This window comes from Hyla sarda, chromosome 6 (assembly GCF_029499605.1).
Source record: "Hyla sarda isolate aHylSar1 chromosome 6, aHylSar1.hap1, whole genome shotgun sequence".
Lineage (NCBI taxonomy): Eukaryota > Metazoa > Chordata > Amphibia > Anura > Hylidae > Hyla > Hyla sarda.
In genome coordinates, this window is record NC_079194.1 from 68,322,080 (window position 1) to 68,610,437 (window position 288,358).

The 288,358-nt window shown below is 46.3% G+C and overlaps 2 protein-coding genes across 4 annotated transcripts; one reads left to right on the forward strand and one right to left on the reverse strand.

Moving 5' to 3' along the window:
- The first annotated feature begins 7,931 nt into the window (after positions 1-7,931).
- LOC130275735 (actin nucleation-promoting factor WASL-like) lies at positions 7,932-147,035 on the forward strand. 2 transcript variants are annotated; one of them, XM_056524054.1, is made up of 8 exons: positions 7,932-8,020; positions 9,851-9,991; positions 141,080-141,212; positions 142,227-142,269; positions 142,933-143,083; positions 143,190-144,046; positions 144,699-144,798; positions 146,903-147,035. In XM_056524054.1, the coding sequence occupies exons 2-8, from the start codon at positions 9,895-9,897 to the stop codon at positions 146,938-146,940; spliced, it is 1,419 nt and encodes a 472-aa protein (XP_056380029.1). In that variant the 5' UTR covers positions 7,932-8,020; positions 9,851-9,894; the 3' UTR covers positions 146,941-147,035. The 2 variants fall into 2 exon arrangements, with proteins under 2 accessions (XP_056380029.1, XP_056380028.1); XM_056524053.1 differs by lacking the exons at positions 7,932-8,020; positions 9,851-9,991 and adding exons at positions 30,361-30,390; positions 37,380-37,481.
- Positions 64,509-90,234, reverse strand: LOC130275736 (protein shisa-5-like). 2 transcript variants are annotated; one of them, XM_056524055.1, is made up of 5 exons: positions 90,066-90,234; positions 84,323-84,485; positions 74,193-74,314; positions 71,653-71,838; positions 64,509-64,689 (listed from the first exon to the last, which is right to left on the reverse strand). In XM_056524055.1, exons 1-4 carry the CDS (start codon positions 90,124-90,126, stop codon positions 71,657-71,659), a joined length of 528 nt encoding a protein of 175 aa, XP_056380030.1. In that variant the 5' UTR covers positions 90,127-90,234; the 3' UTR covers positions 64,509-64,689; positions 71,653-71,656. The 2 variants fall into 2 exon arrangements, with proteins under 2 accessions (XP_056380030.1, XP_056380031.1); XM_056524056.1 differs by having other exon boundaries at positions 71,695-71,838; positions 90,066-90,232.
- Positions 147,036-288,358: the final 141,323 nt, after the last annotated feature.

The following is a 288,358-nucleotide window of genomic DNA, read 5'->3' on the forward strand; positions in this document are numbered from 1 at the left end:
CACATTTCGCAGTGTCTCCCAAAGTCTCGCACAGTACCTCAGAATGAACAGGGCTCTCTCCTAGCCGATCCGGTGTGCAGGTAGTGTCCTCTGGAGCATAATGACAGAGCATCCGACCCAAATCATTCCCCAGCAGAACATTAACAGGGATGTCCTCAGAGACCCCCACCTCCCGCAAACCTTTGCCTGTACCCCAATCCAGGTACACACGGGCCATGGGCACAGCAGGCCGCACACCTCCAATTCCTTTTAAGGCCATGGTTCTTCCAGGGATAATGTCCTCTGTATCCACCACTTCAGGCCGCACCAAGGTAAAGGAGGCTCCAGAATCTCGCAAACCCACTGTCACCCGGTCACCCACAGTTACACTCTGCAGGTAATCCGCTCTTTTCTCCACCACTCCGGACACCAGAAGAACGGCTGTGTGTCCTCCAGCTACTGGTGGAGAATTCTTTTTGTTGGGGCAAGTGGCACTCAGGTGCCCAATATTGTTGCATCTGTAACATCGGCGGGTGTCCCCCTGACCCAATGTGGCTCCTGTTGCTTTTGGGAATGATGGCAAGAATTTCCCGGCTGACCTGGTGGTGCTCTGTGGGTGTGTGGCTCCCCTCCAGGTACTTGCTCCAGCTTGTGCAGATCCATGCTTTGCTGCTGGCGCCCGGTTGTTGGCAAAGTCATCTCCTAGTTCTGCTGCTTCCATGGCTGTCTTGGGTTTGCGGTCCAAAATCCACTCTCTGGCTTCAAAGCTCCGTGTTTGGAGAAACTGATCCAGGACCATCAAGTCCTCCAGGGCCTCATAGGTAGTGACTTGTAGGCCCCCAGTCCATTGCCTGAATGCAGTCCTTAGCTGACCTGCATGTTCAGTGCAGCTTTCTGTGGCGCTTTGTTGCAAAGTCCTAAATCTTTTCCGATAAGCCTCTGGAGTCAGATTAAAACTTTTTAGCAGGACAGATTTTATTGCCTCATAGTCCTGGTCACTCTCAGATGGAAGCGAAGCAAACACATCCAGAGATTTCCCTTGCAGCCATGGGGTTAGATATCGTCCCCACTGTTCCTTAGGGAGATGGAACTGCCGGCAAACCTTTTCAAATCCCCTCAGGAACACATCCAGATCACCTCCAGTTCATGCCTTCACTGGGCCTCTCTTTCTGTGGCTTGTGCCTGGGCCTCTCTCTCTGCGGCTCGTGCCTCTCTCTCTGCAGTTTGGTACTGGAGAAGCAGTTGGAGTTTCATATTGGCATCCACATTCCCAAGGTGTTGTAAGGCAGTCCGCATATAAGAATCCAAGGCCTCATGTGGAGTACTGTCCTGATGGGGAGTAATGTTGTATTCCCCAGGAGATAATAGTCCTTGGATGGCAGTTCCAGCTGTAGGACTTTGTCTAATGTCACTCAGCTCTTCTGCACGGGCATCATACTCCACAAGATCAGCAATAAATTGTTCCTTGTTCTTTCCTGCAGTAGGGATGTCCTTTTCTTGGCACATTAGCTCCAGTGCAGGCTTGGACTGCTTGCGATATGCCTCCATATTTCCGAGATGAGACAGAGGAGGTAAAACAGGAGATGGGGAGGACAGAACTGTCTTGCACTCTTTTTGTATGTCTTTTAAACCAGCACTGAGCTCTGTCTTTGGAATTTACACACAAGAATATGTGTGCAGTTTCTTTTTAGTGCTAAGATTTCCTTACAGGTAAAATCCAGCAAGCACTAAAAATCTCTAAATATATCCCGACGCTGCCACCAGTTGTCATGATCACACCCTATCGGTCCAGCCAAGACCCTAGAGAGAGTGTGATAGTGCAAGGGTTAAAGCCGCCAGACCTCTGGGTATCCACTACTAGTCCCAGCAAGTCACCAAATTAACCCTTAGATAAACGTGTTTCCACCAGAGCTGCCTTCAGAAAGGTGAGCTCATATATTTAGAGATCAAAGACCAGAGCTGATTAATGAAACATTTAATCTGATAAAAAGTATCACAGTGCTGACTATATAAAAATACAGAAACAAATGACATACAGTTACAAAAATATGAAAGAGTTTGGCAAGACAAGTTCAGAAAACAAAAGATGAAGTTCTTACAGCATGATGATATAGCAGTCCTGTTCTTAGGGTGGTCTTGTCAGCTTGTTGCACAGCATTGAACACCCTGAGTCTAGCATTGTTAAATATTATATATCTGCCTTTTTGGAGGGAGACTCCATTCCCCCCTCCCCTCTGATCCCACCAGGGGGGCACCTCTGTTGCTTCAAAGGGCCTCTGACTTCAAAGGAGATGCAAACCAACAGCCAGACCCCCAATAAAATGCACAAAAGGATTCACCGTCTGAATGACCTCTCACCCATGTCTTGGATAATACATCACACACAGTTATAATTTATAATACACATATAGGATTTTAATAATCAGGCCTTGGGCCTGACAGGGCGGCCATAGACAATGCATTCATTTGTACCATTCTGTAATAGGATTGTTCTCTGCCATACTGCCAGTCATTAAGTAGCTGTATAATAGGTATTTACTTTTTATAGGATGTATTTCATGTGCAGCAACAAGTGTACAATGTTAGCTAAAAGTCAATAATAAAATATTGAACAGACTGCAAACAATGGCTTTTGGCTTATAAAATACTGATGCAAAATACTGATGCAAAATACTGACAAAACATTAAATGTGTGAATAAGAACTAAAAGCTTTTTGTTTAAAAGGATACTTCGGTGGAAAGGAAATGTGCCAGATAGTTATACAGATGTGTGAATTACTTCTATTTAAAAATCTTACGCCTTCCGGTACTTATTAGCTGTAGTATGCTCCAGAGTAAATTGTCTAGTTCTTTCCAGTCTGACCAGTGTTGTCTGCTGACACCTCTGTCCATGTCAGGAACTGCCCAGAGTAGGAGCCTATAGCGACAGTTCTTGACATGGACAGAGGTGTCAGCAGAGAGATCTGTGGTATGACTGGAAAGAACTACACAACTTCCTCTGGAGAATGCAGCAGCTAAGTACTGGAAGGATTAAGATTTTTAAATAGAGAAATTGACAAAACTGTATAACTTTCTGGCACCAGTTAATTTGAATATTTATTTTTTTCTCAATCAAGTACACCTTTAATGTCTTCTTAGTAATATATATATATATATATATATATATATATATATATATATACACAGTATCTTCTAAGCTGCAGTTTTTCTTAAAGTAGTTGTCCAGGGAGCAAAAACTGTCCTACCTGCTCTGCTCCCAGCACTTATCTCTGCCCCTGCACATCACAGAAGTATTCCTTAGGGTCGGGTCATATGTGCCATATTTTGCTGCATATTTCCTACAGCTAATTTTAGCTACCCTTTGACTTCAATGGATAGGCAAATAAGCAGCAAAATGTGGCACGTCTGAGCCTACCCTTACAAGAAGAGAGGGAACGGAAGCCGGTTAGGATCAGCCTGTGCTTGTGAAACCATGCCTGCAGGCGATGATCATGACCACCACTCGCCCCCTCTTTTCTTAGTTTATATCAAAGAAGTGCAGAGGGCGGAAGTGGGGCATCCCTGGACAACCCCATTAATTATTATAAAGGGGCACAATTGCTTAATTGACCTCAAACTAGAAAGACCAGTAAACCCTATTTAATAGTATCATACATGCATTTCATTGTAAACATAATGAGCAATCAAAATACTGAGATACAATAAACCAATCCATCTTGTTGTATTCTTCAAATGATTGTATGAGAATAAAAAATCATTGTTGATTTCTAATCTCATACATGTTTATATTCTTATAGAAATACATAAACTAATGTTATTATTATACAGTACTTACAGCCCGATTAGAAGTCAGGAGGGCCAAAAAGCAACATTTCCAGCAAGAAGCGCAGATACCAGCGATAAGCAATAAACCAAATGTGATGCTTACTCCGATGATGACATAAAGGCTGTTGAAGAAACAGAAATACTGTAGATATATTTTAAACAACTCATAACTTAAAATACTTGTCCATTATTTTTACTTTCCAGTTAAATGCTTTCCATTTGCAACTTTTTTATTTGCATGTTGTTTTTTTTTTTTGTCTGCAATTCATATAATGGGTTTATTATTTTGTGGCTTTTTATAGCCTAGTGAATATGCTTTTAAATGGTCGCTGTTATTTTAACAGTTATTCCACAGTCTATGATTATTTCCTTTTATTAAACTTTATAGTGCTTGTATATGACTATTAATACACAACATTTAATAGTGATGTATAATCACTGACTAAATGTATCATTTTACTGAGTGATGCTTCCATATATGCACACGACTATTACACCTATTGTTGTAGTTCTTTGTTATCTCTTGTAGGGCCATGAAATTGTTATGGCCTGAACTTTTATTTTATGTTTGTAATTTCTTTAAAAACCTTAATAAAAATGATTTAAACCTAAGCTTGAACACAGCCCTCATTTCTGTGTAGGCGGTATGGTGACTCGGTGGTTAGCACTGTTGTCTTGTAAAGCTGAGGGTATCAGTTCAAATCTCACCAAGGGTAACTCCTGCATAGAATTGTAAGTTTGTAGGTCTGTCCCACCTCCCGTTGCGACACAATGTGAGGGTGCTGATCGTCTGCAGGGGTGTGGAAATTAAAAATAAATACTTGCCCAAGAGACTTAAACTTGAGCACAATCTACTTGTCCCCCATGACAATCCACTTGTCCGGGCCAATTTTCGTTTTTGCACTCGTTTTTTTTCTCCTCACACAATAATGAGCATAACTCTTTCATTTTTCCATCTACAGACCCATATGAGGGCTTGCTTTTTGTGGGACAGATTGTACTTTAGAATGACACCTTTATTTTTCCATAACATATGCTCCGAAACAAACAAAAAAAATATATATTGGTGAGGTGAAATTGAAATAATAAAGAAAAAAGAGAATTTAGCGAATTTGGTGGTTTTCTTTTTTTACGCCACTTACCTTATGTTATTTTCATATTTTGATACTTTAGGTTGGCCTGATTACAGCAATACAAATTTTGTATAGTTTCTGTAACATTTTACTATTTTATCAGAACTTTTTAGAATTTATTTTTTAATTGTTACTTCCTGACCCATTTTTTTTCGTATACCAGGCTGTATGAGGGCAAATTTTTTGTGCAATAATCTGTTTGTATCAGTACCATTTTGGTATTGATCTGACTTTTTAATCGATTTTTACTTTTTTTCTGGGATGTTGTAAAAAATTGCAATTCTGAGGTTTGGTATTTTTTTTTTACATTTACGTCATTTACCTACGGGAAATATAATGTTATTTTTTAATAGTTCGGACGATTACGCACGCAGCGATATCAAATATGTTTATTTTTTTAATGTTTTCATGTTTTTATATAGGAAAGAGTGGGGGGTGGATTTGAACTTTTAATATGGAAGGGGTTAATGTGTGTCTTTTAAACTGCGCTCCATTGATAAAACCTGGTCCAGCCAGGTTCTATCAATGACAGAGCCACGGACACCAGGGAACAAGAGGTAAGCCCCCCTGCGATCGCACTGCTGGGGGGGGGGGATCCACCCCACTAGCCCACCAGGGAGCATTTACATGTCCCTTTAGACGCCGCTGTCAGTTTTGACAGCAGTGATCTAAAGAGTTAATGGCTGGCTGCAACGATCACCGCATGCTGCCTTTTAGCGGCTGCCCCCAGCTACTGAAATCTGCTGGGTATGAAGCGGGCTTGAGTCAGGAGCATGCTCCATACACCCTGAGTGCCACAGTACTTGCCTGAACTAGGGCTAAAGGCCTGAAAAATTCTCCTGCCCGGCACCCGGAACTGCATGTTATGCAGTTATGCGGGCAAACTTATTTCCCCTGCTTCCCTGATGCTGCAACTGTCAGATACTGGTAGCCGCTCCTGCGCACCACATCCGTGACATGCCATTGGAGTTGTTTGGTTTCCCTTATCTTTTACATCTGTTCTAGACTGTTATACCAACTTTTTCCGGCCCCCACTCATCTCTGCAGAGTTTGCATCCCCCCTTAGTGTTCAATACATAAATAGTAGTTCCTTACTGCCCCTGCCCCCCCTCCACCCTCATTGTTGGGAACTCCCTTTGTATCCTACACAGTACTGGGGCCCCCATAAAGTATTGGTGCCTTCTTAATTCCCCCACAGCAATTGTACATCCACACTCAAAGTGTCCCACCAATATTGGTGCCAACATGCGCATTAGTAAGGAGGCTACGCCCCTAAAGCATTGGGCCAGGACCCTGGAGCAACTGAGAATGTAACACCTCCCGCTGTCTACACTACCAAGTGTTTTTCTGTGTAAGGATTCTAACGAAAATATACAAGCATCAACAAGATGAATAAAAAGAAAATGAAAGGTCCTTCTGAGTCATTAGTGATAACCTTGTTGGCTTCTTTTGGTATCATTTGCTACTTAAAAGCATTTGCTATAAGTCCAATGGTTATACCCATATTGTGTAGTATAAAAGTGCTGCCAAGGCAGTAAACTAAAGCTCCTATTTATGGGTAACTTCTATTGAGAAATACGGGTAATCTGTACATTGTGTATCCCAAGAAGTTGGATCACCGCTTGAAACGCGTTACTTCTGTCCACCTTTACCTCTATGTGTGTTACAAGTTGGGAATAAACCCTGAGATTTTATGCATCTGCCGAGCTGGATCGGGTTTGTTCTTTTTGTATGTGTGCAGTAGTGCTGTCCTGCATTGATCCGTGCGATTGCCGCTCCGTGGTGAGTCAGATGGACTACACTACCTTAATGCTCAGTCTAATATTGGGGTCCAATCCCTTATCACTTTTGAAAACTTGTTTTTCATAGATTTTGACCAATATCTCATAAATACACACACATTGGGGTAATTTCAATAGAATCCACTCATCTATCTGTTTTTGAATGTATGTTTTTGGAGCATGGGAGTAATCTCATTTAAACAATGAAAGAAAACACTGTGCTGATACTGTACTTGGTTTGATTTAAAGTGCTACAATCATAAAAAAAAAACATTTTTGACCGGTCAGGGACCCAGAGCTGAAGCCTCCAATAATTGCTAGAAATAGCAGGGAAAAGCTTCACTCCCCATCTCAATGCTCATTGCTCCATTATAGTCTGTGGAGCCCATGACTTGCTCAATGACTACATGATGGATTGAGCTCTGAATTGGGAAGTGAACACACCCTGTTTCTAGCAACTGCGGGGGTCTCAGCACTGAGAACCTGACCAATTAAATTTTGGCATGTCAAAAGTTTTTTTTTATGATAGTAAATCCAGGACCCCAGAGCTGCAAAGCAAAAGTGCTAACCACCGAACCACCACTGTACAATATGTTTTTCTACTTACTTGTTCAGGAGACACATGAACTGATTTTGGTCCAATTGTCCAAGAATGGTGCAATATCTGTTTGTGCAAGTTCCACCACAGGATAATACTGCACAGGACTGATGGTTGACTAGCTTCATATTAGCATCCACATAAGGTGCGCAGTCCTCAGATAGCACTGCAAACAGTGAAAAAAAATCTCATTATTTTTGTACATGTTCTCTTACACATACATAGAAAGTATTTAGTTCACGCTTTTACATAGATGCTGTTAGGAAGGTAATAAGAGCTGACACAGGAATAAGCCACCACAAATTGTATATGTTATCCTAACAGTGGGGCGTAGCTATAGAGATCGCAACGGTCGCCATGGCGACTGGGCCCCTACGCCAGGGGGGCCCGCAGGGCCCCCCTTGCCATATTTACAAAAAAGTAAACCTCCCTGGCAGTTCTGCTCCCCGGGAGACCCCCTTCTCTGGTGGCGCTGAAGGGGGGCCTCATTTAGTCCGGTCCCCCGGCCCCAAGTAATGTCGGCTGGGGGAAGGGACACTGCCGCTTTAAGAGCAGCAGACGTCGGAAGCACGTACCTGACGTCACGGTCCCTGCCCCAGCTGCGCAGGAGGACGAGGACGTCCCACCGCCGCCTAGAGATGCTGCATCCTCCCTGCAAAGTGAGGAGCTGGACGAAGCTGGAAAAGAATGACGGAGGGTCAGAGGTGAGAGTGGCAGGGGAGGGTTTGCTGGCTAGAAGAGCGTGGAGCAGTGTTTCCCAACCAGGGTGCCTCCAGCTGTGGCCAAACTATAACTCCCAGCGTGCCTGGACAGCCAAAGGCAGATGGGGGGGGGGGGGGGTTAGAAAAGGAACATGGTGGAGGACAGATGGGGGGGGGGGGAATAAGCCCCCCTCTGACCTCCTTTCATAGTAATTGCGCATATGAAGTAAATACTTCATAGTAATTGCGCATAGTGACATCCTCTGATCTTAGAAGCCAGTGTTTTCCAACCATGGTGCCTCCAGCTGTTGTAAAACTACAACTCTCAGCATGCCTGGACAGCCAAAGGCTGTCTGGGCATGCTGGCAGTTGTAGTTTTGCAACAGCTGGAGGTGCCATGGTTGGAAAACACTGGCTTACAATAAATATCTTAAAGGAGTACTCTGGGATGCAAACATTTTCATTCAGACTGCCGGCAGTAAAATAATAAATATACATACCTGCTGTCTCTCCCTTGGTGCCTACTGGGGAGCGGCCTCCGCCGCGATCCTTTTCCTGGTTGCCGGTGGTTGGTGAGGCATACTGACAATCACCGGCCGCAGCGAAGTCCTGCCTCGGCCAGCGATAGGCTGAGTGGCAGTGTGACTCTCCAACCACCGGCAACCAGAAAAAGGATCGCGGCGGAGGCCGCTCCCCTAGTCCGTATATATATTTATTATGTTACTGCCGGCAGTCTAAATGAAATTTTTTGCATCCTGGAGTACTCCTTTAAGTTAGAGAAAAAAATTATATATGGTGGAAACCTCTTATCATAAATCATCCTGTACAGATTAACATTAGGGTAGGGTTACATGTCTCAGGATCCGCTGATGACTTGACTTTATAGAGTGCCTCCTGCTGTTTTCCCCCCCGTGGGCACAAGCAGTGTACTCTGAGACATTGTGTAATGGCAGATTGCTGCTGCAAGCAGGACACGGGGGAAAACAGCTGGAGGCACACTATAGGGTCAGGTCATTAACGGATCAGCAGAGTAACATACACTATTGATCTGTTACATGTGACCCTACCCTAAGGGTGCGTTCACTTGTGCATATTTTTGCTGCATATTTGCTCCAGTAGATTTTGCTGATGTGTGTGCATGTATGATGTACTGTATGTAAGATGTATGAATAATGTGTGTGTGAAAGATGTGTGTAAACAAGATGTATGTATGACATGTGGAGATGTATTCTGTGGGGGGGGGGATCTGGAGGCGGCGGGTGTATGTATGATATGTGTGTATGAGGTGTATGTATGTGTGTGTATGTACTGTATGATGTGTGTGTATGTACTGTATGTGGCAGTATTATATTTAGGGGTACAGTCGGTGGCAGTATTATATTCAGGGGGTACAGTGTGTGGCAGCATTATATTCAGGGGGTGCAGTAGGTGGCAGTATTATATTCAGGGGATACAGTGTGTGGAAGTATTATATTCAGGGGGTACAGTAGGTGGCAGTATTATATTTAGGGGTACAGTTGGTGGCAATATTATATTCAGGGGGTACAGTAGGAGGCAGTATTATATTCAGGGGATACAGTGTGTGGAAGTATTATATTCAGGGGGTACAGTGTGTGTCAGTATTATATTCAGGGGTACAGTAGGTGGCAGTATTATATTCACGAGGGACAGTAGGTGGCAGTATTATATTCACGGGGTACAGTAGGTGGCAGTATTATATTCAGGAGGTACAGTGGATGATAGTTTTATATTCAGGGGGTACAGTGTGGGGCAGTATTATATTCAGGGGGTACAGTGTTTGGCATGGTTATAATGATTATTGTCTTCATGCAGAGGATGAGGATCTACTGACAAAGTGAGGAGCCAATGATGTCTGGATGTCAGACTCTGCAGAGAAGATGGAGCTGGAAGAAGTCCTGACGTCTGGACCAGATGAAGAAGAAATGAAAAGACAACAGAGAAGACGTCACTCAGGTCACTGATATCATTGTGTATTCTCCTGACTGTCACATCAGAGCGGTAGTCACTGATATCATTGTGTATTCTCCTGACTGTCCCATCAGCTGGTCACTGCAGTGATGATAGGTGACAATGTACCCTAATCTGTGGCTCTCCATCTGTAGCAAAACTACAACTCCCATAATTCCTGAGGTTCTCCAGACATGATGGGAGTTATAGCTTTATATCAACTGGAGAGCAACTGGAACCAAGGTGATAGGTGGGGGTCCCAGCAGTTGGACCCCCTCCAGAAAAATGGGCTGCTTATTCTTAAATGCCTGGGCCTATGTTTTGTCTGTCCGGCCCTGCCTGTTAGTCACTTATATTGTTGTGTATTCTCCTGACTGTGTCCCATCAGTGCTGTAGTCACTGATATCTTTGTGCGGCTGAGTAAGGGGTCGTCCGGGATTGGGGAAGCGGGTCGTCAAGGGGGGGGGGGCCCAGGGCAATTTTTCGCACCGGGGCCCTGGGGTTTCTAGCTACGCCCCTGCCTATGGACAATGTATACCACCATTTTAGTTACAATGGTGTACATCGAAGCAAAGGTATACTGTGGTGAAAACTTCTGACCTATACGTCAAATGGTTGGCACAGACATGACGGGAACAGAGCGGAACGAGGAACAGGGGAGGGGGCACAGAACAGAGATGACAGGAAGGGTGGACAGAGCACTGGAAAGTTAAGGAGGGAGGACAGGGCACAGGGAAGTCGGGGAGGGAGGACAGGGCACAGGGAAGTCGAGGAGGGAGGACAGGGCACAGGGAAGTCAAGGAGGGAGGACAGGGCACAGGGAAGTCGAGGAGGTAGGACAGGGCATAGGGAAGTCGAGGAGGGAGGAAAGAGCACAGGGAAGTTGAGGAGGGAGGACAGGGCACAGGGAAGTTATGGAGGGAGGACATGGCACAGGGAAGTTATGGAGGGAGGACAGGGCACAGGGAAGTTATGGAGGGAGGACAGGGCACAGGGGAGTTGAGGAGGGAGGACAGACCACAGGGGAGTTGAGGAGGGAGGACAGACCACAGGGAAGTTGAGGAGGGAGGACAGGGCACAGGGAAGTTGAGGAGGGAGGACAGAGCACATGGAAGTTAAGGAGGGAGGACAGAGCACAGGGAAGTTGAGCAGGGCAGGTGAAGTTAGGTTGGCAATCTGCTGATGCAGTGTGGGTGGCAACAGTTATGCAACCTCAGCATCCATTATAATAGGACCTGTGAAAGTGAGAACTTGTCCCAGTGAAGTAACATGACAGTGGTGCTGGTGCTAGTGGGCTACCTGTCATGTTACTTCACTGGGACCAGAAGTATGACATCCTTATGATACTGGCTGCGGTCTAATTTTCCTAGGAGAGGGAACCAGCAGTGAGGCATGCCCAGCACCACCATGAGTCCCTTATATGTGTTTTTTTTTTTTTCCTTTGCTTCCCCTATTTTATGATTTCCTCTTTGGTGACTTTTTTCCCCTATGTGTTAATTGTTTTTTTTCTTTGGCATTTGCTGCAATGCGGTTTTTGGTTACTTTGTATCTGTTTTTAGTTATCAACTTTTCTTGTTCCTCTCTGTGTATTTTGTATGGCGCTGTTCTCCCTGTGTCGGCATCCGCATGTTTCCGTAGGGCGCTGCCATCTTGCGGAAGTGGCATCACAGGACTGAGTTATGTCTTCAGCTCGGCATTTTCCCCCGTTCTCCACGTTCTATTCATTTTGGCCCTATTGAAGTCATTTAAACATGGACATTGTCAGTAGGGATGAGCGAATCGAATCTGACAAATCCGAATTTGTTACGAATTTCAGGAAAAATTTGATTCGCAACGAATGCGAATATCGCTGCAATTCTATCATGCGAATTGTTTCATTAAACTCCATTTAGTGTGGCCCAGGCTCCAGGGCATCTAAAATGGCGGATCCATATGTGAGAACATGGGGCAAGGAATCCTAGGAAGGTGGGAACAAGGGTCGGCGGGATGACCCTGAATCACATGCAGGATGCAGCCTATCAGCAGCCAGTCACCCCTGTGATGCCACAGCCCTATATAATCGGCAGCCATATTGCGGCCAGCCACTTCAGCCTTTCACTGCAAAGAGATAGATAGGAAAAGACAGTGCTGTGTGTTGCACAGAAAAGCTTTTTTCAGGCAGCGATTCACATCCTAGTCAAGTCAGCGTTCTGTTGCACAGAGTGAGGGACAGAGAGCAGTGTGTTGCACAGTGTCTTTCACAGAATAGCAGAGATTCAGCTCGAGCACAAATCCTGCCTAGAAGCACTGATAGGGAAGTGAGTGAGATTGAGAGAGAAAGTGCAATTTTGGGTGTAGTACTCAGCGACTGTGTGCTGCAGCACTGGTGTGTATTGCGGATGTTGTGCACAAATATTTTTTTTAAGCGTACGGTAGCGCATTTTTCTCCCCTCATTAGTGCATACCACATACGTAGATATAAGTGGTGTACTATTTTGTCCCTGTTAAACTCTCAAGGGCCTAGATACTGTGAAAGGCCAGGCAAAAGTACACACCAGCTGGTGTTGTACACAAATACTTTTGTAAGGGTACTTTAGCATATTGTACTCCTCTCATATACGCACTAAGTATGTCAGGCAGAGAAGTGCCAGGACGTACACAGAGGATTGGCAGAGGCCTAAATTTATCAGACAGTGGTCGCAGCAGACTAGGGGCGAGTGGCAGCAGGAGTCGCAGCGAGAAGCCTGAACTCCCATACAAGCTAGGGGTCGTGTCTCGACCAGCAACCCATCTGCGGTCATCGATTGGTTAACACGGTCATCCACTTCATCACAAGTGACATCTGACACCCCCAGTCAACAGTCAGTGGGTTCCTCAGACACAACCCTCAGATGGCATGGCCCCAGAGCAGTCCCTGTCCTCCCATTACCTCTGTCCTCTGGTGTTCCCTCCCCTACAGAAGTATCTTATGCAGCTCCACTATTTAGTGAGGACAATCTAGAGGACAGTAAGCAGCTACTGCCCAGTCAAGAAGTGGAGGAGACATCCTCCGCTTCCTATGCTAGGTGGGCAAGTAGTGATGAGGAGAGTGGCGTGGGAGGTGGTGTTGCGAGCATTCAGGCTCCTGAAGCAGACACTGTTGAGGAACCTGAGGAGGACATCAGTGACTTGCATGGTGGCAGAAGTGGAAAGTCTAGAGCCAAATGTTCCTGGGGTAGACCACCTGCTTCGTGGCAACCTACCTTCCCGGGAGGTAGTGGAATAGGGCTTCCTGGAGTCGGTGGCAGTAGCAGTCAATCAGTGTGGACTGTTGGTGGCAATATCAGATATTGATGGCAGTTTTTCATCAAGCATCCGGAGGAGGTTAACCTGGCCACATGCAAGATGTGTAGGCAGAAGGTGAAGCGTGGCCAGGGTCCCAATGTTGGCACCACAGCCCTGTGTCAACATAAAGAGGTCTGGGAGAACCGTGGCTCCAATGTGGTGGTCCAGCCTGCTGCATCACCCAGTGGTATGCCACTCTATGTTTCAGCCAGCCAAGAGTCCACCACCTCAGCCGAAGGGAGCTGTCTGTCATACCCTCCTTCTGTCGCTCCAGATGCTCCTGCTCCTCCTACTTCGAGTCAGTCATTCCACCACCAATCCATCGGCAAAGCCATGTCCAAGAGACAACAGTATGTGCCCATTCATCCAATGGCACAGAAGCTGAATGTGCTCCTGTCCAAGTTGCTGGTGCTGCAGTCCCTCCCTTTTCAAGTGGTGGACTCTGACACCTTTCAGAGAACTGATGGCTTGTGCCGAGCCGAGGTGGAGAGTGCCAAGCCGTCATTTATTTGCAAAGAAGGCAGTACCAGCCCTACACAATTTTGTGGAACAGAAGGTTGGCCAGTCCTTGAGCCTGTTGGTGTGTACAAAAGTGCACGGCAGCTCCGACGTGTGAAGCTGTAACTACGGTCGGGGACAATACATGTTCTTTACAGCCCACTGGGTGAATGTGGTTCCTACACAGCCACAATAACAGCAACTTGGACAGGTCACGCCTGCTTCTGCCTCCACACTCTCAGGCTGTTGGTTCTTTTGACAGTGTGCGACTTCGCCTCCTCATCCTCCACTGTGTTCTCAGCCTCCAGTGCATGGACAAGTCTCAGTGCCCCTCCAGCATACCATGTGTGCAGGGCACGGCGGTGTCACACTGTTCTTCACATGGTTTGCCTTGGCCAAAAAAGAGTCACACAGGGGAGGAACTGCTAAAAGTTATTCATCAAGAAATCGAATCATGGCTTACTCCACAAAAACTGGAAATGGGAACCATGGTGACCGACAACGGGAAGAACATCTTGTCTGCGCTGCAAGAAGGAAGCCTGAGACATGCACCCTGCATGGCACACATGTTCAATCTGGTTGTCAAGGAGTTCCTGAAGTGTTCCTCTCATCTGCAAGACATCCTAACAATGGGAAGGAAACTTTTCATGCTCTTTAGGCACTCGTACACCGCAAAGTACACCCTCCTTGAGCTGCAGAGACAGAACGGCATCCCCCAACATAGTCTGATTTGCGATGTTTCCACATGTTGGAATTCCACCCTCCATATGTTGGACCGACTATACGAACAGAGAAAAGCCATCACCGATTTCTTGATGATCCAAGCGGATAGGGGGACTCCCCTGTGTAACTTCAATGTCAACCAGTGGCAGCTCATACGTGACACCTGCCGTTTTCTCAGGCCCTTTGAGGAAGCCACACCATTAGTCAGTCGCCAGGATTACGGGATGAACGACGTCATTCCACTGCTTCATTTCCTACAACACATGTTGAAAATAATGGCTGGTCAGGGCACTGGAGACGTGGCACCTACATCTCACAGCCACAAGAGCCCTGTGGGGGCTGAACTGGAGGAGAAGGAGGAAGGAGAGGGGCACAGTGGAGCACAGTTTAGGTTTCACGAGATGGGCGGCTTTTCTAGTCATCTGACAGGAGAGGAGGAGCAGGATCAGCTAGAGGTTTATGAGGAAGGCAAGACACAGGACCCAGACACACCATGGCAGTATGCAGTGGAGATGGAGGCAGGGAGTCCCTCCGAGTCACTTGCACAAATGGCACGATGCATGCTCACTTGCTTGCGTAGTGACTGCAAAATTGTCACCATTCGGCAGTGGGATGACTTCTGGCTCTCCACCTTACTGGACCCTCGCTACCAACACAAAATGGGGGCCTTTTTCACACCCACTGAGAGGTAGAACTCTGGGTGAGTAACACTTGCCAAGAAGGGAATTAATAGGGAGAGAGTAGGGCCTTACAGGGGAAGTTTTCACCCCCACCTGGTACAACGGACAATACATTGTTCCCTTCCACCTTTTCGAGGAAATTGTTAATCGTCTTAAAAAGGGCGACCCCACACAGGAATCAATCCTTATTTCCACCTAAAAACTCTGGGAAATGGCAGTGTTTGTAGGTGGAAATAGGGAGAGGATCCTGTGTGGGGGCGCCCTTTTTAGGGCGAGTAACACTTGCCAAGAAGGGAATTAATAGTGCAAAAGTAGGGCCTTACAGGGGAAGTTTTTACCCCCACCGGTTACAATGAACCATACGTTGTTCCCGTCCACCTTTTAGAGGTCTTTGCATCACATCAATACTTGGTGGTGTAGGTGGAACATGGTGTTTTTTGCACACCTTTCCTTTGGTTTGATTTAAAAAAAAAATTTGGGGCCATAGATTTTATCCTAAGCATATTATTAAAAGTTAAGTTTTACGTAATACATATCCTCAATACTTACTTGTGCACACTAACACTTTTATAAAAGAGACCGTTTTCTTCTGCCTACCTGCTTCAGCTACTATTCTGATCCTGCCACCTGCCTGATGCCACACATCTGATGCCAAGTTCTCCTTTTTTTCACCCACCTTTGTAACCTGGTACCAGTATTGCCACCCACCACACCACTCTGTCACCGGGTCACTTTCAGGACTCCTGATGCTGCTGCCACCTCCAGGCTGTCTCATTCAGCCACTATATGGTCTCCTCATGCTGCCGCACACCAGGCTGTGTCATTCAGCCACTATGTGCTGCCGCCAACTCCAGGCTGTGTCATTAAGCCACTATGTGGTCTCCTCATGCTGCCGCCACCTCCACGCTGTGTCATTCAGCCACTATATGGTCTCTTCATGCTTCTGCCACCTCCAGGCTGTGTCATTCAGCCACTATATGGTCTCCTCATACTGATAGGGAATATGCGGGTGAAAGGAGACAGAGAATACGGCCCACTGATAGTGTAATAAGTTTTAGATGGTAGGTGTGTAAAAAAGCAGAATTACCGCTCACCTTGTAATGTTGTGCAAATGGCAGGCACAACTCTGAGTAGCACTTCAGATAGGTTGCGGCACGGTTCAGGAGCCGCCGATCGTCGCTACTGCTGGCAGCGCTCAGGAACCTAGCTGGAGGCAGGTTGCGGGACACCGCCAGGGTGTCCCGCAACTTGCCTCCAGCTCCTCCTACTGATGCCACCTCTAGGCTCTGTCATTGTGACGCTCTGCGACAGTGATTCTAATAGCGATGCCTCTGATATGCATGTCATACTGAATAACAGTGCTATTTCACTAATCCAGCACACACACTATGCATGTTACAGCAAGGGGGGGGGGGGGGGTTACACCCCTCTTGAGGCTCTCTGTAGGGCAGAAATAGCCGTTTTTAATATCTATTTGCCGCAAATAAATTCCGACCGAACCAAATTTAATCGGACAATTCGGCGAATTGGCCCAATCAAATTTTTCTAAACTTTTTCATTATTGTGGCCTATTTTCTACTATCTTAGACATTAATAAGTGGGCAAAAAATCTTATACAAAGACATTTTTTGTTATGTAATATTGAAAATTCTAAGAATGACAAGGATGTAATTGAACCAGAACATGTTATTTGGACAGATTTTGTTGATCAATACAATTTACTTTCTTTGCATACGTTGTGTGTGGAGTCTAGTAATGACTGTGACAATGGCAGTTTTTTTCACATACATAATCCACAATTTTACCCTCTAAATGTCTACAACTAAAGCTCATCTTCTAGACAAGACTGTACAAAGTTTTTGCACACATCAGGAGAGATCATTATCATCAAAACTCTAGAGATCAGAGCAATCAGGTTATTCCTACTACACTTCGCTCTCTTTATCCAAGGCAAATCGGTAAGTATTCGGCCAGACAACATGACGACTGTCCTTTATATCAACAAGTAGGGAGGCACGAGATCATAAATTCTGCTCAGAGTTTGATCTCAGATTGGAGAGTGGGGTCTTCACTCAGATAAACACCAAGTTGGAGAGATTCTGCTCCCTTTACAGGAAGAACAATCTGCTGGCAACAGATGCTCTGTCAATAACATTGAGGTTTGGGCTGGTTTACATGTTCCCTCTGATTTCCTTGATTCAGAGGATTTTGATGAAAATTAATCCAAAACCAAGCTTCAGTAATAGCCATGATTTAATTTTGGCCAAAGAGAGCTTTGTTTACGCAACTCATTCAGATGAGTTAGGGATCATCCCAAAGGCTTTTCCCAGAGCCAGTACTAGTGTCAGGGGACACTCAGAGTTGCTTGAATCTTCGGATTTTCAACCTGACAGCCTGGAGGTTGACCTGTAGATCCGCCTCTCTTTGCAATTTGCAATTTTCTACAAAACTTTCCGGATAATGGGTTATCCAATACACTTTAAAGCTCACTCGACTAGGGCTGTTTCTACATTTTTTGCTGGACCTGCTGCAACTTTTGTTATGGGACTGGACTCTAGAATATCTAGTACATGTAGATATTCTTCCTTTGGGTGGACTATTTTATTGTCTGCCAGGCATAAGAGCCCGTCCATTAGGTCTTTTTCTTGCTAAAATCCCATCTGTGCTGCCGGTAGGATGTAAGGGAATCGCTGATTTCTAACAATGATTTGTTTTCCCTTAGTCCTAGCAGCAGCACACATATATCCCTCCCTGTTTTCTTTTCTTCCTGTAAATTATATACAGTGGACTGAGGGTGATCTCTCTCTTTATAGGGAGAGGGTATGTTTAACTCCTTTGTTATTTGCTTTCGTCATATTCTATCGGTTCAATTATTTTACGGGGGGTGGAATATCCCATCTGTGCTGCTAGGACTAATTATGGCTAGAAATGAACGATTACTGTTATTCACAAATGTTTTCATAGTTGAATCTGGGGTAACTGCTCCACTTTGCAAATTCATTTTTACATAAAATTACATATTTGTTAGGGTGCATTCCCATCACATTTTGGGGATATGGTTTTGTTGCTAGAACAAAACCGCAACAGACCACAGTTTTCAGTCTGACTACAAAACCGGATACGGTCGAAAAATGATATGACTGTAGCTGACTCCGTCCAGCTCAATCAAATAAATGGGGTGCAGCACAGGTTTTTAAATTCTCCCACAGGATCCGGCTGCCGAAAAAGGTGATCTGAATGTGCCCTAACTCTTTTAAGCAAATAGTAATAGCTGCAGCACAAAACAGAAAACTGTCAAACTTTCATGTTTGTGTCTGATGCTACAGCTCAGTTTTGTTTTTGGAAGAAAGACGCTACGGTTTTAAAATCCTGGATAACCTCTTTAACTTTCTTAGCAATTTGTGCGACAGTAGCTCTTTTGTGGAATAGGACAAAGTCACTCGGTTTCTTATACTTGTCCCTTTTTCCTGTTTCCATCTCACCAACAAAGAGCTGACTTGTTCACTTGCTGCCTAATATCTCCCACCCCTTGTCACATAACATTGTTATGAGATAATCCATGTTATAAACCACTCCTGCCAGTGATTTTAGGGTGTGTGTCCAGGTTCAAATTTTGTAATGCAGTTTTTGAAGCTGATGCCAAGAATGGATTCCAAAAAAGGAGAAGTCTCGGGGGAATTCATATAGCTAGTATGTCTGGATTCAGGCTTAGGAAATGCAAATTTTGGTGGCTTTTGGATGATTTACGGTATCCTTATCACTTTTAGGCAAGTAGGTAGTGCTTAGCATAAAGGAGCGTGGCATACATCCCACAGGGGATTAACCCCTTAATGACACAGGCGGTAATGTACGTCCTGGTGAGGTGGTACTTAACGCACCAGGACGTACATTTACGTCCTATACATAACCGCAAGCAACGGAGCGATGCCCGGATCATGCACGGCAGGTCCCGGCTGCTGATAGCATCCAGGGACCCGCCGGTAATGGCTGACATCTGTGATCGCGTGGATGTCTGCCATTAACCCCTCAGATGCCGTGATCAATACAGATCACGACATCTGCAGCATTGCGGACACTAAAATGGATGATCGGATCGCCTGCAGCGCTGCTGCGGTGATCCGATCATCCAGAATGGCAGACGGAGGTCCCCTCACCTGCCTCCGCTACCTTCCACGGGTCTTCTGCTCTGGTCTGCAATCGAGCAGACCAGAGCAGAAGATAGCCGATAGCCTATAGCCGATAACCCTATGCATAGCACTGAACAGTTTTAGCAATCGAATGATTGCAATAAATAGCTCCAATGGGGACTATTAAAGTGTAAAAATGAATGTAAAAAAAGAAAAAAAGTAAAAAAAATTAGAAAAACCCTCTCCCCCAATAAAAATGTATATAATAAACATATTTGGCATCGCCGCGTGCGTAAATATCCGAAATATTAAAATATAATGTTAATGATACCGTACGGTGAACGGTGTGAACGTAAACATTTTTGTAAAAAAGTACAAAATTGCTGCTTTTTTTTTATAACATTTTATTCCCAAAAACATAAAAAAAATGTATTAAAAGTTTTATAAAAGCAAATATAGTACAGTGACCCCCCCCACCTACGATGGCCCCGACATATGATCAAATCGACATACGATGGCCTCTCAGGGCCATCGCATTAAGTGCTATCCGGCAGCGCAAAATGCTTAAGCACGAATCCCTCAGCATACGATGGATTAGACAAACGATGGCTCGTTTGGAACGAATTACCATCGTATGTTGAGGGACCACTGTATCAATAAAAAGTACAGATCACGGCGCAAAACATTAGCCTCATACGGAAAAATGAAAAAGTTATAGGTCTTCAAAATAGGGGGATTTTAAACTAAATTTGGTTGAAAAGTTTTCGATTTTTTTTAAGCGCAATAGTAATAGAAAAGTATGTTATCATGGGTATCATTTTAATTGTATTGACCCAAAGAATAAAGAACACACGTCATTTTTACCATAAATTGTACGGCGTGAAAACGAAACCTCCCAAAATTAGCTAAATTGCGGTTTTCTTTTTAATTTCCCCACACAAATAGTATTTTTTGGTTGCGCTATACATTTTATGGTACATTGAGTGATGTCATTACAAAGGACAACTGGTTGCGCAAAAATCAAGCTCACATACTAGTCTGTGGATGAAAATATAAAAGAGTTATGATTTTTTGAAGGCAAGGAGGAAAAAACGAAAATGTAAAAATTAGATAGTCCTTAAGGCCCAAATGGGCTGAGTCCTTAAGGGGTTAATGGATTGAAGGTATGTTTCCTGTAACATGTTAGGCTGGGTTCACACCACGTTTTTCAAATACGGTAACCGTATACGGTTTTCCACAAAAAAGCGTATATGACCGTATCCGAAACCGTATGCATAGAGAATGCATTGTAAACCGTATTCCAAATATTGTGTACGGTTGCATCCGTTTTGCCTCGGATACGGTTTTGCCGATTTTTCAACCGTAGGAAAAAACGCTGTCGACCACGTTTTTGCCTCCGGTTGGAAAACCGTATGCGGTTGACACATGCGCAGATTGGAATTTCAATAGAACAATAGTAACTTTATTAAATTGCTGGAAAACTAATTCCAACAAAATAGCAAAACCGTTGGCAAAAACTGATGCAAACGGATAGAACGTACAGGGAAAAACCGTATACGTTTTAATTTGGAGTCATACGGTTGTATACGGTTTTTGCCATACGGTTTTTGCCATACGTTTTTTTGCTGAAAATCGTATACGGTAACCGTATTTGAAAAACGTGGTGTGAACCCAGCCTTATATCTTTCAATTGTCTGAAAACTTTTCATACATGCTGGTGGGCCAAAGGACTATATTGCCCCATTTGTCCGAGTCTTTAAGGCCCAAATGGGCTGAGTCCTTAAGGGGTTAAAGGAAAAGAAAAACTGAGCAATTATTTTCCAAAAACAGTGCCACCCCTGTTGTGTGTGGTATTACAACTTGTCTCCATTCACTTCATTGCAACTAAGCTGCAATACCACACACAACCTGAGGGCTAGGGTGGCACTGTTTTTAAAAGAAATTAGCTCTGTTTTTTTTTTTAATTCCTGGACAAACCCATAAATAAGTTATGCTAGTGAACAAGCATAAATCATAGCTGAAATCTATGGTACAGCGTTTTCTAAACAATGTGTCTCCAGCTGTTGCAAAACTACAACTCCCAGCAAGCCCGGACAGCCTTTGGCTGTCCGGGCATGCTGGGATTTGTAGTTTTGCAACAGCTGGAGAAACACTGTTTGGAAAACACTGCTATGGTAGCTCGGAGCTAGCATAGATTTCAAAGCACATCCATTTTTTAAAGGTACGTTTACACGTACGCAGATTTGATGCGCGGGATTTGATGCACAGGATTTTCTGCTGCAGATTTCAATGTAAACTAGATGACTGAGCGCAGCTTCAAATCGGCAATTACAAATCCTGCGCATCAAATGTGTGCAGGAATCCTGTATGTGTGAACGTACCCTAAAGGGGTCTTCTGGTGAAAAACTATTTTTTCATATCAACTGGCTCCAGAAAGTTAAACAGACTTGTAAATTACTTTATATATAATATATATATATATATATATATATATATATATATATATATATATATAAAAATCTTAATCCTACCAGTCCTTATCAGCTGCTGAAGTTGAGTTGTTCTTTTCTGTCTGAAAACCATGCTCTCTGCTGACACCTCTGTCTATCTCAGGAACTGTCCAGTGTAGGAGCAAATCCCCATAGCAAACCTCTCCTGCTCTGGACAGTTCCTGACATGGACAGAGGTGTCAGCAGAGAGCATTGTGGTCAGACAGAAAAGAACAACTTAACTTCAGCATCTGATAAGTACTGGAAGGGTTAAGATTTTTTAATAGAACTAATTTACAAATCTGTTTAACATTCAGGAGCCAGTTGATCTAAAAAAAAATTTTTTCACCTGAGTACCCCTTTAAGCTACAGCCAATGCTAATATATAATGTGCAATCTGGGCACTTTAGGGGCATATCCTGCCATAACAAATGTAGAGAAAAAAAATCTCAAAAAAACAAGAGTTCCTTGCACTTACGTTGATGTAGTTATACTTAATATGTAAGTATGTGTAAGTTAAACTACATGTGAACGAACACGTTTTCCCATTTAATGCAATTTAGCTGTAAAAAAAAAAAGAAGCCATTTTGGACCCTTTAGGGTGCTTTCATACGCTATTACTAGCAGCGGGTTTCATGCTGCGGGAATCCTGCTGCAAGTTACGCTACCTTTGATTTAAATGGGTCCACAGACAGTCCGCAATAGTGTCAGATTTGCGGACTGTCCGCGGACTCATTCAAATGAATGGTAGCGTAACTCACAGCGGGTTTCCCGCAGTGGGAAACCCGCTGCTAGTTACTAGTGTGTGAACGCACCCTAAGGGTATGTTCACACGCACAGATTTTTTAGTGGGTTTTCCATATTTGAAAGTGGGTGGGCTCTTCTCGGCTGTCCGCCGCCGATTTTCCGCGGCGGAATGTACACTGCGGAAAATCCGCCGCAAGCCCCATTGAAGTCAGTAGGGACTGTGGCGGATTTTCCGCAGCGTAAATTCCGCCGCGGAAAATCTGCTGCGGACAGCTGAGAATAGCCTGCCCACTTTCAAATACACAGCGGAAAACCTGCTAAAAAATTCCGCACGTGTGAACGTACCCTTAGGCTAAGTTTCCACTTGTTTTTTTTCTGGCAGTTTTTGTAATACTGCCGCTGCAGTTTTTGAGCCAAAGCCAGAAGTGTATTCAAAAGGAATAGGACATATATAGGAAGGACTTACACTTCTCCTCCTTTATGGATCCACTTCTGACTTTGGCTCAAAAACTGACAGAAAAAAAAACAAGTGGAAACTTAGCCTTACAACTCAAAATGAGTAAAAAAAAAAAAAAGTGTATGAACAAAACGGTAGGGTGCTGGGTGCTCTTACACATTCTTGTTCTTACACATTTCGGTTTTGATCAGGTTTTGTACAGATTGTGAGATACAGTTTTGAAGCTAAAACTTGGGGTGGATTCACGAAAGGGAAATAGTATCTGCCTTTTATACTTTCTCTGCCCTTTTGTTTCACAGCGGAAGAGATTTATCAAAACCTGTGAAAAGGAGAAGTTGCTCAGTTGCCCATAGTAACCAATCAGATCGCTTCTTTCATTTTGCAGAGGCCTTGTTAAAAATTGTAAGAAGCGATCTGATTGGTTGCTATGGTTTACATATAGGGGGAGATTTATCAAAACCAGTGTAGAGGAAGAGTGGTGCAGTTGCCCATAACAACCAATCAGATTGCTTCTTTCATTTTTAACAAGGCCTCTGCAAAATGAAAGAAGCAATCTGATTGGTTGCTATGGGCAACCGTACCGCCGCTCCTTTACACTGGTTTTGATGAATCTCCCCCATAGTATTTCGCCCTTATTCGGTCCTCATTTTGGTTAGTAATTTTAGCCAAAAACAGAAGCCAAAGACACATGGGCTATGTTCAGACGGTGGAATGTCCACAAGGAAAATCTCTGTGCGGACATTCCACTGACAGCGGAGCACCGGTAGAAGATACCGGGCTAGGACCGCTCGGAAATACAATGTCATATAGACAGCAATGCATTTCCTTGTGGAGTCCGCAAAAACCCTGAACATGTTCAGTATTTTTGGGGATGCTGGAATAAACAAAGCAGCAGAATTCCATTGAAAGCAATGGGACTTTGCTGCTGCGGAATATCCATGTGGAAGATTCATGCTGAATTCTGTGCAGACATTCTGCCGTGTGAGCGTACATTATCATGGGCGGATTAGTTGCAGAATTTCTACAGAGTATTTGCTGACGATATTCCTCAGCCAATTTTGCTATTATTGACTTTAATAGGTCAGAAGAAAAATCTGAAGATCCATTGAAGTCAATGATAGCAAAATCCACTGCGGAAATTCCGCAGGTAATCCGCCCATGTTAACATAGCCTTAGGGTACGTTCATGCTTGTGTATTTTCTGCCGCAGATCTGCTGCAGATTTGCTTTAGAAGATTTTGTTTCCCAGTCAATGGGCAGCAAAATCTGCAGCAGCAAATCGCCGCGCATGCGCAGTGTACTCTCACATATCGCAGCTGATCCCCCTGCTCTATGAGCTAGGCTGAGAGCTGCCGCCATGTGTGAGTATACTGTGCATGCACGCGGCGACTCGCACATTGCTTCAGTGTGTCTGCTCGTAGCAGTGTATTGCCACTCTGAGCAGCCACATGTACAGCCACCATACAGCGGTCCTTCAGCTGGGGGATCTGCAGCGTAAAATATGCCCATTGAAGTCAATGGAAAGCTAAATCAGCTGTAGAAAATATGCAGCAAATTACAGCAGTATGACCCTACCCTAAAAGGGGTTGTCCATGATTAGAAAAACGCTGCTTCTTTCTTGCAAAAACAGCACCACTCCTGTCTACAGGTTGCGTCTGGTATTGCAACTCAACTCCATTTAAGTGAATGGGACTGAGCCGCAGCACCACATACGACCTGGTGACAAGATTGGTGCTGTTTTTTTTGCAAAACAAGTAGCAGCATATTTCTTATCCTGGACGGCCCATGTGCATCTCACAATCTGAACAAAACCTGATCAAAATCTAAACACATACAGTAAGACCACCCTTAGGCTATGGATGTTTTTTAATTTCATTTTGAGGCATATCTTTATTTTATTTTTTTTAAGTGTCTATACTGTACAAAAATAGTAAATAAGAATAATAATTCTGGCATCACATGATGAGCATCAAAATAACAAACAAGGGTGTAGTTGCTGTTCTCCCATTACCCCCAAATTGTTTAATCAAAGTTAAACAACACAGGATATGTACAAAAGAGTGCCAATAAAAATACAACTAATAATTATATTTAATAATAATAATAAGAATAATTGTTTGGCCATTAGAGTGCAAAATAGGCAGATCACAAGAGGTTAAAATGTATTCTGCAAACCAAAAGGGGAAGCATCAAACAAAGAGGAAAGGCAAAGGTAACAAATCTAGTAAAGTAGTTGTCATCCTTTACATAAATACTTTTTCTTTTACTTGTGTGAAAACTGATGGAAATTCCATAAAACCCATGATAAACCATGATAAATAATGACAATTAGTTTTCATAATAAATAAATACCGTATTTACAATACATAAATTATTTCATATTTTATGACGTTTATTTATATAGCTGAAAATAAAACAAAACTGTATCACTATTTGTGATTATTAAATGTAACGCCCATTGTTTTCTACATTTACGTTACTTTTCTTTTATAGCTTCAATGTATCTTACACTTTTACAAGATACTGTAACCAGATAATCTTACGAACAGCGCAAAACATCTTACTGAAAAGTGTACAGACTATAAATAGCCCAAAAGATCAATAGAACAAAACAGCTGTAAAAAGAAACCCTATTGTACCTACCTTCTGAAATGCTTATAAAGCACAATACAGCAAACAGGGAGATAACCAGTGCTTGAGCCATGGCAATACAGGAGTGAGATCTGTACCGGCTCAGTCATGAACCCACAATGTTTCACAGCTGCATGCCCACACCTCTTTCTTTGTAGCAAGAAGTTAAGTTTTGTTTTCCCAGAATTGATCAGATTCATGGGAAATGAATTTAAAGGGGTAGGCCAGTATAAAAAACACTGACCTTCTTTAAAAATATGCAGTAAGAAGTAAAAATCCGCAATATACAGTGATCCCTCTACATACGATGGTAATCCGTTCCAAATGGACCATCGTTTGTTGAAACCATCGTATGTTGAGGGATCCGTGCAATGTATAGGACAGTGGTCTACAACCTGCAGATCTCCAGATGTTGCAAAACTACAACACCCAGCATGCCCGGACAGCCGTTGGCTGTCCGGGCATGCTGGGAGTTGTAGTTTTGCAACATCTGGAGGTCCGCAGGTTGAAGACCACTGGTATTGGAGGTTATACTCACGTGTCCCCGCCGCTCCGGACTGTCACCGCTCGTCACCGCTGCCCTGAATGTCGCCCTCCATCGCTGTTGCTGCGTCCCCGGGGTGTCCCCGACGCTCCGGCATGGCCTCTGCTTCCCCGGCATCCTCGCTCTCCGTCGTCGCCATCACGTCGCTACGCACGCCGCTCCTATTGGATGACGGGACGGTGTGCGCAGCGACGTGATGACGACGTTGGAGAGCGCCGGCGATGCAGGGAATCCTGAAGAGGACGCGCCGGAGCCCCGAGGACAGGTAAGTGATCGTCAGCGGACCACATGGGGCACCGTAAACGGCTGTCTGGTGGCAGCTGAAGCGGTCTGCGCTGCCGGATAGCCGTTTATGTGATGGCCGCGACATACAAAATGACAAGGTCAGAGGGTATGCAGGACCTTAATTGGAATCCCCTGCACCCCCCTTAATAAAATAAACCCCTGCCCACCACCTTAATAAAGTAAAACCCAGAACACCCCCTTAATAAAATTAAACTCTGCACCCCCTTAATAAAATAAAACCCATGCACACTCCATTAATAAAACCCATGCACACCCCATTAATAAAACCCATGCACACTCCTTAATAAAACCCATTAACCCCCTTTAATAAAACGCCTTAACCCCCTTAATAAAACCCCTTAACCCCCTTAATAAAACAAAACCCTGCACCCCTTAAAAAAAATCACTTTCCATCTGCACCAAATAGAAACAAATCCAAATCCCCATCAATAAAATGAACAAATCCTGCACCTCCCCTTAATTACACCCTCCCTCCCCCTCCTTAATTACACCCCCTCCCTCCCCCCTCAATTACACCCCCCCTCCCTTCCCCCCCTCTAATTACACCTCCCCCCCCCCTTAATTACACCCCCTCCCTTCACATAGAATTATTTACTTACATTTTGATGATGCCTCCGTCCGACTGCTGGTGATGGATCCTTCCACTCCTGTAAAAGATCCGTGAAGGCGGAGTCAGCGTTGTGACATCACGTTGCGCGCCGCCGCAACACTCCTCCCCCTGCTGCTTTGACTCCACAGATGCATGTGCTGGGCAGAAAAGTGTCACGGTGCAGCAGTGGATGGGGGTAGGGGCGGACTGACAACACTTGGGGCCCCCGGACCAAAAAAAAGGCAAGGGCCCCTGCTAGGCTCTGCAGCTTGTCAATCTTCTGCCACACTCCTATTCCACCCAAATCCCACACACATTAAACTAAAATGTATATATGTAAGAAACACTTTAACGTAGGTAATACCAATAATACTGGTATACAAGGAGTAAATATATACCACAACACAATATCTGGATAATACCGCCATACTTTACTTAATAAAATTACTATACACAGACCAGTATACTATAAAGGATCTGTATACAATATAAGTGATTATATACAGGACCATATGGCTGTAGATATCAGCTGTACACAGGATCTGTACCATATAAGTGATTACAGTTACATTTTGGGACTCACAATTACGTCTTTTCTGATCAGCGGCGTCCTCTTTCCTTTTCTTCTCAGTCCGGATAAGACCACCATGTGGATCTCTTAACATCTGCAGGACAAACATGTCAGACTCTGCATTTTTCCAGTGCCCTCCCCTCTTCTACAAAATCTTTCCATCTATAGGCCCACAAACTGTAATAATGCCCTCCTTAGTGTCCTGCACAGTAAAAGGGCAGGTAGGTAGGTAGCCAGTTAACATAGGTGACTAGGTAGGTAGATCAGGAAGCCAGATATGTATATAGGTGACAAGCCAGGTAGGTAGAGGGCTAGCTAGGTAGTTAGGCAGCCATGTATGAAGGACAGGTATGTACATAGGTAGCTGGGTATGTAGGTAGTTAGATAGCCTGGTATGTAGGTAAGTAGCTAGGCATCCAGGTATAAAGCTAGGTAGTCCCCCCTTCCCCATAGGTATAGGCAGCAGAGTTAACCCCCCCCCCCTTCCCTGCAGGAGTAGGCAACAGAGTTAACCCCCCCTTCCCTGTAGGTATAGGCAGCAGAGTTAACCCCCATCCCCAAATGTATAGGCAGCAGAGTTAGCCCCCCACCCTTCCCCATAGGTATAGGCAGCAGACTTACCCCCCCCCCCCCTTTCCCCATAGGTATAGGCAGAGTTAAATCTCCTTTTCCCCATAGGTGTAGGCAGTTACCCCCCCCCCCCTTTCCCCATAGGTATAGGCAGAGTTACCCCTCCCCCTCTTCCCCATTGGTATAGGCATAGTTACCCCCCTCTCTTCCCCATAGGTATAGACAGAGTAACCCCCCCTTTCCCCATAGGTATAGACAGTTACCCCCCTTTCCCCATAGGTATATGCAGTTACCCCCTCTTCCTCCCCTTTCCCCATAAGTATAGGCAGAGTTACCCACCCCCCTCTTCCCCATAGGTATAGGCAGAGTTACCCCCCTTCCCCATAGGTATAGCAGAGTTACCCCCCGCTCTTCCCCATAGGTGTAGGCAAAGTTACCCCCCCTCTTCCCCATAGGTATAAGAAGAGTTAACCCCCCTTTCCCCATAGGTATACGCAGTTACCCTCCCCTTTCCCCATAGGTATAGGCAGAGTTACCTCCCTCCCCCTTTTCCCATAATTATAGGCAGAGTAACCCACCCCTCACCCTCTTCCCCATAAGTATAGGCAGAGTTAACCCCCCCTTTCCTCCCCTTTTCCCACAGGTATAGGCAGAGTTACAACCCTCCCCTTTCCCCATAAGTATAGGCAGAGTTACCCCCCTCTTCCCCAAAGGTATAGGCAGAGTTACCCCCCCTCTTCCCCAAAGGTATAGGCAGAGTTACCACCCCCTTTCTCCATAGGTATAGGCAGAGTTACTCCCCCCCTTCCCCATAGTTATTGGCAGAGTTCCCCCCCCTTCCCCTCCCCCTTTCCCCATAACTATAGGCAGAGTTGCCCACCCCCCTCTTCCCCATAGGTCTAGACAGAGATGCCCACCCCCCTCTTCCCCATAGGTATAGGCAGAGTTACCCCCCCCCCTCTTCCCCATAGGTATAGGCAGACTTAGAAAATTAAAAAAATTATGCTTACCTGATGTCCCACGCAGTGATCTCCTCAACAGAAGGGGCCCACGTCTTCTTCCCTCCACAGTACAGGCGCCGATGAGTGACTTCATCGGTGCCTGTGCTACGTGGGGTGGCGGAGGTCACGTCTCCTCTGTGTAAGCTGCAGATGCAGCTCAGACAGAGGGGACGCCTCCTCCTGTATGTGCGTGTATCGCACATACCAGAGAAGGCAGCGCTGTCCGCTGGGGATATGGCACGAGTGTCCTGGATCCTCAGTAGCGGCGGTGGGCCCTTAACCCAGCCGGGCCCCTTCATGGCACCCCCTCTTGTGAGTGGCACGCCACTGGATCCACTATCAATTTAAAACACCTCCAGTGAAACAGGAAGAGGTGCACGGCTAGAGAGGGTGCCTCTCACAACTACCTAATACGCGGGTGCACGCTGCTGTGACAAATACAAAGTATACAAAAAAGAAGGTTGCAGCAGCACTCTTGGTCAAAAAATGGAGGCTCTTAGTGCACTGAAATGAGTGTTAGGGTCCCATCAGAAATTTGTCTACCTTCGCGTGCTGGATGGGAGACACATTTTGATCAAAAAGTGCGCTAAGAGCCTCCAACCAGTGCTGCTACAACCTTCTTTTTTGTATACATGAAGGGTGGTGAGCTGAGCTGCATCTTTTCTAGTTTTGACTTGTAGTTTACCTTCAGTTTCCTTGTAGTCACGACAGCACCACCAGAGAGATGGACTCCTCTCCTAGGGACAAGAAACCTGAAGCTTAAAAGGAAGTGCATCTCTCCCAGGCCCCAGTGAATTACCGAGACCTAGAAAAATACTTCCAACTGGTTAGCACATATAATACAATATTTTAATGCCATAAAAATAACCAACACCATAAGAAGAAAAGAACAAATATAAATATATTTTCCTCTTTTTTTAAATTTTTTATATATCATCAATGTGCATAACCCCGTGTCGGGAAAAAGAATGGGAATGGGTTGAGGTGCTGTCGTGACTACAAGGAAACAGAATTACCAGTGAGTAATTACCGGCTTTCCACACCATCACGACAGCATCACCAGAGAGAATACCAGAGAAACCTAGGGTGGGACCAGAGCCAGCAGAACCTTACGACCGAAGGATAGGGAAGAAGAGGCACCCAAGCATCAGCCTGTAATGGCAGTAGAAGGTGTGAGGGGAAGACCGCGTGGCTGCCCTACATATTTGTTAAATAGAGGCTCCCCTAAACTCTGCCCAGGATGATGCCATGGCTCTAGTTAAATGTGCCCTCAATCCAGCAGGAGGGGTTAACCTTCTGAAATGTAGGCTGAAGTGATTGCTTGTCTAATTCACCTAGAGATAGATTCACTATTGACTTTTTCTCCTTTATTTGGACCAGAAATTTGAACAAACAGTCTGTCGGTCTTCCTAAAAGGCTTAGTCATTTGAAGGTATTCAATGACACGCCTACGCACGTCCAACATATGACATTTTTATTTTGTCTCATTGGACGGATGGTTGCAAAAGGAAGGTAAAACTATATCTTGAGAAGTATGAAATGAGGACACTACCTTAGGCATGAAAGAAGGGTCCGGTCTCATCAAAACTCTATCATCCAATATTTGAGTATAAGGTGGAGTCGCGGATAAAGCTGCAATCTCCCCCACTCTTCTAGCCGAAGTTATAGCCACTAAAAGTGCTGATTTTTGAGTCAATATTTTAAGAGGGATTGAAGATAAAGGTTCAAATGGATGTAAGCATAGAGAATTAAGAACAACTGTGAGATCCCATGGAAGAACCCGAACTTGTTTTGTTAGCTGTAATCTTTTAACCGACTTAATGAACCTTACGGCCCATGGGTGGTCTGCGATTTTCTGGCTGAACAAAGCTCCTAGAGCCAAGATGTGAAGTTTTAATGTAGCCGCTCTCAGACCTTTTTCAAACCCTTTTTGCAGGAATTCAAGAATGGATGCAATATTAGGTTTCTCGAGATCTATTGATGACAGATTACATACTTCAATATATTTCTTCCATATTCTAAAATAGATTTTATTGGTGACTTGCTTCCTACTTGCTTGAAGGGTGGAGATTACTGCTTCTGAAAGGCCCTTGGCTTTAAGTATCATCCTCTCAAAAGCCAGGCCGTGAGGTGTAAATTTTGGATCTCTGGGTGAACTATTGGGCCCTGTGCTAGTAATCCTGCATATCCGGAAGCACCCAAGGATTCGTGATTGACATAGTCCTTAGACATGAAAACCATGCTCTCCGAGGCCAAAAGGGGGCTATAAGAATTACTGTGGCCCTGTCCTCCTTGATCTTTTTGATCACTCGGGGAATAAGAATTAAGGGTGGAAAGGCATATGCTGAGGAATAGCTAGAGATATCTAAATCCCAGGAACCCTGAACATCACTAGAACCCATATGGGCACCCCATGGCCGTAGACTAGCATCTGTAGTAATTAGTACAGGAGAAGGATATTTCCAATCCGGACCTATAGTGAGATTTTTAACATCCAACCACCATTTAAAGGACTGGAGCACCAAGGGGGAGAGACAGATTTTCCTATCTAAATTCACCTGAGATCCATGATTTCAAGAGTTCTAGCTGAAGGGGTCTATAATGAATCTGATCCCAGGGAACTGCAGGGAAGGAAGCGGTAAACAACCCGATTAATGACATGTCCTTCCTAATAGATATGTAGGGAGAGGCAGACACTTCCTGAACTAGGGATATCAATTTATCAATCTTTTGAGATGGTAGAAAATATTTTTGCTGGACAGAATCAAGCATAATACCCAGAAAAATCTTTTTTTTGGGTAGGGGCAGGACAGGACTTCTCCCAATTTATCAACCACCCCAATTTTTTAAGGATGTTTACCGTATGCTCTAAAAACGACAGTACCCTTTCCTTTGTCTCTGCTACCAGGAGAAAGTCATCCAGGTAGGGTACAAATATTCTGTCCCCGTCTCTAATGTGTTGCGCCATTTCTGCTACAATGTTGGTGAACACCCTTGGGGCGACGGATATGCCAAATGGAAGAGCACAGAATTGAAGGTGGTGAAGCTGAGAGTCTATGTGAACGGCCAGTCTTAAATATTTTTGATGATCTTTGTGAATTGGTACATGAAGGTAGGCGTCTGTTAAGTCTAAGGATGCCATGAAACAGTTGCTTGGTAGGAGATTTATGGTTGACTTTAGTGTCTCCATCTTGAACTTCTTGTATTTGAGGTATTTGTTAAGGGGTTTTAGGTTTATTATGACCCTGAAAGTATTTTTTTTAATGAGAAAAAGGGATGAATAAAACCCCTGACCCTGTTCCTCAAAGGGAACTGGCACTAAGACTTGTTTTTGAAGTAGAGATAGAACCTCTGATTGAAGTTGACATTGTCCTGTAGGACCTGATGTACTTTTTGTTATTACAAAACGAGAAGGCGGCAGACTGGAGAATTCTAGAGTGAGACCATTTTTATGGTCTCTAACACCCAGGAGCTTCCGGCTATCTCCTTCCATTGGGGAAAGAATTCCTGCAACCTGCCGCCCACTCGTAGCGACCTGTCATTGAGAACTGTTTTTTTTTTGTTAGAGGTGGAGGGTTTGTTGAACTTGAGGCCTGAACTCTTTATAGTAAACTTCCACCTGGCCGACTGACCCCATCTGTACTGCTGGCCCCCCCTCTCCCTAGAACGAAAGGGCCGATTCTGTCTAGGGGCTTGGGAAAAGGGGAACCCCTTCTTCCTGTGTCCAGCTTTTTCTAAGATGTCCATAAGTACTGAGCCAAAAAGTAATTCACTCTCACATGGGATGGCAAACAATTTGTTTTTAGAACTAATTTCACCCTGCCAATTTTTTAGAAACAGGGCCCTTCTGGCGGAGTTTGCTAGAGCTGCAGATCTGGCGGAAAGTCTTAGGGCATCAGATGAAGAGTCTGCCAGAAAGGTGGCTGCCTTCCTAATGGTTGGTAAGGATGCCAACAATTGATCCTTGCTAGTGTCATATTGAATATCTGCAGATAGCTGGTCAATCCATAAGATCATATAACGGGCTACAGATGTACCCGCTATGTTGGGTTTTAAGGCTGATCCTACCGTTTCCCAGGTTCTTTTTAAGAATCCCTCTGCTTTTTTGTCCATGGGATTTTATAGTACCCCGAGATCCTCAAAGGGTAAGCCACCTTTCCTAGAAATTTTTGAAATGGCTACATCAATCTTTGGAGCTCTATTCCATATTTTTGTAATTGAATCATCAAAGGAGTACTTCCTCTTTAAGGCCCTTGGAATAAATGATTTCTTATCTGGGTTTTCCCATTCCTTTTTAATTAATTGGGACACTGTTTTGTGCATGGGAAGCACTCTATGCTTCCTTACTTCCAGGCCCTCTAACATTATGTCCTGTATCGATATGGCCTCTTTCTGCTCTTCTAGACCCATAGCTGATCTTACTGCCTTAACCAGCTGGTCTGTATCTTCCATAAGGAAGGCAGGTTTGCCCGATAAATCCTTATCTGAGGAAAGGGACTCCTCTCCTGAAGAAAATATATATATATATATATATTCACACATTAATATCTGCAAGAATATATAGAAACAGGCATTTTTTTTACATACATATATATAAACAAACATATATGTATACCGGATTCTGAATGAACCATGACTAACCCTTCTTCTTCATAGCTGTAGGCTGGGGAGTGGAGACGGTAGATGGTAGTATCCCTTTAAGAGACTCCTCTATCTGTTTATTAACCATATCTTGCATTTGCTGCAACAGGCTCGGGGTATCTGCCATCATTACTTTATTTATGAATTCGGGTAGAAAAACAGACATGGTGCACATCTACAATCTTGTATAATGATCTGATTGCTTCTCAGCATAATATCAAAAACTAACAGGTTGTTAGTATACATTTTTGATCAAAAAGTACAAGCCCACTCGCCACGTCAAGGCCACCTATTTAGAGTGGGTCCCTAACGTCCCTAGCATAAAATGGCGCAGCACCGAGCGGCGACCACCACCGCCACAACACCAATGCCCACAGGGGGGAACGACCCACCGGCAGAGCGGCCCCAATGCCACTCAAACCAGTCTATGGGCCGCACCCCCCCGCAGACACGGCGCCACGGCAGCGACGGACACCGCACAGCACCACACCAGTGTGAACAAGGTGTAATGGCTCACTTACCATGCTCTCCCAGTCATACTGGGAGGCTGCTAGGAAAGAAATGACCCATGTGTAGCTAACTACTACTTATATAGGGTTGGGCTGAGGGGGTGGGGAAGAGTGCAGACAACATGTTCAAACAAAAAAAATTACTTTATTTATACAGGAAATACAGTTAGGTTTGTTATAATCTGCAGCTAAACTTGCTCTGCAGATAGCACACTCTATATTCTTAGTCTTTTTAGATGCATTCTTACGCGAATCCTACAAAAAAATTTATTTAACTAAGCGTCAGAACGCCCTTCCCTTCCTGGAGACCGGCGTCTGACATCACTTCCAGTCTCCGGCCTTATTCCTCTACCAGCCATCACATTCTGTAAGCCGACGCTCATGTGACCTTTGTAGCTCCACCCCCAACATGGCCGCAGCCACCAGAGCACGCTGCAAGACTCCTAAGCGGCCCCAGAACCCACTGCAACCCCCGCAGATAATGTAAAGCACCAGCAAAGGTAATTCTGCAATTCTGCACCTAAACCCGAACTACAGGCCGGTGCAGCGCAGGAGATACAGTTGGCAGAGGGAGTGGGGTAGGGGGGGGGGGGGGGTCGGATGATACAAACGACCAGGCTGGGGGTACACTGGAAAGGCTCTCAACCAAGAGCCATAAGAGGAACCCTTCATCCCAAATTCGCGGGACATTGCTTCCAAGGCCCCCTCCACCAGCATCCATCTAGAAGGTGAATCAGCTCCAAGTTTCCCAAGGGACAGGAAACCACTGGGGCCCGGGAGAGATGCACTTCCTTTTAAGCTTCAGGTTTCCGGTCCCTGGGGGAAGAGTCCATCTCTCTGGTGGTGCTGTCGTGTTGGGGTGGAAAAAGTAGAATAAATATAAACGTAATAAGTGACAGACTGGTATTGAGGGAAAGAAGACCCTGCCCTCGAAGGCTTACAGTCTTCAAGGAAAGCAGGAAGGTTAGATTAGGTGAGAAAAGAAGCTGCTCATTCAACCCCTTAATGACGAAGGACGTAAATGTACGTCCTGGTGATGCGCTACTTAACGCACCAGGACGTACATATACGTCCTAAGCATAACCGCGGGCATCGGAGCGATGCCCGGATCATGCGAGGCAGGTCCCGGCTGTTGATTGCAGCCAGGGACCCGCCCGTAATGGCGGACATCCGCGATCCCGCGGATGTCCGCCATTAACCCCTCAGATGCCGTGATCAATACCGATCACGGCATCTGCAGCATCGCGGTCACTTAATTGGATGATCGGATCGCCCGCAGCACTGCCGCGGTGACCCGATCATCCAGCACGGCAGCCGGAGGTCCCCTCACCTGCCTCTGCTGTCTTCCGGGAGTCTTCTGCTTTGATCTGCCTTCCCACAGACCAGAGCAGAAGATCACCGATAACCCTGATCAGTGCTATGTCCTATACATAGCACTGAACAGGATTAACAATCGAATGATTGCTTTAAATAGTCCCCTATGGGGACTATTAAAGTGTAAAAATAAAAGTTAAAAAAGTTAAAAAAAATAAAAGTAAAACAAATGTGAAAACCCCCCTCCCCCAATAAAAACGTAAATTGCCCCATTTTCCCTATTTCACCCCCAAAAAGTGTTAAAAAAATATTTTAGATACATATTTGGTATTGCCGCGTGCGTAAATATCTGAAATATTAAAATTAAATGTTAATGATACCGTACGGTGAACAGCGTGAACGTAAAAAAAAAGGCCAAAATAGCTGCTTTTTTATAACATTTTATTCCCCAAAAAATTTATAAAAAATGTATTAAAAGTTTTATATAAGCAAATATGGCATCAATAAAAAGTACAGATCACGGCGCAAAAAATGAGCCCTCATACCGCCGCTTATACGGAAAATGAAAAATTTGCAGGTCTTCAAAATAGGGGGATCTTAAATGTACTAATTTGGTTAAAAAGTTTGTGATTTTTTTTAAGCACAACAGTAATAGAAAAGTATGTTATCACGGGTATCATTTTAATCGTATTGACCCAAAGAATAAAGCACTTTTACCATAAATTGTACGGCGTGAAAACGAAACCTTCCAAAATTAGCAAAATTGCGGTTTTCTTTTTCATTTCCCCACACAAATAGTATTTTTTTGGTTGTGCCATACATTTTATGGTAAAGTGAGTGATGGCATTACAACGGACAACTGGTTGCGCAAAAAACAAGCCCTCATATTAGTCTGTGGATGAAAATATAAAATAGTTATGATTTTTTGAAGGCGAGGAGGAAAAAATGAAAACTTAAAAATAACATTTTCTGCGTCCTTAAGGCCAAAATGGGCTGCGTCCTTAAGGGGTTAATAGAATTAGTGGCAGCAGAGTTATTGTAAGTTGTACACACGGGCATAACTGCAGCAATGCTGGCAGCACTCATACATCTACTTCCCAAAGACAACCTTTGGACATGACGCTGAGCATGTGCACTCAGCTTCTTTGGTCCACCATGATGAGACCTGTTCTAAGTGGAACCTGCCCTTTGAAACCACTATATGGTCTTGCCCACCATTCTGCAGCTCAGTTCCAGGGTCATGGTAATCTTCTTATAGCCTAAGTCATCTTTATTTAGAGCAATAATAATTTTTCAGATCCTCAGAGAATGCCAGTGACCAGTATTAGAGAATGTGAGAGCAATGACACCAAATTTATGATACCTGCTCCACATTCACACCTGAGACCTTGTAACAGCATTTATTAGCAGAGAAATTCCACTCGGAAATTCAGTTTGGAAATTCTGGTGCAACAGTCTGTTTTCAATGGGATTCTGCTACACCTTGAACACTGCAGAATTTCGACTGTTAAATTCCGGTTTGCAGGCTTCATCTAAAGAATGAATATATTTATTTTGTTGAGTGGTGTTCTGTGTAGACTCCCTTGCTATCAATGGGGACGGTGCATTTTTTTTAGGATAGCCTACATTGACATGGTCAAACAATTGTAGTGATTCTATAGAGTCTGTGACCAAACTGATCTCTTTAAAATGCAGAGGACGCTGATTGGTTGATGCAGTCACCTGACGTCCACTACTCCAGTAACAACGGAGCCGACCGCAGGCAGAATGGGGATCAACACAGAAACGTAGGCAGAGGTAAGTAACAGTTTGATTTTCTTAAAGGGGTACTCCACAGGCCTGCATTTGGAAGTAAATGTTCCGAATGCTGTTTTCGCGCAGCTGTTTTCACGCCAAGCCCCTCATGACATCGCTGCCACACCCCCTCAATGCAAGTGTATGGGAGGGGGCGTGACATCCGTCATGCCCCCTCCCATAGACTTGCATTGAGGGGGCGTGGCCGTGATATTACAAGGGGGCGTGACCGACCCCCGCAGCGCAAAAACAGCATTAGGAACACTTATTTCCGAACGGTGGCCAGTAGAGTACCCCTTTATAGATGAAAACCCCTGTTTAAAGGGCTGACAAGAACTGTGGGCACCACCATGAAATAACAGGTTGGAAGGTTGTGAGAAGGTTGGGGATTTGCAGGGAAGCATGGAGCCTAATATGTCTTTGCGGCAAATTCTAAGGCTATGTTCACACATCGGAATTTCCATGCAGAATTCTGAGGGGAGATTCCACAGTATACAGTAGGATAATGCTGCACTGTGCACACAGATGTTTCTGGCACGGAAATTCCAATTCCATTGTCTTCCTGCAGACTCAGCATGGAATGCATTGGCGTCTATGAGACACTGCATTCCTGTGTGGTCCTAGGGGGATGTCTGCACGGAGATTTTTTGTGCAGACATTCCAATGTGTTAAAGGGGTACTCCGGCGCTAAGACATCTTATCCCCTATCCAAAGGATAGGGGATAAGATGCCTGATCGCAGGGGTCCCGCCGCTGGGGAACCCCGTGATCTTGCACGCAGCACCCTGTTAGAATCAGTCCCCGGAGCATGTTCTCTCTGGGTCTGATTACTGGTGATCACGGGGACAGATCATTGTGATGTCACGGCTCCGCCCCCGTGTGACATCACGCTCTGCCCCCTCAATGCAAGCCTTTTATGAGAGGGCGTGACAGCTGCCACGCCCCCTCCCATAGGCTTACATTGAGGGGACATTGGCGCGACCCCCACGATCAGACATCTTATCCCCCTTTGGATAGGGGATAAGATGTCTAGGAGTACCCCTTTAAGAGTTAGCTTAAAAATAGAAAAAAATTATGTGAAATAACAGTGTTTGTACATTGCACAAATGAAAGTGTCCTTGAGTATGAAAGTGTCCTTGAGAGGTTGGTGACACATACATTCCAGGAAAGATAATAAATACATTTTGAGAATAAAACAGGCCAAAGCTGTTGATTCCACCATTTCATACAGATAGGTTTTAGAGCAAAAATTGCACTCTGCAGCACCCATACACTCCATACCCCAACATTGAAAGGTTGTTTACTGATCGCATTGTGTAATTTCCCTTGACTTTTCAGGGAAACGCACCAGGCGTTTGTTTAGAGCGTTGGGTGCAGCGCCGGTGGCCCGTGATGTCACGGCCACGCCCACTCGTGATGTCATGACCACGCCCCTCAATGCATGTCTATGGGAGGGGGCGTGATGGACGCCCCGTGTGACTTCACGAGCTGGGCATGGCCATGACGGCATGAATTTGTTCCGTGCACCGGATGTCTGGGGTGCCACAGCCGAGATCGCGGGGGTCCCCAGTGGCGCGACCCTCACGATCAGACATCTTATCCCCCTTTGGATAGGGTATAAGATGTCTAGGAGTACCCCTTTACGAGTTAGCTTAAAAATAGAAAAAAATTATGTGAAATAACAGTGTTTGTACATTGCACAAATGAAAGTGTCCTTGAGTATGAAAGTACTGCACACACACACCCCCATTCCTGATCATGTTGAGAAAAATCATAGTCCTCACAAGCAGAAGTAATTGTCAATGGCAGAGCCCTTCTGCTCATCATGCTTATGCTCAAAGTTCTGCTTTTGCCCACCTTGTTAGCACCCCCTTTCAGCCTCCTTGTGATGTCCTGCTGGGGGATGGTGATTTAAAGGAATACTCTGGTACAGACTACTCCTGCTCCGTCCTGCCCGGGCTGCAAAAAAAAAAATAATGAAAATAAACCATCACTCACCTTTCTGGGTTCCCGCGGAGCGCCACTACAGCTGATCGGTCCTCCGGTCCATCTCCTTCATACTTCCGTGTGAACGAAGCGTCCCATGGTGCTCAGCTTCGTTCACATGGAAGAATGAAGGAGATGGACCGGAGGACCGATCAGCTGTAGTGGCGCTCTGCGGGAACCCAGGGAGGTGAGAGATGGTTTATTTTCATTTTTTTTGCAGCCCGGGCAGGTCGGAGCAGGAATACTCTGCACTAGAGTACTCCTTTAAAGTTTTTGGGGACTTCGAGGAATGTGAGATCCTAGCAAGTTCTATGCAGCCAGGGCCAGGCTGGGACCAAAAATAGGCCTGGGCATTTTAGATTAAGCAGCCAATTTTGGTAATGGGTGTGGCTATGTGAAGACACAACGGGGAGGGGTCAAATGTCAATTACAGTCGGGTATAAAAGAGTACATAACACGAAAAAAAAATTACATACAGTCATGACCGTAAATGTTGGCACCCCTGAATTTTTCAAGAAAGTATTTCTCACAGAAAAGGATTGCAGTAACACATGTTTTGCTATACACATGTTTATTCCATTTCTGTGTATTGTAACTAAACAAAAAAAGGAGGAAAAAAAGCTAATTGGACATAATATCACACCAAACTCCAAAAATGGGCTGGACAAAATGATTGGCACCCTTTCAAAATTGTGGAAAAATAAGATTGTTTCAAGCATGTGAGGCTCCTTTAAACTGACTTGGGACAAGTAACTGGTATGGGCAATATAAAAATCACACCTGAAAGCAGATAAAAAGGAGAGAAGTTCACTTAGTCTATGCATTGTGTGTCTGTGTGTGCCACACTAAGCATGGACAACAGAAAGAGGAGAAGAGAACTGTCAAGAGGGCTTGAGAACCAAAAATGTGGAAAAATATCAACAATCTCAAGGTTAAAAGTCCATCTCCAGAGATCTAGATTTGCCTTTGTCCACAGTGCGCAACATTATCAAGAAGTTTGCAACCCATGGCCCTGTAGATAATCTCCCTGGGCATGGATGGAAGAGAAAAATTGATGAAAGGTGTCAACGCAGAATTGTCCGGATGTGGCTAAGCAGCCCCAAACAAGTTCCAAAGATATTCAAGTGGTCCTGCAGGCTCAGGGAGCATCAGTGTCAGCGCGACCTATCCATCGACATTTAAATGAAATGAAACGCTATGGCAGGAGACCCAGGAGGACCCCACTGCTGACACAGAGACATAAAAAAGCAAGACTACATTTTGCCAAAATGAATTTGAGTAAGCCAAAATCCTTCTGGGAAAATGTCTTGTGGACAGATGAGACCAAGATAGAGCTTTTTGGTAAAGCACATCATTCTACTGTTTACCGAAAATGGAATGAGGCCTACAAAGAAAAGAACACAGTACCTACAGTGAAATATGGTGGAGGTTCAATGATGTTTTGGGGTTGTTTTGCTGCCTCTGGCACTGGGTGTCTTAAATGTGTGCAAGGCATCATGAAATCTGAGGATTACCAATGGATTTTGGGTCGCACTGTACAGCTCAGTGTCAGAAAGCTGGGTTTGCATCCAAGATCTTGGGTCTTCCAGCAGGACGAGGACCCCAAACATATGTCAAAAAGCCCCCAGAAATGGATGGCAACAAAGCCCTGGAGAGTTCTGAAGTTGCCAGCAATGAATCCAGATCTAAATCCCATTGAACACCTGTGGAGAGATCTTAAAATTGCTGTTGGGTAAAAGCGCTCTTCCAATAAGAGAAATATGGCACTGATCTGCCACATAGATATTGCAGGTAATCCCATATATTTTTATATATATATATTGCACTGATGAATAATGAGATTAAAACATAACATTTATTAATTTGCTGATAAATAAGCTCCAAATAGTGAAAAAGTAATATATAAAAAAAAGACACACATTAATATGTGCCGCCATCCTAATGTCCACACTAAAACATCAATACGTAGCAGCAGTATCATATTCCAGGAAAAACTGTGGCAGGTATTGCTGAGCACCCAGTATTATCATTCTGTGCCCTTGTCTATCTTAGTCTCTTAACTCAGAGCATATATGTAGTCCACATGAAGATATTGCAGCAACTTATATAAAGCGATATTTGCAGTGGGTGTTTATGCTAAAAATATTCAAAGATTTACTCAAGCTCATACAGCCATAGTATTCCACATATCAACTGCGATAGACATCAGCAAATTGTTATATTGTACTGTAGAGGAACGCTATACTTCTCCTGCTATCGTCACAGTGTCAATCATGTAGCAGCATAAAGTCTATAATTATTATTGCACATAGTCCTTGTGGTTAAATATAACAGATGTCCGATTACCACATAATCCGTAAGCACCACATTTACTCTTGCATATATATCACGATTTTCGTAAGAGCATCATTCATAAGTAAACGATAGGTGCATTAAGGTGCTGCAGGTGGATATAGAGAAAGAAATTTGTATTCCTGGGCTTGCTTCAGTTGTGGTCCGATATGCCGGTATGGCTAATCAGTTCCTTTAGTGTTGCGATTCTTGCCATTCAACGCGTTTCCCTCTTTTCAGTTCATCAGGAATCATGGTATATTCCCACAGATTCTTAGTTCGCTGCTGTGGAGCATGTTGTGGACATAACACTGATGGCGGCCATGTAACTAACTGTTGTGAGAGCTAACATTTTATTGCAATGACCCACCCCCTATCTTTTACCTGCACTTAGTAGCTGCCCATCAGACGTGTGTCCAGTAACACACCTGATGCAATCCATATTAGCGGCCGTGAATGGACAGGTCACAGGTTGTTGTGACGTGTGTATCCACGCCTCGTTTTCAATATGGTTGTCTGGCAATAAAACATGTTTGCGTGTCAAGACCTCGGCTACGCAATGGTAAGTACGTATAGTGTTATGATATTTATACTAACGATAGGTGTCTGCTTTTTATAGATATGGCTACAATAGTACAGATATTGGTTAAAGAGTAGATGTAATAAGGACTACAGACATTACTTATAGGTATATTATAACCGCCATAATGTAAATAGTATTAAAATAAACGAGATGATAGTCCATCATCTCGTTGAGTGCACCCCACAGAAGCTCACATTTATCTCTCACATGTACCGTGACTGCACACTGGAAGTTTATCACAGCTTAAAGCTAGGTAGTGCCGACACCTGTACCTGAACTCTTGAAATTAGTATTAAAATAAACCTAAAGACAGACGGTAATGTAAACGCATCAGCATTTTACGCATATTTTGAGAATATTTTAAACCCATAATAGCTACCTAATAATAACTTCCAAAATGTACATTAAGTCCCAACAGTTTGAGTGATTGCATTTTATATGTCCATTCTGCTTCTCTTTTAAGAAGTAATTTATCCCATTTTCCTCCCCTACTGGTTGGCTTAACCACCTCAATGACTTGTGCTGTCATGATATCTTTTAAAATGTAAGGCCACTGGTGTATTCCGTTCATTGGAGATGTCCCCTACATGTTCCTGTGGGCGCTTATTTTAGGGGTCTGGAAGTGTGGCACACATAATTTTTAGGACACGGACATATCAATATATATATATATATATATATATATATATATATATATATATATATATATCGATATAGGGACCTCATGGAGTCTCCCTAAAGAAGCGTAAAGCGAAACGGCGTAGGGGTGGTCACAGTCCCGGGCATGTAAGTACAGCACATTGTTCACTCCCAATGGTATATGGGATTTGTATTTGGCTGGCTCTATGCTGATGGTGGTTGGACGAGGCTCTATAACTATTTGTTTTTGAGCTCACCTATCCTCCATCCCTATCCCATTTATCCCTCAGAGTTGACAATTTGATGTCTTGATTCTCATTGCTGTATATCATCATATGGTGTGCTTTTGTTCTAGTGGGGATGTCCTGTTTATACAATAGGCTTGATTCAGCCATATACTTGTTTGGACATTGAACCTTTTTAGTTCCATTTAGCACCTTATATACATAATTACCATTTCTCTTTGCCCTGTGCTATGACTTGTTTCTTCTAACTGCTGCTGGTCCATTTTATATGTATATATTTTTTTTGCTTGTGTTTTTAAACATGTGTAAAAAAAAGATTGACTTTTTAATTTATATAGTTGTGTTCCGTGCTTTGATAGGTTTACATATATCTATATATATAACCCCCAGTGTGTTACAGTTGGCGAAATGTCGCATACTGTACATGATACCAGCAGTCTCGCTTCTAAACACTTTACTGGGGACTATATACCTACATATAGAGCATTTTCCACAGGGGTACGTTCCTACTGTATTGCTTCTCAACCATGTTTCAGAAGTACTAGAGGGTGCCATATAGCTGTGGGTAAGATAATCGTTAAGATTTTTGCCTCTTCTGTAAGTAATGGGCGGATTTTTGAGTTCAGATATTGTGGTGTCAGATTTTAAAATTTCCCATGACGCGGAAATAATTTCACGAACATTATTGGCCTTTTCATCAAATGTGCCGATTATTCTAAGGACTTCTTGTTTCTGTCCTTCATGTTTAGGGGCTAGAAGTGTATTTTTATTGCTCATGAGTGCCCTCCTATAAGCCTTTTTAAGTATTCTGTTAGGGTTTCCTGGATTTTTTTAATCGCCTCTTAAGCTCTGAAGCTTTTATTTTAAATTCTTCAACTGTAGAGCAATTACGGCGTACCCGCAGGTATTGGCCAGTGGGGATACCTTTATTCAGTGGGGGTGGATGACAACTCCCCACTGAATAAGGGTTTTTGTAGCTGTCTTCCTTTCTATAGATGGTAGTCATAATTTTCTGATTACTCGCTATGCAGATTTTTAGATCCAGGAAAATTAGCTCACTTTGGCTAATGGTATGGGTGAATCTCAAACCCATGTCATTTTGATTATGCATGGAGACATTAAATGACTCTTCTGATGACGTCTAAATAAGAAAGATGTCATCTATGTACCGGATTCACATATTAATGGATCCAGTCCATAGAGACATCTCATCTGAGAAGACCTGCTGGTCTTCCCAGAAACCTAGATATAAATTAGCGTAGCTGGGGGCGCAGGGGCTCCCCATTGCCAGGCCCTGCTGTTGAAAATAGGTCACCCGATCAAAGCAGAAGTAGTTTCTAGTTGAGAAAAATTTAAGCAATTCCAACACAAAATCATTATGTTGTGTAAATTGGACACCTCATGTTTTTAGGAAACATTAGACAGCTTTACACCCTTCCAGAAAGGCACCCTCCTCGACGTGGAGGTCTTCCAATCTCTTAAGTACGTTCGTAATATCCCTCACATAGGAGGGGAGCCCATACACAAAAGGCCGTAGTACAAGATCAACATACTGACTAGGGTTTTGTGTCAGGCTATCAATTCCCGACACTATAGGTCGTCCTTTTAGGGGGAGGTGCCTTTGTGTATTTTGAAAGTGCTATAAAAGCATGCCATCTTAGGGGAATTGGGCCTCGTATTGATATTCAGATTCGCTTATCAATTGGTTATGATTAGCTCTGATCAGAATTTTAAAAAGCTCCTCACTGTATGTATTTGTGGGATCTCCTCGCAGCTGGTTATAGCATTCATGATGTCATAAAATATCTAGGCAACTGCCCTTATACTCCTCCCTGGTCATAATAATGATGTTGCCACCTTTTTCCGATGGTTTATTGACAAGGGAGGAGTCCTGTTCCAGGGACTGAAGTGCTCTGCGTTCACTATAGGTGAGATTATGTGTACCAACTGTCTAGGTTTCCAAGTTTCTCAGTGTTTGAGTGACCATGTCCACAAACACATCAATGCGGGCATAGTCACCCATAGTCATTCCCCTTAGATGGCATGCTTTTATAGCACTCCCAAAATACACAAAGGCACCTCCCCCTAAAAGGGCAACCTATAGTGTTGGGAATTGATAGCCTGACACAAAACCCAAGTCAGTGTGTTGATCTTGTACTACAGCCTTCTGTGTATGGGCTCCCCTCCTATGTGACGGATACTACGGACTTACTTAAGAGATTGGAAGACCTCCACATCAAGGAGGGTGCCTTTCTGGCGTCCCTCGACATGGAGGCGCTATATTCGTCCATCCCTCACATGGAGGGTTGTAAAGCTGTCAAATGTTTCCTACAAACATGAGGTGTCCAATTTACACAACATAATGATTTTGTGTTGGAATTGCTTTAATTAATCTCACCTAGATACTACTTCTGCTTTGATGGAGTGACCTATTTGCAACAGCGGCACCCCCAGCTACCCTAATTTTGTCTCCAAGCTAGTTTGGTCTCCAAGCTTAATCAAAATTACATGGGTCTGAGATTCACCCACACCATCAGCCAAAGTGAGCTAATTTTCCTGGATCTAAAGATCTGGATAGCGAGTAATAAGAAAATTATGACTACCATCTATAGAAAGGAGACCACTACAAATACCCTTCTTCAGTGGGGGAGTTGTCATCCACCCCCACTGAAGAAGGGTATCCCCACTGGCCAATACCTGCGGGTACGCCATAATTGCTCTACAGTTGAAGAATTTAAAATAAAAGCTTCAGAGCTTAAGAGGCAATTAAAAAATCGAGGATACCCTACCAGAATACTTAAAAAGGCTTATAGGAGGGCACTCATAAGCAATAGAAATACACTTCTAGCCCCCAAACAGGAAGAACACAAACAAGAAGTCCTTAGAATAATCGGCACATTTGATGAAAAGGCCAATAACGTTCGTGAAATTATTTCCACGTCATAGTAAATTTTTTAATCTGACACCACAATATCTGAACTCATCCCTGAAACTCCGCCCATTACTTACAGAAGGGGCAAAAATCTTAAAGATCATCTTACCCACAGCTATTTGGCACCCTCTATTACTTCAGAAGCATGGTTGAGAAGAAATACAGTAGGAATGTACTCCTGTGGAAAATGCTCTATTTGTAGGTATTTAGGCCAAGATTTATCAATTTGTGTGAGAGAAAAAGTAGAGAGATTTTTCCACAGCGACCAATCACAGCTCAGCTAACGAGCTCTGGTAAAGTGAAAGCTGAGCTGTGATTGGTTGCTCTGGGAAAATCACTCCACCTTTTTCTCACACAGTTTGATAAATCTGGGCCATAGTCCCCAGTAAAGTGTTTAGAAGTGATACTACTGGTATCACGTACAGTATGCAACATTTGGCCAACTGTAACACACTGGGGGTTATATATATATATATATATATATATATATATATATGTCCGTGTCCTAAAAATTATGTGGGCAAAACTTTCAGACCCCTAAAAAGGCGCCTTCAGGAACCTGTAGGGGACATCTCCAATGAACGGAATACACCATTGGCCTTACTTTTTAAAATATATCATGACAGCATCTGTAGAGACCCTAAAGCACAAGTCATTGAGGTGGTTAAGCCACCCAGTAGGGGAGGAAAATGGGATAAATTACTTCTTAAAAGGGAAGCAGAATGGACATATAAAATGCAGTCAGTCAAACCGTGGGACTTAATGATTTTATCTTGTATTCATGTTTTATATAACCGTGATATAACGCATATGTACATTTTGGAAGTTATTATTAGGTAGCTATTAAGGGTTTAAAATATCCTCAAAATATGCGTAAAATACTGATGCATTTACATTACCGTCTGTCTTTAGGTTTATATTAATACTATTTACATTATGGTGGTTATAATATACCTGTAAGTAATGTCTGTAGTCATTATTACATCTACTCTTTAACCAATATCTGTACTATTGTAGCCATATCTATAAAAAGCAGACACCTATCGTTAGTGTAAATATCATAACACTATACGTACTTACCATTGCGTAGCCGAGGTCTTGACACGCAAACATGTTCTATTACCAGACAACCATATTGAAAACGAGGCGTGGATTCACACGTCACAACAACCCGTGACCTGTCCATTCACGGCCGCTAATATGGATTGCATCTCACGTGTAGTCCAGGTGTGTTACCGGACACACGTCTGATGTAATGAGCGGCTATTAAGTGCAGGTAAAAATAGTGGGGTGGATCATTGCATATAAATGTTAGCTCTCACAACAGTTAGTTACATGGCCACCATCAGTGTCATGTCCACAACATGCTCCACAGCAGTGAACTAAGAATCTGTGTGAATATACCATGATTCCTGATGAACCGAAAAGAGGAAAATGCGTCGAATCGCAACACTAAAGGATCTGATCAGCATACCGGCATATCGGACCACAACTGAAGCAAGCCCAGGAATACAAGTTTCTTTCTCTATATCCACCTGCAGCACCTTAATGCACATTGCACCTATAAATAAATAAAGGAGTAAGGAAATAAAAAATCAGACAGGCATCGTATAACCGAAAAAAATAGTGAATTGAATACAATACAGGCCACTTCACAGAACCCCTGATATGTGTTTTGCTGATCGCTTTATCTAAGGCAGATGTCCAAGGGAAATGTGACTGAAAGAAATCAATGAATGAAGATGAGGAAGGTAAGCAATACCAATCAGAGAAAATATTACCTGAGAGTGACCTGGATATAACTGCACTGTAATCACTTATACGGTCTGTAGTGGTAATGATAGCGGTCAAGGTGTGAATGTATTATATAGGCATTATGTGGGGGCATCACTGAATATAACTGCACTATAATCACTTATATGGTACTCAGTATAGGAGATGCTCTTAAACTTAGGTGACAAGCCGACAATCACAACTCCCAGCATGCTGGAGGCACCCTGGTTTAAAAACACTGTTCTAAGTGATGTTTCATTTCTCAGCAGGAAACATCTATGTTTTGAGCAAAAAGTGTTTTTGAAGAATGCGGTTTGTCACAGGAAGCTATACATATTGTGACAATTGGGGGTTATTTAGCATCAAAGATAGGAGCTTCCTGAACTCTACAGAGGTATTTGCAGTGCAGTGAGCAAAATAAATAGAATAGAATGTGATAGCCTGGGGGAGTAGGGTATATGGGGGTGTAGCTGTGCGGTGACTAAAGGGTGCTTGTTAACCCTTATTATTATTCGTGACGCCAGGGTGAGGGCTCCTCAGTAATGCTTGTCCTACCGCCACCCTTCCCAAGAGCGATAGGGAGGTAGATAATAATGGAATGTCCACAACCGGAGAGTTTTCTGAAACAGGCATAACTTTTACTGAAGATTTTCTGCAAGCTTCATAAACGGAACAGTCTCTATGCATACAACTGCTTTCTTTGGAGATTGACAAAGGTTGGGACTTTAGCAATTTAGAGTCTTTAAGGTATTATGCGGTGTTCCACTGGATTTAGGGGATTTAATTGCGGTCCAGTAGTCATGCTAGCTTTAGCGGGGTAGTTTAGTACTCAGTTTTAGTTCAGCTGAGGACGGTAGGTTTTCAGGCCTAGCGTGTTTTCGCAAGTTGCGCAGATCCGTCCTGCTAGTCCGGCATCCACGAGAGCAGCAACCCAAGAGAGCGATAATTGGCTACAGCTCCCTTATATGGGCAGGGGCTGGACTAGTGCTAATTGGTCCAATACTGATGTCAAACAATTACCATTACAAAGGATTGTGGGCAACAAGTGACCCAAGGACCCCCAAAGGTCCTCCAACATACCATAGAGGCATACCATAGAGGAGATTAACATGGTCACATGATCGAAGGTCCTGCGATGCTAAACAAGATAAACACTATACATTATATTAAATATACACTATTATTAAATATATACATGTATCAACACTAGAGAATTAGAATTGAGGAGAGGCGACTAGGGGCTGTCCCACCTGAGGGACCCTACCTGAGCATAGTTACTCTGACTTTGGGGACCTCTACACTAGGTACGGGAGGTAATACGGTACCGGGACACCACAAGAAAATTTATGGTAATTCAAAAGAAATTGCTTTAGAATGAAAATAACAGCAGTCTAGCCCATACGTAGGGCACTACTACACTTCTTTTCTCCCATCTATGTATAAATATACACAGTCAGCTAGACTGGCCTTTGTAAACAGGACTAGTGATAACAATGAGATTTTATTTTCCACTCTCCTGTCAGGCAGGAATAGCCTAAGGACCTATCCCTGGCAAAAATATTTTTTGGAACCAATTATAAGTCATTGGAATCTGCCAGAAATTCAGACTTTATTATAAACAAATGTAAACAGAACCTAAGAACTAAATTGAACAAAAAAACTGCATTTAACAGTCAGAATCGAAAACTTTTCATATCTTGTTGTTACACTTACGGTTGGAAGACAGGAACACTGGAGGAAGTGGATCCGCTGGACCTATGTGGCAGATAACGCGGGCTGTACCAGGGAGCGGAGTCTAAGGTGCCGCTCGTTTTCACCAGAGCCCGCCGCAAAGCTGGATGGTCTTGCTGCGGCGAGCGGCACCCAGGTCGCTACCCCTGGCGGCTGAGGAGATTCGAGGCACAAGAGGGATACAGCAACTCATAGACAGAATAGCAGAAGGTGGCACAGGTGCGTAGTCAGGAACGTAGCAGAAGGTCAGTAGGCAGACGGCATAGGAGCAAGGTCAGGTCACAGAACAAGGGGTCAGAAACACAGCAAGGCAAGTAATAATAACGCTTTCTCAATGGTACAAGGCAGCAAAGATCTGGCAGAGATGTGTGAGAGGAGCAGGAATTTATAATTGAGGCACAGGTATAAAACTAATTATGGGCGTACTCGCCCTTTAAATCTTATAGCTCCATCACACGCACGCCCTAGGAGACGGGGACACTTGCGCTGGAGCTGAGAGGCAGGAGAGGAGACAGCAGCGGACCGAGGTGACTGACGGGCTGGGATTCGCATGCAGGCTCATCCTGCAATGCGAATCCCAGCCCCGACGGTTGAAGGAGAGAGCAGGGCAATGCGTGCACGGCCTGCATGAGTGGCCGGAGCGTGGATCGTAACAGTACCCCCCCTTTGGTCTCCCCCTCCTTTTGTGGTGCAGAAATTTCCTGAGAAGGTCACGGTCCAGGATATTCTCCTTCGGTTCCCAAGATCTTTCCTCTGGACCATAACCTTCCCAATCAACCAGGAAGAATTGTTTACCTCTCATGGTCTTAGTAGCAAGAATCTCTTTGATCTTGTAGACATCATAAGAGCCGGTGACTGGCGTGGGGACAAAATTCTTCCTAGAAAACCAGTTGATGACTAGAGACTTGAGGAGGGAAACATGGAAAGAATTAGGAATGCATAAAGTAGCAGGTAAACAGAGTTTGTAGGAGACTGGATTAATCTTTTTCAACACCTGAAAGGTGCCTAGAAAGCGAGGATCAAGCTTGTGGCAGGGAATCCTAAATTGAATGTATTTGGAGGAAAGCCAATCCTTGTCACCAGGAGAGAAGGACAGAGGAGGTCTTCTACTCTTATCAGCTTGCACCTTCATGCGTGAGTAAACTTGAGATAAAGACTGTCGAGTTTGTTGCCAGATGGAAGAAAAGTCACGGACAAGCTCATCAACAGCAGGCACATCGGAAGAAACTGGAAGTGGAAGAGAAGGACAGAGATGGGGTCCGTAAACAACAAAAAAGGGAGACGACCTCGTGGACTCAGAATCCTTATGATTATATGAGAATTCTGCCAAGGAAGAAGGTCGACCCAATCGTCTTGGTGAGCAGAGACAAAATGACGAAGATAAGTCACCAGAATTTGATTAACCCTCTTTACTTGACCGTTGGACCGAGGGTGGTAGGCTGAAGAGAAGTCCAGATTAATGTCCAAATGAGTACAAAGAGCTTTCCAGAACTTAGAAACAAACTGAACTCTGTGGTCCGAAACGATATGCTGAGGAAGACCATGTAGACGGAAGATATATGGCAAAAAGTACTTCGCCAGCTGTGGAGCAGATGTGAGACCTGGTAGAGGGATGAAATGAGCCATCTTAGAAAGCCGATCAACCACGACCCAAATGATCGAAATATTACAGGATGGTGGCAGATCGGTGATAAAATCCATAGCGATGTGGGACCAGGGATTCTCTGGAATGGGTAAAGGCTGTAAGAGTCCAGCAGGTTTCTGTCGAGCAGTCTTGTCTCTGGCACAAGTGTCCCAGGAACGAACAAAATCCCAAACATCACGTTCTAGCTACGGCCACAAGTAGTGCCGAGAGATTAGAAGTAAAGTCTTACGTACTCCAGGATGACCTGCCAACAAAGGAGAATGACCCCATTTCAGAACCTTGCGTCTCAATCTGGCAGGCACAAAGCATTTTCCAGGAGGAAGTTGCTGAATATTGGCAGGAGCGGCAGAAATCAAGCGATCTTTAGGAATAATATGCCTTGGTGTGGAGTCCAAACCTACGACGTCTGAGGACCTGGAGAGAGCATCAGGTCTGATGTTCTTGCTGGCTGGACGGAAGGGAATGAAGAAATTGAATCTACAAAAGAACAAAGACCACCTTGCCTAGCGGGAATTCAATCGCTGAGCAGACTGAAGGTACAGAAGATTCTTATGGTCTGAGTAGATGCTGACCGGATGAGAAGACCCTTCCAATAAATGTCACCATTCCTCCAAGGCAGGCTTGATAGCGAGGAGTTCTCGATCTCCAATGGAGTAGTTCTTCTCAGCAGGTGAGAAAGTCTCGTAAAAGAAACTACAAGTTACAGTCCTTGGCATTTTTCTGAGTAAGAACAGCACCGGCTCAAACAGATGAGGTATCAACCTCCAAGGAAAAAGGCTTCTCCGGATCAGGTCTAGAAAGCACGGTAGCAGAGGTAAACGCAGTCTTTAAATGGGAGAAGGCCTGTTCGGCCTCAAGAGACCAAGTCTTGGGATTAAAGCCTTTTTAGTGAGAGCCACGATTGGAGCAACCAAGGAAGAGAAATGAGGGTTGAATTGAGGATAATAGTTAGCGAATCCCAGAAAGCGCTGAATAGCCCGTAGACCAGAAGGACAAGGCCAATCCGCAGACAATTTATCTGGATCCATCTGCAGGCCTTGATGAGAGACAATGTAGCCGAGAAATGGAAGACTAGACTAAAATAGGCCTTTCTCCAGTTTGACGTAGAGACGATTCTTCTGAAGGCGCAGAAGAACCTGACAAACGTGTACGATGCTCCTCCAAGTTAATAGAGAAGACCAAGAGGCACAGGGGATTGCAGCGGTGGAACACGGGAGCTAGGCGGGGATACCGCTGTGTCCGGGCAGGTTCTCTCTCCAAGCAAAGTTCTTTCTGCCTCTCAGCAAAACGCACATCAATACGTGTAGCTAAGTGGATAAGTTCAGTCAAGGAAGACGGAGGATCTCGTGCAGCGAGAGCATATTTTATCCGGCTAGACAACCCTTTTTTGAACCTCTACACGACTAGAAATCTAGCTGACCTGGACAAGAACAACAGACCCAGGGGTGAATGACTATTTATGACCTGTGCGCCCACTAATAAGTCTTTCCCCCCGATTGGGGAAATGTCCTGTGTTGACGCTTTCTGTATTTGGTGCAACAGGACTTAAAATCATTTGATATTTCCTCTGCACCTACCAAAAACAATCTTTCTAGACAAGAACAATATGCGATGAAATTGCTCAGGGAAAATAAGAATTCAATCATAAAATCTTCTGATAAGGGGGGGGACGGGGGACGGGGGACATTGTGGTTCTTAATTTCACGAACTATATTCAGATGTGCCATAAGCTACTTGATGATAGAACAACCTATGAAATTCTCCCCAGGGACCCTACTCCTGAGTATTTACAGGAGTTGAGGGAAATCATTTCCCAAGCCAAAACAGATAGACTACTGAGCGATAAGGAATGCCAGTTTCTTTTCCCAACAAAACCAACTATCACCACGTTTTATGCCCTTCCGAAATTACACAAGGGGGTAACCCCCCTTAAGGGGCGCCCCATTGTATATGGAATTGGTAGTTTGGGACAAAATATTAGCATTTACCTTGACAAAGTACTGAGAGAATTTGTCCTTGCCCTCCTGTCTTATACAAGGGGATCTGTTGCGTAAGATTGAAGGAGTGTCACTTGATAAGAACACATTACTAACTAGCATAGATGTGAAGGCTCTTTACTCATCGATCCCACATGATGTTGGTTTAAGAGCAGTGATGTTCTTTTTGTCATCTAGAGGTAACCACTTTTCAGCACACAATAACTTGAAAATAAGATTACTTGATTTCGTCCTCACACGCAAATATTTTCTGGCAGGGGTCTGAGGAATTTAAAGAATTTATACACTCATTAAACAAAAATTCAATTGGGTTATATTTTACCTTTGAAATTAGTCACACCAAACTTGCATTTTTGGACTTATATATAGAAAAAGACATAAGTGGCTTGCTACGAATAATGGTACATCGCAAAAAAACAGCTACCAACAGCCTCCTGAGGTGGGAGAGCAGGCACCCGGTGGGGATCCCGAGGGGCCAGTACCTCTGCCTCAGGAGGAACTGTTCTCAAAAAGAGAATTTAATTGTACAAGCACAAGACCTTAGATCTAGGTTTAGAGATCGTGGTTATCCTGATTATATTTTGAGAGATGCTTTGCAACACGCCCAGCGAACCCCAAGGGATGCTTTATTCACCCCTCGAAAAAAGACAGAATCCTTGAATTCCATCCGAGTTATAGGTACAGTGGTCCCTCAACATACGATGGTAATTCGTTCCAAACGACCCATCGTTTGTTGAATCCATCGTATGTTGAGGGATTCGTGCAATGTAAAGTATAGGAAGTTATACTCACCTGTTCCCGCCGCTCCGGACCGCATCCTCACTGCTCCCGTTGCTGACCCAAGGGCTCCCGATGCTGTCCCGCTGCTCCGGGTCCACTTCGGGATCCTCCGGCTTCTTCCGCATTTTCTGCAGGGTCCGGGCCTCGCTTTCTGGTGACGTTATTACGCTGCTGCGCCGGCACGGCGTGCGTAGCGACGTAATAACGATGCCGGAAAGAAAGGCCCGGACCCTGGAGAAGATACCGAAGACACCGGAGGATCACAAAGTGGACCCGGAGCAGCGGGGATAGGTAAGCGAACCTGTCCGGGATGCTTAAACTGCTATCCGACAGCAGCTTAAGCATTTTGCGCTGTCGGATAGCAGTTACTGCGATGGCCCAGACATATAAAAGCATCGTATGTCGATGCTGACATCGACATGCGATGGCATCTGAGAGGCCATCGTATGTCGATTTGATCATATGTCGGGGTCATCGCATGTCGGGGGGTTACTGTACTTTTGATCAGGCTGCAAATCCAGTTAGATCAATCCTAAAGAAATACTGTGGAATCTTGCAAATGGATCAGGACCTATCAGATGTTGTGCAAAGAAAACCAGAAATTAAATTTAGGAGAGGAAAAAGCCTTCGGGACATTCTCACACAGAGCCACTTAATCCCAGACATACGCTCTAGAGAAACGTGGCTGGGCATGATACCATGACCTAATGGATGCTATAAATGTGGGAAATGCAAAGCTTGTCGTTACGTCCTTAAAATGCAAACCTTCAGGGACACTCAATCTGATTTGAGCTACAAAATTAGAAACTTCATCAATTATGATTCATGTGGAGTAATATATGTGGCAAACCTGCCCATGCCAAATGAGATACGTGGGCAAGACGAGAAACAAGAGAGATACCTCCCTGGCCGCCCACATGAATAATGCTCATAATGGGTGCTTAGATGGACTCTATTTTGTAGCATTAGAGTGGATCAAGCCCTCCTCTTGGGGTGGTGATATTGACCGCACTCTGTTGCAAAAAAAATTTTGGTGGATCTATTCACTAAATTTCCCTGTCCCTGGGGTTCTTAATGAACAGCAAAATTACTCATGCTTTCTTTAAGATTAAGATATGGCTCCTCCCATAGCAATGACCGAATAGGTAGAGAGTGGACCCTTAGTAGGAGTCCTCCAGTTAAAGTCATTGCAATAGATGGTCTTCTCTAGGAGATAACAGGAGGTTCTTGAACGGTACTGCCCTTTTTAGGGCGGCCACCCCGCCTAGGCTCTAGGGTTCAACAATAGGGATTAATAGGGAATACTGCAGGTTCACTAGGCCCATGCTATTATCCCTCCCATTCCCTGTTAGAATAGCCCCCCTCTTTTTGGGAGGAGCCATATTCCAGCCCAGCACTAACTTAAAGTATTGTTAATGGATGTGCATTTAATAACAATTCAATATGTATTGTTGTTCGTGGCACGCCATTCTGTATACAGTTTTTCAAATATCAAATTACCTAGATAGTTTGGAACACTCAATCATTATTCTATTTCAACACGGAAACAGAAACCAGAGCACCAGTAGCCTGCTAATAGGCTCCCTATCACTGTAGGTAGCACTCGGTTCCACTATACACTGGACTTCGGAACTGTGAGTAGCCATATTCTGGCAACATCTTTCTTTTTCAGGTACTTGGAGTTGTTTGCAGATCTATTACAGGGGAATTCTCCTGTTTATTTTTTCTAGATATCCTGTGGGGATCGGAGGTATGGCAGAATGCCATCAGCTGATGAAATGCCTTTTTGAAAATCACCTGTTAGCATTACAGCAATGCCCTTTCTCCATCTTTTTTTCAGGTGCCCCAAGGAAACCTAATGGTCCAGTATCTGGTAGATTGTTTGCTTCAGTAAATTAACACATTTGTGATCTAAGCATTTATTTACAAGCATATAATGCACATAATATTAATGAGCAACATCTAAGAGTCTCCATTTATTAGTTCTTTGAATCTCGTTGTACTGTCGGTCTAATACATATGATCGCATAAGTAACTGTACCTCTATAATTGCTCCCCTGAGGAAGCTGCAGAACCCAGCGGAAACGCCTTGGGTTATATATATATATATATATATATATATATTGGTACATTGCGCAATTTAATTCATTTTTTATGGGTCACGTAATTGGTGTATTTTATTGAAACCAGTAAAAGTTACGTTTTAAGAGCACTTCCTATGGATTTTTCCCCTCATATTATTTAGCCTCATCCATGCCAGTTCTGGGGCAAGAGTGCGGAATTGAACTGGGTACTCACCGACGGAGGAATTCCCTTGGCAGAGATTCAGTAGACCCGTCTCAGCAGAAGACATTGCAGTTCCTCAAAGACTACAGAATTCAGCAAGAAAAGCTGTCAAGTTAGAGGATACCAGGTCACCGCTGTCCCAAAGAGGTGTAGCCGAGACCAGGGCTTTTCCGGTCAAGAGACTGATGAAGGCCACCTTAGCTCGTTCCGTCGGGAACTGGTCAGACGTAAGCTCCAAATGCATGGAGCACTGCGTAACGAAGCCTCTACAAAACTTGGAATCACCATCATACTTAGAGGGTAAAGGTAACTGTAGCTTGGACCCAGAAGACGTTGCAGAAACAGGTGGAGGAAGTGGAGCAGGTTGCGGTTAACCCACAGACAATTGAGTAAGTTGCTGCACCTGTTGGGCCAACTGCTGTGACTGACGAGCCACAACAGAAGGAAGATCCGTGACTTCTGGCAGAGGTACCTCAGCGGGATCCATGGCCGGATCTTACTGTTACATTTACGGTTGGAAGACAGGAACACTGGAGGTAGTGGATCCGCTGGGCCTATGTGGCAGATGATGCGGGCCGTACCAGGGAGCGGAGTCTAAGGCGCCGCTAGTTTTTACCAGAGCCCTATGCAAAGCGTGATGGTCTTTCTGCTGCAGGCGGCACCAAGGTCGCTACCCCTGGCATGACTTGACCACACAGGCGGCTGAGGAGATTCGAGGCACAGGAGGGATACAGCAACTCGTAATCAGGATAGCAGAAGGTGAGGGCTGGCGGCACAGATGGGTAGTCAGGAACATAACAGAAGGTCAGTAGGCTGGCGCCACAGGCGCAAGGTCAGGTCACAGAACAAGGGGCCAGAAACACAGCAAGGCAAGTCACAATAACGCTTTCTCAATGGCTCAAGGCAACAAAGATCTGGCAGAGATGTTTGGGAGGAGCAGGAATTTATAAGTGAGGCACAGGTCTAAAACTAATTATGGGCATACTGGCCCTTTAAATCTTATAGCTCCGGCGCACACACCCTAGGAGATGGGGACACGAACGCCGGAGCTGAGAGGCAGGAGAGGAGACAGCAGAGGACAGAGGTGAGCGATGGGCTGGGATTCGCATGCGGGCGCGTCTGGCAATGCGAATCCCAGCCCCGCCGGCTGTAGGAGAGAGCGGGGCAGCCGGAGCATGGATCGTAACACTTGTAAATCTAGGCAAATCTTTAATCTTTCTAATATACGTCCATGCTTAAAAAAAATCATTATAAATATAGAATTTGTTTCCTACAATTTTTATCATCCCTACTGTATCAAATTTTTTTTTTTTATGGTAACCTATGAAATGTATTAACAAAAGCTAACTGCGTCCCTTTTTTAGTTCTCTCAAGTTAAAAAAAAGAATAAAAACCGCCTGCAAAAACACTGATGTTAAAACCCACATGGCTTTTTTCTGGCGTTTTTTTTCACTCCCATAATCTTCTATGGCAGAGAAAAATGACAAGATTTTTAAGAAATAACGCCAAAGTCTCTACATGAGGTTGTTTTTGAAAATCACCCACTGAGCCCAAAATAGTTGAAAAACACCAAAAGGATAAAAAAAAGCCAAACTGAAGAACACCAAGTGGATATGGCCTTTTGCAGGTCCCTATTAACTTGCAGCTAACATCTGGCCGTGGCTTTTTTTCATGGAAAAAACACTGTGCCGAAGAATGTTTTTTTTTTATTTTATTGCATTTATTTTTTTTGCACAAAAAATCTAAATGGAATTCTAGCCTTAAAGAAAAAAATTTTTTTTTTTCAAATTTCATCATGTGCCTAAATATGTGCTAAAAATGACTACAATCTGCACCCCATTGTTCTAATATGCTGCAATAATTGGAAATGGAAACTGGAAATGCAGTTTAGTTTAGTTCCTGTTGAATAAGGCTGCTCAGCCAAGTCAAATACATGAAGGTTCAGTGCAATGTTTGTGTAAATAAAAACTTGCCAAAAATGTATTTCAAAAGAGAGAAACAAGTGGAAACACAAGTTAACAAGTGACATGTTTCCGGTGCCCTTTAGGAGTGGTGTTACAGCACCTGAAATGTATCACGTGTTTCTACTTGTATTGTATCATGCACTTTGTTAGAGAATACTGACTTGATTTGCTAAAAAAACAAAACAAAAAAAAAACTGTGGTGATCCTGCATTACGTCACACAGTGGCAGATCTGGAGTCTAGCCTCGGGAGGGGCACTATCAGGCTAGGTTCGCACTGCGGAATCTCCGGGCAGAAAATTTCCGCTCGGTGCTAGGACCGCGCGGACACTGCGGTCTCTAATAGACTGCAATGTGTTCCGTATTTCCGCCTGAAAAATGAGCAACGCCATTCTTCAGGCGGAAATTTTAAAGCAGATTTTCTGTTCACAAATTCTGCTTCACAAATTCCGAAGTGCGAATTTGTTAATGGAAACCCATTCACTATATTATACATTTTAGTAAGCGGAATTTCTGCCTGCAATTTCAAAGCGGAATTGCAGGCGGAAATTCCGTAGTGTGAACCTAGCCTCAGAGTATTTTGTCGAAACTAAGGCAGTGCTCATGGAATCCAGAGGATACGGAGAATGAGCAGTGGCGATGCCAGGGTTGGTGTCACCTAGTGCGGTAGAAAATTGTGTCACCCCATACCCCGCCCCCAGTAGCTTTTTAGCCTGTTGTAACAGACACCAGTGGTGTAGCGCGCTGTGTAAAATTATTTCCAGTATAATAATCAAATATACCCCAATCGCAACAGAATGGGACAGTGATTTTTACCATGTAAAACTACAGCTCCCAGTATGACCTAAGCAGTGGTTTAAGATTATGCTGGGAATTGTAGTTTCACCCATCATAACTTCATAACTGCAGAACTTACAAGTGACTACAGCTCTGATGGGACAGTCAGGTAGCATACACAATGATATCAATGACTAAAGGAGACATCTTCTCTATAGTCTTCCCTTATCTAATTCAGATGGTACATACCGCCAGGACTGGTTCCAGCTAAATCTTCTCTCTGCTGAACTTGATGCCCAGATGGCATTGGCTCCTCACTTTGTCAATTCCAATCTGCTATATGAAAACCATATACGCCCAGTGCCACACACTCTACCCTCTGACTATAATAGTACAACACACTGTGCACATGAATATAATACTACCCCACACAGTACACCTCTGAATCTAATATATAAAAAAGAAGTTTGCAGCAGCAATCTTGGTCAAAAAATGGAGTCTCTTAGCGCACTTTTTGATCAAAACGTGTCCACGTTAGGATCCCATCTGAAGTGAGTGGGGGACATGTTTTGATCAGAAAGTGCGCTAAGAGCCTCCATTTTTTTGATCAAGAATGCTGCCGCAACATTCTTTTTTGTATACTTTGTATTTGCCACAGCAGAGTGCACCTGTGCTATTTTTCCTTTTTTTTTTTTTTTGCTCTGAATACTGCCACACACTGCGCTCTCTGAATATAAACCTGCCACACACTGCGCTCTCTGAATATAAACCTGCCACACACTGCGCTCTCTGAATATAAACCTGCCACACACTGCGCTCTCTGAATATAAACCTGCCACACACTGCGCTCTCTGAATATAAACCTGCCACACACTGCGCTCTCTGAATATAAACCTGCCACACACTGCGCTCTCTGAATATAAACCTGCCATACACAGTCCCTCTGAATATACTACCACCACACACTGCGCCCTCTACATAACCCTGCCATACAGTGCACCTTCTGAATAAAATACCGTATTGACGCATAAAAACCATACCACCCTAGAAATTCCTTATAATATACACTATACCTCTGAAATTAAAAACACTCTGTGCCCCTCACATATAGTAATGTCCTATCCTGTGCCCCCAAATATAAAATATAATAATGCCCTCATCTCCCCCACATAACCCTGTGCCCCTCACATAAAATGCCCCCTGTCTTATGCCCCTAACATAAAATGCCCTGTGCTGACACGCTGCAAGCAAGATGTGCCTGCAGCGTGAGTGAGAGTGAATGGTGGAGCGGGAGCTGAATATTCTTGTGTACTGCATGAGGTGGGGTTTCAATCTCCCCTTGGATCCGCCACTGACGTCACATTTATTATGTCTTTTAGACTGGATTTACTAATGCCAGCCTAAACTCGCCGCAACTGATTGCACAACTGATTACAAAAGTGCACCAGTTGGCATCAGTTGTTTAGGATCTGGTGTTCATTGTGCATGTCGGACAGTGTAACACAAGATGGGTTCCTCTGTCTGGTGCCCATGTGGTGTCTTTCACTGTCTGTCGTCCAACTTGAGACGCTGGATGAATGTGAACTGTCCCATTCCAATGAATGTGATCAGCTCTACAATCAGTTTCCCTCTGGTGCTTTTTCTACAGCGTCGGGAGGGAAATCCCGCCGGATGAAGCACATATGTGTAGGGGGCCTTACACACTTTTTGCAGCTCATTTAACAAGAGCTTGGCAGTAAAGGTGTCATGCAACCCAGTACACCAAAGTTTTGGTGCAAAATATGGGCATAAAGTAAGCCAACCAATAGGAGATGTTAAACTTAACAATATCTAATGAAGCACAACATTTATCAAACACCCTGAGCCATACCTTTAGGGTATTCTTAGAACGTTGAGTCTAGGTTTACTTATGTCTGAGACGTTTGACAATCTTCCCCATTCTCTGTCTTCTGTACACACATCCGTGGACAGACTTCTTTCCCAGCATTGAAACTTTGGGAAAATATGGCTTGTAGGAGTCAATGAGGCTGGCTTCATTAGAAAAAAATTATCACACCGATTTTTTATTATTATTATTATTATTATTATTATTTTATTTTTTTTAATAACTGGGAATTCTTATGATAGAAAGTAGGAAAAAGGTCACCGATTATGGTCTACAAAAGGAAGGAAACAGTTTACCAGCCTCCACTTTGTTCTGCGCACGGATCACACCTCCGAGCAACTGAAGGCGCTCCAGCACAGATACGGGTACAACTGGCCTTTATTGAAATATTATAAAAAGCAGGTTGTACAGAGATACCCGGCATATGCCTCATAGGTGTCCTGAACTAAATACTTAGTATGTTCTGATTTTATGATATTTCAATAGAGGTCAAATATTTCTGTATCTTCAATGGATCATCTTGGACATTCTCGCCACTCATTGTACCCATACTATATTTGTAGTTTGTTTATTTGTGTAGAAGTGCTTGTGCTAACAAATACATGCTTTGTTCCTGGACGCAGATAAGGCCAGTTTCACACGGGCCACATTTTTGCCACAAGTCCCAGCCCAATCGTCTGCTGAGCTGTCAGACCAGGACTCGCAGCCGTAATATGGACAACAAAATGTTGCTGGACTATGCCCGCATGAAACTGGCCAAAAGCTTTTTGACTTTGTTTAAGGGGTACTCTGCTCCTCGACATCTTATCCCCTGTCGAAAGAATAGGGGATATGATGTCTAATCGTGGGGGTCTGGCTGCTGGAACCCACCGCGATCTCCTGCCCTGCACCCCGTAATCCACATACATGGAGAAAACTCCACTCCATGCTGGATTACAAACGACCATAGCAGCCACGACCCCATCCATAAATCTACCATAGACATTAATGGAAAGGGGTTGCGACCACGGCCGCCTGAAGCTTAGCACAGCGGGTATTCTAAACATAAAATGTTCAGAACGTCGGGGTGACGGGCTGCAGATCACAGGGAGTCCCAGCTGCCAGACCCCCCATGATCAGACATCTGATCCCCTATCCTTTGGAAAGGTGATAAGATGTCTAGTGGAGTACCCCTTTAACATACCTGGGTGTCCCTTACTTTGGAAAAACAAGTATAGGGAACAAATAAATCTTCTACTGTAAGGGTAGGATCACACGTGCCGTCATTTGTTGCATATTTTCTGCAGCTGATTTTGCTACCCATTGACTTCTATAGGTAGGAAAATACGCAGCAAAATACAGCACGTGTGACCCTACCCTAAAACTAGTATACAAAAATCAATGACGAGCAGAAACACAAAACCAACATTTATTGTCGAAAAACTGAAAATTTTACTAAAACATACGAATAACATAACACATCTCAGGAAAAACAGAAATCCAATATAAAAAAAACACAACTAAAATCTATATATTTTTTTTAAACGAGGTAACTAAAAGCTAGAATAAAAAATAAAAAAACTATAGATATGCATCTCTCACCAGAATTTTAAAGTTAACAGGGTAAGATACGAGCAGATATGAAGTTAGATGGGGACAATTGTCCTCCAAGTCCTTATCTAGACAGTGTAGTCTTGGTCCTACTCATCTACTAAAAAGAGGGCAAAATTTGGTCTTCGGTGCATAATGTGCAGCTAATCAAACGGGTGCTATAAACCAGTGTAAAGTGCAAATTTTCTGTTAAAAGTGAAATTATTATCCTCTAGAGATTGTTTTGTACCATATCAAGGAAAGCAACATAAAAAAACATGCATTTTCCATCCAATCCAATAGTTTATTCCTCTTTAAAAAAAAGAAAACCCCAAACCCCAAAAATGTGCTGTGTGTGCCTTTAAGGCAGTGGATTTTTTAAGTTTGTAACTGTGCCTAAGAGATAAGTGTCGCATAATATGGGAAAGTCTTAGGATGCACCCAAAAAATAAAACCTGACAAAAGAGGGAATGACCTTTAAAATGATTTAAATTTAGATCAAATTTAACTATATTTATTTAATAAAAAAAATATTTTTATATATTGACAAACGCCACCATGACACATATAACAGAAATAAAACAAATTATGCTATGAATATTGGGACTCCTGTAGAAGTTCCTAAAAATGTGTCTAGGACAGTGTTTTCCAAACAGTGTGTCTCTGGCTGTTACAAAACTACAACTCCCAGCATGCCGGGGCTGTAATCGCCGGAGACACACTGTTTGGAAACACTGGTATGGGAGATCACAAGCCATGCCGTAACAGTAAATCTAGCTATTGCTAAATTTTTACAATCTGCCGTTGGTTGCCAGGACATGCTGGTAGTTGTAGTTCTCCAACATCCAAAGTTTGGAGACCACTGACTTACAGTAATTTTCACTTCCTATAAACATTAGTTTTTCAGTGGTCAATATTGATATACTCGTCATGGACTATTCTCTACCCTTCGGGGACAGGTACATCCTTGGCCAGGTACGCCCATCAACTATTACAACTGTTCTCTCTGCCTGGCTGACACCCACCTTCCGCTATTAAAGGGGTTATCCAGGAACAGAAAAACAGAGCTAATTTCTTTCAAAAACGCTCCCTGTCTGTCTCCAGGTTGAGCGTGGTTCTGCAGCTCAGTTCCATTGAAGTGAATGGAGCAAAGTTGCAATTCCACACACAACCTGGGGACAGACGGGAGCTGTTTTTGAAAGAAATTAGCTCTGATTTTCTATTCCTGGATAACACCTTTAACCCCTCATGTTTCACCAGCGCCCAGGTCTTTGCAACCCTAGGTCTTTGCAGTTATATTATTTAATGTTGCTAGCATATATTTCTGGTATTTTGATCAGTACACATATTTTTCTAAGGAGATGTACACAATGGGGGAGATTTATCAAAACCTGTCCAGAGGAAAAGTTGCTGAATTGCCCATAGCAACCAATCAGATCGCTTCTAATTTTTCAGAGGACATTTCAAAAATGAAAGAAGCGATCTGGGCTATGGGCAACTCAGCAACTTTTCCTCTGGACAGGTTCGATGAATCTCCCCCAATGCTTACAGGGTAGAAATCTAATGGCGTTCCATAAAGCTCCACTAGCCCAGCAAAGGCCGAAAGCTGGTATAATGCATGAAATATGCAGCAGTCTAGTAGACTATGCTACACCATTAGAACACTATACAGTAAACAAAAGTACAGTATATTGCGCAGTGTGCTTTTTTTTGTTTTCTTCCAGTGGGGACCCTGTGTGTGATGTATCCTTCTATATGCCTATTCAGTGGCATATCCTGCAGCCCTATGATGGCGGTGTACATTGGGAGGGCTTATGGGCATGTACAGTAAATATTCCATAGATTTCTGGATATACCGTATTTCTTCTACACTGTTGACCACTGGCTTGTTGCGTTTGCCCCCCCCCCCCCCCCCCCCACAAACAAAATAAATGTTTAAAGTAGCATAAAAACACATAGTTCTAGCAGACAGTCCTTGAACCAAAAAAGAGATTTAACTTTTGTCTATATAAGATGCAGTAGTATTACTTGTCCATCCACCCTAAAACTGATACTGTTATGGTGTTTCTTCAAAAGCCTTGTTATCCGCTCCTGTAAGAAGAAGACATATTAAGTGTTGTACACAGGCAAAAATAAAATTGATATGTCATTGACCCCTATTGACCACCATTCTGCAGATCTGTGGGGGAACCCCTCCTCAGTATGATCTCTACTATCTGTATAGAATACACAGTGTAGTTTCTTTGCACTCTTGAAAAAGGATTGCACAGATGCTGATTTAATTTTAGACCAAAGGTGTAGGGATTTCACCATCATGGCGGCCACCTTGAATGCTGCCATGTTGGTCACAACTTCAGTTTATGTGGCAAGGTAGATTTGGTACTCAAACTTGTAAAGAACTTAACGAGAAGAACAATTATGTACTTTAGGTCATGATAATGTTATTCATTCTTGCTGTATAACGGTGAATTTACTTCTACAGTGGTGATGTGAATGATGGTAAACAAAGCACATGTTTCACCGCAGAAGACTTCAACCCAATACCCAACCCCTCCCCCCCCCCAGTCTCCAATCCTCTTGGCAAATTAATAGAAGCACGTTCTTTCAACAATAAACCAAAAGCTGGGTGACCAAAAACCACTATAGATTTAACAGCAACCGATGTCCTGGCCTTATTCAACACAGCACTTAGAGTCTGTCTCTGGACCATGGTGTGATGTCCCGTACAGTACTTAGGCCCTGTCAGGTTGAGTCCCTCTGTGTCCTAGGGGCTCTACTGCAGTGTCTCCCCCATAACAATACATGTAATGTATAGGGTTATGTATGCTATGTATAAAGGACCTTTAATGACCTTTGAGTTAGTCACATGATAATGTGTTCACATGATGTGTTTGTTACCCAGAGAGCACCAGCTAACCAGGTGACCTGCAGCTTGACCTATGGGCTTCTGGCTCAGCCCCCCTTTATAAGCGGGGCAGCCATTACAATCCCTCTCTTAGATCTTGAGGAACAGAAAAGACCAGACGTCTTAGAGCTAGTGTCCAGCATATCTGGAGGCCTCAAGCCACCCCACCTACAGACAAATTCCAGTAAGTCAAGTCTATGTCTGCTGTCACTACCTACAACCCAGTCCAGTCTAAAGTCAAGCCTAAAGTCACGTCTATTATAGTCTGCGTGGCTGAACTAAAGTCTATGAAAGTCACTACAAGTCCCAGCAAGCTGCAAGGTCCTTCTGTGTTACTGGCCACCACTCTGGGATCCTGGCCTAGCTGTAAAGACAATTTCCATCTGTCTACCTCAGTAAAAGCTACCGTTAACCCTTACCTGGTCTTGGACTATTATTGCCCTTCCTAACCTAGGGCTGTGGTACTACCGTTCGGGTGGTTACTGGGAAAACCACGTCCTGGTGTCACGAACATTTAGCGGTTAATAACACCTTGCCCCTGGGCTACAACATCTGCCCCCTATACCACACCATCGCACCCCGAGGCTTCACCACAATGGGGTCATCCATGCCACAGTTCATCGAATTTTCCCTTCCCATAAAAATTCAGATGCTGCAACGCCAGACCGAGGACAATGCAGACCGTCAGAATTTGTAGAATGTGCCTATTACAAGTCTTCACTATTGTGCAGGCATAGTAGCTAGGACGGTTGCTGGATGGCCGCCGTATGCCGGCCTATGCTGCCATTTTTCATCGGCCACACATCTCCTACTAGATGGAGAGATGAGCAGAAAATGAACAATGGTTTTTAACCAGTAAAACAAGAAGCGACCAGATGATGAACGAGCATTTGATCATTTGTCCACTGTTCACTTGCCCTATTACACATAGTGATAATTGCCTCATGTAATAGGGACCCAACATGGTTACCTCATCTAAAGTCATGGCATGTTGCAGTGTTTCAGGTACCAGAATGGTGGAACCTTTAATCATTGACAGCCCGTTAAGCAAGGCTGTTAGATGAAGACCTGTTTCCTTCATTCCTGATTATTTCCAACAAATGTGCTAGCATTCAGCCAGATGTTTTAGTGAAAGTATATCCAGCAATGGAAGAAAGGACATTCTTATGCTGGATTTTCTGGTTTCACATAAAACCACTCTTTTAACACAAGAACCTATAACTTTATGTTAACGTGAAGAACAAAATTGTTTACTAGTGTCTGATGTGTCACACACCTACCTTCCAAATTTAAAAACTTAAAAAGAGGTACTGCCATCACATCTCCTCCCATAAACTTGAATTGAGGGGTTGGGGCATGGCGTGACGCCACACGGGGGCGGAGTCTTGATGTCATGATACTCCGGCCCCGTGGTCGTCACGCTGAACACTCTGAGCCTCCAGTGCTGCGGAGAGCTCGCAAAGGGGGGTGCTGAATGGCAGGGGGAACCCCCCCCCCCCCCCCGCAATCAGACATATTATCCCCTTGCCTTTGGAAAGGGGATAAGATTTATTAGGACCGGAATAACCCTTTAAGTTCAATCCAAGACAGTGGCATTCAAAATGGCCACCACTTTAGTGACATGGACTTACAGCATGCCCTCTTCCCCCACAGCTTGTGTCTAAAGTTGGATCACCAACAGAGCATGTGCTGTGAGTTAAGATGGCAACATGCAACTTATTTTTCAAAGTGTAAAGTCAACCAATGTGTAATTGTCCAACAACAAGAGCTTTAAAAACACATAGGGAATGATTTGGCAATGGTAAAGTTTAGTATCCAAAATGGTGCTTGCCCCGAGCTGTTTAAGAGTTGAAGCTACTGGTCAGCTTCCATATCAGCTAAGCGGAGTGGCGACAGAGATCTATTTTTGAATAGAACAACTGGTTTTGGTGGCTGTGGCTTCCCACGTATCTCTTTCAGGAAGCCACTGATGAAAGTTGTGGTACCCAATAAATGAGCCAGTCCTTTCTCCAAAAAAAACATTGTGGAACACAAATATAGCTTCATCAGGGAGCTGAATCATGGACATCCCCTTTATAACTAGAAAGATATCCTGAAAAAAACTTCCAAAAAGTATGTTTTTTCTTTTCAAAAGAAGATCTCACCCACTAACCACTTTGTTATGGCCTAATGGTCTAGAATTGGAAACTTAAATCATATATCACATATGAGAAAAGGTACACCCTTCAGTAAATTCCAGCATTAAAGGGGTAGTCCAGTGGTGAAAAACTTATCCCCTATCCTAAGGATAGGGGATAAGTTTGAGATCGCGGGGGGTCCGACCGCTGGGGCCCCCTGCGATCTCTCTGTACGGGGCCCCGGCTCTCCGCCGAGATAGCGGGTGTCGACCCCCGCACGAGGCGGCGGCCGACACGCCCCCTCAATACATCTCTATGGCAGAGCCGGAGATTGCCGAAGGCAGCGCTTCGGCTCTGCCATAGAGTTGTATTGAGGGGGCATGTCGGCCGCCGCCTCGTGCGGAGGTCGACACGCCCCCTTCCCGCAGGCTGTCGGGGCTCCGTACAGGAGATCGCAGGGGGCCCCAGCGGTCGGACCCCCCGCGATCTGCAACTTATCCCCTATCCTTAGGATAGGGGATAAGTTGCTCACCACTGAGTCACCACTGGACTACTCCTTTAAAAGTCACCAAGAAGTTTCATGACCGTATAAAAGCCACACACAATGGCCCAGATTTATCAAACTGTATAAGAGAAAAAAATGGAGTGATTTTCCCACAGCAACCAATCACAGCTCAGGTTTCACTTTACCAGAGCTCTTTAGCTGAGCTGTGATTGGTTGCTGTGGGAAAATCACTATTTTTTCTCTTATACAGTTTGATAAATCTGGGCCTATGCGTTAATACAGGTCACTAAACTCCTAGGTGACTTCCACTAATTCTTAGACAGTAATCTTAGACTAGACAGCCTAACGCTATGAGCACACACAGAATTTTAAACTTTATTAAAGGCCTCCTTTTGGTTGGGGGTCCATCATATAGTTTTTTTCTGTTGGTTTCAAAGCTGGTTTTGGTAACAAGGCTTACCATAATGAGGCCCAAAAAACAGTGACTAATGCTGTGGAATGCAGAGACAAGACTGCTGATATGAGTTAAACATGAAAGTTTTCACATAAATGATGACTATATAGACATGCAGCATGCACATTACAGAAGCCCACATAGTAACTACAGAATGTTACACTATATGGACAAAAGTATTGGTCCCCAGCTCTAATACATTGAATCCAGGTGTTCCATTCAGTACCATTGCCACATGTGTATAAAACCCAGTCCCTACCAATGCAGTTGCCTCTACAAACATTTATGAAGGAACAGGTCATTCTAAAGAGCTCACTGGATTCTAGTATAGTGCTGTAATAGGGGCCACCGCTGCAATAAGTCAATTCATCAAATTTCTTCCCTCCTAGATCTTCCACCATCAGGTGTGAGTGGTATTATTGAGAACTACAGCTGCCACGTCCCCTCCATTCATGTCTATGGGAGGAGGCGTGACGGCTATGTAGCAGTCACACCTCCTCCCATAGACATGAATGGAGGGGGCGAGGCTTGACGTCATGCACACGGAAGCTCCAAGCCTTTCTGTTCTGGATGCTGCTGCTGCCGGCCTGGAGATCACGGGGGTCCCCCACGATAAGATGTTTTTCAGTGAAGTACTCCTTTAATGTCTTTAACGTTCTGCTGAGTCAATAACTGTAGAGCTCCAAAATCAGCACAAGAACTGTGCCCACCAGGAGCTTCATGGCATGGGTTTCAATGGCTGAGCAGCTGCATGTGAGCCGTACATTACCCAGCACAAAGGAGGCTCTGGAAGGGATAGTATAGGATCGGAGGGGCACATGACAGGGGGATTATGTAGGTATGCAAGGGGTTAAGGTGTGGATTTAGACAGAAGACAAGAAGGGGTTAACAGGAGGGCAGAGGGAAGTTAGTCACATAGCTAGGAGTGCTTAAGTGGGGGTTAAACTGCTGGTGGCGGAAGGGGGGACACAGTCGGCGCGTGGCCAGAGAAGTTCCTGCCCGCCCTTGTTGATGTCTGTCTGTCTCAGCAGTGGGGTCAGGAGTGGGATCTGGAGGCATCAGTGGACAACATGGAGGTTTTGGATCGGAGTATGGAGGTGTGCTGGGAATGGTTCCCAGTCTGGTGGTAAAGTCTCTGTGGGCATTGGGCCCCAGGGAAGGTTTTGGGCAGCACAATTGGTGCTCCTGGGTCAGGTGATCCACAGCTAGGATTAAGTAGCAGGCTCTTAGGTTAGTAAAAACGGTGCCTTCAGGTCCTTCTACTGCACTAATGTTACTCAAGGATAGTTGTTTGCCTGTTTTTTTTTATGTATGATGTTCATACAAATTATTTATAACTATTGTTACAATGTTTTAATTGAGTTGTTAATAAATTGGGCTGCTGTGGCCATTTTTCACCAACACTTTGTCTCAGTCTTTATTGGAGAGGGGTAGAAGAATAGTTGGGGAGGGGTTGTTGGTGCAGATCATAGCAGCTATAATATCCCCTAGTCATGCCAAGCATTGGATGGAGTGGTGTAAAGAATGGTAGCAATAGAATCTGATGCAGTGGAAACGCATTCTGTGGAGTAAGAATTGACGCTTTTCTGGTGTCTGGGTAAGGTGAATGCCAGGAGAATGTTACCAGCCTGACTGCATTATGCCCAGGAGAATGTTACCAGCCTGACTGCATTGTTCCCACTGTGAAGTTTGATGGGAGAAAAATAATGCAATAGGATTGGTTCTTAGGGGTTGGCTGATGCCCCTTAGTTTTAGTGAAGGGAATCTTAATTTTTTAGCATACCAAGACATCGTGGACAAATGTATACTTCCAACTTTTTGGGAACAGTCTGGGTATAGCCCTTTTCTGTTCCGGCAGGACTGAACCCCTTTGCACAAAGCAAGGTCCTTAAAGAAGTACTCTGATGAAAATGTACTTATCCCCTAACCAAAGGATAGGTGATGAGTAGCTGATTGCAGGGTGTCCAACCGCTGGGGCCCCCCGCGATCTCCAGGACGGGAGATCAGTAAGGAGCATGTGTAGTCTACCAGACTCATCCAGTCATGTCTTCAAAGAAGATCTCAGGCAATAATTTACTCCTGTGGTTAGTGGATAAGTAGCTGATCGCAGGGAGTCTGACCCCTGGGGCCCCCTGCGGTCATTGTCTACCGGTAAACAGCACGCACTCCATTCATTTCCATGGGAGCGCTGATGATGCCCGAGAGCTGTACTTAGGTCCTTTCGATGCTCCCATAGAAATTAATGCAGCGCATGCCAGCTGCAGCCCGGCGATCGCAGGAGGCACCAGAGGTCGGATCCCCCGTGATCAGCTACTCCACTATCCACAGGAGTAAATTTTCACCAGAGATTTTCTTTAAATACATGACTGGATGAGTCTGGCGTGGAAGAACTTGACTGGCCCACACACAGCCTAGAATTAGAATAAAGATTGTGAATCGGGTCCTCTCCAACGTCAGTGTCTGATCTGGAAAAAATTCCCACAGACACCTACAAAACATTGTGAAACGTCTTCGCAGAAGCGTGGACGCTGTTATTACTGCAAAAGGGGGGACCAACTCTATATAAATGCCTATGGATTTAGAGTGGGATCTTCTAAAAACTCCTGAAGATGTTGGGGGGGGGGGGGGGGATTTATCATCATGTTTGGAGGTGTGTTTTTTTTTTGTCTATTTTTTGCACAGTCCTCTTTTGCATCAAAAGTATGCATCTTTTAAAATAGAGTAGTTTGTACAGTAGTCAGTTTTTGGATTGGATTGTGCAGTGGTCAAAAATTTACTATGCACATCTTTTATAATAGCTGCAACCCCAACCCACACTTAGAAAAGTGTCTGTGCAGAGCAACTAATGGATGCTATTTAATCTGCACCAAATTTACCACATGCCATGCGCCAAATTGATAAATTTGGCGCATGCCTGACAAAATCAACACAATACAAAATTGCTAACAAAAGATGCATACCACAACCACTATTGATAAATTCCCCCAATATGTGCACCTCCCAATATTTTTGTCCAGATAATGTATATGTGGCCATGCCTGTAAGTGCAGCATAGTAACTAAAGCTTACTTACCACCTTATTTAGTCGGGTGACTGACAAAGCCAGTTGCCTCACCTGGATATGGTGGTGGATACTGCCCAGCGTACACAGTTTGGCCTGCTACGGGCATGTACCCTGTAGTAGATGTGGTATACGGTATCTGCACCAGGGGCTGACGGTGAACAACATTGGTGACAGCCATGCTGCTGGTCACATGATCTGTAGAAAGAAGAAGAGTTAACACACTATAAAAAGGACTGAACTTACATTTTCTTGAAATTATTCTAAAAAAGTCAGACTATAAAAATAATTTTTTAAAGTTTTTTTTAAGGTCCAACTATGTTGTGTGTTAAAGAGGGACTACAGAGTAAACTAACAATTTTCACTCAACTGGTGCCAGAAAGTTAAAGGACTTAAAGGGGTACTCCCGTGGAAAACTTTTTAAATTTTTTTTAAATCAACTGGAACTGTCCAGAGCAGGAGAAAATCCCCATAGCAAACATATGCTGCTCTGGACAGTTCCTAAAATGGACAGCAGAGGTCAGCAGAGAGCACTGTGGTCATGACATCAGAGGAAATGCATTTCTTTTTTGGATTTCTCTTTAGTATACAGCCCCTAAAAAGTATTGGAAGGATTAAGATGTTTTAATAGAAGTGATTTACAAATCTGTTTAACTTTCTGGCACCAGTTGATTTAAAAAAAAAAAAATAAATAAATAAAAAGTTTTCCACGGGAGTACCCCTTTAAAGGACTCGCCGTTTTTTCATTTTTTTTCATTTTCGTTTTTTCCTCCTCACCTTTTAAAAATCATAACCCTTTCAATGTTCCCACCTAAAAATCCATATGATGGCTTATTTTTTGCGCCACTAATTCTATTTTGTAATTGCATCAGTCATTTTACTCCAAAAATATATATATAATTGTGCGACAAAATTGAAAAAAAATAATTAAAAACGTCATTTTGTAAATTTTGGGTGCTTCCGTTTCTACGCAATTCATTTTTCGGTAAAAATGACACCTTCTCTTTATTCTGTAGGTCATAGGATTAAAATGATACCCTACCCTATGATAAAATCATAACTAAATGAACGAAAATTAATACGTTTAAAAATTTCCTCTTCTGACCCCTATAATTTTTTTACTTTCCCGCATATAAGGGATGTATTAGGGCAAATTTTTTGCATTGTGATCTGAAGTTTTTATCGGTATCATTTTTGTTTTGATCGCTTTTTATTCATTTTTTTATGGTATAAAAAGTGACCAAAAATACTCTATTTTGAACTTTGGAATTTTTTTTACGTGTACGCCATTGACCGTGCGGTTTAATTAACAATATTTTTTCATAGTTCGGACATTTACGCACGCGGCGATACCACATATGTTTATATTTTTATAATTTTTTTTTTTATGGGAAAAGGGGGCAGGTAGGGATCCCCCTTGTGTCCTGCAAGCTGCTCAGGATGCCGCAACTTCACCACAGCGGTCCCGAACAGCACCACTTAGCTGCCAGGACAACTTCACTTTCACTTCAGACGTGCCAATCAACTTTGATCGCCGTGGCTGAAGGGTTAATACCGGGCATCACAACGATCGGTGATGTCCGGCATTAGCCGCAGGTCCCAGCTGTTGATGGCCGCCAGGACCGACCCGATATGATGCGGGGTCACCGCGTGACCCTACGTTATATCGCCAGAGCCGGCGCATGACGTTAATATACATCCTGCGTAGTTAAGGGGTTACTAATAATCTTAATCCTTCCAGTACTTTTCAGCTGCTGTATGCTCCACAAGAAGTTGTGAAGTTCTTTCCAGTCTGACCACAGTGCTCTCTGCTGCCACCTCTGTCAGTGTCAGGAACTCTCCATAATAGGAGCAAATACCCATAGCAAACATCTGCTCCAGACAATCCCTGACATGAACAGAGGTGGCAGCAGAGAGCACTGTGGTGAAATATACATTTCTTATCCAGGGGTGGGACCCACACCTATTAGGCATTTACAGTATACACCATAGATATTCTATAAATGCTAAAGATAGGATAAGAACGTTAACATTTCTTGGTGAAACTATAAGCCTGAATGCTATAAACTGCAAGCATAAGCTGTCATGAATCTCTAAAGCAGTGTTTTCCAACCAGGGTGCCTCCAGCTGTTGCAAAACTACAACTCCCAGCATGCTCAGACAGATACCATATACGACATCTACTACAGGTGTATGCTGCAGAGGAAGTAGTGTAGTTCTTTCCAATCTGACCACAGTGCTCTATGCTGCCACCTCTGTCCGAGTCAGGAACTGTCCAGAGCAGGAGCAAATGCCCATAGCAAACCTCTCCTGCTCTGGACAGTTCCTGATATGGACAGAGGTGTCAGCAGAGAGCACGGTTGTCAGACTGGAAAGAACTACACAACTTCCCCCGGAGTATACAGCAGCTGATAAGTACTGGAAGGATTAAGATTTTTGAATAGTAGTCATTTACAAATCTGTTTCTGGGACCAGTTGATTTGAAAACTTGTTTTCCACAGGAGTACCCCTTTAAAACACTGCAACATTGCTTCAAGTATGCATTTACTTACGAGGTGAACGTTGTGGACAACAGAGCCCAAAGCACACACAGAGTGACTTGCAGCAACAGGCGATAACTCCACCGATGAGTATTAAGGCGACTACAGCGCCGCATCCAACCACAAAGTAAAGGCTATTGAAAAGAAAAGTAAAGAAGAAAAACAAAAGTATTGAATGTATCCATTGTTTACGTCTCTCCATTCAATTCAACCTCTTTCCTTATCAATGTTTATTTTTGTGCCATTCACTTTGCAGTAAAACTGATAAGTTATCTTTATTCTGCAGATTAGTACACTTACAGTGATACCCAATTGATATAATTTCTATGTTTTACTACTTTTAAAAAGACAAAAAATAAGAATGCTTTGAATTACCATATTCTGACCCCTATAATCGTTTGCTTTTTTTTCTTTCTACAGAGCTGTATGATGGCTCATTTTTGCATGACCTGTACTTTTATACGGTGCCATCTTGGTGTCAATGGGACTGTTCGCTTTTGATCGCTTTGTTAAATTTTTTCCAGGATGTGAGGTGACCAAAAATGAATAATTGTATATTTTTTGGGATTAGACTCGGATTTAAAAATGGGAAAAGGGGGTTTATTAAAATATATTAGAAAATGTTTTTATTTTATTACAAGGTGTTGCAAACCCTGCTCCCATATAACCATGGACATGATTTGTATCCCTATGGCTAGGTTTACGCTATGGAATTTCTGACTGGAATCCTGCTTTGAAATGCCACTCTGAAATTTTGGTTGCAGAAGACTCCTATTGTTTTTAATGAGATTTTACTGCACTGTGTACACTGCAGAATCACAGTTGGAATGGACATCATCCAAAGAATTAACATGTTCATTCTTCAGGCGGAGTTCCACCGGACTGCACTGCTGTCTATGACGTCAGCACAGTGCTACCGCCAGAGATTTAAGCAGCTGTTCAGCCACTAGAATTCCACCAATGTCCACAGTGTGAAAGAGCCCCTTTCCTCTTTTGCCTCTGTCCTTCCTATTGAGAAAATTACTTAATGGGGGCATTTATCTAATAGGGGGTATTCCCTACATATCTACCAACTGGTGGCTTCTTCTAAATATTAAAGGGTATATACATTACCTACATGTGGTGGCCCAGTACAGGAGTTGCACCCCTGTACCCTTGCTGCCCTGTCAGGCAGACTCCATTTCGTGACTTCCCTGTACTTTTGTCCTATATATTACCTTAAGTGCCTATGTTCTCCATTATAATGTGCATATATTGTTGTATACCTTTAAGTATTATTATCATGTGATTGTTACCAGGGAAGGTACCAGTGACAATGCGACCTACTGGGTGACCTATGATACCCCTCCAGAGTCTCCCCCCTATAAACCCTGGGTGGAGCTTCCTCTTTCTCTTTGAGTCTTTGCTGAGTTGCAGTGAGGTCAAGTCCTGAGAGAGTGTCTGGTGTCCTGAGGAGGCCTGAAGTCTACCACGCAGCCACAAGTCCACTACACCCCAGGTCCAAGTCAAAGCTTGGTAAGCTACAAACTGGGTGAAGTCTATCTAGTCGGTCTCAGTCAAGTCAGTCCAGTCCAGTCGGCGCGCGGGAGCCGTTACCCGCTTACAGCGCGCGGAGCTTGTATCGGCGGCCCACCCTGGTCGTGAGGCATCCGGAGGAGGGCGGGCCATGCAGAGAGGGACATCACGTGCTGTCGGCGATCGCGCTCCCCTGTCGGCTGATGGGTGGAGACAGTCTGCAGGCCTGGCAATTACACAGGCAATGGGAGAGGGTGTTGCGGCGGCTTCCCAGGGCCCTGGGCAGAGGATTGTTGCAGCGGAGGTGCACGTGGTGGGCTCACAGTACGGGGGTGGTGCGGCTAGCCCCGCCCCTAGTGGCGTCAGTGACTCTGATGGTGTGCTGCTGGATGACGGGGGATCCATTCCCCTTTACTCTGAGGATGAGGATAATGTGGTGCCTGGGACCTTTGGAGCTGCCGGAGAGACTTCCCATGATGCTATGGCTGCTGCTGGCATGGCGGTGGCTACTGCCTCTGGACAGGTGGCTGCTGGATCGGCTGGTGCTGCTTCTTCTGGTGTGGCGTCGGCTGGAGCTTCTTCTGCTGGGAGGACCTCTGGGACTATTGCTGTGCGGGGGACGGATGTGCGGCTGGCTGACACTGCCCGGGGGGAGGTGTATGTGTGTTTTGAGGGTCCCCTGGGGGTTCATCTGAAGGCGGAAGTGAGGGAAAAAATTTGGAAGAGGGAATACGTGGAGATTTTTTCCCTCCTTCCGCTGGAAATTTTTTATTTGGATAGGGGTAAGCCGGAGGCTAGTAAAAAGAAGGAGGAGGAGCGTCAGCGGTATCGACTGATACCGCAGACGTTCTCTAATTGGATGCAAGCTTTTGCTATCTTGGCTAGTGTGGTGGGGGAGAAGAATCCGGAACATTGTTCCGGTCTCTTTTGTTATCTTGATTCGGTGGGTGAGGCTTATCGGGTATACGGAGGCATTATTATTCAGTCACTGCAGAAGTTATACGTCCTGGTTTAGACATCATATTATGTAATGTTTTTAAACTCTAACCTTTGAGAAAATCCAGCATGGTGAGCGGCCATACATATGATATATAATTGAGTTTCACTGGAAAATAATATTAGACTGAACTTACAAAACCTATAAACCTACAGAAAAAGATAAAGGCCCAGATTTATCAAACTGTGTGAGAGAAAAAAAAAAACAGAGTGATTTTCCCACAGCAACCAATCACAGCTCAGCTTTCACTTTACCAGAGCTCGTTAGCTGAGCTGTGATTGGTTCCTGTGGGAAAAAAATCACTATTTTTTCTCTCACACATTTTGATAAATCTGGGCCATAGTGCAACTATTGAGTTCTGCCCTCGGAAGGTGAATCTGGTGAATAGCAAAAAAAAAAATAAAAGTTAAAAAGTAGGAGAAAATGAATATAGACAATATAGTTAATTCTTTACAGATGTTTTCCGGAAGAAGACTAGGGAGATAGTCAAAAATGCTTCCCTACTCATCCCTGGGGGGCAATTTATTCAGTGGAATGGAGCAAGGGGCTTCAGAGACATGCAGGGATTAGCAGCAGAGAAATTATAATCTCAGTCAAATATGACAAGTAGAGATGAGCGAATTTACAGTAAATGCGATTCTTCACGAACTTCTCGGCTCGGCAGTTGATGACTTATCCTGCGTAAATTAGTTCAGCCTTCAGGTGCTCCGGTGGGCTGGAAAAGGTGGATACAGTCCTAGGAAAGAGTCTCCTAGGACTGTATCCACCTTTTCCAGCCCATCGGAGCACCTGAAAGCTGAACTAATTTATGCAGGAAAAAAAAGTCATCAACTGCCGAGCCGAGAAGTTCGTGACGAATCGAATTTACTGTAAGTTCGCTCATCTCTAATGACAAGCAACCTATTTGTGCAATATGAATAGAGGATTTATTCCTTGTATTAAAAGATAGGCTGCATAGGAGGGGATATGGCGGCTAACAAAATTAGAGAAAACACAAGTAAAAAAACAACAGTAAGCAAATTTAAGACAAAAGAAGTTGATAAATGTGCAGATTATATAGAGGATCTTTGACCTCTTCCAAGAACATTGCCCATTGTCTCCTATGCAGAGCCCCCACTGTACACTAGCTACTGATGCAGTAAGTTTTGGCACCCAATTTTTAAATGAGGGTCTAGACCAGTGGTCTTCAACCTGCGGACCTCCAGATGTTGCAAAACTACAACTCCCAGCATGCCCGGACAGCCGTTGGCTGTCCGGGCATGCTGGGAATTGTAGTTTTGCAACATCTGGAGGTCCGCAGGTTGAAGACCACTGGTCTAGACTGTGTACTGTACAGCCACTACCCAACAGCGGAGAGCTCAGGTTCACATCTTGTTAAGAGCAAAGGTTTATGCCCCCTTGACAATCCATCCAGTGCAACAATGTCTACAGACTGTCAAGGGGGCGTTACCCACCGCTCTGAACAAGATGTCACTCCCCCACTGAGAACTGAGCTGAGGTGGTTAATGAGCCCCCATTAGCATATCAGGCGCTAAAACTGACAGCACCAATATGAAGTGAATGGAACCGGGAAGTGGAAATCAGCAGAAACCCAGCGAGCATTTATTATTTTTTTTATCCCAGAGGCTTGTTCGGGGATAAAGACTTTAAATGTTGATAAAACTTACCCACCATGATCTTCCACAGCTGCTGTTCTTATGCTCCTGGTCCTCTGCTTCTTCCTAGTTCCTGTGACACATCATCCCCACAGGAAGTGCCCGCTGCGGTGTCCCGCCACAGTGAGCGACTGGCTGAGCGGACAGTTTTTGCACAGTTTGTGTCAGTTTTAGTGCCTTACAAGAACCAGGAAGATGTGGTAACAAGCAGGGACTGGAAGTGTTAGAGTAGTAGCTGCGGGGAATCAGAGTAGGCCAGTATGACTTTTTTTTTTTTTTTTTTTTTTTATCTTTTTACACCACCAGACAATTCCCTTTATTACTGCACAAGAACATGGAAACCTGATACAGTCGGAGATGTTGCCTCAAGGCTTACCATCATGTTAAAGAGAAAATATAAAACTGGTAGACATGGTGTAAGTCACCCCCTCACAGCCTACAGTATGAGGCTCATACACATGACATGCGCCTGAAGATGGACTCAATGGGAGTAGGGACCGATGACTTGTACGTAATCATAAAAAAACAGGTCCAGTAGAGGGTCAGCCACAGTAGACCACAAAGTCACTCTGCCAGACAATCCAGACTACATCTTCTATGTAGATGATGGTTGTCACAGGCAGAAAGGCCTGTGTCCGGAGGTACAATTGTCTATGCCCGAGAACAGTCATTTCCAAGCCTCTACCCAGCCCATATTTTGCTCAACAGAATAAGACTAGTGACCAACATGTCCATTAATTCAAAGTGCACTTTTGGGCCCAGACAACAGCATAAAGCCCAGTATCACAATCAGAAAAAGTGACTATTGGAAGAATGATCGGCAACAATTTCTGTGTCCATTTTTTAAATGGTACCTGTCACCATCATTAAATTTAATATATTATAGATTAGCCTATTGGAATTGCTTTGCTAATATTTTTTTACTTTATATGTTAAATTAACCCCTAAAAGTTTGGCCACCAGGGGTTCTCCTTCTGCTCCTGCCTGCAGTTCTGCTTGCAGATTGTCTACTGCAGCAGCCTGGCAGAGACAAAAGTCAGGGAATGGAGGTGGGGCCTCAGCTCAGCGCAGTGTATACAGTGTATAGAGTTGAATATTTCACTTTCCCTTTGAGCTGAGTTGGACTGTAGAGAAGGAAGAGTTGTAGTCTTTCAACAACTGGAGGCAACCTGGTTGGGAAACAGTGCTGTAGAGTTTAGTTAGAGTTCAGGGCGGGGGAAGGGGTGTGGTCTCAGCCAATCACAGCTCATCACACACTGAACTGCTCTAGGCTGTGTGTTCAGAGCAGCATAGCAGAGAGAGGGCAAAGGTTGTTCCCAGCAGGGCTTCAGATGATGTCACGCCTGCTGGGTAACACTCCTTCTCAGTCTGTGGAAGTGGCCAAGACTGAGCAGAATATACAGCACAATAATAACAAAAATAAAAAATATGAAGGCAGGTGGTGGTTTATTATGATGGGGGGGGTGTGAACTGGGGAGTTTTAATAATGTATTAAGATCATGACAGGTACTCTTTAAGTGTCAAGCACAGAACCAACCACTACATGTGATGCCTCAGTCATGGGTAAATGTCATTTAAAGGGGTTGTGCGCTGCCCTGACTTTCGGAGCTCCGCTCACAGCGTCCGGAAGTTCATTACTCCGAACGCTGTGTGCTGGATTCCGTGTTCGCGGCCGCCGGGCGTGACGCCACGCCCGGCCCCTCGTGACGTCTCGCCCGCCCCCTCGTGACGTCTTGTCCGCCCCCTCGTGACATCTTGCCCGCCCCCTCAACGAAAGTCTATGGGAAGGGGGCACGACCGCTGTCCCGCCCCCTTCCCATAGACTTTGGTAGAGGGGGTGGGCATGACATCACGAGGGGGCGGGGGAGACGTCACGAGGGGCCGGGCGTGATGTCACGCCCGGCGACCGCGAACACGGAAGCCTGCACACAGCGTTCGGAGTAATGAACTTCCGGACGCTGTGAGCGGAGCTCCGAAAGTCAGGGCAGCGCACAACCCCTTTAAAGGACTAGTTCTCATATAATTCCCATAATAATGAATAAAAATTGACCAAGAATCGGACATTGCTCGCGAGTTGTGGTTCAACAGAATCATTTTATAAAACAAAAAAACTAAAGTAGCAGCAGTGGTGTAACAGAAAATATAAAACACCACTAAAACATCCAAACAGCTGTATGTGACTAAGTTGAACAATACTGCAAATGTAAAAAAACAAAAGTTTAAAGGAGATCTCTGGTGAAAACTGACAGGACAGGACCGGATTCTCAGTGAGGAGCGCATGCTGCATGCTCCATGTATTTCTATGGGAAAGCCGAAAAGACCCGAGTACAGCTCTCGGGCATCATTTGACATAGAAATGGATGAAGTGTGTGCCAGTAGACGACTGAGAGCGCCGGGATCTCGTCCTGGAGATAAGAATAAGTTTATTTTCACCGGAGTACTTCTTTAAAGGGGTACTCCGCTGAAAATATCTTATCCCCTAAGAGATAAGATGTTAGATCGTGGGGGTCACGCCGCTGGGGACCCCCGCGATCTACGCTGTGGCACCCCATCAGCGAACTCCGGATGACTGGTGATGCAAGCCGCCACGCCCCCTCCATTGAAGTCTATAGGAGGAGGCGTGATGACTATGTACTAGCTGTCATGCCCCCTCCCATAGACATTAATGGAGAGGGCGTGGCCTGACATCACAAACACGGAAGCTTGTTCCTGATGCCGCCGGAGATCGCGGGGGTCCCCGGCAGCAGCGATCTAACATCTTATCCCCTATCCAAAGGATAGGGGATAAGATGTTTCCAACGGAGTACCCCTTTAACTATAAATGCTGCAAGCTTTCGTGTTCCGGATGCCGCCGCCAGTTTCCAACGGAGTACCCCTTTAAGTGCAAAAAAAACCTTTAAATCTCAGAAGCAAGTAAAAGTGCAAATGCATACGGACTAAATCAAAACCTGCAAGGGAACCACGGGAACGCCTTGCATGTTTATTTTCTTACATTTGCATTATCATGCAATAGCTTAGTCAGTTGTTTGTACATTTCATTGGTGTCTTATATTACATTTATCTGTTACCCCATTGCTGCTATTTTTTTCTTATTGTTAGGTGACTTTACTGCTTAACCCCTTAAGGACTCAGGGTTTTTCCACTTTCGTTTTTTCCTCCTTACCTTTTAAAAATCATAACCCTTTCAATTTTCCACCTAAAAATCCATATTAGGGCTTATTTTTTCCGTTGCCAATTCTACTTTGCAGTGACATTAGTCATTTTACCCAAAAATGCACGGCGAAACAGAAAAAAAAATCATTGTGCGACAAAATCGAAAAAAAAAACGCCATTTTGTAACTTTTGGGGGCTTCCGTTTCTACGCAGTGCATATTTCGGTAAAAATTACACCTTATCATTATTCTGTAGGTCCATACAGTTAAAATGATACCCTACTTATATAGGTTTGATTTTGTCGCACTTCTGGAAAAAATCATAACTACATGCAGGAAAATTTATACGTTTAAAAATGTCATCTTCTGACCCCTATAACTTTTTTATTTTTCCACGTACGGGGCGGTATGAGGACTCATTTTTTGCGCCGTGATCTGAAGTTTTTATCGGTATGATTTTTGTTTTCATCGGACTTTTTGATCACTTTTTATTCATTTTTTTAATGTTATAAAAAGTGACCAAAATACGCTTTTTGGACTTTGGAATTTTTTTGCGCGTACGCCATTGACCGTACGGCTTAATTAATTATATATTTTTATAGTTCGGACATTTACGCATGCGGCGATACCACATATGTTTATTTATTAATTTTTTTTAAACTGTTATTTTTTTTTATGGGAAAAGGGGGGTGATTCAAACTTTTATTAGGGAAGGAGTTAAATGACCTTTATTAACACTTTTTTTTGCAGTGTTATAGGTCCCATAGGGACCTATAACACTGCACACACTGATCTCCTATGCTGATCACTGGCGTGTCTTAACACGCCTGTGATCAGCATTATCGGCGCTTGACTGCTCCTGCCTAGATCTCAGGCACGGAGCAGTCATTCATCGATCGGACACCGGGGAGGCAGGTAAGGGCCCTCCCGGTGTCCGGTCAGCTGTTCGGGACGCCGCGATTTCACCGCGGCGGTCCCGAACAGCCCGACTGAGCAGCTGGGTCACTTTCAGTTTCACTTTAGAAGCGGCGGTCAGCTTTGACCGCCGCTTCTAAAGGGTTAATACCGCACATCGCCGCGATCGGCGATGTGTGGTATTAGCCGCGGGTCCCGGCCGTTGATTAGCGCCGGGACCGACGCAATATGATGCGGGATCGCGGCGCGATCCCGCTTCATATCGCGGGAGCCGGTGCAGGACGTAAATATATGTCCTGCGTCGTTAAGGGTTTAAAGGGGTACTCCCGTGGAAAAAATTTTTTTTAAATCAACTGGTGCCAGAAAGTTAAACAGATTTGTAAATCACTTCTATTAAAAAAAAATCTTAATCCTTCCAGTAATTTTTAGGGGCTGTATACTAAAGAGAAATCCAAAAAATAAATGCATTTCCACTGATGTCATGACCACAGTGCTCTCTGTTGACCTCTGCTGTCCATTTTAGGAACTGTCCAGAGCAGCATACGTTTGCTATGGGGATTTTCTTCTGCTAAAATGGACAGCAGAGGTCAGCAGAGAGCACTGTGGTCATGACATCAGAGGAAATGCATTTCTTTTTTGGATTTCTCTTTAGCATACAGCCCCTAAAAAGTATTGGAAGGATTAAGATTTTTTTAATAGAAGTGATTTACAAATCTGTTTAACTTTCTGGCATCAGTTGATTTAAAAAAAAAAAAAAAAAAAAAAGTTTCCATGGGAGTACCCCTTTAAGGTAGCCATGTGAACGTCTTTTTTCATCTGTTGTGGTTTTTAATATTTTCTGTCCAATAAAGTATATTTATTTTTAGCTACATATTGTGGTTCGTGGTGACATTACTGTAGGTGTGGCACCTAAAGTAAACAGTCCATGAAATGAACCAGGGATTTGAGTCAAGATTTATCTATTCACAATCCCAATACTTTTCTATAAAAGAAAAAAACAAAACAAAACAAAAAAACTGGTAAAACAAGGCCAGGTCTGACTGGTTTAAGACTGGCAGATTAAACAGCTGGGCGTGCACCTCATTGAAAAAGCTGGCACACACTGTACTGGTTGAGACAATGGCGCCCTGCTGGCATGGAGTGCCAGTACTAATATAATCTCCACCATTGTTTGATATAAGCTTTGAAAATATCTGACCTTACAGTGTTCAAATTTCCCAATCATAAAAAAATTAAAAATAAAATAAAAGTTTTCACATGTCATATTTTATTGTTTTGAATCTGGGCGTTTAGACCCCCCACTGATCACTAGAGCAAGCTGGGAAAAGGGTGCAGCCGAGCGCTTCCCTCCTGATTCATTGCTCTCTCCATCTCAATGCAGGAGTCAGGAATTTCCGAGCAGAATCTGGCAGAAAAATTCAGCTTGGAAATTCTGGTGCAGCAGCCTCCCATTGTTTCCAATGGGATTCTGCTGCACCATGCAATAAGCAGAATTTCCGCAACGGAAACATCTGCGGAAATTCAAAGTCCGGAATCCGCTTGGAAATGCATTGCCCTCTATAAAGAGGACTTGTTGCCTTCGCCTGTTGCTCACATAATGTCGATATTCCACCGTGTTAATGGGCTCTTACCATAGAAGATGTCTCCTGCAGCAACACAGGAGGAGCAGCAGCCCATTCTAGAAATCAGTGGTGGTCTGAACATCCGAATTCCGACAGATGAAAACTTTTCACATGTCTCTGTGTTATGTAAAAAGTTTATACAGATGACAGGGACACTAATGAACCGTAACATGATGTCAACGGTCAAGTGGGCAAGAACTGGAAAAGTGTGGTATAATATTACAGTGGTGTAGTATGATATTACAGGACTTGACTGCAGAGAATGGTAGAAATTTGCCATACTTACTTGTTCACAACGCACATGAACTGGGCCTGGTCCAGCTGTGTGCCCGGTATAATGCCACAGTACCGTTCCGTGCAAGTTCCTGCACAGAATGATAATATACACGTCTGTCCCCTATGGAGTGCAAAGTCAGATCCGACATAAGGTGCACAGTCATCGCCAAACACTGGAGAACAAAAATAATTAAAGTCAATAAAATCTATGGTCAGGCATATTCAAATTAGAATAGCATTTATAGTTAAAGGAGATCTCCGTGATAGAACTTATCCCCTGCCGCTGGGTTAGGGGATACGTTTTTCTATCCCGTGGTCCACATTCTTCATTAAGAAGGAGAGCTGGGGCGCCGTGCAGGAGATTACGGTGGGTCCAATCGCTGTGATAGGGGATACGTTTTTCTATCCTGAAGTACTTTAAGAACCCACGCGTTATTTCTGCTTCTCCATTTAAAGGGGTACTCCGGCCCCAAGACATGTTATGCCCTATCGCGGGTGTTCTGCTGCTGGGGACCCCCGCAATCTAGCATGCAGCACTCACCTGTAAGCACTGCAGGAAGCGCTGGAGGCTGTCAGTGTTATGCCTCCCGACCACGGGGACGGAGTATTTTGATGTCACGACTCCGCCCCTATATGATGTCACGCCCCGCCCCCTCAATGTAATGCTAGATTGCAGGGGTCCCCAGCGGCAGGACCCCTGCGATCAGACATCTTATCCCCTATTCTTTGGATAGGGGATAAGAGGTCTTGGGGCGGGAGTACCCCTTTAAGAACAAATATGGCGCCAGGGATCAGATAATGTTGTTCCAGTTCTCCGTCTTCTTCCATTAGAGCTGATCTGAGGTGAAGAAATGGAAAAATCTTGTCTTTTTAGCCACATCTGGACATTATGGGGTCAGATGATTGTCAACCAAGTAGAAGAAGCAAAAGGTCAACTTCTTCCTACGTTACTCAACATGGGAAGAATCGACCTTCTCCACTTTGAGAGTCAACGTCACATGTAAAAGTTATTTTGAGCCCCATATGTATATCACAATAGGAGATCAAGTTCCCCATTTCACTGTATTTACTATCACTTTCCAAACTAATTTTATGCGTCTAAGTCCCAAACAAGGGTTAGAACCAGATATGATGGAAAACTATATCTAGTCAATAAAAGCAAATCGGTTCGACAGGACAAAGTATCGAGAAAGTCTCCATTTGTCTGCACTGTTAAAATAAAAATAAACTTAAAATTTTACCCCATATCGAAAGCCCCCTTGTAAACCTATGGGTCTGTGAAAGAGAAGCATCAACAGAACAATTGGAAAAGGAAAGCCAAACTTAAAGGGGTACTCTGGTGGAAAACTTTTTTTTTTTTTTTTTAAATCAACTGGTGCCAGAAAGTTAAACAGATTTGTAAATTACTTCTATTAAAAAATCTTAATTGTTCCAGTACTTATTAGCTCCTGAATACTACAGAGGAAATTATTCTCTTTTTGGAACACAGATCTCGCTGCTGACATCACGAGCACAGTGCTCTCTGCTGACATCTCTGTCCATTTTAAGAACTGTCCAGAGTAGGAGAAAATCCCCATAGGAAACATATGCTGCTCTGGACAGTTCCTAAAATGGACAGAGATGTCAGCAGAGAGCACTGTGCTCGTGATGTCAGCAGAGAGCACTGTGTTCCAAAAAGAAAAGAAAATTCCTCTGTCGTATTCAGCAGCTAATAAGTACTGGAAGGATTAAGATTTTTTAATAGAAGTAATTTACAAAACTTACTTTCTGACACCAGTTGATTTAAAAAAAATAAATAAATAAATAAAAAAAAAGTTTTCACCGAAGTACTCCTTTAATATGAACAAGCTCTTTTCCAACTATCTGCTATTGCTGATCTCTACAGACAGAGTTTCCCAACCAGGGTGCCTCCAGCTGTTGCAAAACTACAACTCCCAGCATGCCCGGACAGCCTTTGGCTGTCCGGGCATGCTGGGAGTTGTAGTTGTGCAACAGCTGGAGGCACCCTGGTTGGGAAACACAGCTCTAATAAATTGCCCCCAGCACCAACACCTTTAAAATTTATACCTTTGTTGCAGATTCATATTGCGATGACCAACTATGAATACTTTTTGGAGGTGTAAATAAAAAAATGCAGTGACATCCCACACATGCAAAAAAAATATGCTGCAGGCTATGATAAAATGAATCATCCTAAATTATTATTTGTTTCTACCCTGTAAAGTTAATACCGCGCCTCGACAAGTGTGATCACACATCTGTGCTCCATTTCCAGGGCCTGTGGATGATGCATATGAAATATGAGCCTGCGGAGCCATAATGGTGACATACATTACACACACCGCAGAAGTTTACAGCAGTAGGACTGACAAACAACAAGAGGCCACATTCACACTATGGAATTTTCAAAGCGTAATTCCGCTTAGAAATTCCGCTCGGAAATTCCAATGCAGCAGAGTCCCATTGTTGTCAATAGGATTCTATTCTAATTTGCCCCTGAAGGAATGATCTCTGTCTAAATATGCGCAGAATACATTGACGTCTAGGAGGACGGTTCAGTCAGCGCTGGCCGCCTTAGGAGATGAGGAGACGGGACTGACGGTACCTTTAGGGTGCGTTCGGCCGGAGATTCCGTGGACAACAGGACCACATGAAAATGCATTGTCATCTATGGAGGGTAAACGGGCCCTTACTTACTATGGCGCAGTTTGTAAAGTTATAGCTCAACTGTCCATGTTGCAGCAGTACACCCCCTCCCTGATCCGCATGATTTATGTATAGGCCTCCATACTGGGAGCAGGTCAGCGTGGGGAGGAGGCATGCCAAAGCAACTCGGTCGACCTCTCCGACCGTTTGGCTGGATTAGGAAACGGCCACAATCCAAGATGCAAATTGTATCTTCTGGGCCCTGATGCAAAATCTGCAACATGGCCCCATGTGCCATTTTTAATACTGGTCTCTTTTGGGACAGACGTGCCTTGGGGCCCCAGTGCGACTGTTACCTCCGCACCCCCTATAGTTACATCCCTGGCCATGATATACAGTAAGTTTACAACCTACGACCACAGTAAGGAAAAGGTCCATTCACACTCCTTAGAGATTTTGCAGTGTCAATGTACCCTAAAGCTATGTTCCCATGGCAGAATGTCCACACAGAAAATCTCCATGTGGACATTCTGCAGACTGGGGGCACTGGCATGAAAGGCCAGCGCTAGGACTACTCGGGAATGCGCCGTCTCATTGACGGCAATGCATTCTGTGCTGAGTCCACCGAAAGAATAGATGTGTCCATTCATTCCTCGGACGCTGGAATTAAAATTTCCGCGCCAGAAACATTTCAGAAACATTTGCACAGCGCAGCAGAATCCTGTTAAAATCAATGGGACTCTGCTGCTGCGGAATCTACTTGCGGACATTCTGCCGTGTGAACATACCCTAAAGGTCCTTTCTGTCCCATCTTCTTGTGCCCCTAACTGCTGAGGCGTGCAGCTTGTACGGAGGTGATAGTTGTACTTTATGCTATTTTTTTCCCCACCAAAATCAATAGTGGATGCAAAAAAATGTAATAAAAAAAAATGATGTAAACAGCATAAGGAGGGAGATGGAAGGAAAAGCTGTCAGGTGTCCTTTAGTCAAACAGCCATCAGTCATCTCCTTTTTTCTAATCAGATCCATCTTTGGCCTCTCAACAAGACAGGCAGATAGACTCCCCGATAAGGCAGTGTTTCCCAACCAGGGCGGCTCAAGCTGTTGCAAAACTACGACTCCCAGCATGCCCGGACAGGCATGCTGGGAGTTGTAGTTTTGCAACAACTAGAGACACTCTGCTGGGAAACACTGAGAAAACAATATATTTACTAGAGATGAGCGAACTTACAGTAAATTCGATTTGTCACGAACTTCTCGGCTCGGCAGTTGATGACTTTTCCTGCATAAATTAGTTCAGCTTGCAGGTGCTCCCGTGGGCTGGAAAAGGTGGATACAGTCCTAGGAGACTCTTTCCTAGGACGGTATCCACCTTTTCCAGCCCACCGGAGCACCGGAAAGCTGAACTAATTTATGCAGGATAAGTCATCAACTGCCGAGCCGAGAAGTTTGTGACGAATCGAATTTACTGTAAGTTCGCTCATCTCTAATATTTCCATGTAACTGATTTGCATCACATTTCCTGTTTCTATTTATGCATCAGTATACAGAACCACCTGGAAGAAAAAAAAACTTAAATCTGTGTACACTGCTGAATTGTTCCACACAGGAACTGACTTGTGCCGACACATTTAGGGGACGTTCACACCTACAGGTTCCTGTGCAGGATTTTCTGCTGCAGATTGTAAACTAAATAACTGAGCACAGCTTCTAATCTGCAGTTACAAATCCTGCGCAGCATCCTGTACGTGTAAACATACCCTTAAAGTAGATGAATCGGCAGCTAAACGGGTAAAGTCCATATGGGAGGAGACTTATCAAAACCTGTGTAGAGGAAGAGTGGTGCAGTTGCCCATAGCAACCAATCAGATCGCTTCTTTCATTTTTGAAAAGGCCTCTGGAAAATGAAAGAAGCGATCTGATTGGTTGCTATGGGCAACTGGTCAACTTTTCCTTGGTACATGTTTTGATCTTCGCTTTATCTCAATAAGCCTTTCCAGCATGGAGATTTTATTAATATATTAATAAAGCTCAAGTGAGCCCACGGATAGCCATCCCGCCTCCTTTTATTCACCGCCATGCTTGCGCTTACTGTTCTTTTATCGATAGTAGGCATGGAGGTGGCAAGTATGAAGAAATGGGATGGCTCCTTCTCTTATTTATCCTATAGTGTGAATCTGGCCAAAGGGTACATTCACACGAGCGGATTTTGCTGCGGATCCGCTGGTGAAGGCCCGCTCTATGCTGTCTTTACATGTGCCTGCTCGTAGCGGCAATACGCCGCGGCGAGCAGACACACTGCAGCGATGTGTGCGGCGTAATCGTACATCGCGGCCACTCTCCCTGCTCTGAGCTAAGCAGAGAGCTCCCACGATGTGCGTGTATACTGCGACTCGCACATTTCAGTGTGTCTGCTCGTAGCGGCATATTGCCGCTACGAGCAGGCACATGCAAAGACAGCATAGAGCGGGTCTTCACCAGCGGATCCGCTGCGAAAATCCGCTCGTGTGAATGTACCCTTAGCCCACATTCAGTGTATTAAACTCAATGGGCCCGCCACAGTCTACGCCGGCATACGTTTTTTTGCCATTACGTCAAACGTATACGTGAACTGAACTTTACGCACTTTTTCCGCTTCCATGCACGGTTTAGGAAAGTGTTCGGGGGGAAAAGGGGCGTGGTTGAGACAACCTGGAAGACCTGGACACAAACCGAGACAAAGACGTGGTATACGGAAGTGTTTATCATGTCACATGCATTGTTCAGTAATACCATGCACCCCGCGGAGCTAAGTACTACCCCCTAAGTATCTGCAGCCATTATACTGTATACACCATATGATACGTTCATGCACTTTTGTGATTACATTACTTTTCTGTATGAAGCAGTATTTCCCAACCAGGATGCCTCCAGCTGTTGCAACACTACTACGCCCAGCATGCCCGGACAGCCTTTGGCTGTCCGGGCATGCTGGGCGTAGTAGTGTTGCAACAGCTGGAGGCACCCTGGTTGGGAAATACTGGTATGAAGAGAAGTCTTCTCCCGCCACATGTTCTCCTAGCATGCCATAAACCTTCAATGAAGCCAGGCTGCCCAGTTATACCCACCTACTGGCATGCACACCAGGCACAGGGCAGCGAGCAGAATAGTCCCTTCTATTTTCTGCATGATGAATGTGGTTTAGGGTCAGGACAGGGTCTTCTTCTACCTCTTCTGTTCTTCTCTTTCCTTAGCTGTTTGCTATGTCCTCCTGGAGCTGAGACAGGGGGCGGAGAAGAGGATGGGGAGGGGAGCTCACTCTGTTAACCTCTTCCATGCTGTGTTGTTCTGACTAGTGACAGTACATTGGTGCAAACATATTTTATTGCACTTTCCAATATAAAGTAAATGCCTTTAAACAAAAGGGAACAAGACCCTAATGGAGTGTTTCCCAACTAGTGTGCCTCCAGCTGTTGCAGACTGCTGAGACCCATAACCCGTTGCCAATGACAAATTAAACCCTCCCCTTATTTACTAAAATAACAGCAAAACTTTTTGTGTGGGTGAAAGTCGGCTTTTTTACATTTATTTATAAATAACAATAAATAAAAACATATTAAACAAAAAGGCACCAATGGCTTCTTGTCACTCTGGGAGGTACTGTCACACATGCCGGGGCATAGGGCTACCCAGGAGGCTGTCCGGGCATGATGGCAGTTGTAGTTTTGCAACAGCTGGAGGCACACTGGTTGGAAAACACTGCTTCAAAACCCTTGGAATGCGGTGTCAAGTGATACGGCATAACGGTGCCGTGTGACATCACATTGCGTGACATCATCGCGGGAGGGGGGGGGGGGGGAGATTCATCAAGACCTGAGATAGGGTCAAAGGCGTAAATTGTAGCTTCTGGGCCCAATGCAAATCAGCAACAGAGCCTCATGTGGCATTTGTAATACTAGTCTCTTATAGAGTAAATGAGCTTTTACTCTAGTAATTCCTCTTGAATTCTCCGTTCCAAATGAATTTACATCTTCTCTGCCCATTGACTTTAATGCTTTTTCGCTGTCCTGTTCACACTGCGGAAATTCTGCTAGCGGAATTCCGACGCTGAATTCCGTTCCGATTGAAGAAAAAACATGTTCATTCTTCAAGCGGAATCCGCTAACAGAAATCAATAGTAAAAAATGGTTAAAAAAAATTCCGCCCGACATCGTTTTAGGGATTCACGCGGAAATGGCTATAAAAACCCTTCACTTCTTTCTCCCCCATTTCCGCGCGCACTTCCGCGCAAAATTTGGCGCAAAAATAAAATTCCTTTTTTCCACCCCTAAATTTTTCGGCGTGAATTCCTCTTGATTTACTCAGTGTGAACGCACCCTTAGGATTCAGGGCCCCGATGTGACTGCTAGCTCTGCACTCCCTATTGTTATGCCCCTGGATAGGGGGGGTAAGTTGTCAAATACTGGAGTCCTCTTTAGGGCCAGATTTTTGCAACGGAGAGGTTTTTAACCCCTTAACCACGCAGGACGTATATTTACGTCCTGCGCCGGCTCCCGCGATATGAAGCGGGATCGCGCCGCGATCCCGCATCATATCGCGTCGGTCCCGGCGCTCATCAACGGCCGGGACCCGCGGCTAATACCACACATCGCCGATCGCGGCGATGTGCGGTATTAAGCCTTTAGAAGCGGCGTTCAAAGCTGACCGCCGCTTCTAAAGTGAAAGTGACCCGGCTGCTCAGTCGGGCTGTTCGGGACCGCCGCGGTGAAATCGCAGCGTCCCGAACAGCTGACAGGACACCGCGGGAGGGCCCTTACCTGCCTCCTCGGTTTCCGATCGGCGAATGACTGCTCCGTGCCTGAGATCCAGGCAGGAGCAGTCAAGCGCCGATAACACTGATCACAGGCGTGTTAATACACGCCTGTGATCTGTGTAGAAGATCAGTGTGTGCAGTGTTATAGGTCCCTATGGGACCTATAACACTGCAAAAAAAAAGTAAAAATAAAAGTGTTAATAAAGGTCATTTAACCCCTTCCCTAATAAAAGTTTGAATCACCCCTCTTTTCCCATAAAAAAAATAAAACAGTGTAAAAAAAAATAAAAATAAACATATGTGGTATCGCCGCGTGCGTAAATGTCCGAACTATAAAAATATATCATTAATTAAACCGCACGGTCAATGGCGTACGCGCAAAAAAATTCCAAAGTCCAAAAAAGCGTATTTTGGTCGCTTTTTATACCATTAAAAAGTGATCAAAAAGTCCGATCAAAACAGAAATCATACCGGTAAAACCTTCAGATCACGGTGCAAAAAATGAGTCCTCATACCACCCTGTACATGGAAAAATAAAAAAGTTATAGAGGTCAGAAGATGACATTTTTAAACGTATACATTTTCCTGCATGTAGTTATGATTTTTTCCAGAAGTGCGACAAAATCAAACCTATATAAGTAGGGTATCATTTTAACCGTATGGACCTACAGAATAATGATAAGGTGTCATTTTTACCGAAATATGCACTGCGTAGAAACGGAAGCCCCCAAAAGTTACAAAATGGCATTTTTTCTTCGATTTTGTCGCACAATGATTTTTTTTTTCCGTTTCGCCGTGCATTTTTGGGTAAAATGACTAATGTCACTGCAAAGTAGAATTGGCGACGCAAAAAAATAAGCCATAATATGGATTTTTAGGTGGAAAATTGAAAGGGTTATGATTTTTAAAGGGTAAGGAGGAAAAAACGAAAGTGCAAAAACGGAAAAACCCTGAGTACTTAAGGGGTTAATTACGTTTTTTTTTTTTTTATCGTTCTTTTTCTAAACACAGAAGTTGTTATTGTGAAGAGTGCAAATTATTCTCTTTTTTTATTTATTTTTATTTATTTATTTATTTATTTATTTTTATACTTTTCCTTCCTGTTGGACCTGTTAGGCTCTGTTCACACCTCGGAATGTCCGCACAGAAAATCTCTGTGCAGATATTCCGCAGACTGTGGGCGCCGGCATAACATAACATTTCGTAGACGGCTATACATTCGGTGAACATGTTCATTTTTTCTGCAGACACGGAAATTGGAATTTCCGTGCCAGGAACATCTGGGTGGAGATTCTGCCGTGTGTACAGCGCAGCAGAATCCCATTGAATTCAACTGGACTTTGCTGCAGCGGAATTCTGCATGGAAATTCTAATGTGTGCACATAGTCTTAGATGTCAGTTCAGGTCATCAGAAACCCAGTCAGGCTGCGGCTTAAGTCTGCAATATGGATGCAGAAATGCCCAGATAAGGCTAAAATTACACTGCAATTGTTCTCAGACCCGTATAGGGTCCGTTCTGCTCTATTTTTGCACCGAGTGGACCCCGAACGGGTCTAAATATAGCTGACACGGCAGCGTCACACCAGATCCCATTGACTTGAATGAGGTCCATCAGGGGTCTGGTATTTTACAGGAGTTGAGTGGGGGAAAAATAGGACATGCACAATTTTTGTTTCTCCACTCAATTCCCGTCCTTCCAGTGGACTGGCCGACAGAACTCCTTTTTACCATAGCATGGTATACGTTTTTATTTTTTACTGGATCCTATCCCCGTGCTTACAATAAAGGTGCGCTGCCAGGCTTACAGTGGGAATGGTTTTGCAGTGAACTGTATAGGAGAGTTTGTAGAGTTTCATGAGTCCACGCTCGCTCCCCCCCTCCTTCATGTAGGCGTGAGGCTTCACTCTTATCCATGAGCAGCAGATCCAGGGATTCAGATCTGTAAGTTTCGTTTCTCTGTTTTCTCTGTGCAGCTTACAGGAAAAGGGCAGTGCCTTATCTCACCTGTTTCCTCTATGCAGAATTCCCACTAGAGTGAACAGTGAGTCAATTCTACATTCTTCAGTCCCAACCTATCTTGTTACTTATGTGGTGAGGGTGTGATGAGGGCAAATGTTATTACCCTAGGGGCAGATGGCATTAACCCCTTGTGTTCATGACGCCAGGGCATGGTTTAACCTCTTCCCCACCCGAAGGTATACCGCTGGATCCTTGGCTAGGCACAGGGGCAAATAATGACTCAGACGCCAAGTTACGGAACAAAGGCATCTTTACTGAGGTAGACAGTTGTAACAGTCTTAACAGTTTAGCTAGGCCCACGGGGGTGACCATTGACTTCAGAGACCTTAGGGCACGCTGGGACTTGTCACTTGGACAATTTGATGCAGGGCCACGCTGACTTGACACAGATGGATCTAGAGTCACTTGACTGGGACTGACTAGACAGGCTTCACCTCATCTGTAGCTTACCAGGTTTTGACGTTCACCTGTGGGGTAGTGGACTTGTGGATGCGTGGCTGCGCGGTAGGACTTCACTTCACCGCACTCAGCACTCAAGAGACAAGAGGCTGAAATAGCTCCTCCCAGGGTTTATATGGGGTAGACTCTGGAGGGGTCCCATAGGTCACCCTGTAGGTCACGTGGTCACTGATACCTTCCTTGGTTTCAACACCTAGCAATATTACTTAAATGGGTTATCCAGGAAAAAACTTTTTTTTTATATATCAACTGGCTCCAGAAAGTTTAACAGATTTGTAAATTACATCTATTAAAAAATCTTAATCCTTTCAGTACTTATGAGCTTCTGAAGTTAAGGTTGTTCTTTTCTGTCTAAGTGCTCTCTGATGACACGTGTCTCGGGAACCGCTCAGTTTAGAAGCAAATCCCCATAGCCAAGCTTCTAAACTGGGCGGTTCCCGAGACACGTGTCATCAGAGAGCACTTAGACAGAAAAGAACAACCTTAACTTCAGAAGCTCATAAGTACTGAAAGGATTAAGATTTTTTTATAGAAGTAATTCACAAATCTGTTTAACTTTTGGAGCCAGTTGATATACAAAAAAAAGTTTTTTTCCTGGATAACCCCTTTAAAGGTACATAGCAATATATACATATTACATTAGATAGCACAGGTGGTAGTTAACTATTTAGGGAATACAGACAAAAGAGGGGCCCAGGGGTCACTGAATGGAGGCTGCCTGACAGGGCAGCAAGGGTGCAGGGGTGCAACTCCTGTACTGGGCAACCACACTTATGTGTACTGATATTGTTTTATCTTTTACATTGTTTTTGCTTTATTAAAGGGGTATTTGGGTATATAAAACTAGACACTATTAAAAATGAATATTAAAAAGGGTAAATAGGAGTAAAAGAAACAAAATTCATCACTGCAAACGATTTGTATAATGTGCAAATCCAAAAATAGGTAAAACAGAGAGCAAATTGGTGTAGCCTAAATGGACACTTTCAGATTCATAAACTTTTTATATTTTGTACATATTGGCAAAATATTAACCTTTCTAACATACTTCATAAGAAAATGTTTCCTTTTATAGAAATCATGGCAAAAAAAAAAGACCACTAGAGGTCCCCATATCATCCAGAACATAATCCTGTCCGGCTGAAGCATCTTTGTCCCAGGTAGGGACAAAGTCCAGAATGTGAGGTTAGAACTATTACTCATCTGGGCTCACTCCTGTCCTGTCTATCAGGCTGCAGCATGAAAACAGAGAGAAGGGGGTTACAGAGTAACCTGCAGTGATTGGATGAAGAGATTCAGCACAGCAAAGAGAGTGAGGACATGCCCTCTCCAGAGCACAGGGTGACAAACTAAGTTAACACATAGAAGGTATTGTTACGCCGAGCGCTCCGGGTCCCCGCTCCTCCCCGGAGCGCTCGCTTCTCTCTCTCCGCTGCAGCGCTCCGGTCACGTCCTCTGACCCGGGGCGCTGCGATCCCGCTGCCAGCCGGGATGCGATTCGCGATGCGGGTAGCGCCCGCTCGCGATGCGCACCCCGGCTCCCCTACCTGACTCGCTCCCCGTCTGTTCTGTCCCGGCGCGCGCGGCCCCGCTCCCTAGGGCGCGCGCGCGCCGGGTCTCTGCGATTTAAAGGGCCACTGCGCCGCTGATTGGCGCAGTGGTTCCAATTAGGGTAATCACCTGTGCACTTCCCTATATTACCTCACTTCCCTTGCACTCCCTTGCCGGATCTTGTTGCCTTAGTGCCAGTGAAAGCGTTCCTTGTGTCTTCCTTGCCTGTGTTTCCAGACCTTCTGCCGTTGCCCCTGACTACGATCCTTGCTGCCTGCCCCGACCTTCTGCTATGTCCGACCTTGCTTCTGCCTACTCCCTTGTACCGCGCCTATCTTCAGCAGCCAGAGAGGTGAGCCGTTGCTAGTGGATACGACCTGGTCACTACCGCCGCAGCAAGACCATCCCGCTTTGCGGCGGGCTCTGGTGAAAACCAGTAGTGGCTTAGAACCGGTCCACTAGCACGGTCCACGCCAATCCCTCTCTGGCACAGAGGATCCACTACCTGCCAGCCGGCATCGTGACAGTAGATCCGGCCATGGATCCCGCTGAAGTTCCTCTGCCAGTTGTCGCTGACCTCACCACGGTGGTCGCCCAGCAGTCACAACAGATAGCGCAACAAGGCCAACAGCTGTCTCAACTGACCGTTATGCTACAACAGTTACTACCACAGCTTCAGCAGTCATCTCCGCCGCCAGCTCCTGCACCTCCTCCGCAGCGAGTGGCCGCTCCTGGGCTACGCCTATCCTTGCCGGATAAATTTGATGGGGACTCTAAGTTTTGCCGTGGCTTTCTTTCCCAGTGTTCCCTGCATCTGGAGATGATGTCGGACCTGTTTCCCACTGAAAGGTCTAAAGTGGCTTTCGTAGTCAGCCTTCTGTCCGGAAAAGCCCTGTCATGGGCCACACCGCTCTGGGACCGCAATGACCCCGTCACTGCCTCTGTACACTCCTTCTTCTCGGAAATCCGAAGTGTCTTTGAGGAACCTGCCCGAGCCTCTTCTGCTGAGACTGCCCTGTTGAACCTGGTCCAGGGTAATTCTTCCGTTGGCGAGTATGCCGTACAATTCCGTACTCTTGCTTCAGAATTGTCCTGGAATAATGAGGCCCTCTGCGCGACCTTCAAAAAAGGCCTATCCAGCAACATTAAAGATGTTCTGGCCGCACGAGAAATTCCTGCTAATCTACATGAACTTATTCACCTAGCCACTCGCATTGACATGCGTTTTTCCGAAAGGCGTCAGGAACTCCGCCAAGATATGGACTCTGTTCGCACGAGGCGTTTCTCCTCCTCGGCTCCTCTCTCCTCTGGTCCCCTGCAATCTGTTCTTGTGCCTTCCGCCGTGGAGGCTATGCAGGTCGACCGGTCTCGCCTGACACCTCAAGAGAGGACACGACGCCGTATGGAGAACCTCTGCCTGTACTGTGCTAGTACCGAACACTTCCTGAGGGATTGTCCTATCCGTCCTCCCCGCCTGGAAAAACGTACGCTGACTCCGCACAAAGGTGAGACAGTCCTTGATGTCTACTCTGCTTCTCCACGTCTTACAGTGCCTGTGCGGATGTCTGCCTCTGCCTTCTCCTTCCCTGCTGTGGCCTTCTTGGACTCTGGATCTGCAGGAAATTTTATTTTGGCCTCTTTCGTCAACAGGTTCAACATCCCGGTGACCAGTCTCGCCAGACCCCTCTACATCAATTGTGTAAATAATGAAAGATTGGACTGTACCATACGTTTCCGCACGGAGCCCCTTCTTATGAGCATCGGATCTCATCATGAGAGGATTGAACTTTTGGTCCTCCCCAATTGCACCTCAGAAATTCTCCTTGGACTTCCCTGGCTTCAACTTCATTCCCCAACCCTGGATTGGTCCACTGGGGAGATCAAGAGTTGGGGGCCCTCTTGTTCCAAGAACTGTCTAAAACCGGTTCCCAGTAACCCTTGCCGTAACTCTGTGGTTCCTCCAGTAACCGGTCTCCCTAAGGCCTATATGGACTTCGCGGATGTTTTCTGCAAAAAACAAGCTGAGACTCTACCTCCTCACAGGCCTTATGATTGCCCTATCGACCTCCTCCCGGGTACTACTCCACCCCGGGGCAGAATTTATCCTCTCTCTGCCCCAGAGACTCTTGCCATGTCCGAATACGTCCAGGAGAATCTAAAAAAGGGCTTTATCCGTAAATCCTCCTCTCCTGCCGGAGCCGGATTTTTCTTTGTGTCCAAAAAAGATGGCTCCCTACGTCCTTGCATTGACTACCGCGGTCTTAATAAAATCACGGTTAAGAACCGCTACCCCTTACCCCTCATCTCTGAACTCTTTGATCGCCTCCAAGGTGCCCACATCTTCACTAAATTGGACTTAAGAGGCGCCTATAACCTCATCCGCATCAGAGAGGGGGACGAGTGGAAAACGGCATTTAACACCAGAGATGGACACTTTGAGTATCTGGTCATGCCCTTTGGACTGTGCAATGCCCCTGCCGTCTTCCAAGACTTTGTCAATGAAATTTTTCGTGATCTGTTATACTCCTGTGTTGTTGTATATCTGGACGATATCCTAATTTTTTCTGCCAATCTAGAAGAACACCGCCAGCATGTCCGTATGGTTCTTCAGAGACTTCGTGACAACCAACTCTATGCCAAAATTGAGAAATGTCTGTTTGAATGCCAATCTCTTCCTTTTTTAGGATATTTGGTCTCTGGCCAGGGACTACAGATGGATCCAGACAAACTCTCTGCCGTCTTAGATTGGCCACGCCCCTCCGGACTCCGTGCTATCCAACGCTTTTTGGGGTTCGCCAATTATTACAGGCAATTTATTCCACATTTTTCTACCATTGTGGCTCCTATCGTGGCTTTAACCAAAAAAAATGCTGATCCCAAGTCCTGGCCTCCTCAAGCAGAAGACTCCTTTAAACGACTCAAGTCTGCCTTTTCTTCGGCTCCCGTGCTCTCCAGACCTGACCCTTCCAAACCCTTCCTATTGGAGGTTGATGCCTCCTCAGTGGGAGCTGGAGCTGTTCTTCTACAAAAAAATTCTTCCGGGCATGCTGTCACTTGTGGTTTTTTCTCTAGGACCTTCTCTCCAGCGGAGAGGAACTACTCCATCGGGGATCGAGAGCTTCTAGCCATTAAATTAGCACTTGAGGAATGGAGGCATCTGCTGGAGGGATCAAGATTTCCTGTTATTATCTACACCGACCACAAGAACCTCTCCTACCTCCAGTCTGCCCAACGGCTGAATCCTCGCCAGGCCCGGTGGTCTCTGTTCTTTGCCCGATTTAATTTTGAGATTCACTTTCGTCCTGCCGATAAGAACATTAGGGCCGATGCTCTCTCTCGTTCCTCGGATGCCTCAGAAGTTGATCTCCCTCCGCAACACATCATTCCACCTGACTGCCTGATCTCCACTTCTCCTGCCTCCATCAGGCAGACTCCTCCAGGAAAGACCTTTGTTTCTCCACGCCAACGCCTCGGAATCCTCAAATGGGGTCACTCCTCCCATCTCGCAGGTCATGCGGGCATCAAGAAATCTGTGCAACTCATCTCCCGCTTCTATTGGTGGCCGACTCTGGAGACGGATGTTGGGGACTTTGTGCGAGCCTGCACTATCTGTGCCCGGGATAAGACTCCTCGCCAGAAGCCCGCTGGTTTTCTTCATCCTCTGCCTGTCCCCGAACAGCCTTGGTCTCTGATTGGTATGGATTTTATTACTGATTTACCCCCTTCCCGTGGCAACACTGTTATTTGGGTGGTCGTTGATCGATTCTCCAAAATGGCACATTTCATCCCTCTTCCTGGTCTTCCTTCTGCGCCTCAGTTGGCTAAACAATTTTTTGTACACATTTTTCGTCTTCACGGGTTGCCTACGCAGATTGTCTCGGATAGAGGGGTCCAATTCGTGTCTAAATTCTGGAGGGCTCTCTGTAAACAACTCAAGATTAAATTAAATTTTTCCTCTGCATATCATCCCCAGTCCAATGGACAAGTAGAAAGAATTAACCAGATCTTGGGTGATTATTTGCGACATTTTGTTTCCTCCCGCCAGGATGACTGGGCAGATCTCCTTCCATGGGCCGAATTCTCGTATAACTTCAGGGTCTCTGAATCTTCCTCCAAATCCCCATTTTTCGTGGTGTACGGCCGTCACCCTCTTCCCCCCCTCCCTACCCCCTTGCCCTCTGGTCTGCCCGCTGTGGATGAAATTTCTCGTGACCTTTCCATTATATGGAGAGAGACCCAAAATTCTCTCTTACAGGCTTCTTCACGCATGAAGAGGTTCGCGGATAAGAAAAGAAGAGCTCCCCCCGTTTTTTCCCCTGGAGACAAGGTATGGCTCTCCGCTAAATATGTCCGCTTCCGTGTCCCTAGCTACAAGTTGGGACCACGCTATCTTGGTCCTTTCAAAATTTTGTGTCAAATTAATCCTGTCTCTTATAAACTTCTTCTTCCTCCTTCTCTTCGTATCCCTAATGCCTTTCACGTCTCTCTTCTCAAACCACTCATCCTCAACCGTTTTTCTCCCAAATCTGTTCCTCCCACTCCTGTTTCCGGCTCCTCGGACGTCTTCTCGGTCAAGGAAATTTTGGCTGCCAAAAAGGTCAGAGGGAAAAAATTTTTTTTAGTAGACTGGGAGGGTTGTGGTCCTGAAGAGAGATCCTGGGAACCTGAGGACAACATCCTTGACAAAAGTCTGCTCCTCAGGTTCTCAGGCTCCAAGAAGAGGGGGAGACCCAAGGGGGGGGGTACTGTTACGCCGAGCGCTCCGGGTCCCCGCTCCTCCCCGGAGCGCTCGCTTCTCTCTCTCCGCTGCAGCGCTCCGGTCACGTCCTCTGACCCGGGGCGCTGCGATCCCGCTGCCAGCCGGGATGCGATTCGCGATGCGGGTAGCGCCCGCTCGCGATGCGCACCCCGGCTCCCCTACCTGACTCGCTCCCCGTCTGTTCTGTCCCGGCGCGCGCGGCCCCGCTCCCTAGGGCGCGCGCGCGCCGGGTCTCTGCGATTTAAAGGGCCACTGCGCCGCTGATTGGCGCAGTGGTTCCAATTAGGGTAATCACCTGTGCACTTCCCTATATTACCTCACTTCCCTTGCACTCCCTTGCCGGATCTTGTTGCCTTAGTGCCAGTGAAAGCGTTCCTTGTGTCTTCCTTGCCTGTGTTTCCAGACCTTCTGCCGTTGCCCCTGACTACGATCCTTGCTGCCTGCCCCGACCTTCTGCTACGTCCGACCTTGCTTCTGCCTACTCCCTTGTACCGCGCCTATCTTCAGCAGCCAGAGAGGTGAGCCGTTGCTAGTGGATACGACCTGGTCACTACCGCCGCAGCAAGACCATCCCGCTTTGCGGCGGGCTCTGGTGAAAACCAGTAGTGGCTTAGAACCGGTCCACTAGCACGGTCCACGCCAATCCCTCTCTGGCACAGAGGATCCACTACCTGCCAGCCGGCATCGTGACAGGTATTTGTGAGAGAAATATAGGTGCTAGACACATAAAAATTACAGTCATGGCCGTAATTGTTGGCACTCCTGAAATTTTTCAAGAAAATAAAGTATTTCTCACAGAAAAGGATTGCAGCAACACATGTTTTGCTATACACATGTTTATTCCCCTTGTGTGTATTGGAACTAAACCAAAAAAGGGAGGAAAAAAAGCAAATTGGACATAATGTCACACCAAACTCCAAAAATGGTCTGGACAAAATTATTGGCCCCCTTAACTTAATATTTGGTTGCACACCCTTTGGAAAAAATTCCTGAAATCAGTCGCTTCCTATAACCATCAATAAGCTTCTTACACTTCTCAGCCGGAATGTTGGACCACTCTTCCTTTGCAAACTGCTCCAGGTCTCTCTTATTGGAAGGCGCCTTTTCCCAACAGCAATTTTAAGATCTCTCCATAGGTGTTCAATGGGATTTAGACCTGGACTCATTGCTGCTACTTCAGAACTCTCCAGCGCTTTGTTGCCATCCACTTCTGAATGCTTTTTGACGTATGTTTGGTGTCATTGTCCTGCTGGAAGACCCAAGATCTTGTATGCAAACCCAGCTTTCTGACACTGAGCTGTACAGTGCAACCCAAAATCCATTGGTAATCCTCAGATTTCATGATACCTGTCACAGCGAGCGCTCCGGCCCTCTCATCCGGACCGGAGCGTCCGCTCCCTCGGCCTCCCTCCTCGGGATCCCGGCGCCTCCCGGTCAGACGCGCTGACTGAGAGCGTGGGTCCCCTTCTGTCTGGGAAGCGGCTGCCGTGGCAGCTGGTCCCCGTTCACGCGCCGCGTCCCAATCTGTCTCACCGAGTTCCTCGCTCCCTGCGCCGACGGTCTCTGCCTCCCCCCGCGCGTGGCCCCGCTCTCTAGGGCACTCGCGCGCCGGCTTCTGTAAATTTAAAGGGCCAGCGCACCATTGATTGGTGCGCTGGTTCCTTACCTCTGGTTCCATTTCCTATAAATGCTACCTGCCCCTTCCTGCCTTGCCGGATCTTTGTGCCCTAGTGCCTTTGAGAAAGCGTTCCTGTAGCCTTGTATTGCCGACTACTCGCCTGTGAACCCTTGCCGCCTGCCCTGACCTCTGCTACGTCCGACTACGCTTTAGCCTGCTCCCTGTGTACCGCGTCATATCAGCTGCCAGAGAGGTCGAGCCACTATCGGGGGAACGACCTGGGGGCTACCTGCCGCAGCAAGTCCATCCCGCTTTGTGGCGGGCCCTGGTGAAGACCAGTAGTCCCTTAGACCCCGTTCCCCTGGTACGGCCCGTGCCATCGCCTCTCTGGTCTAGAGGATCCACCACCAGTCCTGCCGGTTCGTGACAATGCCTTGGACACATTGAAGGCACCAATTGCCAGAGGCAGCAAAACAACCCCAAAACATCATTGAACCTTCACCATATTTCACTGTAGGTACTGTGTTCTTTTCTATGTAGGCCTAATTCCCTTTTCGGTAAACAGTAGAAGGATATGCTTTACCAAAAAGCTTTATCTTGGTCTCATCTGTCCACAAGACGTTTTCCCAGAAGGATTTTGGCTTACTCAAGTTCATTTTGGCAAAATGTAGTCTTGCTTTTTTATGTCTCTGTGTCAGCAGTGGGGTCATCCTGGGTCTCCTGCCATAGCATTTCTTTTAAATGTCGACAGATAGTTCATGCTGACACTGATGCTCCCTGAGCCTGCAGGACAGCTTGAATATCTTTGGAACTTGTTTGGGGCTGCTTATCCACCATCCGAACTATCCTGCATTGACACCTTTCATCAATTTTTCTCTTCCGTCCACACCCAGGGAGATTAGCTACAGTGCCATGTGTTGCAAACTTCTTGATAATGTTGCGCACTGTGGACAAAGGCAAATCTACATCTCTGGAGATGGACTTGTAACCTTGGGATTGTTGATATTTTTCCACAATTTTGGTTCTCAAGTCCTCAGACAGTTCTCTTCTCCATTTTCTGTTGTCCACGCTTAGTGTGGCACACACAATGCAAAGACTAAGTGAACTTCTCTCCTTTGTATCTGCTTTCTGGTGTGATTTTTATTTTGCCCACACCTGTTACTTGCCCCAGGTGAGTTTAAAGTAGCATTACATGCTTGAAACAATCTTATTTGTGCTCAGGGCTTACATTTGAGCTTGTGGTAGCGAGCGCAGAATACACAGCTATGCAAACCATACATTGACTTACCAAGCGGTTAGAGTTGTTCCGTACTTGAGATTGCACCTACATACAAACCTATGCACCTATATAAAATAAGAATGACTGATGAAGCGGTTGAGTTGTGCCCATAACCGCGTATGAGGGCACGCCTGTAGAGGGCATACCTTATGGTGAATTGATAAAAATAAGGGAGGGTTGGGAGGGTGCCTGGAACCACGTACGCCCCGCCCGACTGTAGCGGGGGCGTTTTATAGTGGTGCCTCCTGCATGGCCCCGCCTGTAGGTGCAGGGGGGGCGTGGGAATTCACGCCCCCTCGCACAAATGCAGCCAAAAAGGCTTCCTACTTGTTCTGAGGGCTTACATTCGAGCTTGTGGTAGCGAGCGCAGAATGCACAACTATGCAAACCATACATTGACTTACCAAGCAGTTAGAGTTGTTCCGTACTTGAGATTGCACCTACATACAAACCTATGCACCTATATAAAATAAGAATGACTGACGAAGCGGTTGAGTTGTGCCCATAACCGCGTATGAGGGCACGCCTGTAGAGGGCAAAAATCAAGAAGTAGAATTAATAACAACATTCCTGACCATGATAACCAACACCACAACTAGTCCTATCTATCTCCCCTAAACTGCTCTTACTGGACTCAATAAACTAGAGAGCTGGCCTGCCGGCTAGCGACCACATGAGGCAGTACCTGACACTGGGAAGATAGGTGGTGAAGCCCACTGCGTCCGGCCTGGCACTGGAACAGGACCTGACTATGTGCTAGCTGATACGTTCATGTTGACATACTCACTGTGGTGATTTGCAGAAAGGGGAACCGATAAAGCTTGTCCGGCATAACCTGTCCTCCTGTCCCTGCTGATAAGTGGCAAAATCTACATTGTTAGTTAAGTGATGTGAAGAGATGAATGGACTGTACCGTGAGTCATATCCTAACCTGCCAACATACCGTCATGAATGTGGACTCAGGAGTAATGACCTGCAGCGGACGACGGGCCTCCTCATCCTGATCATGCCTGCAGGCTCGGCAGAACTCAGTAAATTAAGCCTAAGGACTATCACGCCTGCAGACAGGCATCAACCGAGCCACTGTGTCCGCAGACGTGACTGACCTCTGCGTGACTATCGTACCTATAGACAGACAGGTCTCACATACCCTCGTGCCTGTGGATGTGACAGGTCTTTGCGTAACCGCTGTGCCTGGGATGGCAATCTGACTCGAACCTCGTACCTGTAGGCGTGACAGGTCTTTGAGTAACCCTCGTGTCTGTGGAAGAGATAGCTGTTAGTGTGGCGCTGACATAGGTGGACGAGACAGAATAATGCGTGAAATAACCACCTATGAGTCGTGGAATTATGACTCTATGACCTGTGTTGGGGGAACATTGACTGAGCCGTGAATCTCCCCGCAGGCATGGCAAGTGGAGATGGAATGCGACCCCCGAGTTTTTTTTTTTTTTTTTGTGAGCGGAAGTGAATGGCAGCTGAGTGCCTGACGTGATGTATGCGTGGAGACAAGGGATGAGACTGAGTGTATGCTGTTGCACTGGAGAAGAGTCAGAACAGCATACGCAGGGGCCCCCACTGAAGACGTGTCAGCCAGGCGGTTGCCCCACTGCCTATATGTATCGAGTCATGTTGCACTGAAGCAGAGTCAGGAACAACAGACTTCATCAGGACCCCGACTGAAGCGAGTCAGGACTGAGGAACCTGGTGGGTGAGAGGACGTGTGAGGCTCTGAAGACTAGTGTTGCTCGCGAATATTCGCAATGTGAATTTTATTCGCGAATATCGCATACCAGCTTGTGTGGTGTAAAGAAGACTCTAATACTACTGTGTGAGACCGGTGTGTGAATTTTCGCATATGCGAAAATTTGCATATGCTAACTTTCGCATATGCGAATTTCGGCTTATGTTAATTAATGCATATGCAAATTTTCGCATATGTTGATTTTCGCATAGGCGAAAATAAATCGAGAATATTGCGAATATGCGAATATTCGCGAATATATGACGAATATTCGTCCATATATTCGCGAATATTCGAGAATTCGAATATGGCCTATGCCGCTCAACACTACTGAAGACGTGTCAGTAGCAGCGTCAGTGTGTGAAGCGAGTAACTGTGGTAAGCAACCAGAGTGGTGAAAGTAACATGGATCAGTGGGTACGTGTGATGTGGAGTCATGTTGCACTGAAGCAGAGTCAGGAACAACAGACTTCACCAGTGTTACGCCGAGCGCTCCGGGTCCCCGTTCCTCCCCGGAGCGCTCGCCTCATCCTCGTTGCTGCAGCGCCCCGGTCAGATCCACTGACCGGGTGCGCTGCGGTACCGCCTCCAGCCGGGATGCGATTCGCGATGCGGGTGGCGCCCGCTCGCGATGCGCACCCCGGTCCCCGTACCTGACTCGCTCTCCGTCGGTCCTGTCCCGGTGCGCGCGGCCCCGCTCCCTAGGGCGCGCGCGCGCCGGGTCTCTGCGATTTAAAGGGCCACTGCGCCGCTGATTGGCGCAGTGGTTCTAATTAGTGTGTTCACCTGTGCACTCCTTATATATACCTCACTTCCCCTTCACTCCCTCGCCGGATCTTGTTGCCCTTGTGCCTAGTGAAAGCGTTTCCTTGTGTGTTCCTAGCCTGTGTTCCAGACCTCCTGCCGTTGCCCCCGACTACGATCCTTGCTGCCTGCCCCGACCTTCTGCTACGTCCGACCTTGCTTCTTTCTACTCCCTTGTACCGCGCCTATCTTCAGCAGTCAGAGAGGTTGAGCCGTTGCTAGTGGATACGACCTGGTCACTACCGCCGCAGCAAGACCATCCCGCTTTGCGGCGGGCTCTGGTGAAAACCAGTAGTGACTTAGAACCGATCCACTAGCACGGTCCACGCCAATCCCTCTCTGGCACAGAGGATCCACTACCTGCCAGCCGGCATCGTGACAGTAGATCCGGCCATGGATTCCGCTGAGGTGCCGCTGTCAAGTCTTGCCGACATTTCCACGATGATCACCCAACAAAATCACCAGCTGGCATACTTGTCCACCGTGACACAGCAACTGAAGTCACAGTTACAGCAGCTGCTGTCACTGTCACAGCAGCTGCAACTGCAACAACCATCTCCTCCGCCGGCTCCTGCAACTCCTCCGCAGCAACCGGCCGCTCCTAACCCCTGCTTGTCCCTGCCGGACAAATTTGATGAGGACTCTAGACTCTGCCGTGGTCTCCTTTCTGGAAAGGCCTTGTCTGGGGCCACACCACTCTGGGACCGCAATGATCCTGCCACAGCCACAGTCCAGTCCTTCTTCGCTGAGGTCCGTGGTGTCTTCGAGGAGCCTGCCCGAGCTTCTTCTGCCGAGACTGCCCTGCTGAACCTGGCCCAGGGTGTTTCTTCCGTTGGCGAGTACGCCATTCAGTTCCGTGCTCTTGCTTCCGAGTTGTCCTGGAATAGTGAGGCTCTCTGCGTGACCTTTAAAAAAGGCCTATCCAGCAACATTAAAGATGTTCTGGCCGCACGAGAGACTCCTGCTAACCTACATGAACTCATTCATCTTGCCACTCGCATTGACATGCGTTTTTCCGGATGGCGTCTGGAGCTCCGCCTGGATATGGACTTTGTTCGCACGAGGCGTTTTTTCTCCCCGGCTCCTCTCTCCTCTGGTCCTCTGCAAACCGTTCCTGTGCCTCCCGCCGTGGAGGCTATGCAAGTTGACCGGTCTCGCTTGACACCTCAAGAGAGGACACGACGCCGCATGGAGAATCTTTGCCTGTACTATGCCGGTACCGAACACTTCCTGAAGGATTGTCCTATCCGTCCTCCCCGCCTGGAAAGACGTACGCTGACTCCGCACAAAGGTGACACAGTTCTTGATGTCAACTCTGCTTCTCCACGCCTTACTGTGCCTGTGCGGATATCTTCCTCTACCTTCTCCTTCTCTACTATGGCCTTCTTGGATTCCGGATCTGCAGGAAATTTTTTTTTGGCCTCTCTTATCAACAGGTTCAACGTCCCTTTGACCAGTCTCGCCGGACCCCTCTACATCAATTGTGTTGACAATGAAAGATTGGACTGTGCCCTGCGTTACCGCACGGAACCCCTCCTAATGTGCATCGGACCTCATCACAAAAAAATTGAGTTTTTTTTCCTCAGGTTCTTTGGCCCCAAGAAGAGGGGGAGACCCAAGGGGGGGGGTACTGTTACGCCGAGCGCTCCAGGTCCCCGTTCCTCCCCGGAGCGCTCGCCTCATCCTCGTTGCTGCAGCGCCCCGGTCAGATCCACTGACCGGGTGCGCTGCGGTACCGCCTCCAGCCGGGATGCGATTCGCGATGCGGGTGGCGCCCGCTCGCGATGCGCAACCCGGTCCCCGTACCTGACTCGCTCTCCGTCGGTCCTGTCCCGGTGCGCGCGGCCCCGCTCCCTAGGGCGCGCGCGCGCCGGGTCTCTGCGATTTAAAGGGCCACTGCGCCGCTGATTGGCGCAGTGGTTCTAATTAGTGTGTTCACCTGTGCACTCCTTATATATACCTCACTTCCCCTTCACTCCCTCGCCGGATCTTGTTGCCCTTGTGCCTAGTGAAAGCGTTTCCTTGTGTGTTCCTAGCCTGTGTTCCAGACCTCCTGCCGTTGCCCCCGACTACGATCCTTGCTGCCTGCCCCGACCTTCTGCTACGTCCGACCTTGCTTCTGTCTACTCCCTTGTACCGCGCCTATCTTCAGCAGTCAGAGAGGTTGAGCCGTTGCTAGTGGATACGACCTGGTCACTACCGCCGCAGCAAGACCATCCCGCTTTGCGGCGGGCTCTGGTGAAAACCAGTAGTGACTTAGAACCGATCCACTAGCACGGTCCACGCCAATCCCTCTCTGGCACAGAGGATCCACTACCTGCCAGCCGGCATCGTGACAACCAGGACCCCGACTGAAGCGAGTCAGGACTGAGGAACCTGGTGGGTGAGAGGAAGCACGAGGCTCTGAAGGCGTGTCAGTAGCAGCGTCAGTGTGAAACGAGTAACTGTAGTAAGCAACAAGAGTGGTGAAGGTAACATGGGTCAGTGGGTACGTGTGATGTGGAGTCGTGTTGCACTGAAGCAAAGTCAGGAACAACAGACTTTCTCTTTATTCCCCCGAGCTGAAAGCTGAAGAGGAAAGCCACTTGTGGGGCTTTAGTAACCAGTGGAAACGAAGCAACGATCTGGAGAAAGAGTATGCAAGTATTGTTGGGCTGACGCTAAGGAGACTGTGCAGGGGTGCCCTCTGTACGGTAACACAGTGGGGAGCTGGATATGACGACAGTTATGAGCGTACGTTCAGAGCAACCCATATGCACACATGTATGAATGAAGCGGCATACGTGAGTGCCGTATGACCGTGACGGGCACGATGCAGTGCTAATGGCGTGAGCGTTCGGTACTATGACTGTACTCACAGTGTGTGGCGTGATGAGCGTATGTGCTGAGTGCAACAAGGAACTGTACCCACTGCATGGAAGCTATTATCGTATGGACTGTACACAATACTATGCTGTCTCACTGAATATAGCATTGCGGGCATGTGTGCTGTATGCGACAATGGGACTGTACTCCCTGTGTGTGCCAGTATGAGCATGTGTACTGTGTGTGATACTATAAGTGTACCCACTGTGTGCAACACTGGACGTGTGTATTGAATGCAACGGCAAACTGTACCCACTGTGACTGATACCAAGAGCGCACGTACCGTGCACGATACCACAGCTGTACCCTCTGTGTGTGACGCTGTGAGCGTGTGTGTTCTATACCATGATGTAGCTGTACTTGAATATGTGTGTACTGTAAACGACGTGCTGTACCTACTGCAAGAAACACTATGACGTGTGTGCTCTATACCACACTGTAACTGTGTGCCCTGCATGTGCCACCAAGAGCACCTGTTATGCAGGATAAATGTTGTGAATGTTTATGCGTGGTGTAAAAACTTGAGCGTATGTGCAGTATGAAGCGGTGAGTGGTATAGTATTGACATAACGTAGAGCAGTAAAAGTTATGAGTGTATGCACCGAATACGTGTTGCGTGCGGTGTGAAGCCATGAGCGTATGTATCGTGTGAAGCTACGTGTGGACTACATTCTATGAGTGACTGCATGGTATGAGTGCTGAGAGTAACTGCCTGGCGTGAACGCCAGGAGACTGCACAGTGTAAATTGGTATGGTGACTGCACGGTATGAGTGCTGAGCGACAGCACGATATAAATGATATGGGTGACTGCGCAGTATGACGCTATGAGTGACTGGACGGTATGATGCTATGAGCGGCTGCATGGTATGATGCTATGAGTGACTGCACAGTAAAACGCTACGAGTGACTGCACGGTATGAATTCTGTGGGTGACTGACGGTATGAATGCTATGAGTGACTGCACGGTATGGAGCTAAGGGTGGCTGCACCATATGGAACGTTATGTGTGACTGAACGGCACGAACACTACTAGTGACTGAATGTGAAACGCTGTGAGTGACTGCATGGTCAAGCGATGTGAGCACGGAAGTGGGTTGGAGCCCAGCCCGGCCGCCGCCAGAAGTGAGAGACTCGGCCGCATGACCTGTCTCGGCGCGGGTGGATGACGTCACCCGGCCGGCTCCAGAAGCGCTTTGCGGCGGAACATAGGTGACAGGGGCCGGCTGTCGCCGGAACAATAGTGCGCAATGTCCCGGGATGACCCGGGCCTACCGCAACTGCCACCGCTGCTCCTCTCTGAAAACACAACACGCGCCTGCCTGGAACCACGTACGCCCCGCTCGACTGTAGCGGGGGCGTTTTATAGTGGTGCCTCCGGCATGGCCCCGCCTGTAGGTGCAGGGGGGGCGTGGGAATTCACGCCCCCTCGCACAAATGCAGCCAAAAAGGCTTCCTACTTATCCACAATTTTGAAAGGGTGCCAATAATTTTGTCCAGACCATTTTTGTAGTTTGGTGTGACATTGGGGGAGATTTATCATAGGATTTACACTGTTTTTTCCTGTCTAAATTTGTCGCACAGAAAGTCGCAGTCTAAATATGTGTGACTTTTCTGCAACTTTTGCTTTAGAGGATTTTTAGAACATGATGCATTCTAGTCTATTTTAGACTATTGGTGCTGAATTTATCAAAAGAGACTTTTCAGCGACAAGTCGCATTGGCTGAAAGTACACTGAAATGTCAGTCCACACTGGAGCAGGTTTAAATAAAGTCTAAAGCATAGATCCTAAAGTCCGTGCGCAGAATTTATCAAGAGCCGTGCATCTTTTGATAAATTAGGTGCACAATAGACCAGCCTAACCCTCTGTAGTTTGGTCTATATTGACGCGGGACATAGACAACTTTGATAAATCTCCACCATTGTGTCATATTTGCTTTTTTTCCTCCCTTTTTTTTGGTTTAGTTCCAATACACACAAAGGGAATAAACATGTGTATAGCAAAAGCAGGTGTTACTGCAATCCTTTTCTGTGAGAAATTTCAGGGGTGCCAACATTTAGGGCCATGACTGTATAAGTACATCATCAAGATTAGGTACTGAGTAACATATAATAATTATTTGTGAGATATGACAGGTTCTGATAAAAAATAAAAATCCTCAACACAGAGAGACATATCCAAAAGACCACCTCTATGAGAAGACCAGATTTCGTGTAATAGAGTTTTCACTCCTTAATACATTATGGATAGTGCCTATTTTCTTTGAGAAGACCACCCCCTCTTAGAGGAACATAATGCAATTCAATGCAAAGAGGTTGTCCCACATAATCACTCCCCACCGACTGGTCCAAAATGTGATGTTTATGGCTTATCCTCTAAGGTAGTGGTCTCTAAACTTTTGCCTTCCAGATGGTGGGAGTTGTAGTTTTGCAACAGCTGGAGGGGCACAGTTTGGAGACCATTGGTCTGCGGTTACAACACACATACAGTGGGGATCAAAAGTTTGGGCACCCCAGGTAAAAATTTGTATTAATGTGCATAAAGAAGCCAAGGAAAGATGGAAAAATCTCCAAAAGGCATCAAATTACAGATTAGACATTCTTATAATATGTCAACAAAAGTTAGATTTTATTTCCATCATTTACACTTTCAAAATAACAGAAAACAAAAAAATGTTGCCTGCAAAATTTTGGGCACCCTGCAGAGTTAATATCTTGTACTGCACCCTTTGGGAAGTATCACAGCTTGTAAACGCTTTTTGTAGCCAGCCAAGAGTCTTTCAATTGTTGTTTGAGGTATCTTTGCCCATTCTTCCTTACAAAAGTCTTCCAGTTCTTTAATCTCTTAAGGACCCAGGACGTACGGGGACGTCCCCGCACCCTGGGCTTTAAGGACCCAGGACGTCCCCGTACGTCCTTGTCACGGCTCGGCAGGCTGGAGGTGGATCCTCTGTGTCAGAGAGGGTTTGGCGAGGACCGTGTCGGTGGACCGGTTCTAAGTAGCTACTGGTTTTCACCAGAGCCCGCCGCAAAGCGGGATGGTCTTGCAGCGGCGGTAGCAACCAGGTCGTATCCACCGGCAACGGCTCAACCTCTCTGACTGCTGAGATAGGCATGGTACAAGGGATAAGGCAAGAGCAAGGTCGGACGTAGCAGAAGGTCAGGGCAGGCAGCAAGGATCGTAGTCAGGGGCAACGGCAGGAGGTCTGGAACACAGGCTAGGAACACACAAGGGAACGCTTTCACTAGGCACAAGGGCAACAAGATCCGGCGAGGGAGTGCAGGGGAAGTGAGGTATAAGTAGGGAGTGCACAGGTGGAAACTAATCAAGCTAATTGGGAAGATTGGGCCAGGCACCATCATTGGTGCACTGGCCCTTTAAATCTAGAGAGCTGGCGCGCGCGCGCCCTAGAGAGCGGAGCCGCGCGCGCCAGAGCATGACAGCCGGGGACCGGGACAGGTAAGGGACTTGGGACGCGATTCGCGAGCGGGCGCGTCCCGCTGTGCGAATCGCATCCCCGACGGCCATGTCAGTGCAGCGCTCCCGGTCAGCGGGACTGACCGGGGCGCTGCAGGGAGAGAGACGCCGTGAGCGCTCCGGGGAGGAGCGGGGACCCGGAGCGCTCGGCGTAACAGTACCCCCCCCCCTTGGGTCTCCCCCTCTTCTTGGAGCCTGAGAACCTGAGGATAAGACTTTTGTCCAGGATGTTGTCCTCAGGTTCCCAAGATCTCTCCTCTGAGCACTCAAGTACAAAGGGTCCAAGATAACGTGGTCCGAGATTAAAACTGGGGACACGGAAGCGGATATACTTGGTGGAGAGCCACACAAAAACAGGAGGAGTTCTTCTTTTTTCTTCGGCAAGCTTCTTTACCCTGGATGAGGCTAGTATGAGGGACTTTAGAGTCTTTTTCCAGATGGTGGCGAAGCCCCGGGAAACCACATCAACAGCGGGCACACAAGAAGGCGTGGGGGTGGGGAGGGAGGGAAGAGGGTCAAGCTTGGCACGGGGCAGAGTGTTAACAGGACGGGGGCTGTGAGGAGGAGACACAGCATAGTCCAGATAGGCCTTGGGGAGACCAGGTAAAGGAGGAGACACAGAGGTTTGACTGACGGGACTGGGAGCAGACATGAGGCATTTTCTGTGGCAAGAAGCACCCCCGCTCAAGATCTCCCCGGTGGTCCAGACAAGGGTAGAGGAGTGGCGTTGGAACCATGGCAGACCGAGGAGGACTTCAGAGGAGCATTTGGGCAAAACAAAAAGTTCAATTTTTCCGAGATACAGTTCCATGCTCAATCGCACAGTGCAGTATAGAAGTAAATCTTCTTTCTTTCTGCGGCGAGTCCTCTCTTCAGGGGTCAGGCGAGACCGATCCACTTGCATAGCCTCCTCGGCGGGAGACACAGGGGTGGATTGCAAAGGATACTGTGAGAGAGGTGCTCCGAGCGGTGTGGCACATGGCAGGGCCTTCCCAGGCAGGAGACCACGGCAGAGTCTAGAGTCCCCATCAAATTTGTCCGGCAGGGACAAGCAGGGGTTGGGAGCGGCCGGTCGCTGCGGAGGAGCTGCAGGAGCCGGCGGAGGAGATGGTTGTTGCTGTTGCAGCTGCTGTGTCTGTGACTGAAGTAGCTGTATCTGCGGCAGCAGCTGCTGTATCTGTGACTGAAGTTGCTGTGTCACGGTGGTCAAGTATGCCAGCTGGTGATTTCGTTGGGTGATCATTAGGGATTGCTGGGCGATCACCGTGGAAATGTCGGCAAGACTTGACAGCGGCACCTCAGCGGAATCCATGGCCGGATCTACTGTCACGGCTCGGCAGGCTGGAGGTGGATCCTCTGTGTCAGAGAGGGTTTGGCGAGGACCGTGTCGGTGGACCGGTTCTAAGTAGCTACTGGTTTTCACCAGAGCCCGCCGCAAAGCGGGATGGTCTTGCAGCGGCGGTAGCAACCAGGTCGTATCCACCGGCAACGGCTCAACCTCTCTGACTGCTGAGATAGGCATGGTACAAGGGATAAGGCAAGAGCAAGGTCGGACGTAGCAGAAGGTCAGGGCAGGCAGCAAGGATCGTAGTCAGGGGCAACGGCAGGAGGTCTGGAACACAGGCTAGGAACACACAAGGGAACGCTTTCACTAGGCACAAGGGCAACAAGATCCGGCGAGGGAGTGCAGGGGAAGTGAGGTATAAGTAGGGAGTGCACAGGTGGAGACTAATCAAGCTAATTGGGAAGATTGGGCCAGGCACCATCATTGGTGCACTGGCCCTTTAAATCTAGAGAGCTGGCGCGCGCGCGCCCTAGAGAGCGGAGCCGCGCGCGCCAGAGCATGACAGCCGGGGACCGGGACAGGTAAGTGACTTGGGACGCGATTCGCGAGCGGGCGCGTCCCGCTGTGCGAATCGCATCCCCGACGGCCATGTCAGTGCAGCGCTCCCGGTCAGCGGGACTGACCGGGGCGCTGCAGGGAGAGAGACGCCGTGAGCGCTCCGGGGAGGAGCGGGGACCCGGAGCGCTCGGCGTAACAGTCCTGGCGTTTTCCGGTCTCTGCCGCACGCCGGGCAGAGATCCGAAGCGGATGCCTGCTGAAATGCTTCAGCAGGCATCCAGGGCAAACGCCGAGGGGGACCATGTAGGCACCCCATGTCGATCTGTGGCGATACCGGGCTGATCGGGTCTCTGGGACCCGACCGCCCGGTAATTTTGCATGATCCCGGTTGTCACAGACAGCCAGGACCATGCTGGAGGCTAGGAGCGAGGTGGCAAGCCTGCCACCTCCTCCTATCCCCTGCGATCCGCCGGTTAGCTTACCGACCAATCGCAGGGTGGGGGGCGGTTACTTCCTCCCGCCCTGCCCAGCCCCTTGAAGTCCGGAGAGGACGGGAGGAAGACCGGAGGACGCGGCGGGGGACGGGGGAGTGCTGGGGACCGGCCCCAGTACTTACCTCGTCCCTGAAGACCTGGATCCCGGCGATGAAGACGGCAGCGGCGACATGTGAGTTCCTCTTCAGCTGCGGTCGGGCCCTTTACAGCAATGCACGTCGCCGTAAAGCAAGATGCATTGCTGTATTGGGACCCTGTATACTACAACTCCCAGCATGCCCAGACAGCCCTTGGCGTCTGGGCATGCTGGGAGTTGCAGTTTTGCAACTTCTGGAGGTTCACAGTTTTGGGACCACTGTGCCCTTCCAGATGTTGCAAAACTACACATCCTCAGCATTCCTTTACTGTCCAGGCATGCTGGGAGTTGTAGTTCTGGCTCTTCAGATGTTGCAGAACTACAACTCCCAGTATGCCTGGACAGTTTTGGCATACTGGGAGTTGTAGTTTTGCAACATCTGGAAGGGCACAGATTGGAAACCACTGTATTAGTGGTCTGCAAACTGTAGTCCTCCAGATGTTGCAAAACTACAACTCCAAGCATGCTGGGAGTTGTAGTTCGGCAACATCTGGCTCTAAAGATGTTGCCGAACTATTACTTCCAGCATGCCTGAGAATGTTTGGGAGTTGTGGTTTTGCAACAACTGGAGGCACACTGGTTGAGAAACATTGTCTGTTTCCTAACTCAGTGTTTCCCAACCCGTGTGCCTCCAGCTGTTGCAAAACTATAACTACCAGCATGCACTGATAGACTGTGCATGCTGGGAGTTGTAGTTTTGCAACAGCTGGAGGTCCCCCCCCCCCCCTGTGAATGTACAGGGTACATTCACATGGGCAGGGGGCTTAGAGTGAGTCAGGCTGCAAGTTTGCAATGCAGCAAATTTTGCGCGGCAGCTCAAACTCGCAGCGGAAAACTTGTTGTAATCCCCCGCCCGTGTGACTGTACCCTAAAAACACTACACTACACTAATACAAAATAAAATAAAAAGTAAAAAACACTACATATACACATACACCTACATAGCCCCGTTCCCCAATAAAAATTAAAAATGTCTGGTACGCCACTCTTTCCAAAATGGAGCCTCCAGCTGTTGCAAAACAACAACTCCCAGTATTGCCGTACAGCCGTTGACTGTCCAAGGATGCTGGGAGTTTTGCAACAGCTGGAGGCACCCTGTTTGGGAATCACTGGCGTAGAATACCCCTATGTCCACCCCTATGCAAATCCCTAATTCAGGCCCCAAATGCACATGGCGCTCTCACTTCGGAGCCCTGTCGTATTTCAAGGCAACAGTTTAGGGCCACATATGGGGTATCGACATACTCGGGAGAAATTGCTTAACAAATTTTGGGGGTCTTTTTCTCCTTTCACCCCTTATGAAAAGGTGAAGTTGGGGTCTACACCAGCATGTTAGTGTAAAAAATTAAATTTTTTACACTAACATGCTGGTGTTGCCCTATACTTTTCATTTTGACAAGAGGTAAAAGGGAAAAAAGCCCCCCAAAATTTGTAATGCAATTTCTCCTTACTACGGAGATACCCCATATGTGGGCGCAAAGTGCTCTGGTGGCACACAACAAGGCCCAGAAGGGAGAGTGCACCATGTACATTTGAGGTGATTTGCACAGGGGTGGCCGATTGTTACAGCGGTTTTGACAAACGCAAAAAAACAAAACCCCACATGTGACCCCATTTCGGAAACTACATCCCTCACGGAATGTAATGAGGGGTGCAGTGAGAATTTACACCCCACTGGTGTCTGACAGATCTTTGGAACAGTGGGCTGTGCAAATTAAAAATTTTGTATAGCCCACTGTTCCAAAGATCTGACAGACACCAGTGGGGGGTAAATGCTCACTTTACGCCTTGTTACATTCCTCAAGGGGTCTAGTTTCCAAAATGGTATGCCATGTGGGGGTTATTTTGCTGTCATGGCACCATAGGGGCTTCCTAAATGCGACATGCCCCCCGAGCAAAATTTGCTCTCAAAAAGCCAAATATGACTCCTTCTCTTCTGAGCATTGTAGTTCGCCCGTAGTGCAGTTCAGGTCAATTTATGGGGTACCTCCATACTCAGAAGAGATGGGGTTACAAATTTTGGGGGGTATTTTCTGCTATTAACCCTTGCAAAAATGTGACATTTGGGGGGGGAAACACACATTTTAGTGATTCTTTTTTTTTTTTTTACGCATGCAAAAGTCGTGAAACCCCTGTGGGGTATTAAGGCTCACTTTATTTCTTGTTACGTTCCTCAAGGGGTCTAGTTTCCAAAATGGTATGCCATGTGGGGGTTATTTTGCTGTCATGGCACCATAGGGGCCTCCTAAATGCGACATGCCCCCCGAGCAAAATTTGCTCTCAAAAAGCCAAATATGACTCCTTCTCTTCTGAGCAGTGTAGTTCGCCCGTAGTGCACTTCAGGTCAACTTATGGGGTACCTCCATACTCAGAAGAGATGGAGTTACAAATTTTGGGGGGTATTTTCTGCTATTAACCCTTGCAAAAATGTGAAATTTGGGGGGAAACACACATTTTGTGAAATTTTATTTTTATTTTTTTTACATATGCAAAAGTCGTGAAACACCTATGGGGTATTAAGGCTCACTTTATGCCTTGTTACATACCTCAAGGGGTCTAGTTTCCAAAATGGTATGCCATGTGTTTTTTTTGCTGTTCTGGCACCATAGGGGCTTCCTAAATGCAACATGCCCCCCAAAAACCATTTCAGAAAAACGTACTCTCCAAATCCCCTTGTCGCTCCTTTGCTTCTGAGCCCTCTACTGCACCCACCGAACACTTTACATAGACATATGAGGTATGTGCTTACTCGAGAGAAATTGGGCTACAAATATAAGTATACATTTTCTCCTTTTACCCCTTGTAAAAATTGGGTCTACAAGAACATGCGAGTGTAAAAAATGGAGATTGTGAATTTTCTCCTTCACTTTGCTGCTATTCCTGTGAAACACCTAAAGGGTTAAAACGCTGACTGAATGTCCTTTTGAATACTTTGAGGGGTGCAGTTTTTATAATGGGGTCATTTGTGGAGTATTTCTAATATGAAGACCCTTCAAATCCACTTCAAACCTGAACTGGTCCCTGAAAAATTGGGAGTTTGGAAATTTTGTGAAAAATTGGAAAATTGCTGCTGAACTTTGAAGCCCTCTGGTGTCTTCCAAAAGTAAAAACACATAAATTTTATGATGCAAACATAAAGTGGACATATTGTATATGTGAATAAAAATTTTTTGGGGGGAATATCCATTTTCCTTACAAGCAGAGAGCTTCAAAGTTAGAAAAATTCAAAATTTTCGAATTTTTCATCACATTTTGGGATTTTTCACCAAGAAAGGATGCAAGATACCACAAAATGTTACCACTATGTTAAAGTAGAATATGTCACGAAAAAACAATCTTCGAATCAGAATAATAACTAAAAGCATTCCAGAGTTATTAATGTTTAAAGTGACAGTGGTCAGATGTGCAAAAAATGGCCGGGTCCTAAGGTGTAAAATGGCTGGGTCCTTAAGGGGTTAAGATTTCTGGGCTGTCACGCACTGCTCTTTTAAGGTCTATCCATAGATCTTCAATTATGTTGAGGTCAGGAGATTGTGAAGGCCATGGCAAAACCTTCAGTTTACGCCTCTTGATGTAATCCCCTGTGGATTTCGAGATGTGTTTAGGATCATTATCCATTTGTAGAAGCCATCCTCTTTTAAACTTCTGCTTTTTCACAGATGGCATCAAGTTAGCATTCAAAATTTGCTGAAATTTTTATTGAATCCATTTTTCCTCATACCCGTGAGATGTTCCCTGTGCCACTGGCTGCAATACAACCCCAAAGCATGATTGAACCACCCCCATGCTTAAAGGGGTACTCCGGTGCTTAGACATCTTATCCCCTATCCAAAGGATAGGGGATAAGATGCCTGATCGCGGGAGTCCCGCCGCTGGGGACCCACGTGATCTTGCACGCGGCACCCCGTTTGTAATCAGTCCCCGGAGCGTGTTCACTCCGGGTCTGATTACCGGTGACTACAGGGCTGGCAGTGTGTGACGTCACGCCTCCACCCCCGTTTGATGTCACGCTCTGCCCCTCAATGCAAGTCTATGGGAGGGGGCGTGACAGCTATCCGGGGACTGATTACAAACGGGGTGCCGCGTGCAAGATCACGGGGGTCCCCAGTGGCGGGACTCCCACGATCAGGCATCTTATCCCCTATCCTTTGGATAGGGGATAAGATGTCTAAGCACCGGAGTACCCCTTTAACAGTTGGACAGAGGTTCTTTTCATTAAATTCTGTTCCCCAAACCTACCTTTGCTCATTCCGGCCAAAATGTTGAATTTTAAACACATTGGTCCACAGAACCTGTTTCCAAAATGCATCAGGCTTGTCTATATGTTCATTTGCAAAGTTCAATCGCTGATTTTTGTGGTGATGATGTAGAAGAGGTTTTCTTCTGATGACTCTTCCATGAAGACAATATTTGTACAAGTATCTCTTTATAGTGGAATAGTGTACCATAACTCCAGTGTTTGCCAGATCTTTCTGGAGGGATTGTGCAGTCAAACGTGGGTTTTAAATAGTTTTTCTCACAATCCTGCGAGCTGTTCTGTCTGATATTTTTCTTGGTCTTCCAGATCTTGCTTTAACTTCCGCTGTTCCTGATGACTGCCATTTCTTAATTACATTCCGAACAGAGGATATTGACATCTGAAAAAGTTTTGCTATCTTCTTATAGCCTTCTCCAGCTTTGTGAGCGTCAACTATTTCCAGTTTCAGATTTCTAGACAACTGCTTAGAAGAACCCATGGTGCTGATTGTTGGGGCAAGGTCAGATGAGTCTGGGCATTTAAAACCTTTGAGATTGACATCACCTGGTCTTCCCAGATGATGAATGGGAAACAATCCATGACACTGGCAGGTCTCAGCTTTGCAAAGGGGGCAGTGCATGCTATAAATTCTGCAGGGTGCCCAAACTTTTGCAGACGCCATTTTTTTGTTTTCTGTTATTTTCAAAGGGTAAATGATGGAAATAAAATCTAACTTTTGTTGACATATTATAAGAATGTCTAATCTGTAATTTGATGCCTTTTGGAGATTTTTCCATCTTTCCTTTGCTTCTTTATGCACATTTTACCTGAGATGCCCAAACGTTTGATCCCCACTGTATGACAACATGTGACTAAAAATAGTAACTGTACTTTGGAATGTAGGATTATTGTTAGGCCATTTTCAGAGATTATTTCTTTGGTCATATTTTCAGCCTTGAATTCTGAAGGAATTTCTTTTTAAAAAGACTCAGAATCTACTAAAAAAGGGGGGAAAAAAGTACACTTACCTCCCTTTTTCCTCTGCCACTGTCACAGTTTTAGCCCCCACTTTGCTGCAACTAACAGTTTCGGCACAAGGACCTACCCACTCAGTCAGTCTATGGATGAGGTGGTAAAACACTGTGGCTACTGAGTGGGTAGGTCCTCATGCCGATAGAAACAAGGAAGTGCAGCTGTAACGAATCACGGCAAATGGTGGATTCTCTGGGCCTGTGTGGATGAAGACGTGAGCCGTGCCAGGGAGCGGAGTCTAAGGTGTCGCTGGTTTTCACCAGAGCCTGCCGCAAAGCGGGATGGTCTTGCTGCGGCAGGCGGCACCAAGGTCGCTACCTTTCGCACGGATCTTCCACACAGGTAGCTGGGAGGTGGCATGGCACAGAAGGAGACTGGCAGGATGTGGCAAGATGGCAGTAGGTCAGGGCAGGTAACACAGGTGCAGGGTAGGCAAAGTAGCAAGGAACAAGTACACGGTAACAGAGACACAGAATTTTCACTATGGCAAAAGGCAACCAAAGATCCGGCAGGGAACCAAGGGACGAGCTGATATTTAAAGCGTACCTGTTAGATCCAACAAAAAAATTTTTTTTTTTAAATATATCACTCACTACCTAATCCTGACCATGTGCATCTAATTTTTATGTGTCTAGCACCTTATTTTATTACACTTTATTACACTTACACCTATTATTTTATTACACTTTTAATTTAGCTCACTAGTATGAATTCCTCTCAAAGGGAGGAGGCGTGGCCTCCCTATGCCGGTCTCCGCCCCCTCCCTCAGCATGCAGTCTGCTCACATCTCCCCTAGCATTAGCAAAATTACAACTCCCAGCTTGTCCTCACTGACAGTAGCGGGCCCTGCGCTCACAGCTGTCAATCAAGGAAGTGTGTCCATGACATAGGTGATGACGCATGGACACAGCAGGACTAGTATGTGTCCAAGCAGACAGGGGGGGGCAGTTGTTTGACTGGCTTTTTCAGAATGAAATACTAAAAATGTTCTAATGAAAGCAATTGCAAAACCTATTGGTTTTGCATGCTTCACAACATATTAAAAGTTTTTGTATCTGACAGTGCCCATTTAAGGACAGGGGACATGTGTAGACACTTGATCAATTGAGCACTGTCCCTTTAAGTGAAAGAGCTCGGGCACGCGCGCCCTAGGAGGCGGGGGCACCCGCGACGGGGATGCGAGGACACGGAGAGGCAGAAGATGATGGAGGTGAAAGACGGGCTGGGATTCGCATGTGGGCGTGTCCCGCAATGCGAATCCCAGCCCTCCAGGCAGCGTGGACATGAGCAGAGAGCGCTCATGGCTGGCATGCCTGGCTGGAGCGCAGGTGTTACAGCAGCTGAGCGGGGACTAAAACCGCCACAGTGGCAGGGGAGCAAGGGAGGGAAGTGTGGTGCCTTGGGGGGTGTATGGCAGTTGGGGTGTTGCTGTGAGGTATATCACGGTTATAATTAACTCTTGTCAGTCGTGACACCAGGGTGAGGGTTATATGCTGTATGGATTGGCCTATCGCCACCCTTCCCAAGAGCGATAGGTAGATGCAGAATAAAGTATTTTCCACAACCAAAGCTTTGCTGAAAACTTGCATAAACTTTACTGAAGGTTTTCTGTAACATGCAAATACAGGAACAGTCTTTATGACAGAGTCTATATACAGTTTAGCTGAGATTGACGCATGGTTGGGACTTTTGTAAGTTCTTTAGCTTAGTAGGATTTAGTATGCGCAGATCCGCTGGATTTAGGGTTATGTTTAGGTCCAGGGTCTTGCTAGAAGTAGCTGGGAAGTTGTAAGAACTCACGGTTTCGTTTCAGGTCAAGGCTGGCAGGCTTTGGCCCAGAATTTGTCATTGAAAGTTGCGCAGATCTTGACTCTCCAACGATCCGGAACCCAAGAGATGCTGCTTGCTTTGCAGAGCAGGAACAAGAGATAGATTATTGGCTGCAGCTCCCTTATATGGGCAGGGGCTGGCCGTTTTAGGATTGGTCCCATCTGTCAATCAGCTTTACAAGGCATTGTGAGTATTACATCACCCAGAACCTCCAAAGGTCCTTTTACCTACCATAGAGACTAAACCATAGTCACATGACCCGCAGGTCCTGAGACGCTATGTAAGGTAAGAATACACTTTCTATACAGTATTTACATTTATTTTAGAAATATATTAACTATTTGAGGGGTGACTAGGGGATGACTACAGAAGCGGAACCCCACAGTTACTAGGAACTCTGACTTTGGGTGTTACGATTCGGCAGGCTGGATGTGGATCCTCTGTGTCAGCGAGGGATTGGCGTGGACCGTATCGGTGGACCAGTTCTAAGTTGCTACTGGTATTCACCAGAGCCCGCCGCAAAGCGGGATGGTCTTGCTGCGGCGGTAGCAACCAGGTCGTATCCACCGGCAACGGCTCAACCTCGCTGACTGCTGAGAAGGTGGGACAGAAGGACTAGGCAGAGGCAAGGTCAGACGTAGCAGAAGGTCGGGGCAGGTGGCAAGGTTCGTAGTCAAATAGGAATAGCAGAAGGTCTGGAACACAGGCTTTGGACAACACTAAACGCTTTCACTGGCACAAGGCAACAAGATCCGGCCAGGAAGTGCAGGGGAAGTGAGGTAATATAGACAGGGAGCAGGTGGAAGCTAATTAGGCTGATTGGGCCAGGCATCAATCATTGGTGCACTGGCCCTTTAAATCTTAGAGACCGGGACGGGTAAGTGACTTGGGATGCGATTCGCGAGCGGGCGCGTCCCGCTATGCGAATCGCATCCCCGCCGGCAATGTCAGTGCAGCGCTCCCGGTCAGCAGGTCTGACCGGGGCGCTGCAGAGAGAGAGATGCCGCGAGCGCTCCGGGGAGGAGCAGGGACCCGGAGCGCTCGGCGTAACAGTACCCCCCCCCCTTAGGTCTCCCCCTCTTTTTGTCTCCTTGTCCCTTCAAAAGAGATGAGAACATAGGGGATGCCTCTTGAGTCTCCTTCTGAAAAAAGAGGCCTGAGTAGCTATACCAGTGGCAGGTAGTTCAGAAGAAGTGGGAATGGGGAGGGGGGGCAGAGGGTGAAGCTTGTCACGGGGCAGAGTGTCACCAGGACGGGGGCTATGAGGAGGCACGGCACAGTCCAGATAGGCCTTGGGGAGACCAGGCACAGGAGGAGACACTGAGGCCTGACAGACGGGACTGGGAGCAGATGTGAGGCATTTCTTACGGCAAGCAGAACCCCAATTCTTGATCTCCCCGGTGGTCCAGTCAAGGGTGGGAGAATGATGCTGGAGCCATGGCAGACCGAGGAGGACTTCAGAGGTGCAGTTGGGAAGGACGAAAAATTCAATCTTTTCGTGATGGGGTCCAATGCACATTAAGAGGGGTTCTGTGCGGTAACGCACAGTACAGTCCAACTTCACTCCGTTGACTGAAGAAATGTAGAGCGGCTTGACGAGACGGGTCAGCGGGATGCAGAACTTATTCACCAAAGAGTCCAGAATAAAATTTCCAGAAGCACCAGAGTCCAAGCAGGCCACGGCTGAGAGGGAGGAGTTGGCAGAAGGAGAAATCCGCACGGGCACAGTGAGATGTGGAGAAGCAGACTTCGTACCAAGGGACGCCACACCCACGTGAGCTGGGTGCGTGCGTGCGTTTCCTAGACTTGGAGGACGAATAGGGCAATCCACCAAGAAATGTTCGGTACTACCGCAGTACAGACATAGAATTTCTCCCTACGGCGAGTCCTCTCTTCATGGGTCAGGCGAGACCGATCCACTTGCATAGCCTCCTCGGCGGGAGGCACAGGGGTAGATTGCAAAGGATACTGTGAGAGAGGTGCCCAGAGATCAAGGTCTTTTTCCTGGTGGAGCTCCTGGTGTCTCTCAGAAAAACGCATGTCAATGCGGGTGGCCAAATGGATAAGTTCTTGCAGGTTGGCAGGAATCTCTCGTGCGGCCAGCACATCCTTGATGTTACTGGATAGGCCTTTTATAAAGGTCGCGCAGAGAGCTTCGTTATTCCAAGATAATTCGGATAACTCAACTACTGAAGAATTACCCTGGACCAGGTTCAGCAGGGCAGTCTCGGCAGAAGAAGCTCGGGCTGGTTCCTCGAAGACACTACGGACTTCAGCGAAGAAGGACTGGACAGTGGCTGTGGCAGGATCATTGCGGTCCCAGAGCGGTGTGGCCCAAGACAAAGCCTTTCCAGATAGAAGACTCACTACGAACGCCACCTTAGACTGTTCTGTAGGAAATTGGTCCGACAACATCTCCATATGCAGGGAACATTGAGACAAAAAGCCACGGCAGAGTCGGGAGTCCCCATCAAATTTGTCCGGCAGGGACAAGCGGAGGCTAGGAGCGGCCACTCGCTGCGGAGGAGGTGCAGGAGCTGGCGGAGGAGATGGTTGCTGCTGTAGCAGTGGCAGAAGTTGCTGTAACGTGGTGGTCAACTGCGACAGCTGCTGTCCTTGTTGGGCAATTTGCTGCGATTGCTGGGCGACCACCGTGTGTAGGTCAGCGAGACTTGGCAGCGGCACCTCAGCGGGATCCATGGCCGGATCTACTGTTACGATTCGGCAGGCTGGATGTGGATCCTCTGTGTCAGCGAGGGATTGGCGTGGACCGTGTCGGTGGACCGGTTCTAAGAGGCTACTGGTGTTCACCAGAGCCCGCCTCAAAGCGGGATGGTCTTGCTGCGGCGGTAGCAACCAGGTCATATCCACCGGCAACGGCTCAACCTCGCTGACTGCTGAGAAGGCGTGGGACAGAAGGACTAGGCAGAGGCAAGGTCAGACGTAGCAGAAGGTCGGGGCAGGCGGCAAGGTTCGTAGTCAAATAGGAATAGCAGAAGGTCTGGAACACAGGCTTTGGACAACACTAAACGCTTTCACTGGCACAAGGCAACAAGATCCGGCCAGGAAGTGCAGGGGAAGTGAGGTAATATAGACAGGGAGCAGGTGGAAGCTAATTAGGCTGATTGGGCCAGGCACCAATCATTGGTGCACTGGCCCTTTAAATCTTAGAGAGCTGGCGCGCGTGCCCTAGAGAGCGGAGCCGCGCGCGCCAGAACATGACAGCCAGGGACCGGGACGGGTAAGTGACTTGGGATGCGATTCGCGAGTGGGCACGTCCCGCTATGCGAATCGCATCCCCGCCGGCAATGTCAGTGCAGCGCTCCCAATCAGCGGGCCTGACCGGGGCGCTGCAGAGAGAGAGACGCCGCGAGCGCTCCGGGGAGGAGCAGGGACCCGGAGCGCTCGGCGTAACATTGGGGACCCCTAACCAAGGTACAGTATGCAATACGGTACCAGGACACAACAGAAGTATGTGTTTTTGCTTTTTTTTTTTAATTCTATTTTTGCTCAGAAGGTGGCTACCTTGTGGGATAAATAACTTTATAATCTATGTGTAGAATTTTTTTTTGTATGCAGGTCTCTCCCTCCTCTTGTTTGAATATATTGAATATATATGTTACTAACTAGGTCATGCAGATGCTGTACATGTATTTGATGTGTCTGTATTTGGCTCCCAATTCCCTCTGTTCTGCTGCTCCCTCATTCTGACATCCACTGTTCAGGAAAGGGTGTGTCCGCCCTCTCTCACCGTGCCTTCATTTCCTCCCTGGGACTGCTGTGCTGGGTTTCTTTATCCAATCAGAGGCAGCTCTAGAATTTGTGAGGCTTTAGATGAAGCAAGATATGCAAGCGATAACAAAAATTTACTCTAAACAAAAACTTTTAGCATAGTGTCCTTAGTATTGTCAGTGATGTCAATGTGCACATAACCCTATACTATAATGTCACTGTGTGTATTATCACTGTACTGTGACATCACTGTGTGTATATTAACCCTGTACTGTGACATCACTGTGTGTACATATTAACTCTGTACTGTGACTCACAGTACAGGGTTAATATGCACAGTGACAATACAGTACAGGGTTAAAGGTGTAATGCAGGATTAGAAAAACAAAGCTGATTTTTTCCAAAAAAAACAGCACCACCCTCGTCCTCAGGTAGTGTGGAGTATTACAACTTGGCTCCATTCACTTCAATGGAACTGAGCTGCAATACCACATACAACCTGAGGGCAGGTGTGATGCTGTTTTTTGTGGGGGGGAAAAGAGCTGTTTTTCTAATCCTGGATAATCCCTTAAATTTTTTATGCACAGTGATAACACAGTACAGGGTTAATGCACACATTGCTGTCACAGTGCAGGGAATGGGATGATACACATAGTGATGTCACAGTAGAGGGATATTACACAGTAATGTCACAGTATAGGATTAATATGCACAGTAATGCCACAGTACAGGGTTAATATGAAAAGTGATGTCACAATACAGGCATAATATGAAAAGTGATGTCATTGTACAGGGTTAATATACACAGTGATTTGACAGTAAAGGGTTAATTTACACAGTGATTTCACAGTACAGGGTTAATATACACAGTGATTTCACAGTACAGGGTTAATATACATAGTGATGTCACAGTACAGGGTTAATATATACAGTGATGTCACAGTACAAGGTTAATATACACAGTGATGTCACAGTACAAGGTTAATATACACAGTGATGTCACAGTACAGGGATAATACACACAGTGATGTCACAGTACAGGGATAATATACACAGTGATGTCACAGTACAGGGTTAATATACACAGTGATGTCACAATGCAGGGATAATACACACAGTGATGTCACAGTACAGGGTAAATATGCACAATGATGTCACAGTACAGGGATAATATACACAGTGATGTCACAGTACAGGGTTAATATACACAGTGATGTCACAATGCAGGGATAATACACACAGTGATGTCACAGTACAGGGTAAATATGCACAATGATGTCACAGTACAGCGTGTACTAGTACATTCAAAAATAAAAGTATGCATACAGAATATTATGTTACAGAGACATGTCAAAAGTCTTGATTGGTCAGGGTCTCACTACTGAGAACCCCACCGATCAGGAGAATGAGTGGGAAGAAGCGCGCTTTCAAGATGAAAAAAGACCCATACTAAGTTGAAAGGTCACATTATCTGCTTTGCGCAATAAACTATGTGAAGTTTTGTTATGAAGGATGTGGAGATTTATCAAAAGCTGTGTAGAGGAAGAGACATCTGAAAAATGAAAGAAGCCATCTGATTGGTTGCTATGGGCAACCACTCCACTTTTCCTCTGCACAGGTTTTGATCAATCTCCCTTGAGGTGCTGTGGCTGTTACTTTTCCTAAGTTGGATCTGTCAGGGATCACAGGGGGAGATTTATCAAATCTTGTGTAGAGGAAAAGTTGATCGGATCGCTTCTTTTTCCCTGCACAGGTCTTGATAAATCTCCCCCACTGTGCGTTACGCACAGTGGGGGAGATTTATCAAGACCTGTGCGGGTGCATCAGAGGGAAAGGTGTGCATCAGAGGGAAAGGTGTAAGCTGTTCTAGTGCCACCTATAGGCACAAAAATGTATAGCAAAGACTAAGAACACTACAAATTACACACCTTGGGGGACATTTACTATTGCGTTTATGCTGAAGCTGTGAACGATATTTATTATTTGGCCTTTTGATAAAATGGCGCATAGAAAGGTACATTGGAGGAGATTCAGGGCTCAAGTCCTGCAGGAACGCGTGGGAAATTCCTGCACTCTTTCCACAGCAGGAATACCTGGGGAGATTTATCAAAACCTGTGCTGAGAAAAAGTTGCCCAGTTGCCCATAGCAACCAATCAACCCGCTTCTTTCATTTTTAACAAGGCCTCTGCAAAATGAAAGAAGCGATCTGATTGGTTGCTATGGGCAACTGGGAAACTTTTCCTTTGCACAGGTTTTGATAAATCTCCCCCACTATTCCCATTAGCAAAACCAGCCCTTGAGTTGAAATCTTGGGTGAGTTCCCACACCTTTGTTTTCCCAGGACTTGACCCCTGGGGAGATTTATTAAAACCCGTCCAGGGGAAAAGTTGCTGAGTTGCCCATAGCAACCAATCAGATCGCTTCTTTCATTTTTGAAAAGGCCTCTAAAAAATGAAAAAAGCAATCTGATTGGTTGCTATGGGCAACTGGGAAACTTTTCCTCTAAACAGGTTTTGATAAAATTTCCCCCCATTGTCCTTAAACAAATTCATTCCATGCCAAGGAAACATTTTCATTGTGGCTGGAGCCAGCAAAATCAGAAGGTTAAAACCAAAAGCCGCAATATTTATAAAGGCCGTGCACCTTCATAGTAAATTCGATGCACGACAGACAAAATAGGGTGTCAGAAAAAATAGCATCATAAAGGCAACAATAATACATGTTCCCCCTGGACTGATCCCTGGATGCCCATCATATCCCTATTTGCTATATGCTCCTATCTGTACTACAATTATATCCCTACTGGCTTTATGCTCCTATCTGTACTACAATTATATCCCTATTGGCTTTATGCTCCTATCTGTACTACAATTATATCCCTATTGGCTTTATGCTCCTATCTGTACTACAATTATATCCCTATTGGCTTTATGCTCCTATCTGTACTACAATTATATCCCTATTGGCTTTATGCTCCTATCTGTACTACAATTATATCCCTATTGGCTTTATGCTCCTATCTGTACTACAATTATATCCCTATTGGCTTTATGCTCCTATCTGTACTACAATTATATCCCTATTGGCTTTATGCTCCTATCTGTACTACAATTATATCCCTATTGGCTTTATGCTCCTATCTGTTCTACAATTATATCCCTATTGGCTTTATGCTCCTATATGTACTACAATTATATCCCTATTGGCTTTATGACTGTTTATTCTCTTATTTTCCATTTGCTGGGTACAGTATTCTGTGCAGATTTGATGCGCAGGATTTCAAGCTGTGGTCAGTCATTCAGTTTACATTGAAATCTGCAGCAGAAAATCCTGCGTATCAAATCTGCACAGAATACTGCATGTGTGAATAGACCCTAAAGGGGAATTTCGGTGAAAAACTATTTTTATTTTTTTTTTCATATTAACTGGCTCCAGAAAGTTAAACAGATTTGTAAATTACTTCTATTAAAAAATCTTAATCCTACCAGTACTTATCAGCTGCTGACATTGGGGAAGATTTATCAAAACCTGTCCAGAGGAAAAGTTGCTGAGTTGCCCATAGCAACCAATCAGATCGTTTCTTTCATTTTTCACAGGCCTTGTTAAAAATGAAAGAAGCGATCTGATTGGTTTCTATGGGCAACTCAGCAACTTTCCCTCTGGACAAGATTTGATCAATCTTCCCCATTGAGTTGTTCTTTTCTGTCTGACCACAGTGCTCTCTGCTGACACCTCTGTCTGTCTCGGGAACTGCACAGAGCAGGAGAGGTTTGCTATGGGTATTTGCTGTTACTCTGGACAGTTCCTGAGACAGACAGAGGTGTCAGCAGAGAGCACTGATGTCAGAAAGAAAAAAACAACAACTCAACTTCAGCAGCTGATAGGTACTGGAAGGATTAAGATTTTTTTTAATAGAAGTAATTTACAAATCTGTTTAACTTTCTGGAGCCAGTTGATATGAAAAATTTTTTTTTGACTGGAATACCCCTTTAAATACTCCAGAATAAGTGACATTTCACTTATTCTGAGTCTATTCCTTGTAGAAAGCACATAAGGAAATAGAAGTCACTAGCACCATTGAATGGGGCTAATATTCGACCCACAGGGTTTTTTCTGGTGTGTTTTTTTGCAATACTTCCACTGCAGTTTTTGGGCCAAATCCGGAAGTGTATTCAAAAGGAAAGGGAAATATAAAGGAAGGACTTACAATTCTCCTTCCTACTGGATCCACTTCTGACTTTGGTTCACAAACTGCGGTGGCAGTATTCTAAAAAATGCCAGAAAAAAAAACTATTTGGAAACCTAACCGGAAAAAAAAAATAATAAAAACTCTGACTCTTCTAGTCAAATAGGTGACATAAATCTGAAGATCTGAAGCTACCCTCTTTCTTCTGTGTCTTTCACAGTACATTATTTAGGTATTGTAACAATACCCCATATGCGTATACTGTACCTTTAGGAAAAGGTCAAAACAAGGTGGAAATGCAAGAGATTTTTCCGCAGGGAATTTCCATGTAGAAAATCTGCAGTGTTTAGGCTAAGTTTCCACTTGTTTTTTTTTTTTTTTCTGGCAGTTTTTGGAATACAGTTTTTGAGCCAAATGCAGTTTTTGAGCCAAAGTCAGAAGTGGATCCATAAGGGAGGAGAAGTGTAAGTTCTTCCTTTATATGTCCTATTCCTTTTGAATACACTTCTGGCTTTGGCTCAAAAACTGCAGCGGCAGATATCCAAAAACTGCCAGAAAAAAAAAAACAAGTGGAATCTTAGCCTTGTACAAGCAAATCTGTAGTAGATCCCGACCTGCAATGTGGATTGTACAGTATATCCGCAGCTTGTCAATGATTTTATCAGATCAGCTAAGGCTGTCTGGGCATGCTGGAAGTTGTAGTTTTGAAACAGCTGGAGGCACCCTGCTTGGGAAACACTGGTGTATGGAATTGTCACTGCATATTTTACCCTCTCCCCCATCAGAAAATCAGCAGCATGTGGCCATACACTTAGGCTGTGTTCACACTGTACGTTTTTGTTGTATTTTTAGTTCACACTTCGTTAGTGCTTTCGTCAGACATATACTGTAATGGAGGGCAACAGATGACCCTCATTTCAGTGGACAGCATGGAGTCACCCATGTACTCAGTTCGGAACATGTGCGCTATTTTAAGCTGACTGGACAATGCAGCAGACTGAACTTCTGGGTCTACAAAAAATAGCAGGTACATCCCAAGCTGTGTCACTAGTTTACTCTGTGACACCCATTTAGGGGGTACTGGTACTGTGTGCAGGGTGTTTGGATATGTTTGTGACGCCAGGGCACCATTAACCTACACGGTCTGAAGATATCACTGCTTCTCCTGGGCCAGGCACATGATAATAAATACACCGATGCCAGGTTACGGATAACTGTCTCTTTACTTTGCTGGAGGTAGCAGGACTTAAACAATACAGACTTCTGTGCAGAGGGATGGGCAGAGTGGAACCCGGGGAGCCTGTAGCCTTGCTGGGAGTTGTAGTGGCTGATGAATGTAGCTTTAAGGTTAGAAGCAGCACACACTGCTTAAATAATAGAGTAGTGGGCCCAACATTTAGACAGCAGGGATGCCTGAGGCAATCTTTACCCCACTAGACAGCCTTTGGTGCTGGGACACCACAACTCCGTTTGGGCCATTGAAATGAATGATACCCGCTGCTTTCTGTTACAGTGTATGTTGCATCCCAATTTACTGAGCCTTAGGCTGGGTTCAGACTGCATAAAAATCAGAGAGTATTTATTTTTCATTAGGTTTTCTATGTAAATGTAAATCTGTAAAATACAATACAAGCTGAAAACTTTACTTTGTGTGAACCCAGCCTTAGCGTGAAAAATTAAGTTTTTGCTAAATCTCAGCTTATGTAAGTGGCCATGACTGCTGCCAATCATTTTTTTTAGATTTCAGAAAACTTTTAGGTTGCAGCCACTTGCTGGTTGCAATGTGACCCAATTCACTTACATTAGCTGTAATATAGCACCATTTAGTGAGCATGACGTGGCGATCTTGAGACACGCAATCCATGTTGTACCCAAAGTGGCCATGAAGCCCTAGCCTAATACTGTGCTATGACTGACAAAGTCATGTGGCCAGTTATTAAGGCTAGGTTCATAGTGTGTATTGCTTCTGTCATACATATCTGTGTGGCATCTCACCAAAAATGGGATGCTGAGGTATACTAAGGGCAGTAGATACCATTAATTTTAATGGCTTGAACATACCCAAAATTCGGGCAATATTCACTATTTTCAGCGGACTGTATAGCGCAGCAGAACAAGCTTTTGAATCAGCTGAAAAGAGAGCATATAGACCTAACGTTGACTTCCCTTGGCCCATTGAAAAGAAGGGCATCTGCTTCCCTCGGTTACAGTATACGTAAGCATCCTTATTTTGTTGGATACATCTAATGAGAGGCAAAACGAAGTGTGGACCCAGCCTCAGGCTACGTTCATTGCACCTATTAGTCGAATCCGTTGGCATCCTGCCGAAAACAGTATGCTGATGAATGCTGTTATAGATACGACTAACGGGGTGTCACGATGCCGGCTGGCAGGAGGTGGATCCTCTGTGCCAGAGAGGGATTGGCGTGGACCGTGCTAGTGGACCGGTTCTAAGTCACTACTGGTATTCACCAGAGCCCGCCGCAAAGCGGGATGGTCTTGCTGCGGCGGTAGTGACCAGGTCGTATCCACTAGCAACGGCTCAACCTCTCTGACTGCTGAAGATAGGCGCGGTACAAGGGAGTAGACAGAAGCAAGGTCGGACGTAGCAGAAGGTCGGGGCAGGCAGCAAGGATCGTAGTCAGGGGCAACGGCAGGAGGTCTGGAACACAGGCTAGGAACACACAAGGGAACGCTTTCACTAGGCACAAGGGCAACAAGATCCGGCGAGGGAGTGCAGGGGAAGTGAGGTAGATATAGGGAGTGCACAGGTGAAGACACTAATTGGAACCACTGCGCCAATCAGTGGCGCAGTGGCCCTTTAAATCGCAGAGACCCGGCGCGCGCATGCCCTAGGGAGCGGGGCCGCGCGCGCCGGGACAGGACCGAGGGAGAGCGAGTCAGGTACGGAAGCCGGGGTGCGCATCGCGAGCGGGCGCCACCCGCATCGCGAATCGCATCCCGGCTGGAGGCGGTATCGCAGCGCACCCGGTCAGTGGGTCTGACCGGGGCGCTGCCGTAGCGAGGATGTTGCGAGCGCTCCGGGGAGGAGCGGGGACCCGGAGCGCTCGGCGTAACAGTACCCCCCCCCTTGGGTCTCCCCCTCTTCTTAGAGCCTGAGAACCTGAGGACCAGACTTTTATCTAGGATATTGTCCTCAGGTTCCCAGGATCTCTCTTCAGGGCCACAGCCCTCCCAGTCCACTAAAAAAAAAGTTTTTCCTCTGACCTTTTTGGAGGCTAGTATCTCCTTTACGGGGAAGATGTCTGAAGAACCGGAGACAGGAGTAGGAGAAATAAGTTTGGGAGAGAAACGGTTGATGACGAGTGGTTTAAGAAGAGAGACATGAAAGGCATTAGGAATACGAAGAGAAGGAGGAAGAAGAAGTTTGTAAGAGACAGGATTAATTTGGCACAAGATCTTGAAAGGACCAAGATAGCGTGGTCCCAATTTGTAGCTGGGAACACGGAAGCGGACATATTTAGCGGAGAGCCATACCTTGTCTCCGGGAGAAAAAATGAGGGGAGCTCTTCTTTTCTTATCAGCAAACTTCTTCATGCGTGATGAAGCCTGTAAGAGAGAATTTTGGGTCTCTTTCCATATGGTGGAAAGATCACGAGTTATTTCATCCACAGCGGGCAAACCAGAGGGCAAGGGAGTAGAGAGGGGGGGAAGAGGGTGACGGCCGTACACCACGAAAAATGGGGATTTGGAAGAAGATTCAGAGACTCTGAAGTTGTACGAGAATTCGGCCCATGGAAGAAGATCTGCCCAGTCATCCTGGCGGGAGGAAACAAAATGCCGTAAATAATCACCCAGGACCTGGTTAATTCTTTCTACTTGCCCATTGGATTGAGGATGATAAGCAGAAGAAAAGTTTAATTTAATCTTGAGTTGTTTACAGAGAGCCCTCCAGAATTTTGACACGAATTGGACGTCTCTATCCGAGACGATCTGCGTGGGCAACCCGTGAAGACGAAAAATGTGTACAAAAAATTGTTTTGCCAACTGAGGCGCTGAAGGAAGACCAGGAAGAGGAATAAAATGTGCCATCTTGGAAAATCGATCAACGACCATCCAAACAACAGTGTTGCCACGGGATGGGGGTAAGTCTGTAATAAAGTCCATACCAATCAGAGACCAAGGCTGTTCGGGGACAGGCAGAGGATGAAGAAGACCAGCAGGCTTCTGGCGAGGAGTCTTATCCCGGGCACAGACAGTACAGGCCCGCACAAAATCAACAACATCCGTTTCCAGAGTCGGCCACCAATAGAAACGAGAGATGAGTTGCAAGGATTTCTTGATGCCCGCATGGCCTGCGAGATGGGAGGAGTGACCCCATTTGAGGATTCCGAGGCGTTGGCGTGGAGAAACGAAGGTCTTCCCTGGAGGAGTTTGCCTGATGGAGGCTGAAGAAGTGGAGATCAGGCAGTCAGGAGGAATGATGTGTTGTGGAGAGAGCTCTACTTCCGAGGCATCCGAGGAACGAGAGAGAGCATCGGCCCTAATGTTCTTATCGGCAGGGCGAAAGTGAATTTCAAAATTAAACCGGGCAAAGAACAGAGACCACCTGGCCTGGCGAGGATTCAGCCGTTGGGCAGACTGAAGATAGGAGAGATTCTTGTGATCGGTGTAAATAATAACTGGAAATTTTGATCCCTCCAGCAGATGCCTCCATTCCTCAAGTGCTAATTTAATGGCCAGTAGCTCTCGATCCCCGATGGAGTAGTTCCTCTCCGCCGGAGAGAAGGTCCTAGAAAAAAAACCACAAGTAACAGCATGCCCAGAAGAATTTTTTTGTAGAAGAACTGCTCCAGCTCCTACTGAGGAGGCATCAACCTCCAATAGGAAGGGTTTAGATGGGTCAGGTCTGGAGAGCACGGGAGCAGAAGAAAAGGCAGACTTGAGCTGTTTAAAGGCGTCTTCCGCTTGAGGAGGCCATGACTTAGGATTGGCGTTCTTCTTGGTTAAAGCCACGATAGGAGCCACAATGGTGGAAAAATGTGGAATAAATTGTCTGTAATAATTGGCGAACCCCAAAAAACGTTGGATAGCACGGAGTCCGGAGGGACGTGGCCAATCTAAGACGGCAGAGAGTTTGTCTGGGTCCATTTGTAGTCCCTGGCCAGAGACCAAGTATCCTAGGAAAGGAAGAGATTGACATTCAAACAGACATTTCTCCATTTTGGCATAAAGTTGGTTGTCTCGAAGTCTCTGAAGAACCATGCGGACATGCTGGCGGTGTTCTTCTAGGTTGGCAGAAAAAATCAGAATATCGTCCAGATACACAACAACACAGGAAAATAAGAGATCACGAAAAATTTCATTAACAAAGTCTTGGAAGACGGCAGGGGCGTTGCACAGGCCAAAGGGCATGACCAGATACTCAAAGTGTCCATCTCTAGTGTTAAATGCCGTTTTCCATTCGCCCCCCTCCCTGATGCAGATGAGATTATAAGCACCTCTTAAGTCCAGTTTGGTAAAGATGTGGGCACCTTGGAGGCGATCAAAGAGTTCAGAGATAAGAGGTAGAGGGTAGCGGTTCTTTACCGTGATTTTATTAAGTCCGCGGTAGTCAATGCAAGGACGTAGGGAGCCATCTTTTTTGGACACAAAGAAAAATCCAGCTCCGGCAGGAGAGGAGGATTTGCGGATAAACCCCTTTTTTAAATTTTCCTGGATGTACTCAGACATAGCAAGAGTCTCTGGGGCGGACAGAGGATAAATTCTGCCCCGGGGTGGGGTAGTACCCGGGAGGAGGTTGGAGCCACGGTAGTCCAAGGAGAATTTCGGAAGTGCAATTGGGGAGGACCAAGAACTCAATTTTTTCTTGATGAGGTCCGATGCACATTAGAAGGGGCTCCGTGCGGTAACGTATGGTACAGTCCAATCTTTCATTGTTAACACAATTGATGTAGAGGGGCCTGGCGAGACTGGTTACCGGGATGTTGAACCTGTTGATGAGAGAGGCCAAAATAAAGTTTCCTGCAGATCCGGAATCCAAGAAGGCCATAGTAGAGAAGGAGAAGGTAGATGCAGATATCCGCACAGGCACAGTAAGACGTGGAGAAGCAGAGTAGACATCAAGGACTGTCTCACTTTTGTGCGGAGTCTGCGTGCGTCTTTCCAGGCGGGGAGGACGGATAGGACAATCCTTCAGGAAGTGTTCGGTACCGGCACAGTACAGGCAGAGATTCTCCATGCGGCGTCGTGTCCTCTCTTGAGGTGTCAGGCGAGACCGGTCAACTTGCATAGCCTCCACGGCGGGAGGCACAGGAACGGATTGCAGAGGACCAGAGGAGAGAGGAGCCGGGGAGAAAAAATGCCTTGTGCGAACAAAGTCCATATCCTGGCGGAGCTCCTGACGCCTTTCGGAAAAACGCATGTCAATGCGAGTGGCAAGATGAATGAGTTCATGTAGATTAGCAGGAATTTCTCGTGCGGCCAGAACATCTTTAATGTTGCTGGATAGGCCTTTTTTAAAGGTCGCGCAGAGGGCCTCATTATTCCAGGATAGTTCAGAAGCAAGAGTACGGAATTGTATGGCGTACTCGCCAACGGAAGAATTACCCTGGACCAGGTTCAGCAGGGCAGTCTCAGCAGAGGAGGCTCGGGCAGGTTCCTCAAAGACACTACGAATTTCCGAGAAGAAGGAGTGTACAGAGGCAGTGACGGGGTCATTGCGGTCCCAGAGCGGTGTGGCCCATGACAGAGCTTTTCCAGACAGAAGGCTGACTACGAAAGCCACCTTAGACCTTTCAGTAGGAAACTGGTCCGACATCATCTCCAAGTGCAGAGAACATTGTGAAAGAAAGCCACGGCAAAACTTAGAGTCCCCATCAAATTTATCCGGCAAGGATAGTCGTAGGCCTGAAGCGGCCACTCGCTGCGGAGGAGGTGCAGGAGCTGGCGGAGGAGATGATTGCTGAAGCTGTGGTAGTAGCTGCTGTAGCATCACGGTCAGTTGAGACAGCTGGTGGCCTTGTTGCGCTAACTGTTGTGACTGCTGGGCGACCACCGTGGTGAGGTCAGCGACAACTGGCAGAGGTACTTCAGCGGGATCCATGGCCGGATCTACTGTCACGATGCCGGCTGGCAGGAGGTGGATCCTCTGTGCCAGAGAGGGATTGGCGTGGACCGTGCTAGTGGACCGGTTCTAAGTCACTACTGGTATTCACCAGAGCCCGCCGCAAAGCGGGATGGTCTTGCTGCGGCGGTAGTGACCAGGTCGTATCCACTAGCAACGGCTCAACCTCTCTGACTGCTGAAGATAGGCGCGGTACAAGGGAGTAGACAGAAGCAAGGTCGGACGTAGCAGAAGGTCGGGGCAGGCAGCAAGGATCGTAGTCAGGGGCAACGGCAGGAGGTCTGGAACACAGGCTAGGAACACACAAGGGAACGCTTTCACTAGGCACAAGGGCAACAAGATCCGGCGAGGGAGTGCAGGGGAAGTGAGGTAGATATAGGGAGTGCACAGGTGAAGACACTAATTGGAACCACTGCGCCAATCAGTGGCGCAGTGGCCCTTTAAATCGCAGAGACACGGCGCGCGCGCGCCCTAGGGAGCGGGGCCGCGCGCGCCGGGACAGGACCGAGGGAGAGCGAGTCAGGTACGGAAGCCGGGGTGCGCATCGCGAGCGGGCGCCACCCGCATCGCGAATCGCATCCTGGCTGGAGGCGGTATCGCAGCGCACCCGGTCAGTGGGTCTGACCGGGGCGCTGCCGTAGCGAGGATGTTGCGAGCGCTCCGGGGAGGAGCGGGGACCCGGAGCGCTCGGCGTAACACGGGGACACGAACATAGTATAAACCTACTCGTAGTTTTAGTGTTTCCCAGATTGTGTTGCAAAACTACAAATCCCAGCATGCCCGGACAGCCTTTGGACATCCTACTACTGCTCCCATCATGGGACAGACTCTGTTCCTTGATGGGAGCAGTAGTAGGACGGTCGGCTCCTGGCGGGGAAGCGGGCATCATTGCTCCGTTCCCCGGCCGCCCTGCTCCCTGTTGATTGAATGAACATCAATGTATAATTTCAAATACCCTGCCTAGAGCCCTGAATGGCCAGTCAGTGTCGGCCGTTCAGGGCTCCTGTCGGGGGGAATATGAATTTGAAGTGCTGAGTTTTTATACACCTCAAAGGGGCGGGGAGTGGCACGGCATGCCGTCGCTTCCCTGCTTTATAAGTTACGATCGTAGCGGGTCTCAAAAGTAAGATTCGATGCGATCAGTCCCTCTGCTTTGTACTACTACTCCCATCATGGAACAGACTCTGTTCCATGATGGGAGTAATAGTAGTCCTGCAGCACTGCAAGAGTCCCGGATGGCTGTAGAGTAACGTTTAAGAAACAGAACAGAACCGTGGCCAAAACCGTATACACAACCGGATACATCTCGTTGTGTACATTTTTGTATGGAATGTTAATGAATACGTTTTCAGTACGGTTGTATGCGGTTTACACATTGAAAATGTATACGTCAACCGTATGTAATAAAAAGTCATGTGAATGAACCCGTATGTTCACACTGATTAATGTTTGCACGGAATTCTCGCTGAAAAAATCCGCTCAGAAATGACAGTTTTTTTTCGCGCGGAATCTGCGCGGAATTCCGCACAGAAATCAGTGCAGAATTCAGCGCGGCATAGGAGACATTGTTAAAAAATATATATTATTTTTGCGCGTATTCTGCTGGAATTCCACGGGAATTCCATGCAAAATCCGCGCAATTTCCGCATGAATTCCGCACGAAAGTGTGGTGGACTGAAAAAAAAAATTACATTGAGTTCTATGGGGTTAGGACGCAAATTCCGCATGAAGAAAGAACACGTTCATTCTTCATGCGGAACGGAATTTAGTGACAGAATTGCGCTAGCGGAAATTCCTCAGTGTGAACTGAGGAGCAGAAATTTTATTTCAAACTATGGGGTTTTTCACTGCTGAATGAATTGGAGAGGAATAAGCGAATTACTCGCGGAAATTCCTCTCCAAACCTTCAGTGTGAACATAAGTCGGCATCTTGTTTTTGGTGGGATGCCGACGGATACGATTGACTGGGACAGAACGTAGTGTAATCGTATCCTCAGTTATTCGAAAACTCGACTCACTGCAGGGCACAGTTTGATCTCCCACAGAGTGAGACACCAGCCAAAACAAGCCCTGGATGACCCAATTCCATGAAGATCTATGATAGGACACTGAGCTCCAGCAGCTACTTCCTACCCAGGTGAGGATTATCCCAGCTAATAGCTGCTTGGTGGATTGAGTGGCCCAGTATATAACACCGTGCACTCACCCCAGACAGTGCACTGATTCTGTATTCCCTGCTATTGGGGGATTATGGCGCTTTTTAATATTATTGGTGAGTATGGGGTAAACTATCATGCTGGAAAGTATAATAGACAAGTGAAACTTTGTAGGAATTAATAACTGTATATATATATTTTTTTCATCAATTAATACATGTGCAATTTTTTTTGTTTTAACTAATTACAGTGGTCCCTCAATATACGATGGTAATCTGTTCCAAATGGACCATTGTTTGTTGAAACCATCGTATGTTGAGGGATCTGTGCAATGTAAAGTATAGGACAGTGGTCTACGACCTGCGGACCTCCAGATGTTGCAAAACTACAACACCCAGCATGCCCGGACAGCCAACGGCTGTCCGGGCATGCTGGGAGTTGTAGTCTTGCAACATCTGGAGGTCCGCAGGTTGAAGACCACTGGTATTGGAGGTTATACTCGTGTGTCCCCGCCACTCAGGACCGTCACCGCTGCCCTGGATGTCTCCTTCCATCGCTGTCGACGCTCCGGCAAGGCCTCTGCTTCCCCGGCATCCTCGCTCTCCGTCGCTGCCATCACATTGCTATGCACGCCGCTCCTATTGGATGATGGGACGGCATGCGCAGTGACGTGATGACGATGGAGAGCGCTGATGATGCAGGGGATCCCAAAGAGGACGCGCTGGAACCCCGAGGACAGGTAAGTGATCGTCAGCGGACCACACGGGGCACCGAAAACGGCCATCCGGTGGCAGCTGAAGCAGTCTGCGCTGCCGGATAGCCTAGCTGTTTATGCGATGGCCCTGATATACAAATACATTGTATGTTGATGCTGGCTTCAACATGCAATGGCCTCTGAGAGGTCATCGTATGTTGAAATGATCGTATGTCAGGGCCATCGTAGGTTGGGGGGGGGGGGGGGGTCACTGTACTTGCTTGTGAACTCTGGGTATGGGCAGGATCTGTATGGTGTTGTTTTCTTCATACAATGGCATAATGTATGCAGTGGCAGTTTTTGGAATACTGCCACTGCAGTTTTTGAGCCAAAGCGAGAAGTGTATTCAAAAGGAATGGGAAATATAAAGGAAGGACTTATACTTCTCTTCCCTTATGGATCCACTTCTGACTTTGGCTCAACAAACTGCAGTGGCAGTTTTCCAAAAAACTGCCAGAAAAAAAACCAAGTGGAAACCTAGCCTAAAGGGGTTGTACAGGCAACATTTTGACCAGGATAGGTGATAACTGATTGCTTTAGGTCGGACTACTAAAACCCCCCTTGAAAATTATTGGGTATCTCAAGTTTCTTGTTTGAATGGAGAAATGATTGTGCAGTTTTTGGTCTATTCACTGACTGAGGCTGCGGAGTGCTGCTATACCCCCTTATTTTTTTTTTTTTTTTTTTTTTTTTTTTTTAGAGGCAGAAAAAAAATGATTGAAAGTTTTTGTTTATCTATAGGTTGTGTTCACATGGAGTTTAAAAATGTGTATATACCTGCATTGTCAGTTTGTGAACTCCATCAGTTCTTGGTCCAGCGCTCCTCCACCCAGTGAAGGATGTTTTTTTTTTGTTGGGGGTTGGTTAGGAGGAATAAATTGGGTATGGTCCTTAGTTTTTGTTTCCTTATATTTTGCATTAATAATTTCAGATTAAAACCACATGGCGGATGGATCCAGGGGGAGTTCAGACTTCAGGCCACAGACCATATCACTATCTTATTCCTTTTTGTGGTTTTGCATTGTATGCTCGGTCTCTGTATGTGTGTATCGCTGCTGATACACCTATGTCCATGATAGAGGCCTTATACTGGGTATATGGAGCTGTAATACGGTGGTGCTGACTGGTTTGGCCTTTGAGAGAGTAATTTCAGATTGTTTGTGTATATACTGTGTGTGTGTGTATATACACATACATAGAATTTGAAGTTCATCACTTCTCATGTGAACACTCTGTGTAGTATAATATTTCAATTACCCCTCCACAGGCTCTAAATTTCATGCATCCCAGGCCAAAACAGACGATGGTTCGAATTATTACACCCGAAAGGAGCCTCATACAGGACGAGCTCAAAGAGCGAAGCTGAACAAATCAGACATCGGCTCACCCACCTGCTTCAAGTAGGTTATACAGTGTAATCAAGCTATTAAGCTACTCAGGCCCTTGGTGATTTAAAGACCAGTCTTTTGTGAGAACGTGTCCTCAACACATACTATGTATTAGTCTAAGCACTTCTTTCTGTCCATGGCCTAGTGGGTCCTAGATATTATACACCGTCTATGTGCTTTATTGCCTCAAATAAGTTGGAATCTAGTAATGGACTTCGTAAATGGCAATCTTAAAATTTATTGCGAGGGATAGTGAATTTATCAGAAGCATCCTGTGCTTCTAGATTAGTCCCTATCTGGGACAGTTGTGTCCGATATAGGAGAGGTGGTTCTACAAAAAAACGCTATGCCTCCTTCACATAATGGATCCATCTAAAAAAAAAATTCAGCTTAGAATGTCTGCTGCAACAGAATTTCCTTCTGCAGAATCTGCTCAGAAATGCACTGCCGTCTATGGAGACAGCGGGTTTTCCAGCCTAGCTTGCTGCCCATTGAATGTAAATTCTGTCATGTGAATGATGTCTTGGGTTATATTCATGCTGTGCAAAGTGGTGTCTACAATTTAAGGGGTGTTGCCAAAAAAAAGGGGGTGGGGGGGGGGGGTGGGAGAGGGAGACAAAAACTTTGCTTTAAAGGCATTTGCTATTTAAGGAGTCATATTAAAAAGTGTGTGTGTGTGTGTGCACAATATAGAGATCACTTAAGATAACTGACCTACAGGTCTACCCTATAGCAATAAGGAGCTGGATCACATGACCATCAGGGAATGCACTGAAATTGTGGGTTTCTGTTAGGATCTTGAAGGCCAAGGAGGTGAACAACTGTAGCAAGTGTCAAAAGGTGCACTATATACATCCACAGTGCACCTGACACTGTTAGTTTCGCATTGACTGGTAGTACAGCCAAATTATCATTCTGATCCCTAGAAGTGCCTCTGTAATTGGGGAAAATCTTTCATGAAGAAAACAATCCAATTGTTAAATTTCCTAGAAAGAACAGACACAGAACTTATTTTTCTCTCCACAGACATGTCACTCATGTGGGATTTAATGCCGTGCCTCGTTTTGATGTAAGTGGTTTTTGTTTTTTCCTGTTAACCTGTGTTAGGCTGTTTTAATAGTTGGGTGATCACTGAGAATCTATAATGGGTTATAAATCTGAGTATTGCATGTTATGCCCCATCTTATGTGCAGTGAGTACCCCTTATGTGCAGCACAGTGATTAACTTTGTAATTTTAAAGGGAGCCTGTCACATTGTGCGTGTAGTCTGATCTCACAACATCATGTTATAGAGCAGGAGGAGCTGAGCAGATTGACATCTTTGTGGGGAAAGATTAAGTATAACTTGTCGTTAATTGCATGCAATCTCTCAACTCTTCATGCTTAGGAGTCCAGTGGGCGGACCTTCACGGTCTACTGGATTACCAAGAATAGAAAGAGCAGAAATCTTAAGTCACAGGCATATTTTCTTACAAAAGAAGATATAAATCTGTTCAGCTCTCCCTGCTCAAGAACATGATGCCAATAAACTTCATAGCTCTTTCATGGTGACAGGTTCCATTTAGGCATAAGGTTTTTGGCCTAAAGAAACCTTGGTTCAGAATTACTTCTATGACAAAAATGAGCAAATATCAAATATTCATGGTATGGTAAGTGTCTCAACTTAATGCTTCCTTTTGCATGTTTTGAAGGTAAATTTTTGCTCTGCTTTTCCTTGGTTCCTTATTTTCAGGATAGTTCAGAAATGGACTTGAAAAGGTTGTTCAACATGGCAGGTGTCAAAGAGGAGCACCTTCAAGACCGTGAAGCTGCAAATAGAATATTTTCTGTGCTAGAAAAGGCAGGCAGCATGGAGGCTGTAAGGAAGCAGACAAGGCGAATGAGTATGTACCCCAACAAATTTCAGAATCCAATACAGTTTTGATTTTATCCACAATGACCCCAACAATCATCTGTAGATTACTAAGCATTTTGTTCTTTTTAATTCAGCATCTGTGGAGAAGCCAAGCACACGTACTAGACTTCGTTCTTTGTCTTCTTCAAGCTTAACGCCATCAAAAAGACAACACGGTCTTGAACAGGATTCTCCCCATGTTGCCAAAATTGCAGCAATCTTGGCACGTGGCTCTCACTTATACCACCCTCCATCTGTAAGTAAAGTTCCGCCGCTGACGCAACCTCTTCCAACTTGCCACTTCCCATCGATGAGACCTCCTCCTCCGATGCCTCCTTATCTGAATGAGTTGTCTCAAAGCTTTTCTCCAGCAGCTGACCTTCCTGCAGGTCATCGTTCAAAGAAAGAATATCTCCCTCTGAATCTTCTCTCTACTAAAAGCTCCATGAAACCACCACCTACTCTACTTCTGGTTGCAAAAGCTGTTACTTCAGAAACTGATAGTCTTCCTCTTCCACCATCTATTCCAGACCATTCCTGTCCTGACTCTAAAATAAACATGGTGTCCTCACCTCCGTCTCTTCCTCACTCTGATAGCTCTTCAAATATAACCAAATGCGTACCTGCACATTACCCTTCATCCATCCCAAGCATTGAGCCAACTATTAAACTTGGGGATGTTCCATCGCCTCCACCTTTTCCGCAAGCTGATAACTCGGGAACCATTACTTCATGTTACTTCAATGAATGTCTGACTAAATGTGCTGCTATCCCACTACCTCCATCCCCTCCCCCACTCAACTTTAACAAACAGTCTGAGGATCTACCATCTAATAGATCTGAGTGCTCACTCATTCCGCACAACACTGTGGCCTCCACTAAAGAACCAGAACACCAGACTAATCCTGCTATGTTCTTGGACCAGATCAAGCAGGGCATCCAGCTGAAATCTGTAAGTGGCGTTTTTTGAATTTGTAGTAGGTGCATGTACACAATTAAGAAAATTAGGCTAAAATGCCAAAGTATCATACACTCCAGAGTGTTGATAAATGTTAACTATAACTTGCTACACTATATTCTTCTATCGTAATGGGTGCTTCCCTTTTGCAACATCTGAACATGAATGCCACAGGCGGGACGTTCTACTCGCATGTGTCATAAATGTACGATGTGGTAATAGAGTGGACTTCGGAGTGGTTCCTGCATCCTCACTTGTGAAAGTCTACAGTAATGGACCTCAACATATTATGTCAATAGCAGCTTCTGTGGAAGCAAATTCCTAATTTTGACCTGGCGATTTCAAGCAGTCACCCATACTTTTATTACAAAAAGCCTCTCGTAGAGCTGCAACAAAAACGAAGTTATGGCTTTCATCCTATATGAGCTGGGAACCTTCTCCTAGCATTACAATGGGTCCTATTTGGTTCTGTTTTCTTAACTTAAAATAAAAACCAGTCTAGATTTAGGTTTTGGGTGAATAAGTTTCATGAATATGGTGGCATCATAATGGTTTTAAATATAATATAATGTAATGTAATTTTTATCTTGCCTTCCAGATGTGTCTAATCCCTTTAATTTTTATTTTTTTACTTCTATCTCTTTAGGTGACTCAAACTGTGAAAGTTGAGAATACAGAATGTTCTCACATAGTCACAGCGTTAATGGATGTCATGAAGAAAAGGCACAAGGCATTGCACTCCTCAGGTATGTAGGCATATCTACACTGGAGTAACATTGAACTTGTTGTATCTGTCGCTGCTTTCATACCTGTTTACTGGAGGAACATTTTGGTAAATGTGGAGGCCATGTTCCTAAAGACACGCCATAAATATATATAGATAAAGTCATGAATCCGCAGCACACATTTCTCCAAAAATAAAATGGTAGCTTATTCCATGAAAAAAATCAAGTGTCTGTAAGGAACGTCTCAGCCAGCTCATCTGGCTTTAAAGCTTGAGCTGGCTGAAACGTTGCTTAGGCTGGAATTCCACAGAGGAATTTTTTTTATTTATTTTTATTTTTTTTGCAAAAGCGCTGTTAAAAAAAAAAAAAAACAATTTTCCCACAGGGCGGTTTTTCACTGAAAAAACGCTGCGTCCAGATGGTAACTGCAAGCCAATAGTAAACTGGAAAATGCCAGATCCACTTGGTGTTTTTCAATTTGGCTTTTACTTGCTTTTACTAGGCTGGTTTTTCCAAACGCCCACCAAAACCTAGTTTGGCCTTTTTTGCACAGAAATCATGGCGTTTTCCTCCCATAGAAGTCTATGGGAGAGCAAAAACGCCATGTTTTAAACTTTAGCACTTTTGCTGGCGGTTTCTATTCTATTTTTGGTCTTTAGCGATCAAAAAAAAGTGGTGGAGATATATATTTCTATTAAAATTTTGTAGGGTACAATTAAAAAAATCAAAGATACAGTAGTGATGGAAAAATCACTTAACAATATTTTTCATAAGAAATTTTTGAATTTTAAACGGGGATCAATTTGTGGGTGGGCAGGGCAATAAAAATGTAGTCGACAATAATAAAAATGTAGTGTGTGGGTGTGATCCTTCTGTATAATGTATAGATGCATCCAGCCTCTCTGTGTGAAATATAAGTGGCGTGTGTGTGTGTATATATGTATACACGTCAGTGCAGGCGACCATAGAAGAGCGGCCGGCCGCATCTATACATTATACAGGAGGATCAAAGCGGGTGTCAGGAGTGACACCCCATGTGATCTGTCCTCAACTGCGAGTACTACACCCAAAAAATGGAGCACACTCTGCTCCATGCTGGGAGCTGTAGTACCTGCATTAATAGTCAGGTGTCAGAAGTTACACTAGCTGCGATCTGTCTATTAATGCAGGTACTACAGCTCCCAGCATGGAGCAGAGTGCTCCATTTTGAGAGTAGTAGTACCTGCAGGTAAAGAAAGATCACAGCGGATGTCACTGACACCAGCTGTGATCGTCCTATCTATTGCAGAGACGCGGAGCAGCTTTCTCCTGCGCTATACTCCGGCCAGTGATGCGAATAGAACATCGCTGATTCATATTTCCCTCTGAGAGCTGTGGTTTGCTGCCACCATCCATCCAATCCCCACTCTGGGCGGAAAATATGAATGAGTGATGTTCTAGTCGGTGTCAGTAGTGACACCAGGGGCGATCTTTCTATTAGTACAGGTACTACTACTCCCATCATGAAACAGTCTGTTCCATGCTGGGAGTAGTAGTAGTACTATCTAAAAAAATCTAAGTGAAACACACTTTATTAAAAACGTATAAAAATTTCGTTAAAATCTTCTTTTAAAGACATCTCTGCTTTTTTTTTTTTTTTTTTTTTTCCTTCAAATCTTGAAGAGGGGGAAAAACAAAGGAAAACCGCCAAAGGGGCCAAAAAAATTCACACAGGTCAAAACGCAGTGCAAAAAAGGCTGGAGGAATGACTGCACACAGCCTCACAATAACTATCTCCCATAGTGTCTGAGCTGCAGGCAACAGGTTGGAGCAGAATAGCGGATCCTACTTCCGGGCTTAGTCAGGTGGAAATCCTAGTCAGTGATTATCCTTCCCTGATTTTGGTTAGTAGGATCACCAAATTGATTCCTAAGCCCAGAACACCCCCTTCCTCATCAAAGACTATGTATGTTCAACACAACAGAATAGGTTTCTGAAGTGTGTGGAATGACAAATGTCTGAGGGCTGACAACCTGGACCCCTGCACCACCTACCACAGAAACGGGTGTTATTAGTGTACCATAAAAGTAAAATGTCTTTTTTATTGAATACTATATTAAAACTTTTTTTTATATATATTTTCCAGATGAGGAAGAGGTGGAGGACGATAACTGGGAAGACTGAAGTTTTACTGTAGAACACTTGTTGCACTTGTATATTATGTTGTAATCGCTAAATATTTTTATACTAGTATTTAAAAAGTTAATAAAGATGGCAACCTTTTTTAATTGTTGACCCTTACTGATAACTAAAAAAAAAGTAAGGGGGGGGGGGGGGGGGGGGAGGAGAGTTTCAGAATTTCTTGCAGTACACAATTTATCCTTTTCACCATGTTGTGGTTGTGTAGTTACTGTGCATTTAGCGAAAAGTTGCACAAAGAGCAAAATCGAGGCCAGAATCTAAGAGAAGACCTTTACACTAAGGAAACAAAGCACTGGTAATATTTATTGTCCTTGATGTCTTGACATGTGTCTAATTTATCCAGACAAAAAAAGCAAACTGTCCAAAGCATGTTACAAAAACTTTATTTCTTAGCTACATACTTTGTTTTGCTACAATATGACCATAAAATACTAAACAAACATAGAGAAAATACTGGTTTAGTTTTTGCATTCTGAAGTTTGTTTGTTATGGACAAGAGAACCTGATACTGCAACTTCAAGGATCTAAAAAGCTCTAACCAAAAGCTTGGCCTGAAATGCTGGCTGCAATATCAAAATGGTCCAATAGTGATATCTGCAGCAAATACAGCTGACAAATTACCTTTAGGTGCACAACCTTTACAAAGGCGACAATGGTCACTAGACATGGTGGGGGAGACTTATCAAAACCTGTGAGGAGGAAAAGATGTCCATGGAAACCAGATCGCTGCTTTTATATTGCAGTGGCCTTGTCCAAAATGAAAGCTGTGGGCAACTCTTCCTCTGCACAGATTTTGATAACTCTTCATCCTCCCATCCTTCCAGCTGCTGGTCACTGGTACTGAGATCTCTGGTTGCTGGTCTCAGTAAAGACCTGAATAGATCTGAGAGAAATTGTAATGCCCACCCCTTTATATAGTGGGGGGGGGGGGGGTGGGGGGGCTGGACTAAGGCCCACTGGTTAAGCTGGTGCTCTCTGTGAGAACATACATCACCAAACTAGTCCCCTAGGAGTCTCAGGGCAAATAATATATAAATCACAATTTTAGGGACAGGCCCCTCAGGACTGCCCTAAACTAGACTGCCTACAGTCTTATTAAAACTTAGGTTTTATTCATGTAAATGAAACTTTATGTAAATGAAGAACTTAACGTGCTTGTGGTATGTACAGTGAGGAAATGGGGGGGGGGGGGGGGAATTAAAAATCCGGCCAGCCCAAATGCGTGCACTTAAGTGCAAGTTTGCTTATCATTTAAACCAATCAGCAGTTTCAGTGTACCGCAGCTGACAGTGCCGCCGCGCCTCTGTCACAGCAGAACACTGCTGGAAAATGCCGATATTTATTGTGCCGCTGGGGATGCCGATATTAAAATAATGCCTCCTAAACGTTTCGCCCGTGAACCGGGCTGTCTCAAAGTAGTGAGGTCCGCTTCTCGGCAAAACATTAGTTTAGGAGGCATTATTTTAATATCGGCATCCCCAGCGGCACAATAAATATCGGCATTTTCCAGCAGTGTTGCAGTGTTCTGCTGTGACTGAGGGGCGCGGCGGCACTGTCAGCTGCGGTACACTGAAACTGCTGATTGGTTTAAATGATAAGCAATCTTGCACTTAAGTGCACGCATTTGGGCTGGCTGGATTTTTAAACCATAAACCCCCCCCCCCCCCCCCCCCATTTCCTCACTGTACATACCACAAGCACGTTAAGTTCTTCGTTTACATAAAGAATGAATAAAAGCGAAGTTTTAATAAGGCTGTGGGCAGTCCTGAGGGGCCGGTCCCTAAAATTGTGATTTATATCTCTGAGAACATGTGACACTCCACAGGCCCTTCAGACCTCTCACAGGTCCTTTTGCTCGATCTATACATTAAGATCCTGTCTATACAGTAAAGCAGTGTATACAACATTCTGGAAACAGGGGGAGACCCTGCAGGGGAGCTCTCAGGTCACTGAGTCTCAACTTGACAGGGCCTAAGGGTAAAAAAAAAATTGTGGAGTGCATAGCTGTCTGACAGCACTGGTATATTACGCAGACTCCCGTGGAATATCCACATGGAGATTTCCCTGCAGACATTCTGTAGTGTGAACATAGTCTTAAAGCTTGCACATGTGAACATGCCCTTATCAGGATTTTTGCATAGATAACTTGGTGTACCTGTCATATATCACATAAAAGTTGCTACTTCGTACAATCATGATCATGTACATATAACTTAGGTGTGTAGCTTCTGATTTAAAAAAAATAAACAATTTTTAGCTTACATCAGTTGCATGCTGGATCTTCTCTCAGGCAGGAGGTGTCCTTCTCTTGCTGTATATGACTGAGCTTCCTCCCTCACTGTCATTGAGCCTGGCAGTCAGCCAATCATTGCACTCTGCTCTGTAACCCTTTCCTCTCTGGTTTTATGCTGCACAGGTTACACAGAGAAAAAGGATTACTGGAGTTTGCCTGCCGTCTGCCTTATACATTATGTAGTGTGGTGCATAATGGGGTGTGGAGATGTATGGGGCAGATGTTAACCCCTAAATGTTTGTGACACTAGGGTGTGGTTTTCCCGGTAACAACCTGAACGGTAGTACCGCTATCGCCAGGGTGGGCCGGGTAATAATAGTCCAAGACGAGGATAGTGGTTAACAGTAGCTTTACTGAGGTAAACAGATGGTAATAGTCTTTACAGCTAGGCCAGGATCCCAATGAGGTGGCCAGCAACACAAAGGGGACCTTGCATCTTGCTGGAAGTTGTAGTGTTTGGACAGACTTCAACTCGACTATAATAGACTTGACTGTAGGTAGTGACAGCAGACATAGACGACTTGACTTACTGACATGTGGCTGCTGGTTAGGCCTGAGGCCTCCAGATCTTCTGGACACTGGCTCTGAGACGTCTGGTCTTTATTGTACTTCAGGATCGAAGAGTGATCAGAGCAGAGAGGCAGATTGCAGCTCCTCCCTTCCTTATAAAGGGGGGGGGGGCTGTGCAAGGAGCCTATAGGTCAAACTGCTGAACACCTGGTTAGCTTGTGCTCTCTGGGTAACAAAACATGTGACAATATTATCATGTGTGGTGTCCTGGTACCGTATTGCATACCGTACCTTTGTATGGTGGTCCCCAAAGTCAGTTACTACATTGAGGTAGGGTCCCCCAGGCGGGACAGCTCCTAGTCCGCCTCCTACTACTATAATTTCGTAATGCTATTATGTATATATCTAGTAATGTGTATATTTAATATAGTGTATATTAGTCTACTTACCTTGTTAGCGTCACAGGACCTTTGGAATGGTTTAAACTGTTATATAAGAATCCCAGGGCTAGGGTTGCAATAAATGGATCTTTGTCAACTCAATTGAGTATAGGTAGGGTCACCAGGCAGGGATGCCCTCTCTCTCCTATGCTGTTTGTCCTTTTTTTGGAGCCTTTGGCAAGGAAGCTCAAAAAAGCGAAAGATTTTAGGGGATTTGGGATTAAGGGGGTAGAAGAGAAATTTTTAATGTACGCTGATGATATTCTTTTTTTTTTTTTTTTTTTTATAGAAAATGCGTATATAGGGGTCCCAGTAGCAATTAGGGTTTTTGAGGAATTTGGGAGGGTTTCTGGCCTCAAAATTAATTGATGCCTTTGGTAACAGGTAACATTATTGGATCGATGGGGGTGAAGGTTCTGAAAGATGAGTGTCTGGATTATTTGGGTATTAAATTGTCCCCGTTAAGAGTTATTTTTTAATTTTTTTTTACACAATTTAACCTATATCCCTTATTGAGTAAGTTTAGGAAAAAGGTAGCTGCATGGGTCAAATTGCCCTTTTTAATCGCAGATAGGATCGGGTTAATCAAAATGGTAATTCTTCCTCAGGTACTATATGTCTTGGGGGCAGCCGCCTGCTGGATTCCTGCAAAATGGTTTTCGGGATTGGAAGCCCTGATGGTTAGACTGATTTGGGGGAGGGGTAGAGTTCACATGAAATATATAAGTTGAGTACACTTGGAAGGAGAAGGTGAAGGGGGTTTAACGGATTTTAGGTTATATTTTTTTGCAAAAAATTTACAGGATATAAGGTGGGGATGGAGTGATGCACTTTGGACGGATTTATTTAAAGATTATAGAGGACACTATGATAGTTTGTTAGAATTTATTGAAGCGGGTCTTCCTGTGAAGAAGGAATTGGGGCATGTCCCATTGATAGGGTTATTTAGGAAAATTTGGTAAGAGGTCAAAAAGAGATGTAAGACAGAGGGATCTCTAAGCAATACGGTGTTATAGGAAAATATGGAGTTGGCACATTTTCAACTATTAGGGAGTGATTTTTGGAAACGTAAAGGGGTTAAATATGTTGCACAGATTTTTCAGGACGGGGAGGTTAAAAAATTTTAAACAATAAAAAATGAATTTGGATTGCGGAATGAACAAATTTTGATATATTCAATTGTATGAAGCATATAGATGCATTGAGAGAGAAATTTAAGATATGTACACATATGGTGATAGATTATATGAATTTGGAAGGAGGAGGGAAGTTAAAATATATTTATAGGTTACTACTTAAAGGGGTACTCCGGTGAAAACCTTTTTTTCTTTTAAATCAACTGGTGGCAGAAAGTTAAACATATTTGTAAATTACTTCTATTAAAAAATCTTAATCCTTCCTGTACTTATTATCTGCTGAATACTATAGAGGAAATTATTTTCTTTTTGGAATGCTCTCTTATGACATGACGAGCACAGTTCTCTCTGCTGACGTTATTATAATAATAATGCTTTATTTATTGTTGTCCTTAGTGAGATTTGAACCCAAGTCCCCAGCAATGCAAGGCAGCAGTGCTAACCACTGAGCCACCATGCTGCCCTTAGCATACATCTGCTATGCATGGTTGCTAAAATGGACAGAGATGTCAGCAGAGAGCACTGTGCTCGTCATGTCATCAGTGTTCCATAAAGAAAGGAATTGTCTCTGTAGCATTCAGCAGCTAATAAGTACTGGAAGAATTAAGATTTTTTAATAGAAGTAATTTACCAAATTTTTTTACTTTCTGCCACCAGTTGATTTAAAAGCAAAAAAGGTTTTCACCGGAGTACCCCTTTAAAACCATATCTGTCAACTTTCAGGAAAATAAGAAAAGGAGGTGGGAGGAAGTTCTCGGTCTGATTTCTGAGGAAGAAAGGGAATGCATTTTGAGGAATTTTAGAAATTGTTCAAATAATAAGAGATATCAAATTATGCAATTAAGAATAGTTAACAATTTATACTATTCACCAGTACAGTTTAAAAAAATGAAGAGTTGGAGGGAGGCGGACTGCCCCAAGTGTGAGCTGATGCTAATTTGATCCATTTGTTATGGTTATGTCCAAAGGTTAAAGAATTCTGGAGTTTAATATTCCAGACTATTGAGTTAAAACTCAATATAGAGAGAGAATGGTCGGCGACAGAAGTAATTCTCGGGGATTTAAGTAAGGTTAAGATGGAGCGAGAGTTATTAACTCAGATATTTATGCTCGCGAAGGTGGTGATTCTCAGGGGGCTCTTGAGCAACAGAGGTCCGAGTTCCATCGAGTGGGAGAAGTTAGTGGGGAAAATTCGAAAATATGAAGAGTGGAGGGCCGAAGGGTCCAAGAGAAGAGTTACAAATTTTAGACTAACTTGGGTAAAATGGAATGATAAAAAAAAAATTTCTTCTCTCCTGGCGGTAGGGTTGGGGGCTGGATGGGGTGTTATGTAACGCTCTTGTTTGTTGAAAATGTAATTAATAATCAATTGTTGTAATAAAATTTATATTAAAAAAAATAATTGCACTTTGTTGGAGTGTTAATATTTGTGCTAAGGTAACTAAATGTAAATGGTTATTGTACACGAAAAAATTATAGCTGTGTACACAATTTTTTTTTTAAATGTTGTAGTAGTTGATAGTAGGTGGCTCTCTCAGCTCCTCTGGGAGTAACATTTTCGTCACCCATCACTAACACCATCTCAAAGGTCTACACAGGGAAAACTACCCTTAAGGTACCAAGACTGACCTCTCAAGTAGTACTGTACACATAGTACCTCAAACTAATCACTCAAGTGTACTTACCTCACTTAAACTTAGTACACCAAACAAACAACAAAAATATCTCTCACTCAAGTAAACGCTTTAGGAATTGTAGCCTATGTCATTTTCCAATTCCTGCCATTGTTATGTACACTAACTATTCTCTTCTTTCTCTTACGTGTGCGAGATGCCCTGCCCAGCCAGTAGGTGCTCTTGCTAAAAATAATATACGTCATCAAAAAGGTAACCTATGTAAGGTTTATCTGTTGTGTTCTAGGGGTAAGAGCGTGTAGCCAATGGACCCTAGTAGCCATTTTATTGGTAGATAGCCTCAGGCAAACCAGTAAAACCCTCAGTGTACTAAACAGGTAACTAGTGTGGCAAAAATGTCTAGTGAGATTCAAAAATGTCTAGTGAGATTCAAAAATGTCTAGTGAGATTCAAAAATGTTAAGTAGGATGCATCTCATGTAAATAATATCATCCTGTTACTAAATTCATGAATCAAGTAATCCTGTTCATGAGTTTACCCATGCCTATGTATGTACCTCAAAAAAGTTAAATAACTTTATAGTAATATACAGCCTGACTAATGGACATTTAAAAAGTTATGCCCAGGACTGTTATAAAACAACCTTCACTTCGTCCCTCTGTCTTAGGGGACAGATGTCGAGGCCGACTTATTTTAAGTAAGGGGGTTTGTGGTGTCCCGGTACCGTATTGCATACCGTACCATGTATGGTGGTCCCCAAAGTCAGAGTTACTACGTTCAGGTAGGGTCCCCCAGGTGGGACAGCTCCTAGTCGCCTCCTCCTACTCTAATTTCCTAATGCTATTATGTATATATTTAGTAATGTGTATATTTAATATAGTGTATATTATTCTACTTACCTTGTTAGCGTCGCAGGACCTTCGGTCATGTGACTGTGTTAATTCCTCTATGGTATGTTAGAGGACCTTTTGGAGGTCCTTGGGTCACATGCTTACCCATAACTCTCTGTACAGGAGATTGACAGTTGTATGGACCAGTGGGCTTTAGTCCAGCCCCTGCCCATAATAAGAGAGCTGTAGCCAATGATCCCTCTCTTGGGTTGCTGCTCTCGTGGATGCCGGACTAACAGGATGAATCTGCGCAACTTTCAAAGACAAGCTAGGCCAGAAAACCTGCCGGCCTCAGCCTAAAATAAACCGTGAGTTAAAATCTCAAACCCCGCTAAAACTAGCGTGATTACTGGACCGAATCTAAACCCCTAAATCCAGTGGATCACTGCAACAATTACCTCCTTAAAGGGGTTGTGCGCTGCCCTGACTTCCGGAGCTCTGCTCACAGCGTCCGGAAGTTCATTACTCCGAACACTGAGTGCGGGCTTCCGTGTTCGCGGCCGCCGGGCGTGACGTCGCGCCCGCCCCCTCGTGACATTACGCGGTCACGCCCCCTTCCCATATACTTTGGTAGAGGGGGCGGGCATGATGTCGCGAGGGGGCGGGCGTGATGTCGCAAGGGGGCGGGCGTGATGTCGCAAGGGGGCGGGCGTGATGTCGTGAGGGGGCGGGTGTGACGTCGCGAGGGGTCGGGCGTGAAGTAATGAACTTCCGGATGCTGTGAGCGGAGCTCCGAAAGTCAGGGCAGCGCACAACCCCTTTTAAGCTCAATAGACTCACAAGGTCCCAACCACTTGTCAAGCTCTAATAGACTATTGTATGGACTGTTCCTGTTCATTATTGCCAAAAATCTTCAGTAAACGTTCCGACAAGTTTCTGCAAATCTCCAGTTATGGACAATCAATTATTTCCTATCCCCCTATCGCTCTTGGGAAGGGTGGTGGTAGGACAAGCATACAGAGAATAGCCCTCACCCTGGCGTCACAAATAGAAAGGGTTAAGTAAGCACCCTTAGTAACCGCACAGCTGCACTCCCATATATACTACTCCCCCAGGCTATCACACATGTGACTAACTCAAAGGTCCTTAATGCATAATTCATCTAATATACAGATAACACAATGGGGGAGACACTGCAGGACGGCCCCTAGGACACAGAGGGACTCAACCTGACAGGGCCTAAGTACTGTACGGGACATCACAGTAGTAAAGCCAAATGACAAGCATTATGACTGTCAACATGTACGTTATCCAGCTTTCCCAGGCTCACTACTGGGGTGACAATGTAACAAACCCCCCAATGTAATCTCCTTACTATTGGGATGCGCACTGTAACAAACCCCCTCCTCCTGCCATGTTACTACTGATATGTCAGAAACTTCCTCCCAGTATAGTGGGATAATTAGGTGCTGCAGCGCCTGATTATCCCACTATACTGGGGGAAACTTTCTGACCTATCGTTGCATTCCAGTGGGAAGGCGGCAGCCATTTACTTCATCCTCTGCCCAAAGTTGTGTTTTTTTTCTCAACCTGCTTGTGCCCCTTCTGCTCTATGCTGGGGACGGAGCTGTGCACTTAAGCATTCTCCTCCCCTCTCCCTCAGAGCTGGGGAGGGATGTGTGGGCATGGCCTCCTCTCAGCCTGTGGTGACCCAGTACAGAATATAGTATCCTGTCCACCATGTGTGGCAGATGTGGCCTTCTGTGTCAGTCTTGGACCCACACTACTCAGGACTCTATCTACTACAGTTATGCTATGGTTAAATGTATTGTCATTTATTGTATACCTGTTGCATTAATCCCTGTTCTTAGGAACCTTGTTGTTAGGGGAGTGTGCAAGAGGTGAACCATGTGACTTATCTGCCCAATGGAAATGCTCTAAATCTGCCCCTTTTTATATAGTGTGGTAGTAGTTCTGAGGTAAGAGCAGTCCAGTGCTAGCTGAGCTACAGTATGGAAAAGTATAAAGTGAATCTGTTAGGTGATTCTGAGGAGGCCTTTAGTCTACTCCTGTAACCATGTGTGGTGTCCCAGTACAGGATATGGTCCTTCTGTCCCATCAGGTTGAGTCCCTGTCTGTCCCCAGGGCTCCCCTGTAGTCTCTCCACTGTGTATATAGGTTTCCCATAAAGGGTTTTCACATAATGAGTAAAGGACCTTTATTGGTAGTCACATGTTTAACCCCTTAAGGACCAAGGGCGTACAGGTACGTCCTTGGTCCTGCTCTCCTGATATAACGCAGGGTTACACAGTAACCCCGCGTCATATCACGGCGGGCCCGGCGTCATAGTGAAGCCGGGACCCGCCTCTAATAGCGCGCAGCGCCGATCGCGGCGCCGCGCGCTATTAACCCTTTAGCCGCGCGCTCAGAGCTGAGCCGTGCGGCTAAAAGCAAAACCGAAAGTGGCCGGCTAGCTCAGTCGGGCTGTTCGGGATTGCCGCGGCTAATCGCGGGATCCCGAACAGCTGACAGGACAGCGGGAGGGCCCCTACCTGCCTCCTCGCTGTCCGATCGCCGAATGACTGCTCAGTGCCTGAGATCCAGGCATGAGCAGTCATGCGGCAGAATCGTTGGTCACTGGTTTCTTATGAGAAACCAGTGATCAATGATGAAGATCAGTGTGTGCAGTGTTATAGGTCCCTATGGGACCTATAACACTGCAAAAAAAAGTGGAAAAAAAAAGTGAATAAAGATCATTTAACTCCTCCCCTATTAAAAGTTTGAATCACCCCCCTTTTCCAATAAAAAAAAAAACACAGTGTAAATAAAAATAAAAATAAACATATATGGTATCGGCGCGTGCGGAAATGTCCGAATTATAAAAATATATAGTTAATTAAACCGCTCGGTCAATGGCGTGCGCGCAAAAAAATTCCAAAGTCCAAAATAGTGCATTTTTGGTCACTTTTTATAACATTTAAAAATGAATAAAAAGATCAATAAGTCCTATCAATGCAAAAATGGTACCGTTAAAAACTTCAGATCACGGTGCAAAAAAAATGAGCCCTCATACCGCCCCATACACGGAAAAATAAAAAAGTTATAGGGGTCAGAAGATGACAATTTTAAACGTATTAATTTTCCTGCATGTAGTTATGATTTTTTCCAGAAGTCCGACAAAATCAAACCTATATAAGTAGGGTATCGTATGGACCTACAGAATAAAGATAAGGTGTAATTTTTACCGAAAAATGTACTACGTAGAAACGGAAGCCCCCAAAAGTTACAAAATGGCGTTTTTTTTTCAATTTTGTCGCACAATGATTTTTTTTCCGTTTCACCGTAGATTTTTGGGAAAAATGACTGACGTCATTACAAAGTAGAATTAGTGGCGCAAAAAATAAGCCATCATATGGATTTTTAGGTGCAAAATTGAAAGAGTTATGATTTTTTAAAGGCAAGGAGCAAAAAACGAAAATGCAAAAACGTAAAAAAAAACCCGGTCCTTAAGGGGTTAAGTCATATGATTATTACCCAGTGACCAGGTGACCTCCCACGTAATTTATGGGTTCCTTGCACAGCCATAGGGAGGAGCTGTAATCGCTCTTTTTTCATTTCTCTTGTTCCTGAGGTCCAGTGCAGTCAAGACGTATTAGAGGGTGTCCATAGCATTGGAGGCCTAAAGTCTGCAGCCACCTGTCAATTGTACATTAGTCATCTAATTGTCAGTCAAGTCTACTGTCTAGTCAACATGGCCTGCATTAGTCAGTCTACCTACTGCAAGTCCCAGCAAGCCTGCGAGGTCTCTCTGTGTCACTGCCCACCTCTCTGGGATACTGGCTGACACTAAGGGGTTAATACCATTTACCCCTGGGCAACATTATCTGCCCCTTACACCTCACCCCACACCCCATGGCTCGCCACAACTTTTGGCGTCATGAACAGAATGGTGTTAATGCCATCGGCCCCTAGGGTAATTCCATCTTCCCTCATCACACCTTCACCACACAGTCATCTGCTAAGTCATAACCCCAGCACCCAGGTGAATGTCAAGCCTAGCGGTAAGCACTTAAGTCTCGGGGATTCAATTCAAGTCAAGTCCAAGGCACTAAAGTCAAGCATGGGTTACCATACAGGCAAGTCAGTCATACACAGCACAATCAACTATAAGTCTCAGCAAACCAATAAGCTTCCAAGGTTGACCCTGCACCTCTCTTTATACCAATCTGAGCTGTAATGGATTTTATTTCTATCCTGCCTCAGTAAAGTCAGTTTTTCCGTAACCTTTCGTCGGATTACTTATTTCCCCGTCCCAGGAGAAGCTGGCTCCACCTCGGGTGGTGTATAGGTCAACCACGCCCTGGCGTCACGAAAAGGTTAATTGCACATTACTCTCACCCAACACCACAAGCCAATCACAGCAGCTCACACTGCCCTGCTCTGTGTGTTTGAAGATCTTCACATCCTCACACAGGGAGCGCACACAAAGCCCCCTCCCTCACTTCCTGTATTCTGACGGAGTAGCAGTTGCTACAGTCAGTTAGGCCATAGTGACAGGAGTGGGACATTTTATGAGGACCCCTAGTGGCCACTTTTATAGGAGCAGTTTTCTAAGTGAAACTGTGGGAAAAAATTATGAAATAGTATTAGAGATATCGGTATACTTATGTTTGGTGACTGTGGCCATTTAACCCCTTAAGGACTCAGGGTTTTTCCATTTTGCACTTTAGTTTTTTCCTCCTTACCTTTAAAAAAATCATAATTCTTTCAATTTGCACCAAAAAATTCATATGATGGCTTATTTTTTGCGCCACCAATTCTACTTTGTAATGACATCAGTCATTTTACCCAAAAATCTACTGCGAAATGTAAAAAAAGAATCATTGTGCAACAAAATTGAAGAAAAAACACCATTTTGTAACTTTTGGGGCTTCCATTTCTACGCAGTACATTTTTCGGTAAAAATTAAGCCTTATCTTTCTTCTGTAAGTCCGTACGATTAAAATGATACCCTACTTATATAGGGGGGGTGATTCATACTTTTATTAGGCTGGGTTCACATCACGTTTTTGCCATACTGTTTTCAATCTGTTTTTCTGAAGAAAACCATATGACAAAAAAATGGATAAAACAGTAGGGGAAAAAGGAAACTGTATGCATTTTTAAACTGTATACTGTTTTTAAAAGTGCATACAGTTCCGTCCTTTTTTATTTATTTTTTTTAAAACATAACGTTTTTGAAAATGTTGTCCATTTTTAATGGGAGGGGTCTTGGGTGGGGACTCTAGGATGCAAATGCGCATGTGCAAAGTAAAAACCGTATACAGTTTCCCGTATGGAACCGTATACATGTGCGTTTCCCATTGACGTCCATGTTAAAAAAAACGTATGCGGTTGCAGTACGGTTTTTAAACCGGAGACAAAACAGTGGTCAACCACGGGAGAAAACCGCATTGCAAGCAAAGTGTATGCAACCAGATGCATCTGGGTGCAAACGGTTTTCAATTATTTGTCTATGTATACGGTTTTCAATACGGTTCCATACGTTTTCAATGATGAAAAGGGGGTTAAATGATCTTTATTAACTTTTTTTTTTTTTTTGTGCAGTGTTATAGCCCCCTCTAGTGGCTATAATACAGCACTAACTGATCTTTTACATCGATCTTTGTTATCTCATAGGATAAGCGTTAATTTTTAACGTAAATTTGTTTTCCCTTAGTCCTAACAGCAGCACAAGTGGGGTGTTCTGCCCCTGTGAAGCTGGCAGGACGGTGGAATTTTTAATTCCGCCCAAGCAATTTAAATTAATTAGCCCCCCCATAAAAGGCCTCCTCCCTAGGCCATCTCGCTTAATAACAAGTAACAAAAAAGGTTAGGGCGGGAAATTTGTGTGCTGCTGTTAGGACTAAGGGAAAACAAATTTACATTAAAAATTAACGCTTCCCTTACGTCCTAACCAGCAGCACAAGTGGGGACTTAGCGAGTAACAACACAAATAGGGAGGGACTACGGCAGAGTGGCACTTAGGATTGACTGCCCAAAGGCCAACTCTTCCGATCGTTTGGCATTAACCCTGTAATGACTCAAAAAATATTGTGGGTGCTCCAAGAAGCAGCAGCACAAATCTGTTCCAGAGGAACAGACCTTTTCTCAGCAAAGGAAGTAGAGACTGCCCTAGTGGAATGGGCAGTGACAAAGGCAGGAGGATTAGCTCCTGGACTATGAAGGTCTATCGGATTGCCTCCTTAATCCACCTGCTTAGGGTAGGTTTAGAGGCTCTCAAGCCCTTTTTCTTTCCAGAAAAAGAAACAAGGAGGTGTTCCGACTTCCTGAATTCTCCATTTCTTGAGATATAGACTCTGAGAGCTCTAGAGATGTCCAGAGTGTGGTCAACCGCTTCTTCAGGAGAGGATGGATTAGGGAGTAGAACTGGAAGGGAAATAACCTGGTTGGTATTGGAGAAAGTCGGAACCTTAGGAAAGAAGGTAGGTAAAAACCTCAACAGGACTCTGTTCTGTAGAAAAACAGTATAAGGCTCGAAAGCCGAAAGGGCCTGAAGCTCACCCACTCTCTTGGCTGAGGTTATGGCCAATAAAAAAGGGACTTTAAGGGACAAATACCTAAAGTCTACTTCTTCCAGAGGTTCAAAAGGGGGGACGCATAACCCCCTGAGAACAGTGGTTAAATCCCAACTGGGAATAGGTCTGAGAACTGTAGGTTTAAGTCTTTCAGCCCCTTTGAGGAATCTTCTAACCAGGGATTCTTGTGATAGAGACCTGCCTAGGAAGGCAGAGAGTGCTGCGACCTGAACCTTTAAGGTGGATGGGCTAAGACCCTTGTCAAGGCCATCCTGGAGAAAATGCAGTATTGCAGAAAGAGGAGGATCTGAGGTAACTACCTCTTTTGTTGCACACCATTGAAGGAAAATCTTCTTTATCCTGGAGTAAACCTTGTTTGTAGACTCTGCTCTAGAGTGTGCAATAGTTCTCAAGACCTCCGCAGGAAGCCCACTCCTTAGTAGGGTCCTGTCAATCTCCAGGCTGTCAGATTGAGTCTCCTCAGATCTAGGCAGGAGCCTGTGTTGTGAGACACAAGGTTCTGCACGTGGGGAAGCCTCCAATAACACCCCTGACTCATCCTCATGATTTGGGTGAACCAAGACCTCTTCGGCCAGAATGGGATGATGGCAATCACTGAGGTCTGGTCTTGCCTGACTTTCATCAATACCCTGGGTATTATGGAAAGTGGAGGGAATATGTAGGCCAGCCTGAACCTCCATGGAATGGACAGAGCGTCTATGGCCACCGGATTGTCCTCCTTGTAAAGGGAACAAAACCTGCTCACCTTGGCATTCAGCCGGGTTGCCATGAGGTCTATTTCTGGTGTACCCCACTTCAGGGTTATCCTCCTGAAGATCTTCTCGTTGAAAGACCATTCTCCCTGGACTGCAAGCCCGCGACTTAGACGATCTGCCACTACGTTGAGATCCCCCTTGAAGGTGGGATAGGTTGAGCTCTGCCCACGATAGAATAAGTCCGGTCTCCTTGAGGAGCACCTGGGACTTTGTGCCACCCTGTCTGTTGATATAAGCCACTACGGTGGTGTTGTCTGACAGGACTCTTATTGCTTTCCCTAAGATATGGGGAGCAAAGTGGAGGAGCGCAAGACGAACTGCTCTTAGTTCTCTCATGTTGGATGAGAGTAACCTTTCCTGAGGGGTCCAGGTACCCTGAACCGGATGGTCGTCCAGATGGGCTCCCCACCCTAGAAGGGAGGCGTCCGTGGTCAGAGTGATCCACAGAGGTTGAATCAAGGACTTCCCATCTGTCAGGTTTGTCCACCACCTGAGAGAGGCACGGACTTCGGACGACAGGGTGCATTTTTTTTCCAACCCACTGGGGTTGCGATTCCAGGCAGTCAAGACCTGATCTTGGAGAGGTCGGAGGTGCCACAGGGCCCAGGGGACTGCTTCTGCAGACGCTGACATGTGGCCCAACATCTTCATTAGAGTTCTGATGGGCACTCTGCGAGGTACCGACAAAAACTCTACGGCTCTTATGACGCGCTCTCTCCTTTCTGGGGTGAGAGACAGCGTCATCCGAGAGGAGTCTAGGACAAACCCCAGGAACCTTCTTGAGGTAGATGGAATGATCTCGGATTTTTCCCAATTTATGAGCCACCCTAGGTGTTGAAGAAAATCCAGGGTCAGTTGAAGATGGGCTTGAAGAATGTCTAGAGTCGCGGCTTTTAACCCCTTCAGGACAGAGCCCATTTTGGCCTTAAGGACCGGAGCGTTTTTTGCACATCTGACCACTGTCAATTTAAACATTAATAACTCTGGGATGCTTTTAGTTATCATTCTGATTCTGAGACTGTTTTTTCGTGACATATTCTACTTTAACATAGTGGTAAATTTTTGTCGATACTTGCATCCTTTCTTGGTGAAAAATCCGTAAATTTGATGAAAAATTTGAAAATTTAGCATTTTTCTAACTTTGAAGCTCTCTGCTTGTAAGGAAAATGGATATTACGAATAAAATTTTTTGGTTCACATATACAATATGTCTACTTTATGTTTGCATCATAAAATTGACGAGTTTTTACTTTTGGAAGACACCAGAGGGCTTCAACGGTCAGCAGCAATTTTCCGATTTTTCACAAAATTTTCAAACTCAATATTTTTCAGGGACCAGTTCAGGTTTGAAGTGGATTTGAAGGGTCTTCATATTAGAAATACCCCATAAATGACCCCATTATAAAAACTACACCCCCCCCCAAAGTATTCAAAATTACATTCAGTCAGCGTTTTAACCCTTTAGGTGTTTCACACAAATAGCAGCAAAGTGAAGGAGAAAATTCACAATCTTCATTTTTTACACTCACATGTTCTTGTAGACCCAATTTTTGAATTTTTACAAGGGGTAAAAGGACAAAATTTTTACTTGTATTTGTAGCCCAATTTCTCTCGAGTAAGGACATACCTCATATGTCTATGTAAAGTGTTCGGCGGGTGCAGTAGAGGGCTCAGAAGGGAAGGAACGACAAGGGGATTTTGGAGAGTACGTTTTTCTGAAATGGTTTTTGGGGGGCATGTTACATTTAGGAAGCCCCTAGGGTGCCAGAACAGCAAAAAAAACCACATGGCATACCATTTTGGAAACTAGACCCCTCGGGGAATGTAACATGGGATAAAGTGAACCTTAATACCCCACAGGTGTTTCACGACTTTTGCAAATGTAAAAAAATAAAAATAAATTTTACCTAAAATGCTTGTTTTCCCAAAAATTTTTTATTTTTAAAAAGGGTAGTAGCAGAAAATACCCCTAAAATTTTGAAGCCCAATTTCTCCCGATTCAGAAAACACCCCATATGGGAGTGAAAAGTGCTCTGCTGGCGCACTACAGGTCTCGGAAGAGAAGGAGTCACATTTGGCTTTTTGAACGCAAATTTTTCTCTGGGGGCATGCCGCATTTAGGAAGCCCCTATGGTGCCAGGACAGCAAAAAAAAAACCCACATGGCATACCATTTTGGAAACTAGACCCCTCGGGGAACGTAACAAGGGGTTAAGTGAACCTTTATACCCCACAGGTGTTTCACGACTTTTGCATATGTAAAAAAAAAATTTTTTTTTTACCTAAAATGCTTGTTTACCCAAAAATTTTACATTTTTTAAAAGGGTAAAAGCAGAAAATACCCCCCAAAATTTGTAACACAATTTCTTCCGAGTACGGCGATACCCCATATGTGACCCTAAACTGTTGCCTTGAAATACGACAGGGCTCCAAAGTGAGAGCGCCATGCGCATTTGAGGCCTAAATTAGGGATTGCATAGGGGTGGACATAGGGGTATTCTACGCCAGTGATTCCCAAACAGTCAACGGCTGTCCGACAATACTGGGAGTTGTTTTGCAACAGCTGGAGGCTCCGTTCTGGAAACAGTGGCGTACCAGACGTTTTTCATTTTTATTGGGGAGGGGAGGGGGGCTGTGTAGGGGTATGTGTATACGTAGTGTTTTTTACTTTTTATTTTATTTTTTGTGGTAGTGTAGTGTAGTGTTTTTAGGGTACAGTCGCACGGGCGGGGGTTCACAGTAGTTTCTCGCTGGCAATTTGAGCTGCAGCAGAAAGTTTGCGGCAGCTCAAATTTGCAGCCAGATACTTACTGTAATCCTCCGCCCATGTGAGTGTACCCTGTACGTTCACATTGAGGGGGACATCCAGCTGTTGCATAACTACAACTCCCAGCATGCCCGTTGGCTGTCGGTGACTGCTGAGAGTTGCAGTTTTGCAACAACTGTAGGCACACTGGTTATGTATCACTGAGTTTGTGACCTAACTCAGTGTTTCACAACCAGTGTGCCTCCAGCTGTTGCAAAACTACAACTCCCAGCATGTATGGTGCATGGTGTACGGTGACTGCTGAGAGTTGTAGTTTGCAACAGCTGGAGGCACACCGGTCGTGAAACACTGAGTTAGGTAAAAAAAAAACTGAGTTTCACAACCAGTGTGCCTTCAGCTGTTGCAAAACTACAACTCTCAGCAGTCACCGACAGCCAACGGGCATGCTGGGAGTTGTAGTTATGCAACCAGCAGATGCACCACTACAACTCCCAGCATGCACTTTAGCTGTTTGTGCAAGCTGGGAGTTGTAGTTATACAACAGCTGAAGGTACACTTTTCCATAGAAAGAATGTGCCTCCAGCTGTTGCAAAACCATAAGTCCCAGCATGCCCATAAGGGAATGCTGGGAGTTGTGGTGGTCTGCCTCCTGCTGTTGCATAACTACAGCTCCCAGCATGCCCTTTTTGCATGCTGGGAGCTGTTGCTAAGCAACAGCAGGAGCCTGTCACTCACCTCCAACGATCCAGACGCTGCAGGTCAGTCCCGCCGCCGCAGCTGCTCCTGGGGCCCCGATCCCAACAGGGGCGCCGGGGATCGGGGTCCCCAGCACCCGGGGTGCACGTCCCGCACCCGCTCACGTCCTCCAGAAGAGGGGCGGAGCGGGTGCGGGAGTGACACCCGCAGCAGGCGCCCTGATTGGTCGGCCGGTAATCCGGCCGACGAATCAGGGCGATCGTGAGGTGGCACCAGTGCCACCTCACCCCTGCAGGCTCTGGCTGTTCGGGGCCGTCAGAGACGGCCCCGAACAGCCAGTAATTCCGGGTCATCGGGTCACTGGAGACCCGATTGACCCGGAATCGCCGCAGATCGCTAGACTGAATTGTCTAGACTGATCGCCGACATGGGGGGGGGGGGGCATAATGACCCCCCTGGGCGATATGCCGGGATGCCTGCTGAACGATTTCAGCAGGCATCCGGCTCCGGTCCCCAACCGGCTAGCGGTGGGGGCCGGAATTCCCACGGGCGTATGGATACGCCCTCGGTCCTTAAGGACTCGGGATGCAGGGCGTATCCATACGCCCTATGTCCTGAAGAGGTTAAAAGCCAGTCGTCTAGATAAGGAACAATCTCTAGGCCTTTTAGTCTTAGAGCAGAGACAACTGGAGCCACCACCTTTGTGAAGGTGTGGGGAGCGGAGGTAATGCCGAACGGTAGAACAGCAAATTGGAAATGCCTTACCATACCTTTTATGGTGACGGCGATTCTTAAGAACTTCCTGTGGGCAGGAAATATAGGGACATGAAGGTATGCATCCTTCAAGTCTATAGTGACCATGAGATCTTGTGGGTTCAGGATACTGACCACCGAACGAATGGTTTCCATTCTGAACCACCTTTTCCTTATAAATTGGTTTAGGTAGCGCAGGTCTATTATCATGCGCCAGTCGCCATTTGGTTTGGGAACCAAAAATATCGGGGAGTAGACGCCAGATCCTCTTTGATCTGGGGGAACTTCTTCCAAAGCTTGCTTTTCCAAGTATTGGAGAACTGAGGTTTCTATGACAGCCTGTTTTGGCTGAGGAAGTAACTTTGTTAAGACAAACTTCCTTGGGGGAGGGGAGGTAAATTCTATCCTGTGCCCCGACTGAATAACCTTCAGAACCCAGGGATCCTCGATTTCTTGCATCCAGGTTGTAAGGAATAAACTTAAATGTCCTCCTACTGGAGGAGGATGGGCAGATAGATTCTCTGCAAAAAACACTTGAGGGGAAGGGAGAGGGAAAACGTTGGTGGATGTCAGTGGAGAGTCATAGCTCGGCATTCCGGTCTTTACCGTTGCCGCGACCTCCACCACGTTTTTGAAAGGACTGACGTCTCTGGGATCTAGGAGGGCTCTGGGACTTCCCCCCTCTGGCTCTACCTTTACCCCGAAAGGCCTGAACAGGAAGGCACCTGCCTTTTTTGTCAGCATAACCTTCCATTATGCGATCCAGTTCAGAACCAAATAGCTAAGTAGGCTCGAAAGGCATCCCACACAAGTTAAACTTGGAGGTGTTGTCCGCTACCCAAGGGCGTAACCACAAGGGACGTCTGCTAGCAGAAGCGAGTTCCATGGACTTGGCAGCTAGCTTAAGGTGTTGCTGGGAGGCCTAGCAGAGGAAGTCTATACCAAGGAGGAGTGTCTTGAAGCTGTCCAAGATGTCTTCCCTGGGGACATTGTTGTCAATCTCGGTTTGTATGCGCTCCACGCGCTCCTTCACGAAGTCAGACACTTCTCCCGAGGCAATAGCCACAGAGGCAGACGCTGATGCTGCTGAATATGTGCGTCTGAGAAGGGAATCCACCTTCCTATCAAGCGGGTCCTGGAGGTTGCTTCCATCATCCGCGGGAACCAAGACTCAATTGGACAGTTTATTTACCGCCATATCAACCTTAGGAGGTGGCATCCAGGAATCAGATTCCGCGTCCGAGAGAGGGTACATCAACTTGAAGGTACGAGTGACAAGCGCAGGTTTATCTGGGTGCTTCCACTCAGCCTTCATCATCTTTTTGCGTGCATCATTCACCTTGAAAACCCAAGGTTCTCTAGAGGTGGATGCAGAGGCTTCCCCTTGGTCAACATCCTGGTCCCTTGGCCGGATGGACCTAAGTAATCTCTGCGTCTTTTCCGCAGGGAAAAGAGGCGGAAACATCTTCATCTCAACAGGCTGTTCAGACTCTACAGATGACCTCTGGTCCAATACATCGACATTTACATAACGGATTCTTCCGCCACAGAAGGAGGAGTGGATTCAGTTCTAGCTCTTTTGGGAACAAGAGCACTCTTAATTTCAGATATGGAATTTCCCATAAACTCCTTCATCCAGATGAACATGTCCTGGACAGTAGGTTCAGCTGGATTAGAGGGTGGACGGCAACCGGGACACCTGTTATATTCGTAAGCGTCCGGAAGCGGAGTGCCGCAATTGGCACAAGTTAGATGGCGTTTTTTGGCGCTAGCCTAACGACCACCAGAGTGTGGGTCACTAGAGGAAGGAGTAGACATGACTCTGGAAAGAAAATAAAATAAGTTAGGGATAATAAAGAAAATTATTATCGCCCTAGCGCCAAATAGAGAGGGAGAGATACCTATAATGCAGATAGGAGCTCTAACCACTAATGCTAGGCTTGTAAATAGGACTAGCTATGATGGCAGCAGAGACTGAATGAAGGTCTCAGCTGTCTTTATATTGGAAGGGGCCCGGAAGCCCCGCCCCCTTCAGAGAAAGACCAGCCTGCAATAGGCTGAAACACATGGAAGGGAATTTTAATAAAAATTATCCACTGAGCCCTTCCCTAACTAGGAAAGGGCTCAAGCCTGAATTTTCACCTAAATATAAACTTTAAAGGCAGCGCAAAGCGCTGAAGAAAAGTGAGGCCGGGACCGGAAGTCGTCAGATGACGTACTTCCGGTCCACGGCTCGCACAGTGTAATGGAGGCGCGGAGGAAAAACAGCGCGCGCCGGGACACGTGGGACTCCGGGCGGGTAAGAAAAAACCTGCGGCGGCATCCCTAATGCTAGGAGGGATCACCGGATCCCTCTAGCAACATAAAATAGTGAAAACAAATTGTTTTAAGATAAACCAGGCCGGAGGCCCAGATAATATAAAGAGAAAAAAACAGGGGGCAGTTGGCAAAGGTACTGCGCCCCAAAAATATCTCCCCAAAATACAGGTACAGGGGAGACATCCAGGCAGGCTCCAAAGGAGCCTGCACCGTCCTGCTGTCCTTACACAGGACAGAAAAAAAGCGAGATGGCCTAGGGGAGGAGGCCTTTTATGGGGGGGGTAATTAATTTAAATTGCTTGGGCGGAATTAAAAATTACACCGTCCTCCCAGCTTCACAGGGGCAGAACACCCCACTTGTGCTGCTGGTTAGGACGTAAGGGAACATTGATTGCTGATTCTGCCACTTGACTGCTCATACCAGGATCTCAGGCACTGAGCATTCGGCTATCAAACACACAAGAGGAAGGTAAGGGCCCTCCTTGTGTCCTTTCACCGCAGCTGTCCCGAACAGCCCACTGAGCTGGCCGAGAGCAGTTTACTTTCACTTTAGACGCGGCGATCAACTTTGAATGCCGCGCCTAAAGGGTTAACAGCGCGCGGCACCACGATCAGTGCCGCGCGCTATTAGCCACGGGTCCTGACCATTGTTAGAGGCCGGGCCCGACCCGCTATGATGTGGGGCTATGCCGTGGCCCTGCGTTATAGAAAGGGAGTGGACTCAGGGCGTACAGGTACGCCATGCGTCCTTAAGGGGTTAAATAAAAAGTCAGATTTTTAGTGCAGCGTGCCAACAACTGTCTGGGCATGCTGGGAATTTTGCAACAGCTGAAGACACTGTTCAGAAAACACTGCTCCAGTGCTATGAAAACACTGCTCATGGTGCTGCAGCTTACTCTGACCCCTAGTGGTTGTAGAATGCATAATTGTTTTATTTCTGCTATACTTGGAGTGTCTGTTTAATCTCATTAATTTTCCTTCAGTTAAAAAGAAACTGGCAAAAGCAGATGGTAATATTGTACAGGGTCCTGGCACATGCCATTTAGAAACTTTCTGGCCTCTCCTTGTGCGCACATATAAAATATGCCAGGATAGGTGACATTCAGGTAAAAACTTATTATAAAATGTGTTTTGACCCTGGATAAAGGTCTTTATTAGGTACAATAAAAGATATAAAAGTCACTATATATATATATATTCGATAAATTACTTCCGGGTAACAGGTGCAGGCATGGAAAAGAGGCTGGCCAGAGATCAGGTATAAAGGTGAGTAATACGCATAAGCACATTTATTAAAAGGATTATCATCTCATAATGAACTTACAATATTAAATCATATTTTTAAATAATATATAGAATAGGTTTTTAGAATATTATAAACAAAACACCCATTACAAAAAGTGGTGATAAATATTGAAGTAATACCTTAATAAGCCACTAGATGGCGAACACTGTTACTAATAGGGTTAAATAGATCCCTATATATCAGGGGTCTCAAACTGGTGGCCCTCCAGATGTTGCAAAACTTCAACTCCCAGCATGCCCGACGGCCGATAGCTGCAGCCATTGGCTGTCTGGGCATGTCCAGGCATGCTGGGAATTGAAGTTTTGCAACATCTGGAGGGCCACTAGTTTGAACCCCTGATATATATATGGAAGGAGAACCACAATTATCCCTGAAATGGTCAGTAGATGGTGTAGTACTGCAGGAGGTACCCAACAGATATATAATGGTCAGTATATATTTATGGATTACAAAATACAAACTAACATAAGAGTCTGAAGAGGAATAAATATTACTACTGGAGTGGATCCACGGATAGAATAGACCTAGAGGAGGAGTAGGGAAGTGCCATGAACTAATACACTGCTCAAAAAAATAAAGGGAACACTAAGATAACACATCCTTGATCTGAATGAATGAACTAATGGTATGAAATACTTTCGTCTTTACATAGTTGAATATGCTGACAACAAAATCACACAAAAATTATCAATGGAAATCAAATTTTATCAACCCATGGAGGTCTGGATATGGAGTCACACTCAAAATCAAAGTGGAAAACCACACTACAGGCTGATCCAACTTTATGTAATGTCCTTAATACAAGTCACAATGAGGCTCAGTAGTGTGTGTGGCCTCCACGTGCCCGTATAACCTCCCTACAATGCCTGGGCATGCTCCTGATGAGGTGGTGGATGGTCTCCTGAGGGATGTCCTCCCAGACCTCGACTAAAGCATCTGCCAACTCCTGGACAGTCTGTGATGCAACGTGGCATTGGTGGATGGAGCGAGACATGATGTCGCCGATGTGCTCAATCGGATTCAGGTCTGGGGAATGGGCGGGCCAGTCCATAGCATCAATGTCTTCCTCTTGCAGAAACTGCTGACACACTCCAGCCACATGAGGTCTAGCATTATCTTGCATTAGGAGAAACCCAGGGCCAACCGCACCACCATATGGTCTCACAAGAGGTCTGAGAATCTCATCTTGGTACCTAATGGCAGCCAAGCTAACTCTAGCAAGCACATAGAGGGCTGTGCAGCCCCCCCAAAGAAATGCCACCCCACACCATTACTGACCCACCGCCAAATCGGTCATGCTGGAGGATGTTGCAGGTAGCAGAACGTTCTCCATGGCGTCTCCAGACATGTCTATCACATGTGCTCAATGTGAACCTGCTTTCATCTGTGAAGAGCAAAGGGTGCCAGTGGCGAATTTACCAATCTTGGTGTTCTTTGGCAAATGCCAAACGTCCTGCACAGTGTTTGGCTGTAAGCACAACCCCACCTTCGTACGTCGGGCTGTCATACCACCCTCATGGAGTCTGTTTCTGACCATTTGAGTGGACACATGCACATTTGTGGCCTGCTGGAGGTCATTTTGCAGGGCTCTGGCAGTGCTCCTCCTGCTCCTCTGTGCACAAAGGTGGAGGTAGCGGTCCTGCTGCTGGGTTGTTGCCCTCCTACGGCCTCCTCCACGTCTCCTGATTTACTAACATGTCTCCTGGTAGCGCCTCCATGCTCTGGACACTACGCTGACAGACACAGCAAACCATCTTGCCACAGCTCGCATTGATGTGCCATCCTGGATAAGCTGTACTACCTGAGTCACTTGTGTGGGTTGTAGACTCCGTATCATGCTACGACTAGAGTGAAAGCACCGCCAGCATTCAAAAGTGACCAAAACATCAGCCAGGAAGCCTAGGAACTGAGAAGTGGCCTGTGGTCACCACCTGCAGAACCACTTCTTTATTGGGGGTGCCTTGCTAATTGCCTATAATTTCCATCTGTTGTCTGTTCCATTTGCACAACAGCATGGGAAATTGATTGTCAATCAGTGTTGCTTCCTGAGTGGACAGTGTGATTTCACAGAAGTGTCATTGACTTGGAGTTACATTGTGTTATTTAAGTGTTCCCTTTATTTTTTTGACCAGTGTACAAAAACAACAATTACAGTGTAAACATGAATATATATTCCAAGGGGATAGAACAAATTAATCCACATACATACAATATTGTATGTGAAAAACTAAGAAGAAGATTTATCAAGCTCTGAAGTAGATTTTTTTTGTTAAAAAAGTTGCATGTACTTGCGCACGTGCGACTTTTCTATACTTGCTGCAACTTTTTGATTTTTGCTTATTCCAAAGCACATTTCTGAAATCTGCTCACCTAGTAAATTTTTCTTTTTACTTTGCAGTGGTCATGTATTTATCAAAAGCGATTGTCGCTTTTTATGAAAAAAGAAAGTTGCATCTCCATTTAAAAGTCGCATATGTATTCCAGGTCCAACCTGGCTTACAGAACGTGCATACGTCTGCAGAAAAGGACATTAACCCCTTAAGGACCGGGGGTTTTTCCGTTTTTGCATTTTTGTTTTTTGCTCCTTGCCTTTAAAAAAATCATAACTCTTTCAAATTTGCACCTAAAAATCCATATGATGGCTTATTTTTTGCGCCACCAATTCTACTTTGTAATGACGTCAGTCATTTTGCCCAAAAATCTATGGTGAAGCGGGAAAAAAAATCATTGTACGACAAAATTGAAAAAAAAAACACTGTTTTGTAACTTTTGGGGGCTTCCGTTTCTACGTAGTACATTTTTTGGTAAAAATGACACCTGATATGTACTCTGTAGGTCCATACGATTAAAATGATACTTTACTTATATAGGTTTGATTTTGTTGGACTTCTGGAAAAAATCATAACTACATGCAGGAAAATTAATACGTTTAAAATTGTCATTTTCTGACCCCTATAACTTTTTTATTTTTCCGTGTATGGGGCGGTATGAGGGCTCATTTTTTGCACCGTGATCTGAAGTTTTTAACGGTACCATTTTTGCATTAATAGGACTTATTGATCACTTTTTATTCATTTTTAAATGATATAAAAAGTGACCAAAAATGCACTATTTTGGACTTTGGAATTTTTTTGCGCGCACGCCATTGACCGAGCGGTTTAATTCATGATATATTTTTATAATTCTTCTATGTTGATCACTGGTTTCTCATAAGAAACCAGTGATCAACGATTCTGCCGCATGACTGCTCATGCCTGGATCTCAGGCACTGAGCAGTCATTCGGCGATCGGACAGCGAGGAGGCAGGAAGGGGCCCTCCCGCTGTCCTGTCAGCTGTTCGGGATGCCGCGATTAGCCGCGGCTATCCCGAACAGCCCGACTGAGCTAGTCGGGAACTTTCACTTTCACTTTTAGCCACGCGGCTCAGCTCTGAGCGCGCGGCTAAAGGGTTAATAGCGCGCGGCGCCGCGATTGGCACTGCGCGCTATTAGAGGCGGGTCCCGGCTTCACTATGACGCCGGGCCCGCCGTGATATGACGCGGGGTTACTGTGTAACCCCGCGTTATATCAGAAGAGCAGGACCAAGGACGTACCGGTACGTCCTTGGTCCTTAAGGGGTTAACATCCACTTTAACAACTAACGCTAAAGCGTTTGATACTGTCCCTCATAGACGTCTGACAGGTAAGTTAAGGTCTTTGGGTTTGGAAATTTTAGTTTGTAACTGGATTGAACACTGGCTCATGGATCGTACCCAGAGAGTGGTGGTTAATGATTCGTACTCTGATTGGTCCCCGGTTATTAGTGGTGTACCCCAAGGTTCAGTACTGGGCCCGCTGTTGTTTAATTTATTTATCAATGATATAGAGGATGGTATTAACAGCTCTGTTTCTATCTTTGCAGATGACACCAAGCTTTGTAGCACGGTACAGTCTATAGAGGATGTGCATAAGTTACAAGATGACTTGGATAGACTAAGTGTCTGGGCATCCACTTGGCAAATGAGGTTCAATGTGGATAAATGTAAAGTTATGCATCTGGGTACTAATAACCTGCATGCATCGTATGTCTTAGGGGGGATTAAACTGGCAGAGTCACTGGTAGAGAAGGATCTGGGTGTACTTGTAGATCACAGACTACAGAATAGCATCCAATGTCAGGCTGCTGCTTCCAAAGCCGGCAGGATATTGTCATGTATCAAAAGAGGCATGGACTCGAGGGACAGGGACATAATACTCCCCCTTTATAAAGCATTGGTACGGCCTCACCTGGAATATGCTGTTCAGTTTTGGGCACCTGTCCATAAAAGGGACACTGCGGAGTTGGAAAGGGTGCAGAGACGTGCGACTAAACTAATATGGGGCATGGAACATCTTAGCTATGAGGAGCGATTAAAGGAGTTACAATTGTTTAGTCTTGAGAAGAGACGTTTAAGGGGGGATATGATAAACGTATATAAGTATATTAATGGCCCATACAAAAAATATGGAGAAAAACTGTTCCAGGTTAAACCCCCCCAAAGGACGAGGGGACACTCCCTCCGTCTGGAGAAGAAAAAGTTTAGTCTCAAGGGGCGACACGCCTTCTTTACCGTGAGGACTGTGAATTTATGGAACGGTCTACCTCAGGAACTGGTCACAGCAGGAACAATTAACAGCTTTAAAACAGGATTAGATAAATTCATGGAACAAAATAACATTAATGCTTATGAAGAAATATAAAATCCCATCCCTTCCCCAATATCGCGCAACACCCCTACCCCTTAATTCCCTGTTTGAACTTGATGGACATATGTCTTTTTTTCGACCGTACTAACTATGTAACTATGTAACTGTTCTTGTTCTGCATCATGAAACAAAGCTACTACATTAAAGGGGTACTCCGGTGAAAACCTTTTTTCTTTTAAATCAACTGGTGGCAGAAAGGTAAACATATTTGTAAATTACTTCTATTATAAAATTTTAATCCTTCCAGTACTTATTAGCTGCTGAATGCTACAGAGAAAATTCCTTTCTTTTGGAACACTGATGACATCATGAGCACAGTGCGCTCTGCTGACATCTCTGTCCATTTTAGCAACCATGCATAGCAGATGTCTGCTAAGGGCAGCATGGTGGCTCAGTGGTTAGCACTGCTGCCTTGCAGTGCTGGGGACTTGGGTTCAAATCTCACTAAGGACAACAATAAATAAAGTGTTATTATTATTATTATAATAGCGTCAGCAGAGAGAACTGTGGTCGTGATGTCATCAGAGAGCATTCCAAAAAGAAAAGAATTTCCTCTGTAGTATTCAGCAGCCAATAAGTACAGGAAGGATTAAGATTATTTTATAGAAGTAATTTACAAATATGTTTAACTTTCTGCCACCAGTTGATTTAAAAGAAAAAAGATTTTCACCGGAGTACCCCTTTAATGTAAATTATAGAAAAAATGAATTATATAACTATATGTGGTGACCCACCAGGTGAATGGCGGGACCATGGGTGTAGCGGTGTGAGTGGTGGGATCTGATATTATTAACCCCCGGGGGGTCGGATGGTATTAACACCTATGTGCTCGTGACGCCAGTGTGGTTTTCGGGTTCCGGAACACCACATGCCCGGATTCTCCGCTATCCCACGGGCTAGTAGTGAATAAAGGGGGAGATTTATCAAAGGATTTAGACTAGTTTTTCCCATCTAAATTTGTCGCACAGAAAGTCGCAGTCTTAATACGTGCAACTTTTTTTCCAACTTTTTCTTTAGAGGATTTTTAGAACATGATGCATTCTAGTCTATTTTAGTGCATTCTACTCTATTTTAGATGGAAAAATGCATTGGTGCTGAATTTATCAATAACGACTTTTCTGCGAAAACTGCATTGGCCAAAAGTACGCTGAAATGTCAGACCATGCTGGAGCAGGTTTAAATACAGTGTAAACCATAGATCCCGAAGTCTGTGCGCAGAATTTATCAAGAGCCGTGCGCCTTTTGATAAATTAAGCGCACAATAGACCGGCCTAACCCTCTGTAGGTTGGTCCATATTGATCCGGGAAATAGACAACTTTGATAAATCGGCCCCAAAGAGTCCACAGCCAGTTATGGTCAAATGGAGGCTTTACTGAATAGAAGACAGGTGTAATTATCTTCACAGCTAAGGCCAGATTTCCCAAACAGGTGGCCAGTACCCAGTGGACCTCACAGCTTGCTGGACCAAGACTTGTAATTAACTTGACTTGTAATTAGACTTGACTATGTGCAGGACTTGACTAGTTTCAGTGACAGTAGAGTTGTAGACTTACTGGATAGACTTTAGCTTTCTGGCCTTCCAGATGCTGATCACTTGTCCTGAGATCTCTGGTAGCTGATTCAGCAAAAACTTTGGTGTACAAGAGAGAGAATTGCAAATGCCCACCCCTTTATATAGTGGGGGGCTGGACTAAAGCCCATTGGTCAAGCTGTGGGTCATAGGTTATAGCTGGTGCTCTCTGGGAGTACATGTGACAACAGATCATGTGACTTAACATAACATGTGACCAACTTACATACAGGTCCTTTAGACCTCACACAGGTCCTTTAGACTATCTAGACATAGGATCCTGAGGGGCACATAACAGGGGGCACATGACGGGGGCACAGCACATGGGGCATTATATGAGAGAAGCACATGACAAGGGGCCCCCCTGTCATGTGCCCCTTACATATAATGCCCCGTCATGTGCCCCTCCCATATAATGCCCCCTGCAATGTTTCCCTCACAATAAATGTCCCCTTTTATGTGCCACTAAGTTTTCCTAAGGCACTGTGTACCATACAGTGCCCCTGTGGTGTTTTCTACAGCTTTCTTACTTGCACTGTGCATGGGTGTTTAATGCTATTTGTTTTCTGCTAATGTACACACACACACATACACTCACTCACACACACATACACACACTCACACACACATTCAGACACACACATTCAGACAAAACACTTACTTACACTTCATCGTGGTGGATGGGGGACACATTTTGATCAAAAAGTGCGCTAAGAGCCTCCATTTTTTGACCAAGAGTGCTGCTGCAACCTTCTTTTTTGTATACTTAGTATTTGCCACAGCAGCGAGCACACGTGTATTAGGTAGTTGTGCTGGCTATGTTTCTTTTTGTTTTTGTATGTGAAAAACTATATTTTCGGTGTATACGGCCTTAATATCAAAGGATAACTTCTGATAAATCATTAAGGCCCTCTGGAGCAAGGGTCCCCAATCTATAAATCCAGAAGATTTCTTTCCACCGTAGCTGCTCAAACCTGTTTGAATCTTCCTTTGGGATGGACTCTAATGGTGTAATACTAATCAGATGCTCCAATTTTGACTTTAATGACATTTGTGTTTTAAAACAGGATAAAAAAACATAGTAGACTTCGGTTTTGTAGACTACCGTATGTTTCTTGTTGCATACGTTTTTGCATGGGATGTCTATGTATACAGTTTTCCTATTAAAAAAAAATTGTATATGGGAACTGTATAGCAAAATCGTGATGTGAATGCACCCCAAGTTTGTATTTTGTAATCCATAAAGATATACTGACCATTATATATCTATTGGGTATCACCTGCAGTTGTTCTACGCCATCTACTGACCATTTCAGGGATAACTGTGGTTCTTCTTCCATATATAGGGATCTATTTAACCCTATAAGTAACAGTGTTCGCCATCTAGTGGCTTATTTAGGAATAACTTCAATATTTATCGCTCCTTTTTGTAATGGGTGTTTTGCATATAATATTCTAGAAACCCTTTGTATATGATGTAATGTTGTAAGTTCATTATGAAATGATGATCCTTTTAATAAATGTGCTTATGTGTATTTCTCACCTTTATACGTGATTTTGGGCCAGCCTCTTTTCCATGACTGGACCTGTTACTCGGAAGTAATTTATCCAATGCATATATAAAGTGGGACTTTTATCGTTTTTATTGTACCTGATGTAGACCCCTAGTCCAGGGTTAAAAGGTGTTATTTTATAATAAATTTTATCTTTATTACAACTAGCGCCGTTGGCAGCAACCTTCTTATATTTGCCACAGCTGCATACACCTGTCTATTAGGTGGTAGTTCTGGCTATTGAGTGTATTTCTCGCTCATTCCAAATGTGTTCCTTGGGAATGTGCTTTGGAAAATACACATTAACATTACACCAATGTGGTGTCCTGGTACAGGACCTTGTCCTGTTCCTGTCCTAAGTCCCCTCAGGAAGAGTCCCTGCAGTCCATAGGGCTCTCCTGTAGGGCTCACCCCTTGCTCACCTCATATAAATGTATTTCTGTATATTGTTTAGTGTTTATATGAATGTAGTATAATTGTATAGGACCTTCCTAGGTCATGGATATATTGTAAAAGTTGTACAAATGTTTAGGAACTTCCTGGGTCATGTGATATTGTATTGTGATGTACCCAGAGTTCTCTGGGTTCAGGACCTACAGGCTTTTCAACCAATGGGCTATAGTTCAGCCTCCTTAGTATATAAGGGGCTTTAGTCTCTAAATTCATGCTCTTGCTCTTCTCTCTTGGGACCTGGACACTAAAGCAAGCACAATCAGCATATCTAAATTCATCTTACCTAGGCCAAAGCCTAAGGAACCTGCAGCCACTACAAAAACGTGAGTTATCAAGCTCTATCTACAATTCCTAGTGACTACTATTCCACTCAAAGCATATAATGAGTAGCACAGTGGTCTGCATAAATCTCAAGACTACTAGTCCCAGCAAAGCCTGTGAGGTATCCTGCATCCCGGTTATCTCAAGAGAAACTGAATAACTGTAAAGACTGTTTCCTGAGAAGTTTAAGTAAAAGTTCCAGCTATCTCATAATCCTGCTGAGGACATTCCATTATTTATTTCCTGCCATTTTTGGGCCGGTTATCAGCAGGGCCTCATTCAGAAAACAACCTCACCCTGGCGTCATGACAAATCAAGGGTTAATACCACCAGACCCTGCAACACCATTGCCTCACCCAGTCACCACACCAACATAGTGTTTCCAAACCAGTGTGCCTCCAGCTATTGCAAAAACTACAACTTTCAGCATGCCCAAACAGCCTTATAGAAAGATGAGACCCCCCCCCCCCCAATAGGAGTGCGAATTAAACATACAATACGGGGGATAAGGAAATATGGCCCTTTAATAAGTCTACAGGCCCGGGCATTACATATCTTACAAATTAGCTTTATCTTTATTGCCACTTGACAAAATTTACAGTGCCGCCCCTGTTCTTAGGTTGTGTGTAGTATTGCAGCTCAGTTCCATTAAAGTTAATGGAAAAATGTTGTGATGCCGCACACAAGCAGAGGACAGGGATTGTGCTATTTTTGAAACAATCTAGCTCTGGTTTTGTATTCCTGGACAAAATCCGTAAGAACACAGCCAATTTTGTAATTTTGGGAATTTTGGAGTTAAATGGACACTGTCAGATTTAAAAACTTTTTATATGTTGTACTTCTTGGCAAAACATTAACCTTTCTAATATACTTCATAAGAAAATTGTATTTTCTTTTAATGGAAATCATGGCTTATAAAGTCATGGCTTTATCCAAGCTGAAGCACAGGCATACACAAAGTCTAGTAAGTGAGGGTGGGCTAGCACTCCTCTGTACTCTCTCCTGTCTGATAGGACTCCTCTGTGCTCTCTCCTGTCTGATAGCACTCCTCTGTGCCCTCTCCTGTCTGATAGGACTCCTCTGTGCTCTATCCTGTCTGATAGCACTCCTCTGTGCTCTTTCCTGTCTGATAGTACTCCACTGTGCTCTCTCCTGTCTGATAGCACTCCTCTGTGCTCTCTCCTGTCTGATAGCACTCCTCTGTGCTCTCTCCTGTCTGAAAACACTCCTCTGTGCTCTCTCCTGTCTGATAGGACTCCTCTGTTCCCTCTCCTGTCTGATAGTACTTCTCTGTGCTCTCTCCTGTCTGATAGGACTCCTCAGTGCTCTCTCCTGTCTGATAGCACTCATCTGTGCTCTCTCCTGTCTGATAGTACTCCTCTGTGCTCTCTCAGGACTCCTCTGTGCTCTCTCGTGTCTGATAATACTCCTCTGTGCTCTCTCCTGTCTGATAGTACTCCTCTGTGCTCTCTCCTGTCTGATGGGACTCCTCTGTGCTCTCTCCTGTCTGATAGCACTCCTCTGTGCTCTCTCCTGTCTGATAGGACTCCTTTGTGCTCTCTCCTGTCTGATAGGACTCCTCTGTGCTCTCTCCTGTCTGATAGCACTTCTCTGTGCTCTCCCTGTCTGATAGTACTCCTCTGTGCTCTCTCAGGACTCCTCTGTGCTCTCTCCTGTTTGATAGTACTCCTCTGTGCTCTCTCCGGTCTGATAGGACTCCTTTGTGCTCTCTCCTGTCTGATAGGACTCCTCTGTGCTCTCTCCTGTCTGATCGCACTCCTCTGTGCTCTCTCCTGTCTGATAGCACTTCTCTGTGCTCTCTCCTGTCTGATAGGACTCCTCTGTGCTCTCTTCTGTCTGATACGACTTCTCTGTGCTCTGTGAACCGTTGAAAAAATGGGGGCATCTCCATGTCTTCCCATTTGTCTTTGACAGGGGGTTCTTTGCCGAAGGTCATCTGAGACAGTACATGGATGTTGACATTCGACCTGCTGCTTCTGTACTTGATGGTGAAACTATAATTGGCTAATCTTGAAGCCCAATGTTGTTCGATGGGACCCAACTTGGCGGTGTTCAGGTGGGCCAACGGGTTATTATCTGGGTAGACAGTAAATGGCGTGGCAGCCAAGTAATCTTTGAACTTTTTGGTCACGCCCATACCAAAGCGAGAAGTTCTAATTTGAATGAGCAGTAGTTTGCATTGTTCTTCTCGGCTTTTCGCAAGTTACGACTTGCATAGGCAAGTACCCGCTCTTGTCCTTCTTGGACTTGGGACAGGATGGCTCCCAGACCTTTGAAATTGGCATCAGTATATAGCCGGAATGGCTGACTGTAGTCTGGATACGCCAGGATGGGTGGTTCTGTCAGTAGACGTTTAAGAGCTCGGAACGCCGTCTCTTGCTCTTTGGCCCATTCAAAGGTAGTCTTCCATTGTAGTTCTCCTTTGCCGTACCCCGTAAGAGAGCTGTGAAGGGTTCTGCAATCTGGGCAAAGTGGGAAATGAAGCGGCGGTAGTAGCCGGCAAACCCCAGGAAGCTCCTGACATCTTTCACCGTGCGTGGGGTAGGCCTGTTCTTGAAAACTTCCACCTTTTCAGGATTGGGCTGGACACCCTCGGCGCGGACAACATGACCCAAGTAGTGTACCTGAGGTTTAACCTCTTCAGGACGCCGGGCGTATGTATACGCCCTGCATCCCGAGTCCTTAAGGATGTGGGGCGTATGCATACGCCCGTGGGAATTCCGGTCCCTGCCGCTAGCCGGTTGGGGACTGGACCGGGATGCCAGCTGAAATCATTCAGCAGGCATCCCGGCACATCGCCGAGGGGGTCCTGAGACCCCCCCCCCCCCCCATGTCAGCGATCGCAGAAAATCGCATGTCAATTCAGACATGCGAATTTCTGCTATTCCGGGTTGATCGGGTCTCTGGTGACCCGATCACCCGCAAAATAGGGATGATCAGAGTGGTCAGTGACAGCCCCAATCATCCTGAGGGATAGGAGCGAGGTCGCAGTACTGCGATCTCCTCCTATCCCCTGCCATTGGTCAGAACTGATTCTGACCAATGGCAGCACAGGACAGTGGGTTGCCATGGCAACCCCCCATTCTGCCCACCCCTGGATGTCGGGCAGAACGGGGGGAGAATATGGAGGCCGTTACCTGCAAAGAAGATGCGTGGGGACCGCCGATCGTCGCTGGAGACAGCGGAGATCACGGCACAGATAGGGAAACGACGGTGGGGGGGTGGACGGTTGTGTGAGGAAGGGGGCAGTAAGCGATATTTACTGCTGCCCTTCCTAGTGGGTGCCAAACTACAACTCCCAGCATGCCCAGACAGCCAAAGGCAGTCTGGGCATGCTGGGAGTTGCAGTTTTGCAACATCTGGAGGGTCACAGTTTGGAGACAACTTTTACATTGGTTCCCAAACGGTAGCCCTCCAGATGTTGCCAAACTACAACTCTCAGCATGCCTAGACTTCCCAGGCATGCTGGGAGTTGTAGTTCTGTAACATCTGTCCCTTCAGATTTTGCAATTTTCATGACATTTTTGAAAATAGCTGCTCTACTTTGAAGCCCTCTAATTTTTTCAAAAAGAAAAAATTTGTCCATTTTATGATTCCAACATAAAGTGGACATATTGGCCCTCATTTACTATTCTAAACCCGACTTCTTTTGTCGGGTTTTTTTGGCGCATCTTTGTCTGCGACATGTCGCAGACATCGTGCGCCAGTTTGCAACACGATGCAACATTTTTTCCCGACGGACCCGATGTGGATTCTCCCAAACCCGAAAAAGGGGCGTAACCCGACATTTCTGAGCTTTCCCACGTATTTATAAAGGTTTCCAACCCGAATTTGTTGAATTGTTGTGGATTTTTTCCCGACAACTCAGAGGAGTTGGAAACCAAAACCAACAAAACCCAGTGCGACAAACAGGATGCGACATAATAATAAATACCAGGGGAAAAAAGCAGTCGGGTAAGAAAGCAAGATAGACTTACAACCCGATTTTCTAAGTAAATGAGGGCCATTGTATTTGTGAATAAAAATAAAAAAATGTTGGAATATCCATTTTCCTTACAAGCAGAGAGCTTCAAAGTTAGAAAAATGCAACATTTTCCAAATTTTCATGACATTTTGGGATTTTTCACCAAAAAAGGATGCAAGTAACGACGAAAATTTACCACCAAAATAAAGTAGAATATGTCACGAAAAAACAATCTCAGAATCAGAATATTCGGTAAAAGCGTTTTAGCGTTATTAATGCGTAAATCGACGGTGGTCAGAATTGCGAAAAAGGGCTCAGTCCTTAAGGTGTAAAAGGGCTGTGTCCTTAAGGGGTTAAGCAAGTGACACTTTGATGGCTTGATCTTCAGCCCATGCTTGATCAGGACTTGTAAGATGTCTGAGAGATGACTGAGGTGCTCCTGGTGGGACTTGGAATACACAATAACATCGTCCAGGTACAATAGAGCACTTTGAAAATTCAGATCGCCCAGGCACCTTTCCATCAGATGCTGGAACGTAGCAGGGGCAATGCACAGCCCAAACGGCAAACTCGAACAGTCCCATGGATGTCACGAAGACAGCCTTCTCCCGATCCTGGGCACTTGCCAATATCCCCCCTGGTTAAGTCAAGGGTGGAGAAGTAAGCAGCCGACCCGAGGGCGGTGATTGACTGCCCGATCTTTGGCAATGGATAAGCATCCTTATGTATGACCTTATGTGTTGGATCATGGACGTATACCCGAAATCTGTGGGGTGTTTGCTGAAAGCTTCATGGTATCTTTTGGCAACATTGATGACTACCTTGACTTACCTTGGTCCCTTGGGGTAGTGTCGTTTCCAACTTGGAGCTGTGCCCACCAAGGCTCGGGCGGACTCGGACTGGATCCTTCAGCCACTTGGGCTGCACACTGTTGGGCCACCATACGTTCTGTTAAGATGTCCTTTGACTCTATGAGATATAACTGGGTAACTGGGGTGTATTTGGGTAACACAGTAGAAGCATCAGACAGGTTGACTAACTGGACTGGAACTCTCCCTTGGTAACGGTGAAAAGGCTTCTCGCAGCTCGGACAAGAGGTTGGTCTTCTAGTTGCAGAGGCTCCAGCAGGGCTTGATAGTTTCTATTCTTGACTCCGGGATGTGCACAACACCAGATGATAGTCTCTGTGTTGGGTTGCAAGGTCTCCGACCTGATGTCTTGTACTCGAACTCTGCAGAATTCACCTTGCTTGTAGGAAAACTTTTGCTCTGCTTGTAGAAGTGGAGCTGTGCAGCCCGCTGGCATGAAGGGGACATATGAGGAAGAGAGGCATGCAAACCATCTACTATTTCAACAAAACAGTTTTTCATAATGCTCATCCCCAATATAAACTCAGCAGGCCCCTTATCTGTCACATTAGTTACAATCACTCCCTGCCCGCTAAGTACATGCTCTCCCAACTGAATGGTTGGCTTCCAGTATCCATGTCTGGGGAATGATTTCCTATTACCCGCAACTACTCTGAAGTTGACATCTTCAGGTTCACACAATAAACTAGCTTCCCAATGCTGATAGAAAGCATTTTTAGGTATAGTAGACACTTGTGACCCTGTATCTATCAACGCCTCCAATGGTACACTTTCTACAATAATTTTTACATAGGGGCAGGAGATGACATAAAGTGAAAGTCCTGACTTAGGTCGTTCTGGGATTGGACCGTCACCTGATGACTGTTTACCTGAGTCCGCGACCTCAGGGGAAATCCGTTTAAATTCCAACACTGCGTTTTCCAATATCCTGGTTTATTACAATGGGTACAAAAGGGTCTGTGAGCCACTGGGGGTCTACTAGGTGGAGGGTTGTGGGTGTTGAAATTGCGGGGAGCAGGTGCAAGGGAGGGTAGGTTTTCTTTGCAGGGGCGGTTCACGGTCAAGGGGAGCAGACCGGGTGTCAAGCTCCTTTACAGACTTAGTCAGTTCTTCAATGTCCTGCCTAACACTCTGTAAATCTGAGGCTGCGGTGAGTGACAAAGCAGGTGACACTGGGGCAGGGGCTGGTGATGGTGGTGGTATAGGTCTGGCTATCACCCCTAGTGGTTCTTGGACAGGTGGACATGCTCCCTCTAACTCAGTCCCGTACTCAATCATTTGGATAGCCAGTCTCTTGAAAGTGGGGAATGACATGTTGGGGTTTTGGACCGCTAACATTCTCAGTTGGGCTTTGTCCCACTTATTATGAGCCCCATCAACAAATCTGTCCTGTAACAACTTCTTTCCTTGCTCGGGAGTTATTCCATATAGTTTTTGGACAGTCTCTAGGGCATTCTGTAGGGATACAGCATATGCTCTCAAGATCTCACCTGGCTTCTGTCGCCTTTCATACAGCCGGAGACGTACTGTACCTCTGATGGAGAATGTGACTCAAATACCTGGTACAGTCCTTCAAAGATCTGCTCTACAGTTGCCCTCTCGGAGGCTGGCAGGTGCGGACTTCCTCTAATGCTGGTCTTTGTAGTTGTCCTGTGAGCAATTGCACCTGTTGAATAGGAGGGAAAGAGTAAAAGACAAACTCTGGATCCTTTCTTTGAAATCCCTCAGGGTGAAGGAGTCTCCATTGTAGGTAGGGAGGGCAGGGTTCCCCATGAATACCGGTGCAGACGCTGGAACACCAGGGTTGTTGATGTGGACTGCAAGCAAAACTGGTAACATTTCGGCCGCTGGGGCAGGTGATGATCCCGCTGATGGAGGCAGAGGGGCACTGTCGCCCGGTTGATTTGGAGAGCTGGGTTCTGACATCTGGTTGGATTTTGAGTGTGCGTCACTTTAAGAAGAATAAGGTGCTTTCCCCTTTAAGAAAATTGCTGAAGTCCTGGCAGCAGCTTGGATTTGGCTGGTGGGGGTACTGTAATGGATGCCCTCCCTCTATTTTGCAGGCACCCGGTAGTAATTTGTCTTGCGAACAGAGTTGTGGACACTAGTGGGTTAATGCTGAAAGCTACCGGCACCGGAGACTATATGCTGAAGTACTGCTGAAAACTTCAGATCACAACGCAAAATAGGAGTCCTCTACTGCTGGATTCCCGGCGCCGTTCCGGACGGGCGTCTGAGTGCCCGCGACCCGGCAGTCTCCGGCGTGCTTTGTCCCACGCCTGCGGTGGTGAAGTGGTTCCTCCAGCTGTTGTGCCTTCTCATCTTCTGGAATTGGTGAGTGTTCTGTTGGGGGGCGGGGGTGAGCTCTAGTTTAGTGCCTGCCCTTGGGGTTTTGGCAGGCTAGTTGTCTTCAGCTGGCTAGGCTGGGTTAGTTCCCTCTCCTTCCCCGGTAAGTGTGCTTATGGCTACGTTCTGTATAGTGTCCGTCCTTTTGTTCCCATGAGTTTGTTGAGTTTGGGTCTCGGATATGTGTGTTTGTCTATGTTGGTCTCTGGCACGGGGTGCTTTGGTAGGGTATCATTTTCTGCGGCTGAGCGTACTGGGCGGGCTTGGGTGAGTGGTCTTTTGGGAGGTTGGAAGGGGTGGAGACAAAGACTGTGAGTGAAAGTACAAAGACCTGAGATACAACTGCGGTACAGCTGAGAAACGTGAGAGGAAATACATGAGATACTACGGTACAGCTGAGATACATGAGAGGAAATACATGAGATACTGCGGATAAAAGGATCCCGTAGAGGAGTGGTTAACCATCAGTGTTTTCCAGGTTTTTGTGGACTTAGAATTTTCTTTTCTGCTATGGGGTTGGTGGGATGTTGGTGTCACGATGCCGGCTGGCAGGTAGTGGATCCTCTGTGCCAGAGAGGGATGGCGAGGGCCGCGCTAGTGGACCGGTTCTAAGCCACTACAGGTTTTCACCAGAGCCCGCCGCAAAGCGGGATGGTCTTGCTGCGGCGGTAGTGACCAGGTCGTATCCACTAGCAACGGCTCACCTCTCTGGCTGCTGAAGATAGGCGCGGTACAAGGGAGTAGACAGAAGCAAGGTCGGACGTAGCAGAAGGTCGGGGGCAGGCGGCAAGGTTCGTAGTCAGGGGAGATAGCAGAAGTTCTGGTACACAGGCTTTAAACACACAAAACGCTTTCACTAGGCACAAGGGCAACAAGATCCGGCAAGGAAGTGCATGGGAGGAGGATAGATATAGTCAGGGACCAGGTGGAAACCAATTAGGCTAATTGGGCCAGGCACCAATCATTGGTGCACTGGCCCTTTAAGTCTCAGGGAGCTGGCGCGCGCGCGCCCTAGAGAGCGGAGCCGCGCGCGCCAGCACATGACAGCAGGGGACGGGAACGGGTAAGTGACCTGGGATGCGATTCGCGAGCGGGCGCGTCCCGCTGTGCGAATCGCATCCCCAACGGCCATGACAGAGCAGCGCTCCCGGTCAGCGGGACTGACCGGGGAGCTGCAGGGAGAAAGACGCCGTGAGCGCTCCGGGGAGGAGCGGGGGCCCGGAGCGCTAGGCGTAACAGTACCCCCCCCCTTAGGTCTCCCCTTCTCTTTATCCGGTAACTGCCTCCCCTGGGATGAGGACACCGGGAAAGGATGGAGGGATTCCTCAACGGCAGGCAGAACAGCAGGAGTAGGAATGGGGAGAGAGGGCAGAGGGCGAGACCTGGCACGGGGCAGTGTGACACCAGGACGAGGGCCATGAGGGGACACAGGGGCTTGCCTGATGGGACTGGGAGGGGGGGAGAGGCATTTCCTGTGGCAGGCAGAGTCCTTAATGACCTTAGGGGGACCGGATACAGGAGGAACCACAGGGTCACGGCAGGGAGTACTGGGAACCGGTTGAAGGCAGTCCTTGGAACAAGAGGGACCCCAACTCTTGATCTCCCCAGTGGACCAATCCAGGGTTGGGGAATGGTGTTGAAGCCAGGGTAGTCCAAGGAGAACTTCAGAAGTGCAATTAGGAAGGACAAAAAATACAATTTCCTCGTGATGAGGTCCGATGCACATTAGGAGGGGCTCCGTGCGGAAACGCACGGTGCAATCCAACCTGGCTCCGTTGACCGCGGAAATGTGGAGTGGCTTGACAAGACGGGTCACCGGAATGCGGAATTTATTCACTAAGGACTCCCGAATAAAATTCCCAGAAGCTCCAGAGTCCAGGCAGGCCACGGCTGAGAGGGGAGAGCTGGCTGAAGTAGAAATCCGAACAGGCACCGTGAGACGTGGAGAAGCCGACTTAGCATCAAGAGACGCCACACCCACGAGAGCTGGGTGCGAGCGTGCGTTTCCCAGACGTGGAGGACGGATTGGGCAATCCACCAAAAAATGTTCAGTACTGGCACAGTACAGACAAAGATTCTCTTCCTTACGGCGATTCCTCTCTTCCAGGGTCAGGCGAGACCGATCCACTTGCATGGCCTCCTCGGCGGGAGGCCTAGGCGCAGATTGCAGTGGAGACTGTGGGAGAGGTGTCCAGAGATCTAAGTCTTTTTCCTGGCGGAGCTCTTGATGCCTCTCAGAAAAACGCATGTCAATGCGAGTGGCTAGATGAATGAGTTCATGCAGGTTAGCAGGAGTCTCTCGTGCGGCCAGAACATCTTTAATGTTGCTGGATAGGCCTTTTTTAAAGGTCGCGCAGAGAGCCTCAGCAGAAGAGGCTCGGGCAGGTTCCTCAAAGACACTTCGAATTTCCGAGAAGAAGGAGTGTACAGAGGCAGTGACGGGGTCATTGCGGTCCCAGAGCGGTGTGGCCCATGACAGAGCTTTTCCAGACAGAAGGCTGACTACGAAAGCCACCTTAGACCTTTCAGTAGGAAACTGGTCCGACATCATCTCCAAGTGCAGGGAACATTGCGAAAGAAAGCCACGGCAAAACTTAGAGTCCCCATTAAATTTGTCCGGCAAGGACAGGCGGAGGCTAGGAGTGGCCACTCGCTGCGGAAGGGGTGCAGGAGCTGGCGGAGGAGATGGTTGTTGCTGCTGTAGCTGTGACTGTACTTGCTGTAGTTGTGACTGGAGTTGCTGTGTCATGGTGGTCAAGTACGACAGCTGGTGATCTTGTTGGGCGATCTGACGAGCTTGCTGGAGATAGGCGCGGTACAAGGGAGTAGACAGAAGCAAGGTCGGACGTAGCAGAAGGTCGGGGGCAGGCGGCAAGGTTCGTAGTCAGGGGAGATAGCAGAAGTTCTGGTACACAGGCTTTAAACACACAAAACGCTTTCACTAGGCACAAGGGCAACAAGATCCGGCAAGGAAGTGCATGGGAGGAGGATAGATATAGTCAGGGACCAGGTGGAAACCAATTAGGCTAATTGGGCCAGGCACCAATCATTGGTGCACTGGCCCTTTAAGTCTCAGGGAGCTGGCGCGCGCGCGCCCTAGAGAGCGGAGCCGCGCGCGCCAGCACATGACAGCAGGGGACGGGAACGGGTAAGTGACCTGGGATGCGATTCGCGAGCGGGCGCGTCCCGCTGTGCGAATCGCATCCCCAACGGCCATGACAGAGCAGCGCTCCCGGTCAGCGGGACTGACCGGGGAGCTGCAGGGAGAAAGACGCCGTGAGCGCTCCGGGGAGGAGCGGGGGCCCGGAGAGCTAGGCGTAACAGTTGGTGTATACTTAGGGGTTGGGCCCACGCAAAATAAAAAAATAAAAAAACGGAGTGGGTGGCCTGGCTGTCGGCGACCAGTTTTTCCTATCAGTTTTTGGGTCACTTGGTGGCGGCTGCGGGTCGGATTTGGGTTGCCGCTTTTGCGTCGTTTTTCTGATCCGAGGTTTTGCGCTAGCTTTTTTCGGGGCTATGTGGATTGGGCACTTCCTTCCTCCTCGTCTCCTTCCATGGGACTTGGGTGTCTGATGTGTTTTTGGGTGCCTATTTTGTGCAGTTGCAGGCCCATCGGTCCAAGATTGCTTAGGCGATCCTGGATGCAGGAGCTTGTGCTGCATGAGGGTCCGTGAATGACTGTTTTTTCGGGTTGTCATCCTATTGTTTGAGTGGGCGGCTGTGCCCCCCCCCCCTTTTCTTTTTTGCTCCCCGCACCCAATTATTCTGTTTCGGGTTTTTGTCTGTTTTGGGTTCTTGCTTATCTTTGATGGGATGGGGTGTTGTGAGTTCGGGATTTGCTCTCTTTTTGTATCGGGGCCGGTGGAGGCGGGGGTGGCTGGGTTTCCGGAGAGGGTAGAGGGTGGGGCGCTGGCGATCTGCATGTTGTGTTGCTATTTTCGCCCAGTTTCATGTTTCCGATATGTGTTTTGTTTTGCGAGTGGCTTTCCGCAAGGTGGTGCGAGTGCTGGGGCACTCTTTGGTGTCTGGGCGAGTCAGAGAGATGAGTTAGGTCCTGGCGGCAGGTACCTCGGATTTCCTGGAGAGGAAATGTGTTGGGTGTGTCCGGGGGGCTGAGGTGGCCCCAGGTGTTGGCTGTCCGGTATCTGTTGGGTGGGGGTCGGAGCCCAGTGTAGGGCTAACCGGTTTCCTTCGTGGTGGTAAGACGATGGTGAAAGCGGGGTCAACCCGGGGTAGACCTGCACAGAGGATGGTGTGGCAGCACCTCTCAGGTTGGCAAGAAGCCAATCAGTGTCTTTGTTACAGTTAAATTGTTATTTATATAAGTAATTTTATAAATAAAGCTGTGGCCGATCCCCACCCATGCAAAAGTTAAATTGTTGTTGTGACAGTTATTATTTAATTATTTATTGTAGTAAGGAGGAGGGGTAGTTATAACCTGCTAGGAGGTAATTGGGTCTCAACAGTCTGGAGGGGCAAGCTGTGCATAACTAGCTTGCCCCCTGACTGGTGGCAGTTATGGGGTAAAGAAAAACACAGGCAAGGTTTTTAGCCCCCTCCCCGCCTGTAAAATTTGTCGGTAACTGTAGTGGCATGTCCCTTGGGTGGGGGGGGGGGAGAAGTGCACCAATCAGGGGTTTAATAGTTTCCCGGGCTTTCAGGGGTCCTCCCCTGGGTATTTATAGCTGTGGTGTCTCCCTTTCCCCCCTCAATCTGCCCAGGACCTGGGGTTTTGCCCTCCCTCCCTTTTTTTGTATCTCTGTTTGTTGTAAGTCACAGCTTGGCGGTAAGAAGACGGTGAAAGCGGGGTCAACCCGGGGTAGACCTGAACACAGGACGGTGTGGCAGCACCTCTCGGGTTGGTAAGAAGCCAATCGGTGTCTTTGTTAGAGTCAAATTGTTATTTATATAAGTAATTTTATAAATAAAGCTGTGGCCGATCCCCACCCATGCAAAAGTTAAATTGTTGTCATGTCAGTTATTATTTATTTATTGTAGTAAGGGGGAGGGGTAGTTATAGCCTGCTAGGAGGTAATTGGGTCTCAACAGTCTTGTTAGTTACCTGATATAACTGTATGTCATCTCTTATGTGGTCTAAATGGTCTATAACTGTATGTAATCACTTGTATGGTCTGTAGTGGTAATGATGAGGGTTGTTGTCCCCTGATATAACTGTATGTAATCTCTTATATGGTCTGTAGTGGTAATTGTTACACCGAGCGCTCCGGGTCCCCGCTCCTCCCCGGAGCGCTCACGGCGTCTCTCTCCCTGCAGCGCTCCGGTCAGACCCGCTGACCGGGAGCGCTGCACTGACATGGCCGTCGGGGATGCGATTCGCACAGCGGGACGCGTCCGCTCGCGAATCGCATCCCAAGTCACTTACCCGTCCCGGTCCCCTGCTGTCATGTGCTGGCGCGCGCGGCTCCGCTCTCTAGGGCGCGCGCGTGCCAGCTCTCTGAGACTTAAAGGGTCAGTGCACCTGTTACGCCGAGCGCTCCGGGTCCCCGCTCCTCCCCGGAGCGCTCGCTACACTCTCCCCGCTGCAGCGCTCCGGTCAGATCCACTGACCCGGGGCGCTGCGATTCCGCTTCCAGCCGGGATGCGATTCGCGATGCGGGTAGCGCCCGCTCGCGATGCGCACCCCGGCTCCCGTACCTGACTCGCTCTCCCTCGGTCCTGTCCCGGCGCGCGCGGCCCCGCTCCCTAGGGCGCGCGCGCGCCGGGTCTTTGCGATTTAAAGGGCCACTGCGCCGCTGATTGGCGCAGTGATTCCAATTAGTGTGTTCACCTGTGCACTTCCCTATATCACCTCACTTCCCCTGCACTCCCTTGCCGGATCTTGTTGCCATCGTGCCAGTGAAAGCGTTTCCTTGTGTGTTCCTAGCCTGTGTTCCAGACCTCCTGCCGTTGCCCCTGACTACGATCCTTGCTGCCTGCCCCGACCTTCTGCTACGTCCGACCTTGCTTCTGTCTACTCCCTTGTACCACGCCTATCTTCAGCAGCCAGAGAGGTGAGCCGTTGCTAGTGGATACGACCTGGTCACTACCGCCGCAGCAAGACCATCCCGCTTTGCGGCGGGCTCTGGTGAAAACCAGTAGTGACTTAGAACCGATCCACTAGCACGGTCCACGCCAATCCCTCTCTGGCACAGAGGATCCACTACCTGCCAGCCGGCATCGGGACAGTAGATCCGGCCATGGATCCCGCTGAAGTTCCTCTGCCAGTTGTCGCTGACCTTACCACGGTGGTCGCCCAGCAGTCACAACAGATAGCGCAACAAGGCCAACAGCTGTCTCAACTGACCGTTATGCTACAGCAGTTACTACCACAGCTTCAGCAGTCATCTCCTCCGCCAGCTCCTGCACCTCCTCCGCAGCGAGTGGCCGCTCCTGGTCTACGCCTATCCTTGCCGGATAAATTTGATGGGGACTCTAAGTTTTGCCGTGGCTTTCTTTCCCAATGTTCCCTGCATCTGGAGATGATGTCGGACCAGTTTCCCACTGAAAGGTCTAAGGTGGCTTTCGTAGTCAGCCTTCTGTCTGGAAAAGCCCTGTCTTGGGCCACACCGCTCTGGGACCGCAATGACCCCGTCACTGCCTCTGTACACTCCTTCTTCTCGGAAATCCGAAGTGTCTTTGAGGAACCTGCCCGAGCCTCTTCTGCTGAGACTGCCCTGTTGAACCTGGTCCAGGGTAATTCTTCCGTTGGCGAGTATGCCGTACAATTCCGTACTCTTGCTTCAGAATTATCCTGGAATAATGAGGCCCTCTGCGCGACCTTTAAAAAAGGCCTATCCAGCAACATTAAAGATGTTCTGGCCGCACGAGAAATTCCTGCTAATCTACATGAACTCATTCACCTAGCCACTCGCATTGACATGCGTTTTTCCGAAAGGCGTCAGGAGTTCCGCCAAGATATGGACTCTGTTCGCACGAGGCGTTTCTTCTCCTCGGCTCCTCTCTCCTCTGGTCCCCTGCAATCCGTTCCTGTGCCTCCCGCCGTGGAGGCTATGCAGGTCGACCGGTCTCGCCTGACACCTCAAGAGAGGACACGACGCCGCATGGAGAACCTCTGCCTGTACTGTGCTAGTACCGAACACTTCCTGAGGGATTGTCCTATCCGTCCTCCCCGCCTGGAAAGACGTACGCTGACTCCGCACAAAGGTGAGACAGTCCTTGATGTCTACTCTGCTTCTCCACGTCTTACTGTGCCTGTGCGGATGTCTGCCTCTGCCTTCTCCTTCTCTACTGTGGCCTTCTTGGGCTCTGGATCTGCAGGAAATTTTATTTTGGCCTCTCTCGTCAACAGGTTCAACATCCCAGTGACCAGTCTCGCCAGACCCCTTTACATCAATTGTGTAAACAATGAAAGATTGGACTGTACCATACGTTTCCGCACGGAGCCCCTTCTAATGAGCATCGGATCTCATCACGAGAGGATTGAACTTTTGGTCCTCCCCAATTGCACCTCGGAAATTCTCCTTGGACTTCCCTGGCTTCAACTTCATTCCCCAACCCTGGATTGGTCCACTGGGGAGATCAAGAGTTGGGGGCCCTCTTGTTCCAAGGACTGTCTAAAACCGGTTCCCAGTAACCCTTGCCGTGACTCTGTGGTTCCTCCAGTAACCGGTCTCCCTAAGGCCTATATGGACTTCGCGGATGTTTTCTGCAAAAAACAAGCTGAGACTCTACCTCCTCACAGGCCTTATGATTGTCCTATCGACCTCCTCCCGGGCACTACTCCACCCCGGGGCAGAATTTATCCTCTCTCTGCCCCAGAGACTCTTGCCATGTCTGAATACGTCCAGGAAAATTTAAAAAAGGGCTTTATCCGTAAATCCTCCTCTCCTGCCGGAGCCGGATTTTTCTTTGTGTCCAAAAAAGATGGCGCCCTACGTCCTTGCATTGACTACCGCGGTCTTAATAAAATCACGGTTAAGAACCGCTACCCCCTACCCCTCATCTCTGAACTCTTTGATCGCCTCCAAGGTGCCCACATCTTTACTAAACTGGACTTAAGAGGTGCCTATAACCTCATCCGCATCAGAGAGGGGGATGAGTGGAAAACGGCATTTAACACCAGAGATGGACACTTTGAGTATCTGGTCATGCCCTTTGGCCTGTGCAACGCCCCTGCTGTCTTCCAAGACTTTGTTAATGAAATTTTTCGTGATCTGTTATACTCCTGTGTTGTTGTATATCTGGACGATATCCTAATTTTTTCTGCCAATCTAGAAGAACACCGCCAGCATGTCCGTATGGTTCTTCAGAGACTTCGTGACAATCAACTCTATGCCAAAATTGAGAAATGTCTGTTTGAATGCCAATCTCTTCCTTTTCTAGGATATTTGGTCTCTGGCCAGGGACTACAAATGGATCCAGACAAACTCTCTGCCGTCTTAGATTGGCCACGCCCCTCCGGACTCCGTGCTATCCAACGCTTTTTGGGGTTCGCCAATTATTACAGACAATTTATTCCACATTTTTCTACCGTTGTGGCTCCTATCGTGGCTTTAACCCAAAAAAATGCCGATCCCAAGTCTTGGCCTCCTCAAGCGGAAGACGCCTTTAAACGACTCAAGTCTGCCTTTTCTTCGGCTCCCGTGCTCTCCAGACCTGACCCTTCTAAACCCTTCCTATTGGAGGTTGATGCCTCCTCAGTGGGAGCTGGAGCTGTTCTTCTACAAAAAAATTCTTCCGGGCATGCTGTCACTTGTGGTTTTTTTTCTAGGACCTTCTCTCCGGCGGAGAGGAACTACTCCATCGGGGATCGAGAGCTTCTAGCCATCAAATTAGCACTTGAGGAATGGAGGCATCTGCTGGAGGGATCAAGATTTCCAGTTATTATTTACACCGACCACAAGAACCTCTCCTACCTCCAGTCTGCCCAACGGCTGAATCCTCGCCAGGCCCGGTGGTCTCTGTTCTTTGCCCGATTTAATTTTGAGATTCACTTTCGGCCTGCCGATAAGAACATTAGGGCCGATGCTCTCTCTCGTTCCTCGGATGCCTCAGAAGTTGAACTCTCTCCGCAACACATCATTCCACCTGACTGCCTGATCTCCACTTCTCCAGCCTCCATCAGGCAAACTCCTCCAGGAAAGACCTTTGTTTCTCCACGCCAACGCCTCGGAATCCTCAAATGGGGTCACTCCTCCCATCTCGCAGGTCATGTGGGCATCAAGAAATCTGTGCAACTCATCTCCCGCTTCTATTGGTGGCCGACTCTGGAGACGGATGTTGTGGACTTTGTGCGAGCCTGCACTATCTGTGCCCGGGATAAGACTCCTCGCCAGAAGCCCGCTGGTTTTCTTCATCCCCTGCCTGTCCCCGAACAGCCTTGGTCTCTGATTGGTATGGATTTTATTACTGATTTACCCCCTTCCCGTGGCAACACTGTTATTTGGGTGGTCGTTGATCGATTCTCCAAAATGGCACATTTCATCCCTCTTCCTGGTCTTCCTTCAGCGCCTCAGTTGGCTAAACAATTTTTTGTACACATTTTTCGTCTTCACGGGTTGCCTACGCAGATCGTCTCGGATAGAGGCGTCCAATTCGTGTCTAAATTCTGGAGGGCTCTCTGCAAACAACTCAAGATTAAATTAAATTTTTCTTCTGCATATCATCCCCAGTCCAATGGACAAGTAGAAAGAATTAACCAGGTCTTGGGTGATTATTTGCGACATTTTGTTTCCTCCCGCCAGGATGACTGGGCAGATCTCCTTCCATGGGCCGAATTCTCGTATAACTTCAGAGTCTCTGAATCTTCCTCCAAATCCCCATTTTTCGTGGTGTACGGCCGTCACCCTCTTCCCCCCCTCCCGACCCCCTTGCCCTCTGGTCTGCCCGCTGTGGATGAAATTTCTCGTGACCTTTCCATCATATGGAGAGAGACCCAAAATTCTCTCTTACAGGCTTCATCACGCATGAAGAAGTTCGCGGATAAGAAAAGAAGAGCTCCTCCCATTTTTTCCCCTGGAGACAAGGTATGGCTCTCCGCTAAATATGTCCGCTTCCGCGTCCCTAGCTACAAGTTGGGACCACGCTATCTTGGTCCTTTCAAAATTTTGTGTCAGATTAATCCTGTCTCTTACAAACTGCTTTTTCCTCCTTCTCTTCGTATCCCTAATGCCTTTCACGTTTCTCTTCTTAAACCACTCCTCCTCAACCGTTTTTCTCCCAAATCTGTTCCTCCCACTCCTGTTTCCGGCTCCTCGGACATCTTCTCTGTCAAAGAGATCTTAGCTTCTAAAAAGGTCAGAGGGAAAATTTTTTTTTTAGTGGATTGGGAGGGTTGTGGTCCTGAAGAGAGATCCTGGGAACCTGAGGACAACATCCTAGACAAAAGTCTGCTCCTCAGGTTCTCAGGCTCTAAGAAGAGGGGGAGACCCAAGGGGGGGGGTACTGTTACGCCGAGCGCTCCGGGTCCCCGCTCCTCCCCGGAGCGCTCGCTACACTCTCCCGCTGCAGCGCTCCGGTCAGATCCACTGACCCGGGGCGCTGCGATTCCGCTTCCAGCCGGGATGCGATTCGCGATGCGGGTAGCGCCCGCTCGCGATGCGCACCCCGGCTCCCGTACCTGACTCGCTCTCCCTCGGTCCTGTCCCGGCGCGCGCGGCCCCGCTCCCTAGGGCGCGCGCGCGCCGGGTCTTTGCGATTTAAAGGGCCACTGCGCCGCTGATTGGCGCAGTGATTCCAATTAGTGTGTTCACCTGTGCACTTCCCTATATCACCTCACTTCCCCTGCACTCCCTTGCCGGATCTTGTTGCCATCGTGCCAGTGAAAGCGTTTCCTTGTGTGTTCCTAGCCTGTGTTCCAGACCTCCTGCCGTTGCCCCTGACTACGATCCTTGCTGCCTGCCCCGACCTTCTGCTACGTCCGACCTTGCTTCTGTCTACTCCCTTGTACCGCGCCTATCTTCAGCAGCCAGAGAGGTGAGCCGTTGCTAGTGGATACGACCTGGTCACTACCGCCGCAGCAAGACCATCCCGCTTTGCGGCGGGCTCTGGTGAAAACCAGTAGTGACTTAGAACCGATCCACTAGCACGGTCCACGCCAATCCCTCTCTGGCACAGAGGATCCACTACCTGCCAGCCGGCATCGTGACAGCACCAATGATTGGTGCCTGGCCCAATTAGCTTAATTGGCTTCCACCTGCTTCCTGGCTATATCTGCTCACTGCCCCTGCACTCCCTTGCCGGATCTTGTTGCCTTGTGCCAGTGAAAGCGTTTAGTGTTGTCCAAAGCCTGTGTTACCTGAACTCCTGCTATCCATCTTGACTACGAACCTTGCCGCCTGCCCCGACCTTCTGCTACGTCTGACCTTGCCTCTGCCTAGTCCTTCTGTCCCACGCCTTCTCAGCAGTCAGCGAGGTTGAGCCGTTGCTAGTGGATACGACCTGGTTGCTACTGCCGCAGCAAGACCATCCCGCTTTGCGGCGGGCTCTGGTGAACACCAGTAGCCTCTTAGAACCGGTCCACCAGCACGGTCCACGCCAATACCTCGCTGACACAGAGGATCCACAACCTGTAAGCCGAATCGTGACAGTAGATCCGGCCATGGATCCCGCTGAGGTGCCGCTGCCAAGTCTCGCTGACCTTCCCACGGTGGTCGCTCAGCAATCGCAGCAGATTGCCCAACAAGGACAGCAGCTGTCGCAGTTGACCGCCATGTTACAGCAACTTCTGCCTCTGCTACAGCAGCAACCATCTCCTCCGCCAGCTCCTGCACCTCCTCCGCAGCGAGTGGCCGCTCCTAGCCTCCGCTTGTCCCTGCCGGACAAATTTGATGGGGACTCTAGACTCTGCCGTGGATTTTTGTCTCAATGTTCCCTGCATATGGAGATGTTGTCGGACTTGTTTCCTACAGAACGGTCTAAGGTGGCGTTCGTAGTGAGCCTTCTTTCAGGAAAGGCCTTGTCTTGGGCCACACCGCTCTGGGACCGCAATGATCCTGCCACAGCCACAGTCCAGTCCTTCTTCGCTGAAGTCCGTAGTGTCTTCGAGGAACCAGCCAGAGCTTCTTCTGCCGAGACTGCCCTGCTGAACCTGGTCCAGGGTAATTCTTCAGTGGGCGAGTACGCCATCCAATTTCGTACTCTTGCTTCCGAATTATCATGGAATAACGAGGCTCTCTGCGTGACCTTTAAAAAAGGCCTATCCAGTAGCATCAAGGATGTGCTGGCCGCACGAGAGATTCCTGCCAACCTGCAAGAACTTATCCATTTGGCCACCCGCATTGACATGCGTTTTTCTGGGAGACATCAGGAGCTCCGCCAGGAAAAAGACTTAGATCTCTGGGCACCTCTCCCACAGTATCCTTTGCAACCTACGCCTGGGCCTCCCGCCGAGGAGGCCATGCAAGTGGATCGGTCTCGCCTGACCCAGGAGGAGAGGAATCGCTGTAGGGAAGAAAATCTTTGTCTGTACTGTGCCAGTACCGAGCATTTCTTGGTGGATTGCCCTATTCGTCCTCCACGTCTGGGAAACGCACGCACGCACCCAGCTCACGTGGGTGTGGCGTCTCTTGGTTCAAAGTCTGCTTCTCCACGTCTCACGGTGCCCGTGCGGATTTCTCCTTCAGCCAACTCCTCCCTCTCAGCCGTGGCCTGCTTGGACTCTGGTGCCTCTGGGAATTTCATTTTGGATTCTTAGGTGAATAAATTCTGCATCCCGGTGACCCGTCTCGTCAAGCCGCTCTACATTTCCGCGGTCAACGGAGTTAGATTGGATTGCACCGTGCGTTACCGCACAAAACCCCTCTTAATGTGCATTGGACCCCACCACGAAAGGATTGAATTTTTCGTCCTTCCCAACTGCACCTCTGAGGTCCTCCTCGGTCTGCCATGGATCCGGCTTCATTCTCCCACCCTTGACTGGACCACCGGGGAGATCAAGAACTGGGACTCTGCTTGCCATAAGAAATGCCTCTCCCCCCCTCCCAATCCCGTCAGGCAAGCCTCAGTGCCTCCTCTTACACCTGGTCCCCCCAAGGCTTATCTGGACCGTGCCTTGCCTCCTCATGGCCCCCGTCCTGGTGACACCCTGTCCCGTGCCATGTTTCACCCCCTGCCCTCCCTCCCCATTCCCACTCCTGCTGTACGGCCTGCCTTTGAGGAAACCCTTCAATCACTCCCGGTGTCCTCATCCCATGGGAAGCAGTTGCCGGACAAAGAAAGGGGGAGACCTAAGGGGGGGGGGGTACTGTTACGCCGAGCGCTCCGGGTCCCCGCTCCTCCCCGGAGCGCTCACGGCGTCTCTCTCCCTGCAGCGCTCCGGTCAGACCCGCTGACCGGGAGCGCTGCACTGACATGGCCGTCGGGGATGCGATTCGCACAGCGGGACGCGTCCGCTCGCGAATCGCATCCCAAGTCACTTACCCGTCCCGGTCCCCTGCTGTCATGTGCTGGCGCGCGCGGCTCCGCTCTCTAGGGCGCGCGCGCGCCAGCTCTCTGAGACTTAAAGGGCCAGTGCACCAATGATTGGTGCCTGGCCCAATTAGCTTAATTGGCTTCCACCTGCTTCCTGGCTATATCTGCTCATTGCCCCTGCACTCCCTTGCCGGATCTTGTTGCCTTGTGCCAGTGAAAGCGTTTAGTGTTGTCCAAAGCCTGTGTTACCTGAACTCCTGCTATCCATCTTGACTACGAACCTTGCCGCCTGCCCCGACCTTCTGCTACGTCTGACCTTGCCTCTGCCTAGTCCTTCTGTCCCACGCCTTCTCAGCAGTCAGCGAGGTTGAGCCGTTGCTAGTGGATACGACCTGGTTGCTACTGCCGCAGCAAGACCATCCCGCTTTGCGGCGGGCTCTGGTGAACACCAGTAGCCTCTTAGAACCGGTCCACCAGCACGGTCCACACCAATCCCTCGCTGACACAGAGGATCCACAACCTGTAAGCCGAATCGTGACAGTAATGATGGGGGTTGTTGTCAGTCATCTGATATAACTGTATATAATCACTTATATGGTCTGTAGTGGTAATGATAGGGGTTGTTGTCAGTTTAATACAACATATGGGTCGGGTGAGGTATCACCTGGGTGTGACGTAGTGCAACTGAGCCTCCCCAAATCCTCAGCACAATGTCCATCAATTCAAAAGAAATGCACACGTACAGCAAAATTCATGTTCTCAATTCCATATACTTTACTTCTTCTATATGTTCTCATACAAAACTTTAAAACACAGAGACAGTATAAACAGAACATACAGTGGGGATCAAAAGTTTGGGCACACCAGGTAAAAATTTGTATTAATGTGCATAAAGAAGACAAGGAAAGATTGAAAAATCTCCAAAAGGCATCAAATTACAGATTAGACATTCTTATAATATGTCAACAAAAGTTAGATTTTATTTCCATCATTTACACTTTCAAAATAACAGAAAAGAAAAGGCATCTTCAAAAGTTTGGGCACCCTTCAGAGTTAATATCTTGTACTGCCCCCTTTGGCAAGTATCACAGCTTGTAAACGCTTTTTGTAGCCAGCCAAGAGTCTTTCAATTCTTGTTTGAGGTATCTTTGCCCCTTCTTCCTTACAAAAGTCTTCCAGTTCTTTGAGATTTCTGGGCTGTCTGTAACGCACTGCTCTTTTAAGGTCTATCCATAGATTTTCAATTATGTTGAGGTCAGGAGATTGTGAAGGCCATGGCCAAACCTTCAGTTTATGCCTCTTGTTGTAATCCCCCGTGGATTTCGAAGTGTGTTTAGGATCATTATCCATTTGTAGAATCCATTCTCTCTTTAACTTCAGCTTTTTCACTGATGGCATCAAGTTAGCATCCAAAATTTGCTGAAATTGTATTGAATCCATTTTTCCTTCTATGTTCCCTGTGCCACTGGCTGCAATACAACCCCAAAGCATGATTGATCCACCCCCATGCTTAACAGTTGGACAGAGGTTCTTTTCATTAAATTCTGTTCCCCTTCTTCTCCAAACGTACCTTTCTCATTCCGGCCAAAAAGTTCAATTTTAACCTCATCGGTCCACAGAACTTGTTTCCAAAATGCATCAGGCTTGTCTATATGTTCATTTGCAAATTTCAAACGCTGATTTTTGTGGTGAGGACGTAGAAGAGGTTTTCTTCTAATGACTCTTCCATGAAGACCATATTTGTACAAGTATCTCTTTATAGTGGAATAGTGTACCACAGCTCCAGTGTCTGCCAGATCTTTCTGGAGGGATTGTGCAGTCAAATGTGGGTTTTGAATAGTTTTTCTCACAATCCTGCGAGCTGTTCTGTCTGATATTTTTCTTGGTCTTCCAGATCTTGTTTTAACTTCCACTGTTCCTGATTACTGCCATTTCTTAATTACATTCCGAACAGAGGATATTGACATCTGAAAACGTTTTGCTATCTTCTTTTTATAGCCTTCTCCAGCTTTGTGAGCATCAACTATTTTCAGTTTCAGATTTCTAGACAACTGCTTAGAAGAACCCATGGTGCTGATTGTTGGGGCACGGTCAGATGAGTCTGGGCATTTAAAACCTTTGAGATTGACATCACCTGGTCTTCCCAGTTGATGATTGAGAACAATTCATTACAATGGCAGGTCTCAGCTTTGCAAAGGGGCCAGTGCATGCTATAAATTCTGCAGGGTGCCCAAACTTTTGGAGACGCCATTTTTTTGTTTTCTGTTATTTTGAAAGTGTAAATGATGGAAATAAAATCTAACTTTTGTTGACATATTATAAGAATGTATAATCTGTAATTTGATGCCTTTTGGAGATTTTTCCATCTTTCTTTGGCTTCTGTAGGCACATTTATACAAATTTTTACTTGGGGTACCCAAACTTTTAATCCCCACTGTATCATATTCACCCAAGTGCTCGTCACTGTTCAAGGTTGCGGCATTTTAGTAAAAGTCTTTTGCTCCAGCCAGAGCTTTCATATGTGCTGCTCACCCAGCTTTCCTTCCGGACTGACAGCAAGAACGCTCACACACCTGTACTCTCTTCATGTTTTAAAGTTTTGTATGAGAACATACGGAAGAAGTAAAGTATATGGAATTGAGAACATGAATTTTGCTGTACGTGTGCATTTCTTTTGAACTGATGGACGTTGTTGTCAGTTTGTCAGTATCAGAGGTCCTCCTAAACTCAGGTGACAGACTGACAATATTATTGCTGTTAAAGACATATTCACATTCTGCAGCTGCAGGCGTGGTTAGGGCGTGACTGAGGGCGGGGTTAGGGTGTGACTAAAGTGTGGTTAGGGGAGTTGCAATGAGTGCAGTTAGGGGAGTGGCTTGTCCCTCTATGCTCTCAGCAAAAGTTGGGAGGTATGCTAACACCTCTCCTGCCCTTAAAAAAATTCTGAGCTTTAAAAAACTCTGTATCATACCTTTCCTCCTGCTCACATTGTGTGAGCTCCCGGCAGGAGAAAGTGGGCTTTCCCCAGCAGGCACAATGTCACTGGAGCCTACGAGAGCTACACATTTCCTGAGTTTGGTCTCCTACCAGGCGGGGAGGAGACCAATCTAACTGTTTGACTTGTGCAGGGAACAGAACAGAGACACCTAGTGACTGTTTTTCCATCACATTAAAAACATATAAAGGTTGCGAATTTTAACAGCACGTAAATAGCAAAGTGTTTTATAATCACATAAAGAACAATATATTAAAAGTTTAGTTTGGTGACAGGCACTCTTTAAAGGACAGCGTCTCTAGTTTCGGAAACCTCTGGGTTTCCGGGACTGGGGACGTGACGTCACACCACACCCCCTCCATTCATGTCTATGGGAGGGGGCGTGACGCCCCCAATAGAATGCGGGTGATGCAGGGAGATCGTGGGGGGTCTCAGCAGCGCCCCTTCGCCCCCCCCCCCCCCCCCCGCGATCAGACATCTTATCCCCTATCCTTTGGATAGGGGTTAAAATATTTTTGCCCGGAATACCCCTTTAAGTGTTGTCTCAATGTTTCTTTTTCTTTATCTATGTGTTAGGAATACTTTATCTGAGCACTGAGTGTACTGTGCAATGCTCCTGTGACCAGCAGAAAGCCATTTTACAATTTTCCAGTCTCCATCTGCTTATGAACATGGATTAAAAATGGAACAGAACATTTGTTGGAACCACATCAGTGATTCTCAAACACATCAAGCCGATAATTTGACCTAAATAGTGTACAGCTACAGATAACAGTGGTGTGACATTCACAATGGTTTACAGAAGAGATCTGCAGAGGAATAAGGGAGATAAAAACATAGCTGCTGAGAATTAATAATGTGTGAATCTTAGGTAAATGTTAATCATGAACATATAAACAGGTGGCTATAAGGAAGGCTATGCTACAACTTGTTCCCTGCAAATTGCAATAGAATTGAGAGTGCACCTACAATGTAAATCTAGGGGAGAAAAAGTTGAAAGCAAAATCTCATATTAGTTATTTATGTAATGTGTCTGCTTTGCTTGATCTAACCAAATATATATAATTTACGATAAAGTATCCAATGTTGAATAAAAACTTATATGATGCTGAGGAAAAGAAAAAGAAGAGGAAAAAAAACATACTTCTCCAGCCCCATTTTCCTGCAGCTCCTGTTCGCCTCTTTTTTGTGCCAGTCTTCTATCTTCCAAGACCAGCACTTGCATCATGATGTTTTTTTTTTTTTTTCAGTAGCAGGGAGAAGACCGGGGACTAAACTGAGGGGAACGGGAGCTGCGGGGGACAAGGCTGGTAGAGTAGTATGTTTTTTCCCCACTTTCCCAGCACCATATTACTTTTTATTAAAGGAGAACGATTAGCCTTTTTACCCTAACTAATCCCTGAAGCATTGCGTCAGCGCTGCGGAGAGCTCACACAGGTGGGTGCAGAATGAGAGAATGCGGAGGTCTGATGGGGACCCCCTCTATCAGACAGCTTATCCCCTATCCTTTGGATAGGGGATAATGTGGTAGCTTGGGGGGTGTAGGGTATGGTCAGTGTAGCTGTGCAGGTAATAAAGGGGGCTTGTTAACCCTTGCTATTCGTGACACCAGGGTGAGGGCTCCTCAATAAAGCTTTTCCTATCGCCGCCCTCCCCAGGAACAATAGGGAGGTAGATGATACTGAGTTTAAGTAGATAGTAACAAGGGATTGTCCACAACCGGAAAGCTTCTGTAAACAGCTTTAACTTTACTGAAGATTTTCTGTACACTTCATCAACATAACAGTCTCTCATCAATACAGCTTCCTTTTGGAGATTGACAATGGTTGGGACTTTAGCTTAAAGAGTCTCTAGACTATTGCGCTGCTCCACTGGATTTGGAGAATTAGTTGCGGTCCAGTAGTCAGGCTAGTATTAGCAGGGATTAGTATAAGACTCACGATTTTTGGTTCTGCTGAAGCCGTAAGTTTTGAGGCCTAGCGTGTCATTGAGGGTATTACCGACTGAGGCGGGAAATCACTGCAGCTGGCGACTAGCTGACCGCAGTGTGACGAAGCAGAAAGAAGACCAGGACTGGAGACCAATATCAGCGGCACCAAGGAAGCAGCAGAAGGTAAGTTAAAGATTATTATTTTTGTTATTGCAGCCCGGGTAGAATGAAGAAACAAAACAAAACCTGCTGGGTAAACCATTTAAAGGGGTACTATGGTGGAAACATTTATTTATTTTTTTTAAATAAACCGGTGCCAGAAACCAAAAATCTTAATCCTTCCAGTATCTATCAGCTGCTGTATGCTCCAGAGGAAGTTCTTTTCTTTTTGAATTTCTTTTCTGTCTTACCACAGTGCTCTCTGCTGACACCTCTGTCCATGTCCAGAACTGTCGAGAGCAGGAGAAAATCCCCATAGCAAACCTCTCCTGCTCTAGACAGCAGTCTGTGTGTTTCTATGAAACTAGTGGGAGATTTATCATTGTTGTCTTTAGAAAAAGTCTGTTTTGAAGTCATTTATTTTTGTATAGGTTTCGCTTATGTGCAACATATTTACCATATTATCGTGCTGGGGGGGTGGCTGCTGAGGAGAAAATGTGGTACAGGAGAAATATGGCAACTCATAGTCAGGATAGCAGAAGGTCAGGGCAGGCAGCACGGTAGCAAGAACAGGGACGTAGCAAGAGGTCAGTAGGCAGGCGGCACAGGAGCAAGGTCAGGTCACGGAGCAGGTAGGTCAGGAACATGGTAAGGCAAAACACAATAAACGCTTTCACTAGGGCACTGGGCACACTAAGATCCAGAAAAAGGTAAAGGGAGGTGCACATACTAATAGAGAAGGGACATGTACAAACACTAATTTAGGGCGCACTAGCCCTTTAAATCTCAGAGCTCCGGCACGCGCGCGCCCCAGGAGGTGGGGACGCATGCGCCGGCAGTGTGAGAACACGGAGGACACAGAAGGAGGAGGTGAGTGACGGCCCGAGATTCGCATGCAGGCTCGTCCTGCAATGGGAATCCCAGGCCCACCGGAGGACAGAGGAAGAGAGAACTCGCGGCCAGTGTGACCGGCCGGAGAACTCGCTGTAACAACCATTCTGTAGGATTCCTCCTCTTCTCTGCGACTTTACTGCACAAAAAGTCTCAGTTGCGACTTTTTTGTGCGACTTCTTTGGAGGCCATTAGTCTAGACCTCTGATGAAGCTCCAAGGAACAAAACATGTCAGGGGGACTATGTTTCTGAGCTTTTAATAAGCCTGTGTTGCCGGTCCATTTTTATCATCTGTTGTTTTGACTACAGCCAAAAAATGGTGATATATGATGTAAAAGCACATTTTCTATGTCTATGGGCCATGAGCCCAAGTGATAGAAAATACAGTGATATGACATAGCTATCAGTATAGCTTTTGGTTATACCAGTACTGTTTCTAAAACACCAATACAAGTTAAAGGGGTACTCCGCTGTAAGTATCTTATCCCATTTCCAAAGGATAGGGCATAAGATGTTAGATTGCGGGGTCCCGCCGCTGGGGACCCCTTGCGATCTCTGCTGCGGCACCCCGGTCATTCAGTGCAAGGAGTGGACTCAGCTCCATGCCTGATGACTGGGGATTCCGGCTGCCACGCCCCCTCACTAGCCATCATGCCCCTTGGTGTGGCATGATGTCACGAACACGGAAGCTGCATGCATTCCGGACACCATCGCTGCTGGCCCCGAGATCGGGGATAAGATGTTTACAGTGGAGTACCCCTTTAACCCGTCCAGGACACAGGGCGTACAGGTACACCCTGGCATCCTGGGACTTAAGGACCCAGGGCGTACCTGTACACCCATGGGAATTCCAGTCCCTGCCACTTGCCGGGCGTGGACCGGACCGGGATGCCTGCTGACCCTGCCTGCTGAGACCCCCTCATGTCGGCAAATAGCAGCGATTCCGGGTCAATCCGAGATGGCACTTATCACCCTTTACCAGCAGGAGTGAGGTGGCTTGGTGCCACCTCACGATCACATGATCGGTCGGTCGGAACGACCAACCAATCACTTTCCTGCTGGGTGGTGATCACCGGTGATCGGAGGTCGGCAGGGGTCCCTTCAGGCGGCAGTGGCAGGAGCAGCGATGGCAGCAGCAGGAGAGCAGCAGAGGCGGCAGGATACAGCAGGAGGTGAGGCCTGTTCACATCCTGCTGTTGCTTAGAAACAGCTCCCAGCATGCACAGCCAAAGGGCATGCTGGGAGTTGTAGTTATTTAACAGCTGAAGGCACAACTACAACTCCCAGCATGCCCTTTGGCTGTCTGGGTATGCTGGGAGTTATAGTTATGAAATAGCTGGAGTCATATTTTTTTTCTATGAAAAAGTGTGCCTCCAGCTGTTGCATAGCTACAACTCTCAGCATGCACAGACAGCCAAAGGGCATACTGGGAGTTGTAGTAGTGTGTCTCCAGCTGTTGCATAACTACAACTGCCAGCATGCCCTCCGGCTGTCCGTACATGCTAGAAGTTGTAGTTTTGCCACAGCTTGAGGCACACTGGTTGCGAAACACTGAGTTAAGTAACATACTCTCAGTGTTTTGCAACCAGTGTGCCTCCAGCTTTTACATAACTATAACTCCCAGCATGCACGGACAGCCAAAGGGAATGCTGGGAGTTGTAGTTTTGCAGCAGCTGGACGTTTGCTCCCCCCCTGCATGTGAATGTACCCTAAAAACATCACACTACACTACACCAAATAAAAAGTAAAGCTCTACATATACACACTCCCCTACACAGTTACCCCCCCCTAATAAAAATGAAAAACGTCTTCTATGGCACTGTTTCCCAAACGGAGCCTCCAACAGCCGGAGGCACCCTGTTTGAGGAACTCTGTCATAGGGTAATGCTTGCATCCGGGTCCACCCCTACTCAAATCCCTCAAATGCGCATGGCGCTCTCTCACTTCGGTGCCCTGTTGTATATCAAGGCAACAGTTAAGTGCCACATATGGGGTATTTCTGCACTCGGGAGGAATTGCGTTACAAATTTTGGGGGGCTTTTTTTTCCTTTTACCCCTTATGAAAAGGTAAAGGACATTTTTTTTACACTAACATACTGGTGTTGCCCCATACTTTTTATTTTCACGAAAGGTCAAAGGAAAAAAAGCCACAAAATTTGTAACGCAATTTTCTCCTGAGTATGGAAATACCCCATATGTGGACGTAAAATGCTCTGCAGGCGCAGAACAAGGCTCAGAAGTGAGAGTGCACTATGTACATTTGAGGCCTAAACTGTGATTTGCACAGGGGTAGCTGATTTTACAGCAGTTCTGACATAAACGCAAAAAAATAAATACCCACATGTGACCCCATTTTGGAAATGACACCCCCACGGAAAGTAACAAGGGGTATAGTGAGCCTTAACACCCCACAGGTGTTTGACGAATTTTCGTTGAAGTTGGATTTGAAAATGACTAACATGCTGGTGTTACCCTAAATTTTTTCTTTTCACAAGAGTATAGAAATACCCCATATGTGGATGTAAAGTGCTCTGTAGGCGCACTACAATGCTCAGAAGAGAAGGAGCGCCATTGGGCTTTTAGAGAGAGAATGTGTCTGGAATTGAAAGTCATGTGCGTTTACAAAGCCCCCATGGTGCAAGAACAGTGGACATGTGACCCTATTTTGGAAACTACACCCCTCACGTAATGTAATCAGGGGTGCAGTGAGCATTTACACCCCACAGGTGCCTGACAGATTTTTGGAACATTGGTCCGTGAAAATGAAAAATAAAATTTTTCATTTGCACAGCCCACTGTTACAAAGATCTGTCAAACGCCAGTGGGGTGTAAATGCTCACTGCACCCCTTATTAAATTCTGTGAGGGGTGTAGTTTCCAAAATGGGGTCACATGTGGGAAGTCCACTGTTCTGGCACCATGAGGGCTTTGTAAACGCACATGTGATGTCCCAGTACAGGACATGGTCCTGCTCTACACTTAGGCCCTGTCAGGTTGATACCCTCGGTGACCTGGGGGCTCTCCTGCAGTGTTTCCCCTGCTGTTATTATAGTGTTATTTAATGTAATAGGATTATAGTCAGTATGTCAATGTATAGTCAGTATAAAGGACCTTTTGGAGGACTCCAGTAAATGTCTAAAGAACCTGTGAAATGTCACATGTTATGTTTATATTATCACATGTTACCCAGAAGGCACCAGTTAACACATGACCCGCAGATTGACCAATGGGCTTTGGCTCAGCCCCCCTCTATATAAGGGGGCGGCCATTACAATTCTGGTTCTTCTTCTACCATCCCTCTTGCTGAGGAACAGTGGAGACCAGAGATCTCAGTGCTAGTGTCCAGCACCTGGAAGGCCTCAAATCTACAGTTATTCCAGTAAGTCAAGTCTATGTCTGCTGTCACTATCCACAGTCTAGTCAAGCCTCAAGTCAATTCTATTACAAGTATAATTGGTCCCAGCAAGCTGCAAGGTCCTTCTGTGTTCCTGGCCACCTCTCTGGGATTCTGCCTAGCTGTGAAGACAATAACACCTATCTGACCTCAGTAAAGCCTCCGTTAAACCATAACCTGGTTGTGGACTCTCATTTTCACTGCCTAGCTATTGGAATAGCGGAGATACCGTTTGGGTGGTTGCGGTGCCCAAAAAATACTCTAGCGTCACAAACATTAGGGGTTAATAAGACCTTGCCCCTAGTGTTAATACCATCTTGCCCCATCCACCTACACCGCTACACCCCGTGGTACCGCCATCACCTTGGGTCACCACACACATGGCCCCCAACTTCCTTTCCAAACATATTCTCTCTCCAAAAGCTCAATGGCGCTCCTTCTCTTCTGAGCATTGTAGTTCGCCCACAGAGCACTGTACATCCACATATGGGATATTTCAATACTCACAAGAAATGGTGTTACACATTTTGGGAGGCATTTTTTCCTATTAGCCCTTGTGAAAATAAAAAATTTGGGGTAACACCATTGACACATCCGACTTTAACCCCTTAAGGACCAAGGACGTACCCGCGCGGCTAAAAGTGAAACCATGCCGAACAGCATCCCGAACAGCTTACAGGACAGCGGGAGGCCCCCTACCTGCCTCCTCACTGTCCGATCGCCGAATGACTGTTCAGTGCCTGAGATCCAGGCATGAGCAGTCATGTGGCAGAATCATCGATCACTGGTTTCCTATGGGAAACCAGTGATCAATGATAAAGATCAGTGTGTGCAATGTAATAGGTCCCTATGGGAGCTATAACACTGCAAAAAAAAAGTGAAAAAAAAAGTTAATGAATATCATTTACCCCTCCCCTATTAAAAGTTTGAATCACCCCCCTTTTCCCATTAAAAAAAAACACAGTGTAAATAAAAATAAACATATATGGTATCACCGCGTGCGGAAATGTCCGAATTATAAAAATATATAATTAATTAAACCGCTCGGTCAATGGCGTGCGCGCCAAAAAATTCCAAATAGTGCATTTTTGGTCAATTTTTATATCATTTAAAAATGATCAATAAGTCCTATCAATGCAAAAATGGTACCGTTAAAAACTTGAGATCACGGCGCAAAAAATGAGCCCTCATACCGCCCCATAGACGGAAAAATAAAAAAGTTATAGGGGTCAGAAGATGACAATTTTAAACAAATTAATTTTCCTGCATGTAGTTATGATTTTTTCCAGAAGTACGACAAAATCAAACCTATATAAGTAGGGTATCATTTTGATCGTATGGACCTACAGAATAAAGATAAGGTGTCATTTTTACCAAAAAATGTACTACGTAGAAACGGAAGCACCTAAAAGTTACAACATGGCGTTTTTTTTTTTCAATTTTGTCGCACAATGATTTTTTTTCCGTTTCACCGTAGATTTTTGGGCAAAATGACTGACATCATTACAAAGTAGAATTGGTGGTGCAAAAAGTAAGCATTCATATGGATTTTTAGGTGCCAAATTGAAAGAGTTATGATTTTTTAAAGGCAAGGAGTAAAAAACAAAAATGCAAAAACGGAAAAACCCCCGGTCCTTAAGGGGTTAAACGAAAGTAGTCAAACACCTGTGGGGTGTTAAGGCTTTGGGGAACAAAATGCATTTTAGTGAAAAAACTATTCATTTACACATCCGACTTTATAAAAAAGTCATCAAACACCTGTGGGGTGTTAAGTCTCACTGGACTCCTTGTCACGTGCCTTGAGGGGTGCAGTTTCCAAAATGGTATGCCATGTAGTTTTTTTGTTGTTGTTGTTATGGCACCATAGGGGCTTCCTAAATGCGACATGCCCCCCCAAAAACCATTTCAGCAAAATTCACTCTCCAAAATCCCATTGTCGCTCCTTCCCTTCTGAGCCCTCTAGTGCACCCACAGAGCACTTTATGTTCAAATAAAGGTATTTCCTGACTAGAGAGAAATTGGGTTACACAAATGAAGATTTAGAATTTTCTCCTTCACTTTGCTGCTATTCCTGTGAAACACCTAAAGGGTTAACAAACTTTCTGAATGTCATTTTGTATACTTTGAGGGGTGCATTTTTATAATGGGGTCATTTATTGGGTATTTCTAATATGAAGGCCCTTCAAATTCACTTCAAATCTGAATTGGTCCCTGAAAAATTCAGATTTAGCAAATTTTGTGAAAAATTTGAAAATTGATGCTAAACTTTGAAGCCCTCTGATGTCTTCCAAAAGTAAAAACATGTTAACTTTATGATGCAAACATAAAGTAGAGACATATTCTATATGTGAATTAATATATCATTTATTTGGTATGTCTATTTTCCTTACAAGCAGAGAGCTTCAAAATTAGAAAAATGCTAAATTTTCTAAATTTTCAAAGCTTTCGCGAAAGTATCGACAAAAATTTTTCATTTTCACGGACCAAAAATCTGTCAGACACCTGTGGGGTGTAAGTGCTCACTGCCCCCATTATTAAATTCTGTGAGGGGTGTAGTTTCCAAAATGGGGTCACATGTGGGTATTTATTGTTTTGCGATTATGTCAGAACCGCTGTAAAATCAGCCACAACCTGTGCAAATCACCAATTTAGACCTCAAATGTACATGTGTGCTCTCATTTCTGAGCCTTGTAGTTAGCCCGCAGAGCACTTTACATCTATATATGGGGTATGTTCTTACTCAAAAGAAATGGGGCTACAAATTTTGGGGGCTTTTTTTTCCCTATTCTCCCTTGTGAAAATGAAAAATGTAGGGTAACTCCAGCATTTTTGTGAAAAAAAAAATTTCTTTCATTTTCACATCCAACTTAATTGAAAATTCGTCAAACACCTGTGGGGTGTTAAGGCTCACTATACCCCTTGTTACATTCCGTGAGGGGTGTAGTTTCCAAAATGGGGTCACATGTGGGTATTTATTTTTTTGCGTTTATGTCAGAACCGCTGTAAAATCAGCCACCCCTGTGCAAATCACCAATTTAGACCTCAAATGTACAAGGTGCGCTCTCATTTCTGAGCCTTGTTGTGCGCCCGCAGATCACTTTACACCCACATATGGGGTAGTTCCGTACTCAGAAGAAATTGCATTACAAATTTTGGGGGTCTTTTTTTCCTTTTACCGCTTGTGAAAATTAAAAGTATGGGGCAACACCAGCATGTTAGTGTGAAAAAATAAAAAACATTTTACACTAACATGCTGGTGTAGACCCCAACTTTACCATTTCATAAGGGGTAAAAGGAGAAAAAGCCCCCCCAAAATTTGTAACACAATTTCTCCCGAGTACGGAAATTTCCCATATGTGGCCCGTAACTGTTGCCTTGAAATTCGACAGGGTTCCAAAGCAAGAGAGCACCATGCGCATTTGATGCCTATTTTGGGGATTTGCATCCGCCACCAAAATACCCTACAGCAGTGTTTCCCAAACAGGGTGTCTCCAGCTGTTGCAAAACTCCCAGCATGCCTTGACAGTCAGTGGTTGTCTGGCAATACTGGGAGTTGCTGTTTTTCAACAGCTGGAGGCTCCGTTTTGGAAACAGTACAAGATTTTTTTTTATTGAGGGGGGGGGGGGGACTGTGTAAGGGTATATGTAGTGTCTTACTTTGTATTTACCAGGGAGAGGTAGGAGACTCCCGCCGGCCCCAATCCCCGCCCAGCAGAACAGTGATTGGTTGGTCATTCCGACTGATCAATCACATGATCGTGAGATGGCACTTATTTTTTTCTTCCGGGTCAACAGAATCGCCGCAAAGGGGTTTGCATGGGGTGCCTGCTGATAGATATCAGCAGTCATCCCGGTCCGGTCACCGCCTGGCACACGGCGGGGACTGAAATTCCCACGGATGTACAGGTACGCCCTGGGTCCTTAAGTACCAGGGAGCGAGGGCGTACCTGTAAGCCCTGGGTCCCTTAGTGGTTAAGTGGTTACGTTTTAGGGTGGGGTTCAAAAGAAAGGGTAAAAAGGATCCCTGGTTGGGTGTCGTCTTGTGTACCCCAGTTTCTCCACTGGGGTATTTTTTGTTATGACTTTTTAAAACTGCTCTCCAAAGGCAGTTTTGTAAACCAGGGCTGGTGTAGATTTGCGGTGATTTGGAAGTGTTTGCAACTTTTTGTGAGACATTTCACATAACCGTTACCAACAGTTGCAAAAATAAGTGCTTTGACGCACATGCAACATTTCACGTGCCAAATATAAGCATAATAGCTTTTAAAGAAGATGATATTTTCCCTACAACAGCTTGTGTGAGCTGCCCATCATGTATGCTCTCCCCACTGTCCATACTCTCATTCGCTGTGTACAACTCACCCCCTCTATTTCCTACTTCAAACACTGAGAGCAGGGAGTGGGAGAGAGAGATGGCAGAACAGAGCCAGAGCTTTGACAGATTTCTTTGAGATCCCCCAGCACCACAGAGAATATAAAAAGACAAGTTAGAAAATTGATAAATTTTTCATGTAGGAATTAAATAAACTATAAAATAAAATCTATACACACATTTCCAAAGCTTTCATAGAAGGTTGTCCATGGGTCCCCCTAGGGTCTATTCACATGACAGATTGTCCGTGACATGACAGATTGTCCGTGAATGGGAGTTTGGAATCCCATAGAAGTCAATTGGCTTTAATTTGAGGCGGAATTTCGCAATCGGAAATTCAGAAGTGTGAATGGGAGTGTGGAAATTCAGCCGTGTGAATAGACCCTCACACTTGTAGGTCAGGTTTAAAGTAAAGTCATGGTGAATTTTGGATTTTGGGTGAACACATAAGTAGACAAATACAGTCATACACAGAAAGGTTATGTACACTGTTACGCCGAGCGCTCCGGGTCCCCGCTCCTCCCCGGAGCGCTCGCTACACTCTCTCCGCTGCAGTGCTCCGGTCAGATCCACTGACCCGGGGCGCTGCGATTCTGCTTCCAGCCGGGATGCGATTCGCGATGCGGGTAGCGCCCGCTCGCGATGCGCACCCCGGCTCCCGTACCTGACTCGCTCTCCCTCGGTCCTGTCCCGGCGCGCGCGGCCCCGCTCCCTAGGGCGCGCGCGCGCCGGGTCTTTGCGATTTAAAGGGCCACTGCGCCGCTGATTGGCGCAGTGATTCCAATTAGTGTCTTCACCTGTGCACTTCCCTATATCACCTCACTTCCCCTGCACTTCCCTGCCGGATCTTGTTGCCATTGTGCCAGTGAAAGCGTTCCTTGTATGTTCCTAGCCTGTGTTCCAGACCTCCTGCCGTTGCCCCTGACTACGATCCTTGCTGCCTGCCCCGACCTTCTGCTACGTCCGACCTTGCTTCTGTCTACTCCCTTGTACCGCGCCTATCTTCAGCAGCCAGAGAGGTTGAGCCGTTGCTAGTGGATACGACCTGGTCACTACCGCCGCAGCAAGACCATCCCGCTTTGCGGCGGGCTCTGGTGAAAACCAGTAGTGACTTAGAACCGATCCACTAGCACGGTCCACGCCAATCCCTCTCTGGCACAGAGGATCCACTACCCGCCAGCCGGCATCGTGACAGTAGATCCGGCCATGGATCCCGCTGAAGTTCCTCTGCCAGTTGTCGCTGACCTCACCACGGTGGTCGCCCAGCAGTCACAACAGATAGCGCAACAAGGCCAACAGCTGTCTCAACTGACCGTTATGCTACAACAGTTACTACCACAGCTTCAGCAGTCATCTCCTCCGCCAGCTCCTGCACCTCCTCCGCAGCGAGTGGCCGCTCCTGGGCTACGCCTATCCTTGCCGGATAAATTTGATGGGGACTCTAAGTTTTGCCGTGGCTTTCTTTCCCAATGTTCCCTGCATCTGGAGATGATGTCGGACCTGTTTCCCACTGAAAGGTCTAAGGTGGCTTTCGTAGTCAGCCTTCTGTCCGGAAAAGCCCTGTCATGGGCCACACCGCTCTGGGACCGCAATGACCCCATCACTGCCTCTGTACACTCCTTCTTCTCGGAAATCCGAAGTGTCTTTGAGGAACCTGCCCGAGCCTCTTCTGCTGAGACTGCCCTGTTGAACCTGGTCCAGGGTAATTCTTCCGTTGGCGAGTATGCCGTACAATTCCGTACTCTTGCTTCAGAATTGTCCTGGAATAATGAGGCCCTCTGCGCGACCTTTAAAAAAGGCCTATCCAGCAACATTAAAGATGTTCTGGCCGCACGAGAAATTCCTGCTAATCTACATGAACTTATTCACCTAGCCACTCGCATTGACATGCGTTTTTCCGAAAGGCGTCAGGAGCTCCGCCAAGATATGGACTCTGTTCGCACGAGGCGTTTCTTCTCCTCGGCTCCTCTCTCCTCTGGTCCCCTGCAATCTGTTCCTGTGCCTCCCGCCGTGGAGGCTATGCAGGTCGACCGGTCTCGCCTGACACCTCAAGAGAGGACACGACGCCGCATGGAGAACCTCTGCCTGTACTGTGCTAGTACCGAACACTTCCTGAGGGATTGTCCTATCCGTCCTCCCCGCCTGGAAAGACGTACGCTGACTCCGCACAAAGGTGAGACAGTCCTTGATGTCTACTCTGCTTCTCCACGTCTTACTGTTGTCACGATGCCGGCTGGCAGGTAGTGGACCCTCTGTGCCAGAGAGGGATTGGCGTGGACCGTGCTAGTGGACCGGTTCTAAGCCACTACTGGTTTTCACCAGAGCCCGCCGCAAAGCGGGATGGTCTTGCTGCGGCGGTAGTGACCAGGTCGTATCCACTAGCAACGGCTCACCTCTCTGGCTGCTGAAGATAGGCGCGGTACAAGGGAGTAGGCAGAAGCAAGGTCGGACGTAGCAGAAGGTCGGGGCAGGCAGCAAGGATCGTAGTCAGGGGCAACGGCAGAAGGTCTGGAAACACAGGCAAGGAACACACAAGGAACGCTTTCACTGGCACTAAGGCAACAAGATCCGGCAAGGGAGTGCAAGGGAAGTGAGGTAATATAGGGAAGTGCACAGGTGAAAACCCTAATTGGAACCACTGCGCCAATCAGCGGCGCAGTGGCCCTTTAAATCGCAGAGACCCGGCGCGCGCGCGCCCTAGGGAGCGGGGCCGCGCGCGCCGGGACAGAACAGACGGGGAGCGAGTCAGGTAGGGGAGCCGGGGTGCGCATCGCGAGCGGGCGCTACCCGCATCGCGAATCGCATCCCGGCTGGCAGCAGGATCGCAGCGCCCCGGGTCAGAGGACGTGACCGGAGCGCTGCAGCGGAGGGAGTGAAGCGAGCGCTCCGGGGAGGAGCGGGGACCCGGAGCGCTCGGCGTAACAGTACCCCCCCCCTTGGGTCTCCCCCTCTTCTTGGAGCCTGAGAACCTGAGGAGCAGACTTTTGTCAAGGATGTTGTCCTCAGGTTCCCAGGATCTCTCTTCAGGACCACAACCCTCCCAGTCTACTAAAAAAAAATTTTTCCCTCTGACCTTTTTGGCAGCCAAAATTTCCTTGACCGAGAAGACGTCCGAGGAGCCGGAAACAGGAGTGGGAGGAACAGATTTGGGAGAAAAACGGTTGAGGATGAGTGGTTTGAGAAGAGAGACGTGAAAGGCATTAGGGATACGAAGAGAAGGAGGAAGAAGAAGTTTATAAGAGACAGGATTAATTTGACACAAAATTTTGAAAGGACCAAGATAGCGTGGTCCCAACTTGTAGCTAGGGACACGGAAGCGGACATATTTAGCGGAGAGCCATACCTTGTCTCCAGGGGAAAAAACGGGGGGAGCTCTTCTTTTCTTATCCGCGAACCTCTTCATGCGTGAAGAAGCCTGTAAGAGAGAATTTTGGGTCTCTCTCCATATAATGGAAAGGTCACGAGAAATTTCATCCACAGCGGGCAGACCAGAGGGCAAGGGGGTAGGGAGGGGGGGAAGAGGGTGACGGCCGTACACCACGAAAAATGGGGATTTGGAGGAAGATTCAGAGACCCTGAAGTTATACGAAAATTCGGCCCATGGAAGGAGATCTGCCCAGTCATCCTGGCGGGAGGAAACAAAATGTCGCAAATAATCACCCAGGATCTGGTTAATTCTTTCTACTTGTCCATTGGACTGGGGATGATATGCAGAGGAAAAATTTAATTTAATCTTGAGTTGTTTACAGAGAGCCCTCCAGAATTTAGACACGAATTGGACCCCTCTATCCGAGACAATCTGCGTAGGCAACCCGTGAAGACGAAAAATGTGTACAAAAAATTGTTTAGCCAACTGAGGCGCAGAAGGAAGACCAGGAAGAGGGATGAAATGTGCCATTTTGGAGAATCGATCAACGACCACCCAAATAACGGTGTTGCCACGGGAAGGGGGTAAATCAGTAATAAAATCCATACCAATCAGAGACCAAGGCTGTTCGGGGACAGGCAGAGGATGAAGAAAACCAGCGGGCTTCTGGCGAGGAGTCTTATCCCGGGCACAGATAGTGCAGGCTCGCACAAAGTCCCCAACATCCGTCTCCAGAGTCGGCCACCAATAGAAGCGGGAGATGAGTTGCACAGATTTCTTGATGCCCGCATGACCTGCGAGATGGGAGGAGTGACCCCATTTGAGGATTCCGAGGCGTTGGCGTGGAGAAACAAAGGTCTTTCCTGGAGGAGTCTGCCTGATGGAGGCAGGAGAAGTGGAGATCAGGCAGTCAGGTGGAATGATGTGTTGCGGAGGGAGATCAACTTCCGAGGCATCCGAGGAACGAGAGAGAGCATCGGCCCTAATGTTCTTATCGGCAGGACGAAAGTGAATCTCAAAATTAAATCGGGCAAAGAACAGAGACCACCGGGCCTGGCGAGGATTCAGCCGTTGGGCCGACTGGAGGTAGGAGAGGTTCTTGTGGTCGGTGTAGATAATAACAGGAAATCTTGATCCCTCCAGCAGATGCCTCCATTCCTCAAGTGCTAATTTAATGGCTAGAAGCTCTCGATCCCCGATGGAGTAGTTCCTCTCCGCTGGAGAGAAGGTCCTAGAGAAAAAACCACAAGTGACAGCATGCCCGGAAGGATTTTTTTGTAGAAGAACAGCTCCAGCTCCTACTGAGGAGGCATCAACCTCCAATAGGAAGGGTTTGGAAGGGTCAGGTCTGGAGAGCACGGGAGCCGAAGAAAAGGCAGACTTGAGTCGTTTAAAGGAGTCTTCTGCTTGAGGAGGCCAGGACTTGGGATCAGCATTTTTCTTGGTTAAAGCCACGATAGGAGCCACAATGGTAGAAAAATGTGGAATAAATTGCCTGTAATAATTGGCGAACCCCAAAAAGCGTTGGATAGCACGGAGTCCGGAGGGGCGTGGCCAATTTAAGACGGCAGAGAGTTTGTCTGGATCCATCTGTAGTCCCTGGCCAGAGACCAAATATCCTAGAAAAGGAAGAGATTGGCATTCAAACAGACATTTCTCAATTTTGGCATAGAGTTGGTTGTCACGAAGTCTCTGAAGAACCATACGGACATGCTGGCGGTGTTCTTCTAGATTGGCAGAAAAAATTAGGATATCGTCCAGATATACCACAACACAGGAGTATAACAGATCACGAAAAATTTCATTGACAAAGTCTTGGAAGACGGCAGGGGCATTGCACAGTCCAAAGGGCATGACCAGATACTCAAAGTGTCCATCTCTGGTGTTAAATGCCGTTTTCCACTCGTCCCCCTCTCTGATGCGGATGAGGTTATAGGCGCCTCTTAAGTCCAATTTAGTGAAGATGTGGGCACCTTGGAGGCGATCAAAGAGTTCAGAGATGAGGGGTAAGGGGTAGCGGTTCTTAACCGTGATTTTATTAAGACCGCGGTAGTCAATGCAAGGACGTAGGGAGCCATCTTTTTTGGACACAAAGAAAAATCCGGCTCCGGCAGGAGAGGAGGATTTACGGATAAAGCCCTTTTTTAGATTCTCCTGGACGTATTCGGACATGGCAAGAGTCTCTGGGGCAGAGAGAGGATAAATTCTGCCCCGGGGTGGAGTAGTACCCGGGAGGAGGTCGATAGGGCAATCATAAGGCCTGTGAGGAGGTAGAGTCTCAGCTTGTTTTTTGCAGAAAACATCCGCGAAGTCCATATAGGCCTTAGGGAGACCGGTTACTGGAGGAACCACAGAGTTACGGCAAGGGTTACTGGGAACCGGTTTTAGACAGTTCTTGGAACAAGAGGACCCCCAACTCTTGATCTCCCCAGTGGACCAATCCAGGGTTGGGGAATGAAGTTGAAGCCAGGGAAGTCCAAGGAGAATCTCCGAGGTGCAATTGGGGAGGACCAAAAGTTCAATCCTCTCATGATGAGATCCGATGCTCATAAGAAGGGGCTCCGTGCGGAAACGTATGGTACAGTCGAATCTTTCATTATTTACACAATTGATGTAGAGGGGTCTGGCGAGACTGGTCACTGGGATGTTGAACCTGTTGACGAGAGAGGCCAAAATAAAATTTCCTGCAGATCCAGAGTCCAAGAAGGCCACTGTAGAGAAGGAGAAGGCAGAGGCAGACATCCGCACAGGCACAGTAAGACGTGGAGAAGCAGAGTAGACATCAAGGACTGTCTCACCTTTGTGCGGAGTCAGCGTACGTCTTTCCAGGCGGGGAGGACGGATAGGACAATCCCTCAGGAAGTGTTCGGTACTAGCACAGTACAGGCAGAGGTTCTCCATACGGCGTCGTGTCCTCTCTTGAGGTGTCAGGCGAGACCGGTCGACCTGCATAGCCTCCACGGCGGGAGGCACAGGAACAGATTGCAGGGGACCAGAGGAGAGAGGAGCCGAGGAGACGAAACGCCTCGTGCGAACAGAGTCCATATCTTGGCGGAGTTCCTGACGCCTTTCAGAAAAACGCATGTCAATGCGAGTGGCTAGGTGAATAAGTTCATGTAGATTAGCAGGAATTTCTCGTGCGGCCAGAACATCTTTAATGTTGCTGGATAGGCCTTTTTTGAAGGTCGCGCAGAGGGCCTCATTATTCCAGGACAATTCTGAAGCAAGTGTACGGAATTGTACGGCATACTCGCCAACGGAAGAATTACCCTGGACCAGGTTCAACAGGGCAGTCTCAGCAGAAGAGGCTCGGGCAGGTTCCTCAAAGACACTTCGGATTTCCGAGAAGAAGGAGTGTACAGAGGCAGTGACGGGGTCATTGCGGTCCCAGAGCGGTGTGGCCCATGACAGGGCTTTTCCGGACAGAAGACTGACTACGAAAGCCACCTTAGACCTTTCAGTGGGAAACAGGTCCGACATCATCTCCAGATGCAGGGAACATTGGGAAAGAAAGCCACGGCAAAACTTAGAGTCCCCATCAAATTTATCCGGCAAGGATAAGCGTATCCCAGGAGCGGCCACTCGCTGCGGAGGAGGTGCAGGAGCTGGCGGAGGAGATGACTGCTGAAGCTGTGGTAGCAACTGTTGTAGCATAACGGTCAGTTGAGACAGCTGTTGGCCTTGTTGCGCTATCTGTTGTGACTGCTGGGCGACCACCGTGGTGAGGTCAGCGACAACTGGCAGAGGAACTTCAGCGGGATCCATGGCCGGATCTACTGTCACGATGCCGGCTGGCAGGTAGTGGACCCTCTGTGCCAGAGAGGGATTGGCGTGGACCGTGCTAGTGGACCGGTTCTAAGCCACTACTGGTTTTCACCAGAGCCCGCCGCAAAGCGGGATGGTCTTGCTGCGGCGGTAGTGACCAGGTCGTATCCACTAGCAACGGCTCACCTCTCTGGCTGCTGAAGATAGGCGCGGTACAAGGGAGTAGGCAGAAGCAAGGTCGGACGTAGCAGAAGGTCGGGGCAGGCAGCAAGGATCGTAGTCAGGGGCAACGGCAGAAGGTCTGGAAACACAGGCAAGGAACACACAAGGAACGCTTTCACTGGCACTAAGGCAACAAGATCCGGCAAGGGAGTGCAAGGGAAGTGAGGTAATATAGGGAAGTGCACAGGTGAAAACCCTAATTGGAACCACTGCGCCAATCAGCGGCGCAGTGGCCCTTTAAATCGCAGAGACCCGGCGCGCGCGCGCCCTAGGGAGCGGGGCCGCGCGCGCCGGGACAGAACAGACGGGGAGCGAGTCAGGTAGGGGAGCCGGGGTGCGCATCGCGAGCGGGCGCTACCCGCATCGCGAATCGCATCCCGGCTGGCAGCAGGATCGCAGCGCCCCGGGTCAGAGGACGTGACCGGAGCGCTGCAGCGGAGGGAGTGAAGCGAGCGCTCCGGGGAGGAGCGGGGACCCGGAGCGCTCGGCGTAACAACTGTGCCTGTGCGGATGTCTGCCTCTGCCTTCTCCTTCTCTACCGTGGCCTTCTTGGACTCTGGATCTGCAGGAAATTTTATTTTGGCCTCTCTCGTCAACAGGTTCAACATCCCAGTGACCAGTCTCGCCAGACCCCTTTACATCAATTGTGTAAACAATGAAAGATTGGACTGTACCATACGCTTCCGCACGGAGCCCCTTCTAATGAGCATCGGATCTCATCACGAGAGGATTGAACTTTTGGTCCTCCCCAATTGCACCTCGGAAATTCTCCTTGGACTTCCCTGGCTTCAACTTCATTCCCCAACCCTGGATTGGTCCACTGGGGAGATCAAGAGTTGGGGGCCCTCTTGTTCCAAGGACTGTCTAAGACCGGTTCCCAGTAACCCTTGCCGTGACTCTGTGGTTCCCTCAGTAACCGGTCTCCCTAAGGCCTATATGGACTTCGCGGATGTTTTCTGCAAAAAACAAGCTGAGACTCTACCTCCTCACAGGCCTTATGATTGCCCTATCGACCTCCTCCCGGGTACTACTCCACCCCGGGGCAGAATTTATCCTCTCTCTGCCCCAGAGACTCTTGCCATGTCTGAGTATGTCCAGGAAAATTTAAAAAAGGGCTTTATCCGTAAATCCTCCTCTCCTGCCGGAGCTGGATTTTTCTTTGTGTCCAAAAAAGATGGCTCCCTACGTCCTTGCATTGACTACCGCGGTCTTAATAAAATCACGGTTAAGAACCGCTACCCCCTACCCCTCATCTCTGAACTCTTTGATCGCCTCCAAGGTGCCCACATCTTTACTAAATTGGACTTAAGAGGCGCCTATAACCTCATCCGCATCAGAGAGGGGGATGAGTGGAAAACGGCGTTTAACACCAGAGATGGACACTTTGAGTATCTGGTCATGCCCTTTGGCCTGTGCAACGCCCCTGCTGTCTTCCAAGACTTTGTCAATGAAATTTTTCGTGATCTGCTATACTCCTGTGTTGTTGTATATCTGGACGATATCCTAATTTTTTCTGCCAATCTAGAAGAACACCGCCAGCATGTCCGTATGGTTCTTCAGAGACTTCGTGACAATCAACTCTATGCCAAAATTGAGAAATGTCTGTTTGAATGCCAATCTCTTCCTTTTCTAGGATATTTGGTCTCTGGCCAGGGACTACAAATGGATCCAGACAAACTCTCTGCCGTCTTAGATTGGCCACGCCCCTCCGGACTCCGTGCTATCCAACGCTTTTTGGGGTTCGCCAATTATTACAGGCAATTTATTCCACATTTTTCTACCGTTGTGGCTCCTATCGTGGCTTTAACCAAAAAAAATGCCGATCCCAAGTCGTGGCCTCCTCAAGCGGAAGACGCCTTTAAACGACTCAAGTCTGCCTTTTCTTCGGCTCCCGTGCTCTCCAGACCTGACCCTTCCAAACCCTTCCTATTGGAGGTTGATGCCTCCTCAGTGGGAGCTGGAGCTGTTCTTTTACAAAAAAATTCTTCCGGGCATGCTGTCACTTGTGGTTTTTTTTCTAGGACCTTCTCTCCGGCAGAGAGGAACTACTCCATCGGGGATCGAGAGCTTCTAGCCATTAAATTAGCACTTGAGGAATGGAGGCATCTGCTGGAGGGATCAAGATTTCCAGTTATTATTTACACCGACCACAAGAACCTCTCCTACCTCCAGTCTGCCCAACGGCTGAATCCTCGCCAGGCCCGGTGGTCTCTGTTCTTTGCCCGATTTAATTTTGAGATTCACTTTCGTCCTGCCGATCTTAACATTAGGGCCGATGCTCTCTCTCGTTCCTCGGATGCCTCAGAAGTTGAACTCTCTCCGCAACACATCATTCCACCTGACTGCCTGATCTCCACTTCTCCAGCCTCCATCAGGCAAACTCCTCCAGGAAAGACCTTTGTTTCTCCACGCCAACGCCTCGGAATCCTCAAATGGGGTCACTCCTCCCATCTCGCTGGTCATGTGGGCATCAAGAAATCTGTGCAACTCATCTCCCGCTTCTATTGGTGGCCGACTCTGGAGACGGATGTTGTGGACTTTGTGCGAGCCTGCACTATCTGTGCCCGGGATAAGACTCCTCGCCAGAAGCCCGCTGGTTTTCTTCATCCCCTGCCTGTCCCCGAACAGCCTTGGTCTCTGATTGGTATGGATTTTATTACTGATTTACCCCCTTCCCGTGGCAACACTGTTATTTGGGTGGTCGTTGATCGATTCTCCAAAATGGCACATTTCATCCCTCTTCCTGGTCTTCCTTCAGCGCCTCAGTTGGCTAAACAATTTTTTGTACACATTTTTCGTCTTCACGGATTGCCTACGCAGATCGTCTCGGATAGAGGCGTCCAATTCGTGTCTAAATTCTGGAGGGCTCTCTGTAAACAACTCAAGATTAAATTAAATTTTTCTTCTGCATATCATCCCCAGTCCAATGGACAAGTAGAAAGAATTAACCAAGTCTTGGGTGATTATTTGCGACATTTTGTTTCCTCCCGCCAGGATGACTGGGCAGATCTCCTTCCATGGGCCGAATTCTCGTATAACTTCAGAGTCTCTGAATCTTCCTCCAAATCCCCATTTTTCGTGGTGTACGGCCGTCACCCTCTTCCCCCCCTCCCTACCCCCTTGCCCTCTGGTCTGCCCGCTGTGGATGAAATTTCTCGTGACCTTTCCATTATATGGAGAGAGACCCAAAATTCTCTCCTACAGGCTTCATCACGCATGAAGAGGTTCGCGGATAAGAAAAGAAGAGCTCCTCCCGTTTTTTCCCCTGGAGACAAGGTATGGCTCTCCGCTAAATATGTCCGCTTCCGTGTCCCTAGCTACAAGTTGGGACCACGCTATCTTGGCCCTTTCAAAATTTTGTGTCAAATTAATCCTGTCTCTTACAAACTTCTTCTTCCTCCTTCTCTTCGTATCCCTAATGCCTTTCACGTCTCTCTTCTTAAACCACTCATCCTCAACCGTTTTTCTCCCAAATCTGTTCCTCCCACTCCTGTTTCCGGCTCCTCGGACATCTTCTCTGTCAAAGAGATCTTAGCCTCTAAAAAGGTCAGAGGGAAAACTTTTTTTCTAGTGGACTGGGAGGGTTGTGGTCCTGAAGAGAGATCCTGGGAACCTGAGGACAACATCCTAGATAAAAGTCTGCTCCTCAGGTTCTCAGGCCCTAAAAAGAGGGGGAGACCCAAGGGGGGGGGTACTGTTACGCCGAGCGCTCCGGGTCCCCGCTCCTCCCCGGAGCGCTCGCTACACTCTCTCCGCTGCAGCGCTCCGGTCAGATCCACTGACCCGGGGCGCTGCGATTCTGCTTCCAGCCGGGATGCGATTCGCGATGCGGGTAGCGCCCGCTCGCGATGCGCACCCCGGCTCCCGTACCTGACTCGCTCTCCCTCGGTCCTGTCCCGGCGCGCGCGGCCCCGCTCCCTAGGGCGCGCGCGCGCCGGGTCTTTGCGATTTAAAGGGCCACTGCGCCGCTGATTGGCGCAGTGATTCCAATTAGTGTCTTCACCTGTGCACTTCCCTATATCACCTCACTTCCCCTGCACTTCCCTGCCGGATCTTGTTGCCATTGTGCCAGTGAAAGCGTTCCTTGTATGTTCCTAGCCTGTGTTCCAGACCTCCTGCCGTTGCCCCTGACTACGATCCTTGCTGCCTGCCCCGACCTTCTGCTACGTCCGACCTTGCTTCTGTCTACTCCCTTGTACCGCGCCTATCTTCAGCAGCCAGAGAGGTTGAGCCGTTGCTAGTGGATACGACCTGGTCACTACCGCCGCAGCAAGACCATCCCGCTTTGCGGCGGGCTCTGGTGAAAACCAGTAGTGACTTAGAACCGATCCACTAGCACGGTCCACGCCAATCCCTCTCTGGCACAGAGGATCCACTACCCGCCAGCCGGCATCGTGACATACATAAATTGTATTCAATACAAAAAAGCTTTTCTTCTACTGTTCAAATATTTCTCATTTATTTGGGCAGGGCTGAATTACATTACCTGCTGGGCACTTCTGATATCATAGTGTAAGGGAAGACTGTAGAGCTGCCTCACCATGACTAGACACTTGTCATGACCTGACTTGCTCTTTGGGGGATCAGCAACATTTTACTGGCTATAAAGACCCCATGGCGGTTCTACCAGAATAAATCATATGCATATAAAATATAGAGGGTATATATACCATATGTTAAAGTAATTTACAATATATATATATATATATATATATATATATATTTATTAAATGTAATATATAGTACATAATCATGATTCCACTTCTCTGTCTTTTTTCCGCTATTTGCACTCTCTGTTCGCTGTCCACTATACCAGTAGTATAGATGGCTATAGTAGCTTCTTTGTGTAAATCTGCTTGTCCCTGATTGGAAGTAGACACCCAGAAGGCATTCTTCCAAAGGATGAAATGTAACTGTGGAGTGTATGGGGATGTTCTAGTATATGTTGTATGTATGAATAAAGAGCTTTTGGGAACTCAGATGAGATATACTCCCAGACACCAAAGAGTTGAATGTCTATCTTTCTTGAAAGAATGAATGACAGCTCACAGACAATATTGTGAGATCCCTTGTTTGGGGATCATGAATAAATATTGCCATGACAATTAACATGCCTGTCACGATGCCGGCTGGCAGGAGGTGGATCCTCTGTGCCAGAGAGGGATTGGCGTGGACCGTGCTAGTGGACCGGTTCTAAGTCACTACTGGTTTTCACCAGAGCCCGCCGCAAAGCGGGATGGTCTTGCTGCGGCGGTAGTGACCAGGTCGTATCCACTAGCAACGGCTCAACCTCTCTGACTGCTGAAGATAGGCGCGGTACAAGGGAGTAGGCAGAAGCAAGGTCGGACGTAGCAGAAGGTCGGGGCAGGCAGCAAGGATCGTAGTCAGGGGCAACGGCAGGAGGTCTGGAACACAGGCTAGGAACACACAAGGAAACGCTTTCACTGGCACAATGGCAACAAGATCCGGCGAGGGAGTGCAGGGGAAGTGAGGTATACATAGGGAGTGCACAGGTGAACACACTAATTAGAACCACTTGCGCCAATCAGCGGCGCAGTGGCCCTTTAAATCGCAGAGACCCGGCGCGCGCGCGCCCTAGGGAGCGGGGCCGCGCACGCGCGCCGGGACAGGACCGACGGAGAGCGAGTCAGGTACGGGAGCCGGGGAGCGCATCGCGAGCGGGCGCCACCCGCATCGCGAATCGCATCCCGGCTGGAGGCGGAATCGCAGCGCACCGGGTCAGTGGATCTGACCGGAGCGCTGCAGTAGCGAGAGTGTAGCGAGCGCTCCGGGGAGGAGCGGGGACCCGGAGCGCTCGGCGTAACAGTACCCCCCCCCCCTTGGGTCTCCCCCTCTTCTTAGAGCCTGAGAACCTGAGGAGCAGACTTTTGTCTAGGATATTGTCCTCAGGTTCCCAGGATCTCTCTTCAGGACCACCACCCTCCCAATCGACCAAAAAAAAAGTTTTCCCTCTGACCTTCTTGGAGGCCAGTATCTCCTTTACGGAGAAGATGTCCGAGGAGCCGGAAGCAGGAGTGGGAGAAACAAGTTTTGGAGAGAAACGGTTGATGATGAGTGGTTTAAGAAGAGAAACGTGAAAGGCATTAGGAATACGAAGAGAAGGAGGAAGAAGAAGTTTGTAAGAGACAGGATTAATCTGGCACAAAATTTTGAAAGGACCAAGATAGCGTGGTCCCAATTTGTAGCTAGGGACACGGAAGCGGACATATTTAGCGGAGAGCCATACCTTGTCTCCAGGAGAAAAAATGGGGGGAGCTCTTCTTTTCTTATCAGCAAACTTCTTCATGCGTGATGAAGCCTGTAAGAGAGAATTTTGGGTCTCTTTCCATATGGTGGAAAGATCACGAGATATTTCATCCACAGCGGGTACACCAGAGGGCAAGGGAGTAGGGAGGGGGGGAAGAGGGTGACGGCCGTACACCACGAAAAATGGGGATTTGGAGGAAGATTCAGAGACTCTGAAGTTATACGAGAATTCGGCCCATGGTAGAAGATCTGCCCAGTCATCCTGGCGGGAGGAAACAAAATGCCGTAAATAATCACCCAGGACCTGGTTAATTCTTTCTACTTGCCCATTGGATTGAGGATGATAAGCAGAAGAGAAGTTTAATTTAATCTTGAGTTGTTTACAGAGAGCCCTCCAGAATTTAGACACGAATTGGACGCCTCTATCCGAGACGATCTGCGTGGGCAACCCGTGAAGACGAAAAATGTGTACAAAAAATAGTTTTGCCAACTGAGGCGCTGAAGGAAGACCAGGAAGAGGGATGAAATGTGCCATCTTGGAGAATCGATCAACGACCACCCAAACAACAGTGTTGCCACGGGATGGGGGTAAGTCTGTAATAAAGTCCATACCAATCAGAGACCAAGGCTGTTCGGGGACAGGCAGAGGATGAAGAAGACCAGCGGGCTTCTGGCGAGGAGTCTTATCCCGGGCACAGACAGTGCAGGCTCGCACAAAATCCACAACATCCGTCTCCAGAGTCGGCCACCAATAGAAACGAGAGATGAGTTGCACGGATTTCTTGATGCCCGCATGACCTGCGAGATGGGAGGAGTGACCCCATTTGAGGATTCCGAGGCGTTGGCGTGGAGAGACGAAGGTCTTCCCTGGAGGAGTTTGCCTGATGGAGGCTGGAGAAGTGGAGATCAGGCAGTCAGGAGGAATGATGTGTTGCGGAGAGAGCTCTACTTCCGAGGCATCCGAGGAACGAGAGAGAGCATCGGCCCTAATGTTCTTATCGGCAGGCCGAAAGTGAATTTCAAAATTAAATCGGGCAAAGAACAGAGACCACCTGGCCTGGCGAGGATTCAGCCGTTGGGCAGACTGGAGATAGGAGAGGTTCTTGTGATCGGTGTAAATAATAACTGGAAATCTTGAACCCTCCAGCAGATGCCTCCATTCCTCAAGTGCTAATTTAATGGCTAGTAGCTCTCGATCCCCGATGGAGTAGTTCCTCTCCGCCGGAGAGAAGGTCCTAGAAAAAAAACCACAAGTAACAGCATGCCCGGAAGAATTTTTCTGTAGAAGGACCGCTCCAGCTCCCACTGAGGAGGCATCAACCTCCAATAGGAAGGGTTTAGATGGGTCAGGTCTGGAGAGCACGGGAGCAGAAGAAAAGGCAGACTTGAGCTGTTTAAAGGCGTCTTCCGCTTGAGGAGGCCATGACTTAGGATTGGCATTCTTTTTGGTTAAAGCCACGATAGGAGCCACAATGGTAGAAAAATGTGGAATAAATTGTCTGTAATAATTGGCGAACCCCAAAAAACGTTGGATAGCACGGAGTCCGGAGGGGCGTGGCCAATCTAAGACGGCAGAGAGTTTGTCTGGATCCATTTGTAGTCCCTGGCCAGAGACCAAGTATCCTAGGAAAGGAAGAGATTGACATTCAAACAGACATTTCTCCATTTTGGCGTAAAGTTGATTGTCACGAAGTCTCTGAAGAACCATGCGGACATGCTGGCGGTGTTCTTCTAGGTTGGCAGAAAAAATCAGGATATCGTCCAGATACACAACCACACAGGAATATAAGAGATCACGAAAAATTTCATTAACAAAGTCTTGGAAGACGGCAGGGGCGTTGCACAGGCCAAAGGGCATGACCAGATACTCAAAGTGTCCATCTCTAGTGTTAAATGCCGTTTTCCATTCATCCCCCTCTCTGATGCGGATGAGATTATAAGCACCTCTTAAGTCCAGTTTGGTAAAGATGTGGGCACCTTGGAGGCGATCAAAGAGTTCAGAGATGAGAGGTAGGGGGTAGCGGTTCTTTACCGTGATTTTATTAAGACCGCGGTAGTCAATGCAAGGACGTAGGGAGCCATCTTTTTTGGACACAAAGAAAAATCCGGCTCCGGCAGGAGAGGAGGATTTGCGGATAAAGCCCTTTTTTAAATTTTCCTGGATGTACTCAGACATAGCAAGAGTCTCTGGGGCAGAGAGAGGATAAATTCTGCCCCGGGGTGGAGTAGTGCCCGGGAGGAGGTCAATAGGACAGTCATAAGGCCTGTGAGGAGGTAGGGTCTCAGCTTGTTTTTTGCAAAAAACATCCGCAAAGTCCATATAGGCCTTAGGGAGACCGGTTACAGGGGGAACCACAGGGTCACGGCAAGGAGAACTGGGAACCGGTTTAAGGCAGTCCTTGAAACAAGAGGAACCCCAACTCTTGATCTCCCCAGTGGACCAATCCAGGGTTGGGGAATGGTGTTGAAGCCAGGGTAGTCCGAGGAGAATTTCGGAAGTGCAATTGGGGAGGACCAAAAACTCAATTTTCTCGTGATGAGGTCCGATGCACATTAGGAGGGGCTCCGTGCGGAAACGTATGGTACAGTCCAATCTTTCATTGTTAACACAATTGATGTAGAGGGGTCTGGCGAGACTGGTCACCGGGATGTTGAACCTGTTGATGAGAGAGGCCAAAATAAAATTTCCTGCAGATCCGGAATCCAAGAAGGCCATAGTAGAGAAGGAGAAGGTAGAGGCAGATATCCGCACAGGCACAGTAAGACGTGGAGAAGCAGAGTTGACATCAAGGACTGTCTCACCTTTGTGCGGAGTCAGCGTACGTCTTTCCAGGCGGGGAGGACGGATAGGACAATCCTTTAGGAAGTGTTCGGTACCGGCACAGTACAGGCAGAGATTCTCCATGCGGCGTCGTGTCCTCTCTTGAGGTGTCAGGCGAGACCGGTCGACCTGCATAGCCTCCACGGCGGGAGGCACAGGAACGGATTGCAGGGGACCAGAGGAGAGAGGAGCCGGGGAGAAAAAACGCCTCGTGCGAACAAAGTCCATATCCTGGCGGAGCTCCTGACGCCTTTTGGAAAAACGCATGTCAATGCGAGTGGCTAGATGAATGAGTTCATGTAGGTTAGCAGGGATTTCTCGTGCGGCCAGAACATCTTTAATGTTGCTGGATAGGCCTTTTTTAAAGGTCGCGCAGAGGGCCTCATTATTCCAAGATAGTTCAGAAGCAAGAGTACGGAATTGTACGGCGTACTCGCCAACGGAAGAATTACTCTGGACCAGGTTCAACAGGGCAGTCTCAGCAGAAGAGGCTCGGGCAGGTTCCTCAAAGACACTTTGAATTTCCGAGAAGAAGGAGTGTACAGAGGCAGTGACGGGGTCATTGCGGTCCCAGAGCGGTGTGGCCCATGACAGGGCTTTTCCAGACAGAAGGCTGACTACGAAAGCCACCTTAGACCTTTCAGTAGGAAACTGGTCCGACATCATCTCCAAGTGCAGGGAACATTGAGAAAGAAAGCCACGGCAAAATTTAGAGTCCCCATCAAATTTATCCGGCAAGGATAGTCGTAGGCCTGAAGCGGCCACTCGCTGCGGAGGAGGTGCAGGAGCTGGCGGAGGAGATGATTGCTGAAGCTGTGGTAGTAGCTGCTGTAGCATCACGGTCAGTTGAGACAGCTGGTGGCCTTGTTGCGCTATCTGTTGTGACTGCTGGGCGACCACCGTGGTGAGGTCGGCGACAACTGGCAGAGGGACTTCAGCGGGATCCATGGCCGGATCTACTGTCACGATGCCGGCTGGCAGGAGGTGGATCCTCTGTGCCAGAGAGGGATTGGCGTGGACCGTGCTAGTGGACCGGTTCTAAGTCACTACTGGTTTTCACCAGAGCCCGCCGCAAAGCGGGATGGTCTTGCTGCGGCGGTAGTGACCAGGTCGTATCCACTAGCAACGGCTCAACCTCTCTGACTGCTGAAGATAGGCGCGGTACAAGGGAGTAGGCAGAAGCAAGGTCGGACGTAGCAGAAGGTCGGGGCAGGCAGCAAGGATCGTAGTCAGGGGCAACGGCAGGAGGTCTGGAACACAGGCTAGGAACACACAAGGAAACGCTTTCACTGGCACAATGGCAACAAGATCCGGCGAGGGAGTGCAGGGGAAGTGAGGTATACATAGGGAGTGCACAGGTGAACACACTAATTAGAACCACTTGCGCCAATCAGCGGCGCAGTGGCCCTTTAAATCGAAGAGACCCGGCGCGCGCGCGCCCTAGGGAGCGGGGCCGCGCGCGCCGGGACAGGACCGACGGAGAGCGAGTCAGGTACGGGAGCCGGGGAGCGCATCGCGAGCGGGCGCCACCCGCATCGCGAATCGCATCCCGGCTGGAGGCGGAATCGCAGCGCATCGGGTCAGTGGATCTGACCGGAGCGCTGCAGTAGCGAGAGTGTAGCGAGCGCTCCGGGGAGGAGCGGGGACCCGGAGCGCTCGGCGTAACAATGCCCATATTTATTAGTTTAAAAAAAAAAACTTTTCAGGATAAGCTATTACGTGTACAAGAGGAGAAGCACATTTCCTGACCGTTTCTATTTCATATCTTGTATTTGGCACTTTTCACTAATTTTCTCTGCAGATTTCATCTCTAATTTTCAGTTTTCCCTGAGCTAGTTGATGTAGCTGCTATGATGTTTCTCATACTCGGCACATACAAAAAAAGAGAGGGGCCTACTCCTATGACACCCCCAGAAGCAGAAGCAGCATAGAGGACATTATAGTGCAATACTGAGCAGTCTAAGCTGTGAATCCAGAATTTGGGTGACCTATAACAATAACCACAGAATTCAGCAGCTTCTCTGTGTGTCTCTCTCTGCCTTTATATCACTCCCCTTACCCTCTTCATAGATTTTTATTGACAGAATTTAACCTTATGCTTCATTAGGCTAACAATCCATCCTTTCTGTCAAGATGGATGTTTAGCAGCTTTGAGAGAGTGAATTGTGGTGGCCCAGTACAGGAGTTGCACCCCTGTACCCTTGCTGTCCTGTCAGGCAGACTCTCTTGCGGTGTCCCCTGAGTCCCTCTTTAATCTATGTAATGTAAATGGTTAATTATACCCTGTGTTATCTATCATAATGTCTTAATACTGTTATGTGCCGTTAAATACTGTTACCAAGTGTTGTAACCAAGAAAGGTACCAGTGATCACATGACTAATAAGATGACCTATAGGACCCCTCCAGATCTCCCCCATATAAACCCTGGGAGGAGCTAGCTAGTCAGTTCTTTGCACGCTGAGGAACAGTAAGGACAAGTCCTGAGAGAGTGTCTGGTGTCCTGAGGAGGCCCAAGGCCTACCACTCAGCCACACTTCCACTATTCCAGTATCCCACAGGTGGAGTCAAAAGCTGGTAACCTACATACAGGGTGTAGTCAGTCCAGTCAAGTCAGTCTGTACCAAGTCAGCGTGGGCCTGCAGCAAATTGTCCAAATCCACTATAAGTCCCAGCGAGTCCTAAAGTCTTTGAAGTCACTGGTCACCTCCTTGGGCCTAACTGAGCTGTAAAGACTATTCCATCTGTCTGCCTCAGTAAAGCTGCTGTTGTTCCGTAACTTGGCGTCTGAGTCATTATTTGCCCTGTGCCTAGCCCAGGATTCAGCGGCCATACCTTTGGGTGGTGTAGAGGTAAAACCACGCCCTGGCGTCACAAACACAAGAGGTTAATGCCATCGGCCCCTATGGTAATAACATCTGCCCTCCATCACACCCTCACCACAACTTTTGGCGTCCTACGAACAGGATACGGGTGTGCGCCTTATGCAAAAAGTACCCCCCAATCTGAACTGTGTACAGTATTGCAGAGTAAAATGCACGAGTGTGTGAAAAAAATTTGCGCCAAAAAGTGTACAGGACTTTCAGTGAAATCTGTTTATTGTGAGGCGCTTGTGAAATAGAGGGGGAGGTGAAGAAAAGTCTGCTATCTGCCATTGTGAACCGTATAAAAAGAATTGTGTAGGCCTGTGTAAAGTTTTACTTGAAAGAGTTATTCTGGTCCAGCGTTTCCGCTTGCGCGAGTGGTCACAGCTCCACCCATGTCAGTCCCCAGCGGTGATGGGTCTTCGATCCAGCGAGGAGGAACCAAAAGAATTTCCTAACCGGACCCAAACAGGAAGTTCCCTGGGAGCAGCCATCTTGGTAGTTCCGGCTGCTGTGCTCATTCTCCGGCTGTCACCCGCAAAGTCAGCGCTGCATCGCAGGTTCTACAGACACCACCGATCACCAATGCAAAGTCTCCGGTACCTGAGTTTGTTACTACTGTCCCATTATTGTCCGCAAGTCTGGTCGCTGAGCAGCTCACCAACGGGTACCTGCCAAATAGAGGGGGAGTGTCTGCTGTTGTTACCCCCATCATCCAAACTGGAGCTGCTGCAGCACCTCATCAGCTCTCTTAAAGGGGAACGCACCTTATTCTTCTCAAAGCGACAACGCACTAAAAAATCGACAAGATGTCTGAACCCAGCACCATAAATCAACTGGGCGCCAGCGCCCCTTCATCTCCAGCGATGAAGGCCAGCTCCAGCAGCCAGGGTCCTGCCCCCCCCCCCCCCCCACCTCAAACAAGCATCAACAGTCCTGGTGTTTCAATGTCTTCACCGGTATTCATGGGGAACCCTGTCCTTCCTACCTACAATGGAGACCCCTTCAACCTGAGGGATTTCAAAGAGAGGATCCAGAGCTTGTTTGTCTTTTATTCTTCCCCTCCTAACCAACAGTTAACAGTTACAACTACTAACAGGACAACTCCAGGGACTGGTACTAGAGGAATTCCGCACCTGGCCAGCATCTGAGAAGGCAACGGTGGAGCAGATATTTGAAGGACTGTACCAGGTATTTGAGTCACATTCTACATCAGAGGTACGTCTACGGCTGTATGAATGGTGACAAAAGCCAGGTGAGACCTTGAGAGCAAATGCTGTATCCCTACAGAATGCACTAGAGACTGTCCAGAAGTTAGATGGTATAACTCCCTAACAGGAAAACAATGTGTTAATGGACAGATTTATTGATGGAGCCCATAACAAATGGGATAAGGCTCAACTGATAATGTTAGCAGTCCAAAACCCCAATATGTCATTTGCTGCTTTTAAAAGACTGGGTATCCAAGTTATTGAGTCCAGGACTGAGTTAGAGGAAGTTTGTACTCCCCTTACACCTGCTCAGGAACCACTAGGGGCGGCAGCCAGGCCAATACCACCACCGTCCCCTGTCCCTGCCCCAGTGCAATCAACTTTGCTAGTCACCACAGTCTCGGATCTGCAGAGTGTTAGGCAGGACATTGAGCAATTGACTAAGGTCGTTAAGGAGCTGGCCACACAGCCTGCTCCACCTGACCGTGAACTGCCCTTGCCTAGAAAGCCTGTCTCTGCTCCTGCTCCCCACAATCCCAATTACCATAATCCTCCACCCAATAGATATTCTCAGAGACCTTTTTCCAAGCACGGCCATTGGAAAATGCAGTGCTGGGATTTTAGCGGATTCACCCTGAGGTCAAGGACCGGCCCTCAGGAAAACAGTCACCAGGTCCAACCAGCGAACGACCTAAATCAGGACTCTCACTTTATGTTCCCTCCTGCCACCTTTTAACAGTTATTGTAGAAGGTGTACCTTTAGAGATGTTAGTAGATACTACTAACTACTACTGTCTACCATATCTAAACATGTTTTTTTTACCAGCATTGGGATTCTAGTCTATTATGTGAGCCTGAGGATGTTAATTCCAGAGTAGTTGCAGGTAATGCGCAACCAGTCCCCAGACATAGATACTAGGAGCAAACCATTCAATTGGGTGAACATGTACTTAAAGGAGAACTCCAGACCATAAAAATTGTCCCCCATAGTCGGATGAATCAGCCAATCACCAGCCGCAGCGCAGTCCGACTCGGCCGGCGATAGGCTGAGCGGCAGTGTGACGTTTTCGGCCCCGGCCGCAGGTGCCGGTGTAGTGAAGAATTTTGTGTCCTGAAGCGTTTTCACACTGCCGCTCAGCCTATCGCCGGCCGAGTCGGACTGCACTGCGGCTGGTGATTGGCTGATTCATCCGACCACCGGCAACCAGGAAGTGGATTGCGGCGGAGACCGGAGACGGTTACCGGAGGCCCCGGGGGAGCGAAGGAAGGTATGTACATCTTTATTTTTTTTACTGCCAGCACTATGGAGGACAATTTTTATGGTCTTGAGTTCTCCTTTAAAGGGCAGGGAGTGATTGTAACCAATGTGACAGATAAGGGGTCAGCTGAATTTATATTGGGGATGAACATTATGAGGAATTGTTTTACTGAAATTTTGTATGCCTTGTATGTCTCTCTTCCCCATATGCCCCCTTCAGACTGGCAGGCTGTGCAGCACCACCTGAAAGTCCTACAAGCGGAACAAAAGTTTGCCAACAAGTAAGGCGAGATCTGCAGAGTACGAGTTCAAGACATCAGGTCAGTGACCTTTCAACCCAACACTGAAACCATCATATGGGGCCGTGCATGGCCTGGAGTCCAGAATTGGGATTATCAGGCCCTGTTGGAACCCCTGCAGCTAGAAGATCATTCTTTAGTCCGAGCTGCAAGGAGCCGCTTCACTGTCTTCAATGGAAGAGTCCCAGTACGGTTAGTGAACCTGTCTGATTCTGCTACCGTTTTACCCAAGTATACTCCAGTGGCTCAGTTGTACCTTCTAGAGTCTAGTGGCCCGACAGAGTGCAGCTCAAGTTACCAGTGGATCGAGTACTATCCCCAAGAGCCCTGGTTGGCACAGCTCCAGGTTGGGGATGACACTACCTCACGGGACCAGATCAATGGAGTCATCAATGTTAGCAAACACCCCATCAATGTGTTCAGCAAATACCCCACAGATTTCAGAAAAACTTCAAAGATCCAGCACTGAATCCTTCCAGGCGACATCCCGCCGATCAAGGAGAGACGCCATCTGGTCACGCCAGGCATGTACCAGACTGTCATGAATATGCTGACCGACATGAAAGAGGTGGACGTGATACAAGAAAGTCAGAGTCCCTGGGCAGCGCCACTTGTCCTGGTCAAGAAGAAAGACTGAACCATCCGCTTCTGTGCCGACTACAGGAAACTGAACAATGCATAAGGAAGCTTATCCTTTGCCAAGAATTGAGGAGTCGCTAACTGCCTTCTGGTCTGCTGCTTACTTCTCCACCCTGGATATGACCAATGGGTACTGGCAAGTGCCTATGGCCACGGAAGACCAGGAGAAGTCCGCCGTTGTGACACCCATGGGGTTGTTCGTGTTTAAATGTATGCCGTTTGGGCTATATAAAGCCCCTGCTACGTTCCAGCGTCTGATGGAAAGGTGCCAGGGCCATCTGAATTTCCAAAGTGTCTTATTGTACCTGGACGATGTAATTGTGTATTCCAAGTCTTTCCAGGAAACCTCAGCCTTCTGTCTGACATCTTCTCAAGTCCTGATCAAGCATGGGTTGAAGATCACACCATCAAAGTGTCACTTGCTCAAATCTCAAGTCCATTACCTGGGCCACGTTGTCAGTGCAGAGGGAGTTCATTCAAATCCTGAAAAGGTGGATGCTGTCAAGAACTGGCCTACACCACGCTCGGTGAAGGATGTCAGGAGCTTCCTGGGATTTAGCTACTACCACCGTTTCATCCCTCACTTCACCCAAATTGCAGAAACCCTCACAGCTTTCCTACGGGGTACGGCAAAGGACAATTACAATGGAAGACGACCTACTGAATGGGCCGAAGAGCAAGAGACAGCGTTCTGAGCTCTTAAACGTCTGCTGACAGAACCACCCATCTTGGCGTATCCAGACTACAGTCAGCCGTTCAGGCTATATAATGATGCCAGTTTTGAAGATCTGGGAGCTGTCCTGTCCCAAGTTCAAGATGGACAAGAGAGAGTGATTGCCTACGCCAGTCGTATCCTGCGAGGAGCAGAGAAGAACAATGCCAATTACAGCTCTTTCAAATGGGAACTTCTTGCCCTGGTGTGGGCCGTGGCATAAAAAATCAAAGATTATTTGGCTGCCACACCATTTACTGTCTATACTGAAAATAACCCGCCCACCTGAACATTGCCAAGTTGGGTGCCATTGAACAGAGATGGGCTTCCAGATGAGCTCATTACAGCTTCACCATCAAGTAAAAAAACGGCAAGTCAAATGTCCATGCCGATGTACTGTCTTGGATGACTCCCGGCGAAGAACCAACTGTAGAAGACGTGTGGGAAAACGTGCCCCCATTTTATTGATGGTTTGTGAACCAGAACGTTGTGACCGCCCTCATGGACTTGTATACCTGGAAGACTCTACAAGATGAAAGTTGAGTTATGGGGGATCTGTTGGACTACCTTCTGGCAAAAAGGTACCAACCCGTCTACGTCGGGCCCAGTGTGACTATGAGTTGAAACATCTGTGGCAACAGAGGAAGCGACTGTTTGCGCACAAAAAACTGTTGTACCAAAATTCTTTGGATCTGGTCTCTTGTGATCGACTTCATCAGATTATGGTTCCCTGAAGAGATGCGACGATGGTCCTCAACGCTTATCATGACCAGTCGGGACACTTTGGAGTCCACAAGACCGAAGCCACTGTCAGGAAAAGATTCTACTGGATTGGAATGTGGAGCAACAATGAGAAATGGTGCAGCGAATGTTCTGTTTGTAACGTCACCAAGAATGTGCTCAAGGATGCAAGAGCAACCCTCCACCCCATCCAGAGTGACAGACCCAACCAGTTGGTCATGCTAGACCACATGAAATTGTCTCCTACCCAATCCGGGTATACCTATGCTCTCACCATGGTGGATCACTACTCCAAATGGGTTGTCGTTGTACCCTTCAAAGATTTCACAGCAAAGACAGTGGCCCGGATGTTCTACTCTAAATGGAAGGAAACCCTTGGATTTCCTGAGTCCATCTTAACTGACCGTGGAACAGCCTCTGATGCATAACTCTTCCAAGAACTATGTCAATTCCACGACTGCAAGAAACTCAGAAGCACCGTCTATCACCCTCAGGGAAATGGGCTCTGTGAGCGCATCGACCAAGTCTTCATCCATATGCTCCTCCATCAAAGGAGGATTCAAGAGGCCAAAGAGATTGGGTGAGGCCCGACAAACGCAACCAGATGACTACAATTGCCATGCCTCAGCCAAACCACTCCAGGTGGGCGACAAAGTCTGGCTGTGGAAGTTCCCGAGAATGGACAAATTGGATTCCATCCGGGAAACAGAGTCCTACATGGTGACGGCTATACACTATCCTTAGTCCGATGTGTATGTAGTTCATAAGCCTGGGTATGAGCAGCAAGTCGTCCACAAAAATCGTATCAAGATCTGCCTAAAGGAAGATCTACCAGTACTTCCACTAGACTTGTGCACGACACAAATTTTCATTTTGTTTCGTTTCGGATTAAAAAAAATGTGGGTTCTTTTAAACCTTTGGGATACAGTAATTCGTTTTATTCTGTTTTCGGACGCATTCGTATATATATTTTTTCGGTTCTATTCGGAAACTGTTCGGCTGTCGGATGCATTCATTATTTCGGATCTATTCATTATTTCGGTCATTTGTTTCACTTTCGTTTTCGGACGATTTCGTTATTCGTTTTAATGCTTACTTCTAACGATTATTTTAACGCAGGCCTTGCTGATTCTCTCTTGTAAAAAATAGCAGGTGTTACCTTAGCTTGTTTTGCAGTTGTTTCTGTGCCAGAAGCCAAGTTTTCTTCAGGTAAACTGTCCATTTCTGCAAATCCAGTGACTCCACCCGGAAGCGGTCTTCAGCGCTGCTTCATTATATTGTTATTAGATGGTAGGCATGAACATGCCTACAACCTTACTCCAGAGCTGCTCAGGACTAATGAAGCAGCGCTGAAGACCGCTTCCGGGTACAGTAGGAAATCCCGCTCATGCGCAGTATCGGCCGGGATGAGGAGAGTATAAGACATCGTATGAATATTCATTAGCCGGGCGGTGCTGTGGGCCGGGCGGCAGTTACGTCACAGTGCCAGATGAAGGCAGTAACCCCGCCCGTGCCAGTTAGCAGCTAATTTAAATATACAGAAAAACTACTATAACGGGCGAACGGCGCAGCGCATCCGGGCAAGGTAGGACTCAAAATGTTCAGCGTCTCCCGCATTATCCATCAGTAGCTGTGGATAGTGCGGGAGAAAACATATGACAGTTTTCCTTTAACAGCGGGAGTTTGAGGTGGCCCAGTTGCACCCCTGAACCCTTGCTGTCCTGTCAGTTGGACTCTGTTGCATTGTCCCCTGGGTCCCTCTTTAATCTATGTAATATAAATGGTTAATTATACCCTGTGTTATCTATTATAATGTCTTTATACTGTTATGTGCCTTTAAATACTGTTACCAAGTGTTGTAACCAAGTAAGGTACCAGTGATTACGTGACTAATAGGGTGACCTATAGGACCCCTCCAGAGTCTCCCCGATATAAACCCTGGGAGGAGCTAGCTAGTCAGTTCTATGCATGCTGAGAAACAGTAAGGTCAAGTCCTGAGAGAGTGACTGGTGTCCTGAGGAGGCCAAAGGCCTACCATGCAGCCACACTTCCACTAATCCAATGCCCCACAGGTGAACATCAAAACCTGGTAAGCTACATACGGGGTGAAGTCAGTCTAGTCAAGTCAGTCAAGATTGGTTTGTACCAAGTCAGCGTGGGCCTGCAGCAAATTGTCCGAATCCACTATAAGTCCCAGTGAGCACTAAAGTCTCTGAAGTCACTGGTCACCTCCTTGGGCCTAACTGAGCTGTAAAGACTATTCCATCTGTCTGCCTCAGTAAAGCTGCCGTAGTTCCGTAACTTGGCGTCGGAGTATTTATTTGCCCCGTGCCTAGCCCAGGATCCAACGGCCATACCTTCGGGTGGTGTAGAGCTAAAACCACGCCCTGGCGTCATGAACACAAGGGGTTAATTCCATCTGACATGTTTTTACTTACGCACAGGTAGGTTAGCGTTAGGTCCCGTGCCATCTGAGAAACCTTGGCGTTGGTGTGCGGGCTCTGGTGTGTCCTTTATATAAGGATACACTGGCGAATGTCTCAATTTTAACATCAGTGTTGAGGGATTAGCCAATGTCACTATATACATCTACCACAGTAGTGCACCTAAATTTCTGTATTGTATGTTTTTACTTTTGGAAGACACCAGAGGGCTTCAAAGTTTCACAGCAATTTTCCAATTTTTCACAACATTTTGAAACTCGCTTTTTTTCAGGGACCAGTTCAGGTTTGAAGTGAATTTGAAGGGTCTTCATATTAGAAATACCCCATAAAAGACCCCATTATAAAAACTGCACCCCCCAAAGTATTCAAAATGCGCAGTAGAGGGCTCAGAAGGGAAGAAGCGACAAATGGTTTTTGGGGGGCATGTCACATTTAGGAAGCCCCTATGGTGCCAGAACAGCAAAAAAAAAACACATGGCATACCATTTTGGAAACTGGACCCCTCGGGGAACATAACAAGGGGTAAAGTAAACCTTAATACCCCACAGGTGATTCACGACTTTTGCATATGTAAAAAAAAATAAAAAAATTTCCCTAAAATGCTTGGTTTCCCAAAAGTTTTACATTTTTAAAAAGGGTAATAGCAGAAAATACCCCCCAAAATTTGAAGCCCAATTTCTCCCGATTCAGAAAACACCCCATATGGGGGGAAAAGTGCTCTGCTGGCGCACTACAGGTCTCAGAAGAGAAGGAGTCACATTTGGCTTTTTTGAAGGAAATTTTGCTCTGGGGGCATGCCGCATTTAGGAAGCCCCTATGGTGCCAGGACAGCAAAAAAAAAACACATGGCATACCATTTTGGAAACTAGACCCCTTGGGGAACGTAACAAGGGGTAAAGTGAACCTTAATACCCCACAGGGGTTTCACAACTTTTGCATATGTAAAAAAAAAAAAAAATTACCTAAAATGCTTGGTTTCCCAAAAAATTTACATTTTTACAAAGGGTTAAAGCAGAAAATACCCCCCAAAATTTGAAGCCCAATTTCTCCTGATTCAGAAATCGCCCCATATGGGGGTGAAAAGTGCTCTGCTGGCGCACTTCAGGTCTCAGAAGAGAAGGAATCACATTTGGCTTTTTGAAAGCAAATTTTGCTCTGGGGGCATGCCGCATTTAGGAAGCCCCTATGGTGCCAGGACAGCAAAAAAAAAAAAAAAACACATGGCATACCATTTTGGAAACTAGACCCCTCGGGGAACGTAACAAGGGGTTAAGTGAACCTTAATACCCCACAGGTGTTTCACGACTTTTGCATATGTAAAAGAAATATTTTTTTTTTTACCTAAAATGCCTCTTTTCCCAAAAATTTAACATTTTTAAAAAGGGTAAATGCAGAAAATACCCCCCAAAATTTGTAACACAATTTCTCCCGAGTACGGTGATACCCCATATGTGACCCAAAACTGTTGCCTTGAAATACGACAGGGCTCCAAAGTGAGAGCGCCATGCGCATTTGAGGCCTAAATTAGGGATTTGCATATGGGTGGACATAGGGGTATCCTACGCCAGTGATTCCCAAACAGGGTGCCTCCAGCTGTTGTAAAACTCCCAGCATTCCTAGACAGTTAGTGGCTATTTGGCAATACTGGGAGTAGTTGTTTTGCAACAGCTGGAGGCTCCGTTTTGGAAACAGTGGCGTACCAGATGTTTTTCATTTTTATTGGGGAGGGGAGGGGGGCTGTGTAGGGGTATGTGTATTTGTAGTGTTTTTTACTTTTTATTTTATTGTGTGTTAGTGTAGTGTAGTGTAGTGTAGTACAGTCACACGGGCGGGGGTTCACAGTAGTTTCTCGCTGGCAGTTTGAGCTGCGGCAGAAAATTTGCCGCAGCTCAAACTTGCAGCCGGATACTTACTGTAATCCTCCGCCCATGTAAGTGTACCCTGTACGTCCAGCTAGCGGCGGGGGTCCGGGATTTGACTGGACGTACTCAAACGTCCTGAGTCCTTAAGGACTCGGAAAAGGGTCCGTTTGAGTACATCCTGCGTCCTTAAAGGGTTAAGGACTCAGCGTTTTTCAGTTTTTGCATTTTAATTTTCTCCTCATCACCTTCTAAAAATCATAACGCTTTTAATTTTGCACATAAAATTCCATATGATGGCTTATTTTTTGCGCCACCAATTCTACTTTGCAATGACATTAGTCATTTTACCAAAAAATCTACAGCGGAACAGGAAAAAAATTAATTGTGCGACAAAATTGAAGAAAAAATGTCATTTTGTACATTTTGGGGGCTTTCGTTTCTATGCAGTGCATTTTTCTGTAAAAATTACACCTTATCATTATTCTGTAGGTCCATACGGTTAAATTGATACCCTACTTATATAGGTTTGATTTTGTCTTCTGGAAAAAATCATAACTACATGCAGGAAAATGTATACGTTAAAAATTCTCATCTTCTGACCCCTATAACTTTTTTATTTTTCTGCATATGGGCTGGTATGAGGGCTCATTTTTTTGCACCGTGTTCTGAAGTTTTTAGCGGTACCATTTTTGTATTGATCTGACTTTTTGATTGCTTTTTATTCATTTTTTCATGATATAAAAAGTGACCAAAAATACGCTATTTTGGACTTTGGAATTTTTTTGGCGTGTACTCCATTGACCGTGCGGTTTAATTAACGATATATTTTTTATAGTTTGGACATTTCCACATGTGGCAATACCACATATGTTTACTCAAACTTTTATTACAGAAGGGGTTAAATGATCTTTATTAACTTTTTTTTCCATTTTTTTTTGCATTGTTATAACTCCCATAGGGGGCTATAACACTGCACACACTGATCTTTTACACTGATCCCTGCAAAGACATAGCTTTGCATGGATCAGTGTTATAGGGGGTTGATTGCTCAAGTCTGTAGCTCAGGCTTGAAACAATCAAACGCCAATCGGACGCGATGAAGCAAGGTAAGGGGACCTCCGCTCGCGTCCTATCTGATCGGGACATCGTGATTTTATCCGATAGTCCCAATCAGCCTGACTGAGCTGCCGGCAAGCTTTTACTTACGTTTTAGACGTGGCGATCAACTTTGATCGCCGCATCTGAAGGGTTAATAGCACACGGCACAATAATAATAGCACAGTCACACCATGACCCCGCATCATACCGGGTCGGTCCCGGCGGCTTATAATCTGTGCCGCATGCTATTAGCCCAGGGTCCCGGCTATCATAAGCCACCGGGACCGACCCGGTATGATGCTGGGTCAAGGTGTGACTCTGTTTTAAATTCCGGGACCGGGCGCAGGGAGTAGGCCTGGCGCTCAGTGAGGAGTGCATGCTGCAGCCGGCAAGTGCTTCATTCATTCCTATAGAAGCGCTGAAAAGACCTGAGTACAGCAATCTGGCATTATACGTGCTCCCATAAAAATGAAGGCATCCCATCTTGGTGATTGCGGGGGGGGGGGGGGGGGTCAGTGGTTGTTTTCAGCATATTTTTATTTACTTCAGGGGGATGATGATGAAAAGGGCTGTAAATAAGTTTTTTTTTCCTGAGACATCTGTGGTGACCCAGTACAGAATCATGTGTTCTTCTGTACTCCTGCCCATCCTATGTGGCAGATGCTGCTTCAATATCTGTCATGGGCCCACTCTCCTCAGAACTCTCTATAATCTACAGTATTATGCAATGGTATTTAAGGGTTAATGTATTTGTATTTGCTATGCACCTGTTACCTTAAGAAACCTGTTGTCAAGGACCTTGTTGTTAGGGGAGTATGCAAAGGTGAAACAGGTGACTTATCTGGCCAATGGGATCTCTTTAAATTCCTCCCATATATAGTGAGGTCAGGGTTCAGCTTGCTCTCTTGAGCTCTTAGTGCATGTCGAGGTACAGTTTGGTGAGGTGGGGAGTGTTACGTCGAGCGCTCCGGGTCCCCGCTCCTCCCCGGAGCGCTCGCTACACTCTCGCTGCTGCAGCGCTCCGGTTAGATCCACTGACCCGGTGCGCTGCGATACCGCCTCCAGCCGGGATGCGATTCGCGATGCGGGTGGCGCCCGCTCGCGATGCGCACCCCGGCTCCCGTACCTGACTCGCTCTCCGTCGGTCCTGTCCCGGCGCGCGCGGCCCCGCTCCCTAGGGCGCGCGCGCGCCGGGTCTCTGCGATTTAAAGGGCCACTGCGCCGCTGATTGGCGCAAGTGGTTCTAATTAGTGTGTTCACCTGTGCACTCCCTATGTATACCTCTCTTCCCCTGCACTCCCTCGCCGGATCTTGTTGCCATTGTGCCAGTGAAAGCGTTTCCTTGTGTGTTCCTAGCCTGTGTTCCAGACCTCCTGCCGTTGCCCCTGACTACGATCCTTGCTGCCTGCCCCGACCTTCTGCTACGTCCGACCTTGCTTCTGCCTACTCCCTTGTACCGCGCCTATCTTCAGCAGTCAGAGAGGTTGAGCCGTTGCTAGTGGATACGACCTGGTCACTACCGCCGCAGCAAGACCATCCCGCTTTGCGGCGGGCTCTGGTGAAAACCAGTAGTGACTTAGAACCGGTCCACTAGCACGGTCCACGCCAATCCCTCTCTGGCACAGAGGATCCACCTCCTGCCAGCCGGCATCGTGACAGTAGATCCGGCCATGGATCCCGCTGAAGTCCCTCTGCCAGTTGTCGCCGACCTCACCACGGTGGTCGCCCAGCAGTCACAACAGATAGCGCAACAAGGCCACCAGCTGTCTCAACTGACCGTGATGCTACAGCAGCTACTACCACAGCTTCAGCAATCTTCTCCTCCGCCAGCTCCTGCACCTCCTCCGCAGCGAGTGGCCGCTTCAGGCCTACGACTATCCTTGCCGGATAAATTTGATGGGGACTCTAAATTTTGCCGTGGCTTTCTTTCTCAATGTTCCCTGCACTTGGAGATGATGTCGGACCAGTTTCCTACTGAAAGGTCTAAGGTGGCTTTCGTAATCAGCCTTCTATCTGGAAAAGCTCTGTCATGGGCCACACCGCTCTGGGACCGCAATGACCCCGTCACTGCCTCTGTACACTCCTTCTTCTCGGAAATTCGAAGTGTCTTTGAGGAACCTGCCCGAGCCTCTTCTGCTGAGACTGCCCTGTTGAACCTGGTCCAGGGTAATTCTTCCGTTGGCGAGTACGCCGTACAATTCCGTACTCTTGCTTCTGAACTATCCTGGAATAATGAGGCCCTCTGCGCGACCTTTAAAAAAGGCCTATCCAGCAACATTAAAGATGTTCTGGCCGCACGAGAAATCCCTGCTAACCTACATGAACTCATTCATCTAGCCACTCGCATTGACATGCGTTTTTCCGAAAGGCGTCAGGAGCTCCGCCAGGATATGGACTTTGTTCGCACGAGGCGTTTTTTCTCCCCGGCTCCTCTCTCCTCTGGTCCCCTGCAATCCGTTCCTGTGCCTCCCGCCGTGGAGGCTATGCAGGTCGACCGGTCTCGCCTGACACCTCAAGAGAGGACACGACGCCGCATGGAGAATCTCTGCCTGTACTGTGCCGGTACCGAACACTTCCTGAAGGATTGTCCTATCCGTCCTCCCCGCCTGGAAAGACGTACGCTGACTCCGCACAAAGGTGAGACAGCCCTTGATGTCAACTCTGCTTTTCCACGTCTTACTGTGCCTGTGCGGATATCTGCCTCTACCTTCTCCTTCTCTACTATGGCCTTCTTGGATTCCGGATCTGCAGGAAATTTTATTTTGGCCTCTCTCATCAACAGGTTCAACATCCCGGTGACCAGTCTCGCCAGACCCCTCTACATCAATTGTGTTAACAATGAAAGATTGGACTGTACCATACGTTTCCGCACGGAGCCCCTCCTAATGTGCATCGGACCTCATCACGAGAAAATTGAGTTTTTGGTCCTCCCCAATTGCACTTCCGAAATTCTCCTCGGACTACCCTGGCTTCAACACCATTCCCCAACCCTGGATTGGTCCACTGGGGAGATCAAGAGTTGGGGTTCCTCTTGTTTCAAGGACTGCCTTAAACCGGTTCCCAGTTCTCCTTGCCGTGACCCTGTGGTTCCCCCTGTAACCGGTCTCCCTAAGGCCTATAAGGACTTTGCGGATGTTTTTTGCAAAAAACAAGCTGAGACCCTACCTCCTCACAGGCCTTATGACTGTCCTATTGACCTCCTCCCGGGCACTACTCCACCCCGGGGCAGAATTTATCCTCTTTCTGCCCCAGAGACTCTTGCTATGTCTGAGTACATCCAGGAAAATTTAAAAAAGGGCTTTATCCGCAAATCCTCCTCTCCTGCCGGAGCCGGATTTTTCTTTGTGTCCAAAAAAGATGGCTCCCTACGTCCTTGCATTGACTACCGCGGTCTTAATAAAATCACGGTAAAGAACCGCTACCCCCTACCTCTCATCTCTGAACTCTTTGATCGCCTCCAAGGTGCCCACATCTTTACCAAACTGGACTTAAGAGGTGCTTATAATCTCATCCGCATCAGAGAGGGGGATGAATGGAAAACGGCATTTAACACTAGAGATGGACACTTTGAGTATCTGGTCATGCCCTTTGGCCTGTGCAACACCCCTGCCGTCTTCCAAGACTTTGTTAATGAAATTTTTCGTGATCTCTTATATTCCTGTGTTGTTGTGTATCTGGACGATATCCTGATTTTTTCTGCCAACCTAGAAGAACACCGCCAGCATGTCCGCATGGTTCTTCAGAGACTTCGTGACAATCAACTTTATGCCAAAATGGAGAAATGTCTGTTTGAATGTCAATCTCTTCCTTTCCTAGGATACTTGGTCTCTGGCCAGGGACTACAAATGGATCCAGACAAACTCTCTGCCGTCTTAGATTGGCCACGCCCCTCCAGACTCCGTGCTATCCAACGTTTTTTGGGGTTCGCCAATTATTACAGACAATTTATTCCACATTTTTCTACCATTGTGGCTCCTATCGTGGCTTTAACCAAAAAGAATGCCAATCCTAAGTCATGGCCTCCTCAAGCGGAAGACGCCTTTAAACAGCTCAAGTCTGCCTTTTCTTCTGCTCCCGTGCTCTCCAGACCTGACCCATCTAAACCCTTCCTATTGGAGGTTGATGCCTCCTCAGTAGGAGCTGGAGCGGTCCTTCTACAAAAAAACTTCTTCCGGGCATGCTGTTACTTGTGTTTTTTTTTCTAGGACCTTATCTCCGGCGGAGAGGAACTACTCCATCGGGGATCGAGAGCTACTAGCCATTAAATTAGCACTTGAGGAATGGAGGCATCTGCTGGAGGGATCAAGATTTCCAGTTATTATTTACACCGATCACAAGAACCTCTCCTATCTCCAGTCTGCCCAACGGCTGAATCCTCGCCAGGCCAGGTGGTCTCTGTTCTTTGCCCGATTTAATTTTGAAATTCACTTTCGGCCTGCCGATAAGAACATTAGGGCCGATGCTCTCTCTCGTTCCTCGGATGCCTCGGAAGTAGAGCTCTCTCCGCAACACATCATTCCTCCTGACTGCCTGATCTCCACTTCTCCAGCCTCCATCAGGCAAACTCCTCCAGGGAAGACCTTCGTCTCTCCACGCCAACGCCTCGGAATCCTCAAATGGGGTCACTCCTCCCATCTCGCAGGTCATGCGGGCATCAAGAAATCCGTGCAACTCATCTCTCGTTTCTATTGGTGGCCGACTCTGGAGACGGATGTTGTGGATTTTGTGCGAGCCTGCACTGTCTGTGCCCGGGATAAGACTCCTCGCCAGAAGCCCGCTGGTCTTCTTCATCCTCTGCCTGTCCCCGAACAGCCTTGGTCTCTGATTGGTATGGACTTTATTACAGACTTACCCCCATCCCGTGGCAACACTGTTGTTTGGGTGGTCGTTGATCGATTCTCCAAGATGGCACATTTCATCCCTCTTCCTGGTCTTCCTTCAGCGCCTCAGTTGGCAAAACAATTTTTTGTACACATTTTTCGTCTTCACGGGTTGCCCACGCAGATCGTCTCGGACAGAGGCGTCCAATTCGTGTCAAAATTCTGGAGGGCTCTCTGTAAACAACTCAAGATTAAATTAAACTTTTCTTCTGCCTATCATCCTCAATCCAATGGGCAAGTAGAAAGAATTAACCAGGTCCTGGGTGATTATTTACGGCATTTTGTTTCCTCCCGCCAGGATGACTGGGCAGATCTTCTACCATGGGCCGAATTCTCGTATAACTTCAGAGTCTCTGAATCTTCCTCCAAATCCCCATTTTTCGTGGTGTACGGCCGTCACCCTCTTCCCCCCCTCCCTACTCCCTTGCCCTCTGGTTTGCCCGCTGTGGATGAAATATCTCGTGATCTTTCCACCATATGGAAAGAGACCCAAAATTCTCTCTTACAGGCTTCATCACGCATGAAGAAGTTTGCTGATAAGAAAAGAAGAGCTCCCCCCATTTTTTCTCCTGGAGACAAGGTATGGCTCTCCGCTAAATATGTCCGCTTCCGTGTCCCTAGCTACAAATTGGGACCACGCTATCTTGGTCCTTTCAAAATTTTGTGCCAGATTAATCCTGTCTCTTACAAACTTCTTCTTCCTCCTTCTCTTCGTATTCCTAATGCCTTTCACGTTTCTCTTCTTAAACCACTCATCATCAACCGTTTCTCTCCCAAACTTGTTTCTCCCACTCCTGTTTCCGGCTCCTCGGACATCTTCTCCGTAAAGGAGATACTGGCCTCCAAGAAGGTCAGAGGGAAAACTTTTTTTTTGGTCGATTGGGAGGGTTGTGGTCCTGAAGAGAGATCCTGGGAACCTGAGGACAATATCCTAGACAAAAGTCTGCTCCTCAGGTTCTCAGGCTCTAAGAAGAGGGGGAGACCCAGGGGGGGGGGGTACTGTTACGCCGAGCGCTCCGGGTCCCCGCTCCTCCCCGGAGCGCTCGCTACACTCTCGCTGCTGCAGCGCTCCGGTCAGATCCACTGACCCGGTGCGCTGCGATACCGCCTCCAGCCGGGATGCGATTCGCGATGCGGGTGGCGCCCGCTCGCGATGCGCACCCCGGCTCCCGTACCTGACTCGCTCTCCGTCGGTCCTGTCCCGGCGCGCGCGGCCCCGCTCCCTAGGGCGCGCGCGCGCCGGGTCTCTGCGATTTAAAGGGCCACTGCGCCGCTGATTGGCGCAAGTGGTTCTAATTAGTGTGTTCACCTGTGCACTCCCTATGTATACCTCACTTCCCCTGCACTCCCTCGCCGGATCTTGTTGCCATTGTGCCAGTGAAAGCGTTTCCTTGTGTGTTCCTAGCCTGTGTTCCAGACCTCCTGCCGTTGCCCCTGACTACGATCCTTGCTGCCTGCCCCGACCTTCTGCTACGTCCGACCTTGCTTCTGCCTACTCCCTTGTACCGCGCCTATCTTCAGCAGTCAGAGAGGTTGAGCCGTTGCTAGTGGATACGACCTGGTCACTACCGCCGCAGCAAGACCATCCCGCTTTGCGGCGGGCTCTGGTGAAAACCAGTAGTGACTTAGAACCGGTCCACTAGCACGGTCCACGCCAATCCCTCTCTGGCACAGAGGATCCACCTCCTGCCAGCCGGCATCGTGACAGGGAGTCTGTCTGTGAGGTGATCCTGAAGGAGGCCTGAGGCCTAGTCCAGCAACCATGCATCTGCTACCAGTTAACCCCACTACCCAGGTGAAAGTCAAAGCCTTGCGGTAAGCCTTACAGTCCAGGGATATATTCAAGTCAAGTTAGTCATGGTCTAAGTCACCAAAGTCTAGTGTGGGCTGCATACAGGTCAAGTCAGTCATATACAGCACAAACAACTATAAGTCCCAGCAAGCCGATAAACTTCCCAAAGTACACCCTACATCTCCTTCATGCTAATCTGAGCTGTAACAGATTATACCATCTTTCCAACCTCAGTAAAGCCAACCAGTTAACCGTAACCTTGCGTCGTAATGATTATTTGCCCCGTGCCTGGCACAGGAGAAGCTGGTCTACCCCGGGTGGTGTATAGGTCAACCACACCCTGGCATCACGGAACGATTAATTACACATTAACCCATCCTACACCCCACATCTGAATGTATATAATTGTCCAATAGGAGAGGTGAATAAAATCAGATCATTTCTAACTTTCCAGTCCCTTGAATAATCGCATCGGTCCAAAAATATAGGGGTCTTCTGTATTCTGCTCACTAAGGAGAGGCAGACATGTTTCCAATATGTTTCCAAGATGGACATATAGAGCTCCATTTAATGTTTCCAATAATAATTGTAGCAGTAAATCACATAAGACCCCTGGTTCTTACCGAGTGATAAAAGAAGATTACGGTTGAGGGTTTCTAAATGTTATTTTAACATTTTAGTTTTACTTCCTTAAAGGAGTACTCCAGCGCAAAATAACTTATCCCATATCCAAAGGATAGGTGATAAGTTATAGATTGCGGGGGTCCGAGCGATGGGGCCCCCCGGGATCTCCTGGACGGGGCTGCGGAAGTCTGCAGGAAGTGAAGTTTCGTCCCCAGCAGAAAGCCGCGGCAGACACTCCCCCTCCATGTATTTTTATGGGGTACATGGAGGGGGCATGTCAGCCGCCGCGTCATGCGGGGACGGAACGCCCCCTTTCCTGTACATTGCCGTGGCCCCGTACCGGAGATCGTGTGGGGGGCCCCAGCGCTCGGACCCCCCTCGATCTATAACTTATCCCCTATCCTTTGGATATGGGATAAGTTATTTTGCACCATAGATGTCCTTTAATGCAAAAGTAGTAGTTTCTAAATATGTATATATTTTTATTAAGAATGTCCTACCATACTGCTGCTGTGACGTCTGTGTAACTCCTTTACCCAGATGGTTGTTCTGTCACTTCTGACATGGATTAGACAACACATTTGGGATGCCCATGTATTATAAAGCACTCTTGACTACACTTTTCTCTTTTGGCTTATGTATACAGCAGTACCTTTATGGACATGTTTCTGTATTTTATATTGTTCTATCCATTTGCAGTGTTTGAGTTTAGGAAATGTCATGATCCAGCAGAATATTAATCAAGTTATACTTGTAACCAATGCAATGAAATTGGCTGGGTAAAATTGCCAGATCCCCACCCTACTGAGCATCAGCAGAAGTTCACAAAATCGCTCTATAAGCCCACACGACTTTCAAAGAAATAAAGTAATTTCTTTATGACTCTCGATTTTGTGCTCTTATGTATGTCTGATCTATTTTCTAGGAATCCAACAAATGACATCTGTATACTGTCTGGATTTTTACCTTATGTGGCGTAAAATATGGCGTATGAAGATCTACGTAAATAGACAGCCAACTAAATGAAGAAAGCCAGAGAAACCTTAACTGGATTACACGAAGCTTTATTACAGCAGGACAGAACAGAGCTGATCATTATGATCTTATTAAGGGATTTGTGGTCAGACTGCTGAGTGTTTATGGATCTGACTGGAGGAACTGGTGTGTGCAACAAAATAAGAATTTGAGCACTACCTACAATAACAATTTACTATTTATGTGTAGAAGTCCATAGGGATAACTTGAAGCTGCTGGTTGTCAATGCTAAATCTGTAACAGGGTGCCCACTTTATAATACCTTTATCCTCTAATGTAGCAGAGGGTCTTTTGGGCCCAAATAAACAGCAAAGCCTTGGTAATTATCCATTATCCAACACAAGACAGAAAAGCTGTGGATCTGTGCAGGTAAAATAGTAGCAGGAGATCTTTTAAAAATCTTCTCCATATGCTGTGGACATTTTTAGGACAGAAAACTGAGAAAGCTGTAGATTTTAAATTTGCAGTGTGTCAATTATTTTGCAGATTTGTTGCAGATTTTCACTGCGGATTTCACCTCTTTGAATGTAGCAGGGGTGAAGATTATATTAGTACAGCATGGGCATGTGCATGTAAATTGCATCAGAAAGTTTCTTCTGTGTGTAAACTTAATCCACCTGGCAGATACACTGTGGCTTTTCCATAGTGGAGTTGAGGAAGAGCCACAGGGTTTTAAAATAGCAGCAAAAAGGATGAAATTTGACCAAATACTGTAATGGGTGTGTCTGTCTCTGCCTCTAGCAGTAGCTCCAACCAGTTCCTCAGCTGCGGCTTCACAGGTTGCTGGGATGACTGGGCCTAGTAGTATTAGGCTCCCCTGTCCACACCTTTCTGGACTTTTTAAACACCAGTCAGTTGTTTAAGCCTCCCCTGCAAGAAAGGTTTTCTACCTAGGTTTTCTATGTTGGCTTAGTGACCTGACTATTCTCTGCCTGCCAATTTTGTTCATTGCTGCTATCTTGGTTTTAAACTGGCCTACCTGACTTTGCTTTGTTTGTCTGTTTGTCAGTTTGCTGTTACCTGTTTGGTGCTCTCTGTTTGTGCCCTGTACTGTTTGTTGCTCCCTGGTCTGTACTGTGTTTTGCTTTATTTTTTGCTCTGCTTGTCAGCCCAGTTGAGGATCCATTGCTTAGGGCAGACCATCAAGTAGGCAGGGAAAAAAAAAGCTGTAGGCAAGCTCAGGGCTTCAGGTATCCCTGCCAAATGTGACAAAAACTTGCCAAAATAATAAGTGTGAACTCAGTTTAAGGTACACAAAACGTAGATCTCAACTCCATTCTTGATTCACACCTTGTACTACTCAATACTGCTCTACATTGTCCTCCATGCTGCTGCTGTTGCTTGTGAGGGTGTGCTTTAAATACAAATAGAAGCGCTCTATACAGGGCCTATTCACAGCTCATGCTGTCCTTGGGACTAAAAACCAACAGTTACTGTGATTCTACAAGTGTCAACATTTTTTCATCAGATCAGTCCAAATACGCAGCAAAAACCACATATGTTACTTACAGATTTTGTTGAAGATTTTTGGCAGATTTCACCCCTATGCATAAAACATAAATCAATCAAAAATACACACATAATGAGCGTCTGAGCCTGTACATCTGCAGGTAAATTTCACAGCTGTTGTGACCCATGTGGATTAAGCCATAAGGGAATATTGATAGTCGCATAGTGTCAACAGCTACATCAAAAATGTTTGTCTTTTTTTTTTAAACTCACTGAAGTGCTGCTCCCCTCAATACTGCCACCCTAGGCTTTGGCTCACAGGTGCCTAATGTCAAATAAAGCCATGAGTGTATAGAAGACATCATAGCAGATAGTCCCCTCCACTAACTCAGGGACAACTGAAAATTAGAGATGGGGCCTGGTTTTATACAAGTTTTATAATGGCCAGAAATAGGGCTACACCTCATGTATATACATACAGCAGTTTATTTAGAAAAGTTTACTAAAAGGTTAATGATCATTTAGGCCTTAAAGTATGTGAACCTTATGCACTGTTGTTCCATTGAAATTACTTCACATTGGCAATGTACTCACACCCTTTATTCTGCAGTAATACCACAATATGTCCTTAAAAGAAATAAGGAACTACTAATGTTAAGAAAGATTGGATGCAGTAATGAAAATATTGAGAAAGTATGGGTAAAGCATTGGTATGTCCACAAGTGGTAACTTCCTTATAGTCCATCTATACAATATCCGGCACTAGATTTCAAAAGTAGATGTGGTGACATCAGTGTATCAGTTTTAATGGAATACAGACACAGTGTACACAAACATAAGTTGGGATCCTGCTCCTATATCTCTATAGCACACCATCAGAAGTAGCAGTATCATGGAGCACATTTAGAGCAATACTGAGCAGTCTAATCTGTAAATCCAGCACTGGGGTGAGATTTAAAGGGGTTATCGAGGAATATAAAAACAGAGCTAATTTCTTTCAAAAAACGCTCCTTGTTTGTCTCCAGGTCTCCATGGATCCCCCCCCCCCAGATCTAGATTTACATACATGGATAGCTAAATGGATCATGAATGTAGGTCATCTCTGTCAGGACTTTAGTGTCATTTGATTTCCTGCAACGCACATATGACATACCTAAATCAGATTTTTATAAATACCTACGGTTATTCCACTTCCTGTCAACTCTTGAACCTACCCACAAAGGCTTAGACACTTTTACACTAAAGATTCTCACTTCATCCTTTAAAGGTCTCAAGCCATTCTACTCCTCCATGCTACAATCTGATAAGTGTAAAAAGAGCTACCCTCTACAATTATGGGGGAGAGATTTGGCCATAACCGTCAATATACCAGAGTGGCAGTGCACATTCAAGTGTATCAACAGAGCTTTACAATGCGCTCCTCATATCGAATCCGCTTACAAAACCATTTTACGCTGGTACTTTACTCCTGATTAGATTGCCAAGGTTTCTCCAGGCTCTTCATTGCAATGTTGGAGGGGAGGTGGCCAAAAGGGGTCTCTATACCACATATTATGGTCCTGGCTGCTAATATCCTCTTTTTGGGACAGCTGCAAATGTTTATTAGAGGATTTACTACAATTCCCACTGAGATGAAATCCTGCTCTGGTTTTATTGTTTTTAGATATTCAACAAATACCTTTACCTTATGGAGACCTTTTTGTATTATGTGTATAATCGCTAAGACAGCACTCACAAGACATTGGAAGATTACTTCCACTCCTCCCATATATACTCTTATTAGCAAAATAAATACTAGATACTCCTATGAAAAAATAATAGCACTGGGTTGAGGAAACAAGAACAATTTTTCCTCTAGATGGGCTCTTTGGGTACCTTAGCCCCTAATGCTCAAACCTAACCTAAATTTGGCACTTTAGCTATTCTTTAGGTTATGCACCTATGACAAATACCCTACATTTCTTAGAATAGGTAATGCACACACACCAAAAGACCATCTTTAAATCACTTTTAATACAATGTTTCATATCTGTCCTTTTTACAAGAGTGGATTACTGTTGTTTTCAGTTTTTTTCCTTTTTGGCAACAAGGCGCATGTTTCGTAATTCCTTAAATATACTATGGCAGCTGCGACTGTTGACATGTTTGTTATGATTTCTCATGTAAAACTCAATAAAAAATACTATTAAAAAACTCAATAAAAAAACTATTAAACGTGAAGTGAACAGAGCCCAGTTGGAATACCACGCACAACCTGGGGACAGACAATGAGCTGTTTTTCTATTCCTGGATAAGGCTGGGTTCACACCACGTTTTGTTAAATACGGTTCCCGTATACGGCTGGGAGGAGGGGGGGGCGTTGCTTAATTGCGGTGCCCGCACTCAGCTGGGAACCGTATTTAATGTATGTCTATGAGCCGACCGGAGTGAACCGCACCCTCCGGTCGGCTTCGTTTTTGACCGTATGCGGTTTCCCGGCCGCAGGCAAAAACATGGTCGACCGCGTTTTTGCCTACGGTCGGGAAACCGCATACGGCCAAAAACGAAGCAGACCGGAGGGTGCGGTTCACTCCGGTCGGCTCATAGACATACATTAAATACGGTTCCCGAATACGGCTGAGTGCGGGCGCCGCGATTAAGCCCCGCCCCCTCCTCCCAGCCATATACAGGAACCGTATTTAACAAAACGTGGCGTGAACCCAGCCTAATCCCTTTAATAGGTATTATTAACAACCACAATGTGTGTCTCTCTCTCTCTGCTCCTTGCTCCCTCTTGCCAATGCCCTTCTCTCTCTTTCTACCTTCTCTTGTCAATAGACTTCTATGGCATCATGTAACCTGATCTCATAGTGACCTGAAAGTCAGTTTCTTCTCTTAACATAGGCAGTGTGAATGGAGCAGGAAAGAAGCCTTATTAGAGGAGTTTCACATAGGGCAGAAATTAGTACAGCCCTAGGTTATGGCAGTATTGTTTGTTTTTACAGGTGTGTATATTGAAGTATACATACTCTGTATGAGGCAGAGCATTTGATGCATTGCTTTTCATTGTGACAACTGATGCCAGAATCATTCATTCTTCCATGTTTGTCCTACCAACTGGAAGTTTGCAAGGTTCTACTTTATTGAGAGATTGTATTTACTGTGTTATAATGTAACACACCAAAAATGTTGAGGACACTTTGTGTCTGATAACAGGAGCCTTGTCTGCTAAGAGCAAGTGATGAAATGATAAAGTCATAAACAACAACATAGTTACAACATGTGAACAGTCAGTACAGAATGGGGCAGTCTGAGGCAAGAAATATTTTTATTTATTCATTCATATCTATCTATCTATATATCTATTGATATCCATCTATCTATTTATCTATCTATCGTTCTAATATCTATCTATCTATCAATCATCTATCTATCTATCTCATATCTATCTATCTTATATCTATCTATCTATCTTTCTATCTCATATCTACCATCTATCTATCTCATATCTATCTATCTATCTATCTATCTATCTCACATCTATCTCTCTCACATCTATCTATCTATCTATCTCATATCTATCTATCTATCTCATATCTATCAATCTAATCTATCTCATATCTATCTATCTATCTATCTACCATATATACTCGAGTATAAGTCTAGTTTTTCAGCACAATTTTTCGTGCTGAAAACGCCCCCCTCGGCTTATACTCGAGTGAACTCTCCGCCTGTCAATCCCTTCTCAGTGGTCTTCAACCTGCGGACCTCCAGATGTTGCAAAACTACAGCTCCCAGCATGCCCGGACAGCGATCGGCATGCTGGGAGTTGTAGTTTTGAAACATCTGGAGGTCCGCAGGTTGTAGACCACTGCGGCCTTCGTCATCATCCAGACCCCCCTTTAGTTTTCTACTCACCTCCCCTCAGTGGGAAGGAAGGGTGAGCTGGTCTGTGAGGTCCCTGCGCATGAACGTCCCTGTGCGTCGTCGTCAAGGCAACATCACTAGTCCGGGGCCGGCGAAGAGATGGGCCTCCCGGTGAAGATGGAAAGCCTGGAACGACTAACCCTCCCCACCGGACGGTCCCTGCAGCATAGATGGCCCGGACCAGCTCACCCTTCCTTCCCACCGAGGGGAGGTGAGTAGAAAACTAAATGGGGGGTCTGGATGATGATGAAGGCCGCAGTGGTCTTCAACCTGCGGACCTCCAGAGGTTTCAAAACTACAACTCCCACCATGCCCGGACAGCCATCGGCTGTCCGGGCATGCTGGGAGTTGTAGTTTTGCAACATCTGTAGATCCGCAGATGTTGAAGACCACTGATGAAGGGATTAACAGGCGGTGATGATGTATTTCCCACCCTAGGCTTATAGTCGAGTCAATAACTTTTCCTGGGTTTTTGGGTTGAAATTAGGGGCCTCGGCTTATATTCGGGTCGGCTTATACTCGAGTATATACGGTATCTATCTCATATCTATATATCTATCTATCTCATATCTATCTATCTCATATTTATCTATTTATCTATTGATATCCATCTATTTATCTATCTTTCTAATTGTTCGCTGTCCGGGCATGCTGGGAGCTGTGGTTTTGCAACATCTGGAGGGCCACAGTTTGAGACCACTCATCTATATACAGTAATAAGAATTGTTAAACTCCCTGTGCAAATAGTTTTTTTTTTAAAGTAACATAATGGAAACATCTCAACGCAACAAGTGTACTCTTCAAATTTAACACAAAATGCCACTTTCAATGAATGCTGCTGTCTCAGAATTCCGCAGTGTGAACGCACCCGTAGAAGAACATCATTTACGATCTGCTGCAGATGTGATGCATATTGGGGGAGTTTAGCTCGGCAGAGATGAGCAAATGGTATTAAACAGCAGAGACAGTGATAAAGATGTATAGTTTATACAGGGCTTCTCCTGTCTTTATTTCCACATTAAAATAAATGTACAACCTTTTCCTTCAGCTTAAAAAAAAATAAAAAATCCCTGCTCCTCTGAGCGCTAACTGAAACAGGACAGCGAGCCTAACAATGTGAGCCTAGTGCTCAGTACCGCAAGTACCATACGTCTCCCCCAGAATTGGATCTTCTGGAACCCACAGGCTCAGCACCGCCTGTCTGTCCAGACTGAAAGCTCTCACCTGGGAAGCTCGGAAAACTCTCAGTCTATGTCCACACAGCAAAATTTCTGTGCAGAATTCCGCATTGGAATTCTGCATGGGGATTCCGTAGCAGAGTCTCATTGATTTCAATGGGATTCTACTGCACTGTTCACATAGAAGAATTTATGCACCAGAAAAATCTGGCATGGAAATTCAAATTCCAGTGTCCGCAGAAAGAATAGACATGTCCATACTTTCTACAGACAACTCATGGAATACATTGCCATCTATGAGACAGGGCATTCCCAAGCTGTCTGCTGTCATGGGCAATGTCCGTGTGAACATAGCCTAATAGATCGTTCAGCAGGTGGTTCCAGGTTGGAGTGGAATGTAGTGGAGTGTCAGCTGCTCTTTTCTCCCAAACATCCAGCTCTTTTTTATTTTGGTATTTAGTCCCAACTTTACCAAGAAAAATGCATTTTTCCTCCAATTTAGTGGCATAGCACAGTCTCCAAAGGAGACACTATGCCACAGTAGGAAAACACCAGCTTCTTGCAGTGTTCCAGAAGATTTTAGCCATTTCTCATGGGCAAAGGCCTCCAGCTCACTACTCAATACTTTTCAACAGAGGTGTAACTTGCAGCTTTATGGCCCAAATGCAAAGTCTGTAACCGGGACCCTCCAGAATCTTCCAGGATGTCTAAAACCAAGCATTTGAGGACTTTGAGGAATGCTTGGGATCTCTGTCCTGTTGAAGGGTCCAATGAAGCTTTAGGCTAAGTTTCTACTTGGTTTTTTGTCCTGCGTTTTTTAGTTTGAAAAAAAAAAAAAACGCAAGAAAAATCGTCTGAGAAAATGCCAGTGCAATTTCCTGCATCTGCCGTTTTTCAAGGCATTTTTCCATTTTTTTCAATTTTTATTTCTTTTTGGTACTCAAAATTTGTTGGGTACCAAAAAAAAAATAAAATAAATAAAAAGCAATAGTGATGGAAAAAAAACTGTATTTAACTTTATATGTTTTATAACAAAATTTTTAATACATTTTGAATAAAGTGTGTGTGTTTCACTTTTTTTTCCTCTCTTTTTCGAAATTTTTTAGGTAGTACTACTACTCCCAGCATGGAACACACTGTTCCATGATGGGAGTAGTAGTACCTGTACTAATAGCCATATCGCCCGATGCGATCATCCATAATATAGGAGAGATGCGGAGCGGCTCTATACAGTGCTCGCATCTCTGCTCTGTACTCCGGCCAGTGATGTGAATAGAACTTCACTCATTCATATTTTCCGCCCAGAGTGGGGATTGGCCGGATGGTTGCAGCCAATCACAGCTCTCAGCGGGAAATATGAATGAGTGATGTTCTATTTATATCACTGGTCGGAGTATAGTGCAAAGATGTGAGTGATGTATAGAGCCACTCCTCATCTCTGCAATAGAAAGGACGATCACAGCGGATGTCAGGAGTGATACCCACTGTGATCTGTCTATTAATGCAGGTACTACTGCTCCCATCATGGTGCATGCTCTGTTCCATGTTGGGAGCAGTAGTACCTGCAGTTAAGGAAAGATCACAGTGGATGTCACTCCTGACACCCGCTATGATCCTCCTGTATAATGTGTAGATATGCCCGCTCTTCTATGGTCCCTCTGCACTGACCAATATATATATACCTATTCATATTTCCCGCAGAGAGCTGTGATTGGCCAGATGGTTCGAGCCAATCACAAATCTCTGCGGGAAATATGAATAGGTATATATATAGGTCAGTGCAGGGGACCATAGAAGAGCGGCCGGCTGCATCTATACATTACACAGGAGGATCACAGCGGAACCCGGGTGATCTGTCAATTAGGACAGGTACTACTACTCCCATCATGGAACAGGTGTTCCACCTAAAAAATAAAGAATAAAAAGTGAAAAACACACACACACACACTACATTTTTATTATTGTCGGCTATATTTTTAGTGCCCTGCCCACCCACATAAATTGATCCCTGTTTAAAAATTTATAAAAATGTTGTTATAAAAGAGATAAATTTCATTAAATACAATTTTTTCCATAACTACTGTATCTTTTTTATTATAATTTTTTTAATGGTACTCTACGAAAGTCCAAAAGAGAATAAAAACCACCTGAAAAACACCAAAGTTAAAACCCACATGGCATCAAAAAGAATTTTGCGATATGTCATTGATTTACAGCTAAAATCTGGCCGCAGCGTTTTTTGGCCCAAAAAAGACCATGCGGCAGAATTGGCGTTTTTCTTGGCGTTTTGCCAAAAAAAAAAACAAGTAGAAACTTTGCCTAAGTGTCAGCTTTCTCACAGAACATAAAACATTATGTTTTCTCCTAGGATTTTCTGGGATACTTGGTTGAATTCATCTTGTCATCCACATGATCCATTGCCAGAGGAAGCAAAGCAGCCCAAGAGCTTTCTCAACGTCAAAAAAGGACTCCAGTTCCTCTTTTGGTTCCAGTTCCAGTATGGTTTCATCATTCCACAGAACAGAATCTCCAAACTTCTGTGGCTTATTGATATGGTTTTAAAGCATTTTGGAGCTGACTTTCCTTTTGGTTCGGTAGAGGTGTATGTCTTGGAGATCAGGCATGAAGACTTTCAGAATTTTGTTTATGCCATACTGTGCAATCTGAAACCTCAGGGCCTGTTGTCACCAAATGTTGCTGCAGGTCTTTTGCAGTCACTTGAGGTTTTTTAACCCCTTCCCGCAGAATGTCATATATAAACGCCGGGTTGTGCAGTGCGTTCGCGCATCCCGGCGTTTATAAATGACATTCAGTTAACCCGGCGATGCGCAGCATCGCACGGGTTAACTGGCAGAAGTCCCGCTGTTTCCAGCAGGGGACAACTTCTGCTTCACCCCCAGGACCATCCATTGATGGTCCTGGTCAGCGATCACTGTGATTGGTCCCTGTGGACCAATCACAGTGATCTGGGGTGAAAGTTCAGATCCCCCGCACTGCCCGCCCCTGGAAGTCGGGCAGAACGGGGGACGAAGGCTGCAGGGGCTCGCGGGGACCTGCGGCATTCGGGGGGAACACGTGGGGACCGGCGGACTTACCTGATCCAGCGGCGGGACCGAGGAGCAGCGCGGGACCGGCCACGTGGACGAGCAGCGACGGGTAAGTATGTGGTCCTCAGAGGCAGCAGTGAAGATCTTCACTGCTGCTTCTAGGAGTCTGAAAACTACAACTCCCAGCATGCCTAGACAGCCTTTGGCTGTCTGGGCATGCTGGGAGTTGTAGTTTTGCAACATCTGGAGGGCCCCCGTTTGGAGACCATTGTATAATGGTCTCCAATCTGTGCTCTTCCAGCTGTTGCAAAACTACAACTCCCAGCATGCACTGACTGTCCAGGCATGCTGGGAGTTTTAGTTCAGCAACATCTGGCCCTTCAGATGTTGCCGAACTACAACTCCCAGCATGCCCTTCAGCTGTCTGGGCATGCTGGGAGTTGTAGTTTTGCAACAACTGGAGACACACTGGTTGGGAAACATTGTTTCTAACTCAGTGTTTCCTAACCTGTGTGCCTCCAGCTGTTGCAAAACTATAACTCCCAGCATGCACTAACAGACCATGCATGCTGGGAGTTGTAGTTTTGCAACATCTGGAGGGCCCCAGTTTGGAGACCATTGTATAATGGTCTCCAATCTGTGCTCTTCCAGCTGTTGCAAAACTACAACTCCCAGTATGCACTGACTGTCCAGGCATGCTGGGAGTTTTAGTTCAGCAACATCTGGCCCTTCAGATGTTGCCGAACTACAACTCCCAGCATGCCCTTCAGCTGTCTGGGCATGCTGGGAGTTGTAGTTTTGCAACAACTAGAGACACACTGGTTGGGAAACATTGTCTGTTTCTAACTCCGTGTTTCCTAACCTGTGTGCCTCCAGCTGTTGCAAAACTATAACTCCAAGCATGCACTAACAGACTATGCATGCTGGGAGTTGTGGTTTTGCAACAGCTGGTGCACCCCCCCCCCCCCCCCCCCCTGTGAATGTACAGGGTACATTCACATGGGCGAGGCTTTTACAGTGGGTTTCTCGCATCTTGGGATGCAGCAAATTTTGCGCTGGGAAACTCGCTGTAATCCCCCGCCCATGTGACTGTACCCTAAAAACACTACACTACACTAACACAAAATAAAATAAAAAGTTAAAAACACTACATATACACATACCCCTACACAGCCCCCCTCCCCCAATAAGAACGTCCGGTACACCACTGTTTCCAAAGCAGAGCCTCCAGCTGTTGAAAACCAACAACTCCCAGTATTGCCGGACAGCCGTTGACTGTCCACGCATGCTGGGAGTTTTGCAACAGCTGGAGGCACCCTGTTTGGGAATCACTGGCGTAGAATACCCCTATGTCCACCCCTATGCAAATCCCTAATTTAGGCCTCAAATCCGCACGGCACTCTCACTTTGGAGCCCTGTCGTATTTCAAGGCAACAGTTTAGGGCGACATATGGGGTATCGCCGTACTTGGGAGAAATTGCGTTACAAGGTTTGGGGGGCTTTTTCTTCTTTAACCCTTCATGAAAAGGAAATGTTGGGGTCTACACCAGAATGTTAGTGTAAAAAAATTAAATTTTTTACACTAACATGCTGATGTTGCCCTATACTTTACATTTTCACAAGAGGTAAAAGGGAAAAAAGCCCCCCAAAATTTGTAACGCAATTTCTCCCGACTACAGAGATACCCCATATGTGAGCACAAAGTGCTCTGGGGGCGCACAACAAGGCCCAGAAGGGAGAGTGCGCCATGTACATTTGAGGTGATTTGCACAGGGGTGGCTGATTGTTACAGCGGTTTTGACAAACGCAAAAAAAAAAAAAAACACATGTGACCCCATTTCGGAAACGACACCCCTCACGGAATGTAATGAGGGGTGCAGTGAGAATTTACACCCCACTGGTGTCTGACGGATCTTTGGAACAGTGGTCCGTGAAAATGAAAACTTGTACAGCCCACTGTTCCAAAGATCTGTCAGACACCAGTGGGGGGCAAATGCTCACTGTATCCCTTGTTACGTTCCTCAAGGGGTCTCGTTTCCAAAATGGTATGCCATGTGTTTTTTTTTTTTTGCTGTTCTGGCACCATAGGGGCTTCCTAAATGCGATATGCCACCCGAGCAAAATTTGCTCTCAAAAAGCCAAATATGACTCCTTCTCTTCTGAGCATTGTAGTTCGCCCATAGTGCACTTCAGGTCCACTTATGGGGTACCTTCATACTCAGAAGAGAAGGGGTTACAAATATTGGGGAGTATTTCCTGCTATTAACCCTTGGAAAAATGTGAAATTTGGGGGGAAACACACATTTTAGTGAAAAAAAAATTTTTTTTTTTTACATATGCCAAAGTCGTGAAACACCTGTGGGGTATTAAGGCTCACTTTATTCCTTGTTATGTTCCACAAGGGGTCTAGTTTCCAAAATGGTATGCCATGTGAGGGGTTTTTGCTGTTCTGGCACCATAGGGGCTTCCTAAATGCAACATGCCCCCCAAAAACCATTTCAGAAAAACGTACTCTCCAAAATCCCCTTGTCGCTCTTTCCCTTCTGAGCCCTCTACTGCGCCCGCCGAACAATTTACATAGACATATGAGGTATGTGCTTACTCGAGAGAAATTGGGCTACAAATATAAGTATAAATTTTCTCCTTTTACCCCCTGTAAAAATTCAAAAATTGGGTCTACAAGAACATGCGAGTGTAAAAAATGAAGATTGTGAATTTTCTCCTTCACTTTGCTTCTATTCCTGTGAAACACCTAAAGGGTTAAAATGATGACTGAATGTCATTTTGAATACTTTGGGGGGTGCAGTTTTTATAATGGGGTCTTTTGTGGGGTATTTCTAATATGAAGACCCTTCAAATCCACTTCAAACCTGAACTGGTCCCTGAAAAATAGTGAGTTTGAAAATTTTGTGAAAAATTGGAAAATTGCTGCTGAACTTTGAAGCCCTCTGGTGTCTTCCAAAAGTAAAAACTCGTCACTTTTATGATGCAAACATAAAGTAGACATATTGTATATGTGAATAAAAAATTTTTTAATTTGTAATATACATTTTCCTTACAAGCAGAGAGCTTCAAAGTTAGAAAAATGCAAAATTTTCAAATTTTTCATCAAATTTACGGATTTTTCACCAAGAAAGGATGCAAGTATCGACAAAAATTTACCACTATGTTAAAGTAGAATATGTCACGAAAAAACAATCTCGGAATCAGAATGATAACTAAAAGCATTCCAGAGTTATTAATGTTTAAAGTGACAGTGGTCAGATGTGCAAAAAACACTCCGGTCCTTAAGGCCAAAATGGGCTTGGTCCTGAAGGGGTTAAACTGCTGACTCCTCAGGAATCTGGTGGCAGCTGGTTATAGTGTCATCTTTCTCCCCTGTCCAAGTAATACAGCCAGGACTCTGTGGGTCGGTACTAATGTGCTAATAACCAAATATTTATATATATATATTTTTTTTTTACAGTTTAGTAGTTTTCCACAATAGAAACCTGATTTATAAAAAAAAAAGTTTTTTGTTTTTTTTAAACTCCATTCTGGGAGTCACAGCTTTAACCCCTTAAGGACGCAGGACGTAAATGTACGTCCTGGTGAGGTGGTACTTAACGCACCAGGACGTACATTTACGTCCTGAGCATAACCGCGGGCATCGGAGCGATGCCCGTGTCATGCGCGGCTGATCCCGGCTGCTGATCGCAGCCAGGGACCCGCCGGCAATGGCCGACGCCCGCGATCTCGCGGGCGTCCGCCATTAACCCCTCAAGTGCCGGGATCAATACAGATCCCGGCATCTGCGGCAGTTCGCGATTAAAATGAACGATCGGATCGCCTGCAGCACTGCTGCGGGGATCCGATCATTCATAACGCCGCACGGAGGTCCCCTCTCCTTCCTCCGTGCGGCTCCCGGCGTCTCCTGCTCTGGTCTGAGATCGAGCAGACCAGAGCAGGAGATGACCGATAATACTGATCTGTTCTATGTCCTATACATAGAACAGATCAGTATTAGCAATCATGGTATTGCTATGAATAGTCCCCTATGGGGACTATTCAAGTGTAAAAAAAAATGTAAAAAAAATGTAAAAGTAAAAGTAAAAAAAATGTGAAAAATCCCCTCCCCCAATAAAAAAGTAAAACGTCCGTTTTTTCCTATTTTACCCCCAAAAAGCGTAAAAAACATTTTTTATAGACATATTTGGTATCGCCGCGTGCGTAAATGTCCGAACTATTAAAATAAAATGTTAATGATCCCGTACGGTGAACGGCGTGAACGAAAAAAAATTAAAAAAGTCCAAAATTCCTACTTTTTTTATACATTTTATTAAAAAAAAAATTATAAAAAATGTATTAAAAGTTTTTTATATGCAAATGTTGTATCAAAAAAAAGTACAGATCATGGCGCAAAAAATGAGCCCCCATACCGCCGCTTATACGGAAAAATAAAAAAGTTATAGGTCATCAAAATAAAGGGATTATAAACGTACTAATTTGGTTAAAAAGTTTGTGATTTTTTTTAAGCACAACAATAATATAAAAGTATATAATAATGGGTATCATTTTAATCGTATTGACCCTCAGAATAAAGAACACATGTCATTTTTACCATAAATTGTACGGCGTGAAAACAAAACCTTCGAAAATTAGCAAAATTGCGTTTTTCGTTTTAATTTCCCCACAAAAATAGTGTTTTTTGGTTGCGCCATACATTTTATGATATAATGAGTGATGTAATTACAAAGGACAACTGGTCGCGCAAAAAACAAGCCCTCATACTAGTCTGTGGATGAAAATATAAAAGAGTTATGATTTTTAGAAGGCGAGGAGGAAAAAATGAAAACGTAAAAATTATATTGTCTGAGTCCTTAAGGCCAAAATGGGCTGAGTCCTTAAGGGGTTAAATGGACACTGTCAGATTCAAAAACTTTATATGTTGTACATCTTAGAAAAACATTAACCTTTCTAATATACTTTATTTGCACATTTTATTTCCTTTTTATAGAAATCATGGCTTATAAAAGAATAACTTTGTCCAAGCTAAAACACTGGCGTTGACAAAGTCTAGTAAGTGAGGATGGGCTAGCACTCCTCTGTGCTCTCTCCTGTCTGAAAGTACTCCTCTGTGCTCTCTCCTGTCTGAAAGTACTCCTCTGTGCTCTCTCCTGTCTGAAAGTACTCCTCTGTGCTCTCTCCTGTCTGATAGAACTACTCTGTGCTCTCTCCTGTCTGATAAAACTCCTCTGTGCTCTCTCCTGTCTGATAGGACTCCTCCGTGCTCTCTCCTGTCTGATTGCACTACTCTGTGCTCTCTTCTGTCTGATAGTACTCCTCTGTGCTCTCTCCTGACTGATAGTACTCCTCTGTGCTCTCTCTGGTCTGATGTACACTAACAACTAATAACCACCATCCAGGTGGTCAAAAAAAACCTTTTAGTTCCCAACCATTAATAATATTGTTCTATATACAGGACTTTAATTAAATGGTCCAAAAAATAATAAACTAAACTTATTGGAAAAATAGACACACACATTAAAATTACTGTGTGCTAGTAACTGTTTGTGAATCTTGGATCATGGGCTCTAAGAGCTCCTCGTATCTCTATCATGTAGAGGACATTACTCTCTGGTCTGATAGCGCTCCTCTGTGCTCTCTCCTGTCTGATAGCACTCCTCTGTGCTCTCTCCTGTCTGTTAGCACTACTCTGTGCTCTCTCCAGTCTAATAGGACTCCTCTGTGCTCTCTCCGGTCTAATAGGTCTCCTCTGTTCTCTCTCCTGTCTGATAGGACTCCTCTGTGCTCTCTCCTGTCTAATAGCACTCCTCTGTTCTCTCTCCTGTCTGATAGGACTCCTCTGTGCTCTCTCCGGTCTGATAGTACTCCTCTGTGCTCTCTCCTGTCTGATAGAACTCCTCTGTGCTCTCTCCTGTCTGATAGAACTCCTCTGTGCTCTCTCCTGTCTGATGAGACTCCTCTGTGCTCTTTCCTGTCTGATAGCACTCCTCTGTGCTCTCTCCTATCTGATAGTACTCTTCTGTGCTCTCTCTCCTGTCTGATAGTACTCCCCTGTGTTCTCTCCTGTCTGATAGTACTCTCCTGTGCTCTCTCCTGTATGATATGACTCCTCTGTGCTCTCTCCTGTCTGATAGCCCTCCTCTGTTCTCTCTCATGTCTGATAGCACTCCTCTGTGCTCTCTTTTGTCTGATAGGACTCCTCTGTGCTCTCCCCTGTCTGATAGCACTCCTCTGTGCTCTCTCCTGTCTGATAGGACTCCTCTGTGCTCTCTCCTCTCCTGTCTGATAGGACTTCTCTGTGATCTCTCCTGTCTGATAGGACTCCTCTGTGCTCTCTCCTGTCTGATAGCACTCCTCTGTGCTCTCTCCTGTCTGTTAGCACTACTCTGTGCTCTCTCCAGTCTAATAGGACTCCTCTGTGCTCTCTCCGGTCTAATAGGTCTCCTCTGTTCTCTCTCCTGTCTGATAGGACTCCTCTGTGCTCTCTCCTGTCTAATAGTACTCCTCTGTTCTCTCTCCTGTCTGATAGGACTCCTCTGTGCTCTCTCCGGTCTGATAGTACTCCTCTGTGCTCTCTCCTGTCTGATAGAACTCCTCTGTGCTCTCTCCTGTCTGATAGAACTCCTCTGTGCTCTCTCCTGTCTGATGAGACTCCTCTGTGCTCTTTCCTGTCTGATAGCACTCCTCTGTGCTCTCTCCTATCTGATAGTACTCTTCTGTGCTCTCTCTCCTGTCTGATAGTACTCCCCTGTATTCTCTCCTGTCTGATAGTACTCTCCTGTGCTCTCTCCTGTATGATAGGACTCCTCTGTGCTCTCTCCTGTCTGATAGCCCTCCTCTGTTCTCTCTCATGTCTGATAGCACTCCTCTGTGCTCTCTTTTGTCTGATAGGACTCCTCTGTGCTCTCCCCTGTCTGATAGCACTCCTCTGTGCTCTCTCCTGTCTGATAGGACTCCTCTGTGCTCTCTCCTCTCCTGTCTGATAGGACTTCTCTGTGATCTCTCCTGTCTGATAGGACTCCTCTGTGATCTCTCCTGTTTGATAGGACTCCTCTATGCTCTCTCCTGTCTGATAGCACTCCTCTGTGCTCTCTTTTGTCTGATAGGACTCCTCTGTGCTCTCTCCTGTCTGATAGCCCTCCTCTGTTCTCTCTCCTGTCTAATAGCACTCCTCTGTGCTCTCTTTTGTCTGATAGGACTCCTCTGTGCTCTCCCCTGTCTGATAGCACTCCTCTGTGCTCTCTCCTGTCTGATAGGACTCCTCTGTGATCTCTCCTCTCCTGTCTGATAAGACTTCTCTGTGATCTCTCCTGTCTGATAGGACTCCTCTGTGATCTCTCCTGTTTGATAGGACTCCTCTATGCTCTCTCCTGTCTGATAGCACTCCTCTGTGCTCTCTTATGTCTGATAGGACTCCTCTGTGCTCTCTCCTGTCTGATAGCTCTCCTCTGTTCTCTCTCCTGTCTGATAGCACTCCTCTGTGCTCTCTTTTGTCTGATAGGACTCCTCTGTGCTCTCCCCTGTCTGATAGCACTCCTCTGTGCTATCTCCTGTCTGATAGGACTCCTCTGTGCTCTCTCCTCTCCTGTCTGATAGGACTTCTCTGTGATCTCTCCTGTCTGATAGGACTCCTCTGTGCTCTCTCCTCTTCTGTCTGATAGGACTCCTCTATGCTCTCTCCTGTCTGATAGCACTCCTCTGTGCTCTCTTTTGCCCGATAGGACTCCTCTGTGCTCTCTCCTATCTGATAGCACTCCTCTGTGCTCTCCCCTGTCTGATAGGACTCATCTGTGCTCTCTCCTGTCTGATAGGACTCCTCTGTGCTCTCTCCTCTTCTGTCTGATTGGACTCCTCTGTGATCTCTCCTGTCTGATGGTACTCCTCTGTGATCTCTCCTGTCTGATAGCACTCCTCTGTGCTCTCTTCTGTCTGATAGCACTCCTCTGTGCTCTCTTTTGTCTGATAGGACTCCTCTGTGCTCTCTCCTGTCTGATAGCCCTCCTCTGTTCTCTCTCCTGTCTGATAGCACTCCTATGTGCTCTCTTTTGTCTGATAGGACTCCTCTGTGCTCTCCCCTGTCTGATAGCACTCCTCTGTGCTATCTCCTGTCTGATAGGACTCCTCTGTGCTCTCTCCTCTCCTGTCTGATAGGACTTCTCTGTGATCTCTCCTGTCTGATAGGACTCCTCTGTGCTCTCTCCTCTTCTGTCTGATAGGACTCCTCTATGCTCTCTCCTGTCTGATAGCACTCCTCTGTGCTCTCTTTTGCCTGATAGGACTCCTCTGTGCTCTCTCCTATCTGATAGCACTCCTCTGTGCTCTCCCCTGTCTGATAGGACTCATCTGTGCTCTCTCCTGTCTGATAGGACTCCTCTGTGCTCTCTCCTCTTCTGTCTGATAGGACTCCTCTGTGATCTCTCCTGTCTGATGGTACTCCTCTGTGATCTCTCCTGTCTGATAGCACTCCTCTGTGCTCTCTTCTGTCTGATAGCACTCCTCTGTGCTCTCTTATGTCTGATAGGACTCCTCTGTGCTCTCTCCTGTCTGATAGCCCTCCTCTGTTCTCTCTCCTGTCTGATAGCACTCCTATGTGCTCTCTTTTGTCTGATAGGACTCCTCTGTGCTCTCCCCTGTCTGATAGCACTCCTCTGTGCTATCTCCTGTCTGATAGGACTCCTCTGTGCTCTCTCCTCTCCTGTCTGATAGGACTTCTCTGTGATCTCTCCTGTCTGATAGGACTCCTCTGTGCTCTCTCCTCTTCTGTCTGATAGGACTCCTCTATGCTCTCTCCTGTCTGATAGCACTCCTCTGTGCTCTCTTTTGCCTGATAGGACTCCTCTGTGCTCTCTCCTATCTGATAGCTCTCCTCTGTGCTCTCCCCTGTCTGATAGGACTCATCTGTGCTCTCTCCTGTCTGATAGGACTCCTCTGTGCTCTCTCCTCTTCTGTCTGATAGGACTCCTCTGTGATCTCTCCTGTCTGATGGTACTCCTCTTTGCTCTCTCCTATCTGTTAGGACTCCTCTGTGCTCTCTCCTCTCCTGTCTGATAGGACTCCTCTGTGCTCTATCTTTTGTCTGATAGCACTCCTCTGTGCTCTCTCCTGTCTGATAGGACTTCTCTGTGCTCTCTCCAGTCTGATAGCACTCCTCTGTGCTCTCTTCTTCTGCCTGATGGCACTCCTCTGTGCTCTCTCCTGTCTGATAGGACTCCTCTGTGCTCTATCCTGTCTGATAGCACCCTCTGTGCTCTCTCCTGTCTGAAAGCACTCATTTGTGCTCTCTCCTGTCTAATAGAACTCGTCTGTGCTCTCTTCTGTCCTGTCAGACAAGAGAGAGCACAGAAGAGTGCTAACCCACCCTCACTTACTGGACTCTGTCCATGCCTGTGCTTCAGCTTGGAGAAAGCCATGATTTTATAAGCCATGATTTCTATAAAAGGGAAATAAAATTTTCTTATGAAGTGTATTGTGATAGCCTGGGAGATGTAGGATATGGGGAGTGTAGCTGTGCGGTAATTAAAGGGTGCTTGTTAACCCTTGCTATTCGTGACACCAGGGTGAGGGCTCCTCAATAACGCTTGTCCTACCGCCACCCTTCCCAAGAGCGATAGGGAGGTAGAGAAGAATAGATTGTCCACAACCGGAGAGTTTTCTGAAACAGCATTAACTTTGACTGAAGATTTTCTGCAAGCTTCAATAACAGAACAGTCTCTATGCATACAAGTGCTTTCTTTGGAGATTGACAAGATTGGGACTTTAGCAATTTAGAGTCTTTAGGTATTATGCACTGCTCCACTGGATTTAGGGGTTAGTTGCGGTCCAGTAGTCACGCTAGCATTAGCGGGGGTAGATTAGTACTCACGGTTTTAGTTCTGCTGAGGCCTGTAGGTTTTGAGGCCTAGCATGTCTTTGAAAGTTGCGTAGAACCGTCCTGGTAGTCCGGCATCCACGAGAGCAGCAACCCAAGAGAGCGATAATTGGACACAGCTCCCTTATATGGGCAGGGGTTGGACTAGTGCTAATTGGTCCATACTGATATCAATCACCATTACAAAGATTTGTGGGTAACACGTGACCCAAGGACCTCCAAAGGTCCTCCAACATACCATAGAGGTTATTAGCATGGTCACATGACCGAAGGTCCTGCGACGCTTAACAAGGTAAGTACTATACATCACTATAAAATATATATAATTATTAAATATATACATGTATTAACATTAGAGATAGACTTGAGAAGAGGCGACTAGGGGCTGTTCCACCTGAGGAACCCTACCTGAACGTAGTTACTCTGACTTTGGGGACCTCTACACACTAGGTACTATATGCAATACGGTACTGGGACACCACAATATTAGAAAGGTTAATGTTATGCCAAGATGTACAAAATATAAAAAGTTGTTGTATCTGACCGTATCCATTTTCATAAATATAGCCTTACGAGGGCTTGCTTTTTTGTTAAACAAGTTTCAGTTTTTATTGTACTGTTTTAAATTATATATAATTCCCTGACTTATTTGTAGTATAATACTACAAAAATAAATAAAAAAAAAAGCATTCCCTTCATTATAAATGTAATAAAAAGTCATCAATAAATTATATGTACCCCTTGCCGTGGTGGCAGCCCCTTTCGAAGCTAAGTGAAAGGGAAAAACTGTGGTCCTGGTGAAGATGGCAAAATCACATGGATAACTACAGGGGACACAGAACAGGTATTGTGGTGGCTTGGGGCATTTTTATTTCTCGTAACTTCCCCAGAGCACCCCTTTAATTAAATAAATACATCAAACCAATTTGTGTGCCAGTTCTTAATAAGAACTGACCGAGCCTCAGGTTGTGTTCACACATTCAGATTTTAATTGCAATTGAATAGAAAGCCAGGAGCAGATTATAAATGGGAGACATATATATAGGAAAGGCTGAGACTGCTCCTCATTTCAAATCAATTTCTGTCTATTTTCAGTAATTGCAAATAAAAATCTGAAGGTGTGAACACAGCCTTATGTCTGAAGGCTGTTCAAGGGTTTGGTCTAAAGTAAAATAGTTTAATTCACTATCATGCAAAAATGTAGTTTCTTGGACAAGGCATTTATGTGTAGCATGCACATGTCCTCTGCAGATATTCTTACAATATTATTATAGTAGGGAATATTTGACAATGGAGAACCCCAATATAATCCTATAAGTTTCACCAATGTGGTATCAAGGCTCCTGTCCTTGTTTGGATAGTAATGACTGTAGCTTCTTTATGTAGCAGGGTGACTAAGGAACACTCCCAGTATTGTAAATAGAACCAGACATGACTACTTCGCTAAGACAAGTGCATTTCAGGACAGAAAAAACACTACATTATGTATCATTAAAAATGAATAAACAAGTTCCTCAATCCATCCTTACAATCTATGTAAGAACATTCATTGTTTATTTCTAGACAGGACCTTGTATTACAGTCTAGTATGTGTCCATGTCTGTCCTCACATTATCAAGTAACATGATATTGACACAAATGTACAATGATGAAAGACCTGGAGCATATAGCAAGTCATACTAAAGCCTAGGAAATGCTGTTTGTATCTCTCTAAACTTTTATAATGCTTAATGCTTGTTTGATTTAGAAAAATTATCCAATATCCTCCTAGCCGAGGAGTTACAAGTAGCTGTGGAGCACCAGTAATGTCTGTACATTAGATACAAAGTCCATTGTTCAATAGACATTGTGTAGGGTAAAGCTGTACATCGGGGGACAGTTTTAGTGCTCAATGCTCCCTGGTCCTCTTATTCTCCAGGTGCCTTCTCACTGGGTCTTACTAGATCATTAGGATTGTTACGCCGAGCGCTCCGGGTCCCTGCTCCTCCCCGGAGCGCTCTCGGCGTTCTCCCTTCTGCAGCGCTCCGGTCAGACCCGCTGACCGGGAGCGCTGCACTGACATTCGCGATGGGGATGCGAGTCGCATAGCGGGACACGCCCGCTCGCGAATTGCATCCCAAGCCACTTACCCGTCCCGGTCCCCGGCTGTCATGTTCTGGCGCGCACGCGCGCGCGCCAGCGCTCTGAGATTTAAAGGGCCAGTGCACCAGTGATTGGTGCCTGGCCCAATCAGTCTAATTAGCTTCCACCTGCTCCCTGTGTATATTACCTCACTTCCCCTGCACTTCCTTGCCGGATCTTGTTGCCTTGTGCCAGTGAAAGCGTTTAGTGTTGTCCAAAGCCTGTGTTCCAGATCTTCTGCTATCCACATTGACTACGAACCTTGCCGCCTGCCCTGACCTTCTGCTACGTCTGACCTTGCCTCTGTCTAGTCCTTCTGTCCCACGCCTTCTCAGCAGTCAGCGAGGTTGAGCCGTTACCGGTGGATATGACCTGGTTGCTACCGCCGCAGCAAAACCATCCCGCTTTGCGGCGGGCTCTGGTGAAAACCAGTAGCAACTTAGAACCGGTCCACCGACACGGTCCACGCCAATCCCTCGCTGACACAGAGGATCCACATCCAGCCTGCCAAATCGTGACAGTAGATTCGGCCATGGATCCCGCTGAGGTGCCGCTGCCAAGTCTCGCTGACCTACCCACGGTGGTCGCCCAGCAATCGCAGCAAATTGCCCAACAAGGACAGCAGCTGTCGCAGTTGACCGCCACGTTACAGCAACTTCTGCCACTGCTACAGCAGCAACCATCTCCTCCGCCAGCTCCTGCACCTCCTCCGCAGCGACTGGCCGCTCCTAGCCTACGCTTGTCCCTGCCAGACAAATTTGACGGGGACTCTAGACTCTGCCGTGGCTTCTTGTCTCAATGTTCCCTACATATGGAGATGTTGTCGTACCAATTTCCTACAGAACAGTCTAAGGTGGCGTTCGTAGTGAGTCTTCTTTCTGGAAAGGCCTTGTCTTGGGCCACACCGCTCTGGGACCGCAATGATCCTGCCACAGCCACAGTCCAGTCCTTCTTCGCTGAAGTCCGTAGTGTCTTCGAAGAACCAGCCCGAGCTTCTTCTGCCGAGACTGCCCTGCTGAACCTGGTCCAGGGTAATTCTTCAGTAGGCGAGTACGCCATCCAATTTCGTATTCTCGCTTCCGAATTATCTTGGAATAACGAGGCTCTCTGCGCGACCTTTAAAAAAGGCCTATCCAGTAACATCAAGGATGTGCTGGCCGCACGAGAGATTCCTTCCAACCTGCAAGAACTTATCCATTTGGCCACCCGCATTGACATGCGTTTTTCTGAGAGACACCAGGAGCTCCGCCAGGAAAAAGACCTTGATCTCTGGGCACCTCTCCCACAGTATCCTTTGCAATCTACCCCTGTGCCTCCTGCCGAGGAGGCTATGCAAGTGGATCGGTCTCGCCTGACCCATGAAGAGAGGACTCGCCATAGGAAAAAAAATCTATGCCTGTACTGCGCTAGTACCGAACATTTCTTGGTGGATTGCCCTATTCGTCCTCCACGTCTAGGAAACGCACGCACGCACTCAGCTCACGTGGGTGTGGCGTCCCTTGGTACGAAGTCTGCTTCTCCACGTCTCACTGTGCCCGTGAACTTGGACTGTACTGTGCATTACCGCACAGAACCCCTCTTAATGTGCATTGGACCCCATCATGAAAAGATTAAATTGTTCGTCCTTCCCAACTGTACCTCTGAAGTCCTCCTCGGTCTGCCATGGCTCCAGCATCATTCTCCCACCCTTGACTGGACCACCGGGGAGATCAAGAATTGGGGCCCTGCTTGCCGCAAGAAATGTCTCACGTCTGCTCCCAGTCCCGTCTGTCGGGCCTCAGTGTCTCCTCCTGTGCCTGGTCTCCCCAAGGCCTATCAGGACTGTGCAGTGCCTACTCATAGCCCCCGTCCTGGTGACTCTCTGCCCCGTGACAAGCTTCACCCTCTTCCCCCCCTCCCCATTCCCACTTCTTCCAGATTACCGGCCGCTGATGTAGCTACCCAGGACTGTTTTTTGTTCCGGAAGGAAACTCAAGAGACGCCCCCTATGTTCTCTTCTCAGTTAAAGGGACAAGGAGACAAAGAGAGGGGGAGACCTAAGGGGGGGGGGTACTGTTACGCCGAGCGCTCCGGGTCCCTGCTCCTCCCCGGAGCGCTCGCGGCATTCTCCCTTCTGCAGCGCCCCGGTCAGACCCGCTGACCGGGAGCGCTGCACTGACATTCGCGATGGGGATGCGATTCGCATAGCGGGACGCGCCCGCTCGCGAATCGCATCCCAAGCCACTTACCCGTCCCGGTCCCCGGCTGTCATGTTCTGGCGCGCGCGCGCGCCAGCGCTCTAAGATTTAAAGGGCCAGTGCACCAGTGATTGGTGCCTGGCCCAATCAGTCTAATTAGCTTCCACCTGCTCCCTGTGTATATTACCTCACTTCCCCTGCACTTCCTTGCCGGATCTTGTTGCCTTGTGCCAGTGAAAGCGTTTAGTGTTGTCCAAAGCCTGTGTTCCAGATCTTCTGCTATCCACATTGACTACGAACCTTGCCGCCTGCCCCGACCTTCTGCTACGTCTGACCTTGCCTTCTGTCCCACGCCTTCTCAGCAGTCAGCGAGGTTGAGCCGTTGCCGGTGGATACGACCTGGTTGCTACCGCCGCAGCAAGTCCATTCCGCTTTGCGGTGGGCTCTGGTGAAAACCAGTAGCAACAAAGAACCGGTCCACCGACACGGTCCACGCCAATCCCTCGCTGAGTAGGAGACCACGGGGGAGAAAAGAGCAGTAAGTATAAGCAGCCCAGTTATCTGTGCTCTGAAGGAAAAAAATCCATAAATTCACAATTTCTGGGTTTTTAAAGAATTTATTTGCAAATTATGGTGGGAAATAAGTATTTGATCACCTGCAAACAAGCAATATTTCTGGCTCTCACAGACCTGTAACTTCTTCTTTAAGAGTCTCCTCTGTCCTCCACTCGTTACCTGTATTAATAGAACCTGTTTGAACTTGTTATCAGTATAAAAGACAACTGTCCACAACCTCAAACAGTCACACTCCAAACTCCACTATGGCCAAGACCAAAGAGCTGTCGAAGGTCACCAGAAACTGGTAAGACTGAATTTGCAACAGGCAAGCAGCTTGGTGTGAAGAAATCCACTGTGGGAGAAATTATTAGAAAATGGAAGACATACAAGAGCACTGATAATCTCCCTCGATCTGGGGCTCCACAGAAGATCTCACCCCTTGGTGTCAAAATAATCACAAGAACGGTGAGCAAGAATCCCAGAACCACGTGGGAGGACCTAGTGAATGACCTGCAGAGAGCTGGGACCAATGTAACAAAGGCTACCATCAGTAACACACTACGCCAACAGGGACTCAAATCATGTAGTGCCAGACGTGTCTCCCTGCTTAAGCCAGTACATGTCCGAGCCTGTCTGAAGTTTGCTAGAGAGCATTTGGATGATCCAGAAGAGGATTGGGAGAATGTCATATGGTCAGATAAAACCAAAGTAGAACTTTTTGGTAAAAAAAACTCAACTCGTCGTGTTTGGAGGAGAAAGAATGCTGAGTTGGATACAAAGAAGACCATATCTACTATGAAGCATGGGGGTAGAAACATCATGCTTTGGGGTTGTTTTTCTGCTAATGGACAAGGACGACAGATCTGTGTAAAGGAAAGAATGAATGGGGCCATGTATCGTGAGATTTTGAGTGAAAACCTTCCATCAGCAAGGGCATTGAAGATGAATCGTGGCTGGGTCTTTCAGCATGACAATGATCCCAAACACGCCGCCTGGGCAACAAAGGAGAGGCTTCGTAAGAAGCATTTTCAAGGTCCTGGAGTGACCTAGCCAGTCTCCAGATCTCAACCCCATAGAAAAACCTTTGAAGGGAGTTGAAAGTCTGTGTTGCCCAGCGACAGCCCCAAAACATCACTGCTCTAGAGGAGATCTGCATAGAGGAATGGGACAAAATACCAGCAACACTGTGTGAAAACAGTGTGAAGACCTACAGAAAACGTTTGGCCTCTGTCATTGCCAGCAAAGGGTATATAACAAAGTAATGAGATGAACTTTTGTTATTGACCAAATACTTATTTTCCAACATAATTTGCAAATAAATTCTTTAAAAATCAGACAATATGATTTTATTTTTTTTATTTTAGGGGAAAAGATGTCTGATCGCGGGGGGCCCGCTGCTGGGACCCCCCGCGATCTCTCTGCAGCACTTTATTTATTTTATTTTTTTTGTCCTGTGACACTCATTCTTTATTCTACTCAAACTCATTTTTTATTCTACTTTTTAGGAGGAGGTACAATTAAAAAAATAAATTCCTTGGTTGATTTTTTTAATTTATTACCATTGCTTTCATGTGGCATAAATTACATGTTAAGTTTATTCTGCATGTCAGTACGATTATGGCGATACCAAATTGATATACCTTTTTTAAGGTTCATTACAATAACACCATAAAAACAATTGTTTTTTGTAAGTTTACATATTCTGAGAGCTGTAACTTTTTTTATTTTTTCACTGATGGAGCTTTATGAGAGCTTGACTTTTGCGGGATGAGTTGACATTGTTTAAGGTACCATTTTGTGGTACATATGATATTTTGATCATTTGCTATTTCAATTTTACAGAAGCCGTATTAACAATAACATTTTTGTATAGTGTGTAGGTGAAAAAAAATGTTTTATTGTATACACTATGTGGTACAAAAGAGATATCAATTTTATTCTGCAGGTCAGTAAGATCATGGCGATTTGTAATTTAAATATTTATTTAATATTTAATATTTATAGTGCAATTACATTTACACTATAACATTTATTTTTGTTAACAAAAAGTCATTTTTGTTCATTGCCGTTTTCTGAGAGCCATAATTTATTTATTTTTTCAACTCCGCAACTGTGTGAGGACTTTATTTTTGTCGGATGAGTGATGTATTAAGGGGGATTATTTATGGGCATATGATATGGATATGTCAATTTATATTTTTTTGTTTCTTTTTTATGTTTACATTTTTTTATCTTTCTATTATTTTTATTTATTTTTCACCTTTTTATTTAGTTTTTACACTTTTTTTTTAACTGATCACACATAATACAGTGCAGTACACATTTGTACTGCACGGTATTATGTCTATGCCTGTCAACACCAGGTTAAAGGGGTTGTGCTATCTTGTAAAGTAATTCGGTATATAGAGGATATGTGGGAAGCCTATTGGCTGAATTTGTGTGAGGGGCAGGAGCTTCCACCCCCCACGCGTTCATGCGGGGCATCTAGTAGTTGTGGTTAGGGGCGGGGGTATATAACCCTGCTCCTACGGGAGGGGCGTACGTGACATTTTGTGGACCCCTCCCAGCCCTCCCTCTTTTTCAAATTTTCCACTACAGGGCATGCCCACTATAGGCGTGCCCTCCGTCGCGGTCATTGGGCACAAATCTGACCGTTAGGTTTAGTGTTATGTTTTCATACAGATACGTATGTATTGCTGTAACCACGAGCACAAGTTTGAAGCCCCGAACACAAGTGATAATTAGTTGACCACAGGAAGGTCTGACTGGGGCCCACCGTGACCTTGAGAACAAGGACCACAGTCGCCTGTTCACACAGTGGAATTTCCACAATTTCTCACAAATTCTGTTCAGCAAAGCTTGCTGAACAGAATTGTGGAATTCCGCAAGAATTTCTGCCGAATTGCAGCAAAAATGTGTGTGTTCCCTAAACATTCAAATCCCATTAAGTTCAATAGGACAGGTCTTTACATTTTAAATTAAATGCGGGACAGGTCTTTACATTTTGCAGAATGTGGAATTTAAACATAATGGGCTTTAAATTTCAGCTGAATTTCTGGCAGAATTCTTCCACAGAGTTCTGCACAGAAATTCCGCCATGTGAACATGAATGAATGGTCTGCATAGTTCTGCAGCTTCTGTGACTGGCTAGCAAAAGACAATTCTCCGTAGCCTCCGCTATGATAACTAGTTATAGTAGGAAGGACAGCTATGAAGGACAGTTAGCAATGGGCATGCCAGGAGCCACTAATGTCCGATCAACTGGGTTTTGGCACTAGAAAAGCATATTGTGCCGTTCATCTGCAGTTGGCCCTGCTCTTCCTTTGTGTTCAGGTGCATGGATGGGCATTGACTATAAAAGTTATCCAAAGGCCGTCATGGAATAAGCTAAGCTGCGCTGACATTAGTGGGTTGTCCTAGTTACATGATACAATATCTGTGGTGACAACAATTTTTCAAAGGAATAGGTGAAAACCTTAGACACAAGCAACACTTTTAGGCACCAACCAAAGCACCAAACCTCGAAAACTTAAATGCCCAAAGAATGTTAAGCTTTTCCTGCCCAAATATTTTAGGGCACAGAAAAGTAAGTGCTGAGTATTAGCTTCTCATAACCCTGTGGGCTTCTTCACACGATGCTGAACAAACAACTCCTCACAATGTTGTGTTGATATCTTGCACACAATGCTGACTACGTACCTTTACACAATGTTGAGTGTTCACAACAAGTGTCCCATTGGGCAATTAGAACATCAAAGACATATAGGCAGTCTTGCGTGACATAGCTGTCTGCGTTATTTAGAAAAGCTATTTTCTGTGCCTGTTTTTCAATGTATATTTAAAATATAACTTTGACTAAATAAGATCATAGGCAACACATAGGAGAGTCAAAGTACAATGTAATCATATTATAAATACTATAGAAACAAGACGTCACAGTCTCTGAAGCACTCTTTGGCACTCTTTAACTTGAGGACTAAATAAGAAAACATGCAATATAGACAAACATAGACAATCAAACTGGCTGTGCGGAGTAATACATGAAACCAATAAATTGAATTAATTTTGATTCATATAAATGAACTGATATATGATTTATATAAATGACCTAATTGTATATATACTAATATATATATATATATATATATATATATATATATATTATAGAACTAGCATGTATCCTATATTAGTATTTATTAGATTAAAAACAATGCCCTTAATTTATCATTATTAATAATATTAAAATCTGGAATGTGATTCTGTACTTAAAGGGGTTGTGCGCTGCCCTGCCTTTCGGAGCTTCGCTCACAGCGTCCGGAAGTTCATTGCTCTGAACTCTGTGTGCGGGCTTCCATGTTCGCAGCCGCCCCCTGACGTCACGAGGGGCTGGGCGTGACGTCACGACCCCGTGCGAGCATGCAACTTATCCCCTATCCTTTAGATAGGGGATAAGTTGTCAGCAGGGTAGTACCCCTTTAAAGTGAATGTGCCATCAGAAAATGGCTTATATTTATGGGGCTGCCAGGCATACTCTATAAGCTTTACAAAGGTCCACAGGGAGGGGAAACCTAAGCTCTGAGTTTCAGTTATTGTGAACTGTGTCTTATCCATTTACTGGTGTCATCTTTACCTGTAATGCAAGACAGATCACTTTCTAGCAGCCTCAACCTTATGATCAAAGACAAAACAGAAAGTCTAAGCTCAGTTTTAGGCCTAGTGGCCAAAATGAAACCTGTAAGATTTCACAAATACTTTAAAATATAGATAGGAAACTCTAGATAAAAGACCTTCAAACATTAAAGGGGTATTCCGGGCAAAAACATTTTATCCCCTATCCAAAGGATAGGGGATAAGATGTCTGATCGCAGTGGGGGGGGGGGGGGGGGGGCACCGCTGGGACCCCCCCCCCAATCTCCCTGCATCACCCACATTCTTTGCGGGAGCTGCATCTCCAGTTTCGGAAACCTCTGGGTTTCCGGGACTGGGGATGTGACGTCACGCCCCCTCCATTCATGTCTATGGGAAATTCATGTCTATGCCGGAAACTCTGAGGTTTCTGAAACTGGAGACGCAGCTCCCGCATAGAATGCGGGTGCTGCAGGGAGATTGCGGGGGGGTCCCAGCGGCGGGCCCCCCGCGATCAGACATCTTATCCCCTATCCTTTGGATAGGGGATAAAAATGTTTTTGCTCGAAATACCCCTTTAATAAAAAAATTAATAAAATGTTTAACATAAAAACTTGATTTAAACAATCAGGTCATTTTCTGGTCACACGTTCCCTTTAAGGGTATATTCACACCTACAGTGTCCTACGCATTTTTGATGTGCAGGATTTGAAGCTGTGTTCATTTAGTTTACATTGAAATCTGCAGCATAAAATCTGCAGCTTCAAATCCTGCGCATCAAATACACCCTAAGGGTACGTTCACACGTGTGGATTTACAGCGTATTTTAAGCTGCAAATCCGTTGGTGAAGACTCGCTCTATGCTGGCTTTACATGTGCCTGCTGTTAGCAGCAATACGCCGCTACCAGCAGACACACTGCGATGTGCAAGTCGCAGTATAATCGTACATCGCGGGAGCTCTCTGCCTAGCTCAGAGCAGGGAGAGCGGCCGCGATGTGCGAGTAAGCCGTGCACATCGCTGCAGTGTGTCTGCTCGTCCCGGCGTATTGCCGCTATCAGCAGGCACATATAAAGCCAGCATACAGTGGGGCCCTCACCAGCAGATCCGCAGCTAAATACGGTGCGAAAATCTGCGCATGTGAACGTACCCTTAGGGTACTTCACACGCGCGGATTTTTTAGCGGGTTTTCCGCTGCGTATTTGAAAGTGGGCAGGCTCTTCTCGGCTGTCCGCAGCAGATTTTCCGTGGCGGAATTTACGCTGCGGAAAATCCGCCACAGTCCCTACTGACTTCAATCAGGCTTGCGGCGGATTTTCCGCAGTGTACATTCCGCTGCGGAAAATCTGCTGCGGACAGCCGAGAAGACCCAGCCCACTTTCAAATACGCAGCGGAAAACCCGCTAACAAATCCGCGCGTGTGAACGTACCCTTAGGTTTTCCGCTGCGTATTTGAAAGTGGGCGGGCTCTTCTCGGCTGTCCGCAGCTGATTTTCCGTGGCGGAATGTACACTGCGGAAAATCCGCTGCAAGCCCCATTGAAGTCCGTAGGGACTGTGGCAGATTTTCCGCAGCGGAAATTCTGCCGCGGAAAACCTGCAGCGGACAGCTGAGAAGAGCCCGCCCACTTTCAAACACGCAGCGGAAAACCCGCTAAAAAATCTGCGCGTGTGAATGTACCCTTAATCAAGTTTATATGTTAAACATATTTTTTAAGAATTTTTGTGATGTTTTTTTCAGTGTTTCAAATTGCTACCTATTTTATAAAATAATCCTAAAATTTTACAGTTTTCAGTCTGGCCACTAAGCCTAATTGCTGGAAGATTTGCACTTCTATTACACTAAGCCTAATAATAAGCTGACACTTCCTGTTCTGTACAGATTACTTTCTAGAAGTGTCCTCCTTATCATCACAGACAGAAGTACCCTGAAAGGTGCCACCAGCGTATAGATAACTCCCATAGAAGCCAATAGGGTCTCTTCTCCAGTCTTATGTGCCCATGTCCACTGGGTTTGCTGTAAAACACATCTCTAAATGCTGGTAAAAATAACATAGGCAAGATGGCTGCCCCCATAATAATGTACAAAAATAAATAAAATAATTAAAAGTCCAAAAATAGTAACAAATTAGTAAAAAAGAACATGTTTCACTGTCTGGCTCTGATCAGTAAAAAAAATTATGTATGTTATATATTCACTGAATGTCTTTAAATAGTACTTTTAACCTAGATTATAGAATGGGAATACCAATCTACTAAACTAAAATAACAAGGTATTGTCATGTATTATGGAGAGACATGACCTCTAGGCAGGAAAGTATTAGGGAGTTGCGTGGGTTTCCTTTTGAAAGAAGACAAGTGCAGACCAGTATAAATAAAACCAGTAGGTATACGAAATGGTTTCATCACTTAAAACAAGAAAGGATATGCAAAGCAGCTCTGTCATCACTTCATCGAGCAGCTTTTTCTTAAAGTCATTGTCTCACTGCTTTGCATACTCTTTCTTCACAGAATTCCCAGTGGAAGGTGAATGGCCTACACAAGTCTTCACCCATCTTTATGTTACTTAAAGTGGAACAACAGTTGAGGTTATGGTGAGTATATATAAATATTCCCAGGCTGCCTTCTTAAACAAAAACAAAAAAAAACAATAACTGTACTTACCTCTCTCAGTCCCCCACAGCCCCCGGTATCACAGCACCTGGTGCCCGCTGCACTGCCCTTTCTGGTGCTGAGGGTCAATGTGTCACTCATCCAATTACTGGTTAAGGCAGGACACTGCTGCTGCATGTGACTGGCAGAGTGGCAAAGTGTCTCACTGACCCCAGCACCAGGAATTGAAGTATTGTCCTGGGGTCTGCCAAGACATTGCCGCTCAGCCAACCACTGCCGCAACGATGTCCCGCAACAATGTCCTGCCTCAACCAGTAATTGGCTGAGTGACAATGTGACGCATTGAACCCCAGCACCAGGAGGTCCAGTGAGGTGGACACTGGGTGCATCAATCACGAAGGCAGTGGGAGAACTTGGTATGCATGCACTGTTTGTATTTATGTACTAAATATCAGTATTTAATGCATATATGTACATAGCAGAGGTTGCACTTCTCCATGCATTTTTAACCTCTTGGTGCCATGCAATGTACATAAAAGTACTAGCACCTGGGATTTATTGAAAGCTGCAATACATTTAATCATAACGTTGGCCCAATGTTTATGGTCATGGTCAATGCTAAGGTTATCTTTATTTTGTGAGAACTCACAAGATTAATGTTGACCCCTAAAAGAAAAGCACCATTGGAGTCCAGAAGAAGTTTAGTTACACTTCAAATTTTCTTGAAGCAAATCACAATTTAAGATATTACCTGCAGATACAGCAATCACCATTTCCAGTCGAGTTTACTATTTATCATCAGATTTGTTTGAGTTTTCTAACTAAGGTTTACAGATCACCATTATCTGATTATGGAATTTTATATTGTGGGTGGTGGGAATGGTTTCGGTTCCCAAGTTAGAAACATATCTCTGCATATAAATGGACCCCTCAGACCAATATTCAGAGTGAATTATTGGAGGGGAGGAATATTGATGAGCTGGCTGGAGCTGCAGATGAACGGCGCTGATGTCAGGGTGCCAGTAACCCCACCTGTGCCATTAGCATATATAGAAAAACAAAGATTTCGGCCGAACGTCTGGATGGATCTGGGCACGGTAGGCATCAAACTGATAAGCCTCCCCCACACTACCAGCCAGTACCGCTGGTTAGTGCAGGAGGGGCAAGCTGACAGTTTTCCTTTTAAGTGTACCTGTCATTTTCAAAAACTTTTTATATTATGTAGATAAAATTAAATGTATGTTTGTAATATATGTGGTGTCCCGGTACCGTATTGCATACCGTACCTAGTGTGGTGGTCACCAAAGTCAGAGTAACTACGCTCAGGTAGGGTCCCTCAGGTGGGACAGCCCCTAGTCGCCTCTCCTCTACTCTAGTTCTACAATGTTGATACATGTACATATTTAATAATAATGTATATTTAATATAATGTATAGTACTTACCTTGTTTAGCGTCGCAGGACCTTCGGTCATGTGACTATGTTGATATCCTCTATGGTATGTTGGAGGACCTTTGGAGGTCCTTGGGTCACATGTTACCCATAATCCTTTGTAATGGTGATTGACACAAGTATTGGACCAATTAGCTCTAGTCCAGCCCCTGCCCATATAAGGGAGCTGTAGAAAATTATCGCTCTCTTGAGTTGCTGCTCTCGTGGATGCCGGACTAGCAGGACGGATCTGCGCAACTTGCAAAGACACGCTAGGCCTGAAAACCTACCAGCCTCAGCGGAGCTAAAGCTAGCGTGACTTCTGGACCGCAACTAAATACCCTAAATCCAGTGGAACAGCGCATATTATCCTAAAGACTCTAAATTGCTAAAGTCCCAACCTTTGTCAATCTCCAAAGAAAGCTTGCATATATAGCAACTGTTCCGGTTATGAAGCTTGCATAAAATCTTCAGTAAAAGTTACAACTGTTTCAGCAAACTCTCCGGTTGGGGACATTCCATTATTATCTACCTCCCTATCGCTCTTGGGAAGGGTGGCGGTAGGACAAGCATTAATGAGGAGCCCTCACCCTGGCATCACAAATAGCAAGGGTTAACAAGCACCCTTTAGTCACCGCACAGCTACACTCCCCATACCCTACTCCCCCAGGCTATCACATAGCTTTATGGCGTCCTACAAACAGGATTCGGGTGTGTGCCTACAGCTGTTGCCACCAAGTAAAGTGTACTCCCCCTATGTAAAAGACTGTATTAATGTGTTATGAAGCACCATCCAAGAGTACGGAATTGTGTCTATGATGCCGCGTGCAGAGAGCTCACGCAAAAAGTAAGGGGGGGAGGCAAAACTTTATTTGCTGCGACAATGTGTAAAGTGAGAAGTGAATGTATGCTACGATTCTCTGGTCCAGTCAGCGATGCAAGAGTTAACTCGCTGCTGGAAAAGCACGTGAAGAAAGCCCGCGCTGCACAATGACCCGCCCCTGGGTGTGGCTACCAAGTTAATGTGTCACAGCCAAAAGGGAACTTAAATTCACTGCTGTTATTTCCGGGGGGACCGGAAGTCGGGGCTTTACTGATGACGTCCTTCCGGCCAGAAGCCATTTTGGAGAAGCTCATTATAAAAGGAGCCTTATAAAAGGAGCCCTGCACAGCGACCTCTTCAGTCTGCACAAAGGAGAGCCAGAAGGTACAGACATGGCGGAGAGCAGCGTTCCACGTGGCGTGCGCACCAAGATGGCACCGGAACAAAGGAAAGTTGCGGCGGTCGCAGCCCAACTGTTCCACGATCTTGCCGATCGTCTGCAGCGGTTATCATTGGATGAAGAGGGGGCCTGCAATCTTCGCCCACTGCTGGATGATGACGACTGGCCGGATACCCCTCCAGGGGAAGTCGTTGGGACATCTGGAGCACCTTCACCGGTGAGACTGTCCCCTCACCTCCGGACATGAGGTTTGTGTGCTGAGATCCCGATGGAGGAATCCTCTGTAAGTACACCCTCAGAGGCTGCCTTCTTTTACTCCACCAGCCCTGAGCCAGAAATACCCCTCTCCGCTTTGCAGAGTGCACGACCGTGCTCACCAAAATTGCCCCAATGGGTCTTTGGGGATGAACCTGATTTGATCCAGTACATGCATGATGTTCTTCAACCCCAGCCTGGGAAGCCCCTTACACCGGTCCCTAAGGCACAGAGGGAAAGGGCACATCAGAAGGCCGAAATCGCCGACTTGATGGAAAAGTTAAAGGCCCGACACAGAGAACTTTATGCTCCTAAGCACGTTCAGCTGCCTCATGAGGAGAGGATGCGCTATCAAGAAAACACCAATGAGCTGGAGGCACTCTTCATCCGCATGTGGAACCATCCCCGAGAAGGGGAGAAGCCCTTGGAACGGTCAAGAGAAAAAAGGAGAGCGCTCCATAGCGTAAAACCACCTTCGGGTAATCTAGTGAATTAACTAGAAACTCTTACCATCGGTGGTTGCGTGTCCCCACACACAACAATGGTAAGCATGGAGAGGTAATAATTCCCGGGCTGCAGCCTTCCCAGTCACAGAACTAGAGAGAACAGAGACTTCCAAGGAAGAGAGGGCTTGTACGGCGCTGACCAGGACCAGAAGCGTAAGGTAAAAACAGCAGGTTTATTTTGATTTACCCACAATGCAACGCGTTTTACCGCACCTGGGCGGCTTCATCAGGCCGCCTAGGTGCGGTGAAATGCGTGCATTGTGGGTAAATCCCAATAAACCTGCTGTTTTTACTGTTACGCCGAGCGCTCCGGGTTCCCGCTCCTCCCCGGAGCGCTCGCTTCACCTCCTCCGCTGCAGCGCCCCGGTCACGTCCTCTGACCCGGGGCGCTGCGATCCTGCTGCTAGCCGGGATGCGATTCGCGATGCGGGTAGCGCCCGCTCGCGATGCGCACCCCGGCTCTCCTACCTGACTCGCTCCCCGTCTGTTCTGTCCCGGCGCGCGCGGCCCCGCTCCCTAGGGCGCGCGCGCGCCGGGTCTCTGCGATTTAAAGGGCCACTGCGCCGCTGATTGGCGCAGTGGTTCCAATTAGAGTTATCACCTGTGCACTCCCTATATTACCTCACTTCCCTTGCACTCCCTTGCCGGATCTTGTTGCCTTAGTGCCAGTGAAAGCGTTCCTTGTGTGTCCCTTGCCAGTGTTTCCAGACCTTCTGCCGTTGCCCCTGACTACGATCCTTGCTGCCTGCCCCGACCTTCTGCTACGTCCGACCTTGCTTCTGCCTACTCCCTTGTACCGCGCCTATCTTCAGCAGCCAGAGAGGTGAGCCGTTGCTAGTGGATACGACCTGGTCACTACCGCCGCAGCAAGACCATCCCGCTTTGCGGCGGGCTCTGGTGAAAACCAGTAGTGGCTTAGAACCGGTCCACTAGCACGGTCCACGCCAATCCCTCTCTGGCACAGAGGGTCCACTACCTGCCAGCCGGCATCGTGACAGTAGATCCGGCCATGGATCCCGCTGAAGTTCCTCTGCCAGTTGTCGCTGACCTCACCACGGTGGTCGCCCAGCAGTCACAACAGATTGCGCAACAAGGCCAACAGCTGTCTCAACTGACCGTTATGCTACAACAGTTGCTACCACAGCTTCAGCAGTCATCTCCTCCGCCAGCTCCTGCACCTCCTCCGCAGCGAGTGGCCGCTCCTGGGATACGCTTATCCTTGCCGGATAAGTTTGATGGGGACTCTAAGTTTTGCTGTGGCCTTCTTGGACTCTGGTTCTGCAGGAAATTTTATTTTGGCCTCTCTCGTCAACAGGTTCAACATCCCTGTGACCAGTCTCGCCAGACCCCTCTACATCAATTGTGTAAATAATGAAAGATTGGACTGTACCATACGTTTCCGCACGGAGCCCCTTCTTATGAGCATCGGATCTCATCATGAGAGGATTGAACTTTTGGTCCTCCCCAATTGCACCTCGGAGATTCTCCTTGGACTTCCCTGGCTTCAACTTCATTCCCCAACCCTGGATTGGTCCACTGGGGAGATCAAGAGTTGGGGGTCCTCTTGTTCCAAGAACTGTCTAAAACCGGTTCCCAGTAACCCTTGCCGTAACTCTGTGGTTCCTCCAGTAACCGGTCTCCCCAAGGCCTATATGGACTTCGCGGATGTTTTCTGCAAAAAACAAGCTGAGACTCTACCTCCTCACAGGCCTTATGATTGCCCTATCGACCTCCTCCCGGGTACTACTCCACCCCGGGGCAGAATTTATCCTCTCTCTGCCCCAGAGACTCTTGCCATGTCCGAATACGTCCAGGAGAATCTAAAAAGGGGCTTTATCCGTAAATCCTCCTCTCCTGCCGGAGCCGGATTTTTCTTTGTCTCCAAAAAAGATGGCTCCCTACGTCCTTGCATTGACTACCGCGGTCTTAATAAAATCACGGTTAAGAACCGCTACCCCTTACCCCTCATCTCTGAACTCTTTGATCGCCTCCAAGGTGCCCACATCTTCACTAAATTGGACTTAAGAGGCGCCTATAACCTCATCCGCATCAGAGAGGGGGACGAGTGGAAAACGGCATTTAACACCAGAGATGGACACTTTGAGTATCTGGTCATGCCCTTTGGACTGTGCAATGCCCCTGCCGTCTTCCAAGACTTTGTCAATGAAATTTTTCGTGATCTATTATACTCCTGTGTTGTGGTATATCTGGACGATATCCTAATTTTTTCTGCCAATCTAGAGGAACACCGCCGGCATGTCCGTATGGTTCTTCAGAGACTTCGTGACAACCAACTCTATGCCAAAATTGAGAAATGTCTGTTTGAATGCCAATCTCTTCCTTTTCTAGGATATTTGGTCTCTGGCCAGGGACTACAGATGGATCCAGACAAACTCTCTGCCGTCTTAAATTGGCCACGCCCCTCCGGACTCCGTGCTATCCAACGCTTTTTGGGGTTCGCCAATTATTACAGGCAATTTATTCCACATTTTTCTACCATTGTGGCTCCTATCGTGGCTTTAACCAAGAAAAATGCTGATCCCAAGTCCTGGCCTCCTCAAGCAGAAGACTCCTTTAAACAACTCAAGTCTGCCTTTTCTTCGGCTCCCGTGCTCTCCAGACCTGACCCTTCCAAACCCTTCCTATTGGAGGTTGATGCCTCCTCAGTAGGAGCTGGAGCTGTTCTTCTACAAAAAAATCCTTCCGGGCATGCTGTCACTTGTGGTTTTTTCTCTAGGACCTTCTCTCCAGCGGAGAGGAACTACTCCATCGGGGATCGAGAACTTCTAGCCATTAAATTAGCACTTGAGGAATGGAGGCATCTGCTGGAGGGATCAAGATTTCCTGTTATTATCTACACCGACCACAAGAACCTCTCCTACCTCCAGTCGGCCCAACGGCTGAATCCTCGCCAGGCCCGGTGGTCTCTGTTCTTTGCCCGATTTAATTTTGAGATTCACTTTCGTCCTGCCGATAAGAACATTAGAGCCGATGCTCTCTCTCGTTCCTCGGATGCCTCAGAAGTTGATCTCCCTCCGCAACACATCATTCCGACTGACTGCCTGATCTCCACTTCTCCTGCCTCCATCAGACAGACTCCTCCAGGAAAGACCTTTGTTTCTCCACGCCAACGCCTCGGAATCCTCAAATGGGGTCACTCCTCCCATCTCGCAGGTCATGCGGGCATCAAGAAATCTGTGCAACTCATCTCCCGCTTCTATTGGTGGCCAACTCTGGAGACGGATGTTGGGGACTTTGTGCGAGCCTGCACTATCTGTGCCCGGGATAAGACTCCTCGCCAGAAGCCCGCTGGTTTTCTTCATCCTCTGCCTGTCCCCGAACAGCCTTGGTCTCTGATTGGTATGGATTTTATTACTGATTTACCCCCTTCCCGTGGCAACACCGTTATTTGGGTGGTCGTTGATCGATTCTCCAAAATGGCACATTTCATTCCTCTTCCTGGTCTTCCTTCTGCGCCTCAGTTGGCTAAACAATTTTTTGTACACATTTTTCGTCTTCACGGGTTGCCTACGCAGATTGTCTCGGATAGAGGGGTCCAATTCGTGTC

Excerpts from the sequence above, each read along its gene's own strand:
- LOC130275735 (XM_056524053.1), top strand. Across the intron at positions 141,213-142,226 it reads GGCTCACCCACCTGCTTCAA|ACATGTCACTCATGTGGGAT; the intron begins GTAGGTTATACA and ends TTCTCTCCACAG. Across the intron at positions 144,799-146,902 it reads CAAGGCATTGCACTCCTCAG|ATGAGGAAGAGGTGGAGGAC; the intron begins GTATGTAGGCAT and ends TATATTTTCCAG.
- LOC130275736 (XM_056524055.1), bottom strand. The coding sequence starts at position 90,126 with ATGCAGAAAATAGAAGGGACTATTCTGCTCGCTGCCCTGTGCCTGGTG. Across the intron at positions 84,486-90,065 it reads CCTGGTGTGCATGCCAGTAG|TGTTTGGCGATGACTGTGCA; the intron begins GTGGGTATAACT and ends TTTGTTCTCCAG. Across the intron at positions 71,839-74,192 it reads TTGTCCACAACGTTCACCTC|ATCATGTGACCAGCAGCATG; the intron begins GTAAGTAAATGC and ends TTCTTTCTACAG.